At 38.9% G+C, this 246,691-nt stretch overlaps 29 protein-coding genes across 54 annotated transcripts; 12 read left to right on the top strand and 17 right to left on the bottom strand.

The window, feature by feature from the left end:
- The first annotated feature begins 1,348 nt into the window (after positions 1-1,348).
- On the top strand, positions 1,349-27,026 carry gramd1a (GRAM domain containing 1A). 4 transcript variants are annotated; one of them, XM_088411942.1, is made up of 21 exons: positions 1,359-1,578; positions 1,780-1,822; positions 6,913-7,481; positions 12,556-12,766; positions 13,269-13,289; positions 13,373-13,457; positions 13,544-13,647; positions 14,621-14,716; positions 14,845-14,925; positions 15,023-15,141; positions 15,427-15,697; positions 18,596-18,749; positions 18,835-18,981; positions 20,264-20,385; positions 20,980-21,122; positions 21,650-21,753; positions 21,869-22,084; positions 22,153-22,237; positions 24,261-24,368; positions 25,601-25,721; positions 26,030-27,026. In XM_088411942.1, exons 3-21 carry the CDS (start codon positions 7,102-7,104, stop codon positions 26,111-26,113), a joined length of 2,652 nt encoding a protein of 883 aa, XP_088268068.1. In that variant the 5' UTR covers positions 1,359-1,578; positions 1,780-1,822; positions 6,913-7,101; the 3' UTR covers positions 26,114-27,026. The 4 variants fall into 4 exon arrangements, 3 of the variants coding, with proteins under 3 accessions (XP_088268068.1, XP_088268069.1, XP_088268070.1); XR_015865247.1 differs by lacking the exon at positions 26,030-27,026 and having other exon boundaries at positions 1,349-1,578; positions 23,355-24,368; positions 25,601-25,650; XM_088411943.1 differs by lacking the exons at positions 1,359-1,578; positions 1,780-1,822; positions 6,913-7,481 and adding an exon at positions 3,925-4,343.
- Positions 27,027-27,321: 295 nt separating this feature from the next.
- scn1ba (sodium channel, voltage-gated, type I, beta a) lies at positions 27,322-38,266 on the bottom strand. Of its 3 annotated transcripts, none has more exons than XM_088411948.1 (7): positions 37,383-38,266; positions 37,240-37,310; positions 32,034-32,200; positions 31,288-31,530; positions 31,053-31,194; positions 30,416-30,490; positions 27,322-29,511 (listed from the first exon to the last, which is right to left on the bottom strand). In XM_088411948.1, exons 1-6 carry the CDS (start codon positions 37,464-37,466, stop codon positions 30,424-30,426), a joined length of 774 nt encoding a protein of 257 aa, XP_088268074.1. In that variant the 5' UTR covers positions 37,467-38,266; the 3' UTR covers positions 27,322-29,511; positions 30,416-30,423. The 3 variants fall into 3 exon arrangements, with proteins under 3 accessions (XP_088268074.1, XP_088268075.1, XP_088268076.1); XM_088411949.1 differs by having other exon boundaries at positions 27,325-29,511; positions 31,288-31,525; XM_088411950.1 differs by having other exon boundaries at positions 27,325-29,511; positions 31,288-31,525; positions 37,240-37,303; positions 37,859-38,266.
- Positions 38,267-38,923: 657 nt separating this feature from the next.
- On the top strand, positions 38,924-45,517 carry psmc4 (proteasome 26S subunit, ATPase 4). Its single transcript, XM_088411946.1, has 11 exons — positions 38,924-39,073; positions 40,219-40,317; positions 41,027-41,213; positions 41,598-41,744; positions 42,907-43,016; positions 43,100-43,193; positions 43,280-43,447; positions 43,531-43,607; positions 44,707-44,875; positions 45,003-45,058; positions 45,132-45,517. Exons 1-11 carry the CDS (start codon positions 39,041-39,043, stop codon positions 45,243-45,245), a joined length of 1,254 nt encoding a protein of 417 aa, XP_088268072.1. The 5' UTR covers positions 38,924-39,040; the 3' UTR covers positions 45,246-45,517.
- A 2,093-nt stretch (positions 45,518-47,610) lies between these two features.
- LOC148426282 (beta-1,4-galactosyltransferase 3) lies at positions 47,611-62,703 on the top strand. 3 transcript variants are annotated; one of them, XM_088410576.1, is made up of 9 exons: positions 47,614-47,775; positions 49,763-49,821; positions 55,288-56,259; positions 57,554-57,789; positions 58,717-58,904; positions 59,375-59,497; positions 59,594-59,698; positions 60,560-60,746; positions 61,917-62,703. In XM_088410576.1, exons 3-9 carry the CDS (start codon positions 55,995-55,997, stop codon positions 62,031-62,033), a joined length of 1,221 nt encoding a protein of 406 aa, XP_088266702.1. In that variant the 5' UTR covers positions 47,614-47,775; positions 49,763-49,821; positions 55,288-55,994; the 3' UTR covers positions 62,034-62,703. The 3 variants fall into 3 exon arrangements, with proteins under 3 accessions (XP_088266701.1, XP_088266703.1, XP_088266702.1); XM_088410575.1 differs by lacking the exon at positions 49,763-49,821 and having other exon boundaries at positions 47,611-47,775; XM_088410577.1 differs by lacking the exon at positions 49,763-49,821 and having other exon boundaries at positions 47,612-47,775; positions 60,560-62,703.
- A 115-nt stretch (positions 62,704-62,818) lies between these two features.
- On the bottom strand, positions 62,819-68,339 carry LOC148426281 (serine/threonine-protein kinase Nek7). 4 transcript variants are annotated; one of them, XM_088410579.1, is made up of 7 exons: positions 68,222-68,328; positions 66,100-66,265; positions 65,802-65,940; positions 65,395-65,502; positions 64,474-64,951; positions 64,214-64,336; positions 62,819-64,142 (listed from the first exon to the last, which is right to left on the bottom strand). In XM_088410579.1, exons 2-7 carry the CDS (start codon positions 66,243-66,245, stop codon positions 64,063-64,065), a joined length of 1,074 nt encoding a protein of 357 aa, XP_088266705.1. In that variant the 5' UTR covers positions 66,246-66,265; positions 68,222-68,328; the 3' UTR covers positions 62,819-64,062. The 4 variants fall into 4 exon arrangements, with proteins under 4 accessions (XP_088266705.1, XP_088266706.1, XP_088266707.1 ...); XM_088410580.1 differs by having other exon boundaries at positions 64,510-64,951; XM_088410581.1 differs by having other exon boundaries at positions 62,819-64,336; positions 68,222-68,339.
- A 977-nt stretch (positions 68,340-69,316) lies between these two features.
- On the top strand, positions 69,317-77,542 carry lsr (lipolysis stimulated lipoprotein receptor). 3 transcript variants are annotated; one of them, XM_088411994.1, is made up of 11 exons: positions 69,317-69,503; positions 71,366-71,695; positions 72,329-72,448; positions 72,718-72,774; positions 74,157-74,303; positions 74,405-74,605; positions 74,690-74,746; positions 74,830-74,946; positions 75,488-75,782; positions 75,970-76,417; positions 77,031-77,542. In XM_088411994.1, the coding sequence occupies exons 1-11, from the start codon at positions 69,458-69,460 to the stop codon at positions 77,064-77,066; spliced, it is 1,854 nt and encodes a 617-aa protein (XP_088268120.1). In that variant the 5' UTR covers positions 69,317-69,457; the 3' UTR covers positions 77,067-77,542. The 3 variants fall into 3 exon arrangements, with proteins under 3 accessions (XP_088268120.1, XP_088268119.1, XP_088268121.1); XM_088411993.1 differs by having other exon boundaries at positions 74,687-74,746; XM_088411995.1 differs by lacking the exon at positions 72,718-72,774 and having other exon boundaries at positions 74,687-74,746.
- Positions 77,543-78,312: 770 nt separating this feature from the next.
- mag (myelin associated glycoprotein) lies at positions 78,313-97,688 on the top strand. 6 transcript variants are annotated; one of them, XM_088411455.1, is made up of 13 exons: positions 78,313-78,438; positions 85,573-85,669; positions 88,747-88,847; positions 88,998-89,061; positions 89,159-89,527; positions 89,685-89,981; positions 90,056-90,313; positions 90,898-91,158; positions 91,500-91,808; positions 92,499-92,598; positions 93,621-93,717; positions 93,939-93,992; positions 95,568-97,688. In XM_088411455.1, the coding sequence occupies exons 4-13, from the start codon at positions 89,016-89,018 to the stop codon at positions 95,721-95,723; spliced, it is 1,947 nt and encodes a 648-aa protein (XP_088267581.1). In that variant the 5' UTR covers positions 78,313-78,438; positions 85,573-85,669; positions 88,747-88,847; positions 88,998-89,015; the 3' UTR covers positions 95,724-97,688. The 6 variants fall into 6 exon arrangements, with proteins under 6 accessions (XP_088267581.1, XP_088267580.1, XP_088267584.1 ...); XM_088411454.1 differs by lacking the exon at positions 78,313-78,438 and adding an exon at positions 81,248-81,385; XM_088411458.1 differs by lacking the exon at positions 78,313-78,438 and adding an exon at positions 81,248-81,385 and having other exon boundaries at positions 93,621-93,752; positions 95,568-95,716.
- A 651-nt stretch (positions 97,689-98,339) lies between these two features.
- On the top strand, positions 98,340-130,836 carry LOC148426273 (sialic acid-binding Ig-like lectin 14). The gene is made up of 18 exons (XM_088409470.1): positions 98,340-98,824; positions 99,284-99,411; positions 99,732-99,784; positions 99,982-100,386; positions 100,625-100,939; positions 101,827-102,093; positions 103,156-103,437; positions 104,648-104,759; positions 104,843-104,906; positions 105,743-106,746; positions 106,847-106,935; positions 111,097-111,240; positions 112,548-112,712; positions 114,021-114,117; positions 117,979-118,072; positions 125,010-125,167; positions 125,998-126,095; positions 130,803-130,836. Exons 3-10 carry the CDS (start codon positions 99,733-99,735, stop codon positions 106,034-106,036), a joined length of 1,791 nt encoding a protein of 596 aa, XP_088265596.1. The 5' UTR covers positions 98,340-98,824; positions 99,284-99,411; position 99,732; the 3' UTR covers positions 106,037-106,746; positions 106,847-106,935; positions 111,097-111,240; positions 112,548-112,712; positions 114,021-114,117; positions 117,979-118,072; positions 125,010-125,167; positions 125,998-126,095; positions 130,803-130,836.
- LOC148426278 (olfactory receptor 11A1-like) lies at positions 107,104-108,048 on the bottom strand. The gene is made up of 2 exons (XM_088409643.1): positions 107,687-108,048; positions 107,104-107,380 (listed from the first exon to the last, which is right to left on the bottom strand). The coding sequence occupies exons 1-2, from the start codon at positions 108,046-108,048 to the stop codon at positions 107,104-107,106; spliced, it is 639 nt and encodes a 212-aa protein (XP_088265769.1).
- Positions 110,106-111,974, bottom strand: LOC148426277 (olfactory receptor 5F1-like). Its single transcript, XM_088409642.1, has 4 exons — positions 111,601-111,974; positions 111,072-111,306; positions 110,388-110,406; positions 110,106-110,113 (listed from the first exon to the last, which is right to left on the bottom strand). Exons 1-4 carry the CDS (start codon positions 111,972-111,974, stop codon positions 110,106-110,108), a joined length of 636 nt encoding a protein of 211 aa, XP_088265768.1.
- LOC148426276 (olfactory receptor 5F1-like) lies at positions 118,850-119,791 on the bottom strand. Its single transcript, XM_088409641.1, has 2 exons — positions 119,436-119,791; positions 118,850-119,123 (listed from the first exon to the last, which is right to left on the bottom strand). Exons 1-2 carry the CDS (start codon positions 119,789-119,791, stop codon positions 118,850-118,852), a joined length of 630 nt encoding a protein of 209 aa, XP_088265767.1.
- Positions 121,580-122,662, top strand: LOC148426275 (olfactory receptor 1-like; the record flags this gene model as incomplete). The annotated part of the gene is made up of 2 exons (XM_088410354.1): positions 121,580-121,637; positions 121,722-122,662. Coding segments are annotated over 2 exons (864 nt in total), but the record flags the coding sequence as incomplete, so codon positions are not given.
- Positions 126,786-127,712, bottom strand: LOC148426274 (olfactory receptor 10J5-like). Its single transcript, XM_088409640.1, has 2 exons — positions 127,351-127,712; positions 126,786-127,044 (listed from the first exon to the last, which is right to left on the bottom strand). Exons 1-2 carry the CDS (start codon positions 127,710-127,712, stop codon positions 126,786-126,788), a joined length of 621 nt encoding a protein of 206 aa, XP_088265766.1.
- On the top strand, positions 130,039-131,697 carry LOC148426272 (olfactory receptor 1N2-like; the record flags this gene model as incomplete). Its single annotated transcript, XM_088409472.1, is given in 3 exon segments — positions 130,039-130,096; positions 130,181-130,787; positions 130,789-131,697. Coding segments are annotated over 3 exon segments (825 nt in total), but the record flags the coding sequence as incomplete, so codon positions are not given.
- Positions 131,698-132,075: 378 nt separating this feature from the next.
- Positions 132,076-137,039, bottom strand: LOC148426271 (olfactory receptor 1500-like). The gene is made up of 3 exons (XM_088409639.1): positions 136,678-137,039; positions 136,130-136,371; positions 132,076-132,116 (listed from the first exon to the last, which is right to left on the bottom strand). Exons 1-3 carry the CDS (start codon positions 137,037-137,039, stop codon positions 132,076-132,078), a joined length of 645 nt encoding a protein of 214 aa, XP_088265765.1.
- irgq2 (immunity-related GTPase family, q2) lies at positions 134,520-142,424 on the top strand. Its single transcript, XM_088409471.1, has 3 exons — positions 134,520-136,325; positions 140,364-140,979; positions 141,844-142,424. The coding sequence occupies exons 2-3, from the start codon at positions 140,366-140,368 to the stop codon at positions 142,337-142,339; spliced, it is 1,110 nt and encodes a 369-aa protein (XP_088265597.1). The 5' UTR covers positions 134,520-136,325; positions 140,364-140,365; the 3' UTR covers positions 142,340-142,424.
- A 1,152-nt stretch (positions 142,425-143,576) lies between these two features.
- LOC148426269 (myelin-associated glycoprotein-like) lies at positions 143,577-153,164 on the bottom strand. Its single transcript, XM_088409469.1, has 11 exons — positions 153,017-153,164; positions 151,905-152,143; positions 150,563-150,686; positions 150,008-150,322; positions 148,659-148,916; positions 147,342-147,602; positions 146,969-147,235; positions 145,647-145,949; positions 145,472-145,553; positions 144,358-144,430; positions 143,577-144,125 (listed from the first exon to the last, which is right to left on the bottom strand). Exons 1-11 carry the CDS (start codon positions 153,063-153,065, stop codon positions 143,769-143,771), a joined length of 2,328 nt encoding a protein of 775 aa, XP_088265595.1. The 5' UTR covers positions 153,066-153,164; the 3' UTR covers positions 143,577-143,768.
- Positions 153,165-154,051: 887 nt separating this feature from the next.
- phldb3 (pleckstrin homology-like domain, family B, member 3) lies at positions 154,052-174,267 on the bottom strand. Of its 4 annotated transcripts, none has more exons than XM_088411989.1 (15): positions 174,015-174,267; positions 165,623-165,765; positions 165,361-165,477; positions 164,351-164,530; positions 162,993-163,124; positions 160,660-160,842; positions 158,900-159,010; positions 157,779-157,880; positions 157,546-157,633; positions 156,903-157,032; positions 156,661-156,742; positions 156,451-156,582; positions 155,448-155,652; positions 155,054-155,139; positions 154,052-154,241 (listed from the first exon to the last, which is right to left on the bottom strand). In XM_088411989.1, the coding sequence occupies exons 2-15, from the start codon at positions 165,761-165,763 to the stop codon at positions 154,107-154,109; spliced, it is 1,824 nt and encodes a 607-aa protein (XP_088268115.1). In that variant the 5' UTR covers positions 165,764-165,765; positions 174,015-174,267; the 3' UTR covers positions 154,052-154,106. The 4 variants fall into 4 exon arrangements, with proteins under 4 accessions (XP_088268115.1, XP_088268116.1, XP_088268117.1 ...); XM_088411990.1 differs by having other exon boundaries at positions 162,993-163,121; XM_088411991.1 differs by having other exon boundaries at positions 164,351-164,488; positions 174,015-174,266.
- Positions 174,268-177,370: 3,103 nt separating this feature from the next.
- On the bottom strand, positions 177,371-179,971 carry LOC148426267 (persulfide dioxygenase ETHE1, mitochondrial-like). Its single transcript, XM_088410971.1, has 7 exons — positions 179,844-179,971; positions 179,127-179,271; positions 178,897-179,045; positions 178,434-178,563; positions 178,152-178,241; positions 177,952-178,068; positions 177,371-177,813 (listed from the first exon to the last, which is right to left on the bottom strand). The coding sequence occupies exons 1-7, from the start codon at positions 179,892-179,894 to the stop codon at positions 177,767-177,769; spliced, it is 729 nt and encodes a 242-aa protein (XP_088267097.1). The 5' UTR covers positions 179,895-179,971; the 3' UTR covers positions 177,371-177,766.
- A 90-nt stretch (positions 179,972-180,061) lies between these two features.
- LOC148426265 (uncharacterized) lies at positions 180,062-184,624 on the bottom strand. Its single transcript, XM_088410972.1, has 3 exons — positions 184,108-184,624; positions 183,226-183,879; positions 180,062-181,937 (listed from the first exon to the last, which is right to left on the bottom strand). Exons 1-2 carry the CDS (start codon positions 184,441-184,443, stop codon positions 183,394-183,396), a joined length of 822 nt encoding a protein of 273 aa, XP_088267098.1. The 5' UTR covers positions 184,444-184,624; the 3' UTR covers positions 180,062-181,937; positions 183,226-183,393.
- On the top strand, positions 180,697-183,098 carry LOC148426266 (uncharacterized). 2 transcript variants are annotated; one of them, XM_088410967.1, is made up of 2 exons: positions 180,697-181,012; positions 181,531-183,098. In XM_088410967.1, the coding sequence occupies exons 1-2, from the start codon at positions 180,799-180,801 to the stop codon at positions 182,871-182,873; spliced, it is 1,557 nt and encodes a 518-aa protein (XP_088267093.1). In that variant the 5' UTR covers positions 180,697-180,798; the 3' UTR covers positions 182,874-183,098. The 2 variants fall into 2 exon arrangements, with proteins under 2 accessions (XP_088267093.1, XP_088267094.1); XM_088410968.1 differs by lacking the exon at positions 180,697-181,012 and adding an exon at positions 181,024-181,228.
- A 155-nt stretch (positions 184,625-184,779) lies between the features above and the next one.
- On the bottom strand, positions 184,780-187,888 carry LOC148426264 (persulfide dioxygenase ETHE1, mitochondrial-like). Of its 2 annotated transcripts, XM_088410970.1 has the most exons (8): positions 187,769-187,888; positions 187,426-187,677; positions 186,532-186,676; positions 186,301-186,449; positions 185,879-186,008; positions 185,587-185,676; positions 185,396-185,512; positions 184,780-185,259 (listed from the first exon to the last, which is right to left on the bottom strand). In XM_088410970.1, exons 2-8 carry the CDS (start codon positions 187,633-187,635, stop codon positions 185,213-185,215), a joined length of 888 nt encoding a protein of 295 aa, XP_088267096.1. In that variant the 5' UTR covers positions 187,636-187,677; positions 187,769-187,888; the 3' UTR covers positions 184,780-185,212. The 2 variants fall into 2 exon arrangements, with proteins under 2 accessions (XP_088267096.1, XP_088267095.1); XM_088410969.1 differs by lacking the exon at positions 187,769-187,888 and having other exon boundaries at positions 187,426-187,759.
- A 741-nt stretch (positions 187,889-188,629) lies between these two features.
- Positions 188,630-194,441, bottom strand: LOC148426263 (tryptase-2). Of its 2 annotated transcripts, none has more exons than XM_088411595.1 (9): positions 193,272-193,630; positions 191,870-191,956; positions 191,643-191,777; positions 190,666-190,831; positions 190,211-190,389; positions 189,475-189,570; positions 189,262-189,404; positions 189,032-189,187; positions 188,630-188,721 (listed from the first exon to the last, which is right to left on the bottom strand). In XM_088411595.1, exons 1-9 carry the CDS (start codon positions 193,507-193,509, stop codon positions 188,650-188,652), a joined length of 1,272 nt encoding a protein of 423 aa, XP_088267721.1. In that variant the 5' UTR covers positions 193,510-193,630; the 3' UTR covers positions 188,630-188,649. The 2 variants fall into 2 exon arrangements, with proteins under 2 accessions (XP_088267721.1, XP_088267720.1); XM_088411594.1 differs by lacking the exon at positions 188,630-188,721 and adding an exon at positions 194,344-194,441 and having other exon boundaries at positions 188,809-189,187; positions 193,272-193,526.
- themis2 (thymocyte selection associated family member 2) lies at positions 190,233-201,724 on the top strand. The gene is made up of 10 exons (XM_088411593.1): positions 190,233-190,833; positions 191,674-191,765; positions 191,860-191,926; positions 193,786-193,895; positions 196,394-196,542; positions 196,642-196,782; positions 198,053-198,472; positions 198,584-199,689; positions 200,755-200,872; positions 201,445-201,724. The coding sequence occupies exons 4-10, from the start codon at positions 193,849-193,851 to the stop codon at positions 201,621-201,623; spliced, it is 2,160 nt and encodes a 719-aa protein (XP_088267719.1). The 5' UTR covers positions 190,233-190,833; positions 191,674-191,765; positions 191,860-191,926; positions 193,786-193,848; the 3' UTR covers positions 201,624-201,724.
- On the bottom strand, positions 201,712-208,695 carry rpa2 (replication protein A2). Its single transcript, XM_088411596.1, has 9 exons — positions 208,595-208,695; positions 208,318-208,406; positions 207,344-207,445; positions 205,890-206,003; positions 205,699-205,773; positions 204,456-204,572; positions 203,615-203,740; positions 203,442-203,536; positions 201,712-202,113 (listed from the first exon to the last, which is right to left on the bottom strand). The coding sequence occupies exons 1-9, from the start codon at positions 208,605-208,607 to the stop codon at positions 202,026-202,028; spliced, it is 819 nt and encodes a 272-aa protein (XP_088267722.1). The 5' UTR covers positions 208,608-208,695; the 3' UTR covers positions 201,712-202,025.
- Positions 208,696-208,989: 294 nt separating this feature from the next.
- smpdl3b (sphingomyelin phosphodiesterase acid like 3B) lies at positions 208,990-223,750 on the top strand. Of its 2 annotated transcripts, none has more exons than XM_088410510.1 (9): positions 208,990-209,137; positions 216,109-216,159; positions 216,305-216,518; positions 217,531-217,628; positions 217,703-217,846; positions 219,088-219,257; positions 220,875-221,055; positions 221,285-221,418; positions 221,883-223,750. In XM_088410510.1, the coding sequence occupies exons 1-9, from the start codon at positions 209,092-209,094 to the stop codon at positions 222,252-222,254; spliced, it is 1,410 nt and encodes a 469-aa protein (XP_088266636.1). In that variant the 5' UTR covers positions 208,990-209,091; the 3' UTR covers positions 222,255-223,750. The 2 variants fall into 2 exon arrangements, with proteins under 2 accessions (XP_088266636.1, XP_088266637.1); XM_088410511.1 differs by having other exon boundaries at positions 209,001-209,137; positions 216,060-216,159.
- LOC148426260 (uncharacterized) lies at positions 210,358-213,604 on the bottom strand. Its single transcript, XM_088410514.1, has 7 exons — positions 213,572-213,604; positions 212,107-212,228; positions 211,783-211,872; positions 211,378-211,446; positions 211,001-211,287; positions 210,800-210,924; positions 210,358-210,694 (listed from the first exon to the last, which is right to left on the bottom strand). The coding sequence occupies exons 2-7, from the start codon at positions 212,213-212,215 to the stop codon at positions 210,598-210,600; spliced, it is 777 nt and encodes a 258-aa protein (XP_088266640.1). The 5' UTR covers positions 212,216-212,228; positions 213,572-213,604; the 3' UTR covers positions 210,358-210,597.
- mecr (mitochondrial trans-2-enoyl-CoA reductase) lies at positions 223,537-227,592 on the bottom strand. Of its 2 annotated transcripts, XM_088410513.1 has the most exons (11): positions 227,555-227,592; positions 227,320-227,458; positions 226,900-226,968; positions 226,017-226,148; positions 225,802-225,945; positions 225,156-225,258; positions 224,830-224,932; positions 224,645-224,718; positions 224,509-224,569; positions 224,349-224,421; positions 223,537-224,084 (listed from the first exon to the last, which is right to left on the bottom strand). In XM_088410513.1, the coding sequence occupies exons 2-11, from the start codon at positions 227,327-227,329 to the stop codon at positions 223,927-223,929; spliced, it is 927 nt and encodes a 308-aa protein (XP_088266639.1). In that variant the 5' UTR covers positions 227,330-227,458; positions 227,555-227,592; the 3' UTR covers positions 223,537-223,926. The 2 variants fall into 2 exon arrangements, with proteins under 2 accessions (XP_088266639.1, XP_088266638.1); XM_088410512.1 differs by having other exon boundaries at positions 226,900-226,997; positions 227,320-227,576.
- Positions 227,593-232,891: 5,299 nt separating this feature from the next.
- lin28aa (lin-28 homolog Aa) lies at positions 232,892-245,064 on the bottom strand. The gene is made up of 4 exons (XM_088410999.1): positions 244,874-245,064; positions 244,565-244,740; positions 237,888-238,072; positions 232,892-234,002 (listed from the first exon to the last, which is right to left on the bottom strand). The coding sequence occupies exons 1-4, from the start codon at positions 244,902-244,904 to the stop codon at positions 233,759-233,761; spliced, it is 636 nt and encodes a 211-aa protein (XP_088267125.1). The 5' UTR covers positions 244,905-245,064; the 3' UTR covers positions 232,892-233,758.
- Positions 245,065-246,691: the final 1,627 nt, after the last annotated feature.

Genomic DNA, 246,691 nt, shown 5'->3' with positions numbered 1-246,691 from the left:
ACTTTGACAGAAGCCAGGTGGCATAAACTTATAATCATAAACTTGCAGCCCTAGAAATGACAAAACAGTTATTGACAGAAGCAGGAACCATCATTCATAAACCTTAGATGTTTGTGGTCATAAATCCAGTTTTTGACTGCAGCAGGGTGCTCATAATCATTATGTTTAACCCCTTAGATTTATAATTTCATTTTGATAGATAAAGAAATCTTAATACTTAACCCATTGAAGTCAAATGCTGTTTGTGACAGAATGTAGGTGAGATAAATAATAATCTTTTTGGGCAAAATGCCATAAATCCAATCCAGAGTTTTGAATCCAGAAGTGTGGTACCATGCCCTTACCCTCAATATTTTTTACAGAGGACTGTTCTCATGAATTCAGTATTGACTCAAAGCTCGGCGCCATAAAACAAAACCTTTTGACCCCATTTAAAGTTTATATATTTTATAGAAGCGATGTGGCATAAATCAACCTTTAACCCCATCAATTTAGTTATTGGCAGAATCTCTGAGCCTTACATCATAACCTTTAACTTTTTAAGGTCATAAAACTTTTTTTTTTTTTTTTTTTTTTTACAGCGGCTGAATGCCATGAATCCCTCAACCTTCACTCTTTACCATCACATCCTATTTTACTTCATTGCCATTGGAAAAAGAAAAATAATTCAATTGTCTTTTTTTTTAACCAAAAAGTTTAACGTTTTGGAGAAATGTTGCCTCGTAAAAAATATATCACAAATATTTAAAAATTAATAACTTTTTATCCCTTAACGTCATTCTCTAAACTAATCAATTAAATAAACCGTACTACTCATCCCTCAAAAGTCCGGAAAGATTGTTTTTTCTTTTTTTTTTTCAGTGTGTTATAGCAGAGATTGAGTGAAGGCCTCACTTAGTTTATGGAAGAGCCGCGTGAAAGGTTCAGGATGTGCTGTGGTGCAATTCACTGTAAATACGCATCAAATAAAGATAAATACGCCACATTTGGAGGCCTTGTCAGCTTTCGTCATGTGTATGTCACTGTGCCTGTGTGTGTGTGTGCGGTGGGTGCTCTGGGGGTCAGGGTTGTTGTCATGTGATGTAACCAGATGACGGAGGAGTGTGTCTGATGCTGGTGGTGGTAGTGGTGGGGGGAGGGGGGGGGGGGGGTCCTTGCCACTTTTAACCTCCTCGTTTCCTGCCAGCCGTGATGAGGAAACCAGTGAGAGAGTGACATCAAAACCTTGGACGCACACGCGCACACACAACTTCAAGGTAATTTGACATATAGTATGTGAGGGTGGACTGTTGCGAGTGTGTGTGTGAGGGTGACGGTCCACTCCCCCCCCCAAACCCCACCCCACCCCACCCAACAAACACACACACATATCCTTTCTCTCCAATGCTGCTGATGTTTCTTATTTTTAGCACAGATCGAGTTTCCGCTGAGCCTCCCGGCAGCCTGGAGCAGCTCCCGAGTGCTTGGCAGCCCGAGTGGAGCGCAAGTCGGGAAGGATGGCGCACGGACTTCAAGGAAAGTGCCAAGTCATTGTGATGCTCTGCCGTTGAGTGAATACCAAACACTGCGCCGTGGCAGGTAAACGCAATTACATAGCCACGCTTTGTGTTCATCATATCTGTTCAAATAAGCCAAGAAAAAAAATCCTATTGTGTTTTAAGTACCCTCTTTGGCTGAATGTTCATCTTTACTGCTCCTCATTGACAAGTTTGGATACAGTTTCTTTGGCTCAACATCATGTTGCTGCTCTTTTGTTTGATTTTTTTTTCCCCCCATCAGACAAGGTGACATGAACGTGAAGTGATGCTGCAGCAGAAGGAAGGTGAGAGCAACAAATTGCACACATAAAGTTCTCCACTGATATTTCAAAAAGTTGTTCCTCTAAATTGTTTGGTTCTTTTAGCATGTTTAAAAAAAAAAAAAAATATATATATATATATATATATATATATATATATATATATATATATATATATATATATATATATATATATATATATATATATATACTGGAGCAAGGTCAAAAATGTGCATCTTGTCAATAACCAAAGTTTTTGGTCTTCTGACATAAATTTATTAATAAAAAAGTTAAAAAAAACAAAAAAAACATATATTTTTAAACAACCAATATTTGTATTTAAGTAAATTTATATATTTTTGGAGGAAATCGAGATGAATTTGTAAAAATAAAACAATATTTTCAAGGAAAAAAATGTACACGAGTGAGACTAAAAGATTCTAACATTTCCGAGAAAGAAGTTGCATATTTATTTAGCCCTTTTCAGTACTTAAAACGTCAATGTTTTGTCTACCTGTATAATTAATCTGGTAACTAAATTATTCGTCATGTACAATTAATAGCTTTAAATACGTGTTCTCCACTTGCTATTGATTGAAAATGACATCACCTGTGCTGAAGGTCATGTGATATTTGCAAGCTCACTGTGATTGGTCGTCACCTTAGATTTCAGCACAATGGACAAAATAAAAATACTAATTGCACATGAAAAATAATTTAGCCATACTATTATTTAGAGACAATTTATTTTACTACTGATATCGGCTAAATGATGACTATCGCTTTATGACAATAATGTTGACATTTTCAAGAAAAAAAAGGCATATGTTTAAAAAAATCTGTATAAACTCCAAGCATTTTTTGGTTTAGTTTTTCAGAATGAAAGTAAATAAATTTAAGAAAATGACAAATATAAAAAAAACAGTCATTGTTTTATTTTTATCATACTGCATTCATGCCCACGCACCTTGGCCTGCCCACCACTTGGCTTAAACGCATTATAATTCCACTGCGTTGACATTTAGGAAGCTCTGCGTGTGTCACAAATAGATTTTTTATTAAGATCTCTTCCACGAAGAGTGGCAAAGGTACACCGTCACGCGTTTGAGTCACTTGACAAAGGGTAACGATTATACTGAGACTGTATGACTTCCGGTTTAGCTCTAGGGGTCGCAATTCCGCTTAAGTCATTATAATAAATAACATCGTATATTTTTTCTGTCCGTAGGTATTATATAACCTGGATTTAAAGGGTGGCAATTTCTTTTTGACGGATGATAGATGTCTTGTTGCGAACTAAAGTTAGCAATGAGCTAACTTTCCACATGGGGGGATTATTTCGTGGGCTGAACCACAAAGTTTGCTGAGGGGGAACAAGGTGTTCTTTTGACTCTTTTCTTTGTTTATTTACACACCGTTCCACGACATGTGGATTTATTTAATACGTGGTATTTTGGTATTCATTAAATTATGTGCGCACTAAGTAAAAAGGTGCCAAATAAATAACTTTATTTCTGTTTTTGCAACATATATATATATATATATACACGCATCATTTTTCAACAGCGGTTTGTACTTGTTGCGGAGTGCGGACTGTTATTTCCCGGACCTAACCACAAAGTTTGCCACAGGGGGGTGCTCGTCGTCATTTTACTTTTTGCTTTATCTTATGACTGCTGTATTTCACATGCATTAATTTACGGCATGTTACAATATAATTGACATAAAACACAAGTGATGATCGAACTTTTTTTAAAACAAAGCGGAGTAGTCAATATGTTAACATCAGCTTCCCCCCACCATCGCGTAATATTCTGCGTTCCAGTCGGCCTCGGAGGCTTGAGGCAGACAGTTATTTCCAAGACTGAACCAACCAATTTTGTTTAGAGGGGTGACGCGTTTATCACGTCTTTCTTCTCTTATCTAGTTATTCCTCGATATTCTATACAAGAAGTAATTTATTCATTTCAATTATTTAATATTAATCAAAATGCATGTACGATGAGTAAAGTTAAAAATGAGGGATTAGTTCATTATCGATCGTCGTGGTTCCCCCTGCCGAAACGCCAAATCTTTAAATTTGCTCTTCCATCCCCCTCCCCTTACCGACAACAATAAACTCATCCATTTAACTCAGTTCTTCACTTTTTCTGCGATAACATGTTTTATTGGGGTGATTTTAATGTAAAAATAATAGAAGCTGACGCCCTTTAGTTCGTCGTCCGTTTTTCGGGGGCTGGAGATACGACGGTATTTGGCCTCCCCCAAAAAACAAGTCGAGGCAGGGTCTTAGGAGAAGAAAAAGTTGGGCCAAACTTTCGCTCGCTGCAGCTAGCTTGCCGGGTGGAGGCTAAAGAAAAAAAAACAAAAACAGCCCCAGTGGATGCGCTCCTCGTCGGCGGGGCGAGCTTCCGTACCGTACCACCATGCTGATGATGTGCTCCGTGGAAAAAGTGGATTTTAACATCACGTCGCGCGCCGTCGCTCGCCTTGTCTTCGAGGCCGAACACGATCATCGGAATGGGGGGAATTCGTCCAACGGCAGGTAGGCAGAGAGTAAAGACAAATGGCAAGTTTTTGCATGACTTTTCGATCAAACCATTAAGGTGATGCAAAAGGGTTAGGGTTATACTATATGTGCATTGATTCGAAAGTGTATTTGCAAGATTAGGTTGGTCAAACATGTCAATGCTTAAATTGTTCTTGTTCAAACATGAGGGCAAACAGAGTTGCGCTCCAGTGTCCTCCATTCACACATGCAGGTGGCCTTGACTCAGTTTTTTATTTCACCCCCCCCTACCCCAAGTTGCTTTCAGTCTGTTACGTAATAAAATGTGGAAAGGGGCATTCGATGTATCCGTGATTTACGATTTTTCCACTTAACCTTCCATGTAACAAATCACTCGTAACTCAAATCATATTTGCATAGAGAATGCAAGAGTTGCATCAAATGCGTCAAATTCTACATTTCATCACAACTCAACAAATAAAATAGTCCAAGTCTAGGCTTGCAAATCAAAAACTTGTAAACAGCTTAACTCATAAGGTGAAAGTGTGTGCTTTTTGTAGAACATCTCATGACAACTTTATGCAGTTTGTTTCGTCCATTGTGTACGTTTCAAACTAGGGTTGGGCAGCAAATCGAATTAATTTGATTAATTCGTCTTTTTAAAAATTGAAGATTTGAAAAGTGGCAGGTTTCTGTACGAGTGGTTTACGCGACATGTTTACAATCGTTCAGAATTGCTTTACTCATTCAATCAGAATATATTAAATGTATGTTGTGTTTAATACTTCAATTCAAAGCCATTTAAATTGTGATTGATCAGAATGACTGGTTAAAATCAGTTTTTCAGGGCAGGGGGGCATCTTGTTCAGCCTTATTTCAATCACGCCATGGTGATGTGTGCCTTTTTGCTGGAATGTTCCCCTATGACCTTCATGCGTGTTTTTCCGCATCGCCGTCATGCACTTTTGGTCTTTCTTGGACTTGTTTTGAGTGTCATCAGATGTCATGTAATACTCACAACAGGAAGTGGGCCCGCTCAGATTCTCCCCTTCCCAGCATTAGGCCCACGATTTCCTGGCTTGGAGCAAGAATTCAATGCGGAAAAATCCATGTCCCGGGTTGGGAATCCACAGCTTGTGGGTTACATATGAAGATTTTAAACAACCTCGTGGTAAATGTATATAAGAAAGAGGCCCTAAATATATAAACTATCCCTGTTGACCTTTCACACAGAGCCCAGTAAAGGCAGGATATTGCTGCAACTCTGTACCCTTTCACATTATGTTGGTGCAGAACAGCTGGCGGAACATTCTTTTAGCATTGATTGTCAATTATTCATCAGATCAAAATTGATTTTGTCGTATTTATCACAATGTTCATTTGAGGTGCAGCTGTTTTGTCCACTTAAATATTTGTGACTTTGAGTGTGTGTGGATTTAAAAGGCGGGCCTCACCTTCAATTTGTGAGTGATGTGGCTATCAGGAAATGATAGTTTAGAGTTGGCTGTTGTCAGCTCAGTTAAGTCTGGATATTGAGTAATTTTGTGTGAGATGTGAACATGGACAACTGATGGAAATAAGTGTGATTATTATGTGTTTGTTCTGCCAAAGCGATTGAAAGTGCAGCTGTCTCTGTCCTTGAACACTTGTGGGAGCATAGCGGCATGTTGTATAGTCCCTAGCGGTGGTAAACTGTTTGAAATGAGTGAACATCACATTGCACTTCTATCTTCTTATTTTGGTATGTAATGATCACAAAGCTTAGGCTTTTTGACTTTTAGGTGTTTTATTCTTCCTGTCTTGACACTATTGTGGCAACTTATTTCTACCCAAGTGGTGCATGAATCTGCATTGACATTAGTCTGTGTGGGAAAAAAAAGCTAATTTACTTAGTCTATTTTTTGTTGTGGAATTATTAGGAATTTGAGGTGCTATTATCAGCTGGAGCAATTAATGGTGCTGATATTTGGCATTTTGGTAAATATCGGCATTTTCCCTTTTAAAACGTCTGATGGCTGATTGTCGATCACTTTGAAACTGTTCACGACATTACTTTCATTACAATTTTCATTTAACTTTATAAGAGATACTGCAGAGCTCGGGAACGCTGTTCTCCTTTTTTAATAAAAACAAGGTTAACTGAAATTTTGACCTTTGTTATTTTTAAAATATTGTAGAACATGATTTATTTTGGAAAACTTTAGATATTTATTTACTTGTTTACGTTTTAGTCAGTCTGATGATCCTGGGAGCTCCCTGCACAAAGATGTACGTTGTCTAATATTTATTCAACAAAAAAAAAAATCAACAATATGCAAGACATTTCAACAAAGTTAAGAGTTGGAATTTCAACTTATCGGTTCCAAAGATCGGTTTCTCAGCATCCTTGACTACTTTTAATCGATATTGGTCCTGAACAAAATAAACAAAACAAAAACAAACAAACAAAAAAAAACCGTTCTGCCTCTCATATGAAGACAGGAGTGAAATACAATAATTATCTCAGTGGAGAACTTTATTGACATGATTTATATGTGAAATTTTTCATTTCTAGCTTGTCAGGGGACAGCTTACATTTTGAGTGCAAAGTCTTTTCACCCCTCAGGTGTTTTACCTGTGAGCTTGCAAAGATGAGAGTCGTGACGCAAACTTGACTGTGGAGGAACTTAATGGTGGACAACCTTCATAGCAACTTATTTCCGAAGAATGACCGATTTCTTTAGAATAGCGTTTTCCAAGATGGAGGACGCGGCCGGTCTGGACTCTTGACAAGCCGCAAGTCGGCGTTCCCGAGATGACCATGTCTTCCCCTCGGCCCGTCCCCGTCCCGACGTTGACGGTCTTGCCCCCGTCCTCCGACACGGAGTCCTGGTCTCGCTCGCCCAGCCCCCGGCCCTTCCGCTCGGGCCGCCACCCGCGCTCGTACCGCGGCCGCAGCCGGACCAAGAAGCGCGGCTCAGACAAGCGGTCCGGAACGCCGCAGATCGTAATTGAGGAGGAAATGACTCCCGCACCTTCCGCCTTTGAGGGCCCGCAGATAAAAACGGATCGGCAGGACCAGGACCTCCTTTTGCCACCGTCCCAATCTTGGTCTCGTAGCCCCTCTCCCAGTCGGCGTTCTCGCTGGTCCCTCAGGAGCCTGCTAGGCAGAGACTCGGACTGGGACAGCTGCAGGTTAGTGTGCTGCACTCGGACAAAAATCGGCAGCCTCGAGCTATACGAATTACACCAATTCTGTGCTCTCATAAGGGAAATATCAAAATATAGCAATCTAAGGCTCATCAAAATCAAAGCAGATAGTTTACCTCTAAAAATTCTTTTAAATATTACTGTAAGTTACTGTCAACATGCTGTAATTCTAGACAAATGAAGTGGAGGAAATGTAAGTGTACTAAATGGGGAACGTCAGAATTTTGTGAGCGACGTATATTAGTGCAAGAAATGATAATGTAACTGATTAAAGGTGTAATTTTACAAGAAACATTGTTCAATCTTTAGGGTAAAAGGCCATAATTTTGAGAAGTTAGAATAGTTAAAATCGTGTGAGAGGCAATTGAAACGTCAGTCATTTTATGTGAATGAAATCGGAATTGGAATGCCTGGGGAAGAGTCATGATTTTTACAAGAATTGTTTTAAAAGAACATGAATGTAATAAATCCTACCAAGATTTCTTTCAAGAACCTTTGGTTATTCAAAAATAAATTCTCTGTAAAATGGTCAGACAATAATGTATACTTATTTTGAATCAGTAATAATGTAAAATCAACATTAATAGCACCATTTAATCACCATTTTGCTCATTTTCAGAAATAACTAACTTGATTCATTGCCTTGCCCTACTTTACAAAGTGAATTGAAACCCACTCAAACACGATACACACACACACACACACACACACATGTATATATATATATATATATATATATATACATATATATATATATATATATATATATATATATATATATATAAAATGTACAATTATTAACGTACATAATATTGTCCAATATTTGTTGCAATCGACAACTATTTATTGCTTTTTGGTGTTGGGTTTCCACTGTACTGAGATTGACTTGAAGTCTATTTTTCCGGAGGTTTTCGAGTGTGTTCTTGTCGTACAGTACACAAGGTCCCCCAGCTGGGAACAGAAGGTCTGCTCAGTCAGCAATCTGCGCCACATGCTCTGTGGGGGATTCAGTGTCTAAAACCAGATCTCCGTATGGAGGACAAGAAACCAAACCTCACGTTGATGCTTATAGTTAACGCCGCACAGAGCTATCGATGTCTTATTCTCCAAGTTAGCATAATTTCTTATGAATCCTCTTGTTAAAATGAGCCACAACAACATGCTTATTGACAGTCAAGCCACCGAGCAGTCACAACAAGCTGGGAGGCGGGGCCTTCAAGCCCCATGCATACCCTGCTTTAGAATCATGACATCACTCTCGGCCAATCGGAGCCTGCGTGTCGTCTGATGATGTCACGTAGGCCCAATCGCACGCGGCTCTGTATGGCGAGGGTGATCCCCCCCACCCCCTGATCCACCTCCCCATCCCCTCTCATCTTTTTGCAGCCAATTTATTGACTCCACCATATATTCTCCAAGCTCATGAAAAAGGTGTAGACCTCGGGAGTTTCCACACTTTCTCCACTATGATATATATATATATATATATATATATATATATATATATATATATATATATATATATATATAAGTGTATTTATAAAGTGTATTTTACATCAGTACCAAAGCCAGAGGAACTCAATAATACCTTGACCAAATCCGCTGAAAGGAAAAAAAAAAAGTTCTTATTGTTAGGAAGGAAGAGGCGCTCACCATTTCCTGTCACTTTGATGCAACTCTCACCCTGAAAGCAGATTACACATTCAGAGACTGAGGTTGCTGGATTCTGACGTGCGCTCTAATCCAGCGGGATGGACGCAGTTTGACGGTGAAGGAATCGGCTGGACTGGTTCGGTTTAGATGATGCCGGAGAGGAATTCATTTGACAGGCCACTTACATCAAACAGCAACATCAATCGGAACTTCATGTTTAGACTAGTGTGGGCACACGGAACATATTGTATTTAATTTTTTGTTTTTACTTTACTTCCCTTATAATTAGACGCTACAATGCAATAAATGTAATACATATAGTCGACAGTTTTTTTTTTGGCAGCCGACTTGGCGTCACAGAGAAAACTCAGGCCTTCATGAGATCAAATTCCACAAAACAAGTCTTTCAAATTAATGATTTATTCTTGTTGGTGTTTATTTTAGATACAAAAAGACGCATTTGTGAGTCATGACTTTTTTGTTTGTTTTGACTCAAAAGTTTTATTGACGTAATACTAAGGTAAATTTGCCAAGTGCCAAACATGAATATGTGGGCATGCACTCTAGTACAAGAAAACACTTGTAGTTTTTCAAGAAAAAAATAGGATTATGCAAATAAAGTTGTAGTGTTATTTAAAAAAAAAAAAAACTGGGACTTGTTGCCCCCCAAATTTACACGATATAGGATTTTGGTGTTGCTAAGTTACTTTCAAATGCGGAAGCACTCTCACTGTAACCACTTGAGGTGATGTCTGTAGCGGAACAAAAGTATTAGGACGCCTACCAAATACACTTTAACTCCTTGGTCACTCAAACGCACCATCAACTACATCGGCATTGATTTAATGGAATTAAAATGTAATGAAGAAATGTACCGCTATATTTTGAGGTGCTTCGTTGGTCCTGTGGAGTGCGCTCTTATCAGTGCCCCCCAGTCACCAAAATGTTTATCAGAACCCCCCCTCCCTCTTCTCCTGGGCATAAAGCCGCACCTCCTCCCCCATCTGTGAGCCGAGCGGATTACGGATGGACGGCAGCCGGTCTTCGGCTCATCCTGCGCTGGCAGCCGTCGTCTGTCCGCGAAGGGCGTCGCTAACGGCGATGGTGGGATACTAGCATCCCTCGCGTCCGCGCCGGAGGTCCGCTCGAGCCCGGCTATACCTACAAGAAGTGCGGCGGCTCTTTTTGTTATTTTTCCCGTAGCCCGCTTGGGACCGTGAACGCCTCATGACATGTTCGAGTAAGTCATTCGATGGTGGCTCAGATGCGATGCATTCCACACTGTCGCGTTTTTTTTTTCTTACGATTCACTCGTAATTAGGACAAACACGAAGATTTTCTACTTCATATTAAAGTCATTCGTTTGTAGGATGTGTACAAAACGAGAGTGGTGCGTTCAAGTGAATCTCGGTCGCTCAGCGGTCATCCGGTCTGTCTCCCCCACCCTCAACTCGCACCCTCGCCGCCTATTATTTTTTTTTTCCCGACAAACGAGCCCAGCACCTCCCTTGTCACTTTTGCCTCCCCCGGGGCGTTTTTGTTTGCTTCTCTGATCCCCCGTAGCTTGACATGATTAATGCTAATTTAGCCATGTCGCTACCTTGCTAGCTGTTGATGTGTGAATGAATGGATTTGCATCATAGAGGCGACGTAATTATGATTATTAGTAGTATATTAGTAGAGTATGATTAGTATATTAAAAAAGGTTAATTGATTTGTGTGTGGGGGGGGGTGTAATTCTGCGTCATGGTTGGCTGGATTATGTTGTAAACAAACTGACAGATTCTCATCAATATCCCTCTAAAAGGCTAAAGCTAATGAATGTGGTAGGATGCACTCATTTGTAGCTAACTACCATTTTACACAATAAATTCACCAAAATAAACATTGTTCAATCCATGACATTTATCATGCTTTGACTCCAAATTGATCACGCAAAGGCAGTATTTTTTGCATCGGATCTCATCAGACAACTCGGTTGTGCCTAGTATTGTGTCTGAAAAATATTTTTTCTTGATATGTTTTTTCTTTTTTTTATGTTATTTTATTTCGGGACAACGTGGCAGAGGAGTTGTTACCACTCCCCAGGCTCATATTTGGAAGGTTTTAGATGCAAATCTCTTGTGTAAGTTATTTACATGCAATTTGGCGGTCTGCACGTCCAGGTTGTTTAATGAATAGAAACAGAACAAAATTGTATGTGTCTGCACTAAGAACTAAACAGTCACCAAAAAACAGATACACAGCGAATATACACTTTTCACCCCCCCCCCACCCCCCATAAACTAATATAATGTAATATCACAAGTGTACACACACTTTCATAGTGAGGGTGTGGCAGTGCTGACAATTAACAAGTCACATGACTACCCTCAGCAACTTTCAAAGTGCCTCGATGAACACCAGATAAAGTTCAGATCTTCAAGTAGGCTTTTGCTAGTTTTGTATTAACACTGACTACTATATGGAAATGTAAGTGTTCTATTGTGCCAAATATTCATTATGGAATCATGGCAAAAAAGTTCCGCTTTGATTCTATCCCCCTGAGACTCATTTGTGTCCATGATTGTGTCAATTTTGTCTCAGCAATACAGCAAAGTTAATTGCATCCCACAAAAACACAAGACATCATTAGAAAGGTCAAAATATCCCTCACTGAGTTCACTACTGCTTAGTAGGTTAGCTCAAATGATGCAAAAGTTACAGAAGAAAAACTAATGTCCATTACAGTGGACACAAATTAATAGGGTGAGTCTCAGGCGGATATTGGACTGTTTTGGACATTTTTTAAACATAGAAAAAATGTTTTTGCTGTGGAATTATTGATTATTTTTCATTGACCTTAGTGAGGGTTGCATTGACTGACAAATGCGGTAAAAAACAATCTCATGGTGACAAATGGAAGTATTTGGACTTCTTTCAGAAGTTCTGCAGTTTGGCATGTAGGTAATTACTACTTTCTTATTTGCCGGGGCTTTGGCACCAGTTTGTGACTTTCCCAAAAAATTATATGAAGAGCACATATGATGCAAGCAAAGGAGATTTCTATCAAGGTTCAGCGGATTTTTTTCAACAATCTGGATTTTCAAAAATTCCATGAATGAGAAAAATGTATCAACAAAAATGTAGCACAAGGGTTAATGATTGAGCTAATTTTTGCTTAGTGTTGTATGTACTGCAAATGTGAATTTTTTTTGTGGCATTTCAGTTTAAAGCAACTTTGGCTGGCTTATCAGTCAAAATACGTTCAACGTGATAAAACCTCCCAGCTGTGTGGCCTTTTCTTTGCTTTTAGTCCGCCACAGCATGGCTATTGTCAAACAGGAAGCCTGTCCGCCTTCTCGCCATGTGCTCTTTGCTACCTAATGAAAAATTCACATTATATTTTCCTGTTCTTTTTTTACAGCACCGCCAGTAACTCTCCACGCAGCACTCCAGGCAGCTCACCCTCCCTGCGGCGGCGGGTGCTTGGGGGCGGCCGGGCCAGCGAGAGCGAGGGAGGCGGGGAAAAGAGCGGCGGCGGGGGCTCAGACAGCCCTCTGCCGTCCATCCCTTCGGCGTCATCGCTTTCATCGGCCTACCCGATTGCCACCCGACATTTCAGGAGCAATGCCAAGGTAACGCTCCGTTCCAGCGTTATATTTTATCGATGTTATATTTTCACCTTGGTTACGATAGTTTGGGATGTTTTATGCTTGGTGTTTTTATTCTGGCCCAGTCGATTGATTGCCCAGTTGATTCACCCAATCGATTAATATCGTTTATGCATCGGCCAAAAATAATCTGCAAAATGACTGACACTTATTTTTACTTTTTACCTTTGTACTACATTACTACAGTACTACATGTACTACAAAGCAGATCTTGGTTTTTACAAGTAAGGATTAGGTGAGCAAGGCAAGGAATTTGTGCAAAGAATTGACCATAAAATACATTGTGCAACATAACCTAAGCATGCATTTATTAAATGTGACACACATTCAACGAGTAGTAAGACTTACATATAACATCCTTTTATTTAAATACAAATCTTCTGGCTCTCACGGTTCAGTTTTTATTGGATTTTTTTTCCCCCCTTGCTCAAATATTCATTAAAAGTTGTGTTTCTTGTCTTGGCAGAAAATGCAGAGCTGGTACAATGTGAGTACGCCGCTCTTATCACTTATTTTTCATATATTTTGGACACAAGATGATTGTTACCAAGCAAATTTGCTCTCCGTCAGGTTCTCAGCCCCACATATAAGCAGCGGAACGAGGACTTCCGTAAGATCTTCAAGAAGCTTCCGGACACTGAACGACTCATCGTGGGTGAGCGCCGAGGATTGATCGTGCTTGACTCGAGAGATTTTGAGCATCGCGTTTGGCCCGCTGAACTCTGGCCCATTTTTCCGCAGACTACTCTTGCGCTCTGCAAAAAGACATCCTGCTCCAGGGACGCCTCTATCTGTCGGAGAACTGGCTGTGTTTCTACAGCAACATCTTCCGCTGGGAAACAACTGTAAGAACTTGCGTCATTGTTAACGTCCTTATTAGTGGATATGTGCTGATAAAGTCACACGCATACTTCAAAAAAACAACTGCAAGGGTTGGAAATGTTATTTTTTCACTTCCCAGTAAGTGACCGTGGAAATGTACCCTTTCTCTTTATAGGTCAGGGGGTAAGTACATTGTGACACAGGCGGAAAATTGGAAAATATGTGAAAAATCGCCATTTTTTTGTGTATGTTGGTTAGTAGGCCACTTCCTGGTTTGTGGAGGATCATATAAGACTACACGAATGCCACACTGTGGGTTTGCTGACCTTGCTTGAATTGAAAAATGTGGAATACAATTTCTGTATTGTTTAATTGGACACTTCCTGTTTCTTAAGTGATTTAAGACTGCAAGAATGCAGTTTTGTTTTTTGTTATTTTTTCTGGGTCAGGAGGTAATTCTTTCCAGGCAGAAAATTTTAAAATATTTTTATGGATGCTAGTTTGTAGGCTTCTTGACAAAAAATATTTAAGTCTTTAGGGATGCACTTTTTTCCTTTGGATGGAAATGCTTCCAAGTGTCAAAGAATGGAAAAAAAAATGTAGAAAATTCTTGTTGGGTTCAAATTACTTTTCAGATAATTCAAAAAATGCACTGATATGATCAAATATTGTGTTGTTAAAGAAAGAAAGCTATTTCCCCACTTTAGATTTGTTGGCAATATTCAAAACTAACACACAGGGACTCACAGACAGTATCAATCAGTGAAAAATTTTATATGGACCAGATTTGGATATAGTTTTCTGCAGGACTATTTTTAATCTCAATGTAGAGAGGAACTGCACCATAAAAACCAAAACTCCCAAAACATGGAAAAAAAAATTGCCATGCTGTAACCAGAGGAGTGTAGTTTTATTTAATCAAGCCTTTTTCTGACAAAATGAGAAACAGGTGAACCGCATAGTATGTTTATTAAAAATGTCTCTGTGTGTTGGCAGATCACTATCCTGCTGAAAGATGTGACCTCAATGACCAAGGAGAAGACTGCTAAGCTCATTCCAAACGCCATCCAGATCAGCACAGACAATGAGAAGGTCGGCAATTACTCACAAGCGCTAACTTGATAATACTTAATTAAAAAAAACAAAACAAGCTGAGTCAACTCCAAAAGACATGCACACTGACCTTTTCGTCCTTCCTTCCTTCCCTTTGAATTTCTCAGCACTTCTTTACCTCTTTTGGCGCACGGGATCGCAGCTTTATGATGATTTTCCGCCTGTGGCAGAACGCACTGATGGACAAGGTATGACCCCCTCACAACAGCTCGCATAATCTTGAATAACTTGATGAAAATGTCCTGATGACGAAAGAATAATATTTGACTGTTTACATGGTTGCAGTCGTTGTCCCCCAAAGAACTGTGGCACATTGTGCACCAGTGTTACGGCACAGAGCTGGGCCTCACCAGTGAAGACGATGACTACGTCTCCCCAAACGCCGAACACATGAACGGCCTCTTGTGAGTTCCTTTAAAAAAAAAAAACAGTTCTCAAATATGTGTTATGAGTTTCTACATCTATCAGCAAATTAAATTTAATGCCGTGACAGGAGCTGTGTTTCTTTTCAAACTCAGAGCAAATGAATCGGAACATGAAGCAACATATTGATAAAAATGCTTTGCGCTGTTTAGCATATTTTACAGGGGATACGTCATTGCAAAAAGTTTGAGAACCACTGTTCTAAAACATTTTTCCAATTTACAATATTACTGTAAATAGCATCACATGTCCCCTTGTTGTACCAGGCCTGGAGAAGAGTCAGTGTCCGTCACCGATCTTCTGGACCTGAGCTCAGTGTCGCTCCCCTCTTCGGGTAGCTCCCCCCCGCCCCTGGTGCCCTGCGGCCAGGCCAGCCCCTCCTCCGGAACCCTCGGCGCGGTGGGCTTGACCCCGCCCTCCTCAGCTTGCTGCTTGCCCATCGAGGTACCCTCCTCGTCAGGTCGCCGGCTCAGCTCGGATCCCCCCGAGCCGAGCCCGCCCAACTCCCACGGCTCGGTGGTATCCACCAATGTCTCTGTGAGTGTTTTTGATGATCTCATTCATATAGAAATGTAGTGTGTGTGTGTATATGTGTATACAGCATTTCTTCAAATATTTGCCTCCTGTATAATTGATGCACCAATGACCAGTAATTAAGGGTCCACGAGTGTTCATCCCCCTAAAACGATGGTTAAAAAATATATGTTTACCCCTGGAGTTACATGAAGGCACCTTAGTGGGTGTGTGAAATTTTAACGGGGTTTCTAAAAAGATCAGCAAATCTAATTTAATGCTTTTTAATCCTTTGGTAGAAACAGTATAGCTCTATTTTCAAATTAAGAGCAAACTAATTAGAACATGAAACAACTTACTGCTAAATTGTGTTATAGTGAATCCAATATATTAAAATATTAAAGGGCTTTTTACATCACTTTAGCAGAGGACCCGCCCACAAGCCTGAAGAAGATTCGCAACCGCAAAAAAGATTTGCAAGGAAAAGCCAGGAGTGGAAAAGAAAAAAAAAATCTCTATTTAAAAACTCGCAACAAAAAAATTAGAGTTTAATTAGAGCAATGTTTTTTTATTTGAAAAGAAAAACGATTTAAAAAAAAGTTGAATGAATATTCGTCTTGTTTGCATATCTTTTCTAATTACAAATCTATTATTTTTAATTGTAATTTTTTTTAAGCATTTTTGAAATAATTATGAAGAAGCTTTTAAAATTGGGTATTGCAAATAGGTTGATAACAGCTGCTGAAAAAGATGCCAATTAGTGTCCACGTTGTCATTCGTTCTCTTAACACAAACTAATGCCTTGCTCAAACAGATGCATTCATTGTATGAAGCTCCCTCGACTAGTCAGTTCGGTATTTCCGCAGATAATCATCTGTACACCTTTTGATGTCTGAAAAGGAAACCTTTTAATAGACACTGAGAGCATCATCAACTCAAAACAAGTAAATGCATCCTTCAATTAAGTGCTTCCTTTTTCCCATCAGGGAACCAAAGTACTCTCGCTATACATTATGAACTCATTTTGTGGCAGCTATTTGGAGTACTTCCTTTACCCTAATGTTTGGTGAGAAAAAAATACTGCAAATCCCATGGATTGAATGGCTGGGCCTCTAAAGACTAAATGATCTCACTCAAGTCCGTTAAAGGTTGACGCAATCATGGCGATGCCATAATTTCTGAATAATCCATTTCCAGGATGCTCAGTTTGCTGCATTGCGTTCATCTGCATGTGTCTCTGCTGTACTGTAAATAGTTCCCAGCCTCCACTTGTAAGTTATGGCCAAATTAAATTTAGGTTCACTAGTGTTTGTCCTTTTAATGGAAATCACATCCCCATTTAGTCTCTTGGCCTTTAAGTATCCACTCCACTTATTGGCACCGTGCTTCAACCAGTTACTGGATGGAAAAAATTGCTTGTGGCTCGTGGTACAAGACAAGTAAATGCCTCTTTGAAATAGGGATTTCCTTCTGTCCGCTGAGAATCAACTGTATTAGCAGTACTGTAAATTCATGAACAGTAACTGTAAATTAGTCATGGGTTACCTTAGAACAGGGGTGCAAGACTCGTTTTTATCATTGGCCTCATTGTGGTTATTGTTTCTATCAGAGGGCAGTTATGACGAAGAAGTTAAAAGAATTTCTAGTCCAATATGATCTTTGAACATTTACCCAATTGAAGGGCAGAAAAAAAATGTTCAAAAGGGTAATTGGTAGCAAAGAAACGGTTGTTGTTTCCTTTTTTTTAAGTTATTTTTTTAGGTGTCTTTTTTTATATACTTTTTTGTTTTTTCCCAATTTAATTGATTTCATAATATTTTTTATAATATTTGTAATATTATTTTATAATGTTTTTTCAGAAACTTGAAGTCGCCATTAGCATTTCACGGGTCACATAAAATGACGTGGCGGGCCGAATCCGGCCCCAGGGCCTCGAGTTTGACACCGTGCCTTAAAATGATAAGCTACCTTACATGAAATATTTCTCTGGCTGTTACTGTTGCCTAAGGCAGAGATAAATAATGGAGGGGTCACTGTTTATCAGTGCTGCTGCAGTAACTACATAAAACTTAGTATTTTCTTATATGTATGACAAAAAAGGACGTTTTAAATAGTATAAGAAAAATTTGTGTATAATTAACAAACAAGATATGCATTGAGGGGCAGCACGGCGGAAAAGTGTTTAGCAAATCCGCCTCACATTTCATAGGTCCCTGGTTCAATTCTAGCTCGCCTTCAGCCTTCCTGTATGGAGTTTGCTTGTTTTCCCCGTGCCCTCCCGCACTTCATAAAAGTGCATGAAAGTTGTATTGGACACTTTAAATTGTCTTTCGGTGTGATTGTGAGTGTGAATGATTTTAAATTTTCGTTTGCCCCGGGATTGGCTGACAAGCAGTTCCGTGTGTCCAACGCCTGAAGACGAATCGGATAGGTCACAGCAGTGACCCTTGTCAGGATAATCGACTGTAGAAAATGGATGACATGCATTGGGAAAAATTGTGGTAGCAAGGAAGGATTTAAAAATAAGAAATCTTAGACACTCGTAAACTTGCAAAATGCAAAAAAGGGGACATTTTTTCATCTCATTGGGTCGAGTTTACTGTATAAGCCTAATAGACAACTGTTAACCCAAGCAGTTGAATAAACAAATGCCCTTAAAGAAGCTATTTAAGGACAATGTGCAATGCCTTTCTGTTTACGCTATTTATAAAATAGCTGAAGAGCGTCCATTCAAAATGTGATGTTTACTGTAATGTACGGTGAAGTTATACAACAAAAACTAGTACAACGTGTCCTGGAAAATGCCTACAAGCATCTGCTGTGCTGTTGCGTACAACTCACTCACAAAGCATCACAGACTCCGAGAGCGCTTCTCATCATCTTAAAAGTCATATGACCGTGGCCTGATTCCCTTCCCCTCAGAACCCGGAGGAGGGCGGGGACAGCCTGTCGGAGTCAGCCAATCAAATGCTGCCCCTGCCCAACACCAGCCTGGGAAACCTCTCCTCGCTGGACGCCACCAACGATGAGGACCTGCCCACAGATCCCAGCAACTCGTCCGACACGCAGGAAGAGAGTGAGTCGCGGCTCGTTTTGGTCGCCCGTTTTTCATTTCCATTGCGTCGCAACAATCGCGAAAAGTACATCCTGGCAATTTTCAGGTGAGGTGGAGTCGTTCTGCGCCGATCTGAACGGGCGGCTGCACGTCAACACCGCCGTCCGAATGAGTGTGGACAAGCTGCACGACCTGCTCTTCTCCGCCGACACAAACTTCATCCAACACCTCTTCTCGCAGCGACACTTCACTGGTACACGCGCACAAATAAAGTCACATCAAGGCTTGGAATGGCTTGATAGTAGCAGCCGTTTTTAGACTCTCCTTTAGCCAAACACTCGGAAGAAAAAATTGTGAAAAAAAACACAATTAGCTGCGATTGAATGTCTCAATTCTAAAATACAGAAAAATCCGTCTTTGGGATTGAATGCGTTAAAAAAAAATTTGGGGTAAACAATTTAATTTTTCTCTCCTTCAGCATGCTAATTTGTTTTTCTGACGCTCAATGACACCAAGTTTTCTTTTCCATAGTCCTAATTGACAAAAAAAATATCAGAGGAATATGAGTGAGAAAATTGCAGGGGAAAATGAGAGGGAAAATTGCAAGCTCGTTTTAATATTATATCAGAGGGAGTCATAATTACTCATTTTTTTCTAAGTTTTTGTTTGTAAAAAGTTGCAGTTCATTAGAAAACAATTACAACTTTTTTAAAAAAACATATGGATTTTATGGAAATAGATGGAACAGGTTAAACCGAAAAAAAAGTCATTGGAAGAGAATACATTTCAGCCTTTTTTTTGTTGTTGTTATAATTGCGTTGGAAAAATATCAAAATCATATTTGAAAAAAAAATCCAGATGAAATATTATCCTCATCAAAGTTTTAATGGATGTAGTAGTTCAGTAAATATGTTGAAATTAATGTCAAAATATAGGTATATGCTACAATAATTTTATGAAAATATTTCATAAGACTTTTTTTTTTTTTTTTTTTTTTTTTTTTAGGGAAGCGGCTCCGAAAATCGGAAAAAAAGAAAAAATGTTCAAGCTGCAAAACAAAATTGAACAATAAATTTTTGCAATTTTGTGAATTCTCTAGTTTTTTTTTAATATGATGACAAAAATCGTGAGCGAAAAAAAATTAAGATTGAATATGTTATTGCGATTTCCGGGCAGTCCTGTTCATCATACAGCTTTTTTTTTTTTTTGTCAAAGGAGAAGTAAAGTCATTACAAGAATAAAGTTTTGCATTTTCGAGAATAGTTGTATGCGTGTCATGCTAGTTTAGCCTCCATCTACTGTCCTTGTTTGTTGTTCTTTCAATTCTTTGAAATGAGGACAGCATGAGTGGATTTGGCCAATGGGTATCATCCCTACTGCTCAGGAACATTGTGTCACACTAATTGGGGGGAGGCAGGGGGCGTAGGGGTACCAAGCGCTCCCCCTTCCTCTAGAGGCCCTCCTATTTATCCAGAAGCATTTCATGATGTTTTGTGAGTGTGTGTAATTCTCTCGTTGTCCGTGGATTCTTGCAGACCTGACGGTGGGCGAGTGGCAGCGGGACGGCGGTAGCGGGGCCACCAGCCGTGTGCTAAGCTACACCATTGCCCTCAATAACCCTCTCGGGCCCAAGACCGCCCCCGTGGTGGAGACCCAGGTAAGACCTTAAGTTAGATTTTATCCTAAAATGTATGCAAATTACAACAAGCTAAACGCACACAGGGCAGCACTATATAACACGATGAAGATACATAACAACTAATATAAGCTAGAATGTTATCCACAGTCACAAGTTGTTGGATCAACAAACAAACTCATTTTGGCCATATTATCATACATCAACATTCTTACAAAGAAAATACAGTTACAGACGGTCGTGGGCCAGATTTCACAGAGAAAACAACGTGTGCGTCACCGACTGCTCTCAAAGCCACACCGTCCTTCTCACTACAAAATGCAATATCAACAGCGGCCAGAGGCGGCGCCAAAACACAAAGATCAATTCAAACAAAGCACAAATAAATGAACTGTTTAACTAAATCTGTTACAAAACATTATTTCGGGTGTGGCCCACGTGGCCTGGTACCAGTTGATCCACGGACCGGTGGTTGGGGACCACGTTTTAGGATAAAAGTGTGTCTTATATTTGTGTATATTTGTCTTATTTTACGTTAAAATGTGAACTGTGGTACTGGCTTGCAATAAGGAGCCAATGTTGCCGTCGAGAGCTTAAATTACTTCCTGTTTCTAGACTCTGCACAAAAACAGTGCTCAGGGCGAGTGCTACGTGGTGGACTCGGAGGTGATCACGTCAGGCATCCCATACCAAGACTACTTTTACACGGTGCACAGATACTGCCTCACTTCCATCAGCAAAAACAAGAGCCGACTCAGGTATTTCTTTCTTTCTTTTTTGAATAATTTATTCTGTTTGGGGTTCATTTTTATTTAAGATGCACCAATCGGAGCGGTGCATGACAATAATGGCAGTCTATGCTATTCCTTATTAGGACTAAAAATTAGATTTTTGAATGGGGGAGGAATTAAAAAAGGAAATTAAAAGAAAAGTCAGATTTTTTTATATATTTGCAGGAGAAGTCTTTCTTGAATTATAAATGTCATGTTTTGAATTGGATGGATGGGTTTGAATGTATATACTAAAAAAATGGCAATTTATGAGAATAATTGACTTAAGGACAAAACCCTTGAAAATTAAAAAAAAAAAATCATTCTTGGGAAACTTTTTCATAATAAGCTCATTTGTACAAGAATCAAGAATTACATTGCAAGTTTGTAAGATTAGTTATTTTTTTTTTCTTTTTTTTTTTTCTTTTTGGAATCATCCCAAACCTTTAAATCACTTGTCATGTTCCCTACAGCAACCGTGTGCAAATTTTGTTTGTCTGCTGGTCTTACTCTAGAGTTTCATCTGACATCTGCTACCGAAAGCAGCCGTGGAGCCTGGTCAAAGCTCTCATTGAGAAGAACACGTGGAGCGGGATTGAAGAATACTACCGCCACATGGGTCAGTCACCTGGACTACCTTACCGAGGAATTTCCTGCGCCCGAAGGCGGCCCGAAACGAGTCGAGCAACCAACGCTTATTTCCATCTAAGCAAATATTTCTTGCTCCTCGGCAGAGAGCGAGGTTTGCAAGCTGGAGACGCTGCTTCAGACCGAGGTCACCGTGGTGACCACCGGCGACGCCACCAGCGCCGCGGAGACCGCCAAGACGCCTCCGGCCCTGCGACGGCGTAAGCGCACCTGCTCACGCCGCCAGGGGGACCGGGATGGCGCTGGCGCGGCCGAGCGGGGGGACAGGAGCGTCGGGGAGGAGCGAGAGCGCAGGGACGCCGGTTAGTTGAGCACAGTGGCAATTTTGAAAAGACCTGTTTTTTTTTCTAAATTATTTCTTTATTTATAGGTGCTCAATATATGAAGCTAGGAGAGCGAGCCCGAGGCACAGCGCAGAACAATGTCTCCACTATCCTCCTCATCGTTAGCTTCATGTAAGTAACAAAATTCTAGTGCTCAAATGATTCATTGAGTAACTTGACTAATTTTAAAAGCTAAATCTCAAGCCAGAAAGCCTTTAGGCATGTCATATTTTTTTACACATACAGTACATACCAAAGTTCCTGAGCAACCCAGAGTGCATCTAGTAAAACCGTGCATGATTGGAACCACAAATATTATCGTGGGGCGAGTGAGGAGGGAGAAATTCCACTCCCACAGAAAAAAAAAAAGTTGCATATTACTCATTTCTTGAATATTTGGAAAATGAAGTGACTTCTTACCCAATTGTTTTATAGTGACTCCTTTTTAAATTCATCAAGCATCCTCCAGTTTTCATCTCTTTAAAACAGTGGTTCTCAAATTGGTATACTAACCTAACCCTGGGGTGAAGTGTAAAATTTTAACAGGCTTTCTGTTCAAATCTAATTTAAAGTGATAGTATGGATGATTTGGATGATTTAAATGTGTTCTTAACAACCAACTGTATGCTTAAAATATAATCGTAGGTCTAGTTATCATAAAATGATATTACATGGGGGGTGACACTCCTCCGGTTGCCGTTTCTGTTATAGGTACCACAGGCGGAGGAAGAGTGTGTATTGATGTATTTACCGTAATGTCCCTAAAGCTCCTATGGGCGCCTGTGAAAAATTACATACTCCCTTCAATGCTTTTTTAATGCGCTTTTTCAAGTTGAGAGCAAATTAATTGGAACATGAAGCAATTGCTAAATTGTGTTATCGGGACCTCTTTATTTTCTCAAGATTTATATGGCTGTGCCATGTCTTCGGTAAAGCAGTTTTCCAGCAGAGCCAGAACCTTAACAGATGCGACAGAATCTATCTTTTGGAGTTGCTGAATAATATAAGCCAAGAGATCCAAATATAGTTTAATAAATTAGAAATGGATGGCACAGCACTCTCTTTTAAGTCTTTTTTTTTTCCCACCAAAAACATGTTTTGTACTGGTTAGGTCCTAACCTGAATTTCCCCCCAAAATGCCATGCTCTAATAGCGACCCCTAGTGGACAGCAATATAATTTCAGGGCGCCTTTTCACGCCATCTTCTCTCTTTGTGTCTCCTTGTGCGCCACTTTGTACCTGTGTGTAGGATCTGTATCAGGTATGCTATCAAAAGCTTTTACTCCCTCTGCCACTGTAAAGTCACACTTTCTTACAGGAAACATGTGACTTGGTCGTGTTGCTATTTCCTGTAATGAAGTCCCACTGTGACGTGTGCTCACTGAAATGTTTTCGGAGTCTTTTTCATGTGCTTCTGATTGTCACACGGTAAAATGTGATAGAGACGCATGTAGAAGAATAAGATTGTCCTCTTTTTTTGATTCTTCTCAGCTTGGTTGTGATGTTTTCCTACCGTCACAGAAATGTTTGGTAGAAACTAGGCATGGGACGATATCAGATTCTGATGGCATGATAACCTTGAGCAAAATATCGCGTGTCATTGAAATTACAGCTCTAAAATATGGAATTCTAAAAAAAAAACAAAAAACTTTGCTTAATAGCTGTGTTTCTACATTAGCAAAACAGTTTTTGTTTTTAAACAATGTATAATACAGCATTTGTTACAATAATAATAATAATAATAACCTTATGTAAATAAAATCAAAACAAGCCATTAATGGGAAAAATGGGTTTTGCTCACCAATTAATGTATACATTAATTCTTTCTGATTGAACACATCCAATTTCAACAAATATGGGCACTTAGCATAAAATAAGTAAAAAATCTACAGCACAATATTTTAAAAAAATGATTGATTTGAATGATGCAGCTGAGGACTCCCGTGTGATACACAATGAGAGCTGCACACTGCAGTTGCACATTAAGGCAGAGGACATGGAAGGGAAAAAAAAAGTAGAGATGTGGACAGTTTAAAATAACTTGAATTGACTTTTAAAATCGTGAAATATTGCCAATCCTGTTATCGGCCCATGCTTGGTAGAAACGAAGCATTTCGGGGTTTCCAGTCAAGTGTTTTTGTGTGTTTCTGAGCAGTCTGGTGGTGCTGGTGGCGCTCAACATGCTGCTGTTCTACAAGCTCTACGCTCTGGAGAGGGCGGCGCACACTCTGGAGACGTGGCACTCGTACTCGCTGGCGGACAGGTGAGCGTTAGTATGATAGGAAGAGAACGCGGTTTTTGGAGAAACTCGTAAATTGGATGCAGTTTTGAAATGCTGCCACCAGTTTTGTTTTTGCTTGATTATGCAGTGGTTCCATTCTTTTTAGACTTAAATCTTACTTGTCATTTTTGGAGTCTGTTCTTAATTATAAGAACAGTAAGTAACAGTAAGATCAGTGCTCAGGCAGGAAGTTCAGTCTGGATCCAGAACTTTGTCAAAATGTACTCATGTCATGATTGACCCTAAGTAATAATTTGTGTAAATGCTAAACAAAAATTGGATTGGATTGATTGGTTGATTGAAGGTATAAACTCAAATTCCACCAAGACAAAAAAAAAACTTTAGAAATTATCAATATATTAAACAAAATCAGAAGATAATACCATTAATATACTGTATATCATCATTATAATTTATATCATTTGTCAAAGAAGTTATTTAATCCTACGCTTTGTTCCCTTGCTCTAAAATTTATTTCATGTACAATTTTCCAAAATAAAGTTAATAAATCTGTGAGAAAATGCCAATTTCCAGGTATTATTATTTTATTTATTACCAAGTAAGGTAAGGTATTTGTTTACCTTACCTTAATAAAGTTAATAAATCTGTGAGAAAATGCCAGTTTCCAGGTATTATTATTTTATTTATTACCAAGTAAGGTACGGTATTTACCTTACCTTACTTGGTTGAAAAATAACGTGAGTTCAATGGGTCTTTAACCCATGAGTACCATCTACAGGAATAAGAAAAAAAGCCCTAACTCCAGTTGCCCATCACTAGAAAAAATATCAGCCAAAAATTTGCATTTTCATGAATTCAAATCTGCATTCCAGCATTATCACCGAATAAAATTTCTACATTGATGACACAAAAAAATCAATTTTCATAAATTCGAATCAGCACTCCAGCATTATCACCGAATAAAATTTCTACAGTGATGACAAAAAAAAATCTTAATTTGAGTCTGTCACTAACTTTTGCAAATGCACCAATAAGGTTGTAATTACAGTAAATACTCATAGAAAACACATTTGTATTTATTTCTGTCAATGCCGACTATTGATACAAAACTGTCAAGCAAAAAGGAAACACTATAAGTACGGCGCAAACTGAGCATGCCTTCTTGTGCCGCGTGACCGCCGATTCAGCGAGGAAATTTGACATCTTGAGGCACGGAACGTAAAAAGTGAGCGCTTTCTTGTTCCCCCTTTAAGTCCTCTTCCCCAGACGGCAGGAGAGTGGGCTCAGGTGTTGCAGCTGCAGCGACAGTTCCACCAGGCGCAACTCAGCAAATGGCAGCAGATTCTGCAGTCGTCCGTGGCTCTTCTCGACCAGGTGTGTCTATCTGCATGTGAATTATTTCGCTGCATTTAACTCAGTCAATCCCAAAGACTTATTTTTACGTTTTTTTTTTTTTTTAATGAATCCAGACATTCACTTTCAGGTTCATATTTCTTTTCTTTTTTTTCTTATTTTGAGTAAGTTCTGCGAGGCAAGCTCCAGCATTTTTAAGAGGAGATCACGTCAATTTTTTTGGTTGTTTTCATTACTTGAGCCAAAATGGCCACCCACAAATGACATGCGACACGGCAAAAAAATAAAGAAAGATAAAAACTTGCTTTCTATCTCCCCTGTATTTCCAGATGAAGCAGTCGCTTGAAAAACTCCACCAAGGCATCGCCATCCCGGAGGTCCACCAGGACCAGGCAGCTGAAACGGACGTGTGAACCCATCCTGAACGGTACCGTCCACACCCCCGCATCCAACCCACCCAAGCACATGGACAGTTCACCGATTCCATTGGAGAGTGGGGAAAGGAAAGCAAGAAAAACTACATTACCCACAATCCTCCTCTCAACTGTTTGACTTGAAAACCACATGACCTTGTGGTGACTCTGCAATAAAAACGGGATGGAAGACCACAGGTGGGCCCTCCAAAAAGACTCATCATGGAATTTTTTTCCCCATTTTCCCACGCCACTTTTTGCTATTCCAACTTGGCGTAAATCTCGGGACTGGACGCTAAACAAAGAAAAAAAAATGGGACATGAAGACAAGCATTAGCCGGGACCATTACAGTATTTATTGCCCTAGTCCCGCCCACCTCACGCTCCGGTTGGCTGTCGGGAGGCGGCCAGTAAGGACGGTAGTGATTTTTCTTGAATGTTTCATAGTAGGATATATTGTCAATAATAATAATTATGATGATGCCCGTTTGTTTGCGTGCGCGTGTCCACAAGGAGTCCATGTTACATTTCTGAAGTTTTCTTATTGTTAGTTGTTTTTGTTTTGTTTGTTTTTGCCGATGTTCCGCTTAGACCACATTCACTTACCAATCACAAAAGGACCAACCGGAATTCCTTTACAGGATAAAAAAAGGGAACTTATCGTTTGTAATGCATTTCTCCTAACTTTTTTTCTTTTTTAAATCACGATACCCCCACCCCACCAACACTCCATCTTTCCCACCGCCCTCCCACCCATTTGTTACGGCCTTGCTGTGCATGGCCGTCCGCACACGACAAACGGCAAAAGGGGTGTATTATTTATTCAGGGAGGGGCGTGGAGATGAGAATGTACTGTGAAGATGTGATTGTGCACATGGAGAGAAATTGAAGAAAAAAATGCAACAGGTCCTGACTCGTCTTTGTGTCTATGTGTATCTTTACCACAGTCGTCTAAAATTAGCCTCATTAGTGTCTCATGAAAAAAAAGAAAAATATAGTTGATTCAATTACATGTATTAATAATTATTATAAGTATAATTATTATAAATGAACGTGAATTGAAAACAATCTATTTTACCTTGCATTGTAGTGCATTATAAAGCTTTTGAAATAATATATTTAGAATATTTTATGCATTTTTTTATGCAATCACTTATGTATTTTATTTCAGTACTTCATTAAGCAAAAATCAAAACGTGAATGAAGCAAATTTAGAACAATGCACGCGCATATATAAATACTGTATGAACACACAGACTGCATCCAAAAATAAGACTTTCAATCAGTTTTCGTAATGTTCTCGTGTTTTTATTCAACAAAGTGCTGTTTTCCCAATAAAAACAAAACAGTAATAAAAAAAATAACAAAAACTGTCTTGAGTATTGGAACAGGTGAATAAACTTGCATCTAGAATTTCCGACGGGAAAAAAAAATAAATCAGAATGCTAGTGGTGTCCGCAAATAGGTAGATCAAACCGCGAGAATGCGGGGGTACACTCAATCTAGAAATGAAGAAATTTCCTCACACGTGAGCTATGTCCGAATGTGCGCATGATTTTAGTCTATTCGAAGAGAATTAATAAGGAGTTCCGCCATTTTGTAGGGGTGTCCGAAAGTCCAAGAGGATAACTGTAGCGTACTCAAAATTACCCACAATGCACTTTGGAAAAAAAGTGCGCATCGATGGTCACTTATCCTAGACCATAATGCATTGCGAGGAGTAAGAAGCCCGCCATTCTCATAGCGCCAAAATCAAACAATACAGTAAGTAAACACGGCGAAAATAATCTATTTTTAAATACTTATAAGAAACATGTTTAAAATATTGTTCACAATAAATAGTCTTAGATATTAATGGGCTGGTCTCTGAACTAGTCCAACCTCATTTATTCTGATTCGGACACAACCAATACGTTGTCAGCGAATATTTATTTTCCTTTTCTTTCAAAAGTTATCAAACTGACAATGTTGCTCTACCCCCCCCCCCCCCCAAAAAAAAAAAGAAAGGAGGAAAAATGTTTCCGTGTCACACCTTTGCTTGTTTTCTATGACAGTTTATTGGCAGTGATTTGCTGCCCTCTAACGGTGACTTGTATAAAGCAGCTTTCGTTGGATAAACCTCCACGAAAGTTGCGTATGACTGACAGCTAATGTGTGTGACAATCACTCATGCGTTATTGGTCCTCAGCAGTCACTTTAACATTTTAAGGCTGTGTTCAAGAAAAGCATTGTCTAAATTGGTATTTTTTGAAACATTTTGTATTTTTGGAATTTCATACATATATCGTTGAAAGTTAAAAAAAAACAACAAAAAAACGACAGTTAATACTGTATAGCCAAAACAAGTACCCCCCCCCCCGCAAAATTATACAAAAAAATACAAAGTTATTTAAAAAAAACATGCTGTTTATTCTATTTTATTGTTTTCTCTAAAATGTGATACACATATCCTTTGATCTTTAAATTGCTGATGTTTTTGATATAGTTTATCTTGTGTATTCAGTAATCATAAAAAAAAATCCTATAAGTGCTTTTTATAAATTACATGTTTTAAATCATTTTTTTCTATGATTATAGCTGTCAAAATCCATTGATGATTTGACAACTAATTATCAACATACATATTTACTGGTATTTTGTGTTTGAATAAATAAGATATTTGCTTTTAGATTGGTTAAATGATGACCGAACCAGTGACTGCATCTATTTCAAAACGGTTGGTGAGTACAATATCAATCCCTCATGTGCATTATTGCCTAGTTGTGTTTTATCACATGCAATACAAAATAAACAATAATCTAAATGAAAAAAAATGTAATACACTTTAATGCAAAATAAAATTGGATCTGTTTAATTTACGTAATCATCAATAGAATAATCATTTCTAAAAAAATATTTGAGTGACATCCCTATTTGGAATTGTATACACAAAAAATTTAAAAAGTAATTATGCTGTCATTTTGTCAGGAAATGCTTTTTTGAAATAATCCTTTGGTTTAGTGTTTTTCAGAAAGCTTTGGCAAGTGGTCATATTTTTATTTATTTATATTTAAATCAATAATGTAGTTCCTATATAGTTGTCTCAAAAACATGAAGATATTTTGGTTTAGCATTTTTCACAGACTAGTGTGAACTCAAACTAGTGAATGCAATTAAATCGTATCAAAAAATATTCAAATATTTCATTTGATTGGCGTGTTTGTAATAATATTTCTGCTCCCTCCAAGATGCAATGAAACCGAAAGCAACACACACACATACACAGTTTTGTTTGTCGTAGATTTGCATCAATGTCCGGAGTGGAACATCACACACCCGTCTTGGCGTGTTGTCGTGGAGGAGACGGTGAGGCCGAAGGGGGATGTGAGAATCCGTCTCTTCGCCAGCACTTTCTTAAACTGAGGTAACACAAAACAACAACAATCAATTCATGCTTTCTATCTAACACTGGTTTTGCTTGTGTGTGTGTGCCCCTGGTTCTTGCAGCGAGATGGGGACCGAATGATGAGTTTTGATTCGTTTGTGGGGACATCTTGACCGTTTTGGTGAAACCTACAAGTTCAGAACGTTTTTTTTTTAAATAATTACAATTTTTATTTGTACCTTTGATACATTTTAAGCTATTTTTTCAGATTTGGAATAATCTGGAATCTGTATAAACCCCTGTAAAAAGTTAACATTTGCTGAAATTTGATTTAAATGGCACTTTTCTTTTGTTAATGTCAAAAAGGATACAGTTTTAGGTATGCCTATACAATTTTCATAGATGATGTTCTAATTTATAGTCAGCAGCGAAGGAGGGGGTGAAATGTTTTCTCTTTTTTTAGAGAAGACTGGGGTAGGCATTTTGTGACTAGAAAATGCATTATGACAATGGGATGTCCCCACTGTGATAGAAAACCTTTGTGCGCCCTTGAACGCGTGTGTGTTCACCTTTGATTTTTTTTTTTTTTTTTGCTAAATGGTGGGCAACCAATTTTGAGTTTTGCTGTCTTTGTGGGGACCACATGCATTTGCAGGGGTCAAAACGGTCAACCCCATTAGATTAAAGCTCTTTTTAAGGGTCAAGAATTGTTTTAAGAGTATAAGTTTGAATTTTATTTTGGTTGAAGTTACGCCAGCGATAAGGTTAGCCAATCTGTTGTGATGGTTAGGGTTAAGGGCTACCAAATGCATTACATCAATGGCATGTCCTCACTACGGTAAAAAAAAAAAAAAAAAAGGGTTGCGTGTGTGTGTGGTTGTGTAATGGGGCTATGGAGATAAATCATAGAAATGATTGCATTGTGGATTGGGGCCTACCGTGTGTGTTAGTCTGCCACCTGCACAGCTGCACAGTTGTCTTTGTTTTCAGATGCTACCGCTAAGTACTCGGCCCTGAGGCGACCACCACGAGGAGCAGGATGAAGGAGAGAGAAAAAGTCAAACAGTTGGAGAGAATCAAAACAAATCAGAATTTGTGTTTTGATTCCAGAGGAGAGGAGGAGGCAGGTATGATGTCATTATCTATCTATCTATCTATCTATCTATCTATCTATCTATCTATCTATCTATCTATCTATCTATCTATCTATCTATCTATCTATCTATCTATCTATCTATCCATCCATCCATCCATCCATCCATCCATCCATCCATCCATCCATCCATCCATCCATCCATCCATCCACCCTTTATATAGTTCCAACTTTTAGGAGGCTTTAAAAGGAAAGAAACTTCGAGTGAGTGTGACATAGATGAAGAACATGTTTTTGTCTTCCAAAGGGAAAGATTGTCACGGATAAAACAACGGACAAGCAGCAGGAAGAGAGCATGAACGTGTGGACCACTCTGGAAGCTTTGGAGCTGCGCTTTCCAATTCTTTTTGCAGGACTTTTACGTTCCCTCTCTATTTTTTCATGCCGATTGCTCCCAACCATGAAAAGGGGCATGGACTCACGCGCTCTCCCTCAAGGCTTCCTCGCCGGCCGCCGAGATCTTCCTGTAGCAGTAGATCATCTCCACCAGAAGCCACAGCTGCAGTCCGATGATGGCCACGTACATCATCACCTCAGACAAGATGGACGCCATCCCCCGTGTCACTGACGCACAAAAAAATGTCGTGGGTGAGTTGCCGCTTTACGGTTCTCATCACCTGCAGAGAAAAAAAAAAAAAAAAGCCAAAGGGGGCGTACTTTTGGCCACCACGCGTATGTTGATGATCTTGCTGGTGTTGGTGTGGAAGGTGTAGTCATTGTAGACCAGCACGCGGCTGAAGACGCACTTGTAGGTGCCCGTGTCGTTAAAGGTGATGTTGAGGATGTAGATGGAGCCGTCCTGGAGGTCCAGCGTCTGTCTGCTGCCCCGCCACTGGACGCGTGACTCGAAGCGCTCGTCCGCAATCCATCCGCGTTGATCCTCGTAGCTGTACAGCTGCCCTCAATTCGAAAAAAAAAGAGAAGAAAAAAACCTTTGTTTATATCGTATTATATTACACAAGTACAGGCCAAAAAAAATCACGTTTAACCCATTCGATCCCCAAAACATGTTTTTACCAATCCAAGTCAATCAATCGCGATTATATTTTGGGGGATAAAGGAGAGCCTAAAAAAAGGCTGGTACTAAATGAATTAATTGATTACTTAAGGTATTTAAGTACAGTACTTTGGTTGTGATCTAGCTTATTGGGTAATTAAAATAAAAATGAAAACAAATTTAGGTGATTAAGTACTAAGGTACTGCGTTCGATAATAAAGGACCAAAGTAATCCTTTTTTTTAGGTACCTTTTAGGACCTTTTCATCTCAACTTTACTGGTGTATATATAAATTCACGGTCAAAATGGGCAAGTGAAAAGTATAATATGCAGTTTCCTTAACCCCAAAAAATAAAAAGTGCAATCTGTTTTTGTTTTTCGTCCATCTTGCTGAAGCGTGACTGACGTGTGAGAAATGGGCGTCGCCGACAGCCTTGAAGTGCCAATTGACGCCGGCGGTGGCAGTGACCTCGCCCCTCCTTTTGCACGAGATGCAGCCCAGCTTGAATCCTCGGTTGGCCACCGCTTCGGTGTCCGAATCCACCTCCACGCACGCGCCCCGGCACGCTCCCGCTGGAAAGAAAACACGTGAGACGGCTCTCGTCACGTGACGCGTTCGCTGTGGCCGCGCTTGATTGACGATTGTTGATGGATTGATTTCTATGAAACGAATAGCAAAGGGGACCCTGTAGCCTGTAAGATCAAACGCAGGGCAAACAGCATTGAATATAAAAAGTCTACACACCCCTTGTGATACGCTAGGTTTATGTGACATGAAAAAAATCCAGCTGGCTCCGGCCTTCCTGTGTAGAGTTTGCGTGAGCTCCCCAAGCCTGCCTGTGTTCTCCGGCTTCCTCCCACACTCCAAAAACATGCATGGCAGGTGTATCGGACATACTAAATTGTCCATAGGTGTGATTGGGTGTGTAAATGGTTGTTCGTCTCCGTGCGCCCTGTGATTGGCTGGCAGCCAGTCCCCCTACTAATTCCCTACTAAATAAATTCCCATTTTTGTAAATGCGGCGCCGCGTTGACGTCCGACTCGTTAATTATGAGGAAACCACAATAATCCTTTCCAGATGTGCACGCGTCCGCTAATCCCAATGAAAGTCATTTTTACATGCCAAAAATACAGGACATGTCATTCATAATTTCATAATGGAGGGAGCGCATCATGTATCCGCGGAAGGTCAGCAAAAACAAATAATAACGATCAAGCAGGCACTCAATGTCAAAAAGCTTTTTATGCTGACTCGATAAAACAACGCAGCCAGACAGTGAACAACGCGCACAGACGGGAGATGTGCACACCGCATCAAAAATGTCAGCGTTACATAATCTGTGATTTGACGTGTCGGGATTACGCAACGGATATTCCAGAATTTGCTGAGCGCTTGCTCGTTTATCCCTTGAATAAAATCAAGTGTGACTTTGGATGCTCACAAGCACAGGCAAATATTGAAATGTTATTTTAAAGTTATTAAATTACAAGATGAGAGAATATTCATATTTTGGTTGAACTATTAAGTTCATTGGAAATGCTAAAAATAATAAGGAAACGTTTCTTTTTATTTTATATTGTTCTTTTTCTATCACACATCTACACATAATAATTAACTATATTTAACCAAAAAATGCCTCTATGTTGTATTCATTGTGATTTTGAATCTACATTTTTCCTGTTTTTCCTTGTTTATTTTTCCATCTCACAATCCAAATACATATAACCCAAAATGAATCTAATATTTTTATGTAATACTCAAAAACTTTAAAGCAATGGTCTTTTTCTGCAGATGATGTATTCATTGTGATTTAGTATGTATGTTTCCAATTTTCACCTCAAAAAATGTCTAACTGTGAAATTTCCCTAGCAACAATGGGCCAATCAGAGGTGCTGTTTTTTCAAAATTATTATTATCTTTATCACACAATCTGAATATATTATTAATTCATTATTAACCACAAAAAACAGCTAATATTTTAAATAGTGTCTTCAATGAAAATGTTCTGTAAATGTAATTTTTGTGATATAGAAATTGTGATGTTCTCAAAAGTTGTACCTTTAAAATTTGCCTAACAATGGTCCAATCAGAGGCACTGAACCCAACACTAACCAAAATTCAATATTTTAAATATGGCCACCTTCTGTAAATGTTGTTTTCATTGTGATTTAGAATTACATTTGATACATTTTTGAAAATTGAAAAAAAATGGAAAATTTTGAAATCTGCCTGGCAACAAGAGACCAATCACATGTGATGTGGCGAGAATGTTTTTTTTCTCCAGTTTTTCATATTTTATTTCCCAATATTAATCTATCTATTTCATGTGTCACATAGGCCTAGTCTAGCGAAGGAATAAAATAATCCAGAATAACCGGAACGACCATGAATGTGGCAATAAAAACCATGTTGGACCACCCAAACAGGAAACACCAAACTTTTTTTTTCCCCCACCGTCTTCCAAGATAGCCTGAAACCCTCCACGAGGACAACAATCCATTTGAGCGAATGTTTGTCTCTCTTTCTCCAAAGTCGTCACATTGACATGGGACAATGAATGAGACAGTGTGACAGCGCTGCCATTGGGAGGGAGGGTCAAGCTTTGACTCACTCATTAATTAGTGAGGTCACTAGGCGGCCCACATATCGCCTGCCGTCATTTTGATAGCTACATCCATCTGGCCCAGATGGATTCTGTGTGTGCTGCATTCATAATGTGCATTTGTCCTTGCACGGCCACACCGACAGGAAGTAGTGAGTCATCCATGATGATGGACTATACTTTCCTTTCACCATACCCGATTTTTTATTTCATAAAAGACCTCCGATGGATATCGAGCCACGGAGAAGTAGGGTAGGCGAAATCGTCGTATGGCGAGCAATAGAGACCTATGCTAATTAGCTAATGCGTGTAAAACCATCAACATTGTATATACATATTAAAAATTGGTAACAAAATAGTGTAGTAAGCGCTACTTATGTATAATATACATGTATACAATTAAATAACATCATAAATAATATATATATATATATATATATATATATATAATATATATATATATATATATATATATATATATATATATACAAGGTTAACTACGACTACTAAAAACACACTCAGCAACATTTGGTTGATATCTCATATTTGCTTTTGTCTTTTATCACACTATTCACTCATTCAATCCCAAAGACGTATTTATACGTCTTTATAGAATCCTGACATTCAGTCCAAGGTCCAAAATTTCTAGAATTTAATCAACTACGAATTATTAAAAGACACAAGTGAACATTTGGTTGATATTTAGTATTTTTCTTTTATTTTTATCACACTATTCACTCATTCAATCCCAAAGATATGTTTCTATGTTGTTATAGAGTCCAAAATTAATTCCAAGGAATTGTTAGAATAATTGTAAATATAGGTATTATACATTTGCTAAAAAATATAAATGCTTGCAATGAATAAAAAAATTAAATCAATAAAATACCCCATCCTTCGATAAAGAGATATTAATAATACACTATTAATTAGGGAGCTAAAGTAGAAGTCAAGCCAAAAATATGTTTACAAAAATATGATTTGCAATGACAAGTAAGATTTGCATTTTTATTTAGGTTTGATATTTTATCGACTTAAAAAAAGAAGTTTTAAGTCGTTTTACTTTTATATCCATCACAAAATTCATGTATTTTTTCCGTACATCCATTTTATTTCATGTTTTCCATATTCCTGATCACCTGTTCCCTTTTCACCCATTCATCAATGCACTTATTGCAATAATCAGCTCTCACCATCCTTCCGTCTTCCTCGTCAATATTTTATGCACGTTCGTTGCCGCTATTGACTTTTTCACATACAGCGCACTCTTCTAGATTTGAAAAGGCTGCTATTTTTAATCAAGCCTGCCTCTCGTCTTATGAGCTCTCATCCAATTTCCCGCCTTATCCTCGTTTGTGCGCGTGGATGCTCTCGAGTCAACACTGACCAAACCTCCTGTCACCGAACATTTAAAAACATTAGTTTGCCGCCAAAACTGTGTACATTGTGCGCCATAATAAGTGTTATTATTGCAAATCATCTAAGAGTGTGAGCTTCTTGAATCAGCCTTTGGTTTCCCCCAAAATGGCTGCTTCAAACCAAAATGACAGATTTTCTATTCATTTCCATTTTCACCAGAATGCACGCCCACTTAGAAAAATTTTGAGTTTCCGGCATTTAAAAAAAATAGCCCCGTTTTCCCCTCTCAGGCTTGATATTGGGCCGTTAATAATAAGACAAATAGCAGCAGCTGGATGAGTCAAGATAATCTCTCCTAATGCATCACATCCTTTTTGTGGCCTCTTTTAAATCCTTAGGCTTAAATGGAGATGTGTGACGTGCAACCTTAAATGTTTTGCCATGGTTGTTTAACCCACAGTACGTTAACAACTATGAATAAAAAAAAAGCCTGCACACTTTCAACATGAAATTTTGTGGATGTGTTGATCACAAAAGGATGCTCAAAAAAGAACTTGAACAGGAAGTCGGCCATTTTGGTTTGAAACACCCACTTATGGTGAATTTCTTCGTTAGTGCACCTTGGGGGGGGGGACTCAAGCTCTGACAACAGTTTGATGCATGAAAATGTCTTTGGTACTCATTCCTAACTCATTCAATCACAATGACATGTTTTCTGGGTTTTTTTTGTTGTTTTTCTTAAGCATCCAAACATTCAATCCCAGGTACTTGTTTCATATATATATATATATATATATATATATATATATATATATATATATATATATATATATATATATATATATATTCATAATTAATTTAATAATTAAGTTCCAGATTAATCAATTCCTAAAGTAACAACTACTTTACCAAATTCAATCAGATACTAATGTACAAAAGTAATTAATTAGTATGCAGTCAATTTGTACATTCGTTTACAAAGTAATTGATTATTTTAGCACTTGATTACCTAAAGTAATCAATTACGATACTTCATTCGCTAAAGTTACTTGAGTACTTCATTCTTTAAATGAATTGATTACCTTAGTAAATTACAAGTAATGAATTACCATTGTACTTAATTAGGAAAAATACTTGATTAGCTTAGTACTTCTTTACCTCAAGTCAGAGCTTCTCAATTATTTTTTTTAAAGTCCCCAACTTGCCGCCCTGATTGTAAATAAGATCATTATCTATCAAATAAAATTGTAGTATACTGTAGCTAAAATTGTAACATTTTTAGCATTGACAAAATGAAGAAAAAAAGCAACAAATGTTACAAATGTTCATTTTCAAGCCTAAATGTTAACTTTTATGCCTGTTCTGAGGGATCATTCACATGCCACCTCCCCTCCTTAATTAATCAGAATATTTTAGAAATTATTTATTTAGCAAGACATTTGATAAGTACCTGGGATTGTACGCATTAAAGATAAAAAGGAGGTTGGCCATTTTGTTTCGAAACAGGAAATCTGGACCAATTCCCTTACAATGCACCTAGAAAATCAGCTTCATTTTCACAATTCAAACAAAAAGTCAAATTCAAAACTACTGAACAGTCAACATACAGTGCGCTGTTCCCACGGTAACAGAAACCAGAAGCTACTCACCTTGAATTGCCACGAGGAGGACAAAAGGCAAAAACATCAAGGGGGCCTCCCTCAAGGCAGACATGTTGTTGCTGATGTTAAGGTACACACAAACTTTGGCAAATCTGCAGATGTCCCTAGAAAGTGAAGAAGAAGAAGAATACCCCAAATCTTGGAGTCTCCGATGTGATGCAGAAGAAGAATTTTAGTAATCCACCCCACAAATGCTTCAGAGCTGCAGTGTCCATTTACAGAAGAAGTGTCGCCTTTCAGGCTCTTGAATTATTTGCAATCCACCTGATGGACGTCTCCCACTTAAAGAAAAAAATGTCTCTAAGTTCATCCCACAAAAAAAAAGTCTTGTGAAATTAAGTTGAACCACTGTGTTTAATTGTTTTTTTTCGTAAAGGTGCAGAGTTTAAGGTGACAATAATGCTTTTAAAAAATGTGCTTGTGATTGTCTTGGGATGACGCGAAATGGCAGTAAAGCACTACTTTTGTTTAAATTCAACTGCTCTCGCAACATCTTACTTTTGTCTATTTGAAGTTCCTAAATTCACTTCACCATAGTTACTTGGTAAAAAAATGGCACCAACACACTGAAAAAAAACAATTGACTTCTCATTCAATAAGAGGATATCAAAAATCAGGAAGCGAGTAAATCCACCAAGATGGCACTCAATGAGCACAAAAGCAGAAAATCGATCTTTCAGCAAGTCCACCAACAGGTGAGTCCAAAAAGATGACACCAAAGTAATTTCTTTGTTTTTTAAGTGTCCCGAGAGTTCTACGGTTTTTCTGCAAGTGGCTCAAATGAGATTAAAATGCCGATTTAAAGCCGACTAAATGCACCTAAATGCGATGATCCAGATGTGGTCTCGTCCCGTCCATGTTCGGAAACGTCGGAGGTTTCCACTCCGTAGCAAAGTCCCGCACCATCCGATGGCTTTCAAATTGAAGCGAATAAAAACAAGCCAGGAGACGCCAGGGAGTAGAGGACGCCTAAGATCAGGAGGCTCGCCAGCGGACATGACGTGGACCGTGTTGAGGCTTGATCTGTCTTTGGGATAAGGGGGGGAGGATGAGGAAGGTCGGGTGGGGGTGATGTGATGCAACGTTGAGGTGGACGGGGAGGAGAAGGATAGAGAGGTGTCGGGGCGTTGTCATAGCAACGGGGTTTTGATGTGGCGATCATCCACGTGCTTTTGCATGATGAAGTTTTTCATTGCAAATATTTTGGCCGTTGAACGTTACAGAAATATTGAAACGACTAAACAATATTTTCTTTCTTTGTGCACCTTTAATCCTGCTGATTATGAAGATTTACCCGTTTTTGTAAAGCGAAATTTGTACTTGTGTTTGAACGTTTTTTGTTTCTCACAATTCGAGCGTACAAACTCATCCTTCCTGCAGTTTCAAAAATTGGCGGCTAGAGGTCAGTACTGTATCAATACTAACTCCATGAAAGCTAGCTACTGTACACTTTGTAAAAGAAAATATAATAAAAGCACAAATGGCAGCGGCAACCAAAAATCTACAGTAAAACATGGTATTATATCTTTTCAGCATTGTATCATTCTTTATCCTCAGTAATGTTCAAATTCTACCGAACGCTGGCTGAATATACATCATTTGAAACGTCTCTTAATCCTTACAAATTCAATGTATGTATTTTTAGAATCCATGAGCTCATAAAATGACATTACCGCCACGTCTGGTTGCGTATTTTTCGTGACCGTTACGAAACTACATTACCCACAAGCCAGCGGACCGCTATGTCATCCCCATACGTCACGACGTCAACCTACTGGCAGAATACAACATGGACGATTGCATGGTGGTCGAGAAGAGCCCGGTAGGAATTCGCTACTTTGGTTCTCATATTGTACTTCCAGCAACCAAGCTTGTGTGCTTTTATTGAACAAGTTAAAGCGACAATAGTCGATGCCCGATGGTGATTTCTACACTGTCTCAATTGCCTCCTAGTCTGTTAACAATGTCCGAAACGTAAAGCTGCCAATTCATTCTGGGCGATGGCTATGTCTCGCAGGTTAGCCCCTAGCGTTAGCATGGTGCTAATATACCAGTCTGCGTTATTATACTTACACGAACAAAATGTTCATAACTTGCAATTAATCAAATCCAATGTGCATTTGTTGAGTGATAAGTCTAAAAGAGGAATTTGTGTATTTTCTACACTGTCAAATGGTGTTTGCTAACAGCTAGTCGTGGTTAGCCAATAGGTATTTAGTTGTTGTTTTTTTAACTTTGTTAACGTGATCACATTTTTTTTTATGTAACATTGATTTCTGTTATAAGTTGAGTTAAGGAATACTTGTTAGAAATGAAGATGAAGGTTATGGCGTTAGATTTTCCTGATGGCAATCTTTTTCCCACTTCAGAAAGAACCAATGACAATGTCATTAAAAGCAAGTTTTACTTTCTTTTAATTCCTTCTCATACCAAATCAGAAATTACACATTTTCTGTCAGTGTTTAGTTGTGTCGAACCTCTTGAAGCAAAATAAATATTTTGTCTTTACATGTTACCTGAAAATAAATACTACTGATAGCATTTTTTTTATTTTTATTTTGTCAAACTCGTGTGAGCAGGAAAAGACTTCAAATGATGACGAATGGCTACATTCTGGATAGTGGTTAGCATGTTTGCCTTGCAGTTCAGAGGTTCAGGTTTCAAATTGTTGCTCTGGCCCTCCTGTAAAGTTAGCCATTTTTTATACCCAGCTACTCTGGATTCCTTTCTCCCACGCTTTAAAATCATGCACCCGAGGTTGATTGAAGACTCTAAATTTTGCATAGGAGTGACTGTGAATCATCATTTGTCGGGATGTGCTCTGTGATTTTTATCTAAAGGCAGCTGGGAAAAGCTCCAGCTCACCCCTGACCCTGATAACAACACGCTCTGTTGAAATTGAAAGGAGGGGGGGAAACAGGGGTAAAATAAAAGTTTTTTTTTTTTTTTTTTTCCCCTCATTGACAGGAGGAAATGCCGGCAGTCTTGAACTCCCGACCGCAGACGAGTCTGTCCTTCCTGGCACCAGAACCGGAAGACCTGGAGGACCTTTACAGCAGATACAAGGTTAGAGAATCATTCATCTTAATCTGGATTTACATTGCTGGTCCAAGTGTGTTAATTCTGATTTAATGTCTTGAGTAACCCCTACAAATAAAAGAAAAAATGAAAACTTTCCAGCCCATAAATGTGCTTATCTGTTGAAATAACTTTTTAGACTTGCATGACGTTTTTATTTTTGGGATGGGGAGTAAATTTTAGGCAATGCATGTTTATTGTAAAATTCAAAATAGGTCGAAAGGTATTGAGCATTGAGCATCATGAGCATATCTTTAAATATCAAATTAAAACTTAAACAGGCAAAACAACTAAACAATATAATTTTCTACTTTTATGTAATTTGTCCCTGAATTAAACAATAACTGATCTGTTAATTTTTTTTCTTACATTTGTTCTCATTTCAAATTAAATCAAAATGTGCAATGTGCAAGAGGCATCCCACTCTTTTATGAACTGAAAATTCAAGTGAATGTTCCACTGAAGATAACGCAATTAAATTGATTGATTGGCCATCAAATTTTTGAAACAAGAAGATGCATAGATTCGTCAAAATACTGTATTTTGGCACCGATAATATGACCAATAATCGGTCTATTGTTCTTCAATGACATCCACACTATGGTGCAATGGGCTGATATTTGTCCTCTTTTTAATATGCTACAACACAATAAATTAGTTATTTCTCATGGGTCTTTCCTCACTGTTGTGTTTGTAGAAGCTGCAGCAGGAGCTGGAATTCCTGGAGGTGCAAGAAGAGTACATCAAGGATGAGCAGAAGAACCTCAAGAAGGAGTTCCTCCATGCACAGGAAGAGGTGAAGAGGATACAGAGCATCCCGCTAGTCATCGGACAGTTCCTGGAGGCCGTGGACCAGAACACGGCCATCGTTGGATCCACTACAGGTAGAATGCGACGGAGCAGATTAGAAAAAATGCAAAGCACAGGTTGCGGAATCCATTTTCAGTCCAGGTTCCTCCTGGCCTAACATCAGGCAGAGGTGTGACCATTTTATTAAATATCTTAACATAGCACTTTTCCAGTCCGGTGTTTAAATACGTTTTGATTCTAAAGCAAGATGTGTGTTAAAAAATAAATGAAGTCCCCATTGTTCCAAACATTCCGTGTATGAATTCTTTATCGCAACAAGCATCTTTTGAGAGACACCTACGACATATGTGCGTTTAAATTATTTACGACAGCTATGGTTTAAATGTGTAATGAGTTCGTTCCGGTGCCATCGTGTCGGGTGGTCTTTCGCTCACGTCTCGTCCCTTTCCCACTTTCAGGGTCCAACTACTACGTGCGCATCCTGAGCACCATCGACCGAGAGTTGCTGAAACCCAACGCTTCGGTGGCGCTGCACAAACACAGCAACGCCCTCGTAGACGTGCTGCCACCTGAAGCGGACAGCAGCATCATGATGCTCACCTCAGGTATCGGAACCGTTAGCATCATTTCGAGCGGGGGGTGGAAACGTGACAAAATTCGACCACTGTTTATTTCAACATGAAGTAAAAATCTACCAAAATAGGACCGGCTAAGAACAAAACAGAAGCGTTGCTGCAGGTGGCCAAGTCCAAAAGAAAGAAAAAGCCGACCAAAATTAAACCAGCCACAAAGCAATAAGTCAAAGAATTCTTCCCAAACGAAACAAGCAGCAGGTGAACCACTTGACCGTTATCAATTGTCCGTCTACATTAGGAGATGAAAACCTTCCAAATTAAAAGCAGCCAAGTGGGTATGTGGTCTTTTACTCATTCAATGCCAGGGACGTAATTTCACGTTTTTTTTTTTTTTTTTTTAAGAGTTCAGACGTTCAATCCCAGATAATTAAGTATCGATTTTATACTTAAGCAACTGGAAATTAATGTCCTTAATGTACTTAAGTATCGACTTAATACTTAAGTATCTGGGATTTAATGTCCGGACTCTTAAAAAAACGTGAAAATTCATCCCGGGCATTGAATGAGTTAACAGGGAGGAGACTCCACCCACCCTTCCAAACGATAAGAAATATATATCGTTTTCTATTTTGTTAGATATTATCTAAAACCACCACCATCATTACCACATGGTAATTTCCAACAATAGGTAGAAATTTTTCCAATTATAACCAGTCATGTGGCATCTCGAGATATTCTCCAGCAGGAAGTTGAAACCTTCCAAAATAAAAGCACATGGCTTCCAAACGGAAGTAGAAACTAGAAACGCTCGATATTATTTCTTCAGACCCACACCAGCACGAGTACTCAACTCAATTACTGATACCCACGGATGAGTATACCTATTACCAATGCCATTACATTTTGCTACGCAAAACCTCCTCCCATAAAGTCCAATACCGCATTTCTTCAAAATTCAGTGAAATGAATGGCAATTTTCTATTCCTCTAATTTGTAATTTCTACAGTAGCTTATGAGTCATAAAACGGCTCCAAGGAAGTGTCCGATACTAGTATCGGATACCATGAAATAAGGCCAGGTATCAGCACAATATCAATATTTTTTACTCATTCATCCCTAGTTGAAACCTTACAGCTGTATTTTTAGGCTACAAGCTAATTTATCATCCTTGCTGTGTATATGCCTACTAAAGACCAGAAACCTGACGTGATGTACGCTGACATCGGCGGCATGGACATCCAGAAGCAGGAAGTCAGGGAGGCGGTGGAGCTTCCACTCACACATTTTGAGCTCTATAAGCAGGTCTCACATACACCCTCACATACCTGTTTTTCTACTACAATATCAGGAAGAATAAAAAATCACATTTTGACTCTCACACACAGATTGGCATTGACCCGCCCAGAGGAGTCCTCATGTACGGACCTCCAGGATGCGGCAAGACCATGTTGGCCAAAGCCGTGGCACACCATACCACAGGTGCGCATACACAAGTCGTCGTCATTCAAAGCAACGGCCCAAGGGATGACGGTGTCTTATTTTACCGGATCCTTTCCCCCCCGCAGCTGCGTTTATCCGCGTGGTGGGCTCCGAGTTTGTGCAGAAGTATCTGGGCGAGGGCCCGCGCATGGTACGTGACGTCTTCCGCCTGGCCAAGGAGAACGCGCCAGCTATCATCTTCATCGACGAAATAGACGCCATCGCCACCAAGCGATTTGACGCGCAGACCGGAGGTAAGATGACTTCAATGATCCACGGACGGGGACCTCTTGGTCTAAAGACCACAAACCCTCATGGTTTGGTTTCCGCTCTGCAGCTGACCGGGAAGTGCAGAGGATTTTACTGGAGCTGCTTAATCAGATGGACGGTTTCGACCAGAACGTCAACGTCAAGGTGAGCCAAATTCTCCACCCCCACCTCGCTGTCTGAGCAGGCTTTCAACGATAATTCCCCCGTGGCTGCACCATCTTTGCCCCCCCCCTCTCTCGGCACCGTCTGTGTCTGCATCATTATGCTGTGCTCAAGAACGTTTTTTTAAGCATTCAAACTTGAGAGGACATTTAGACCCAAAGTTGTAGGCGAGCTGCATCACAATTTTTCTGCTTTTTTTCTTGTTACATTGTGATACAATACATCCATACTAATATTGATAATGCGCAAGGGAGCAGAGGCCTCATGTACATTTCTTGTACAAAAACCTGCCACACACAGACACAGAATCGTATAAAAACAAATAGACTTATGAATTTCTTAGTATAAATACCAAACTTCTCTCTCTCCATTAGGAGTATCTCGATCAGAAATTAATATTGGATATATGTCCAATATTTATATCATTCCTGTGGTCTGATATTGATATTAGATTACTGCCCTATATCGATAACTGATAACTGTCCCGATATGTATCAGGTATTGGATATAGGGCCAACATTGATATCCAAATTTGGTCCAACATTGATATCATATATCGGTCCATTATTGATAACTGCTCTATATCGGTATTGAATATCTATGTATCTGTAGGCTTTCAGTCTGATGTTTTTAATCAAGTCCTGATCCATTATTGACATCGGATATTGCTCTGTTTGGTATCGAATGTGGGGTTAATATTGCTATTAGATATCACTCGCATATTGCTATCGGATATCGTTGTTGTCGTATATTGTTATCAATTATTGGTCTGTTATTGATACGGATATTGGTCCATCATTATCTGATATCGGTTCGTTATTGATATCAGATATTGTTCTGATATTGGTATCTGATTTGAGGTCAGTCTTGGTATCAGATATCAGTCAGTAATTAAAATTAAATAACAAAAAATCAAAGTCCTTGTTCCACCAAAATGTGTTCCAGATTCTATCAAACCAATCTAGAATCTAAATCCCACTTTCTGTCTTTTAACACAAATGACCTGTTAGCCACATCTTTACACCATCTTGTTCAAGAAATGGAATTCAGCCTTTCTGATGCTGCAACCTATCTATCCCAGGTGATCATGGCCACCAACAGGGCAGATACGCTAGACCCGGCCCTGTTGCGTCCCGGTCGCCTGGACCGAAAGATCGAGTTCCCGCTGCCCGACCGCCGGCAGAAGCGTCTCATCTTCTCCACCATCACCAGCAAAATGAACCTCTCCGAGGAAGTGGACCTCGAAGACTGTATCCTTTTTTTGGGGTTGGGGTTATGCACTTTTTATGCCTTGTGAAATTTATGATGCGATTGTTGTAGGCCGTTCAAAATCTTTAGTTGGAAATAGCTAGCTAGCCACCTTAACCGATTCAACAGACGTAGCCCGACCAGACAAGATTTCCGGAGCCGACATCAACTCCATTTGCCAAGAGGTGAGCGGCCGAGCAACCCGATTGGTTAATATCAACTTCCCATAACAATATTCCCATCTTTGTTCTTCTCCAGGCCGGCATGTTGGCCGTCCGTGAGAACCGCTACATCGTCTTGGCTAAAGACTTTGAGAAGGCCTACAAGACGGTAATCAAAAAGGACGAGCAGGAGCACGAGTTCTACAAGTAGACCGGCTGGAAAAACGTTGGCGTCTGTGTGTAGTGACCACGTGTCATTTACGTTTTTCTTCCCTCGGACTCTTAATAGTCACTGCTGCACCCGGCCTAATAATAAGCCTCATGTGCCCAAGTAGGCGTGTTGTTTTTTTGTTTTGTTTTTTGTACAGGCACTCTTCTGGTTCAAGAAAAATAATTAGGCGTTACCAATAGTCTGTTTGCATCTATATACAAGTATATGACTTTAAAAAAAATCCATTAAAGATGTTTTCCATAAAATTCGAACATGGGTCTGTTTTCATTTCATGTAGATTTGCAACTACATATTTTTTTCCTTTTAAAGTAAACGAAAATCCTCCAAATAGAATGATGTTGCAGTTGTCATTTTTTTTCCTTTTAAAGTAAAATAAAATCCTCCAAATAGGATTATATTGCAGTTGCTGACTGTTAAACTGGTCTCAACATTATAGATTTTATTTATCGATGAACAGTCGATCCTGCCCTCAAGTTATAGTTAAATTTTTATTTTGCCTGCCCCCCCATATAGATACACATATTCATGTACTGGTATGTATCTATATATGTGTGTGTATATAAGTTACATATTTGAATACATGTTTAGTTAAAAAGCATTTAAAACTCAACCCATTTTTGTTTAAAATAAATGTACAGCCTTGTTGATATATATATATTTCCCACGGCTGTAATTCTTCTGTTCGATGTTGTGGTATAGGGTCACATCATGGTGTTTATTGGTCTCTTTATCCACGCATATAACTCAATGGAAAAACAACGTTGGAGAGAAGAGGCTCCGGCTTGTTTGATGACAGTGCCACAGGGCTGCACTAGCTAGCTCATCGATTTAAAGTCCGTAGCAACACTGCACATTGACTACGAATGCTTTTTTTTGCCATTTTGGGCTCCTCGAAGAACAGGTTCAAAGTACAAGGAATGTGTACTGCACAGTGAAACAAATTCTTAATGAAAAGGGGTTAAAAAAAAAATAAAATTTTGACTTTGACACCGACAAGACCCCCTCTGCAAATGTTGACACTTGGAGAAAACACATCGGTTAAAGAGTGGGATCAAAGTTCAATTCCAAAGTTCCAGAATTGAGGAAGGGGCGTCAAAATTCTTAAAAATATAAACTTTCACTTGTTTGATTTTCTGCTACATATTCATCAATTCTATGTGATAGACTATCAAGGTATGGATAAGCGACTTTTACAGATCAATGGTACATTTTTTTATTGCATGATTTATTTGGTATTTACAATGCTACCATTCTAATAGCCACAGAGTTGCAAATAGGAAAGAATGTTTGACCTTATTTTTATTTTCTATGTGTGATTTCCAGCCTAATTTTTCATCACTTATAGTTCCAAAAAATATTGTCATTTACTCTTTCTATTTCATTTGAAGTAACACTACTGTAGTTTTAACTTGGTCTTTAATTTGGTTTCAAAGATCGTATAGTTTGTATTTACGTTAAGTGCTAATTTATTGATTTTTAAATAGTTTTATATTGGATTTAATTTTTTCCCAGTTTTCAGAACTTTTTTTGATTGTATCCAGAGCAAAATACAACAGAACAAAACAGAAAAGAATAGGATAGAATGCCTTTATTGTCATTGTACAAGCGTATACAACAAAGTGGCGCACTGTCTTATATAAATAATAAGAAGTTGTTGCTTATTATTGGTTATTTTTAAACTCACTGATCACCGATCATGATTGACCATAAACATTTTAATTGTGTGTTACTCTATTGTGGATTTTCATTTATGACCATAACTTTTTCTATTACAGGTTTACGTCTCTATTTTTCTTGTAATTTTTCTCACTTTTAAGTCGGACCAGTCAAAAACAGCAGTTTCATTTATTTAAAAAATATTCAACATCTGCTAAATGAATTTTTTTTTACGACCACATTTTGCAGGTTTACCCCACTATTTTCATGATATTTTTCCTCCAAGGTCAGATCAGACAAATATCAGTTTTGTGTATTTTTAACAATAAAAACTAACGAAAAGGAACGAAGCTAAACAAAAAAAAGTCTCTACTTGGCGAATTTCTGTTACAGCGGGTATTTTTTGGAACGTAACCCCCGCGGTAAACGGGGGATTCCTGTACATGCGGAGTGATGGGACGCCGGTCAATGAAAATGATACATTCAAGAAACTACGGCGACTTTGAATGTTTTGTTATCCAAATAGAATAGTCACACACACTTTACCCTTTTCAAACATCTATTTGCAGTTTATTATATATGTCACATATATGGATACATACTTTATTAATCCAAAATGATATTCCGTAGGACAAAAAAATCAGTGCGTGTGATTAAAAGGGGCGGAGGAAGCAACCAGCCGACCCTCCAGCCACTAGCCCGGGTCAGTGTGACTCTCGGGCGGCTGCCCAGACTTTGCTCGCTCAACTTCAAAAATATATCACCAGCACGGAGCGAGCTCTTCTTTTCTGGGGAAAATCCACCATCCTCCGTCCATGGACTTTCGTACGGACGCGTTGGTTGTTTTTTCGAGGTAAGTAATTAAAGTGAGAATTGACGTTAGGCTGGCGCAGAAGAGAGGAAACAGCTGCTAGTTTAGCTTAGCTTAGCTACATGCTAACTCCGCTACGAGGCGGCTCGTCGCGACTCACCTCCCAGCAGCTGGAACCCGGAGGGGCGGTCTTGTTTTTTTTTAAGTTACCGTTTGAGTATACTTGACGTAATACATTTTTTCCACTCTAATCACATGTCTTCTAAGCACGAGTATTAATAAGTAACTATAAAATTGTCATGGCTTGACACGAAATACATTTTTAAAACGTCTTAAATTGTTGTTTTTTTTTTCATTTGAAAGTGTCACGTGCATAATTGTTATTAGCTTCGAAGCTAGTGGACGCTAGCCTAACTTTTTTTCGTCAAATTTTATTGTTGGTTTGAAACCGTAAAACTCAATTCGTGTCGGGGAGTTTGTTGAACGTAAGAAGATGGCGAGGGAGACTTTTTAAACAGAAGTTTATCAACACCGGTGGTTCGAAAATGGTTGTTCGGCTGTGCCGTTTGTTGTTAAGGGCTCATTTACATTCAATGGATTTTTGCACAACAGAAGATCCAAAGATCAAGCAAGACGCCCACTCAGAGTATGGAAAAATGCTTTTAAAAATTCTTAATTTTAAATGGGTGGCGTGAATGTAAGATTTCATCGATAATGTCTTACTTGCTAATATATAGTTGAAATTGGATCACGTTGCTTAACGATGACAATAGTGTAGTCGTGCAGTTCTTTTTATTAACGTAATAAACTTTAAGTTCTAAATTTGTATCAAAAAAGTGACACTACATTTGATAACTAGTGGAATAGTTTCGTTTTAGTTAGGCTTTAAGCTCTCAAGATTTTTGAGCTGACCAGCAAGTTTAAAAAAAAAACAATCGCTCAATGGATCGAACAACTATCTGACCGCCGCTTTTTACGAAGGATTGGGACGAGAGGGGCCCACTAATAGCCAAAATTTTCTCTTGCCGATTGCCCGTTGAAATACATTGAAACTAAACGTAATAATTAAGCCTTAATAATTTGCCTCAATTGGTATTCATCGGTTTTTACCTCGTCAGTTTCAACTGGTATGTAAGAAGACACTCGGGAGCCGAAGCTTCACCCAGATGGTGACAAAATGTCAAAGTTTAACATGGCAGGATCACGTAGTTATCACACTACCAGGTGTGAAATCTCTTGTAAAGAAAATGACCCCAAAATTGTCAAAATACATCACAAATGTTAAAAGTCAAAATGCTGCTGAGCATCGGTTTGTAGTTTCTTTGTGTGCTTTGTGTTGTTGTGGTGGTGCCCCACGGAGTCATCTGTCATCTCCGTGGCTGTTATCGTTACTGCGCAAGCCGCTGCAGTTCTCATGTTTTTTTAGTGGTCCGTCCCGGTGGACGAGACCCCTCCAGAGACAGTAGTGCACCAGCTGCGCCCATAATAAAAGGGCCGGGCTCAGGATGGGTTGCCATGGCGGGGATGCTGGCACGCGTTTGTTCTGCCATCCTGCTTCACCACCCCTGGCTCGTGTTTGCATGTTATTTCACTGGCACGCACTCTGAATTTGAATTTGCTTTTCACCCTTTTGTGTCCCAAAGGCTTACCGTATTCGTCCAGTGTTTCTCTGATATTCAAATGGAGGGGGAAAAAAAAAGAGGCTGTTGTGTAAGAACTGTTTGCGCAATGCTATTTCCACATTAGCAGGTTCTTCAAAATACTAGCCAAAAAACGAGCCAAACTGGAACAACCAAATCAGAATTACGTTACAAAGTAAGAGATTTTGAATTCTTATATCAATTTTCAACTGTAAAAAGTTAATATTTTGTCTACTACTAGTTTAATATCAATAGTTTTGTTCATGTCCAATTAAAACATTTAAAAACACATTCAGAACATCACAATGGCTATGCCGTGGCAGTTTACAGTGCAGGTCAAAGGTTTGGACACGCCTACTTATTCAATCCGTTTTCTGTTTACTTTGTAGATTCTCTCTGAAGGCATCAAATCTGTGAATGAACATCTGGAGTTATGCACTTAACAAAGGTGAAATACCTTGAAACATGACAAAATATTCTAGTAAGAGAATTTATTGAATAATACATTGAAGGGGTCAGAAATACACTAGGAACCTGGAAGCAGTTTTGTGTTCAGTAAACAGGATGAGGGAAACCAGGGGGGACCAACTCAACTTTTAAAATAGATGGACTAAAAATGTCAGCCTCAAAGCCTCACCAGAACAAACACCTTGTAGGTCTACATCTTTTAGTGTTGGAGCACCACCCAGTGCCTGAATTGCTTTTATTATTTGTATGCTAGAACAAACTTAATGATTGTGTATTTATTGTTTTGTTGTAAGGCTGCACGATAATGCCCACAATAATAATCACGATTATTTTGGTCAATATTGAAATCATAATTATTAATCACGATTATTCATCATGTTTGGTCAAACATGTCTATTTATTGCCCTTTTTTAAACTAGCACTGTATAAACAAGGCTTCAAGGCTTGATACGTATTAATAATAATAATAAACTAAAATAAATAAATAAAGCAAATAACAAAGAAAATCACACAAGACCTTTTTTTGGGATTCTTCAAAATGTGTCTCAATTGACAGCTAGCAATGTATATATTAGGAATCAGATGAGAAACTCGACACCATTTCACACTGGTAAATAATATATTAGGGTGTGATAAACAAAGGCATTTGTCATGCAAACATTTGGGAAACATTGCCTCCTGGTGGTAGGATGACAAAGTGCTTGATTTGATAAGTAGCTGGCCTTTTTTTTTTTTTTTTTTGCACACTAAATTGCACCCTTGTAATTTATTTACACCTCCACAGTTCTCCGAAATGCCTAGCCTCGCTGCTGAAATACATCCTACAGGAAACATTGCACTGTTTGTGTGCTTTTTGTTTGTTTGTTTTACTTGGTCCACTGGATGAACTTTTCAACCCATTCCATGAAATGCCACTTATGATACGTTCACACGATCGCAAAAAAAATATATCGTTGCTGAGCTCATTTGGTAGGCTTTCAGTTGCTAGGTGTTAACTGCCTGCATTCTTCTTTTTTTATCTTTTTCGGCCCTCGTTTCGTGGAAATACCTGTCAGACAGGAAAAAAAAGTTTAAATGTCGCAATTAAGTTGACAAAACTTTGCTAAATACTGTGCTGTCAATGCTGCACTATCGTTATCTTGGCACCGTAACTTTAGTTCAACAAAAGGAGGAGCGACCAAAGTAAAAAGAAATAATTAAATTTGGGGCGACGGGGCGAAATTCGCTAAATCTCGTGTCGCGATCGATTTCACGTCGTCCCAGACGTGTCGCCCTTCGCGCGAACTACATTGACCACAATACAAAACTGATTTTCGCCTCCTTCGCGTTCGGTGTGAACGCAGCATTTTGATACAAGGTTATGGTATGGATTTATTTGTCGTATATAATGACGGCAGTGTTATTTGAATAAAACTGTTGTAAATAGTTAAGATACATAAAGATAAAATGTTAAAATGATCGCCAAAAATCTGCCGTTTGGCCCATTTCTTTTGGCCAAAGTTTGAATAGCCATAATCGGCTGGGCCCTATTTTTGAGGAATAACCAATATTGGTTAGCACATCAAAGGTTGTGCATTTTTTTTTCAAGATGGCCATATCATGAAAAAAATAAAGGCTTGTGTTTAAAAAAAAAAAAAAAAAATCTTTATCCCTCACTTCCGCTTAATTAAACTGTCCCTCAAGACCCTGTCCCCATTGGTCCATTCTCCCTCAAGTGATTACTGTGCGTTATGTCATCCCTTTTGAGAAGTGAATAGCGACGCCGACCCCACTCTTTTGTCCCTAGATGACGATCTATATTTAACCTGAGCGCCCCTCTTGCATCCAGTCATGTGTGTAAGTGCATACATTTCCTACATGTAATATTAATGACCCGTGGGCACGGACAAACTGCTCTCTAGCCACCATGTGCCAGGACTTTTAAGAGCGTGTCATCCAGTAAGGAAGTCTTAAAACGAGTGGCAAGAGCATGCCTCCGATGTCTATGTTTTTATTCAGTTGAACGAGAATATCTGTGTGCAGGAAGGATGAAGCCAAAAGAACGCAGTCTAACTAGCTTTTGTTCCCCCTCATCTGATTAGCTAAGTCTTCTGTAGAGTACTTGAGGACATTTTTTTTTTTTTTCTGTGGGATGACATTTTTGCAAAATAGAACTTTTAGTCTATAGGGTTGTGATGAGCATTTACGGGGGAAAAAAAGGTTTTTAAAATCAATTTCTGTGCCATCCGTGTTTCATTTGTGGATTTTGGAACTATATCTGTAGTGGTGTTCCTTGGGATACAAAATAACAAAGATGCAATCTTTTGCAACGAGTCCCTAACAAATCTGGTAATAAGCTCCTTCATGTTCCAAATTAACTTGTTCCTAAACTGAAAATGTGCAGTCCTTGTCGCAACATTAAATTAGGTTTGCTGAAAGTTATCTGAAGAAACCGTGTTAAAAATCTCATGCACCTCATGAAGTGCCTTCACGTACCTCCAGTGGAACCGCTTTCAGGTGTCTAAAGGATAATGACTTTTGGTAATCAATTAACTGCCGAGAGACACAAGTTGTCCAACCCATCAGGATTTTAGCCTCACAATTGTAAAAACATATGTTTTAGATTTCAGTAGTCCTCTATGAAAGCAAAGTGATTATCATTGTTGAATGAAAATGAAGCATTTATAAGCATCTGCTTTCAATTCCTTAAAAAAAAATCAACATTTTTGCCTGTTGTGGAATTTTTTAGGATTTTCAGTGAGATTAGTAAAATAGTCTGGAAAAACAAATTGTCCTTTCGGGGTTTCTTTTATTTGAAGCTTCAAATACACAAGTTTACAGAACAGCTAAGTGGTCTGCAAAGGAGTGCGCAGGAAGAAGTAAAAATGAAGATTCTTATAGTCACACAGGAGTGAACGCCTGCAAGATAAAAAACCCACCTCAGTGTACAGTACAGTACAGTATTTTCCGCACTATGAGGCGCACTCTCAATTAATCACATATTTTAAAACTTTTTCATATATAAGGCGCACCGGATTATAAGGCACACCCTCAATTAATAACATATTTTAAAACTATTTTAATCACGATATTGTAATACTCAAAGTAATAAAAATAATAACTCAAATATTAACTCTAAACTCTCAATAGCATAATAACTCAATGTCAATATGAGCAACCTTGTTCAACTGTGAACACACAAAAGAAACAGGTAAAGCTTACTTTATCAGTTCTTTCCCCATCTACCAATCCCAATCTCAATATTGATCCATATATAAGGCACACCATCAGCTTTTAAATGAAGGCTTTTAGGTGCGCCTTATAGTGTAGGAAATACGGTAATTAAAACATAAAGGGAGGCAAAAGAATGGAGTATAATATGTCAGTTTTGGACTTATCTTTCAAGGATGTCTAGCTGCACAGAAAGTTCCCATGTATGTTAGGTGAAAGGGCCTTTGTTAAAACCAAAGCCAGGTGGTCAATGAACAACAAAACATTATAATAATAAAAGCTAAATACTAATTTTCCATTCCATGCCATTTTTATAACATTACCGACAAAACCATAACCAATTTGCATTCAGGGGAAAATATTTTTGAGTGAAGGAATGTGAACCAAAACATTTTCTAAAAAGTCCTACTTATTGATTTATAGTCAACTTGTAGCCCTGAAGTTGCAATTTTTGTAGTATAGCTTTTGTGAAAGCTGCGGTATTCGCCCCCCTCCCCCCTCCCTTCCCTTTGCAGTGTTTGACAAGATTCAACGAGATTAGGATTAGTTGCGTGAGGCTGCCTCTTTTTAACAAGCGCTAATAGACTCATTGGCAGTTTCCACCGATTTAGGCCGGATACGCCATGGAGGGATGAGCATCTGTACTGGTTACGATTAGTCGAGCCTGTTCGTTCAGCAGGCTGTGCTGTGCAGCTCTCCGTGTAAACAAACACAATCTGTTTGTTGGGTCTTTGCACAAGTGCTCTTTGTTTGTGCCGTGAGTGGGGAGAAATATTCTTTTGCAGGTTATAATAACAAAAAGAAGGCTGACGCCAATAGTTTGGACTAAAAGGTGTTCAAACCCGTCGGTCAACTTTGAATGCTGCACAGCAGGTGCAAAACTTTCACGCCCTGCAATATAAGATAAGGAGGGGGAAGCTTGCTTTAATTTTGAAAAATGGTACATTTTGAAGATTTTTCTGACAATTTCTCCAACAAACCCGTAAATAAATCATAATAAAAAAGTTTTCTTCTATAAAGTCAATTCGTAAGAAAAAAAATGCCGTGAATTTTTTAACTGAATCGATTAAAATAATTTTTTTATAATCCGACTAATCAACAAATGATTAGATTTCAAAGAATCGTTGCTTGCAGCTGTAATTTATTTTGCTACAGGTTAATTTATTAAGTAAATGTCAAGTAATAAGTAATTCATTAAGTAATAAATTAACCTGTAGTAAAGGAAAGGAATGGGACCCGAAAAAATGCCCAAATATGGGACGCACTTGTGTATTGGACACACTCTTCAAATTCTGGTATTTTCTAGGTTACCTAGTCTAAGACGTGCCGACAGTTTCGCAACAACGTGAAAACTAAAAGCAAATCGAATAAATATCATCTTCCTAAATTCTTCATATTTTCTTGTGTTCATATCTGTAAATTATATATTTGTTGCAGGTTAAGGTAAGCTGTGATTCATATTTTCTACATTGTGAGCAGTCAGTAAATGCAGCGACAGTGTAACAATGAATGTGCTCCCAGCTGTTGTTTTTGCTCCATGCAGTTTTTTTGTGACACAGCTCGAATTCATTTTGCCATAAATACCCAAAGTTGCGCATCATCCGTATTCCATTAAGTTTACGATTTGTCTGCATATGCCAAAAGACGAGTGAAATGGAATAACCTTTCCGTGTTCTCTAAACTTGCCACTCTCAATTGAATCAGCTGGAGACATCAAAACTTCTCAGTTTTAATAATATTCATGTGTGTAAACAAGGACGGACTTGGAAGTTGGTTCGGTCTGCTTGTTTCTTTTATTGACAATAATGCCGTAACAACCTCAGGTGACACGAGCTGCTATTTGCTCCGGCAAGCACTGGCTGCTGACAGCCAACTGACATCCGCCCTCTAGCTCATCCCGTTACGCTAATTATTGTAAGTAAGAATGCGGCCGATATAAAAATGCAAATCTGTGAGACAAACTGGCAAGTTTATGAGGCTGACAGATCAACCTTCGTCAAATAGTGTCAAATAAAACAATTCTAATCTTCAAGTTACGGTTAATAGGATGCATCCAAACCTTTGGTCTTCATTTTTTTGGAGGGGGGGGCTTAAATTTGGGGAAGTACGGCAGTCACTTGACAAATTGCAATATTGAAGATTGCAATTTGGAATTAGTTTTCAAACTCCTTCAGCTCATGGTGTAACTGATGTTCCCAGGCTTACTTATTCTTTTATTTATTTTGTGTTTTTCCAGGTCGTGGCGTTAAGTGACCGGTTTCTGTCCGCCCAGTAGGACCAGTTGCTGTTACCCTGCAGCAATCCGTCATTATGGAACAATAGCAGAGGGGATCTTTTCCTTCGCAGAAACCCCTCCTTGCTGTCTCCTTTGCCAATCAGGCAGTGAGGTGGGCGGTGGCCTGGTAATCCTGCAAAAGCGTAGCGCCTGCATGCGCTCTACCTTTTGTCATGACGACTGCTGTTGTTAGTGTGGAGTCGCTCAGGCAGCGACGCACGGGCGCGTAGGAGACCGCTCGAAGCTTGCAAAGCTACTCGGATCTGCAGGAGGACATGAAATGCAGCAGGCGGTGAAAAGCAAAACATGTGGCAGCGTCATCGCCCCCTTTTGCCAGGCAGAGATTGGAGCAAAAGTCCATTTTTGAAATATTTGGAACAAACTTAGCCCACAGCAAGAGAGGAATGCAGTGAACAATGGAAAAATAATTTTGTCCCCTTCTTCTTTGGAATATCGTTTGTATTAGTCTGTTTGTGGTCTCCGGAGTGATATCCCACCAAAAGTGCCTTTTTAGTTTTCATTACTTTAGTGACCATTTTTTTCACATTTTGACTTCACATCCGAAAGGCTTCCGGCCCGCAAAGAGCCGACGATCCTCCACTTTTTGTCCACGTCCCTCCCTTGACTTTAAGATAGACTTTCGCACGTAGCCTCGCTTTGGTAGCATCATGCTCTCTCTGCAGTCCAAATGGCGTTACCTGTTCATGTTCCTGGGCATCCAGCTGGCGGTCATGGCGCTGCTGTCCCGGGAAGGCTACCACAAGCGGGTCAGCTACTTCATACGCATTTTCCGCAAGTTGGACCACGCTGCCGCGCCGCCTCGGAACCACACGGCCGCCGACGTGCCTGTGGGCGAAGTCTACGCCAACCTGTCCAAGGCGCAGAACAATGAAGGAAACCTTTACTACTGTCCCAAGAAGTCGCCTCTCTTGAGTGAGTAGCGAAAACCTTTTCTATTTGAAGAATCATTTCCAAGCTGGTTTTTTTTTGTTTTGTTTTTTTTGATGGACTGAGGTGCGCCAAATTGTCAATGTTCTCGCAAACGACTCCTCAAATGGGCACCCACTCCCTATAAATCTTAATCAGGACTTGGAGTGTAGTTCCCCAGTCTAGCAAAGTTAGCCCGAAAGTTTACCTTGTTGCCTAATTTGGTAGCGTGGTGTCTTAAAAAGATGATTATTACTGGTTGACTGAGTGGGGTTCTCTAGACAAGCAAAGTTAGCAAAAGAATGTCTTGTTACCAGATTTGGTACCATTGCAGTGCAGTGTTTCTTCTAGAATTTTTTTTCACTGCAGGGGCAAGCGTTCCTGGGAATTAACTAGGTGTTCAAAACCTTAGCGTCATGCAAAAGAATACATTGGGGGAGGGGAAGGTTTTGCTTTTATTGGAACATTATTTTGTTCAGTGTAGAAGGTCCAGGTCTTGTTGTGCAATGATGCAGTGTTCCCCAAAGAAGTACCGGAGCAGCACATTGCAGGTGATATCTAGAAACTTTTTTCAAGCTTGGATGGCCGATGGCTCAAAATTCATGAAGACATTCGGTACCTTTTTTAGAAACTTAACATCTGCTTCCTCTCATTCTAAACTTTCACACCAGATGATGCCTTTCAGTTTGCACAGAAACATAAGTGGTTTATTTTCTGAGATTTTTACCTCTTAGCCTCAAGACTCCAATTTAACAAGTCAGTGAAGATGACATTGAGGAATGTTACCAAAATACTTTCCTTAAAACCACAAATTATGAGAAGCCTGCTTTCATAAAACGGAACTTTCATTCTGTGGTTTCAGTTTATCTTTTCAGTAGAAACGTAATCAGGCTGCCAAGGAGGAAACAGTTGCACTTTTTTTTTTTTTTTTATGAGAGTGTGACTCATATTTCCTTTAGGTTTACCGGTAACAAAAAATGAATATCCTGATCCTTGTTCATGTTTGCTCTTTGCGAAATATGGTGCTTGAACAGGTGCAGTATTTTCCACAGTGCTGCCAATAATTTCACACAAAAAAAAACCAAACTACCTGCAAGTATGTGTCACCCAAAGGAAGTCTTGCAGGGGCATACTGGTTTAGGTGAGGTTGAGTTTTTGTGTGATGAGTAGGAGGGCTCTAACAATTAAAATTCCTAATACCAGATTAGCTAGCCAGGTGAGATTTTTTTCCCGGGATGCTTCGCAACAAATTGTAAATACCTTTGCTCAATCTTCTGATCCATCTCAACTACAATTTTAGTTGGGCCGAGCCACGTCAGCTTCCCATCGGGCCTCACGCTGGCCGAGGTGCAGCGCAAGAACCCGATGGTGGAACGCGGCGGGCGCTACCGGCCGCCCAACTGCGAGGCGCGCCACCGCACCGCCGTGGTCATCCCACACCGGCATCGTGAGCACCACCTGAAGTTTCTGCTGTCCTACCTGCACCCGTTCCTGCAGCGTCAGCAACTCAGCTACGCCATCTATGTCATCCACCAGGTCGGTCATCCGTTTTTTGTGACACGTTTGTGTCTTTTAAAAGGTGATCGATCCAAACATTTTTGTTACAATAATGTTCTATTGTGTCTCCGATTGAGAGTCTTTTGGGGAATATGAATTAAGGGTTTGGATCCATTTAAGAGGGTGGACATTTTTTTTTACATGCTATAGACTGAAAATGACATCATAGTTGCTCAGGACTTTGGTAATGACCAATCAGGGCTACGCTTGTGAATGTTTTATGGTCAAACTCAAAACAGTTGAGCCAAGATTAGTCGTTGCCTGAGCAACCATGATGTCATTTTCATTCGACGCCAAGTGCCAAAATGGCCGCCCCTAAGATGAGTAAAACCCGGTGAACTTTGTTGTTGAATTCATATTCCATTTATATTTAATTCCATTAGTTTTCCTGTGGTGTTTTCCAGGGCTCTATCATAGGGCCCTTATTTTGTTCATCTTCTTCCTCTTGGACATAAATTTGTAAAAGGAGTTGCCATATAATTGTCTGTAAAACATTGATAGTTGTGTGACTTTATGATCTTTGGCCATCTTGTGATCGCTTGTCATTGACTAATCCCCCCCACCAATAAAGTAAGGTGTTCATTTACCCACCTGCAAATAAGGAGGTGCCTGATAAAGATTACAAAATATGTCAAGTTCCGGTAAGTGAAGAAAAAAACTGACAAGAACACATATACAGTTATATTGTAATAATTTGGGGTCCTTAGAGAAATCAACCGAATTAAATCCTCTAGTGGAAACATGGGATTCTGATTTTAATATCGCATTTGTGGAATATTAATTAAAAAAACAATTGATGATCTTGTCACCAATAGTCTAAGAACCCACTCCTTGCTTTTGTATTTTTCCCCCAAATATAAAAAGTAGTTGATATTTTTCTTAATTGGATTTGTGTTGCCTGTGCAGGCGGGCAATTACACATTCAACCGGGCTAAGCTGATGAACGCCGGCTTCCGCGAGGCCATGCGCGAGGACGACTGGGACTGCCTGTACTTCCACGATGTGGACCTCATCCCCGAGGACGACCGCAACACATATGTGTGCGACACCAACCCCAAGCACGCCGCCATTGCCATGGACAAGTTTGGTTACAAGTGCGTCTCCGCCGTTCACATCATTTGGTGATGCTACATGTTTTGGGCTGTTTTACTTACGCTAGATCGTCTGAAACTATTTAAGAGTGTGTATTATACTTTTGCATTGCTGTACCTTAATAGATAATAATAATAATTACGCTGGTAAAATATCAGTGGTATCAGCTGAGGTTTGTGACACTGCAAATTCAGAACTTGGACATATTGGTGTGCCTTAAGGGGTTATGCTGCTTGATATTTGGCACAACCCGATAGGCTCTTGTTGTGGGTGGGAGGGCAGGAAGACATGAAAACGGAAGAGCATGTGAGAGTTGACGTAAAAAAAAAAAATCCCTGACAGCGGCTTCGATCAAGGTAGTGAACAGGAACTTGCTTATCACAGGAGCAGCTCAAGTTGAGCCTACCACATCAATGCAAAGCACCCACAGCTACCGAAGGCAAGAAAGAGTCTCAAGTGATTTTTCGTGCAGGCTCCCGTACCAGATGTACTTCGGGGGAGTGTCGGCTCTCACGCCCGTCCACTACCTGAAAATGAACGGCTTCCCCAACAACTACTGGGGCTGGGGCGGCGAGGACGACGACATCGGCCACAGGTGAGGCTCCTCCCCCCTCAAGAGGATCGGAACAAAGCTTGTCCATTTCTGAGCACCGACGCCCGCGTTCGCTCGCTCGCTCGTTGGTCTTTCCAGAGTGTCACTGGCCGGAATGTCCATCTCGCGTCCGTCCCTGAATTTGGGCCGCTACAAGATGATCAAACACAAGCTGGACAAGGGCAATGACGTCAACCCAAAGAGGTATGCCAAATTGGAAGACATTTTTCAAAATCAATGAGTATTTTTGTGCATTTGTAATGAAGCCTCATTTTTGCTTCACTCCTCTAAAAGGTCTTTAGAATTAAGACAAACGTGGATCCATACGGGTATAGAACGTTTGTAATTAATACAAAGTAGAAATTTAATTCAATTTACCCAGGGAGTTATTTTTTGGTAATATAGTCAGTCTGTATTGATTGTGTTCATTATTTTTGTGGCCTTAAGTTTTTTTTGTTTTTTTTTACAATTGTTCATTTAATTTTCAAGTTGTGTTACCAGACATGTTTAAAAAAAAATTCTGTTTAATTTTTGTCACTCACTTTAAAAAAAAGATTGAATTTTAAATTTTAATTTAAAATGTATTAGTTTTGGGAAATTTAATTAAATATCGCATTTTTGTGCAATTTAAATGTTAATTTGATTTACTTATTTCTATTTAATCTGTACTTAATATTTGCTTTTAAGATTAGTTTTTTTTCAATACAAATGTTTTACGATTCTCTTATCTCATTTTAGATTGTTTACATAATTATTTTTTTCATTTTGGTGTTACATTTATATTTTTCAACTTTTAACCTCATGTGTTTTTATTTGGACTTTGAAAATATAAATTACAGAATACAGTTTTGGGTAACATTTAAATGTATTTAAATTGATTTCTGTTTTATTATGTAATTTTAAAAATATTTTGAGCTTTTATTATTCATTGACTTTTTTTTTTAATTTTCCTTTTATTTATTTTTTTACGATATGAGCTCATGCGTTTTTATTTTCTTTAATTATTTTTTAATGTATTTATTAATAGATTTTGGTTAAATATATATTTTTGCATGCGTCTCCCAGGTTCAATTTGCTGGCTAAGACGCGTGAGACGTGGAAGCAGGACGGTATGAACACGGCCGAGTATGAAGTTGTGTCCCGGGAGTACCTTCCACTCTACACCAACATCACCGTCTACATCGGCACCGAGGCCGGACTGCACCCGCCGCCGCCCGCCACCGTCCCCATCTCCGCCAAGGCTTCCACAAAGGTCGCCTCTCTCAAAAGTGACAAATAGCCTTTTGCAATTTTTTCTTTTTTGCCTTATTCGTCCAGGTGAACTTGGCACATATTTACAGTGTGTGTGTATATATATATATATTTTTTGAAAAATGATATCAGCTTCCTGTGTCGTGTTGGACTCTGTGAGTTTATCTACGGCGCCGCCACATGCTAGCTGCTCGAACCGGATGCCTTCCAATAGTTTTTTAATCTTCTCATCCACTATTGTGGCGCCTTCACTGAGGTTTTTTTTGTTGTTGTTTTTGTTTGAGTGTGCTGCTACAGTAGAAGGATGTGGACCATTTCACACATTGAAGATTATCAATACTTAACTAGCATATCATGGCACATATTGCAGTATATTTCACTTCCAATGTTATTAACAGAGGAGCCCACAAGCCTTCGTGGTTTTTTTAATTTGGTTTTGTGGTCCATCGGTATAACACAAAAGATGGCGGACATAGGTTAGAAAGACATGCTAGTCCAAATAAATCAAGGCGAGGAATCATTCAGAAAATAGGACAAAAGAAACAAGCATGGGAAATTATTAAACTAAAAAAAATGAGTGTTTTTTTTTTTTACTGTCCCAAAAAACACTTTACATTTCTTTTTGAATCCTTCGTCTTTTTCATCAGTTTAGCACAAATTAATTTGCGATATTGTGCCAGTTTTGGTCCCTAAAGACAGTCTATTTTTGCATCAATTAAAACAGATGTAAAATATAAAGAAATGTCCCATTCCTTTTGTGTGTTACCCTTTCAACGCGAAACAAACTCACATCAAATCAAAATTACGTCAGTGTTGGAATCATCATCGCATTGTTTTTTTTTTTTCCCTTTGGATTCTTTTTTTTTTTTTTTAACTTTTAGAAACTTAATGTGCTCTGCCATTAAACAAAAAAAACAAAAAAAAAAACAGAATCTCCCTACACAAAATATTTCGTTTTTGGTTTACTTCAATTATTTTTGATTTACAGATTAGGGTAATTTTTGCACTTGGCAATGACAAATACTGCACATCTCCTTCCTATCATGCAGTAAATGTCCACCGTCTGTTCTTTGCCTTTAACTCCACTCAGCATATACACATCAAACATCCACCACTGTGCTTATAAAAATGATCTTAATTTCAATCCGCAATGTTGTAATTTGTGTCTCAGGAAGCCGCCAACCAAAGAGAATCTGGCAGGAATGGAGCACATGCACCAGCTAGTATGGAAAGCTTTGTAAATTTTTGTTTTCCGAGCATTTATTTCCTTTTCTTGGTGTCCAAATGAAGATATATATAATATATATATATATATATATATATATATATATATATATATATATATATCTCCTTTCTATTTTGGGGGGGGCTCTTACCACTCTTGGCCTGCTGGCATGCAATTACCCCCCTCCCCCCATCATTGATATCAATCCTAAATTCCATGCTGGTAGGCCTCAGTAGTAAGACAACTGTGCACTAGCAGAACAACTATTACTAGTGAACTATCCAAAAGTTGTGCGCTACTTAATACTTGACTGCAAGGTGTGGGCGTTTGAGCATATATTGATATCCATCTCAAGTTCTATGTATTGGTATGCTCTTTAGCCTCTAGATTTGCATAGTATTTCTACCAGCGTGCTTAATTGTTTTATGAGTGAGGAAAAAAAGCCTACTAATACATGGGTAATGGAAAAAGGACTTTCGATCATGTATCGTCATGGATTCATTTGGCCTTGGCAGCATATTGAAGCCACTGTGCATGTTAGCAGGTCAGTGCACTGTAAAAACTGTCCTGGTGTTTTTGTTCTTTTTTTTTTTTTTTTTTCGTTTGTCAAATTGAAGGGTGGTACTGGACTGGGGTATTGTTAGCTTGCTTTGCTGGTGTGTGGGTGAGAGTGCGCGTGTTCAGCGCACTCCTGTGGCCTTAAATGTGTAATAAATGCGATTATTCAAATGTAGCTTTGACTTGTTTTGTGTGGTGTATGAGAGAGGATTTTTTTTCTTTTTTTTTTTTTCCATTGCCCTCCCAGAAGTCAACACAAAATGTGGAAGGGATGACACAGCTGTCAAACAGATGTTTGTGAATAGGTCCATTTTAATCACTGGCACTTTTCACAGAAGGCTCACAAAGTTTTTCACATCGTTAAAATGCAGTCATATACTGTACATAGAAATCATAATTTCCAGTTAAAATAGTCGGAAAAAAATCGAGTGGAACTCCTAGGTCTGAACCTTTTTAGCTCGTGAATTTGTTGGTGACTACCACCTGTCGTGACGTGGAAAGTGTGACGATGACCTTGATGGCATGTAAACATATTGTTGAGGTTCAAACCTTTTAGGGACGTGCTCGTAAATAAAGACATATGTAGCATATATTTGTAAGCAGTTTGTGAAAGCCCGCGTTCACAAATCCCTGCTGCGAATTGCAAATTTCAATTTGAAATGTTATTTTAATTTAAATCTAAGTAATGTAATTATAGTTGAATGTACATCAGATACCAACCTGTTTAACACCGCTCTTTTTGTAAATAAACTCAAGGTCTTTTCTAGGCCACAAGATGGCGCCATAACGATGCTTTCATTGCTTTGGCCTGAGTACGAATACTATGGCGTTAGATTTGTGCCACAAGAGCGCAGAAAATACAAGTGAGCGCGTCATGGGTGTCTCTTTGTCAGTCCGCCAAGCATATTTGAATGCTTCCAAAAGCGATTTCCTGGTGTCCTATCACAACGTAAGTACAGCATGTGTGCGTTCCTGCTTGTATTTGCTCTAGCAGGAAAGTAAACAAACACTAGCCGTATAAGCAGACCTAATGTAAAAGTAATACACACACAAAATGTTGAAGTGAGTTTTCTTTGGGGATTGCCCGTTAAGGCAAATGACGCGGGATGGGGCTTATCGTTTGGACGTTTTTAAAGTGATATATTGCCATTATCGGCCCATGCTTACTCTGGACGTACATGTAGAGATCAACGTAACATTAGGAAAAAAAAAAAGGTTTTGGAAACATTCAGTAGTTGTATATTCAAAAGTTTAGAAGCCATGTTAAGTTCACTGACAGTTTTTCAATGGGATTTTCTGTATACTATGTAGAAAGAATGAATCCAGATTTCTTGACAATTTATACTCGCCAGATGGGCGAACGATGAACAGCGATTTACTTTGTAACAGGAGTGCACTGAAACTATCTTTCAAGAAGTCAAAACCAGCTCCAGGGTTTATCCTGTTCCACTATGAGCTGTTAAAGGTGATGTCATTATACTTGATTATCTTGCCGTTGCGCATGACTACTTCCTTCTGCGCCCACGTTTCTACCTCACCGTTTTTCTCCTCGAAGCGCCGCACCATCACCCGGCCAGTAGCGGGCAGCTGGCACGGCAGGTCGCGGGTGGCCTCCTGGAACAATCCCATTTTCATCATGTCCTTGGTCAGCGCCAGAGCGCCGCCATCTGCTGCCGGGACCAAACCTTGGTTCCTCTGAGGGGAGAGAGAGCGGGGCTGTCGAGGGTTGCGCTGCATGAATTTAATGTCCGGTCGAGGGGTGCGTTCCCATCCTAGCGGGGATCCACGGTTGTTCCTCGGAGAGTGGCCTGAAATGAGCGAAACGACAAGTCATACCGCCGGGAGTGACTTCTCAAAAGTGCGCAGCCGTTTCACTAGTGCCATTGCCAAAGTACAGTTCAGTTGTATTTAACTTTAAGGCTAAACATTTCCATTGACTATGCACCTCGCAGCTCATTGTTGAATGGAGACCCTCTCCAACCTTCTCTTCGACCTGGTGATGCCCCTCTCCGACCCGGCGACGCCGACCGGTTCCTGATGTGCCTCTGCGGTGGAGTGAGGTGCCCCGGACTTCCCGCCGCACTCCTCATTTCGCTGATGACGCCCACCATGGAAGCCCTCAGGGCCGGGTTGCTCTCCACCATCCTGCACACGGCCTGGCAGTAGGGCTGGTCGCGCATCACCTCCTTGATCTTGGCCGGGCAAACGCTTGGGGTGTGCAGCCGGATGCGGGCGCAAAGCTCGGCAATGATCTTGCCCATGGCCCAAACGTCCGAGCGCTGGTCCCGCTGGCTGTTGCGCTGCAGCACCTCGGGGGCCGAGTAGGCCTCGTTGCCCATGTCCACGGCCGAGTTGAGGCCGCGCCGGAAAAACTTGGCCAGGCCCAGGTCTATGATCACCGCTCGGTTAGTGTTGTGCTCCACCTGGAGGTGGAGAAATGATGGGTGGTGCTGGTTTTAGAGCAGTAATGTGCAAATTTTGGCGCACCAAAGTTTTCTAAGAACCTCTCAAAACTGTGAGCCATTGCAGGTGTTATTACTCTATCCACCGCAAGGGCTACCGGAAGTGACGTTATGATAGATTGAAAGCAGCCAAATACTTGAAAATTTGAAAGAAATGTAAATAAGTACCTATGATTTAATGTCTGGACTCTCTCTCTCTCTCTCTCTCTCTCTCTCTCTCTCTCTCTCTCTCTCTCTCTCTCTCTCTCTCTCGCTCTATATATATATATATATATATATATATATATATATATATATATATATATATATATATATATTATATAATGTAAAACAATGTCTTGGGAAGATTGATTGAGGTAAATGGCTAGCATTAAAAGATTTAGGTTCAGTACATGTGTACCCACCATGATGTTTTCAGGCTTGAGGTCTTGATGGACGATATCCTTAGAGTGGAGGTGCAGAAGCCCCTCACACATGCCTACGATAATTTTGCCTCGATTCGTTGGAGTCAGCTGTCAAACCAAACAAAAAAGAATAACGTGGAAGAGTTTTGATGAGGCGTTGACGGCAAAACCTGCTTTTCCACACTCGATCTTGAATGAATTTACATGTGTGCAAATTAACATGGAGTGGCCAATGTAAAACTTCAGAAGACTAATAATTCTACCACGGAGGGTAAAGTACGGTTTGAGGGCTACATGCAGCACGCTACGTCCTTTAATCCGGTCCACGTAATGGTCGTTACGTTTCTTGAGCATAAATGTTTGCCCATTCCTAAATTGGATGGTGTGCACTCGGGTCGCGCGCTCACCTGTATTTTGGACTTTGCCGACTTAAAGATGGTAGTCTCCAAGTCCTCCCCGAAGATGAACTCCAGTGGAATGATCCATTTGCCGTCTTTCAGCATAATGTTGCCGAGCAGCTTGACTATGTTTGGGTGATTGGCTTTACTGCGCGTAAAGACAAAAGAAAAAAAGAGAACAAAACAACTTTATTGGGATTTTGCTGGAGTTCAATATTGTGGAAAATTCTGCTTGCCTGTCTCCTGGCTATCAAAGGGTGAGTGGTTTTATGTTTCTATACATTCGGTTAGTTAGCTTGCTACTCACTTGTACACTTCACACTCCCTTTCGAGATCCTTCCTGTTGATGAGGTGCTGAGGAACCTTCTTGATGGCGGCCCAGGTGTCATTGTACTTCTCTCGGTACACCTTGCCAAAGCAGCCTTGTGCCAGAGTCCCGGTGGGGTACGCCATCCGGACTGCTTTTGTCGACGCTAAGTAACGTCAGTATTTACAACACACACAGTTCATCATTGAGTCTACCTGCATGACAATGTGAGATCCAAAACAAGGGGCCGTCAAACGAAACTAACCAAGTGATCTGGAAAGGTCACTTCATGGACAAGCATGGTCAATGTGATGAACTGCTGATTTGCATAGGAAATCGAGAATAGCAGTGGATCTAAAATTGAGCCTTGAGGCACGCCTCTTGAATGTTACAAACTTGAATTCCTCTTGCACTAGCCAACTACATGGGATAGATGTGAGCCCAGTTTTGTGTTGATTGGTCAAACAGGTGTCAGGCACTATTTTTTGTAACCCTTGTGTTGTATTTTGACAAATTTTGGGTCTTTTTCTTTCTCATCATTCTCACAGGATTTAAATCAAGGGATAGCACACTCCTGATAGGGCGATAACTAAGTTATCATGCCACGTCAAACTTTGACATGTTGTTACCATCTAGGTGAAATATCAGCTCCCTAAATCTTCTTCCAAAGATTTTCCTTTGATGTCAAATTCCTCTGAAGGAAAGCTCAAAGGATTAGACAAAATACCGTACAAGTATGCTCAAAATTATCATAAAATTTTGATTTATTTCACCCACACGACTAGGAGGCATTTAACAAAGTACGTCCCCCAGAATTTGTCTAAAATGTCATTGGTGGACTGTCTTTGGAAAGACAGTCTCCATTACTCAGTTCATTACTTTTTTTTCCGAAGCAAAATCTGCTGCACCTTTGCCTGATTGGTGGTATGTGAATGTGTTTATTTTGTTCATGGCGGATGTGAGCAATTATGTAACAACACAAATTGCTTTCCTATGAAAATACCTGTCATATGCAGGTAATGACTTCTGTGTAATGTGCCACACTGAAAGATTTGGTATCAATCCAATATCATGTGAAGACAGGACTATTATTACTTTTGCTCGTGTATATACAATAGAATATTTTAAGGTGAAAATTTCATATTTTGAATCAATTTCCGAGAGTTTTTTTTCCTTTGAATGAATAATTTGCTAAAATAAAATACCATTGTATTTACCCCCAAAAGCAACACCCAAAGCCTTTGTTCAAATCAATATTAATTGAGCATATTAAGGAGGAAATAAATAAAGTGTCCTTCTTATTATACTGAGAACGATCAATATCAAAACAAATATTAAAAAAAAAAAAATCAAAATCTGAATCAATCTGCCCACAAACAACAAGTGGCAAAATGGCCACCCCCTGAGATGGATGAAAACAGAAGGATTTTGCCTTTTAATTCATATTCCACAAACTCAATATTAATCAGGATGCTATGTTTAGACTAGTGGGGCCGCATAGAACAAATTTTGTAAATATATACTGGATTCATTTTTTTTAGTTTTTTTTTACTTGACTTTGAAATCAAACAAATATTACAGGATATTTTTAAAATGCGTGTATAGTGTTGATCTGGCCATACATTTCGTTTTCTGTATTTTCATGTGTGCTCCTGCTTTCTCTTTAAACCGGATTTAACCACAGGGTGGGGATGCTTCTTGATTCTAATCTTTTCTTCCAAGGAAACGCAAGAATTATCATCTGTCAAACTGCATCAACTCATCAAGACAAAGGGGGAAGAACATATGATGAAATGAGCGCAAAGAATCATTCCTGGTATAAAGGAGCGTTTCCGGCATTGACGAACAGTGTCGGTTCTTTTCCCAGGTATATAAAAAAAAAACACTTTCCCTCCCTGCTTTTAGTCATTGGACTTAAACACGAATGTGCGTTTGCACCAAACTGATCGCTGGTCAGATTACAAAGAAGACTGACAAACTGGAAAAACCACCAGCGGTTAAAGCAGGATGCAAAATATCACCTGCATATCAAGCAAGAATGAATCAATAAATTCACCGTATATTATCATCCGTCGTCAGCATTCTGCTAGTATAAAACAAATATAGATTTTTTTTTTCTTACCGTTGAGGAAGAGCAGAGGTGTCAGGTCTGAACATGAATTGGCATAGTTAGCTGTTTTATCACACCTCCTTGGGTTCGTACCACGCCTCCCTCCAAGCGGGAGGGCCTGCCCCAGCCTGACTGAATTGTATGATGGCAGTATACAAGTCCACTCGAGACAAATGAATAAAACAGGACAAAAATAGTTACCACGTGTTATTAGGGTGTCATTTGAACTCTGTTGTCAACCAAAACAGCAGCACCCACAAAAACTACCTGTATAAAACCTTATTTTAACTTATTGCAGCTTCTCTCTTAGTTTGGTTAGTCTTTCTCAGACATGGTGGTTTTGAAATCGCACATCACCGTTTAAGTAGTGACAAAAATATTTTTTAAATTTTATTTTTGAAAGTTTCGCAACTGTCAAGTCCTTGGTTTCTCTGACTAATTTTCTTCCACTGGAGGTCAGCAAATACCAACGTGGTGACTGGCAAGTTTCATTACGTTCTGTCATGATGTCGGTAAAGAAATGTATTTCAAATAGATTTGTAAAATAAAATATAAATACAATTTTATAAGAATACAAAAATGTGGGTTAAAAATGTCTCAGAGGGCCTCAAATGTTTCACCTACATTCTTGCGCCTATAGGACGACGCAGTCTACATTTACATCCAGTACATGGAAACAGCCGTAACATGTTATTATTGTCAACTAATATGTTTAGTATATAATTATATCGTGTGCCATTCATATTTGAGCGGGAAGAAAAAGAATGAACGGATGAAAAAAAAACCCCACAGGAACCAAGCTGTTGAACATTAACAAACAACAATGTGATAACCTTAATCGCCAAACGGGACGTACCACTCCCAGAAATGGGGCCGAGAAACTTTGTTTAATGCCTGTTTACGTTCGTATTCAAAACACAGTTCTGTTAAACAGCCATATTTATATTTTAAAAATGTTATTGTGGTATTAATATTTGGTTTTTGCGTTAAATTTGTCGTTGCTCTCGAGAAGAGACGTTTAAACCAGGGTCGCTCCCCCTCCGTGTTTCGCAACATGTCTGGACTTACACCTGCGTGTTGCGTTCAGGTACTGCCCTCCTTGGCGAAACTAGGGACGTCACAAAATGGGGTTGACGCGACCTGGTTGAGAGGGAATTTACGGTTCCAGCATTATGTAAAGTTGTTTTTCGGACATCGTGTTGACTAGGAAAAGCGATATCAATCGATTAAATCGCAGAGGACGGCGCAATGAAGATATTTTTGGCGTTATTTATCGCCGCAACTCTGGCGACAGGTAAGAGTTTTTTTCCCTTAACTGGGTGGGCCCTCTTCCGCCTCAGACGGTGGACATTTTTTCCCCGCTCATGTTTATGTCTTAATTTCATCAGTTAAATCGCATTATTGGACGTTTTGTGTGTTTTCAGGCAACCATAAACACGAGAGTTTTCATGAACTTTTTAAAACAGTTTTATTGCGATGTTTTTCGGGAATAATGTTGTGTTCATGTTCCCCACTAAAAGTCAGTTGAACACATTTGGTGAACAAAATGGCAGCCAGGTTACATCCGATTAATAATTAAAAAAAAAAGCCCACACAATTTTGTCATTTAAAAAAAATTTACCTGCTTATTGTGGTGTTAGATTTTAATGTATAGATTTGCTCTACTTTCTGCCTGGTACCTATTGAAATTCTTGAGGAATTTTATTAAACTGGCAATCCCCACCAAGTCTCTTTATTTACAATGAAAATTTTTATGACCAAAACAATTGATAGGTATTCTTCTGATTCATTGTGTGATTACTTATCAAAGTTTTTAGTCACTTTAAATTATATATGTAAGGCATCGTGTTGATGGAGGAAAAAGGTTCATTGATGACAAAACTGTATGATTCTTTCCTTATCCATCACAATATTGACTGTTAAAGAATAGTTGCTACTGTAGAGTGAAATTTATAGTTATAGCAGTGATCACATCAAAAGACTCTTAATGTAAACAGTTGGTATCTGAAATCTTATCTATAGTTGTAGTTGCCATAATTAACCAAAACAATGTATTTTAATCATACTGGGAACTGTTTCAATTACGTTGATATTCAAGCTATAGTGAAAGTAAAAGAGAATCCAATTTGTTATTGGAAATAAAGTCTCTGTGAGCTTTGCAGAGATGATATGAAATGTTTATTTTTGCCCTCTTCTGGACATAATTTCAGTGATTGCAAATATGGTTTTAAATGGATAATTAGAGTTTAAAAGCAGACGTTTTTATGTTGACCAGTTTTTGTGGTTGAATTAGCTATGTTAGCTGTTATTATTTTTTTTTAACCCCAGTTGAAATGGAAAACTATCAGATTGCTTGCTCACCCTTTTTAGTATAAAATATCTAGACAGTTTGTTTGCTGGCTATTTCAACCAGGGGCCTACCCATGAATTTTTCTTCGGGGTTTAGATGGTGGCGCAACACCTCTGGAAGGGGGGGGGGGGGCATGCACACTCAGGGTTTTCATGAAATAAAATAATGTATGTATTATATAAATCTAAATAAAATGCAGTCAATATTAATAACTGTCAGGGTTTTGGGTGTTTAAGAACACTCCATGAATGTAAAAATGACAGAAAATAATCAGTAGGAGTAGGGGTGACCAAAAGGAGAGCCAGAGTTGCGGGGGGGGTCACGCCACCTCTGACTTCCACATTACATAAAACAAGAAAAACAACAAATATATAATGAGTAACGATAGTCCAGTTGCCTTAATTCAATCTTTGGACATGATCAAGGTGTGAATGATTGAGAATTCTATTTAGTGTACAATGATATGAACTTTTTAATAATGACTGTCAGTATTTGTCATGCCTCAAAATGCTTTGATTATCTTGATTTCTTTCTTGCTTTCCACACGCTGGACTCCTTAAAGCGTAATTCCTCTCGGCGTGCTTTAGGTATGAAGATGACATAGTAGGTGACTCATCACTGGCTCATGGCGATACTAAGCAGTGAAGAAATAAATTGTTACATAACTTGGTTCTATCTGTTCATAAAATATGGAGGTGGATGCCTCCACCTTGATTCAGGGCGCTTCGGGTTCTTAAGCATCTGACATCATGATAATTATTGCTTGCACATTTTTTCACGGCACTTCTGGTCCAATGTGGTTTCAGAGTCGGCCATGGCGGTGTCTGTGAGCAGCCCGGTGAAGCGCTACGTGGTCATCCTGTTCCAGCCCGTCACGCTCACCTGCAACTTTCAGACGACCGCCACGCAACCGGCGGTGGTCACGTGGCGCTATAAGTCGTACTGCCGTGACCCTGTGCAGGCGGCGCTCAACCCTAGCAGCGCCGACAACATCCTGTCGCAGAACAACCCCAACTACGACCCCAACATCGAGTGCGCCGACAGCCAGCGCACAGTGCGCATCGTGGCCTCCAAGCAGGGCAGCGCCGTCACGCTTGGCAGCGAATATCAAGGCCGAAAGATCAGCGTCATCAACAGTGAGTGCATCAAGATGAGATCTGTGCGGTGTAATGAAAATTGATACAAAATTCTCCTTTAATCAGATTATGTTGTTACTTATTAAGCGTGACGCAAGTTTTTTTATATTCTCAGACTGTTTTTTTTTTTTAATTTGTTAATAATGTATCATTCATTTGCAGTGAATCATGGCTCATTGACCCCGAACGGGCGTTTCAAATCATTTTTTAACCAAAATGTGTTTCTCAGTGAAGAATAAGATGGTCTAATTCTGTTTATGAAGTTGTTTAATTTTGTTAACCATGCGACCCTTGTGAGGATAAGCGGTTCTAGAAGATGGATGGATGGATGTTAATTTCCTAAATGTATTTATTTATATTTGCAAAAATCAGATCGCCCAATTGCTTGTTATTAAATGGTAAATGGGCTTTCACTTAATTAGATCTTTTTCTATCTTTGGTGCTCAAAGTGTTTCATAATAGTTAGTAATTTACCTACTGATGACACAACATCAGGAGCAACCGGTGGTTCTGTGTCTTGCTCAAGGACACGATAGTCGGGGAATCCAACTCACAGCCTCACAGCTGGGAGATGACCAATCTTTGTTGCTTTCAACCCATCGTGCTCATCTTTTCATGTTTTCTCCTTGCCAGACGCTGACCTTAACATAGCACAGACGGCATGGGGCGACAGCGGCGTCTACGTGTGCTCTGTCATCTCCTCGCAGGACCTCACGGGCAACGGAGAGGACTACACTGAGCTCATTGTCTTGGGTAAACGCCAATCAAATGCTTCTTCCTAAATTCCTTCTCTTCCTTTTGCTTTACCCCGCCACAAATACAATAAATAGATAAAAGTGGTAATCAATTAGGTTTGCGAAGACAGCCCCCCTCAAACAGCTTTCGGATAAAGTCGAGGAAATATTGGAGGATTTGTTCAAGCGATGTAGTCGTGTTTTACAATCGAAACACATGGTTGGCAGGTTTGGTCGTTTCAAGCGCGCACAAGATCCAGTAATTGTGGCTTTATCTTTCTTTCGCAGAGAGAAAGTCAAATACTTCTGACCTGCTGCCTGGCATTGACTTACTGGTTATGGAAGGTAGTACAAAAGCCCTCAGAGTGATTGGATTGAGCGCTAGTAGATATTTCGTCGGAAGTGCACATTCTTAGCAATTCACAGGAGAATGTGATTCAAGCAGTTTTTAGTCAATTTGAATAGGCTTTAAATAAGTTATTAATGGGTTATCTTGGCTCACATTTAAAATCGTAGCGAAATAAAAAGAAAATATAAAATAACTAGATGATCTTGTCGCAACATAAAATCCCTGCCACCGTTTTAGCTCCTTGCCTTTGCTGGGACCATTTATTAAAAATTTTAAATAAAACAATAATACATATACATATATTTGGATTCCCATAGATATCTACGTTTTAAAAGGTATTGAATCAATGAATCTATAAACAAGTCCATCATTGGCATTAAAATGTCTGTCTTTTTAAAAGTTTTAAAAAAGTCCTCTCATGACAAGTGGGAATTAGTGGTTGTAAATCGTCTTAAATATAAAACTAAGTAAAGATATGTAAAAAATTAAAAATACTGGTGACTCATGAAATGATGACTGCGGCAGCAACAAAACAGAGAAGTGGTTTTATCAAGTAAAGTTTTTGCAGTGCATTTCCAAAAAAAACCTTTTGGCCGTGCGTCTGAAAATACTTGCTTGTCTTCTCATCAGTCATTTCTTTGAAACTTTCCTTGATCTACTATTTCATCTTTATCAAATTACAACATAGCATTTGTAATGCTTCTATTTTTCATGCTTTTTCTTTCTTGTGTTTGTTTTCCTGCGCAGAGCTGAAATTGTGTCATGCCTCATATGAACTAGTTCAACCAGTTTGTGAGGCGAAGGTTGTTGATCTCAAATAGGAAAGCAGGCATTTGAAGATTAGCTTCGAGGGGATAAAAAAAAAAAGCTCAATTATTACCTCTGCCAAGCACAGCGCAATGTAGTAGATAATGTGTACTTGGTCAGCTGTATTTGTTTCAAATAAAATATTTTCTTTCATCACTATTGCGTTAGGTAATGACATTATCTTTTGTCAGTTCACTGAGAGTCTTCAAATGGTTCAAATAAGTACTTTTTTTCTATAAAGTGGTATCTGTGCCACATTTTCATTGTTGCGTTTTGCTATTTGAACCATTTTCTTACCAGAGAAAGCAGCACGTTGAGAATCATTAAAAAATGTAACTTTCTCCCAATGAATTCCAGTGACGTGTCTGACCGTGTCTTTTAAAATGTGAAATATGACTTGTGTTATGTGGTGACAGTGTTTGTGTTGGAGCAGACAGACATGGTTGTGCCACACTCTAGGGTGCTCTCTGCCTTGATTCTTGTCGCCTCTCCTGTCTTTTTTATTGTGTTGGAAACAGCACTTTGACTTGAAATAAATCCTTATTGTGATTATTCTTTTTTTTTTGTGCAGATTGGCTTCTGGTGGTTGTGGTGGTATTGGGTTTCCTTCTGCTGCTGTTGCTCATCGGCATCTGCTGGTGTCAGTGTTGTCCGCATACGTGCTGCTGCTACGTCAGCTGCCCCTGCTGCCCCGACCGATGCTGCTGCCCACGAGCGTGTGAGTATTCACAAAAATGGACGTTTTATTTGCTCGTATGGAACTAGATTGGCCTTTCGTTGGATTGATTACATGACATAAACTTGTGTTTGATGGTTCAGTGTACGAGGCGGGCAAGGCGGTGAAGAAAGGCATGTCCAACCAGTACGCCACCACCGTTTACGCACCCAGCATGTATGCCCAGCCGGCCTACAGCGGGCCGCTGGCCCACCAGCCCGCCATGCCGTTGCTTCCTCTACCGAATGGAGTCGGGGTCCCGCCCTCACAAAATGGCTATGGGCGTGAATACGACGGCGCCAGCGGTAAGAAATCACTGTAATGAAAGTCATATCCTGTTGGGGTGTACTGTTTACTATATTTGGAATTGTATTATTTGTGTGTAGTAGGACAAGGCTCCCAGGTGCCTCTGCTGCACGACCAAGATGGCGGCGGTGGCGACCATAGTAAGAAAAAACTATTAGAATAATAATCCCCGAATACGCTGAGAATTACCGTTGATTTCCTCCACAAATATTGTTGCCTCCAGCTCGGAGTGGTTATCGCATCCAGGTAGACCCTGACGGCAATGCTACACGTGCCATTTATTACATGGAGCGAGAGCTCGCCAACCTGGACCCATCGAGACCCACCAATTACAACCGCTGTGAGTCACTTGGCTTACACATAATTACAAATCAGATTTCTTAGATGTTTTTACGTTATTATTTTTACATGACTTGGGCTCATGATGACATGTGCAGTAAATGCTAATGATATGAAATTCGGGGCTGAAATGATTGGTACAATAACTCCAATTTTATTACGAAAAGATTGAAGCCAAATACCTGTTATAAAGCTATCTAGAGTTAATTTTTGAATGTGGACTGATGTAACACAACACCAAGCATTATCATTTGCTGACCCGCATCACTCACTATGCCAGACATTATGAAGAATTACTGATGGAATCACTTGGTAATTGAAACAGAATAAGTTTTGTGATTTAGATTTTTTGAAGAGTGCACCTTTTGCCCAGCTAACTGTTTTGCACATTTATTTTCTCACTCATGTGCTTGTTGCATTATGACTTTCAGCATTTTCAATGGTTAGTAGCATTTGAGAGCCACTGCTCTAGAAAATATAAACGTAGTGTTGTTACCTGGTGAGTTTAGGTTCAAAGTTCCCTTCTTGTGCCCTGTTCTCAGTGGACAACGTGAGCGAAGTGACTTCACTGCACGACAGCGCTGACCCACGATCCCGCGGCGGTCGCCCTCAGCCGCCGGCGCTGTCCACAGTATATGACGGCGACGAGGGCATGAGCACCATCAGCAGTGTGTCACAACACGTGCACCGTCGCCCTGACGAACCTCCGCGTCGAGGTTACATGGGCGACAGGGCCCGGGCCCGCTCCATGGAGAACTTGGATGATATCGGGCGCCGCTATGGCCGTGATGATTACCCACCGCACAGACGCCCTGGCGAGCCTAGAGGCAGGAGAGGGTGAGTTCTACTTTACTTTTTTTTTTTTCCCCCTCTATTTGGATTTGGTTTGTTTGTCATGATTCTGAACAATAGTAATTATGGAAACAGCAGGGAAAAAATTCCCGATACCTCATGAAATTCATTCAGTCACCCAGCTCTTATTCAGTTAAATTTGAACAACATTTTGAAAGTAACTGCTCTTCAGCTCTGATGATGAGTGGAGCAGCAGCGGCCGCGGCGGCTATGACCGAGACGACCGCAGGCGCCGCGACTACTCTCCCGAAGACTACCGAAGAGGAGGAGGCGGCGGAGGAGGGTATGGCGCCCTTCCGGGGAGGCGTAGCCGCAGTCGCGACGACCTGATGGACCTGGAGAGGGAGCGGCGACCGGGCGGCGGCCGCGATAGGAGAGACGAGTACGACGACAGCTTCCTGAGGGAGGCCATGGAAAGGAAAAGGATGGGGGAGCAGCAGAGGGCTCGCAGCCGTGACCGACTAGAGAGTGACGGCGGGCGTTCGGACCGGGGCGGGGCGGCACCCCCCCGGGGGCCCCCGCCCCTGCCTCTCAACCCGCCTTCCGGACCCGGCGCTTTACCGCCGCCCTACAGCGATGATGAAAGTATGACCTCGTCTAAGAAAAGCAACATGCGCAAGGTGAGAACCAGCTCTAGTTGGATGTGACACAATTTAAGGAATACACAATCCTCCAAAATGTACTTAGTTAGCGTCCCCTGCAAAGTTGTAAAAAGAAAAACAAAATTCTATGACGCAAAATTGGGTGAACATCCATCAATCCATTTTCTATAGACGCTTATCCTCAGAATGCTCAGAGGTTTGCTGCTGCCTATCCCAGCTAAATTCGGGCAGTAGGTGAGGGACACCCTCACCTGGTTGCCAGCCAATTGCAGCCTTATCATGAAATGACAAAACAAAAAAATGCAAGCATGTGTATCCAGGTGAAAACATGGATTTGTTTAAAAAAAAAAATCCTTGGAAAGTTGAAGAAAAATATTAATGCTCCGTTCAATTTGGCCAAATGCCAACGTTGAAGGTAGATGTCAATCATAAGTGCACACAAAAAAAAGTCTAAAGGATCTTTGCACCAAATTTAACAGAAAGTCATGCATTTTGGGGGTAATTTAAAAGCTCTAAATTAGAAGCACATGTCCTTCACAGATGTGGGAGTTTGCGAATTTGTCATAAAAAATGGCGTATGTTTTTGTAGTTATGTTTTTCGTCATTTTCTCCCCTTTTTACCCCTCTACAGAATGGAGCTGTGAGCCGGGAAAGTCTGGTGGTGTGAGACAACCTGAACAGAAAGCAACCCCCCTCCCTTAAAAAAAAAAAAACAACCAAAAAAAAACAAGTACATTTTGAGATTGTACAGTTTTTACTTCCCTAATTTGCTGTGCTATTTTTTAAAATCTTTTTAGTACTTCACTTACAAGCCTTGTTGCAAGATGAATTTATTGTATGTTTATGTGCGCATGTAAGCGTGAGAGACACAATGCTTTTATGAAATTTTATGTATGAAATATTGCGGCTGCCGCAAGTGCCTTCATCTGTACAAAAGTGTAGACATTTAGTTTTAGTCATAGTTTTATTTAGAAGCTGTATACCAAGAGAGATTTGAGGATATACTTTTTAGAACATGTTTTTGTGGTTTACTATATTCTACATGAATTTGATCATTTTATAAATTCTCTTGTACAGCTGACCATTAAAATGTTTGTGACATAAGCATATTTTACAAATAAAGCTGTCCTGCTTTGCAAACTATGCAGTGGCATTTTTAACCACTAGAGGCCGCCATGTCTGCACTCGACTTGGCGTCATTGTCACTTAAAAGGACATTTGCTTTAAAGAATATTCCCAACTAATCAAATAAAAATATAACAGGTAAATATAATTTCATTTCATATGATTTATTTGTATTTTTTCCAGTTTCACATACTCATTTGAACTTCTATTTTTGACGTGGTCCATCAGTGTAAACAAACCTTTTCTCAGCTTTACACCATTTTACTTGTCAACAATTGTACAAAGGTATATAATTTCACCGAAAATATGTGAGGTGGAAACCTGAACAGCACACCACAACAAGGTCAGCAATAGGGTGTGTAGATTTTTTTTTTCCTTTTCATTTTTACAATTTGAGTAGTGTTGGGCAATACTACTTTCACAAAAATCAAATTTCAAATGTTATTTTCAGTTTTGCTTTAATTCAAACCTTTAATCACGTTAGTTGAATTTCAATCAGTTAACTTATTTTTCTGCTGGCACAGTATAATGGCTAAGAATGTTTTTCCTTAAAAAAAAAGCAGGAAGCCAACGAGGACTGCCCATGCCATTAATGAGTGAGTCATTTTATTATTTTTTTTCTTACGGCACAGCACCAACTTATCTTCACACATAGACAGTTAAAATCATGCTACTTGAAGCCTTGCTATTCATTTAATTTTTGTTTATAATTTCATGATTTCTATTAGTGTAGAATGCAGATTGTCATTCTTCTGTAGCTTGTAATAGAGAAACGATGCTTTTAGTTTAAAATTGCCACTTGGGCTTTTTAAGGGGCGGACACACAGACATCTTTGTAAGAGAGAGAGCAAGAGAGCGATGGAGAGGACGAGGACTGCTTCACATCCATCAATCCATCCCTTCTGACTAATGAGGTAAGAGCTCTCATTCATTCTAATTTGTTCAGTCATCTGCGAGAGCCTCGTTGATTCCTTTGAGCATGTTAGCAGGCTGCGATAACTTAATGTTGTGTGTATAAATTGTTAATGAGACGTGATTTAGTTTCAGCAAGTCTTTTACCAGATATAAATGTAATCGTGGTGAGATTTTCTACTGCAGCATTGTGAGATACAAGTCAAATATTTGGATATTGCAAGGGAATTCTTATCCAAGTAGGACACCATTATTATTTTTATTATTAATAATAGTATTAAGCCCTTAGGTAGTCTGGAGGGGCGAAATATAAATGATTTTTTTTAAACTTGTTTTAATTAGTAAGCAAAAAACATTTAGAAAAAGCACATTGTATTTCTGTTGATTTTGTGCATACGAACTGCACGTATGATACATATATTTCTCTGGTTTATTGCCGCTAATGTACGGACTATGCGTAGAGATGGGCAAATAGAGCTTCATGAACAACTTTTGATATTTTTTGTCCCTGTAGATGTCACTCTTGGTTAAAAATGCAGTGGAAATTTAATGCATTTCCAGCTCACTAGACTTTAGTTGTAAACCAACAGCACCATCTGGCGGATTGAATAAAAGTCACATGGTTCATGAGACTTCTTTTTCTCAGCACTAACTGTGTGTTTCTTCCCTTACGGCCGTAGAGGGCTTTCCAAAATCACACAACAGTATTTCTACAGATTTTAGGACTCGGTGCACATACGAGGCATACCAAATTTCAGGGATATTAATTTTTTAGAACAAATTACAGGCTTTTATTTGTGCCTTATGGTACGTAAAATGGGTACATACAAGAGAAAAGTTTGATTCTCCAGTCCATTTATATTGGTTAGTAGAAGAAATAAATATTTATTTAAGTATCCTAATTTTCATTTGATTTGGGCAATAGTTTATGAAGCAAAATGATGCAGTTATTGCAAAAAATAAAGCTGCCTGATGCATTTGCACAGTAGACTTGATCAAATGCATTTATTGGTTAACGCTCCCTAGGTTGACCACCCCTGCACTTGTGGAAAACATGGATTTTTTTTCCACACTTAAAAGGGCTTTTTATTTTTTATTTCTTTGAATGTGACATTCTTCTTGCTTTATTCCAACATTTTTCTCCAGTCAACTGGCGTCCATCCATACATAGCTCGAGTCTGGTCAAGTGTCCAGAGGCACAATGGGTTCTTTCTTGGTGTTTTGTTCTGTCCAGTAAGCCCCACAGTGCTCTAAAAACATGGCTCTAAATAGGTTTGTATGCTAAAACATACATTTGAAAATCAAAAAGTATGGAGAAAGTTATCCATCACGTAACACTACTTAAAAAGAGTACATAATCTCAGGGTTTATGCCCGGAGGCTTCGTGCAAAAGCGCCAATGGTCATCAAGAGGTGAGAAGCAGAAAGAGAAAAAGAGAATTGTTTGACTGGTGTTATTTGCGTCCACTTTCCGGTGTTGTGCCGTGTCAGGCAGGCGAGTCCCAGAGAGAACAAAGACCGCTTTAGTGTGTTTATTACTGTTTTGGAGGTCTGAGCGCCCCCTTGGGAATGACTGATGTGAAGGTTGATTCATTTGAAATTAAATTAACTGCACAGGACACTGCACTTTGGCCCTACTATTGGAACAGAAGATGTGTATCGGAATAGTTCTGTAATTCTTTGTGTGTGTGTGTGTGTGTGTGTGTGTGTGTGTGTGTGTGGGGGGGGGGGGGGGAACTGACAAGAGGGCCCAGTTGCCTGGATTCAATCTTTGTAGATTTTCATGATCTGGATTATTGAAAATCTACACCGGCTAAAAATAAATAAATAAACAACTTTTCAGCAAGCAAATTTATATTTTCACCTCATTTAATTCGAGTCCAGCCATTCAATTCCATGTCAGCTACCTATTCGTACGAGCCATTTCTAGATACTACCGGTAGTTTTAATGTTTAGATTCTAAAAAAAAAAAAAAAAAAAAAGCTTGAAAATATGTCTTTGAGATTGAATGAGTTAATTGATATCGTGACATTTAGTTAAAAATGGCAAAGGCAATTCTGCTCTTGAGGCTAATATATGCTAAAATAATTGTGATGCATCAGTGCTTCTCAATTATATTTTGGCCCCCCAGGAAAGAGAAAACATTACGCCCCCCCGGACTCAAAGCGCTGCCTATAAATAATAATATTATTTTTAAAATTGGATAAATATACCTCAGGCTGTATCCTTTTTAACAAAAGAAAAAAAAAAACAATCCAACAATTATGATGTTTTTACCGCATTTGTACTTAGCTTAATCTAAAACATAAAAAAAAAACTAGTGCATCAAAGTGCCTGAAAAATTACTATTTTATTGCAATTTAACTTCTCATAACAACAACAAAAAAACGCCTTTTCCCTGGAGTCATCAACTCCTGGCATCACCTTGCGCCTCCCTGAGGGGCCCGCCACACTATTTGAGAAGCACTGGGATACAACAATACAAATATGAATTCTTTAAAATACGGGGAGAAAAAACACTTTTTGGGTTGAGTCATAATGTTTTCATGGCTCCTTGTGTCAGGACTTTCAGAAAAAAATCAGTGGCGAGCTCGGTAATCAGCGTCCTACACATGAAGAAAAGACCATCATGTATCTAAACAAACAATGAAGTGCCTTGGTGGAGGTATTAACGAGACGACACAGCGTAGCGTAGCGTTATGGGCAAATGAACAGTGCGTCCCTTTGTGGCGAATGGCAGTGGCCTGGGGCGAACAATGCTACCACACTGAAGGAGTGATTGTCACAGTTAGAGGGGGGCCGGGGCGAGGGTCTCGGCGGCGGGCGTGCGGATGGCGGCAGGGGGAGGAGGGGCGGGGGGGGCTGTGGCGGGCTTCACTGGGGCTTGGTACAGAGTGTGGCAAGTGGCTTCTTCGCGTGACAGGGAAAGCAGCTGGCAGGTGACCTTCAGGTATCTATACCCCCTTCATATCTGTGAGCTTTCATTTGGTGTAGCAGCATGTGGCTCATCCGTGTACGCACTCAACTATTACTTGTTTGTTGTCACTGTGATGATGACCGGCATGCTTGTAGTCGGAAGATTTAGTGCGTTTTGTGTTTATGGAAGTTCTCCTTCATCTTGCAACGCTTAAGGTAGAACTCTTTATAGTGTTCAGCAAAGTGAAAAAAAAACATTATAATAAGCTTACAATTTATACAGGTTGAATTGATTGTAACTCAATCCTGGGTCAAACACTTGTTTCTGCCAAGATTTACTTTACAGACCATAATTTGAAATATGTTCACCATTCTTCAATGTCAGACAAGTGGATGTAAATAAAGATGTTGGCTGGTCATTTATCGGAAAAAATAAAGGGACATTATCCACTCCTTTGTCAAAAAAAAACAAATACAAGTTTAAAAACAGGTCCCGTTCTTTTGTAAGACAAAATAACACTAAACTATAGTACATTTTTTGCACATTAGTTTTTATTTTAGCTTTGTTGACAGTCATAAAGTGCCAAAACGTTATCTGATCTATTGTAAGACAAAAGCACAACTAAATTACTCATGCAACATGTTTTTATAATGTTCAGTCTGAAGATTAGAAAAAAAAATCACTCTTTTGCAAGCTAAATCAAAAAAAATATATATATTTTTAATTAATTTTCCATTTATGATTAATTTTTAATTAAAAAAAACAAAATTCTCAGTACAGTCGCTCTTTTAAACACATTCAGAGCCAGTCATTTTCTCACCCTTCTTTACTCTAACGCTTGATAGATAAATAAATAAATAACCTGGGATTAAATGTCTTCACTGACACTGACAAAACACTCATCAAAAAGATGTCTTTGCGTTTAAATGAAATCAACCACACAGTTGATTTTTTTATGCTGAACTAGCACAATATATAGTAAGTACTACTGTGAATGTAGTCAAAGTGGGAATCGCTTTAGAAAAGCCTCCATGCTATAAATTCTTCCTTCTCCGTTCCTGGGACGTCTGCTTGCTTGGCGCCATTTTTTGTTTGTATTTAGCTGAGTGTGTCGAAGCGGGTACCATTCAGTGCCCCCCTTTGGTTCCGAGCGGAAGGCAGCGCTCCCAAACGGCCGCGGAGGCCCGTGGATCGCCATCTGCCCACTGGCAACCAGATCCATTTTTTTGTGCTCGTCTGCCAAATGCAGCTCACATGTTCTCTATGCTCACTCTTCACTCAAAATCACTCCTTATTCCGTCTGTTGGTGCTTATCAAGCTTTTTACACCAAGTACCACCTACAAAAATGCTTTGCTTGATAACTACAGCCATTATGACAGTAATACAAAATTAGGACTCTTATTCTGATCCAAATTATGGTCCATATTTGGCCTGCTGTTCATTTTTAAGCGGTGAATTGCTTAATTTACTGTAAATGTGAAAATGTATTTACAATATGGCAGAATGCACCTGATTTGTTTAACAGATTTTCTTGGGCAACTATTTGAACGTCAATGCTAATTTTGTTAGCCCAACTTTGTATAGCATTTTTAATTTACTTGTAGCATTAAGCTAACAGATATTATCAAGGGAGTTACATGCTTTGATTCAATTCACAATATGTACTTAGCTTTGTTTTGTGATTAGATCAACATATAACGATGCATTGCATCAATGTGGAAAATGATTTTTCTCACTTTTTTTTTTCTTGATTCTAAAGCAACAGTTCTTAAATGTTTTTTTTTGTACCTCTGGGAGTAAGTGAAGGCACTTCAGAGTAAAACAGGATTCCTGCAAGTATCAGAAAATCTATTTTGATGCTCTTTACACTGTGACAGGAACTGTTCATTTTCTTTTCAAATTAAGAGCAAATAAATTGGAACATGAAAACATATTTCACACTGTGTATGCAATTGAAAATAGGTTTAGTCCCATTGTTCTAAAGGATGGGCCATGGCACAAAATATTTTTTTGTATAAATATTTAAACATGCAATGAGCAATGTTTATTTTCTATGATCTGCGGTATTATACTGCCCCTGGGTGGTCAGGTCATGTACTCAATCACCAGCCCAATGCCCAACTGAATAAGAAAAATATATAGACTGCAGAACACAGTATCAATAATTGTCCCAGCTTTAATAGTGTGAAACTGTTTTTCAAAGTCAAATTGCAATAAAATAAAATTACTCTACTTGTCTTAGCTACATAACAGGATAGCAGCTTTCACTGTGGCATTTCGAGTGATTGGACACTGGCACCACTCACTGTTTATGTGTGTGTGGGAGAGTCGTCATGCTTGAAGACCATCTGCTGCTCTCAGTAGTCCTTTTTTTTCGTCAGGGTGGAGGACGTGAGGGGCTCTTCGCTTGCGTCACGGCCTAGCAGCAAAGTGCACACTGTGAGCGGGCCTGTTGCGGAAAGAAAAAAAAAATTCCTCCAGTTATCCCATTGTACACAATGGCAGGCCAGTGTTTGTGCCCACAAGGTCTTCATTTTCTCGCACCCTCCAAAGCGCCTTTCAAGCGCACTGGCAGGAGGTAGTCACAATGAAAATGTTCTTCTTGGCACAAGAACAATTCCACATGTTGAAGCATATTTTAGGAGCAAGTTTTGCAAAATTTTGCTTTAAGGCAAAGCTGTGATGTTATGATCTGCTTTCAGACAGGATTTTTCTGTTACCTTCTCTTAAGTCCCCACCCCTTAAAAAGCCACACCCCCTCCACTCATGCGTAAATGCAATCCATAAACTCAAGAACGCAAAACTAGCATCAATAAAGGGAGTGCTAGCAATACTAAGCAATAACGCTTTTGGTTGTGACCCACTGAGATGTCTGGACAATAGCGAGTACAAAAGCAACAGAGGAAGATGAAGAGGAAGGTCACATAGTTGCGCAACCCACACCGCCGAGTGTGTCAGTGCAACTTACGCTAACATGCGTGTATCGTGGGCGGGAAGCGGCATGCCGAATGGTAATAGACCCCGACATGCCACATTCTTCAGTTTTTGACTTCAATTATTTCAGATGTTTTATAGCTGATTTAGAAACCACTCATTCAAGATTTTTCCATTCAGTTAATCACAATGAGCGGATTGACCCAAATATGGATCATATTGATACCAAATTTGGGATCAGTCGATACCATGTAACGTCAATATTTAATTTTCAGTTTGTGTCCTTTCATTTTTTTAATTGTTCTTTTTTACTTGAGTCTTCGAAAGGGCCTAATGAATCATTAACACTTTGTTGTAATTTCAATAACAGACAAAATTGAAATGGCCAACACTAGTTTTCAGTGGCTCCATTACAAATTCTTTCATTTGTTCCCAAACAGTAATTTTACTGGCAATATTTTATAAACAAACATTTTAATACACTAAAACTAAACTACTACACTAAAACTGTTTCTCATATATATATATATATATATATATATATATATATATATATATATATATATATACACACCCGTACATAATGTGAAATTCTATCAAAATAAATGATTAATAATCAATACTTATTAATATGAAGAGCTTTCCGCACTCTCAAAACATTATATCCTATTATTATCCTATTATTTAAAAACATTATGGAAATATGCCATCTCTATTCTCTTTGATATATCAGTGTCACTATTTAGACAAGACAAGTGTCCTTTGTTTCATGTGTATGCATACTGGAGGGGAACCTCGGACGGTGTCCCGCCTCCAAACATTCCTCAGCATTGATGTGACAAAAATCAATAGTAGCCTTTTTTCAGTTGTTTTAATAAATGTATTTTTTTTTCTTAATCGAGAAGTGATGTAGCCAAGCTAAGGCTAAAATACTGAAAACTACATAACCATATTTGGGGGGGTTCGCCGTTCTGCCCACGCTTCATATTTGGACTTGATGGGAGTAAAACAGAATCATCAGCTGCTTGAGTAACGACTGTTATTTTTATATATTGGAATGTTGTATGCTAAAATACCCACTAGTTAAATAATTCCGGTATCTTCTTTAATCAATACAGAAGAATGAATCAATTATAATGTTATACTATTTTAAGCTAAGTGTATTTTTATTTTTTTTTTCAAACAGGCATACCAAATGGCACTACCGTATAGGGGACTATATGCAGGCACCTGTTCAAAATTGACGACTGGCTTTCTTCCTGACTTTTTATCTTTTGCCGTACAGAATTCAACCGCCTCCGAGTGGTCAAGTCTGGACGAGGAAGTCAACCAAGAGGCCGGTGAGAGGGGGAGCAGGAGCCTGGTGCTGAGGCTGGTATGAGGCAAGTGGTTTGTACAGAAGCGTATGCTCTCGTTTGTCCATCCGTCAATGAGGCCATTGTGAAGGTTGACGACGGGGGTAGGGGCGGCGGGGGTGTCACCGCCTCTCGGCCCGGGCTCATTCGGCCGGCTCGCTGCCTTTTGTCCCGGTGCAGATGGCGGAGCTTGACGCAATATTGGGATTGTGCGAGTCCGGACATCTTGGGATGCTTTTGTATTTCACGCTTTATAGTAAACTCATGGTTGTTGGAGGGGATACGTTCCAACACCAATCACAAGGAAAAAAAGAGATTTAAAAAAAAGAAGTTTTATGAACTCATTCACTGCCAAATATAGCCTGTAGACGTCAAAGATTCATTTTTACTGGGCAGGTAGTAATTACTTAATTCAATCACCGCTGTTGATAGCAGAGCTGAACTGGTCCAAAAATAAATCGTCCCTAGCATATTGACTTATATCTTTAACTTGAACCACATTCATAAACATTTCAAATGTCCTATTGTAAAGACAAATTATAAAATGCATTATCAGAATGACCATTCTTGGATACCACATAGCTCAACCACTGATGTAGATTGGCCCACTTTGCCTTCTATATTCTAAATTGATGAGTTGGCTGCTCCCTCTGAATCATGGGCCGCTTTCTTCTGTTAAAATGGAGGGGGGAAGAAAACGTTAAATAGTACCTCATTGGCACTAAAAAACACTGGTTGGCCCACTTTGCTGTCTAAATTGCAAATGGATTAATGGGCTACTCCCTCTGAACTGTGAGCCTGTCTCTCAGGGTAAAATGGATAATGATTAAATAGCATCACATTGGCCCTAATAAACCGGCGGCCTACTGGGCATCTACCCTGTATTCCAGATGGCCAGCCCACCCCGAATGACAGCAATATAAGTCAAAAATACATTTTGACTGTGAATGTTTGAAAGAAAAAACAATGGAATAACAATTTCAAAATGTGTTTTCAAGTGTTTGGGAAGGTGGAAGAGTTGTGTTGTAGTAACGAGACAGGCTGGATGCATCTTATTATCCAGCCGTCTATCCATTCGTTGTCTAAAGCCACATATCCTCACAAGTGTCGCAGGCTTGCTGGTGCCTATCCCAGTTGACTTCATGCAGTTGGCGCGGTACACCCTGAACTGGTCGCCAGCCAATTGCAGGGCACACAGAGATAAACAACCATTCACGCACCCAGTCACATCTAAGGACAATCGATTATGTCCAATACACCTGACATGCATGTTTTGAAGTGTGGAAGGAAGCCCGGGCGACTGAAGAGAACATGCTCACCCCACACAGGAAAGCCTGAGTGAGGTGGAATTGAACTCGGGACCCTGAACTGTGAGGCTGTGGTGTTGACCACTGCGCCTGCTGCCATATAAATAATGCTTAAACCTTCAAAGAACTGGTACCTCAACAAAACCTTTTTTAATTTTTGTTTGAATTATTTACATCATTATTTATTTTATTTTACAATATTGCACTAGTGCTAATGATAGCACTGTGGGCTAATAGGTGAGCGTAAGATGCCATTAGAGGCTGCCAAAGCCCTGTAGGCAAACAGTACACTTATTGGTCGATGGAAGTTGTTGTTGAGCTAAACTTAGCCTGGTTTGTCAGCATTTGCAATCCTTCCCTCATGTCCTACTCTTGACCTGTAGCGCGCATGTGGAAGTGAGCTACGTAGCACACTATGTAATTATTTTGTTTTTAGCAACAGCTAATATGGCTTGGGCCATGTTGAGCCACATGGCAAAATCCACTCTCATGCCATCTGCACACACCGGCTGCCGCCGTGTGATGCATAAATCCTCCTTTCTTGCCGGCTCCTCTCCATTTTCACGATATGGGACTATATTTTCCACAGAAATGTAGCAACGTTTATTTTATAGTGCGTCACCGGCTCGCTCAGCACAGACGGCATCAGTAATCCGCACAAAGCTGATGTGATGCGTCAACAGTGGGAGCCTTTCATTGGATGAGCTTACGCCATGATGATGAGTGACTCTACTGACGCTACGATGTTTGTCTGTTTGCCATTACAAACTAACTTACTATCGCCACTGAGTATGATGTCATGTTGTGTGCGAGGACAGAAAAATATCAGCCAGCAATGACATCGGTTGTACTGATTGCTGCAGAATTTGGTTGTGCAAATGAGCACCAGTTGGAAGCCTCTTTTTTTTTCGCCCACGTCGTCTGGTGTTGGCAGCTGGCACAAAGATTTGAGGATCATTTCAAGAATTTTCTGAGAAAATATGCAACTACTATAAATAGCTTATGGTATAGTATCAAGGGGTCTAAGAATACTGTTCCATGTGAAAATGACTGAAAATGGCTTGTGGTGGTACTTTAATACTTAAGTCATTTAGTAACAGCTCCTTTAACCAAAAACTTGAAAAAGTTTGAAAACACTTAAAGAAGTACAGTACTACGGGATTGCATGTTTGGACCCTTTAAAAATGTTTTTAAAATATATCTATAGGAGCGAATGAGTAATTTTCAGGGCGCCCTTAGACAGAAACCAAGGATGAACATGACAACTGCGCGTTCATAGATAAATAATATAAACAAATATGCCTGTAAATTTTCACTTTTCTAATGTGTTACATGTTTCCCCATTACACCACAAGCTGTACTTAAAGCGGAAAGAAATAAATGCTCGTACTCCCTTTATTTGTCTGTTGCCAGGCAAATTATCCATTGGGTAACAGCAGGTCATTAAGTTATTTGATTAATTAATCTCATGTCAAGTCAAATTTTATTTACAGTATAAATCACTTTAAAAAAGACCGTAGTCAACCAAAGTCCTGTACAATGAAATAAAGAAGCAAATAGAAACATTAAAACACATGAATAGGCGAAAACACAGATAATACTTTTATATCTAAAAGTAAGTAATAAATACATTTTAATTAGTTCATTCAATACCAAAGATATTTTTTAAATGTTTTTTTTTAAAGGTTTATGTATACTCGAGATGGGAAAAGCGGGTGCCAAAACCTCTTCATTGCCGCTCTTTATAGCATTTTCTTTGACTCGACATTTGTCAAATGTCATTTTCTGTGTTTGTAGAAAAGAAGGTCGTCAAGCCATCTGGGTGTGAGCAAACACCCACCTGTGGAGCCTCTTTTCCTGTGAAACATCAGTTTGCTTTGACTCATCATACTTCCAAGGTATTAGATGTGGTCATCCATCAAATTGAATGCTAAAGCTTCAGAAACTTGAGAGCAAGATGGCAGAAATGACTCACGACATTGACATTTGCAATGTATTTTTCAGATGATGATGCATGTTAGCACTAACAGGGTGTTTATATGTTCCAGAGGCGTGGGCTGGACATCATGTGGTGTTTGAAGCTGCTTTTACCGCTACTGCTAATCATCAAAGGTAAGAAATGTTTGGAAGGCAAAACTATGGATTACAATAGTTTTCCTATGTTTTAACTAGAGCTTGCGGTCACATTATTTGATTTGTCTCTCGTTAGATGTCAGCTCCCAGTGGAACGTTTGGGTGCCGCGGGACATCTCGGCCATGGCCAACACCTGCGTGGTCATACAGTGTACCTTCATGTACCCATCGGGCATCAGGCCTTATCGCGGCGTCCATGGCATCTGGTATTACGGGCAACCCTACCCGCAGCTCTTTCCGCCGGTGGTATTCAAGACCCGTACGGACGTGGTCCACGAGAGCTACAAGGGTCGCACCAAGATGCTGGGCGACCTGCAGCAGAGGAACTGCACGTTGCTCATCAACAGTGTTGGACCGGAGCACTCGGGGAGATATTACTTCCGCGCGGATCTTGGCGGAGCCAACGTCTACACCTTTCCGGACTTTGCTGATCTTAAAGTCCTGGGTAAGACACATTATTATGGATGGATGGATGGATGGATGGATGGATGGAGAGTACCCATTTACTGGAAATGAATGGTTATGTTCCAATATGTTTAACAATTAGTTACCTCTGTAGCATTAAAGTAACAGAATAAATACATATCTGCTTCTCTGGTTAGACCAACCCAACATCGACGTCCCAGATGAGATCGTGAGCGACGAGAGCCTGACGCTGACTTGCTACGCTCCTGACAACTGCCCGGACATGAGCCCTGAGATCCAGTGGATGTACACGGATTACCTGCCCGACCCGGAGTTCAGCGCGGACTACGCGGAGGAGGGCAACACGGCTGTGCGGTCTAGTACCCTTGTGTTCACCCCCAGGCCAGTGCACAACGGGCAGCTGCTGGGCTGCAGGGTGTTCTATCCCAACACCACCCTGGTCTATGAAAGACTCGTCTCTCTGGACATCAAGTGTACGTTAAAACTGACAACTGCGCTGTAATATCAATCTTCCGTAAAAGCAAACTTCGGTTTTATATTCAACCAGACGCTCCACGTTCGGTGTGGGTGAACGTTTCGTCGGAAGTGATGGAAGGCAGCTCGGTGACGCTGCACTGCGAGGTGGACAGTAACCCCCCTCCAAGGATTTCCTGGAAGTTTGGAGACCAGGAACTGCTGTGGGACACGGCGTCCAACTTGTCGCTGACCGTGGATGACGTGACACCGGCGGAAGAGGGCGTCTACACGTGCATTGGCGACAACGGCTACGGCGCCATGAATACGTCACTCTACTTGGCTGTCAAGTGTAAGTTTTGGATTGTTTTAAAAAAAAAAATCATAAAATAAAAAAAAAAAAACTGGTTAAATTGATTTTAGTTAAATTAAATGCATAAATAAAATGATTTTTTTTTAAATGATTTCTATTTAATAACTTTAGTATCTAAAGAGATAAACATTCATTAAGGCTGTCAAAGTTTAAGTATTAACTTCGGAAATTATTCAAAAGTATTAATTATTATTAATTATTTTATTTTATTTTAACCAAGCTAACTTGGTTTTATTTACCTTCTGTAGCAGCTGAGGCAACCAAACCTAGAGGAGAGGTACATAGATAAACTTTGAAAATTAATTTAAAGATTAATAAATAAAATAGCTCCATGCTTTGTTAAAAAATGGCAGTTGAACAGTTGATATATTTAACAATGTATTTTCTACTTAGATGTTTTTCTGTGTCATCTTGTATGAAATACAGTACTAAAAGACAGTGCAAACAAATGTAATAGTTTTGAATGAAATTGATCTTTTTCAATTTTACGTTTTTAACTGAATAAGAGAGTTCTACAAATTGGACCCAGAGACTGAGTAACATCTTTAACAACATGTTTTCAGACCCTCCCCGCGAGCCTGTTGTCAACGAATCCTTGACCGTGCTGGAAGGCGCTTCGCTTACGCTGCACTGCAGCACTCAGGGCAGCCCGCCACCCACTCTCACCTGGCTGAAGGATGGCGAGCTGGTGGGGACCATCACCGCTGATGAATTGTCCGTGCTGGAGATCGAGGACATCACGCCGAAGGGCGATGGCCAATACCGCTGCCTGGCTGAGAACGAGCACGGCCGTGCCAGCAGCTCCCTGAACATCACCGTGGAGTGTGAGTGTATATGTGTGTGTGTGTATATATATATATATATATATATATATATATATATATATATATATATATCTGTAGTCGCTACAATCTAGCTGATGTGGAACATGTTAGCATAGCACTTAGCGTTCCCTCATTAGGATTTTATTTTGTGGGAAAACACTTTAGCTATAGTAGCTAACTGATGTGAACATGTTAGCTTAGCACTTCATATTTTTGTGGGAAGACATTATCAGTAGTTGCTCGTTGATGTAGAAAGAAAAAAAAGAAAAAAAAAATGATTACATGTACTGTGACACTGCTAGCATTTCCTCATAGTCAGTTTCGTATTTTGTTTCTGCTAGATGCCCCCATCCTTCTGGACGAATCCAAATGCACGGTGGTACGGGAAGGCGTCCAGTGCGTCTGCATGGCTTCGGGGAACCCCGAGCCCATCATTGAGTTCTACTTGCCCGACTTGAACGTCACCATCAATGAGACGGAGGGCCGCTACAACTTTTACACCCACACGGACGGCCAGACATCCACGGGCATGATCAAACTGCGGGAGAAGGGCGAGCGGGCCAACAATGGCGGTCCCGCCGTCAATGTCCACTGCAGCATCTCCAACATGTACGGGAGAGAAAGCATCCTCCTGGAACTGCAGCAAGAGAGTGAGTAGCAGGACTATACACACAACAAAGTTTGTTGTTTTTTTTTAACTATCAATCATACATCTAATTTCTGCTTTGGAATTTTCACTGCACATAAAATGGAGTCCCAATTTTTATCATTTTATTTTTATTGACAAAATGTGTCATATTTTTGCTAATGTTTTACAAAACATACATTACCTACAATACAACAGCAAAAAAATACACCTTACTGTAGTATCTAAATGTAACCAAAATCACTTTAGAAAGAACAAAATGCAAAATCATACAACCCCCCCCCCCCCAAAAAAAAAAAAAAAATCTGGAAACAAAACAAAAACAAAAACAAAAAAAAATCAGGAATTATTTGTTTATTTTTGTGTATTTTTTTTAAAGGACATTAGAATATAGGTCATAATTTCAAACTAGTGCTGGCACTGTATTAGTTTATTTTTTTGCTGTTATGTTTTGTCTTTTGTTATGTGTGTGAGATTTTTAGATTTTTGTTTTTTTTGCTTAGTCTTGTCTCGTGTAATACATTTTGGGTTGTTTGCCACTAGTTTTCTTTTGTCTGCTACTTTGTTTGGGATTTTTGATTTGATGCTGTATTATGTCTTTTGTAATGTGTTTGCTTATTTGTTTGTTGTGATTTGCACTTGACGGCCCCTGTCGTAAATCCCTCGCTCACGATATTTCTGCCTTGTTTTCCAGAGAAGTACCTTATGGCCGTAATCGTGGGCACAATCGGCGGAGTGGCGGTTATTGCCTTCATCATCGCGGCTGTGAGATACGTTGGCCATAACAATAAGAAGTGAGTAATGGAGGATGAACCACAAGAAATACAAGGCTGAGGTTGCTTTTATTTTTTTTTTTTTTCTCAATGAAATCCAAGGAAACACTTAAGCCTCGTCATCCATTCTAAGACGCACTGACGCATTTTGTGTGGAATTGAGATTGTTGTGGACGTGAAAATCACATTTTTTTTAGATGTGTGCTTTCTTGGTTGAGATGTTTAACAAAATGAGACTAACTCAATACTAAGGGGTGTAATGGTACATTTATTTTGGTTCTTTGCTACAGCGTTATAACGACACTTAGGAAAGGGACAGCTACATTTCAACTTGTGGAAGTTGTGGCTAGCATTAGGCTTTTTTTTGCCGGTAGCTAATGAAAAACAGATTACAGGACAGTATGCATTAACACACATTAGATTGTTTGACTGCACAAAGTTCCCAATTGTAATTGTTACACAGTATTTATAAACAATGGACATTCTAAATGTTGACTTTTTCCGGTACAACAGTTAAAAATGTGAAGACTGCCTTTATTTAAGATTTTTTTTTTTAAATGTAAAGAGTAAAAAATATTATTTTTAGTTATTTAATTTGATAATTAATGAAATTATAATTGATTATTAGTTTTATAATAAATTATTAAAAATTATACATGAGCCATCCCATCACTTCCTTTAACTTTCCACCCACAACATAGCAGGAGGGGTAAAACAAAGGCACATAATTATGATTTTTTTTTTTTGCATACTGTTACACCCCTTATGTATATACTATCCTGCTCTCACACAGCTTTTGTATCCTTCACTCATCCCTTGCTAAATACACTAAGTTGCTTTATCCGGACGCTGCCCCAAATTAAAAGCTTCCAAATCATCTTTGAGAGATCGCCCTCTGCAACTAAACGCATCGGCGTGATCGCATCGCTCAGCATAACCCGACGGCACTTGTCGTTTGAAAATGGATGCCCAGGCTTTGCGTGTCGCCCTGCGTTTTAGCGTTGAGGTTTGAGTCTGATCATGTGACTCCGCCCCCCCCTCAGAGAAAATGGCTTCCCTAGGCAGGACGTGGTCCTGGAGAACCCCGCTTTGTACTACAGCGCAGTCAAGAAGGACAAACAAAATCTGAGGAAGAAAGTGGTGAGACATGCCGATGACTCTCACGATGACGCGAAGTAAGATGTTAAGTCAAACTAGTCGTCGTCGCCCCTCCCCCCCCAACCCTTGACACGTGACGACACCTCACCCCCAACCTTGAACCTTTTATGGAAACGCATTGTTTTTTCTCTTGCTTTCATCGCTTCTCTGCGTTTTTTTCCCCTTCTTGTGTCTGTTTCTTCTCTCCCTTAACTCCTGCACAGCTTAAGACAGAGCTGTTGGGCTCAAAGTTTAACTCCATTCTAGAGGAGAGCACGGTAAGGTTCTTTAGTCTCGGCGATTCGCACTTCCTGGCATATCCGCTTTTATATTATGTACGCCTTTTTTTGTTGGTGTTTTTTTTTTTTCTACGCCAAAGTGTCGTCTGCATGGCTGCCTCTTCGCTAACCTCCACATTTGCCCACCTAAAATGTCTCAAGTCATCTTGTTCCACCAATAACCACTCACATCTTAATGTGCACGTATGATACAAACTATTCTTGGTGTACCCTTTAGAATTCATTGTAGTCAGGGGCCACATGGGGGGAAAATCTTTTTTCAAGTGGTAAAATCATTGGGTGATTTTATTGAGCATATAAACACATTGCAAATTTGAAGAGCAAAATAGAAAAGAAAGATCAGGCAAAAAAATAAATAAATCACCAATCGAGGTTTCAATTCTGTGCAATATATAGCTTCAAAACAATTGTGAATTTGTGTGAATTTGATGTCGATTTTTGCTATACGTACAGGCATTGTCCCCATTTCCCGCGAATATCTGCAGTCAACTGTAACTTTGTTGAAAATATAAATAAATAAAGATGAATAAAGTAATATACGTTTCTTTTTGGTCCCCTTTATATCCCAATATAGTATTTTTCCTTAAATTGCATGAGATGAATAGAAACTTTCTATGATCTTTTTTCCATTTGTCCGTAAAATACATATTTTTATACATAATATGTGCTGGGAATGTATAAAATAAATAAATAAATGCAAGAACCACAAGTATCCAGCGGAAGGAAATCACCCCTATCAAAATATGTGGTTGTACAACTTTCCAAGGAGTGCGTTGAAGTGCAATGAATGTTTAAACAGAATAAAATGGTGCTGCAGTGTCTCATTTTGGACACAGGGTGGGACCCACATAGAGACATACTTGTACATGACAGAAGAAGTTTGAAACGTCTGAATTTCTTCAGGGCGATCAAAGTATTTTACATGCGCTGAGCAGTAGCATGATGAAGCTTGATGCTAATGCTAACATGAATGATCGTGAAGTGTTCCACTTTATGTCACTGAAGCTAATTCGCACAGGTGTGGCAATTGGCCACTTCCGGTTCAGTCCTATTCATTTTTAGGCCAGATATGGCCCATGGACCGTATGTTTGTCTGGATTAGACAGTAATCATTTGGTAATTTTCCATTCAAGCATACACAAACAAAAACAAAAAAAACAAGATTTGCAGTTGGAAAAACATTTCATTTCTGAATATAACATTTTACAATCGTTATCAGTGTTCTAATGTAAAATAAATTGGTTGAAAAAGTTGACACATTTACTTTCAGAAAAGTAAGTTGGTTTCTATCTGTTGTTTTCTTGGAACATTTCAATTTTTGTGGGTATTGCTTGTGTGGTGGTTTTTTGATAATTTAGTGAAAAAATATTTAATAAATATTCGAATTTTAGAAAAAAATCTGGCAGTTCAATTATATTTTTTTCTTTACATATTGGGATTACCTTTGTATTAAATATTTTCAAATTGCCATTTTACAAGCAAAAAAAAAAAAAAAAGTCAAATTCCCACTCAAACCCAATAATTGTTCACATCATTCTTTTTTTCGTGCCACAGGGAGAAGACGGGGATTTCCAACCTGCAGGCCCTCTGGCAGGCATGGAGAGGCGAGAGCTGAACTACGCCGCTCTGGAGTTTGGCCCACCCAGGGAGGGGGCACCGGGGAGGGGGGACGACGGCAGCAGTAGTTACGCGGAAATCAAAGCCAAATGAATCGCGATCCTTCCCTGATGCCTCGGCCGCGCGAGACGCAGTTGCAAAATGTCCCGCCCCCCCCTTCGGCCCCGCAACGACTTGGGTTTTCTGTTGGTCGGATTTCCATGCGTAAGTGCTAACCTTTTCTCCGTGGAACGTGACTCATTTTTAGTTGTTTTTTCCAAATTTTGAACCCGAGTTATTGTTTCAACAAGAGGTGTAACGGTATGCCAAAAATTCTAATAGAGGCGGTTCTCGGTTTGGGGGTTGCACACGGGTTTTTATTTTTTATTATTATATTATATACTTGACTAAAATTATTACTTTACTATGCGTTAGCATAGGTTAATGCAATGCTTCTCAATTATATTTTGCAAACCCCCCCTTAGGAAAGAGAAAAAGTTTCGCGCCCACCCTCCCACTTGCCACGCCGACCATAAATAAGAATATTATCTATAAAAATTTCAAATCAAACATGAATATGAATGTTTGTATTTTTTTGTGTTAATGTAACTCAAGCATTCGTTTTTGTTTTTGCTTTTTTTAAAGTTAGCTTTAGCAGTTAGCATAGTTCCTCTATTTTCTACCACGCTCCCTCGCTTATTGTCTTGTGCTTCTCCTCAACCTCACTTTGGCTATAAAGATAATATTAAGAAGTAGTTTATTGACAATAATCGAGGTGAGGATCAGTCGCTTAAAAGAGCAGCGGCTTGTTTGAATGTAGCGTTTTCTTGATGGATCCCGAGCTAAATGACCAATCAGGGAAGCTAGCTAATTTGCCATAGCGCCTAAAAGCTCATTGTTAGCTGTGACGCCCGCTAGCCAGAGGCTGAGCTGCACTGCATTTGTTTACTAAAGCACCACAGACTAAGAAAAGGGAGTTTTTTTTTTTTGCAAGATTTAGATTTTTTTTTTTTTAATATTCATTGTGATTTTTTTTCTAATCAAGTATATATTACAAGACGTCATTGTTAAGGGAGCAAAATGGTTATAGATCAAAATTTTATTTGAATTCAGTTCTTTTGGGGGATTGTCAATAATGTAAATAACAATACGTTTTTAAACATAACTTTTAACTAATACTACAACTTATTTCAGTTACAGTTACAATTTACCGAACATGTTCGGAAAAGGAGAAAGAAACTTTTGCCGTTGCACCCCCCCCCCCCCCCCCCCAATCAGTCAACATTTTGTTTGTGTCATTGTCACTGTGTCTGCTGCCAGTCAAAGCATGAGGGAAAGGGTAAACGGTGTTTATGTTTGTTTTTTGTCGTCCTTTACGTCACCTACCACACGGAAGATCAAAAGGGTCATCAAATCTTGTACTTTGGATTAATATTTCTCAAGGTTAAAAATACATGACCTTTTCGGGCTTCTGTAGTCCTCTCATTTCTTTTGCCTGATAGGGTCAAGGTGGAACCTTGAGTGAATATTTTTTATTCGATTTAACGTTGTACAGCAAACAAAAGCATCGCCGTCTCCAAGAGTCATTAAAAACATTTATAAATGTAACAAAGTCAGCATTTGATGAGTTTTGAAAAACGCAACAAAACACACTTTTAGTGTTATCTCGTTTTGACAATGTGTGTGTGTGTGTGTGTGTGTGTGTGTGTGTGAGTGTGTGTGTGTGTGTTGTGCCTGTTTGTGTACAAGTGTGTTCAAACTGCTGAAAGGCGATGGCATTTTGGAGAAATTTTGGAGGTCTTTTGTGTGGATGTTCTCACTTATGTGGCATCAGATATTTGTGCAGTCAGAGATATTTGAAATAATACAGCTAATTGATTAATTTTATAACCATGGTGTCAAATTATTAATGCATATGTATTTTGTTAAGAAGCGTGATGTCACAACGAACAATACAAAGTTTCAAATGTTGCACCAAAACATTCGACATGACAGTTATTGACCTTGCTTTGGATAATTTCAAACATAATACATGTTGTGTATTTATGGCCTTCCAACCATTAAAGGCATACCCCAGTAGTCCATTGGTATTTTTCTTCCATTCAAACACACACACAAAACCACAATTTATATTCATTTTTTTTTTAATGTTGTTGCTTTTGGAGTGTGGGTATAAAACGGTTTGGAATAGGTCTATCTAAATTGTCTAGTTTTAATTTTAAGGTTCTGCAAATCATCTGCCTCTGAGCTGCGATTCTACTAAAGTGCTGACTTTGTTTTCAAATTATGAACAAAGTAATTGGAACATGAGGCAATTTATTGATAATCTGTTATAGTTACTCTTTTATTTTATTTTTTTGAATGTACAGTGTTCTGTCAGCATGTATACTGTATCTGTATGTTCTCAAAAATACCTACAATAACTGAAATCTGCCAAGTAGAAAGTTTATTTGTTTGGTAAAAGTGAATTAAACTAATCAATACTTTTTGTTTGCTCCTATTCAGAAGGAGAAAAAATATCAATCTTTTTTACTTGTTCAATGTTTGTTTACATTGTAGATTGTTGTATCCTTCAATAGATGTAGTCATACACTGACTCGTTTGACCTAATAGGAAAAAATGCAAAGAAAACCTGTAATTGAAAGAAAGAAAGAGAGAAAGAGAGAAAGAGAGAAAGAAAGAAAGGGCTTGAAACCGCAATAACCAAACCGCGGTATATCTTGGGAGCATTTCATTTGCAGTCATTCCATTTACTTGGCTGCAGTATCAACTTTCTACCAACAGAGGGCACAAACAGACAGGTAAACGATCATACGCTGAAATCCAATGGAGGTTTTTGAAAGCTGGAACTGTCCATGTGGATGGCCTGCTGCCTTAATGCTACCGACAGACCAAAAGTAGTTGGCCTATATAAATGGCGGAATAATTTATTTGCATTCAATTCCATTCTTTTTTTCTTTTTTTTATTGCATTGCACAATAGGTACATGCGCATGCGTACTCTAACCCACACCCCCAGCACACCAAAACAAATACTTATAATGTATATTATATTACTCTCGTAGAATGAACGAATTATGCTCACAAGATTAAATTTGCCAACGACTACTTTAGTGTCATATAAGGAAGTTTGTATTATTTTCAAGCTACTATAATGTTAACGCTAGCGAACCTTTTCTGTGATGCCAAACGTGTTTGTGCTGACATTGAATTGAGGTGAGTTTTCACTAACCTTGTCAATTTGACAATTGTTATGCAATTACGTTTGTTATAAACTATTGTTTTGCCAAATCTTTAAGCCTGTAATAATGTAACAATTCATTGTTGTGCTCGTGCATCAAGGTGAAGAAGAGACAGTTCCGCTTTTGACCGTGACGAAACAGTAAAAAAAAAAAAAAAAAGCAGAAGCGTTCGCTAATGAATTTGCGTGTAATGTGAAAGAAATGTGGGGGAAAAAAAATCAGTGAATGGCTTTTACAAGTTAAAAAGAGACGTAAGTTGTAAAATTAGTTTGGATGTAAAAAAATCCTAGCAAGGTTATTTTTTGTCATTGATAGTACATCCAAAAATGACAAGGTAATAATAACTTAAGTGATTTATCTTTTTTTTTGACTGACAGGAAGAGACCCGTTTTAAGAGTAATTTCAATGTAAAAAAAAAAGGCCGCTTTGTCAGCAGGGAAAAACCTGTGATGAATTTAACACTTCCTGAAACCCTTTTGCTATTGCACAAAGAAGGAAGACGAATCGAAAGTTGGGAGGAGAAATAACGAGAAGACAATAGCTGCACATACACATAACGAGGTACGTACAGTCCATTTGAAATTATAGGTTTTTTTTTGTGATTTCCTTTGAAAACATCAATAAACGTGTATGTGACAATACATTTGCAACATGGCAGCAAATTTCACGTTTGCGTTCATTTGGAACCTTTTTCTTTAATTTTTTTTTTTAGTATTTAGTTCACAGATTAAATGAAAAAAAATGACACTTTTTTCATGTAAAATTATTTTCCCCCTAAAAAGCTTATTTAAGCCTAAGAAATGTCAGGTTCACGTTGATATCCCACATGAACGTCTCTGTGTTTGTTTCTGTGTGAGACAATTAACATTTCTGCCCTTTAGGATGTTCTGTCGTGCATGGGCCGCGTTGCTCTTCCATGTGAACATCTACACAGGTATGAAAAGAAGCAGTCTGACTGGATGTTTATTTGGACAATGGCAAAAAAAAAAAATGTGATGTGCACTTGCAACAGCTGACCAGTGGGTGGCAGCATATAGGATGTCATACATCCACTCAGCACAATTTCAACTTTAAGAGTAGGTTTTATCGCTTTTTGTTGTTTTAAATTTATTCTGTGGTGTTATTTTGAAGCAGGCACATCACATAGCAACGACTTCTGCATGAATGACTTCTGCATCAACCTGAGCAAATCAGTGGTCGTGTCTGAGGTGGGACTCTGCGCCTACATCCCTTGCTCCTTCTCCGCCATGTCCTTCACGCCTCAGAGCATCGTCTGGTACAAGTGTCCCCCAAGCAAAAGCAGATGCGGCGACTCTGAGATTATTTTCCACTCCAAAAACGACGGCAAAATCCTAGATGACTTCCGGGGTCGAGTTTGGATGCTGGAGGCCAACGTGAGTCGCTGGGACTGCAGCATCGTGGTCAATGACCTCCGACCTTCAGACTCAGGAGCCTATCAGCTGAGAGTTAACGGGATGCTGTTGAACCAGGCTGAGGGATTTACCTTCAAGAAACGAGTGTTGGTCACCGTAAGACGTAAGACGCATGGCGAGTCTGTGCTAATTAAAGTTTACAATTAAAGTTTCATGAATGGTTGACTTATGTTAATTTAATTTCAACACAAGCTGTAGCAACACAGGTAGACAGACAATATAACTATTCAGACATTTTTTCTTTTCACTAAGCTGTGAAATATGTCTGTCTTTGTGTCTTTATTACACTGCCATCTGGTGGCCAAGATGTTCATACCGGAATGGTGGTGGTCTCATTTTAGCTCTCATGCAAAAGCCCAGCGTGTGGATCACCACGGCGACCGCCGGTCAAGCGGCCACTCTCAACTGCGTGGCCCCGGGTATGTGCTCTGGCTTCGTCCCTACCATCAGCTGGGCGTGGATGCTGGCGAGCGACAACGCCACTCGCTCCGTCATCGGTTTCCAAAGGGAGACTTATACGCCGTTCACTCTGAGATACACGTCAACCTTGACCTTCAACGCTACTGCTGAGCACCACGGCCGTGGCATTACCTGCAAAGTCTCCTATTGGGGAGTCAACGTGAGCACGGAGACGACGTTGACGCTGAATGTTACCTGTGAGTAGCACTCGCTGGCAACTTTGTGGAGTTTGCAATGCATTGTGGGAAACCTGCGTTTAGTCCCTTCATGCCATATCCTCATATGGGGTTTCAGTGACTCATTATAAACGTTCATAGTCATTACATTGCTTTTGTGGAAATTAAATCATCATATGGCATTAAAAATCATTACATCTGATATTCAGAAGCATGAAATCTTTTAATGTACTTGATGGAAAATATTTTACAACATTTTTACGAAAAATGTCTTTTCTTCATGTTTCAATTAATTTGCTCTTATTTTGAAAAGAAAAGAACGCTGTTTCTGTCACCACTATCTGACAGAAAATGAATGCCAGTGGCAGGAAAAAATCTCATTCGATCTTACATCAGTTATTTTTTTATAAAATTACCTTTTCTTGTAAAACTTATTCTTGGAAAAGTATGCCATATTCTTGTATGGTGTTTCTGCGTGTCATTAATAAGCATTCAAAGTTTTTGTATTGATTTTGTGAAAATAGAGGCCTTAAATGGCATTAAAAAGCATGATAGGCATTAAGAAATGTCATACATTATAATTATTACTTCAAAATATTATTTGTTACATGTTCAATTTAATTTGCTCTTATTTTTAAAAGAAATCAATACTGTTCCTGTCATCAGCCTCAAATGAATTGCTAATGCCACTTAGTGGCAGGAAAATTGATTTAAAACACAATTTAGAACACAATTTATTTAAAACTATAAAAAAAAAAAAAAATCAACGACTATGCCCGGGTTCCGAACCACAACCATGCGGTCTTCCACTGTATTTGACCTTTTTATTGTTTCCAAAATAATCATGGCTTTGATGGCCTGATTGGATCACATGAACTTGAAACGATATACGTGTGTTTTCCTCCCAGATGAAAAGCCTTTGTCTATCTCCGGACGGACGACTCTGAAGAAAGGTGACACCTTGACTCTTTTGTGCAACGCTGAGAGTTTCCCACCCTCTCACGTCACGTGGAACCTTCCCTACCCCGACGGCGCAAACGTGGAACGGGGATCACAGCTGAACCTAACCGGAGCTATCGCCTCACTCATCATCCCGAATGTGACGGCGGCCCACTCCGGACGCTACCAGTGCGCAGCGACCCACCGTACGGCGCATGTGGACGTGATGGTGACATGTGAGCACAGCGATGCCACGCTTATTTGCTATCACGCAGCACCGTATTTTGGGGCTCTGGAAAGATCAGTCAAAATGCTCTGAAACGCCATGCAATGGGTTTCAGGATAATGTGGTTAATAGAGTTTCAAGTGATCATAGTCTAGAAAGAAAGAATAGAATAGAAAGAAAACTGGAAAACATGCAGGATGGAGGACTGGAATTTGACACCTATGGTTTAAACAAAGGATGTGTGATTACCGATACCGGGGGTCGATCCAAGCCGCATTTGGAATACTCAACCATCATGGTGGCCGATACCAATGGCGCGAATGGCTAACAGAACGTCTTTCAAAATAAACTGCATCCATGTGAATTCGTCTGATGTACCCATTAATATCTAATTTCTTTAAATGGATGTATGTTTATAAGTTTTACCTTGATGGCTAGTGTGCATTAATAATGCGCATCTTCGTTTCTTTGCGAACTCATTTGGGGTGGTGTGATGACTTTCTCTATTTCGGTATTTGATGTCTATACTAATTTTTCGCGTTTACCTACTTTCATTGAGAAAACTATAATATTAATTATCATAATCATAAAATATTGCGGGTGGAGCAGTGGTTGGCACGTTCGCTTCACAAAGGACCCGAGATTAAATTCAGCTTGCTTCGGTCTTCTGGTGTGGAGTTTGCATGTTCTCCCCGAGCCTGTGTGAGTTCCCCCCGGGCACTCCGGCTTCCTCCCACACTCAAAAAAACATGCCTGACAGGTGTCTTGGACACAGTAAATAGTCCTAAGGTGTGATTGGGCGCCTTAATGGTTGTTTTGTCTCTGTGTGCTAATGCTACAGTACTAATGCTATCGGTAATTTGGTATCAGTATTAATGAGAGCTCAAAAAATGCTTACTCAAATTAGTAAAAAGTAAATAAGTCCAAAAATCAAACATCCCTAGTTTAAACAATTGATGCAGTCGATTGCAAATATTTTTAGAAGGGTTTTCAATAACTTGCTTTTTTTTTCCCACTATTTGTCGCATACTCTAGCACCACATTGTCACATGCTAATTTTGCACTTCTGCAGGGTTTGCTGGAATCCTCAACGGGTCCAGATGTTCGCTGCGGGGGTCGATGTTAACCTGCGTGTGTATCAGCAGCGGGGTTCCGCCACCCGCCATTACATGGCCGTTGCTTGCAAACAGGATGGTCTGCAGTACCGTCACCGCCATGTCCGACGACAGCGTAAACAGCAGCGTCACGCTCATCGTTGACAATCTTGACATCTCTGCTGTGGAATGTGTCAGCATGCATAAACACGGCGAGGACCGGAAAACAATTAACGTTCAAAAAACATTCCAGCAAGAAGGTAAGAGTGATTTTATTTTTATTTTTAAGGCGCAGATATTGGCATCAACTCTTAGTGACTTGCTTTTTGAAAAATATACCAGTACTGTACTTATCTTAGAACATTTTTTATAGGAAAATTCCAATTTAGTCCATGAAAATTTTGCTTTGTGAATTACAAACTGGGTGGATTAGTGGTTAGCATGTCTGCCTCACAGTTCAGGGACCGAAGTTCAAATCCACCTCGCTCTGGCCTTCCTGTGTGGAGTTTGCATGTTCTCCCCAAGCCTGCGTGGGTTCTCTCTGGGTATTCCAGTTTCCTCTCACATTCCAAAAACATGCATGGCAGCTGAATTGGATACTCGAAATTGTCCTTAGGTGTCATTGGGTGCGTGATTGTTTGTCTATGTTTACCCTGTAATTGGCTGGCAACTAGTTTGGGGTGTCCCCTGCCTTCTGCCCATAGACAGGTAGGATTTGCACCAGCAAGCCTATTGAGGATAGGACCCTCATGAGGATAAGCAACTAAAAATGGATGGGTGGAATTACAGACTTATCCTGTAAAAGCAGAACTTGTAAGCTGATGAATTCATGAATAAAATCCTGACATTTTTATAAAATTCCAAATTGTTCATGTCAACTCTGAGTTATGTTCTGAAATATATTTTTTACAATACAGCAATCCCTAATTTTTCCCTAATTTAATGGGAACAATTTATTACAAAAGTAATCTAGGTAAGAGACAGCAGTGCTACTCTTTCCTGTTCTCCCTTCGCGGCTATCTAAAAGCGTATGTTGAGTTTCATAAGGCATGCGGGCACTCCTACAAGACACGTGATTTGCTCTCCGCGCGACCATTGATCAATGAGGACATGAGTACATACAACTCCGGGGCGGGAGTAGATTACAACTCCATTCAAGTGTAAAATCTGATTGTTATCATGTTTGGTCTGCTACAGGCCTTGCTCTAATTAGACCTTCAGGCACCACTAATATAACCGCGGCTCTCCGTGAGACTACAGCCAAAGGGATGGGAAGGGAAGGTGTAACAGTGCAGTTACTGTATAAGGTTAATAATTTAAGATTTATGTAATTATTAAACTTCACAGACCGTCTCTCAAAAATAAAAAAAGAGGGCACATTAGGTGAAGAGTGAAGTAGTGAGGGATCACCGTATTGCGACTCTCGTAGTAACAGTTGTTTTTCTTTTAAAAACAATCTCTTTGATTCAGACCAAGAAATGAACAAGATTGTAACCATGCTTCGTCCGGACGTTTTCATCGCATTTTTAAGTGGCGCACTTCTGTCTGCAATCTTGTGCTGGATGTCCAGGGCATGTTGCAGGTACGCCAGCTTCTTCTTTTCTTCATTTACCGCACCACTCATATTCAACACATCATAATATGTGTCTGCATGTGTACATCCAGGAAAGCAAAGAACAACCCAGGACGCCAGGATCTGGAGCTGTTGGCCACGCAAGATGACCCACAAGTATTCATTAACCATCTAAGGCCGTCTTTCTTTTTTTTTTTCACTTTTTACCTAAATCAAATTCTAATCATTAGATTTTTAGACTGTTCATAACTATCATGCAAATGTAGAAAGAAATTTACCCTGCACAAAATCGAAAAATCAGCAAGCTAGTGTAAACTCCTAATGTTAGCGGCTAGCTAATCAACTTTCCATCATCACCAGAGGTTTACGCAAGATAGCCTCAAATTTCAAAACAATTTTAACCATATCAAACTGTTTTTTTGTTTTAGAAAAAACTTTTCATATCGATCATATAACTGTCAAAAAAAGAGTGTTAGCTCTACAGGGGGAACAAAATTTCATGGTCGATTTCGGTCGAGAAAACTTTTTTATTTTTACAAAGTGTCTTCTTTTTAATTCTGAATATGGTCTTTTTCATTATTATTTTTTTAGTGTTATAGAAAATAACATAATAAAATTGCTAGTAACTCAGATTCAAAATGCAGTCAACGGGCAAGAATTTCTTTGTTTTGTTTTGCAGCATGTGGATGAAATCTATAAAATTAAAAAGAAAAATGCCACTTTATACCATGATACAGAACTATTTTTTTCAGCTGTGTCAGAAATACTCATATCTAGCATTTTAATATCAGTTGATGACCAGGTACATCAGTTAGCCAGTCTAAGTAGCTGCTAATGTTAACTGCTAGCATTAGCTTGAGGTGCTAACCCTCAAAATATTTCGAAACGTTCTTCTTTTAAAGAGCTTGACATTGATCTGCTTCCCAGGCAGAAGCTACATAAGCTAGCCGCTACATACTGCTGCTTTTGAAGTTGTCGTTCTCTCTGATCAGGAATGCAGCCTCAAATGCCAAGATGTGACCAAAGCGGACGTGGAGTATGCCAGCATCAACTTCTCCGCCTTGAGAAGAAACAACGCCAGGGAGGTGAGGACCGTTCACCAGGCCACGGAGTACGCCGAAATCAAGACAAAGGGAGACGGCGAACCATCAATAGAGCATCACGACGATAAGGATGAAGATGGAATTACACTGGCGAGTAGGAAACATTGCAACAATGATAAGGGAGCAAAGGAAGAGGAAGAGGAGGCCTTGTACTCAAACGTAAAGGACGCTATGATGTCATGAAGGGTCAACCTGAATGTTAGATATTTTTACTACTGTGATTTAGCCACAAAACAAACCACTCACAGGAACTTAAAGATTTTTTTATTGAGAATATTCATGTATAATTAAGGCAATGGGGAGATGACAGTGACACCTTAACCAAATTTCTAAATATTTTCATTTTATAAACCTGCCAACATTGTAAATGCTAATTATATTCACATGTACATGCACCTTTACTGTCAGGGAACATATTAATCTTCCTTGGACAGCCATATACTTATACAAAACAAAACATAAAAACTGAGGAAATGATTTACATTAAATAGAATTTCAGGATTAGCGGCACAGATGATATGTGAATGGATGTTTCACCCTTGTTTGAAATATATTATGAATACAAACAGTTGGTTTTCAAAATTAATAAACAAGCATCGAATTATGGATCCTATATTAAAATATTTTAAAAAATTCCATTTTTGGTTTTCTTGTGATAAATGTTTTTGAGATGTGTTAAAATATTCAAAGGGATCCTTTAAAATCTTGTGATTTGGTCTATCAATAATATATTTTAATCTTCAGTTCATGATCATTGGTTTATACAACATAACAAGCATATTTTATGATTCGGATTTTTCAAATGTTTCTAATGGCCCGAATGAGATTTTGCAGGTGTACCCCGTGAAGTGTCCGCTGAACATCCGACTCGAGGCCGTGCTGCTCAGTCACAGGTAGACATAATAAATTTACTATTCATACAATAATAAAAATACACGTATGTAATCTTCCCTCTTTACGTGATTAAAAATTTACATGTATGTGCTTCAACAGGTTAAGCTTTATTGGAAAATGGATGGATTACAATGTGACACACTCTTGCAATGGACAAAGTGGACATGCATGCTGCTATAGAATTTACGGTAAGGAGGCTCCCTATAGCGTTTATACATCTATATATCAATATCAATTATATTGAAGAAAATTTGACGCATGAAAATGACAGTATTCAGTGGAGCGTCTCAAGGCACAGAGAGGCTCACAGGCACGCACATTTCGCATGCACACATATTACAGATAGTCGTATATATTCATTGCACCTGATTTTTGATTGTTTCAGCATGATTGCAACACACCAATTTCTTGATGTGCTTCTGGATTTCTTTCATCTTCAAGCCGTATATGATCGGATTGAACAGGGGATTGTACACCACTGTTTGTAGAGTCAGAACAAGTCGCACGCTTTTCGGAAGCACCGACTCCAGAAGCCCTATAATTACGTCAAAGACTATCAGTCCGATTGTGGCGATTAAAACAATCAGGTGAGGTAAACATGTATCAAAAGCTTTTTTCCGGAGTTCTCCGTGGCTACAATAGACGGCCATGAATATCTTGATATATGTAAAGGAGATGAATAGCACAGGCACGAGGCCGATATTTGCTATACTAATTATAGTCCACACACCGAGGATTGCTGATAGCGTACAGTGAATCTTCATCATTTCAGCATTGCAAAAAAATCCCCCCAAAGTCAAGCTGCAGATTTTTTCTTTGGATTGAAGGGCAACGGTCACTGACATCTGACAGGCTGGCAGAACCCAGGCCAGAACCAAAAAAACGCTGACATTGGTTCTGCCCATGGTAGTTGAATAATGCAGAGGCCTGCAGATGGACACGTATCTGTCATAAGACATGACTAACAACAACATGATATCAGAACCACTTAAACTGTAGAAAAAGAAAACCTGGACCAAACAACCAGAATAAGAAATGCTCTGCCGGTGAGATAAGACGTCAACGAAGAGTTTGGGGTAGATGGCAGTGCTGAAAAAAAGCGAGTTGAGAGACAAAGCCGCAATAAAAACGTACATGGGTTTGTGAAGGTTCCTGTGAATCCAGATCAGACAAATAATTATGCCATTAAAGACAACAATGAGAACATAGAGCGTCAAAAAGAACACCAAGTAAACATATCTGTACTTGTTCACGTCTACAAAGCCATCGAGAGTTAGCACCAGAGTAACATTGCGTTGCATTATGACAAGCGCACAAGACAAATAATGATGCAAGGTACAGTAAAGAGATGTGACCCAAGGATCCAAGATCTGAAGTGCTGGTGAGGAACAGCTGCAAATATAGAAATAAGAAAACATCCAGCGGATGATCACAATGATGACGGCTTGCGATTGGTTGTCCTGTTGAGGAGGCGTTCTGGTCCTTCCCTCTGGAGCCTCCAAAGGCTCAGAAAGGTCAAAACCATTTTTAAGTTTTTGCTGGACAATACCTCTTTTATGTTACTTTAATGAATTCATCAATCCATTTATTCATTCATCCGTTTTTTTTCTCCACTAACCCATTGGTTTCCAAACTACGGTCAGGGGTTCATTTGTGTCCCGCCATCCACATTGTTGCAATCAAAGACGTATACTAAAATTACATTTTGACTCGGCCCTCAATGCTATTTAAAAAAAAAAACAAGTAACAAAAATCTTTGATGGTGGACAGCGTTAGAAGAGTGAGAAAAATAACACAAATTCACATCATCACCTTTAACCGAAAGCCTTGAATAAGCAGTTTTTTTTTTTTAATAACTGCTTTATATAGTCTATGTGTAATTGAGTGCATGATTTACTTTTACCATTTTAATGAGTAACGTGAAAAAAAAAATACTTCTACTGTATTTATCTGTATACGGCCTTCAGAGGAAAAAGTTTGGACACCCCTAACCGCTTCTCAATAGCACACACATGCACCCTTAATGGGTACAGCAATAATGTAAAGCACAGGTGTCAAACTTAAGGCCCGGGGGCCAGAACCGGCCCGCCACATCATTTTATGTGGCCCGCCAAATGTTGATTTGATTTTAGCTAAACTTGCAGATTGTCTTCAAAAATAATTATTTCCTGTTCCTGATCTATCTTTTGAACAGTTTTTATCGGCCTGTTTTCAAAACTACGTAAAGCAAAAATGGCGTTTATTAGACACGTGTTTTTCTATTTTTAAGTCCTAAATTTTCAGGATTTTCGAGAAATGAAACCGGTACGTTAAAATTGAAGCTTCTTTAGACTATTTTTACATTTATTCCGGCACTCTAACAGACACTATAAGTACAATGCGGCCCACGATAAAAATCAGTTTGACACCCTTGATGTAAATTCATGAGTTCATATATTATATGGACATGAAGGCTTTGGGATGCTTTTATTTTGAAGTTGTTCCTGGCTGCATGTCGCAGTGAACAACTTTAATGACCCGTACTTTTGAGTGTCCGTCAGCCCATCACAGGAACACAATATAGCTCTGAAATGACTTTCTATCAGTAATTAAAGGCGCCAAAAATGATATAATCTCGCGAAAATTTTATTGCACGCCCTCTGTTGCCAGCATTTTGATTGGTTTTGTAATTAGCAGCAGCGTCCGGCATAAATTAGCCACTCGCAAGCATTGCTCAAGTCACTATCATCCTCCAAAGTGGCTGCATAGGCATCGATTTTTTTTTTTTTTTTCTAAATAGGTCTCATCTGAAGTGTAGTGTGAAACACAATAGAAACCCAACACCATTTTTTTCTGGATACTGTAACAATAAGATAAAAATAATAATAATAGAATAACATATGTTTTTAAAACTGTAGATAATTGTGTTGTTTTTTTTCTTCTATTTTTAAAAGATAATTAAAATTGAAAGGAAAAGTCTTCTTATTATCTGATCATTTTTAAAGGAAATTTGCGACTTCCAGAAGTTTGAAATAAAGTCTGCTTGGGAGCAAGAACAATGAAATACTGTTTAAGAATTTCGATATTTTGTGGTTGTGTTTACAGTTTCTGAATTCATATATTTTATAGATTTTTTTTTCATGTCTGTAAAGTGGTTCAGACTGCTTCACGATTGGATTGGATAACTTTATGCCTTCAAATTATTGTATGCTAAGTTTTGTGTAATAATAAAGTCGACACGAGGCACCATATTCATAGTATTTTCATCAAATATGTTAACCTCATATACGGATTTCATCCTTCATATAATCTTCAAAACATTCAATCCAATCCAATCTACTTTATTTAAATAGCACAATTTTAAAGAAATGCAAGGTTTCTAAAGTGCTGTACAGGAAAAATACACAACAAAAAACAAACACAGTAAAAAAATAATACAATAATATCAAGTATTTTTTTTTTTTTTACTGTCAGTGATCTTGTCGGTCATCATGGAGTTGTTAGAACGCAAACAGACACAACGTGGACATTCATTAACCATTTGATAATGTTTGCTATTGTCATCTCACACATAACTCACATACAAAGACATTACCAACGGAAATGAACAGAATAAAACGAAAAACAAAAATTAAGAGAAGAAAAGACCAAAAATGGATACCACGATTCACTAGTTTGCATGTTCAAAAGGGAGTAGGATGAAGTTCAAGAATGTGTTGAGTCCTAACCCTTGTTTTTTCTAAATTATTACTTTATATTCAGATACTAGGTTAATTATATACTGTAATATTAAATTGATAATTGATTGATTAAATTGTAATTTTAAACTTTCAGAACTAAAACAAATACACACATCTCTTAACATTGCGCAATATTCAACAGAATCTCAAGTCAATACCTGATTCATGTATTTATGTAACATCGCCATTTTAAACTTTGCTTTGAAAGCAGTAAATCATTCTTTTTCTTTTTTTCAATTCCATTTGGTAAGTATAGAGAGCACCTTTAACAGGAACACACATTTCTGCTTAATTTAGCTTTTTTTTTTTTAAATCACTTGTGACCCTCAAACCGTAATAACGGAATCTGATTTAAAAAAAAGAACACAACAACTCAGAATACTGTGGCAAAATTGGTTATTTTGTGTTTTATATACATTATATGCAGAAACAAACACATACACACACACTGACTCTTCGACACTCACACGCACTCACGCACACACCTAATCCGAGACACACGGGTTTACACGCACACAACCATATCCGTACTCAACCATGGATGCACAATGTCAATTTTATTTTCGTTGATTTTTTTCATAGTTTCAAAAACGATTGCAACAAAGAAACAATCTCTTGATGTGTTTCCAGATTGCTTTGATCTTCAAGCCGTATATGATCGGATTGAGCAGAGGATTGTACGCCACTGTTTGGAGAGTCATAATCAGTCGCACGGATTTTGGAAGCGCTGAATCCAGTAGCGCTACGATGGTGTCAAAGGCGATCAAACAAAAGGTGGTAATCAAAACAATCATATGGGGGAGACATGTATCCATTGTTTTTCTCCGAACTTCTCCTTGGCTCCTAAAAATGACCATGATTATCTTAATATATGTGATGAGGATGAACAGAACAGGGAAGAGAGCATTGCTTATTAAAAATGTAAAAGTCAGCACGACGACAGATCTTGGTATCATACAGTGAATGTTAGTCATTGTACCATTGCAAAAAAATCCCCTCACAGTCAAGCTGCAAATACTTAGTTTGGAGAGGATAATAATGATCACCAATGTCAGAAAGGCAGGCACAATCCAAGACAGTGCCAAGAAAACAATGACGCTGGTTGTCCTCATTGTAGAGGAGTAATGCAGAGGCCTGCAGATGGATATGTATCTGTCATAAGACATGATTACCAACAACATGATGTCCGAACCTGTTAAAGTATAGGAAAAAAAAAACTGGATCACACAACCGTAATAAGAAATGCTCTGCTGGTGAGACAACACGTCCACAATAAGTTTGGGGTAGATAACGGTGCTGAACAAAACTGAGTTAAAAGACAAAGCTGCAATGAAAACGTACATGGGCTCATGAAGGTTTCTGTGAATCCAGATGAGACAAATCATAGTGCAATTAGAGATCACAATGAGAACATAGACCACCATGAAGAACATAAAGTATACATATCTATACTTTTCCACGTCTACTAAGCCGCCCAGACTTAACATCGGCGTTCCGTTATGTTCCATCATAACAAGCCCGCAGGACAGATATGAAACAAGATAAACAAATCACCCAACTGTCCACCTTCATGCGGATGAAGTGCTCGTCAGGAGGAGCTGCAGGACTAGATTAAGAGGACATCTAGCTGATGATATGAATATTGACCGTCTGTGATTTGTCAGCCTGCTGTGGAGGCGTTGTGTTCCTTCCCTCTGTGGCCTCCAAATCCTCAGAAGGCTTGAAACCCCTTCGAACGTCTTGCTTTGGCCTTGAACAACAATATGTCAGTTGTTGTTATTTCATAATGCAACACAACTACACCTTGGAACGAACCCATACCAGGGCTCTAGTCCAGCTCACTTTTATTGAGTTCAAGCCAAGTTTGTCACAAAAGTCTGAGTCAAAGTCAAGTCCGAGTCACAAAGGTCTGAGTATGTGTCCAGTCTAAGTAGTGCGAGCCTCACAAAGGTCTGAGTCACATCCGAGCCCAAAATCTTTCGAGCCTGTCCCAAACTTAAGATGACTAGACGTTTCAATTTAAATGGGACGGTCCCTAGTCTGAGCCTTGTATCTCATGTCTCTGTGTTTTTCCTCTTTAGTCCCTTTCACACCAAACAGTCCAGGAATTCTGAGTTCCTGGTCGCGGGGGTTCCAGGTCCGAAGTTTCTTGTCAGCGGCTCACAAGCGGAGGGCGTAGCCTATTCAGACGACTGTTGACGCGAGAGGATGGAGTGGAGCTTATGGGATTCCCGAATTGTTAAACGGCGAGTCCTAATTTTGCTGTCTTCCTACTAAATCGCACAACACAACAGGACCAATGCGTAGTCAAGTCTCTTTATTTTTTTTTTCCCTCTCGCAACACCGCTCTCTCTCTCTTTCTTGCACACGTCACTCAAATGCGTTAACTAAGAGCACATCCATTCAAAACAGAAAACAAATGTAAATAAATGAAAGCACCATCCATACTAAATAATATGTTACACAATCCATCAACCTCTCTGTGGGACATCGCCTTTTCTTGGTGGAGGGGTTTATGAGTCCCAATGATCCTCGGACCTAAAGTTGTCTGGGGCTTTATGCCCCCGGCAGGGTCACCCATGGAAAACAGGTCCTAGGTGAGGGACCAGACTAAGCACGGTCCATTGACCTCCACGATAGAAATAAATGGATATAGTTGGACTTGCCTCCACTCACAGCTTGGGCTCTGGTACCTGGGGATTCTCCCGAAGGAGCTGGACGAAGTGGCCAGGGAGAGGGAAGTCTGGACTTCCATGCTGAGGCTGCTGCCCCAGCGACTCGACCCCTGATAAGCAGAAGATAATGGATGGATGGACAATCTATTAGCAAAACTCTGAGTCGCTGTCGGAGCAAGCGCTTTCCCACTTCTAGCGAGTGCTTTGTCACGGGAAGCCAGCTAAAAGTACAAAGTGAAAAGAATGCAGAACAAATTTGCAGTCTTTCTCTGATCGGCTGTTGACCAGGAAATACAAGATAGAAGTTTTTAAGATATACGTTTTATAATTCCCTATTTAAAGAGGTTCTTTAAGTAAATGTAACCTCAGCAATACTTTGTTTTACTTGTAGAGTTTGTAACAGATGAAATTTAGACAAATTGATGAGCAATCAATGAGCACTGGATCCAGCAAGAAACTGAAACCAGGACTGAAAAAGGGAGCAACTATAAATAAATCTCCGGTAAAGTCAGCTGTGCAATAGCTGTGAATGACAAGAGAACATTCAGCTGAACATGTTTCTCCAATGCTTGGTGGTGCTGTAAATTGACTAGAGTCACATTGACTGCAGGATGATTGCAATTTGTTCTATAAAGATGCAGCAATGTAGCAGATAAAAATCCATGCCAGTTCAATCATAATTCAGTAAACAAAAAGGAGCGTTACTGGGTGATGAACCTTCGACGGACATCTGAAATTAATTGATTGATTTCAACGTTATGAACATGCTTTTGCAAAAAAAGAAATGCTTGCATCAGTGATCAATAGCTGAAATTCATTTACACTGTGTCAAGAATATCTCTAATTAGCTGTTTTCTGCTACCTGTGTCTCACACCTAGGATGGTGTAGACCACCAGTTGATCTAGACCACCAGTTGATCGATCCTTGGTCTTATGAGAGATCTTACGGCCGGACCACAAGAAATCCTTCGAGCAGGTGAGATTGATGCAATTATCAATCTTTGTAGCATCTTGTACGAACATAATGCCAATTCTTAACATGTCTTATCATGTGCATATCTTTTCCTTCACCCTGTTCATGCTGCATGCCACTATGGTTGTTTTATAAATCTCCATATATTCAGTTTGAAATTTGTTACTGTGTTCTCTTTGAGTATATTTACTTTAATCTTTGATGACTCCACAAGAGAATTCATCATCTTGACAGACGTTATTCTTTCATTTGGCTTACGCAATCTATATTTTTGCATAACACAAATGTTTGTCTGTCACGCATGAAAAACAAGTTTGGCGTGAGGGATTACTGTAACTATGTATGACCCAGGGATCACAGTTGTGTTTGGCAGTCCGGTTTCTCCCAAGAGTGAATATCACTGTGACCACCGGCTCATCATGACTCGCCCCCTGAGGCTGACCTTGTTTTTACACCATCATTACATCACTCCCTGGTCCTTTGGCATGGAGCATTGCACCGTTACTATCCTGTGGGATCAGTCAAGTAGCAAAACCAAGATAATCTAAGAAAGGAAAACAAACTTGTGATTACTCATTTGTTAATAGTTTTCTCTGGCCCATTTTAATATTTGTCTCTCCTTTTGGACTATAGCGATACATGTACACAGATTTTCTGGTACAGAGTGTTCAGTAGTACTAGGTAGTATTGCAATACATTGTGAACATAATATATAGGAGAACTGCCGGACTCGTCACATGACTTGAATCAGATTTGCTTACTAAAACCTCATTAAAGACTGAGATTGACTGTTACTACACTTGATTGAAGTCTTTTTCCAGTTGATAAAGTTAACGTTGAACAAACTATGCCGGTTTTGAAAAGGACATTTTTTTTTTTGTAATTCGCACAAACCTGGAAATCCACTGAAAGTGCATAGTGAGAACTTGTGGCGGTTTGCAGCTAATGCTATCAGTTAAAGCTGTTTGGCATCTGACGTCAAGATGTTTTTACCTGGATTCTACTGTCTATAAAACGATGATGAATCACACATGCAAGAAAATCAGTCGGCTCTGTAGAAGAGTGGTTAAAATGTGTTAACAAAATGTGTTATAATTAGCTTGCAGGAATGTTAGTTAACAGTAAGTTCTGCAGCCTGAGCCTCGCCATTTGTTGATTTCTGATCAAGTAAAAGCTAATTAAGTGTGCCTAAAAATTGGGGAAAATACATGATAAATCAGGTTTTCAATTTGTCCAAAATTGAGAATATTTCCGATTTTGACTGGCAGTAAATGAGCCCGACATGGGCTAAATTTGACACCTGTAGGGTGTACCTCTTGACCTCCTGTTTTCAAGCATTTAGAAGGGACGGCAGCATGACATATTGAGTTCTGCAGCCTGGGCCTCGCCATATGTTGATTTCTGATCAAGTAAAAGCTAATTAAGTGTGGCTAAAAATTGGGGAAAATACATAATAAATCAGGTTTTTAATATGTCCAAAATTGAGAATATTTCCGATTTTGACTGGCAGTAAATGAGCCCGACATGGGCTAAATTTGACACCTGTAGGGTGTACCTCTTGACCTCCTGTTTTCAAGCATTTAGAAGGGACGGCAGCATGACATATTGAGTTCTGCAGCCTGGGCCTCGCCATATGTTGATTTCTGATCAAGTAAAAGCTAATTAAGTGTGCCTAAAAATTGGGGAAAATACATAATAAATCAGGTTTTTAATATGTCCAAAATTGAGAATATTTCCGATTTTGACTGGCAGTAAATGAGCCCGACATGGGCTAAATTTGACACCTGTAGGGTGTACCTCTTGACCTCCTGTTTTCAAGCATTTAGAAGGGACGGCAGCATGACATATTGAATTCTGCAGCCTGGGCCTCGCCATATGTTGATTTCTGATCAAGTAAAAGCTAATTAAGTGTGCCTAAAAATTGGGGAAAATACATAATAAATCAGGTTTTTAATATGTCCGAAATTGAGAATATTTCCGATTTTGACTGGCAGTAAATGAGCCCGACATGGGCTAAATTTGACACCTGTAGGGTGTACCTCTTGACCTCCTGTTTTCAAGCATTTAGAAGGGACGGCAGCATGACATATTGAGTTCTGCAGCCTGGGCCTCGCCATATGTTGATTTCTGATCAAGTAAAAGCTAATTAAGTGTGCCTAAAAATTGGGGAAAATACATAATAAATCAGGTTTTTAATATGTCCAAAATTGAGAATATTTCCGATTTTGACTGGCAGTAAATGAGCCCGACATGGGCTAAATTTGACACCTGTAGGGTGTACCTCTTGACCTCCTGTTTTCAAGCATTTAGAAGGGACGGCAGCATGACATATTGAATTCTGCAGCCTGGGCCTCGCCATATGTTGATTTCTGATCAAGTAAAAGCTAATTAAGTGTGCCTAAAAATTGGGGAAAATACATAATAAATCAGGTTTTTAATATGTCCGAAATTGAGAATATTTCCGATTTTGACTGGCAGTAAATGAGCCCGACATGGGCTAAATTTGACACCTGTAGGGTGTACCTCTTGACCTCCTGTTTTCAAGCATTTAGAAGGGACGGCAGCATGACATATTGAGTTCTGCAGCCTGGGCCTCGCCATATGTTGATTTCTGATCAAGTAAAAGCTAATTAAGTGTGCCTAAAAATTGGGGAAAATACATAATAAATCAGGTTTTTAATATGTCCAAAATTGAGAATATTTCCGATTTTGACTGGCAGTAAATGAGCCCGACATGGGCTAAATTTGACACCTGTAGGGTGTACCTCTTGACCTCCTGTTTTCAAGCATTTAGAAGGGACGGCAGCATGACATATTGAATTCTGCAGCCTGGGCCTCGCCATATGTTGATTTCTGATCAAATAAAAGCTAATTAAGTGTGCCTGAAAATTGGGGAAAATACATGGTAAATCAGGTTTTCAATATGTCCAAAATTGAGAATATTTCCGATTTTGACTGGCAGTAAATGAGCCCGACATGGGCTAAATTTGACACCTGTAGGGTGTACCTCTTGACCTCCTGTTTTCAAGCATTTAGAAGGGACGGCAGCATGACATATTGAATTCTGCAGCCTGGGCCTCGCCATATGTCGATTTCTGATCAAATAAAAGCTAATTAAGTGTGCCTGAAAATTGGGGAAAATACATGGTAAATCAGGTTTTCAATATGTCCAAAATTGAGAATATTTCCGATTTTGACTGGCAGTAAATGAGCCCGACATGGGCTAAATTTGACACCTGTAGGATGTACCTCTTGACCTCCTGTTTTCAAGCATTTAGATGCGATGGCAGCATGGCATATTGAAAGTCATTCCGTTTTGACAATCAGTGCAATACTTTAGCATCCTAATGTTTTGCTTTTGTACGCTTTTTCTGATAATCACTCATCAAAAAGCCAGAGTTGGATCACAATTTCCCCCAGGGGTTAAATACAACGTTGTGTAGGATTTAGACCGTTTTTCATTACGGACTGCAGGAGATGCTGCAGGTGCTGCATTTACATTTGTCCGTAGCTACTATATAACAAACATGACTGCCTCCGGAAAAGTCCCACCCCCGTGTAATATAATTTAATTTAATAATCTGTCGGTCATTAAGAACACATTCATTTGCACGCTTTTGAAATTTACAATCATTTAGTGTATTCCTTTTTAATGAAAAAGGGTCTAAATCTTACACATTGTCCCTTTAAGGCCTTCGGTATACATTTGTGATTCATAACGTTACTGATTTAATGTATGTTTGGAGCGATGACCCCCCCCCAAACACTCACACTTTAAATTTACAATTAATTCAGTAATAATGCACAAGCATGTATTCTTCCCTTCTGACATAATTCCACATGTGCTTGTATGTGCTTCACCAGATTAATCTTAATTGGATTACAAGGCTCCTCGAGCAGACACTTGAAGTGGACAAAGTGAACATAAACGCGGCTACAGGAAGGACGTGGTGTGACGGTAAGGAGGCTCTCTTGTTGTATATCAATATTCTATCTAAATTTGATCGGTGATTCTCGTTTGGCAGGTTGAGACTCAAAAATAGGTCGCGGACAGGAATATAAATACGTATAGGTGGTCCTTGTTTTGTGACAATACATACCAACACACACCGCTTTTCATTATTCATTGTTTTTTATTTGTTTCTTTCCTATACAAATACTTCATTTGCTGCGTTAGTATCTTACTATAAAATGTGACATACTGTACATATTTTTAAAGGCAATTTCAAAACCGCATTTGAAACTGGGCCGACAGTTGACAATAGGAAAAGAGTGACAACAGTTGTGAACCGCTGCTTAATGATTAATATTGACAGAAATGTTAATTCATGAGTCACAAGATGAAACAATACCGAGGAATCTTTAGGTGTAATTTTGTGGGTAATGTATACTCAAAATAAAATATCCATATTCAACTTTTTGCGCGCACCTCCATGCCCACAATCAGAGACAAAGGCTCACACACATAAACACGAAGGCTCACAGGCACACCGACAAACGCACACGTGAAAAAAATACCCTCACAAATACACACACATAATTGCAAACAGGAAAGGCTCACATGCACTCAGAAGAAAAAAAGAGTCACAGAGACCATCACAAATGCACAGTATGATCCCCTGAACAAAGCTCCCAAACGGGCAAGTAAAAACTCAAAACCCTATTCGGGGACACACACATATTCAAACAGACTATGCATACAATTTTGCGTCCATAAACACAAATGAAATGATCTTCATTCCACTTGATTTTGGATACTATCAACACTATTGCAGCACGACAACAATCTCTTCAGGTGCTTCTTGATTTCTTTCATTTTCAAGCCATAGATAAGCGGATTGAGCAGAGGATTGTACACCACTGTTTGGAGAGTAATAATCAGCCGCACGCTTTTTGGAAGCACCGACTCCAGCATCCCTATTATGACGTCAAATGTCATCAGACTGAAGGTGGCCATTAAAACGATCAGATGGGGTAAACACGTGTCTACCGCTTTTTTCCGGACTTCTCTGTGGCTCCGATAGGCGACCGTGAATATCTTCAAGTATGTGAAGAGGATCAACGGCACAGGGATGATAGCTGTGGTTAACAGACTGATTAAAGACAACAAAAGAAGAGACAATGGCAACATACAATGAATCTTTATCATTGTCGCGTTACAGAAAAATCCCCCCAAAGTGTAGCTGCAGATTTCTTGTTTCGACTGTATGTCAACTATCGCCAACATCAGACAGGCAGGTAGAATCCATGCCACAGCCAAGAAAATGCTGACAGCGTTTCTGCCCATGGTGGATGAATAATGCAAAGGCTTGCAGATAGACACATATCGGTCATAGGACATGACTAACAACAACAATATATCCGAACTAGCTAAACTGTAGAAAAAGAAAACCTGGACCAGACAACCGAAATAAGAGACAATCTGCTGCTGCGACAAGACATCCGCGATAAGTTTGGGGTAGATGACAGTGCTGAACAAAAGCGAGTTGAGAGACAAAGCCGCAATGAAAACGTACATGGGCTCGTGAAGGTTCCTGTGAATCCAGATCAGACAAATGATTATGCAATTAGAGACAACGATGAAAACATAAAGTATCAAAAAGAACATCAAGTAAATATATCTGTACTTGTCCACATCTACTAAACCATCGAGCCTTAGTGTTGCGTTCTGATCCATCATTGCAAGCACAAATATGATGCACGTTAAATAGAAGATGCAGCTCCTGGTGTAAGTTTCCACCTGGATGCTGATGAAGTGCTTGTGAGCACTGGATGCAGAGATAGAAGTCGGAAGACACCGAGTTGATTATTAGGATGTTGCAATTGGCCTATCGATAGAGAAGGCGTTCTGGTCCTTCCCTCTGTGGCCTCCGAATCCCCAGAAGCCTCAAAGCTTCTTGGAACTTCTTATCTTAGTCCTAAACATGTTAGAGTTGTATTTTTTTTCATGTTTGTCCCCATAAAATGTTTTTCACCATCAGCCCGTTTTCAAATAGGGTTTTATTACCAAGAAAAAAAATCATCAAATTAGTGGCGCCCTGATCCCATATTGATATTGAATATTGGCCTAATTCCCCAATATGCAATACAGCTGTCTCGGTTTACATCCAAAATTTGTGTCTTAGCACTCGTATACAAGCAGCTCATTACTGATGCTGCGCCTACTCATGGGTTTTCTGAGATGTTGCACCTCTATGAATAGTATCGCTTGATCCAGTCTCTTCTAATATTTCATGCTAAAAAAAAATTTAAAACGTAATTGCCCTCTAAAGCTAATGACTGCTTGGGCCCCTCTCAGCTGCAACAACCAAAATTGGCTGTTTTCTATGACTGCTGAATTGCTGTAGCTCAACATACCTGGAAGGTTTTTGTGCATGAACGCCCTTATAAAAATTAGGCCACGGCATTTCACTTAGATTCAAGTCTGGAATTTGAGTAGGCAACTGAAAAAATATTTGTGTGTGTGTGTAATTTTTTTTAATTGTATTTTTCAGCCATCTGGAAGTGAAATATCTGATGTTTTCAAAACAGTGCTCCCTCGTTTTTTTCCCAGTTAATGGGGACTGAAAACCCAGCGCGAAAAGTGAAATCCACGAAGTAGGAACCCTATATCGCATAGGTGTCAAACTCAAGGCCCGGGGGCCAGATCCGGCCCGCCACATCAATGTATGTGGCCCGCGAAATCCTGAGCAAACTTCAAATTTTTGGTTAAAATACTAAATTTGCAAGTTGTCCTCAACATTAAAAAATTTGGGGGTAAAAATAACAAGCGTTTTTTGTTCCCAATATCTCTTCTGAACTGTTTTTACCGAGCTCTTATTTCAAAACTAGTAAGAAGTGTGACAAACACACTTAAAATGGATTTGATTTCACAATTATACCGGCCCTCTGACAAAAATTATAACTACAATCCGGCCCCCGATAAATATGACTTAGACACCCCTGCTACATAGTAACCGTGCTGTTTTCCCTTCCTGTTTCCATCTCTTGGCCATAGTCAGGGAACACAAAGAACGAGTGGAGCCAATAGCTGATCAAGGAAGCAGAGTTCATGCTCGAAATTCCAATGTATTACAAAAGTGCCCCAAGCAAACATCTTTCCAACGTTGTCTTTCGTCCTCGCCGCTCTTTTTTTTATTCTTTATATAATTAAGAGTTTTTGTCATGTCGAATGTAGTAAAAAGACTTAAGGATCTAGAAACCCTTAAAAATACAATGATATCGCTCAAAGTTGTTTTGAGCCTTCTGAGGATTTGGAGGTCACAGAGGGAAGGATCAGAACGCCTTCTCAACAGAAAGACCAATCACAAAGTGTCATCATCACGAGCATCGGTTTAACATCGTCTTACTTCAGTCCTGACATCTACTGCTCACGAGCACTTCTTCGGCAACGAGGGGGACACTCAGACCAGGACCTCTGTGATTCATTCACCTTGTGTCATATTTGTCTCGTGTGCTTGTCACGATGGAACAGAATGGAACAGTTTTGATAAGTCTTGATGGCTTTGTAGATGTGGACAAGTACAGATATATTTACTTGATGTTCTTTTTGTCAGTCTATGTTCTTGTCGTCGTCTCTAATTGCACTATTACTTGTCTGATCTGGATGGACAGGAACCTTCACGAGCCCATGTACGTTTTCATTGCGGCTTTGTCTCTTAACTCAATTTTGTTCAGCACTTGTATCTACCCAAAGTTTTTTGTGGATGTCATGTCTCACCAACAGAGAGTATCTTATCACGGTTGTTTGTCTCAAGCTTTTTTTTTCTACAGTTTTTATAGTGCTGACATACTGTTGTTGTTATCCATGTCTTATGACCGATATGTATCCGTTTGCAGGCCTCTGCATTATTCATCCATCATGGGTAGAACCAGCGTCAGCATTTTCTTGGTTGTGGCCTGGGTTCTGCCTGTCTGTCAGATGTCGGTGGCAATTGCCTTGCAATCCAAACTAAAAATTTGCAACTTGAATTTGCGGGCATTTTTTTGCAATGCTACAATAACTAAGATTCACTGTACGATACCAAGGTCTCTTTCTCTGTGGACCTTAATGAGTGTAATGGGCTTGGCCGTCATGCCTGTGCTGTTCATCTTCTTCACGTACATCAAGATATTTATGGTCGTTTATCATAGCCAAGGAGAAGTCTGGAAAAAAGCCGTGGATACGTGTTTACCACACCTGATTGTTCTAGTGACTGCCATCGCTTTGGTAGTCTCTGATATCATCTTAGGGCTACTGGAGTCAGTGCTTCCACAAAAAGTGCGATTGATTATGACTCTCCAAACAGTGGTGTACAATCCTCTGCTCAATCCGATCATATACGGCTTGAAGATGACAGAAATCCGGAAGCACTTGAAGAGATTGTTCTTGTGTTGCAATAATGTTGATATGATCCAAAATCAAGTGCAATGAAGATAACGTTCATATATTTGGCCATGCATGCATGCTTAAACCGTGTAAAGTTGTTGTGACCCGTGTGGGTGTGTGTCTGTTTCAACAAAATATCTGATGTTGTATAATAAAAATATCTCCCAGAAGCACCAGCCACCATACATTTTCTGGCAAAATCGAATTTCTTTCATGAAATTGCATTCATTTATAGTGCAATCAAAATTTCAAGGTAACAAATATTACTGAACTAATTGTAACGTTTGCCTCAGTGGATTCACTGATTTGTGGGTCAATTTTAATCCATGTGAAGCATTTTGTTCATGTCATCTATTGGTCATCCACTTTTGCAAGTAGCAATGTTATTAATGTCATATTTAGGCTCATAAAGTTAAAAATATTTTTGGATCCCATCATAAGGCGTCTTAATTATTCTTGAGGGGTACATTTTTAATAGTTCACGGTCTGTTTTTTCTTATTTTACATAGATTGTTCCTGCCATATTGTTGAATAAAAATGTATAAAATGAATATATATTTTAAATTTACTGCCTATGGTAATAAAATGTTCAATGTCAAAAGGTAAAAGGTATTCGTATTTGTTCTCAGCACCAATGCAATAAAACTGGCCATTTAAAACAATACTGTTAATGTTCTTTTTTTGAAATGAATTGTGTACTGCTCCCGTCTTGGCATTAAACATCATTAAATTAGATTTACTGATACCCAAACTGTTGAAAATTTGCTGTGATTTTGCAGTAAATTATTGGAAACATTTTGTATTACTTTCACAGTAATGAATACAGCAATAGGCCTATCCTGCAAATGCATTTACAACAACATACTGATAAATGGATTTAGCTGTAAAATCCAAGGCTCCTGAAATTAACACAGGTATTCATTGTAATATTAGAGGGTAACTTAAATACAGTAATAGGGGGGTGCTTTGCAAAATATATTTGAGAGGCAGTGCGTTATGTTTTTCATTTAGAACCTGAGCCGGTGGACAAATGCAGGTTGAGGTCAATTTTCATCCATGTCTAGAAAGTTGCATTTTGTCCATAAATAGCACTATACAAATAGGTCTGATTGCATGCTTGATTGATTGAAGAGTGCTGTCCAAAGTTTGACAGGTTAAACAGCCTCCTCTCCTTCCCGTGGTTGGATATGGTGATAAAGTGATTTTCAAGGAAGAGAAAAAGTTGTTTCACCTAAAGAACTTTGTTCGCAAATAATTTCACTGTCACGATACACATCATATAGGATCCTGCCAAAATTCAGCTCCTTGAGGCAGCTTTCTCATTCTAAACACAGTGATGCCTTGAGATTTGATTTGTTTACCGCACTTTTAACTGAAAATACTCTAAAGTCATCTTTTCGCATTGAAAATAATGGAAATGACAGTGAGCAATCGCCAATAGATTCATATGCGCAGGTTGCCCAATTCAACCTGTGACGAATATAAAAAGAATCGGCACATTATTTTGCATTTTATTGACTAAAATATATTGTATGTACTGTATGTCGTTGTTGATTATGGTCACAATGTTAAATAGAGCAGCAAAGCAAGCCAATTGTTTGCTCTCCGCCCCCTCATCAAATGGCTATTCATATCTTAAATTTGTGGAACAGTAAGAGGAAAAAAACAGCTTTTTAAATTCTTAGTCCTTGGTTAAAATGGTGAGAAAAGGTCATTTCCACATGAGAAAAATCCCAAACATTTTAATGAACTGTCCATCTTAAATTTCTACAGAAATTCTTTCTGTGAAATTTGGACTTTTTTCCTGTGTGTAACGCCACCGAATGAAGACATTAGACAGTTGGGAATACTGTAAATGAATATAATTTCATGACAGAATAATATAACGGTCGGTTATAAATGTACTGCAGGTTCTGACGAGTTTTTTTACCGCGCGGCAGCACTGATTTTGTCGGTCATCATGTAGGTGAGTTAGACACTTATTAGACATGCAATGAAGGTCAAATTTCTCATCTGACACATGTGAACATACAAACATACACAGGCCCACATCCACCACCTTGCTCACCCACCCATACATGCTCAAACTCTAAAGTCATTTTTCCGCTACCTCTTTTTTCTAATCTCAACATGATTACAACAAAAGAACATCCTCTTGATGTGTTTTTGGATTTCTTTCATCTTCAAGCCGTGTATGATCGGATTGAGCAGAGGATTGTACACCACTGATTGCAGAGTAAAATATATATACAGTATATATATATATATATATATATATATATATATATATATATATATATATATATATATATATATATATATATATATATATATATATATATATATATATATATACAGTATATATATATATATATATATATATATATATATATATATATATATATTTAAATAACATAAGCAAGGGACGCTGTAACATCGGGGTCCACTGTGATGAGGATGAAAAAATACTCTCACAGTCAAGCTGCAAAAACACTTAGAAAATAAGTGTTTGTTTTTTTTATGTCAGCAGTGTCTGACACCTACGGGATGATGTGGACCCCCAGGTGATTGATCCTTTGTCTTCTTGGAGATCTCACGGCCGGACCACAAGCAGTCCCCATGCTGCATGTCACTATATTGCGGAGAGTCACGCTATTAAGGTTTCCTGCATGCCGGATAAACGAGGTAACTATAAATGCACTTGCCATGGACGCACCTTGGACGTCCATTACTGAAGTACACATATTTACTTAAATCTCAAATGATTAAAACTCATACAGTAACTGTAAGTTTAAGTGGCTGTAGTCTTGCGAAAAGCCACGGTTATATTAGCGGCGTCCAGAAGTCAAATTCAAGTGAAGCCAGTAGGTGGGTGCTTGAGAGGTGATGCTACTTTGCGGTTTTTCACTTATCACGGGGAGGGTTCCCAGTCACCATTAAAAAGATTAAAAAAGAACGATGACTGTATTGGCCATACATGCACACAGAGTTTCTGAGTACATGTATCGAGTGTTCAGTAGTACAAAGTAGTATTGTGATGCAGGGCCTTTGGTAGGTCAATAATTATTCACAACATTGCTGATTTTAACACATAAAAAGCACACAAATAAACCCAAAGGATCACAAATGCTCCTTGGTACAAAAGTGTTTAAATAATTCTTCTTCTTTTTTTCCTTTTTGCTTTCAACCAATCAAATCTTTCCAATAAAATCAAATCTAACAATCAGGTTGTAATATTTTTTTCTTTACGTTCTCTTTTTGTCAGAACAACCATTGCTTTACTCAAAGAACAAACGCAAGATATTTATTATTTCCAAACATAAAGTTTCAACCGGTGTCATTATATTAAGGCCTCTGGTATTCATCAATAATTCATAACCTCACTGATTTAATGTATGTTTGGAGCACTGGAAAAACCACACACTATAAATTTACAATTCATTTTGTAATAATCCGCAAGCATGTATTCTTCTCTTCTGACATGATCCCACATGTGCTTGTATGTGCTTCAACAGATTAATCTTAATTGGATTACAAGGCTCCTCTCACAAACGCTTGAAGTGGACAAAGGGGACATAAACGCTGCAACAGGAAGGACGGCTGCGGTGTGACGGTAAGGAGGCTCTCTTGCTGTATATCATTATTACTGTATATCGAGATTTGATCAGTGATTCAGTTGAGATTTAAAAACGAGACGCGGACAGGTAGAACAATACATATATGTGGTCCTCGGTTTCCATAAAAATGCACACCGCTTTTCATTAGTCATTGTTTTTTGTTTCTTTTCTATACAAATACTTCATTTACTGTGTTATGTTACTGTAGAATGGGACATACTGTACGTATTTTTAAAGGCAGTTTAAAAATAAATTTGAAAATGGGTCAACAGTGCACAGTGGGAAAAGAGAGACCCCCTGCATCATGATTCATATTTACAGAAATGCAATGAAAGACTAACAACATGGACCAATACTGTGTAGCTCTTTTGGTGTTGGTAATGCATTTTTTTTAAATACTCTTAGTAAAATATACATATTTGCCACCTCCATGCCCACAATCACAGGCTTACACACATACCCACAGACCGAGACACACACGAACGTGATAAATACACGCAAAAATGCACATAAACACATAAGGCTCACATGCACTCAGGCGCAACAAAAGAATCACAGAGATGATCATAAATGCAAAGCACGATCGAAGCCGAACAAAACTCCCAAAAGAGCAAGGAAAAACCCCAAACCCCATTCGGAATACAACGCATACAAACATGCGTCCGTACACACAAATGAAGTCATCTTCATTCAACATTATTGCAACGCAAAAACAATCTCTTCAGGTGCTTCCGGATTTCTTTCATTTTCAAGCCATATATGAGCGGATTGAGCAGAGGATTGTACATCACTGATTGCAGGGTATTAATCAGTCGCACACTTTTCGGAAGCGCCGACTCCGATAGTCCTAGAAAGATGTCAAATTGTCTGAAAACAATGCTGATCAGTAAAACAATCAGGTGGGGTAAACATGTATCAATTGCTTTTTTCCGGGTTTCTCCGCAGCTACGATAAACAACAACGAATATCTTGATGTACGTAAAGAGGATGAAGAGCACAGGGATGACAGCTATGTTCAAGACACAAATTAATATCCACACAGTGAGAGACTTTGGTATCATACAGTGAATCTTAAAAATTGTAGCATTGCAAAATAATCCCCTCAAAGACATGTTGCAGATTGTCAGTTTAGACTGCGTGACAGCTATCACCGACATCTGACAGACAGGCAGAATCCAGGACAAAATCAAGAAAAAAACCACACGAGCTGTACCCATCCTAGATGCATACTGCAGAGGCCTGCAGATGGACACGTATCTGTCATAAGACATGGCGATCAATAACATCATGTCAGAACTTCCTAAAGTGTAGAAAAAAAAAGCTTGGGTCACACAACCGGAAAAGGAAATGCTCTGCTGCTGCGACAGGACATCCACGACAAGTTTGGGGTAGACGCAAGTGCTGAACAAAAGCGAGTTGAGAGACAAAGCCGCAATGAAAACGTACATGGGCTGGTGAAGGTTCCTGTGAATGCAAATCAGACAGATGATAGTGCAGTTAGAGACAACGACAAGAACGTAGACTGACACAAAGAATATCAAGTAAACATATCTGTACTTGTGCACGTCTAAGAAGCCATCAAGACTTATCAAAACTGTCCCATTCTGTTCCATCGTGACAAGCACACGAGACAAATACGACGAAAGGGCCGAGTGCCCACCTCGGTGCTGAAGAAGGGCTCGTGAGCAGTAGATATTGAGACGGACGACAACTTTGAACTGTTGCTTGGGATGGTGCCAGTTTATGATTGGTCTTTCCGTTGAGAAGGCGTTCCGCTCCTTCCCTCTGTGACCTCCAAATCCTCAGAAGGCCCAACCAACTTTGAACCCTGCAACAATATTTTTAATCCAGTCATATCAAGACATTTTAGATTAACAAGCTCATACGTTTACAAACGTGTCCTCCAAATCTCCAGGAGGTTCAAAGATCACTTGGTGTCATATAACATTAATTAAATGAGAAACAAAAACATAAAACAACACTCCTACAGTCCTTTTTTAGACATGATCTTTGAGAGCAGCTGTTTTCAAATTGTGGTACAAGTGCTCCTGGTGATATATAAAGCGCTTCACCGGGTACGTGAGATTTTAAAAAGGTAGTAACTAAAAGCATTGTAGTGCTTTTTAGTACCATGACAGGAACAGTACATGTTTCTTTTCAAATTAAGATCCAATTAATTGGAACTTGAACCAACGTATTGATAAGCTCTGTTCAGTGAAACGTTAAGTTTTATATGGATGCGCATTGTTATTGGTGACACAGATTCCTGGCAGATGGTTCAGAAATAATGCAGCCTTTCTGTAGAGAATTTGTTATGCTCCTTACCTCTGTGGCCTCCAAATCGTCAGAAGGCTCATCACCTCTTGGAGCTATATCGCAGTCTTTTAAAATCAGCCTTTCCACTACATTCTTGATGAAAAACAGGTACCAGAACTTAAAACGACACACTTAAAGTTATTTTTCATACATTCAAATGAGATACTAGTACCAATGGGAGTAGGTGATGGTTGCAGGTGAGATGTTACCAGGGTTTCTTTTCGTATTTGCAACTTTTGATGCGCTGCATTTTAGTGTTGTGACAGGAAAAGTTAATGTTTTTCAAACTAAGAGCAGATCAATTGGAACATGAAGCAATGTAGTGCTTTTGCCCTTATTCCACTTAGGGTTGAAGCTTGGCAAGTGTCCACAAAGGTAGGGGCTCTTTAGATCACCTCAGGGTTCATACAAGAGATCATCCAAATATCGCCAGATACCACCTGACGTTCCTCTTGTTCCGAGGTAACATGTTCAAAATTTCTTGCGACAAGAGCAGTCTGGAGACCTCTGGCGCCATTCTGGCGACCTCTGGCGACCTTGAATGAAGCCAGAAGAGCTCCAAAGAGCCGCTACCTTCACAGACACTTGTGTTACAGCAATTCCTCGGAAACTGTTGCATGCCCTTACGTTGTTAAGTTCCTTAAACATGCACTTTGTCATTTGTAACAATTTACAAGCAGATGGGTGAGAAATCATTCTGATTGTGACTGTTCCATTCTGTTCCATCGTGACAAGCACACGAGACAAATACGACACGAGGTCTGAGTGTCCACTTTGATGTTGAAGAAGTGCTCGTGAGCAGTAGATGTCGTGACAGACGACCCTGAGGCCCTTGAAGAAGTCCTTTAGCATAGTCTCCAGCCCTTCTTCCACCCACTGTATTTCAATCAGCTACTCTAGAAGATAGATTATATTACATCAACTTCTTTATTTATCTGCCCAGAAATGGTGTCACCAATGACAATGCACATAGACTGCATTGACATGAAACGTAACAACAAAAAAGGTGTGCAGCATTTTGCAGAGGCGTCATTATAACACAGTTTAGGAATAAGTTGGATAAAAGTTCCAATTTGTTTGCTCTTAATTTGAAAAGAAACATGTGCTCTTCCCGCCATGGCACTAAAAAGCATCATAATAGTTTTTGTGATATCTGCTCTATTAGATCATGTCTAAAAAAGGACTATAGGAGTGTTGTCTCATGTAAAAGTACGTATTTTCAGTATTTATTATGTTGTTATATGATGTGGTTTTGAGCCTTCTGGGTATTTGAAGGCCACACAGCAAAGTTTTCATTTTTTATATAATTGAGAGTTTTTGCCATGCAGGATATAGTAAAAAGTCTTTAGATGGTAGAAAGATTTAAAAATACAAAAATATTACACAATGTTGTTTTGAGCCTTCTGAGGATTTGGAGGTCACAGAGGGAAGGATCAGAACGCCTTCTCAACAGAATGACCAATCACAAAGTGTCATCATCACGAGCATGGGTTTAACTCCGTCTTACTTCAGTCCCGACATCTACTGCTCACGAGCACTTCTTCAGCAATGAGGGGGACACTCGGACCAGAACCTTTGTGATTCATTCACCTTGTGTCATATTTGTCTCGTGTGCTTGTCACGATGGAACAGAATGGGACAGTTTTGATAAGTCTTGATGGCTTTGTAGATGTGGACAAGTACAGATATATTTACTTGATGTTCTTTTTGTCAGTCTATGTTCTTGTCGTCGTCTCTAATTGCACTATTACTTGTCTGATCTGGATGGACAGGAACCTTCACGAGCCCATGTACGTTTTCATTGCGGCTTTGTCTCTTAACTCAATTTTGTTCAGCACTTGTATCCACCCAAAGTTTTTTGCGGATGTCATGTCTCATCAGCAGAGCGTATCTTATCACGGTTGTTTGGTCCAAGCTTATTTTTTCTACAGTTTTTATTGTGCTGACATACTGTTGTTGTTATCCATGTCTTATGACCGATATGTATCCATTTGCAGGCCTCTGCATTATTCATCCGCCATGGGTAGAACCAACGTCAGCATTTTCTTGCTTGTGGCATGGATTCTACCTTTCTGTGAGGTGTCGGTGACAATTGCCTTGCAGTCCAAACTAAAAATTTGCAAGTTGAATATGCAGGCATTTTTTTGCAATGCAACATTAATTACGATTCACTGTACGATATCAAGGGCTCTTACTCTTTGGACCTTAATCACTATAATTGGCATAGCTGTCATGCCTGTGCTGTTCATCTTCTTCACGTACATCAAGATATTTATGGTCGTTTATCATAGCCAAAGAGAAGTCTGGAAAAAAGCCATGGATACGTGTTTACCACACCTGATTGTTTTAGTGACTACCATTGGTTTGATACTCTGATATCATCCTAGGGCTACTGGAGTCAGTGCTTCCACAAAAAGTGCGCTTGATTATGACTCTCCAAACAGTGGTGTACAATCCTCTGCTCAATCCGATCATATACGGCTTGAAGATGACAGAAATCCGGAAGCGCTTGAAGACATTGTTCTTGATATGATCCAAAATCAAGTGCAATGAAGATAACGTTCACATATTTGGCCATGCATGCATGCTTAATCTGTGTAAAGTTGTTGATTTGACCTGTGTGTCTTTGTGCCTTCATGTGGGTGTGTGTCTGTGTTTCAACAAAATCTCTGATATTGTATAATAATAAAAATACCTCCCAGAAGCACCAGCCACCATACATTTCTAACAAAATCACATTTCTTTCATGAAATTGCATTCATTTATACCTAAGTGCAATCCACATTTCAAGGTAACAAATACGACTGAACGAATTGTCCCCCAACTTAAAGATATCTCAGCAATTTTTGCTTTCTTGGTTAAACCTTGGTTAACTTTCTTCAAGGATATTAAATTGTTATTATATATATATATATATATATATATATGTACTTTTTGGATTTTAAAACAACACTAATCATGTATAAGGAATATATGTTATGATTTGAGAGGCACAAGTGATTTTAAAAAGTCCAAGACAAGGACCAACAAAAAAAAAACAAACGTGTTCACCGTGGTAATTTATGGAATAGGCCCTACTTATGGAATAGATTTGAAAAAATGTGAATCATGCATATACTGTTTTCAAATAAAGGTTTAAAAAACAGTCTTGCTTAAATATGTGGATTTTTGTGTAAAACTTAATAATGTGTAGAAAATTCTTATGAAGAGGTATTTCTGTTCTGACATATTACTCTACTATAATTTATGGAATACTTATGGAATAGATTTGAAAAAATGTGAATCATGCATATACTGTTTTCAAATAAATGTTTAAAAAACAGTCTTGCTTAAATATGTGAATTTTGTGTAAAACTTAATAATGCGTAAAAAATTCTTATGAAGAGGTATTTCTGTTCTGCCATATTACTCTACTATATACTATATACCTTACCTAGTATTCATTTATTATGTAAAAACCAAGTGAAAACAAAGTGTAGGACTCGACAAGTTCTTGAATCTATTCCTACTCCTTTTGAACATGTAAACTAGTGGACTGCTATTTCTATTGTTTATTTTTTCTCATTTCTAATGGTAATAAATGTTTCTTATTTTATTTCATTTTATTCTTTTTCATTCTTATTGTGTTTATATGTTCAATGAAATCAAAATAGGCCTAAATTAGGGGTGCTCGGCGTGTCGATAGGAGTCGACGGTGAAACCTGTACGGCAAGCAAGAATAAGACGAAACAAAACAAGAGAAGGGCTGAAAGCTATTAGCGGTGGGGCTAAAAGCTAGCTTAACTCATGCAATGGGTTATTCATAATATTCCCTTAATTTCACCACAAACATTTGTGTTATCTTTATGACTAAGAATACCTTTTACGTTATTCATACCTTTGCATTAATGACGTGAGATCTGGTGTGCATGTTGCGGTGGTCGATTATTGTGTGGTTTACAGTAGTTGGGGCACACTATGTTGATTAACGCTTTGAAATGATATTTTGCATGGTTTTAGGCTTATGTTGTAGAGAATTCAGCAATTTTGAGTCACAGATCAGGTTGATTTTTGGTGAATGAGCAATAAATGGCAATCAATAAAACTTTGTCCATTTACTTTGTAAAACACATTTTCTGTTTAGAAAACAACAACAAAAATATTCTATAGAAAATGCCAAATGTGTCCGTTTAGATATTAGTACCGTATTTTCCGCACTATAAGGTGCACCCTCAATTAATGACTTATTTTAAAACTTTTTTCACATATAAGGCGCACCGGATTATAAGCCGCACCCTCAATCAATGACATATTTTAAAACTTTTTCAATGACAATATAGTAATACTCAAAGTAACAACAATAATAACTCAAATAATAACTCTCAATAGCATAATAACTCAATGTCAATATGACAAACCTTGTTCAACTGTAAACACACAAAAGAAACAGGTAAAGCTTATTTTATCACTTCATTCCTCATCTACGGATACCAATCTCAATATTGAGCCATATATAAGGCGCACCGGATTATAAGGCGCACCCTCAATTAATGACTTATTTTAAAACTTTTTTCACATATAAGGCGCACCGGATTATAAGGCGCACCCTCAATCAATGACATATTTTAAAACTTTTTCAATGACAATATAGTAATACTCAAAGTAATAACAATAATAACTCAAATAATAACTCTCAATAGCATAATAACTCAATGTCAATATGACAAACCTTGTTCAACTGTAAACACACAAAAGAAACAGGTAAAGCTTACTTTCTGAGTTCATTCCTCTTCTACCAATCCCAATCTCAATATTGATCCATATATAAGGCGCACCTGATTAAAAAGCGCACCATCAGTTTTTTAAAAAAAAGAAATAAGGCTTTTAGGTGCGCCTTATAGTGCGGAAAATACGGTACGTTACTTAAAGGGACACTTCAGTGTCTCTTAATTGGAGGATATGTAAAAAACGTTTCTTCTAAGATTCTTCCTCAATAAAAGCTCACCAGAGATTGAACACTCCAGTTATGTTTGTTTGCAAGGAACATCAATAATGTCTTTTGTCCCCCAATGAGTCTAAAATGTTTGTAATTCATATCCAATATCCAAATCCGTGTTCAAATCTAATGTCCCGCCTGAAGTGCTTTCATGTACCCCTAGGCTTAAATGTACCTTCATTTAAGAACCGCTGCTCGAAAAGCTCATGTCCAAAAAAGAATTTTAGGAGTGTCGTTTTAAGTCATTTTATGTCTTCTTTGTCATGAAGCAATTTTTATATTTGCCGAGGTGGGAAATTTTGCTCGTCATCGGTCATCACGCTGGGCACTGGTCCAAAATTGTCAGTCATTTTTTTCTAACTGAAACAAACTGTAAGCGTCTTTCGGTCAACATGTTTTTTGTTGTTTGTTTTTAAAGGCGCTTCTGTCAATAAATTTCACTCGGTCCGTCGATCGTCGGCACGTTAGATGTCGGTGACGGTCGTCAGGCAGTCTAAACCATAGATGTGGAACTCCAGTCCTCGAGGGCCGGTATCCTGCATGTTTTTGAACAGTCTCTCTCAAACACACCCGATTCAAATGATTACAATCGTTTTCAAGCTGCTGCAGAGCTTGATGACAAGCTCATCATTTGAATCAGGTGTGTTGGTTTGAGAAACCCTGAAAACATGCAGGATAGTGGCCCTCGAGGACCGGATTTCGACACATATGATCTCAACTAAAACACAGAACGTTGTCTTTGAAGGGGTTTAATTTGCAATGCTACAATTTTTGGATTTTCTGTAAGATACCGAGGTTTCTCACTTTATGGATATTTATATTCAACACAAGTCAGAAGGCTTGGTCGATCACACTCAGTTGTCATCTAAAACGACGAGCCATCGCCATTAAATTCATATGCGTAATTCCTACTCTTGTCCGCTTCAACCTGTGACAAATATAATAAGAATCAGCTTATTATTTTGGATTTTATTGACTAAAATATACTGGATGTTGTTGTCAATTTTGGCCACAATATTAGACAGAACAGCAAAGCAAGCAAGTTCTTTGCTTTCCGCCCCCACAACAAATGACTCAGGTATTCATATCCTTAATTTGTGGAACAATAAGAGGGAAAAAAATCAATCAATCAATCAATCAATCAAATTTTATTTATATAGCCCTAAATCACCGAAGTCTCAAAGGGCTTCACAGAATGAAAAGAGGTCATACAGAGACATCTTTTCAATGTAAGGTACACAACAGCATCCCCTGTCAAAGCTCCCAGAAGGGGAAGGAAAAACTCAAAAACCCCAATTTGGGGAAAATCAGAAACCTCCAGAAGGGACCACAGGTGGGAGGAGCCCCCTTCCAGGCCCACAGGTTAAAGTGGATGCTGCATGTACCGAACACAGAAACAATATAAATTACAGAAAACATATTGTGCTATATAGTGCAGTGATGTCTTGACAGCAGGCAAAGCCATTGGGCAGGAACCATCCCGCATTCCAGCCAGGTGGACCGCAGACGGCTAGACTCCTAACCCGTGATGGTCGACCAGCGCAGGACCCAATGGAGGCGGTCAAGTCAACCCTCACCATCTAGCTAGCCCCCTCTCCCGGCCGGAAGAGGGGGGCAGGAAAAAAGAAGAAGGCTGCAGACAGGCTAATTTAACTAAATGCTTTTGAGTATAGATGTGTTTTTAGTCGGGATTTAAAGATTTCTACCGAGGTGGCTGCGCGAACTTCCATAGGTAGGGCATTCCATAGTACTGGCGCGCGAATGGAAAATGCCCTTGATCCCGCAGACTTCTTTTTAGCCCGTGGGGTCGATAGCAAACCGGCATTTTGTGATCGAAGTTGTCGGGACGGAACATAAGGTGATACTAAGTCGACGAGATAGGAAGGAGCTAAACCGTGTAAAATTTTATAAGTAATTAACAACACCTTAAAATCACATCTCACGTGTATTGGAAGCCAATGCAGGTCAGCTAGAATCGGAGTAATATGATCAAACTTTCTCGTCCTTGTCAATAGTCTCGCCGCTGCATTCTGTACACACTGCAGGCTTTTAATGTGAGACATGGGAAGGCCAGAAAACAAAATGTTGCAATAGTCTAGGCGCGACGTAACAAATGCATGAATTAATGTTTCTGCATCGCTAAGAGAAAGAATAGGGCGAATTTTAGCTATACTGCGGAGGTGAAAAAACGCCGTTCTTGTCATGTTATTAATATGTGTTCGAAAAATCAGTTCTTTAAATTCGTATTCCTTGGGTGAAATGATTAGAAAAGTTCACATGAGAAAAATCTAAAACATTTTCTTGAACTGTCCAACTTAAAATTTTATAGGAATTCTGTCTTTGAAATTTGGGCTTTTTTTGTGTGGAACATCACCAAATGAAGACATTAGACGGTTGGGAATATTTAATACATTTTCATGACAGAATGATATACAGGTCAGTTATAAATTCAAGATTCAAGAGTTTTATTGTCATATGTACTGCAATTTTTTTATGTGGTATGAGTGATTTTGTTGGTCATCTTGCAGTTGTTATGAGTTAAAAAGCAAACACTGAAACTTATTGGACATGCAATGAAGTTAAAATTTTTCATCTGACACACGTGAACATACAAACATACACACACAGGCCCGCACACACCTCAAAACGCACATGCTCACATCCACCACCTTACTCACCCACCCAAACACTAAAATCATTTTTCCTCTACCTGTTTTGTTCTAATCTCAAAATGATTACTCCAAAAAAACATCCTCTTGATGTGTTTTTGGATTTCTTTCATCTTCAAGCCGTATATGATGGGAGTGAGCAGAGGATTGTACGCCACCGATTGCAGAGTGGTGATCAGTCGCAAACTTTTCGGAAGCGCCGACTCCACCAGTCCCAGAACGACGTCAAATTGTCTCAAACCAATGGTGGTCAGTAAAACAATCAGGTGGGGTAAACATGTATCAAGGGCTTTTTTCCGGGCTTCTCCGCAGCTCCGATAAACAACAACGAATATCTTGATGTAGGTGAAGAGGATGAAGAGCGAAGGGATGACAGCTATGTTCAAAATACAAATTAATATCCACACAGTGAGAGACCTTGGTATCGTACAGTAATTCTTAAAAGTTGTAACATTGCAAAAAATTGCCCCCAAAGACATGTTGCAAATTTTTAGTTTAGACTGCATGACAGCTAACACCAACATCTGACAGACGGGCAGAATCCAGGAGAAAATCAAGACAAAGCCGACACGAGTTGTGCCCATGCTTGATGCATACTGCAGAGGCCTGCAGATGGACACGTATCTGTCATAAGACATGGCGATCAACAGCATCATGTCAGAACTTCCGAAAGTGTGGAAAAAAAAGGTTTGGGTCACACAACCGGTAAAGGAAATGCTCTGCTGCTGCGACAAGACATCCACGATAAGTTTGGGGTAGATACAAGTGCTGAACAAAAGCGAGTTGAGAGACAAAGCCGCAATGAAAACGTACATGGGCTCGTGAAGGTTCCTGTGAATGCAAATCAGACAGATGATAGTGCAGTTAGAGACAACGACAAGAACATAGACTGACAAAAAGAAGATCAAGTAAGCGTATCTGTACTTGTCCACATCTACAAAGCCGTCAAGACTGAACAACACTGTTCCGTTCTGTTCCATCGTGACAAGCGCGCAAGACAAATACAACACAAGGTAAATAAATCATAGAGGTCCTGGTTCGAGTGTCCAATTGACGCTGAAGAAGAACCGCTGAGCAGTAGATGTCGAGACTGAAGTAAGACAACTTTGAACCGTTGCTCGGGATGAGGACAGTTTGTGATTGGACTTTGTGTTTCGGAGGCGTTCTGCTCCTTCCCTGTGTGACTTCTAAATTCTCAGAAGGCTCAAAACAACTTTGAACTTCACAACAGTATTTGTAATTTATTGTTTTCACCACAATCTGGATTAATACCCGCTTACATTTACATGAAAGACCACATCATGATGTTCTAGAGCAGCCTTTCTCAAACATTTTGGAGTCTTGGACCCCTTTTGGAAAGCAAATGTCCCAAGAACCCCCATTGCAAATGATTGCCGAAAAAAAAAAAAAACAGAAGTGCCCTTTTTATTCAGCAACATTTTTAATTTGACAAGTATATTTTGTTACTTTCTAGCTATACTGGTTTAGAAAATAAAAAATGCAAATTGCACGCCTCTTAACAAACAGGGTCAATTTCCCCCCAAAAGGTTGCTGCCAATTATTTAGTCAAAAACAGCACTAGCTTGTCTGGCTTCATCGCCAAACAAGAGTTTATAGACACGCATTTTGACACATTTGAAAATTACTACTTTTTAAAAAATATATTTAACTGGTTGTTTTATTGAAGAGTCATTAATACTTTCACCGTTTAATTTAAAATAAAATGAAATCAACACAGATATATATATATATATATATATATATATATATATATATATATATATATATATATATATATATATATATATATATATATATATATATATATATGCTTTTTTTGATAAATAACACAACGTTCTGTCCTTCCTATATGTTAAAATGGCTTCTATCTAGGTCACAGGTGTCAAACTCAAGGCCCGGGGGCCAGATCCGGCCCGCCGCATCATTTCACGCGGCCCGCGAAACGCCCATTCCAATTCAAGTTTCCAGTCAAAATATCACATTTATAAGTCAAGTTGAAATTGTTTGGGGGGGGAAAGCAAGCGCTTTTTGCCCTCACCCTCTCTCTGATTTCAAAACGAGTTAGAAGTGTGACAAACACACCCAAAATGTATTTTATCACAGTCATTCCGGCCCTCTGACAGAAACTGTAACTGCAACATGGCCCTCGATAAGAATGAGTTTGACACCCCTGATAGGTAGACGGACAGGCTACTATCAATGCACTATCAACAGTGACCAGAGAGGGCGCCAAAACACAGACTAAGCCAAACAAGGCACAAATCTACAACTGTTAAAAAGATGAACAAAGTCAGTTCCAAAAGACCCAAATTATTTCACGGACCCTCTGCAGTCAGGCCACGGACCCCTTTGAGAACCACTGTTCTAGAGCATCCGTTCTCAATGGCAGTACGAGTGCTCTTGGTGATACGCAAAGCGCTTCACGAGGTACATGAGGTTTTAAAAGGGTTACAACCAAAACTGCAGTAATGCTTTTTAGCGCCATGCCAGGAACAGTACTTGTTTCTTTTCAAATTAAGAGCTTATCAATTGGAACTTGAACCAAGTTACTGCTTTATGTGTTAATTCTCAGCAAGTGTGTTAATTAAGTATGAGTTACATGCCAGGATGGTCGTTCGATATGACATACTAAAATTTTATATATCATCTTGTAACTTAGCTGAAAGAATGTCAAATACTTGGGAGAATCATTTTATATTACACATTTTTATTTGATTAAGAGATGAATTTTTAATGGAACAATCATTTCTAAAAATATTCATTTTTGAAATTTCCTGACAGGCAGGTTCGATCCCCGGACCATCAAGACCATGTCGAAGTGTCCTTGAGCAAGACACTGAACCACCAGTTCATCAATAGGTCAATGACTAGTTCGCGTAAAGGGCTTTGAGCACCCAAGGTAGAAAAGCGCTATATAAGTGAAAGTCCATTTACGATAAATGAGCATTTCCTTGTTACCTAATTATTTCATATTTTTTTAACCACTAAATAATACTAAATAAAAAGCAAAAATTAGTAAGTAAACTAACTGTGGAAAAAGACCATCGTGTATAACAACATGGAACATTTGGTCATCGAAACTAAAAATATTCAATAGTACCCTCCATTTTTTGTAGTAGATATTGATAAATTCACTGATCAATCATTAATAGAAACCTTTGTTTAGTCAATGTCTGTTTTTATTTTCTAACTTCAAAACAAACTCTATTTTTCATTCCTTTAATGAAGCTGAAATGAAACTCACATATAACAATTCTAGTCCAGTAAACAACACACATCAATCAAACGGCTTCCTTAGAAGGCCCAGGAGAGAAGAATCCTGACAATGTGGACCTTTGTTGTGTAACCCATGAAAAACAAGCTCAACCTGGGAATAACTAATGATGACCCAGTGGTCACTGTTGTCGTCTTGTTTGTCAGGCCCATTCCTCCCATGAGTGAACGTCACTTTGACCGCCGAGGCTTCGCTAGCCTACCCCCTGAGGCCCGCCTTGTTTTTTTTCGCCATCCTTACATCACTCGCTGGTCCATTGCACCGCTAATGTCCTCTGGGAACACTCAATTAACTAAGCTAAAATGCGCTAAGCTAAGAAAACATCGCCGTGACACCAGGGTCATCATTAGCGCATTCCTTTGACCCGGCTAACCTTTTACATGTTCTCAAGGTTTTCGGTAGAACAGTGCTTAGTAGCACATGCTAGTATTATAATATATGATGGACATGTCATATTGTAGATATACATTAGGGATGATAATTGCTTGATTGATTTTATTCAGCATGTAGACACACATTTCTTCACAATAAACAAAATCAGAGCAAAAGATCAACGCCGAATAGTTTCGTAGTGTTCGAGTAGGACAGTGCTTCTCGCCCCCCCCCCTAGGAAAGAGAAAGCATTTTGTGCCCCCCCCCACACACACACTTACATTGCGACCATAAATAAGGATATTATCTAAAAAATGCTGTATCGTTTTTAACATTGACACAAGGTAAAAAGCAATACAAAAATGTTCAACAACTGTGAACTACTTTTTTTTTGATGAGATGTTTGCCTTTTATCAAACATTCCAATGATGCCAGTCAGAGGTTTCGAATGACTCCTTCACAAACACTTATTCAGAACTAAACAGATAGCAAAAGATTTCCGCGGTTGTTTTTTTTTTCCACATTTGGTGAGCAGACAGGTACTCCACTGAGACAATTTTTTCAAACTGTTTCTGTGCTGTTTGTGAACTTTTTCAGTAATATGTGTGAAATCAACAAGTTGTTTATGTTCCTGCAGCAATGGTTGATGTTCTCAAAGGCGTGAACTTGCTGGAGACCCTTAAAAACTCCATGGAACGCAACCAGTTGTCTGAGGTCAAAGATGCGGTGGAAGACCTCCTCATCGGCAGGCTCAACTTGGCCGTCGTGGGCGAGCGTTCCGAGGAGAAGATCACCTTCATCAACTCCCTCCACGGTGACGAAGGCGCCGTCCCCCCATCGTCGGTCCACGATGAGGACTTGAGGTGCTATCCTAATCCCGCACACCCCGACTTCCGTCTGTGGGACCTCCCGCCGGTCCCCGCAGCGTCTCCATTTGAGCCCGACGTTTACATGGATGGCGTCAAGTTCCTCCGCTACAACGTGGTCTTCCTGACGTTCACGCGGACGCCGCCTCCGAGCGTGGCCGCATTGTTCCTGCGGGCCCGTTCGCTGCAGCTCCAGACGGTCTACCTGACTCTTTTGGTTTCTGGGAAAAACCAAGAGCTGGAATCGAAGAGGAGCGCCAGCACGGAGGCTCTGAGATCTCAGGGTGTCACGCAGCCCAAAGTCTACCTGGTTAATCCCTCTGCTCTGGAGACTCTGGACTTCCCTGCCCTGCTGGAAGACCTGGCCAAAGATCTTCCGGAGATCAGGTGACCAAAATGTGCGCAATACAGTCGTGTATTGCAAAAAGAAAAAAACTTTTCCCTCCTCTGATTGGGGCCAGGTTCAGTTTGTAACACAAAGTGTGATGATTTCATGAGTGTCTAAACGTAAACATTTGATTGCTTTCCAAAAAAAACACACATAACCAAGGATTAATAACCCTTTCTTGGATCCTAACAGGAAAAAAATATATATACTGTATATCTGAAAACAATTAACTCATTCAATCCCATAGACGCATTTAAACGTCTTTACAAAGAACAGACCATAAGACAAAATATTATTTTACAAATGCAAAACGAAAGGACATTTTTGCTGCGTTTTATAAACGGAGACCACCATCTGCATGAGGGGACGCCGACCAATAGCAGACCAGCATTGCGTCACGCGTTGCATGGAAGCAGTTAGACGGCAATAGTAAATAAGTGCAATTACCTAAAAATGCCAGCAGATGGAGGCAAAACAACACAAATACAGCCAAGCCCCTAGGGTCATGACAGTTGTTTTTAGTCTCATAACTGGGAAAATGTCATAAGAGGGGATGAAAAAACTCATGAGAAACATGAGAATGTCGTAAATCAGAGAAGTTGTAGCACGGGGGTCCACTGTATTTCTATTTATTTTGTTCATTTTACTAAAGACTCATAATCATGTATGACTTATGATGGCAAATCAAAGTTGAATTCAATTTATTTTTGTTTTTTGCTGTTCATTGAGACTATGCCTGATAGTCCAAAAGATACAGTTTTAAGCTTTTTTCGTGGAATCTGGGGTGTTTGGATAAAAAAACCAAAAATAAGTTAGCAGTTAAATATATGTTTGACCACATGACTTGATCCCATCTGTGTCAGATGGTACGCTCTCCTGATGGCGCTGCCCACCTTGACCGCCGCCCTGGTGACCCAAAAGAAGGAGGCGTTCGGAGCCCTGGTGTGGGCGGCGGCCTCTCTGTCCGGCGGCGTTTCCACCGTCCCGCTCCCATTTTTGGCCTCGGCGGTGGACTCAAGCGTAGCCGTACGGGTTCTGTGCAAAGCCCAAGCATCGCTGTGTCTGGACGACGCCTCCGTGGAGCGTCTGGCGCGGCGGCGAGGCCTGGACCCGGCACGCCTCAAAGCCCTGCGGGTGTGCCCGCTCTCGGCAGAGGTCACCAAGGCGGAGGTAAGGAGGCGACTGGCGGTGGCGGAGAAGGACTGGACCACGCTGTCTTCCAGGCTGGTCCAGATGGCCGTGCCTAGACACGCCCGCTCGGCCGGGCGCTCCTTCACCGCCATGCTGCACGCCTTGAACGGCGCCATTGACGACATGGCCGCGGACGCCGATAAGATTTTGGCCTCGGCTTTCGCTTAGAAAAGTCAAATCACTCAGGTCAAGTCAAGATACTTTGCTGAATATGTTTGCAAAGTAAAACCCAATTAAAGCAGAAGAACTTTGAGTTTGCTGAGATTTTTTATTTGCCTGAAGGAAGACTACGTTTCCCGTGTGGACCAGCGCATAGCGTTATGAAATCCTGATGGTCTGCGTTTGGACTACATTTCTGTTTCCAGATGACTAGCGATGAGGTAATGAACATAAGTGGGTGTGAACGATATCATGCTTTTGAGCTTGTTGCATGGCATTTGTGTCAGGATGGGACTGATTAAAATTTCATTATCAGCACACCATAAAAAAAATCACTGTTTTAAAAAAAAAAAAGGAGACTTAGGAGGACAATAGAATAACAGATAAATAAATACATAAGAAATGTTGGCATGGTTTTGAATTATTACTGCACTAAAATTAGCAATTAAAAATTCTTAATCTTAAGGAAAAAATGTGTTTTACAAATGAAGATAAACACATAGTTGTGTTTCTAAATTTGCATACATAATAGCCAACTAATAGGTCACGCTACTCATGACAAGTTGACAAGTGAATTTTTTTTTATCATTTTTCACAGAATTTTTCATTATATATTTATAACTTTTTTGGTGTTTTGCCAAATCAGCTAGACTGATTTTTTTTTTACCCAAGAAGCTGGAAGAGTCTGCGTTTACAAATTTACATCTCACATCAAAGTGTGCTGCCCTCTAGCGGTCGACACTGGAATTAAATAGAGTGGAGGGGCGGGCTTTGCTTTTACGCTCTGTCATGCCATCTAGTGTAATTGTAAATCTACAGCACCGGATGGTGCTGTGGCGTTATAAACGGTCAATATTTTTTTTCTACATCACATTCTTTAACATTTTTCAGATATATATTTAGGATATCAATGTTAAAGTTCCAGATCAATATACATTTATTATTCTTTATTCACTTTTTGTTGATCAAAAATGTTTCTCGTTTGAGTAGGAACTTACTTTTTTTTTAAATTTCAGGCATATTGATGCACTAGCATGCTATTTTTTTTCATATTCAGAATGAGCCCTATAAAAATTCATTTTAACATTTGCTAATTTTATCCAAATGTCTCTTTTCGTTTGTTAATGTCAAAAGCAATACAATTTTAGGTATTATACAATTTTCATAAATAATGATTTAATTTACAGACACTGCAGCGAGTGGGGGGGTGAATTTTTTCTCTTTCCTGGGGGGGGGGGCTTTGCAGTGAATAATTGAAAATCACTGACATATTTCATGTGCTTGCATTATTTTAAAATGCGATTAAAGACCACAAAAAAATCCTTGAAGGCTTTAATAAAATTAATAAGGCATATTTAAATAGACTATTAATCTATTGCAAATTCCACTGCTGCAATTGTCTGGTAAATGTGTGTGTTTTTCAAACCACTGATGGATTTCACTCTGTGGTTGCCGTAGCCTCTTCACTTGCCACTTCCTGTCCAAAAACCTCGTCCGCCATCGTATTGTCTTCTTCCGGTTTCAGATCTGGTTCCGGATCCGGGTCCAAATCCGGTTCCGGATCCGGTTCCAAATCCGCTTGCTGTTCCTCGCCCTCGTCGCTTTCGGCGGCGCGCAGTCGTATTTCGGCGTACTCGGCGGTGACGGACGAAAGTCCTCGGATCTCGGCGGGGTCGCGAGCCTGCAGTTTGACCATGCTGACGCTGGCGTAGTGCAGCTGGTCGTCGTCCGGCGCCGCCTCCTTGACCATGTCGTCGCCATTTGCGTAAATGGCGTTAGCGTGGGAATTGTTGCTCTAAAACATTTGAAAACGTATTAGCTCTTTTCTCGTTGACTACATTTTTTTTTAGAGAACATTATTATTATTTTACAGTTACATAGCTTGTCCCAAGTTAATTTTTTTAAACATAATTTTCAATAAGAAAATATATGTGTTTTGCTAGGTATTGTAACGTGACTGCCTTTATCTAGCTAGCTAGCATTTAGCGCTTTCATTTTGATGTCTTAAAGTCTGACTGTGGATTCACCTCATTGGTGACCAAAAAGTCCGTGGCATTGTCTGCTCTTTTTGCGCTCGGTGAGAAGTTGCTTTTGGTTTTCCTGGAAGATAAACGCAACAAAAACATAATCAACACGGATCGGTTTGAAATCAACAAAGCCAACATTTTTCTTGACCATTTTCATGTCAGTATAAACGTAATGTTTTTTCGTACGTCTTTTTTTTAAAAGCATTAAATTACATTAAATACTTTAAATTAGACAATTGTGTACTTGACATAACTTGTTTTAAATTCAAACTCAAATAACATTAGATGCGTTCAAATAATTGGTACGTTTTAATGTAATTCATTTTGAAAAAATATTTAGTTCTAAATGAATGAAAATAATCATGTTTTGACATCATATTTTTGAATTTTATTTTTTAAACTCCACTAAATTACAGTGCACATTTAAAATCAAACTTTATATTTCAAATATGTTGTTTTAATTTAATTTAATTTTATATTTCAATTATTATGTTTTATTTTAATGTATTGAAATCATTTTAAAATTTTCTAAAAACTAAAGTACATGTCAACTACTTTTGATTAAAATGTGTATATTTTTAACAATTATTAGCAAATGGCATTATATTATTAAATTCAACTTATTTCATTGCATGCATTTAATAATGTAATCAGAATTAAGCATGCTTTAAAAAAAATAATCTTTTTTTAAGTAAATTACATCAATCATTTTGAAGTCTTTGAACATATATTAAAAACTATACTTAGTGATTTAGTTTTTTTTTTTACACACGCTATTTTATATTTTGTTTTAAACATGTACAAATAGTTTTCAAATGTACTAGAAATTAAACGTTTCATTAATATTAGCAAATAATGTTTTATTATTAAATTCAATTTACATACAAATATTTATTGTATGCATTTATTAATTTATTAACATTCAAGCATGCTGTTTTCAATGAAAATAAGTTTGACCATATTTTCCAAGTAAACTAAATTACAAAGAACATTTTTAAATATTTGGACGCATATTATCGCTGTTTTGTCTTTGTGTAATTGTATGTTTTATACACATGTTCAAATAGGTTTTTTTTTTCTATTTTACTGGATGAAGTCGCCTATGTCCGCTTACCTGCAAATGTACAAGAGCAGCAATAGACTCAAGAGCAGCATAGCCATCACTCCCACAGCAGAACCAACCATAACCGCCACATCTATAAACAAACAAACCAAAAAAAAAAAAAACGGAACATGAGTGACACTTTTGCGGATCATATTACTGCCGCTCCAATCCAAATAGAAGGGACCTGTCCGAGCAGCAGGGATGGACATGTTGTAAGCAATACTATCAAATCCGAATGGGTTGACGCTGAAGCAAATCAGCGAGGAAATCAATTCCTCATTGTTCAGGAGCTGCAGGATGATGACGCTTCTTCGGGTGGCGCGATCGAGGGTAACCTCCGTGATGGGTCGCCGTTCCGAGTGATTGACTAGCATGCCGGACAATTCCCAGCGCAGGGAGGGCAGCGGGTTGGCCTGGCTGTCGCAGGTACACCGCGTATGTCTCGATACGTCCTGGCAGCGGGAGGATGGCAGAATCTCCGGGGCGACTGCGGACAGCAAAATGGTGGACTTGAGAATGGCTTCTAGAGATTTTTTTTTTGTTGGTCTACTTATGATTGATGTGCCTGCCAAATTTTATGTTGCTAAGTGATAGTCATCGTATTTGTATAACATCTGTTGGACCTGTATGCAATTAGCAATCATGCCCAGTGGATGGCGTTATCACACTTTACATGATACTCAAATGATGAATGTCCATTCTCAATTATAACTGCTTGCCCGACAAATATAGAAGGCGGTCTGACCAATGTTTGTCTTAATTTCATCAATCACATACACTATAAGTAATACTAAGTATTGCTGAGGTTGAATTTACTAAAGAAAGTCTCTAATAAGGGAATTAAAAATAACTTCTATCTTGCATTTCCTGGCCAAGAGAAAGAATTCAAATTTGGGTGCATTACCTGAAATGCTTCATAAAGTTTTTGCCACAACGGCCCCAAAGGATTCTAAAATTTGACTAAAGGGCCAGACCAGGAGCAGATGGATGGCGTGTTTTGATAATAAGAGAAAAAAAATGTGGGATATCTAAAAAACATTTGCTTTAATTTGAATAGAAAAACAACAAAAGTGTTACAACAGCATTATTCAAGTCCTATGTGTATAACTGTTTGTTATTGTTACGTTCAATTAAGAAAATACAGATTTTTTTTTTTTGCTAAGAGTTACTATTTTAAAGTGCTGATAGTTCTGCTCTCCTTAGGGATATTAACATTATCACTCTTCTCCTGACTGAACATTTCTTCATGTTCGGCGGGTCGGATTGAAAAGCTTAACGGGCCGCATATGGCCCCCAGGCCGTAGTTTGCCAATGCATGTGGCAAAAAACTGAAAATCTTAAAGTTGGACAAAATCTCAAGTAACCTCAGTAATAGGACAAAAGTGACCCAAAGTGACTCAAAAGTTCACTTCAAATCAAAAGAGCAGAGTTCTAGTAGTATTTATTGGTAAATGTGTTCAGAATGGACTACCAAATTTCATGTTGCTAGCGTAACTTAGTACTCACAAGTGACATCGATGGCGATTGGCTGCGCTGACTGGGCCCCGTGAACGTTGAGATTTTCACAATAAAACATGTCGCTTGACAATTTGGTGACGTTGATAGTGATTTCCTGTCCCATGCCCATCAACTTCCTCTCTCCGGCGTTCACTCGGTACCAGGTCACATTGACAGTCGGTGGATTTGCCATACTTGTGCACCGTAAAGTCGCGATGCTGCCGTCGGGTAAAGAGCCCGGTGGCGACACGGACACCGATGTGTTCTTGGGAGGATCTGAAACGCAATGGGCGTGGCCAAATGAGTGTTGTCTGTAGTCGACGACAGGTTTGGCCGCTTAGTCAGCGTGTTTGTGGGAGTTGTTGACCTCCGACAGACTTACATTGAACGTCCAGCTGAACAGTCGCAGACGTTCGCTCTCCTAACAGGTTCTTGGCCTTGCAGCGGTAATCGCCGCTGTGTCCTGGTTGGGCGGCGTCCAGGGTCAGGAGGTCCCCGATTTGCAGATCCTCTCCTTCATTTATGGACCAGCTGTAGTTGTGCACGGGCGGGTTGGCTCGGCTCTGGCAGCGCAGGACCACTAGCGTTCCCTCTAGGATGGTGCCTGCTGGCTCCACGATCACTGTGGTATCCTTGGGAGGGACTGTACACACAGCAAAGGAATTTTCCAAACGTAATCTTTTTGCTGTATAATCAGTTAGCAGGGTAACGTGTAAAATCAAATTCTTTATTAATTGCCTTAGTGCTTCCTCTACTCAGTTTATCATCTTAATGTTAGCATCATAGATATGAACATGGTAGATATGACACACCTCTTTTGAGCCTACCTGGCTATGGTGATGCTAAGCTAGGAGAGGCAACGGTCTTAGCGCATTCCATAAGTGTGGATGGCTAAACAAAGTTACGTTTCATTTCCATGTCTATGGACAACTTTTGAGGAATGGCGTTGATTAGCTATGCTGGTACGGTGCGTTGGTGTATCTAGTTTTCATATCTTGTTAGCGTAGTAAAAGCTAGCATGCTAGTATCTGAGCTAAGCTAGGTGGGGCAAAGGCGTATTCCTTAAAAGTGGATGACAAGATAAAACAACAACAAGAAAAAAACAATGTCGCCACATTGTGCACACAAAGTTACAAATTGTGATTAAAACAAATGCTGGACTCAACTCCCCAAAAGTAAACCCTGTGAAAATTGGTTGAGAAATGAAAAATTTAAATCTGAATTTCATTGTCAGTGGAATACTTTGTTGAGAATGTTGTCCATTCCAACATAGCATTGGTCAACTGTGCTGCTATAGAGCGCTGGCATATCAAGTTTTCAAATTTGTGTTTATCTTAGCAACTGTTAGCATGTTAACATTTGAGCTAATCTGTAAAAATCCTGATCAGTCTGCCTTTACCTTGGTTGATATCTTGCTATCTGTTAGCATAGGAACAATTAGCATGATTTGAAACATTCTCTTTAAGATTTTTTTTCTTGAACAATTTTGAACCAAAATGTACTTAAAATCCTAGCATAATGGAAACTATAATTTCTTGTTGGAGAATTCCTGTAGTCTGAAATGAGCATCAGCACAATTTTGCAACTACATTAATTTACCATTGTAACCGAGAAGCTCCAGTTAGTTTTAGCTGAAATCTCTTATCAGTGTTTTAGCACTAGGATCCCCGTATGAAGTAATGATACTCGGTAGACTCACATTGAACATCTAGGGTGATGACGGATGAATTTTGCTCTCCGTATCTGTTGCGCACCCAGCAGTAAAAACTGGGCATGTTTTCCCGGATTGTGACGCTGTATCGCTTCCTTGATGACACTGGGGTCACCTGATCGACGTCCACCTGGTACCATAGGTAGTCGCTCACCGCAGGGTTAGAGATGGTGTCGCAGGTCAGCGTGACCCACGTGCCCTCCGTCACGGGGTCGGGGTAGCTCACCGACGTGTTCTTAGGACCATCTGAACACAAATATGGACAGGAAATGCAATTAGTAATGGAGTAGAAATACTCATATTTCTGGCAATTTTCATTTTTTCTGCACATCATTCGCTATGTGTATTTAATTTATTTTAATTTATTAGATGACTTTAACTTTTATTAATGTTAGTTTCTGTTGAGGTACTTGCACTCTCATGAAATTCATACAATGTTGAAGAAATGATGTGGTTCCGCACTCAGAGATGTTTGGATGGATGGAGACTTTGCGGAGGTAATGCAACTTCCTCCTTTTCTAGTTCCTCTTTCGCTACGTTTTCTGCACGTTTATCTCACCACACATATGCTTCTCAACTACAACGCATTGACAACATTTTGGAAAGCTTGCTCAAGTAAAATAATCTGTGACAAAATCAACTGTGGCAACCAGTCGGAGAACTTTATTATTTCAAAATAATATGATAGAAAATACATTTATCAGTCTTGAAAGTAATGTTTTTCTCATTTAATTTGTATTTATCTAGTAAAATAAATTAGGTTAAATTTAGAAAATAGTTATTTTCCTTTTTGTTTTTAACTAAGAACTTATCATAGTCGTATGTTTTGAAAATATTATATTAATATTATATTAATAATATTAATATATTAATAATATTTTTAAAATAAAAGAAAATGTACCTTTTTACTGCTTTTAAATAATTGCGTGCAATTATATTTTAGTGTTGAATTATTTTTTTGGCATTTTCTCAAATTTCCTATTAATGTATTTGTAAAATGTATCCAATTTATTATAGATGTATAGATAAAACACTTGATTTATTTACGTATTTTTATGTTAGAATAAAATCAATGTTTTGGACATTTCTTTGAATTTCCTATTTTAATGTATCATAGAAGTTAAAAAATGAAACATTTTTAAAATATTTTTTCTAGTTTCTATTCTCATTTATAAATCATTTATAAATTTATATTTGACAGCTTTTTTTAATAACACTGATATATTGTTGTTACCATCCATTTTTACTATAGATTACTTTGTTTAATTTAACATAACATTTGTAGAAATATTGTCTCAAACACTAAATTGTCATTGGTATTAAAAAAAAAAACTCACGCAAAACATGAAGCGTCAACCTGCGTTCTGCGGAAAGCTCAGTGCGTCCCCTTTGCCTCCTGTAGATGGCGCTGCAGGTCACCCTCAGTCTGTCATGTTGGTAAGTAGCATTGAAATTCATGACTGCGATGACCTTAGCCTCCACCTCCACCTGTGCTTCCACCGCCGCCTCTGTAATGGCGCCCAGCTGCGGTGTCCATGTCAGGAGTGGCGGTAGCAATGGACAAGGAGCCGGGGCCCAGCACTCCAGAGCAAGCGCAGTACCCTCCACTACCTCAACATCATTGGGGGCGATAGTGGGCCGAGGTGCCGTATCTGTCACACGAGAAGAACAAGAGGATGTGGACTCCCATCATCTTGTTTGCAAAATAAGAGTAAGAGTCTAATGTAAAATTATAGTTATGAAATTCTATCCATACTTTGAAACCTTACCTGAAAAACTGTAACCCCGTAACCATAAAACCTTTTTCTGAACTCCTAATTTAGATTAAAAACCAACCCTAAAACCAAACCCTAATTTGAATGATGAAACTTTGATTTGAAAACATAACCAACCTCGAATTTTTAAATTGACGAACTGGTCAAAGCTGAACTTAAGACGGTTGTCACATTCCAGCCTGAAGTAATACGATTCGTATTGTTCTGCCATGTCCTCAAGGATGGTGCTGCAGTCCTTTTCCTAACACAGGACAAGAGAAAAATCACAGAAAGAAATTTTGTAGGCTATAAATATGTAAATATCCAAATTAAAACAGTAACGTCTTGTGAATTATTCTGGATAATATAAACAAAATAACAGGTATTCCGATTAATATTACATTTATAACCAACATAACAGGAATTCAAATGAATATTGACTTCACAGATTAAGAAAAGGGCAGAAAAAATATTTAATTCAAATTATTAATTTTACATGAAAATAATGTAGCCATCAAATCAATTAAACAAATGAATAGCTTTTTTGGCTGACGCTAAAAAGTGCTAACTGGTCTTCTGTAGCACCAACATTAAAGGTTAAATGTAGCGACTTTGAAGATAACTTCACAATCTGAACACTAATGTCTGTAACTTTGGTCCTTAGCTCTAACTTTGGTGCTAACTGTGGTAGCTAATATTGAAAGCTAACAGCACAAGCTAGTGTTAATGGTAACGATGAACGTTAATTTCACGATCCATTAATGGAAGCATTTTTTGAAAGTAATAGTAAAGGTAACGCTCAAAGCTAATATTTCACCAGCTCAAACTTTAGGCGTGACTTTGGAAGCTAATACTGAAAGCTGACTGCAAACTGATGTGAAATGTAATATTAGGCGCTAACTTCAGCGTTAGGAGCAAGTAATTTTTGCAAGCTAATGCTAAAGGTATCGCTGCAGGCTAAATTTGGAATCTATAGTGGAGTAAATGTAACATTTAAGCTAGCAAACACTTGAAGGGGACGTTTCTCTTCCTTTATGCAAACTTTACAAGTCATCTGAGAAAAAAAACGTTGAAAGCTAACAGAGGTGACGTCAGTAGTTTTAACATTAGCGGAAACTTCGGGAGCTCATATTGAAAGCGAACGGCGCAAGCTAATGTTAAAGGTCACGTTGAAATGAAGAAAATGCTTTTGTCATGCTAATATAGGTTAAAATTGAAGCTAACGTTAGAAACGTTTGCTCTCCATTTGCACTAACCTCATAAGTAATGTGGAGAAAAAGCGAAATTTAAAAGCTGAAGCCATAAGAAAGGAGGCAATTTTAGGAGCTAATGTTGGGGATTTGTGATTTTCAAGAACATTTGTTTTTAAAAACATTGCTATACTATTTTAAGAAGTTTATCTGGGAAGTTTATTTTATTTGTCATCATGTAAATTGGAGGCCTTTTATATACGTTTTTTTTACATGTTCTTTTTTCTTACCAGCAAGTTACCACTGAGTTTTCCCTGCAGGAGACCCTCTGAGGTACTCTGCTCCCTTGTGCGACTAGAGTCGAACGCATACGTGTAATATCCTCGCTTCCAAATGGCGGCGCAGGTGCTGTCCAAGTATTTTTCAAAAGCATCTTGCAGCGTGAACCTGCAGGGAATTTGAACGCACGAACCGCTCAGGCCCTGCACGGACGAAGGCAGCATGGTGGCCCACTGCTGGCACAGGCTGCCTGAAAACAAAATACCAGTAACTCATTCAGCAGCTGCTATTTAAAAAAAAAAAAAGTACATGGGATTGAGTGTCTGGACTGCAAGGACGTAATAATACGTCTTTGGCATTTAATGAGTTAATAAATGTCATCAATGTCGCATTTTTTTAAACATGAAAAAAATAGCAAAAAATGCCTTTTTTGGATATCACCAAAAAAAAACTCGTTTTGTAACTTCAAAAAATATGAATGATGAAAATAAGTAATAATTTGAAAATATTAATTTAAAAATGTAATGAAATACTTTTTCTTTTGAAATCAGACATATAAAACAAATCTTTTTTGTTATTCGTTAACTTTTTTCACTGAATTATTTATTTTTTAATTTATTGTTTTCAATGAAAAATTCTCATTTCATCCTAATTATAACCTAAACCGTTCTTTTCATTTGAAAATCAGGCAAGTATTCTTTTTTATTTTATTGTGAAATATAGTTGTCTTCAGAAAATTTCCAATTTAAAAGATGTTTTAAAGCACTTTCATTTTAAAAATGCCCCATAATTAAGGAAAAAGATGAAGCAAAATGATCAAATAAAAAAATATATATTATTTTATGTAATTTTAATCAATAATAAACATGTCATTTGTTGGACCTCATAAAATCAAATCAAATTTAAAAATTTCCCATTTCAAAACGGAAAAAATAATCATTAAAAAAAACTTACAGAAAAATAATTGTTCTGCATAGTATTTTTCAAGTGTTTTTAAAATAAAAGATAAAAAAAGACTTAAAACAAAACAGCAAGAAAAATGTCTCTTTTTATTTATTTAAAAGATCATTACTCCTTCAGAAAAATAAATACATCGGAAAAAAAAAGTCTAAAAACAACTCACCTTCAAGTAGTCCGCAAAGTAGAAAAACCTTCACAGCAGCATTGGCCATTTTGTTTTGTCTCCTCAAAAATATAGATTTTTAAAAAACGCGATCAACATTTAAATATAAAAAACAAAATGTTATTTTTGTCTTAACTTGGAGTGGATGACTGAAATGTGACCGCTTATAGTCCACCAGACCTGTGTGTGTGTGTGTGTGTGTGTGTGTGTGTGTGTGTCAACACAAGCTGTCAAGTTCCCTCAAGCCAAAGTTCCTTCATTTGCTCAACCAAAAAATGAGCACAGCAAGAAAAAGTGGACGCCACAAATCTTTCCAGGAGTTGGTTTGTTCTATTGGAATGGAAACCCGCAAAATAAATTATTTGACAAGAAAAGGAAATGAAGCTGAAAGGGACTTTTGCTTGTTTTTTGTGACTCATGGAGGAAATTGATTTGCGGTCAAAAAAAGAAACATTTCGACAGCGATTTAGAAACCGTCAATGTTCTGAAATTAACCGAAAGTGCTGTCGCAATGTCAGAAGTTTGAATGGTGAAGAATGCTGGTTTCCCACAACAACTTAATACACCTTTTTCGGCATTCCAACATAGTATTTTCCAAAATGTATATTCGGTTTTAGTGAGGCTTTTTTTATACAAAAAAAAACGACCATAGTTTTTATTTTAAAAAAAAAATCATGTATATTTGGGCTTTGTGACACAAAATGACCATGTTCAGCTTTTTTTTTTTTTTTTAATATAAGCGCCCACCTAAGATCAGGCTTGAAAATCTGAAACTTAAAAAAAAAAATACTGTCCCAAAAATTCAATGTGCGCAGTTATGTATCCAAAAAAGACCAAACACATTTTTATTTCCCTATAGTGCATTGACAACAGTGTATGACTTGGTGTATTTGCAAAGCTTCATATAAGTTAACAGAGTCAAAACATCAATCAAGCCAATTTTGATCTGTTTTGGTCCTGCAGCGTCACAGAGCTGTAATGCCCAACAACGGCCTGTAGAGGGAAGCAAAACACCCGGTAACAGACTGATCAGAGTCTTCCGTGTTTCAAAAGTAACAGCTTTTTTTTTTTTTTTTTTTTAATTAGCTGGTCAATAGCGACTGTGCTCGTCGGTCGCCGTGACGATGACGTCCATCCAGATCCTCATGGCCACCGGATTGGACGCCACCAGGAAGAAGAGGCGGTCGTACGTCTTGACGCAGAAGGTCAAGCTGGGCCGAGGCGACTGGGACGTAATGAAAGATAAGAAAAAAAAAAGTCACATGGCCGCAGGATATTATTATTATGCAAAAAGAGTAATAAAAAAAAAGTAACCCAATCATGGATAATTATAATAATTATTTCCAAAAAGACCATTTCTATTGTAAAACTAAATGAATAAAAAAATGACAGTAATGATAAAAACTCTAATAATTGTCAGTATAAATTGTTAAACGAATAGAGATGTCAAAAGACTGTTTGATATTTCGCAAACATATATTTTGTATCTAAAGTAAGATTAATAATATGGGATTTGATATATACTAATAAAAATGTCAGCAGTTATTAAAGCAAATGGACACTGGTTATTTTACATTCTGATTTATGAAGACATTTTAAACCTGTTTTTTATTCATAAAAAGTTTCAATTAAGGAATCAATTGAATTGTGGCACACAAAAACAAATGGGAGAAGTTTTAAAATAAGTAATAATTGACACCTATTTCATTATTTGTTATCAAACTGGAGGTATACGGTACAAAAGCCAATTTACTTTGGGCTAAACCTTAGCAAAAGGCGCCGCCTAGTGGCGTTTAATCATTTAATACCACCAAACAAATGAAAGAACATGCGTTTTTCAATACATATTTTAAGTTTATTATTCCTCCAAATGCATTAGTGGCAATTTCGAATTTCATTCAAATTACATATGAAACGTTGCACCGTTCAGTTCATAGCTTTTACAATTTGTCTCTTAAAAGTGGAGGTGTAGACGGCAAACTTTAGTTAAAGGCGCCCTCTAGCGGCGTTGTTGGGAAAAACTCGAGGTCGACTCACGGAGGCGGCGGTGCGCAGGTGGTCGTAGTAAACCTCTTCCACGGCCTGGAAGTAGATGACGCCCTTCAGTTTACGCTCGTCACAATCTGAACACAACAAATTCAACAAGACGTTTGGTTTTTCTTTTTGGTTGTTGTTAATCTGACATTGCAGAAAGATTTCTGTTAATATTTTGCTTTTCGATTGTTTTTATTTTTAAATGTACTACACTATTTCAAAGTTTTGGACATAATATTCATCCATCCCTTTTCGAAAGCCACTTCTCCTCCATTCAAAAGACTTCTACTATCGTCTTTACTTAATATGTACTCTTTTTAAAAGAAAATTAGGTAAACAACATACTTTTGGTTGGGGGGCGGGGCAAAAAAAAAACCTTTTTGGGACTGCTTGGCACCTGTGTAGTAAGCCAGCCTGCGGTGGTCGACGTCGAAGAGGAACCACCTCTTCTTCCAGGTCTTGACGCGGCCGCCCCGCTTGGTGAGGAAGCCGGCGCAGCGGCGAGACGTCAGGCGCAGGTCGGCGCAGGCCGCCACGCCGTGACCCAGAGCCTCCACGTGGGCGCGAAGGTCAAAGTCCGGCCGCAGGGACAGAGGTGCGCGCTGCACAGGATGGTTAAAAAAAATTCTAATCAATTTTTATTTTTATTCAATAAATTCTCTGATACGCAAAAAAAAATAAGAAATGAAGATACTGAAAATTTGATAGGCATCAACCTCTCATCAATCTCTGGTGAAAAGACATTCGCTGATTTCTTTTTTCAGATTACCCAAGGTTTTTTATGATTTTTTTTGTAATAAGTATTTTCAAAGGGCTTTTTTATAGTCAATGTTTGGTGTAAAGATAAAAGGAAAATCATTGAAAGAAGACACTGGGGAGCTGAAATTTCACCCAGATGGCGACGACATGTCAAAGTTCAACATGGCACAACCACTTATTATTATTGCACTACCAGGAGAGTGCCATCATACTGCCAGAATGATGTGGAAGAAAAGGCTCCCAAAATGGGTAAAATACTGCATTAGGTTTAAAAAGTCAAATAAAAAAAACAAACATCCCGTATACCAATTATTTCAGGACAGTCTGGACTTCAGTCTGTAGTCTTGAAAAACAATAAAAATATAGGATTGAATGAGTTAGCCATTTTTAGCCCCATCTTTCCCCAACCACTTGAAAATAATTAGAAAACATATCAAAAAAAAAAAAACATCAAAATACATGTTTGGGATTGAATGAGTTGGCAGACTTGCACATCTTGCAATTTTTTACAGTTAGCTGATGTGGATGATGCATGTGAAATGATTTCCTAGTTTAATATCATGGTGGAATTTTTTTCACAAAACTTTTAAATGAATTCAAAGGTGTTTCCAAACTTTTGACTGTTCCTGGTCCCCGCTTACCTCAGGAGAGTTTAGCGGCGATCTCATTTGGTTCTCGTGCGGTTCCGGCCTGTCTTGATTATCTGGTTCTGATCTGGGTGAGTTGAGCTCCCGCAGTCTTCTCTCCTCTGACAAAACTCGCTGTCGCTCTTCCTGCTCCCAAGAAGAAAAAAAAAAAAAAGAAAGAAAATAATGTCCCGTGCAAACTGTGAGGTTTTGCGCCCAACTCACTCTCTCTCGAAGCAGCCTCTCGCGTTCCGCTTTGGCTTCCCGCAACTTGCGCTCCATCTCCATCAGATCCATTAGACACGGACTACACACCAAAACAAAACCGGCTTATATTGCGCAACTTCAATAACTGTAACAACTTAGCGATTATGACTAAACATAAAAAAAAAACACACACACATACAATTGACGGAATTTCACGTCAATGGCGCTCAAAGAGTTCAAATTTGGATTTCTAAACTAACCTAGCGGCGCGAGAGCTTGCCGCGCTGTCGCAGGGTTTGAGGCGCTCGCAGCCGTTGGCGCCGTCGCCTCTGTGCCCATTGTGGAGTCTGTGCGGGGAGACGCATGTCTCCGGGAGCGTCCTCACCAGGCCTGTCGCAGCAGCAAGGCCGAAGGGGACGTTATGCGCGGGAGGACGCCATTTGTAAAGACATGCTTTTCAGGACATTGGGAGTTAGTAGAGTAACTCAAATGAATCAAAGGATATAGACAAAAAAATCAAATGTCCGCTGGAGTGGACACAAATTCATATGGCATAAGCTTCACGGTTTTGTCTACGAGCTGTGGACACGAGCGGTAAATATTGCACAACTTAGAGCCACTTTTCAGGGGAAGAAAAAAATTCAGCTCAGGCTCGGTAGTTGTCATAAGTGAAAGTTATCAATGAGTTATCAATATCTCAATGAGGTTCATGATTCAGATTCACTGCATCTTTTTAAGTCATTGATTGAGAACTGTGTCGCAATACTTCCGTCCATATTATTGACAGAGGAGGAAAGCAGGGACCACAGACCGGATCATCTGGTCTGGGCAGTCCCCCCCGACACACCTTCCATTTGATTACACAAATGTAAACAAAGAGTCAAGACCAATGAGGCAGCTGACCCTGGGCTGACAGCGGCCTATCCTTCAGTCGGCCGCTGCGGTGCGAACTCCGTCGTCGGGGAAGACTGCCGGCGTCCTTGCATGCCTCCTACAATAAACAAATAAATACATAAATACATACATACATACATAAATAAATAAATAAATAAATAAATACATAAATAAATACATACATAAATAAATAAATTCCTGTGAAGTTAGAAAAGTTGAGGGAAGAAAAAAAATCTCTATACCTGAGGAGGCTTGTGAACACTTAAAGGTGACAGTGACATCATGCAGGGGGCGGAGCCGGTGATATCCGACCAATCGGCGAGAGGTTTTTTCTCCTGGACAACCTGCGGGAGCAAGTCATATTTTAGCGTGACACTGTGTATTTTAAAGTTTCGTTTTAACTCGAGTTAGTCCCTCTTCGACTCACAGACACAAAAGCGTCCCGTCACTGCCGGCGGCGCCTGAAGGCACCGTCGGCCCGGCCGAGCTGATCTAACCGCGTGTAATCGCTGCAATCCGTAAACATCTGCTTCCCAGCCGTTTTCTCGGCGAGCAACTCAGTTGGTGACTCAACGCCGGCTCACTTGTGCGCTTAGCTCCTTGTGTCCCGCCTCCTCATCCTCCTCTCTCCCTTCCTGCTCTACTAGGCCGGTTGCGCTCTCTCTCCCTCTCGCTCTCTAATACGATTGGTTGATTTCTTCCTGGAAGTTAGTCGCCGGTCATAGAGGCCCACATGAAACTAATACAGACGTCAGTTATTTCCAAAAAGTAATTTAATATTAATATTACTCAACTTGGAAAAAAACAACAAGAAAAAAATCATTGTAACCAAGTAAGTGTGTTCTAAAAAATCGCCCATAAACAAATAAAAAAAAAAAAAGGCTGTTCCTGCTGTGCAGGCTTTGGCCGACTAGGGGGCAGTGTAGTGCAGCAACCACTTAGAATAAGAAGAGCACTGTTGAATCATTGTACATTAGAACGAAAAGTAATTGTATACTTCAGTACCTAAAGTAATCACTTCAGTACTTGAATTTCCTAAAAGAATGAATAACTTTAGTGCTTAATTGCATGAATTGATTATTTCAGTGCTTTATTAATTTTAGATCCTCCTTTAATCAAATACTTGAAGAAAAAACGTAAAAAAAAAATACATATATAAAAAAAAAAGAGATTTAATGTAAAGTTTCTTTAAAAAAAAGTCTTTGGGATTGAATGAGAACTGAAAATATATGCAGTAGTATAATCAATTTTTTTTTCTGTTTCGCAGTAAGCTAATTTGCGATTAAATTTCACACGCCAACTGGAGTTGATTTTCAAACGAGACAAGGTCTACCAAAAGGTAATGAGTCAGGTTTGCGCTGACCATGTAAGTGTTGTGCATGAGGTCTCGCTTCTGCTTGGTTAGGGCTTCAAGCTCTCGCTCCTTCTCGCCCTCCATGTCCTTCAACTGTGTCTCCAGCAGCTGCACTCGCTCCTGACAAAAAAAAAAAAAAAAGGCTCAGTTGGAGCAGAATTGGATGACGTTTTTCTCATCCTGTCACACATGCATGGCAAAAAAGCGATTTAAAAAAAATGTTGAAGGGATTTAACTCATTCAATCCCAAAGACGCAATTTTACGTTTTTACAGTCCAAACATTCAATCCCATGTAATTCAATTTACGTTTTTGTTTTTTTATAAATATTAAGTTAAAAGGAGTGTCTGAAAATTGCTGGCACAGAACGAGTCAATCATAACAAGAGATAAAAATTAATGATTTATTTATTGTGGTATACGAATACAGAGCAAAGATAGGTTTTAAGTTGCATTTCAAATAAAGGTTTTAAGCCATGGTTAGGGTTTCTAGACAAAGTTAAGGTTTCAAGAAGGGTTTGAAAATAAAGTTTTAAGTCTAAGTTTGGATTGGCGCAGGATATCAAATTAGGGTTTCAAGATAGTCTGAGGATTTTAAATTAGAAGTAGGGCCAGGTCTTAAAACTCTACTGGGTTATCCATTGTTATGATTTTTAAAAAGGGGTATAAAATTAGTTTGGGATTTCAAAATAGAGTTTTAAGACAAAGTTATTGTTCAAAAATTGCGTTCAGAGTTTTAAATTAGGGCATGAAGGAAGGAATTGAAACCAAGGGTAGAGTTTCAATATATGGTGTCAAAGTAGATTCCCAAAAAAAGGGTTCATGTTTCTAGAAAGGGTTACGTTTTCAAAGTATGACTTTGAGACACGCCCAGTATTTCAATTTAGGGTGTCTAAGCAGAATTCTGGTTTGAAGATGGATTTGAAATTAGGGATTCGATCCCAGGTTGAGGGTTTTAACAATAGGATAAATTGATCAAAAATATGGTTTTAAGAGAAAATTAGGGACAGGATTAGGGTTTCAAAACAGGGCTGCATGTTTTAAGACCGCCTTGAAATTGGGGATTGGAGCGTTTAGTGATTTTTAGATTATTATATCAAATACACGGTTTTAAAAGAGATTTACCTGGGTTAGGGCATCAAAAAAAGGCTTTAAAAGTTCAGGTTCCAGTTAAAGTCTTTGTTGAAAATTAGGGTTTTGGAGTTGTGAAATACGGTTTTGAAGCCTTAATTTGAAAACCAATTGGTGGTTTCCAACCCACACCTGGTGTTTGATAGAGGCAAGCCTTTGAGTTCTCGTTTTGGTACGGTTCTAAGACTGGGTAAGGATTTTAAAGGTGCATTGTAAGATAGAGAAAAGGTTTCCAGCCAGGGTTTGGAACTTTAATTCTGGTTTAAAGTTAAGTTAGCATTAGCCGCTAATCCAGGATTCCTGGGATGACGATTGAGGAGGTGTGGATGTTTTTAAGGATGAGCTGGCATCTGCACGCAGGTCACACAGCCTGTGAGTCAGTCAACATTTTTTTTTCCAAAACAATCCTTCCCTTCATGATTGACCCTAGCCTCCGCTTCACGCGTGACTCGGTCGTCGTTCATGTGACTTGGGAACGGCAAAGAATGTTCGAGAAAAAAAAATATTGAACGCTCGCGAAGCTTCAGGTAGATCATGAAGAAGAATTTGCTTTTTTTTACAAAGTAAAAGGGTCGGGATTTCAAACAAGAATTAAGAGTCAGGCTTTTTAAGGCTGATGTTGTTTTTCAAACAAGGCTACCTGCGCCGCGGTGACAGCGAGCAGCTGGCATGAGATGTCCTTTTCCAAGGTGGCTTGTTTCTCGTCATCCCCGCCCTCGTCTTCCTCAGCCGCCTCCCCTTCGTCCATGCCGCTCTCCTGCTCCAGAACACGAAACTCCCAGTCCTCGAAGGCCCGGGCGGCCGCCTCCATGACCTCTTTGTCCTGCAGTGACAAGGGTCAAATTAAGGTTTCAAATGAGGGGAAGAAATGTAAATCTGAGGGGTTTCAAGACAGGTTTTTAGGTTTTTGAATAATAATAATTCAGAGTTAAGGCAGGCTTAGAGGTTTAATTTTAGGTTTGATCCTAGGGTTTGGAAGGTAACCAGTAAAATTAGGGTTTTGAGCTAAAACCTAAAACTGCCATTCATTTCATGATTGACGATGCATTTAACATCTGTCATTGCTTTTTAGGGGGGGAATTTTGTGTTTATCAAAACTACTAGTGGTGTCGGTGACCACTCAAGAATTATACTGGTATCAGTCTGAAAAACGGAAATATCAAAGATCCCTCAATTAGGGTATGAATTCTAGCTCAGGGTTTCAAATGAGTATTTTAAAGTAGCGTTTCGAATCAGGGTTAGGGTATTAAATTGTGATTTGAAAATGAATGGTTACAAGCCTGTTTTGGCCTTTCAAGACAAGGTTAGGGTTTCAAGTTAAGATTTCAAAACAGGGGTAGGGATTTAAAGTACATTTTGAAGCCTTGGTTAGGCACTCAAACAAGTATTTGGGTTTGAAATTAGGGTTTCAAGAAAGGGAAGCGTTTCAAGTTAGGATTTCAAATAATAGTTGCTCAACTGGTTTGAGGTTTGGAGTTACGGTTTCTAGCCAGTATTAGGGTTTCAAATTTTGCTTTCAATATTTCAAGCCATCTTAGCAATAGGGTTTGAAGGTTTCAAAAGTGGGACTGTTTGGCTATGTACGGTGTTGCAACGTTGGCCTTCCTGGTAATTACAGCGTGATTACGGCTTTTAGTGTCACATGTCAGCACAAGGAGAAGCGGGAACGAGTGCAAATTGAAACACATGTACAGTCTTGTTGTGGTCATGCCTGCCTTAAGGTGTGTGTGTGTGTGTGTGTGCGTGTGTTTGTGTGTGTGTGTGTGAAGCAATGTGACAAACCCGGTTCTGAGGCCACCTTTTCAAATAAAAACACACTGAGGCATTTTCACCTCTCAGCCTTGTCACTTTTACAAGCGACAATCCACATCCTGTGTGCGTGTGTGTGTGTGTGTGTGTGTGTGTGTGTGGCACATCAGGTCTAACAGGTATGTAACATTTAGTCAAGATGTGCGACACAAAAACAGGAATGTTGCCAATAAAGGTCATGCATACAGAAGAACTGGGGCTTCTAATTAAAGTTTCCAGACAGATTTAAAATTTCAAATCAGGGATATGGTCTCAAGTTAGGGTTTGAAGTGAATTTCAAGATAGGGTTATGACTTCGAAGTAGAGGTTTTTAAGGTGTGAGAGATTCATGTTTAGGTTTCTTCTGTTAAGGGTTTCAAATTAGGGTTTTAAACTAGGATTATGGTTTTAAATTTGTATTTCAAGAGCGGGTTAGGGTTTCAGGTTAGGGTTTCAAACATACTACAAGAGAGGGTTAGGGCTTCAAGAGTCAGGGATGAAGTAAGATTTCATGTCAGGCTTTCAAAATATGAGCCCATGGCTGGATACGGCTTTCAAGTTAGGGTTATTGGAGGGTTTCTTGCCAGGGTTTCAAAGTTTGACTTCAAGGCTGGGTAAGGCTTCCAAATATGGTTTCAAATGCATTTTCCAAGATAGGGTTAATGTTTCAAGTTAAGGTTTCCAGACAAGTTAGCATATTGACAGTAAGGTTTTGTTCCAGAGTTCAAGTTTCAAAGAAGATGTCAAGGTAAGGCTTGCAAAAGTTTCAAATGTTTGATTTCAAGTTAAGGTTTTAAGACAGCAAGAGTAAATTAGAGCAGAATCAGATCAAATTAGACATAGAGTCTAGGTTAGGTTTTAAGTACTGATTGAAGATTAGGACTTTAAATTTAGGTTTCAAAACAGGGATTTTAAGCCTGATTTTGAATTTGGAAAACAGGGTAGGGTGTTAAGTTATGAGCTTCAAGGCCAGGGTTAGGGTTTGAAGCTTCTGTTTGGGCTTTTAAAGAAAGAATAATTTAGTAACTGTCGAAATAAGAATTAAAGTTAAGGTTTCAAGACACAATTAGGACTGCAAAGTTTGGATTGAAGATTAATCTTCTAAAAATAGGATTGTCTTCCTAAAATATGTTAGCGTTTCAAAGGAGTGTCGTACTTTAAGAAGCAAACGGCAGGCGAACTCACGTGCTGCAGCTGAAGCGCAAGTCGCTCTCGCTGGCTCTCCGGCTGACTGGGTAGCAGCTCCTGCGTCTCCTGGCACTTCCTCCTCAGCTCCTGAACTCGCGCCCTCTCCTCCTCCAGATGCTGGCGCTCCTGCTTTTTTGCGCGCCGCCACGAGCAAAGAGAGAATGCATCCTTTCAGGGCGTGTTCCCAAGTTATCTCGTCCCTGTGTGGGAATCCGTTCTTCTGTGATTGCATCTTGTGTTTATGCCAGAGGACCATTAGCGGCTACGTCAGCATGCTAGCATCTCCAAACACATGCACACACAGGAAATGGACATATTCTCAGGGGGGCGTGAGTGGCCTACAGGTGATGGCGAAGATTAAAAATGCAATGCATTTTTATATACAGTGGTACCTCGGTCCTCGAACGCCTCTATACTCGACCAAATCGGTGCTCGACCAAAAAAATCAAGTAGGTAATGCATCGGACCTCGATCAGATTTTCGGTTCTCGACTAGCCGAGCCTAGCCGAGCCGAGCCGAGCCGAGCCGAGCCGACCCGAACGCGCTCCTCGGCCCTTCTCGGCCAGCGGGTAAGCGCCAGTTCAACTCAGACCGCCAGCGGAGTAAGACGTTTGTTCGAGTATTTCTTCCCGGATTTAAACTTTTTCGTGTTGCTCTAGCCCTTAATAATGGGTCCAAAGAAAGACAGTGATAAGGGGAAGGCAAAGAGGAAAACAATGAGGACCACTATTGAACCGAAGAAGGAAATTATAGCAAAATATGAACGCGGTGTACCTCGCGTCGCAGTTAGCTAGCGTCATCATGGAAGGAGTAACTCCCTCCCGTCCTCTCCACATCCATTCCTGTATGCCATCAACCACTCTCCAAAACGTAAGTAAATTATACAAAATGGTTTATAATGCTTTATTTATCTTTATCTTTATCATGTACTGCTTGTGCACATTTACTTGTGCACACATACTTTCCATTATTTCTTATGGGAAAATTGCTTTCGGTGTTCGAACAAATCGGTGCTCGACCACCACCTCAGAACGGATTATGGTCGAGTACCGAGGTACCACTGTGTGTGTGTGTATATATATATATATATATATATATATATATATATATATATATATATATATATATATATATATATATATATATATATATATATAGTTGCGTTTGGTCATGTGACAACCCAAGCATGCAGCAACACTCGAAAAACTCCAGTTGACACTGACCACTGATCGAATTAATTGATCAAGATGTGTGTGTGTGTGTGTGTGTGTGTGTGTGTGTGTGTGTATGTATTCAGCATGTCTCAGTGTTTGTGTCCACTCTCCACAGATAAGAAGCGATTGACAGCGTCTTACTTTTTGCCGACTCAGGCCGGGCCAGGCCTGAGTTCGCTCCCGCAGTTCTTGCAGCTCTTGCAGCTTGCAGGTGTGCCTGAGCAGCTGCGTCCTCTCCGTCTGCAGCTCGCCTTGCAGCAGGGCGATCTCCAGCTGCAGCTGACACAAACCGCAGGCGGGAATTGTTGCAGCAGAAAAAGCCTACATTGATTAGTTTGCTTTGAGTGGCGCAGTTCAGCTTAATGAAAATCAACGAAGTCATTAATTGCTCAGGGAGTCAAGACGAAGGAACGCTTCTTTGGGGGTCTATCATGAAAAAAAAGTGAGGTACTGTATGTCTAATCAAGTCAATGGCTGCCTTTGAATGCTGTTGCTAAACAAAACAGGGGCACCTACAGAAACATGTTTATAGTATGGACATCCATGTTTCTCTTCCCATGCACTATTTATACACCATCGATACTGATTATTAAAGAGACCAATAACTGATATTTGGAGCATATATTAACTTTCAGTAAAAGAAAAAATATTGGGGCCCAAAAAAACAAAAAACAAAAACAAAAAACAATCAACTTCTGCGATTGAAACACTGTTCAGATTTCAATAATGTTGATTTTGTTTTAGTTCATTTAAGAACTAATTAAAAAACTTACATGAAAACTAAAGGAAGTAAATAGCTCCCTATAGTTTGCTACTGTAAATAAAGTTGCCTAAAATTTCAAAAGAACAGAAATGTTTAATTTGCAATTATTTTTGTTTTAATTAAAAAATAAATAAATAAATAAAGGTGCTGGGTGTTTTCAGGGTTTGTAGAATCTCTTATATAACAGAAAATTAAATTGATAGTTTCCTGACATGAACACAGTTTTAAAGTGATCTACTATCAACCGTCAGATTTTTTTTTTTTTAAATAGTGATTCCAAAATATATTTAGCCTGGCCGATAACTGCTCCATCATTAAAAATTTAGACTTTTGGTCGTTTACAATGAAAATAAAGAGTCGTTTATTAAGCAACAAACTGTCATCTTACCTCAATCTTAAGTTCTTCCTTCTGCTGGTCCAGCTCTGCGATTCGCTGATGGAGCTTGGAGGGCGACGACACCAACCTGGGCGAACCCGCCTCCGGCCCACCTCTTTTGACACAGGACTAATAGCGTTCCAAAAATAAATGAAAAACAAAAAAACATCCAACTCAAGTTGTGACGTCTTTAAGGCTAAGTGTAACATTAGCAAAACGTCAAGATTGTCACAAGGGATTGATCGCAAGCAATGCAAGTAGGAACGTTGCTCACCTTCTCGCTCTCAGTGCTGCTGCTCTCCGTGTCTGACTCCGCCCCCGAGGAGGCGGGGCTGCCGGCCACGCGAGTGATCCACAGCGGCCGCGGCCCCTCGCACCACTGACCCCTGGGACTCTCCATATTGCTCTGGGGCATTGCTGGAACGACACAAATAAAGAAATAAAAGAACCGTCATTTTCATTCGACAGTTAGTAGAAAATGTGTTTTTAAATGTGTTGCTTGAACATGGCAAATAATATCGCTATCAAATTCATTCCGGGCAAAATGTTAGGTTTTTATTGCTGAATATGGCAACACAAGTCAACTATCCCTTTAAGCAAGATGAGTGAATGAATTAAAATGTTAAAATGAATAAATAATGTGAAAATCAGAAATGGATGGTGTAAAAACTATGGTATAAAACGTTCCCTTTTTAATACTAAGATGAGGCCCTAATGAGTATTTAATGTCAAACTAAATTATATATTTTTTTAAATAAACAAAATGTAATACTTTTGTTTCAGTTATAAATGGGATTTTTTTTTGGGAGTTTGATTTTGCCCAAATTTGGGTACGAAACAATAGGAAAGGACCATTTGCTTAAAAATAATTAAAAAAAAGATTTGACCTTGAATTTTCAGCACATTGTTTCTCCATGTGCAAAAAAAAAAAAAAAAAAAACACACACACACACACACACACACACACACAAGAAAACACGAATCAAATTTTTTCCCCGTGGTCCCATTCAATTGGCCCCGAATTCATCTTTAAATTATAACAATAAACTTCTCATTAAAAAATCAAAATAAAAGAAAAACTATTGATAGTGTTAAATTAAGGACTCATTTTTTATTTCTCTTTTAGAATACACAATAACATTCACAATAAATAAATAATAAATGCATGTAGTTTTGAAACAATACATTTCGCTATGAAAATCTGTTGAGTTTTTAATGATGCAAAGATAGTTTATTCAATATCATGGTAACAGATTGCATGTTACATATCTGAATTACATACAGTGTATCTTATAAATTTGAGTAGCAAGGAAATCCTTCCCATAAAATCTACAAATAAAACACCACCATAAGGCCCAAGAGCATCAAAACATAGCTTTGCGATGTTTAAATTCCCTCATCATTTATTTAAGTACTACAATACAAGTAAATGATTTTGATGACTTTATGCTTTATGCTCATATAGTGTCATTTAATAAACATTGTACCACATCAAAGCATAGGACATCATCAAGGCCTATCAACAAAACAAGTGCACAGCTGGTGGGAAAGTAGGCAACTTTTTCACTTCTATTGTCCAAATATTCTGAGCGTGCCCTCTAGGCGCCCTCCCCAGCATAGCGGCCCTTATTAGGCTGCAGCACATAGGATAAATATACAACGCAGATATGAGAAGAAAAAAAAAAAAAAAAACGGGTCGCAAGAAAGTTCCAACAACGTTGGAGTAGATGAAGAGTTGTGAGCGGGGTTGTATTTTTACTCTCGGTCGTCTTCACCCGCAAAAACCTCACCAGCCGGTTTGGCCAGAAATCCCAGCTGTGCAATTCCAAATTTAAACAGTGGTGCAATCACAGTGCAGTGAAAGCACCATCTTGTTGACATACTTGAATGGGACGCTGATTGAACAATAAGTGGAAAACTTCTAAAATCAACAGTGTGAAGTGACAGCGTCATATTAGGACGTTTGAAGAACTTTTCTCACAAGATTTAGGACTCGTGTTTAGGACTTGTGTTTCTCTAAACATGATCACAATAGGCTCACATTTTACAGTAGGGCTGGGCAATAAATCAAATTAATTTGATGAATTGGTCATTTTAAAAATCCAAGATGACTTATGTAAACCTGGCAGAATGCTGGAAAAGACAGGTTTACAATAGAGATTTCTTAAATGTGGCATTTAAAGGGATATTCCACTTGTAGCCGGTATTATAAGTTCATATTGATATGTTGTGTGCCAATGACGAGACTTTTATGGCGAAAATGGATTGATGGATGGATTTTTTTTCAGCAGAATACTGCAGAGTTAAACTCATAAGCAATACTTTCATAGCGTCTAGCGTTGATTATCTTAGTCAACATATAAGACATTACAGTAATATAATTACATATACAGTAATTCATATATGCAATGTTACACACACACATATATATATATATATATATATATATATATATATATATATATATATATATATATATATATATATATATATATATATATATATATATATATATACACGCAATCATATATATCACAATTACACATTACAAACCTTTATAAAAGATCTTATTCGTTATCCATATTATTATATAATTATCATTTTAAATACAGTCGGCCCCCGGCTTACGAGCACCCTGATTTACGAACAATTCGCCTTACGAGCGTGGATCAGGGAGATTTTTGTCCTCCGCTTACGAACAAACCTCTCGCCTTACGAGCAATGCGACATGCCGGCCATTGAGTATGTAGAAATGATCTCGTTTAATTGCGTCAATAAAATCAACGGTAGTGACATCATCAATCATCAGTAGATACTTGTGTCAGTAACGTGAACGCTATTGGTCTTACAACGTCACACTGACTGTCTCACTCACGGTGTCTAAATATATTACCATTTAAGTGTAGTGTTTGTACAGCTAAAGGGAAAAACAGCTGACATGAAATTAAATGTGCCGATTGCAGGACAAAGAATTGTCATTGGTTTAAATGTGTGTTTTTTTTTAAATTAATTGTCAATACGTTCCAACCGTTTAAAAAAAAAGTGCGAATAATTATCAGTCAGTCACGGAGATGCGAATATGCTATTGGTCGATTAAGGTCACCCGGTCTCACTCACGGAGATGCTATTGGCCGGCGTCACACGTCAATCACAGAAATGCCGATATGCTATTGGCCGAACGCCTTTATCTAGCTTGATGGGACAGGATGGAAGGAAGGAGAGAAAATTAGTGAAAAACGGAATGTTGTGAGGACTTTGCAAACTTTATCTGTTAGACATAGCTTCTAAAATTACTAGCAGCGGTAAAGAAAGAAATAAGAGGATGATGTTTTAGTATCTGCGTGATTTGCACCCTGACTGAAAGAGTTACTGTAACACTGTAAGACCAATAGCATATCTATCGCCGTGTTAACTTTGAGCGTTGGACTCTGCCCCCCTCTGCTTACACCCAGCTCAAGTCGCGTCGTTTCAAAGGTAAAAGCTATTTATCCATTGTATTTATTATATAATACAAGTGTACAGCAGATTATGTCACTCAATTTAAATATATGTATACAGTGTATCGTTCTTACCTAAGGCTTCGGCGCGCGTTGCACGCATTCACGAATTAACATGGGTTTGGATTGCCCGCTATACGTGCAATTCGAGATACGAGCGTAGCCGCTGAACGGATTAAGTTTGTAACCCGGGGGCCCACTGTACTATGTTTCTAAAACTCTTTTTGAGCACGGTCATTGATTCACATCTTTTTTGTTCTGTTTTTGAATCTCGTGAATTGATATCTTGAATAGATACACAGGTCTGCTATACTAATGGTTTGTCTCCTGGTGGCTCAAAAAAAAACAAAACCTGCAGAGGAGCCGAAGGTCTCAAATCATGAGTACAAAGTTGCAGCTTATAGCCTGAAAAATACGGTACCTACTTTCAAACAGGGATTACTAGATAACGGAATAAGGGAGAAACACACGACTTTTTTGATGATAAAAGAATATAATCTAATCTTTTGTCTGATAGCAGGCAAGTCAGTATACACAACAAAATCAGTATTTTGTCAGTCTTGAAAGACGAATGAAAATGCTCAAAATCGGCTGGCACCGAAAGAGTTAAGGCACAACGGCCCTTGCAGATTCATCCATAGTTGCAGTGTCACTCAAACAAACATCAGCTGACCTCCTCCAGTGAGATACCAACTCATCACCGGAGGAATTTCGGGAGTAAAGTCCACGCTTGGTGTCAGCGCGCTAACTCTGCGAAAACGCGATGACTCGCCATCCAAACTGCAGCGAAAGAAGGATGAGTCACTGCGGCTAAGATGGTTTGTTGTGAAAATAATTAGACTTGATTGCAGGGGAGGGCTTCGCCCCTGAAAAACACGATAAGGAAGGAATGAATGGACGTAGAGCTCAACGGCGATTGTGTATGTGTGGGCGTTACACAACCAGGACTTGACCCACACAGTAGCGATAGCAGAAGACCGCCATGCTAATTATCGACGGCGGATCAGCAATAAGCAGCGAGAGAGGCAACGGCAGTTACGTGCCGCTCAGTGAGGCTTGTGCCTGCTCAAGAGTGCAAACAGCAGATAGCAGCGCAAAAACGCAACCGTTATGTATTATCTCACCAATAGTGACACTCAAGTTTGTTTATTTGGCTCTTTAGTAGCCTTAGATATTTTTCATGTGGGTAAAACGGATATATTGTACTCATTTCACAGTTGGGACGCAGCAATCAAATAGCCCACTAGTCAAGTTTTTATCGATTAAGCTAGTCATTGGACGAATACTGTTTTTGTTTTTTGTTTTTTTTTAATTATTAAGTAGAATTTATAAACACAGCAAACTCGGTGGTTGAGTGTTTAGCATGTTCAGAGAGCCGAGTTCAAATAACTCGCTCCGGCCTTCCTGTGTGGAGTTTGCATGTTCTCCCCGAGCCTGCAAAGGTTCTCTCTCTCTTGGCCAATTTGAAAAAAAAAGTCCTGTTTTTAAATAAAGGAATGGAAAATATAAATACAATTCAATAAAAGTACTTCAATGACAAAATGAAATAGTAGTTTGACCCTATTTTAATAATAATAATTGACCCTTTATTAACACATTCACTGCCATTGACGATTATAGACGTGAAAGATCGTTTTTAATTGGGCTGGCGATGAAAGAATTTTTTTACCCATCTGAAAAAGAACTTTCGTAGGTTTACCAAACAAACATGATATGCTAGTTCATAGGTGTCGAACTCCAGTCCTTGAGGGCCGGTATCCTGCAGGTTTTCCGGTTCTCTCTCCTCAACACAACTGATTTAAATGATTAGCTCATTAGTAAGCTCTGGGGGAGCTTGAAAATGATCCTAATCAGGTGTGTTTAGGAGAGAAAATAGGAAAACCTACAGGATACCGGCCCTCGAGGACTGGCTAGTTAGTAACTCCGGTAAGACTCAACACACCTGAGGAAATCCTTGCGAGTTGAAGGTGCTGCTGTTTTAGCCAGCAAGAGCAGTTTTCAGCTGTGCTCAGCATATAATTCTCCAAAGACACTGTGATTACACTACTGCTATCTTTTTTTTTTTTTTTCAAGCACCATGTAGCAAAAAAAAGCAAAAAGTAAACAAAGCCAGTAACCCACCGGCAACAGACGGGACAAAAGAGCAGCGACGGTGGCGTGCGTGTGGGCGTGAATGCTGATTAAAGCTTGTCACTACGCATTCAAAGCAGCAGCGGTGCAGTGTAAAAAAAAAAAAAGAACACACACACACACACACACACACACAAGAGTGAATGAGGCACAATGTGGAACGATCCACAGAGGCCTGGCTTTAGAAGTGACCTCGTTCTGTGGTCACCCTCATCCATACCAAAACAACATCTGATTACACATGAGGACACTTTCAAACTGAAATAACAAGAGAAGCGGTAGAAAATGCTATTGGGGTTGTTAGACACGGTCACAGGGGAATCGAACTGGGTCTTTCATTCAAAAGCGCTACGCTCAACCACTCCTCCGCCGCGACCAGTGTAAGGTTACTTAAAAGGCTCAAGCTTGTTGTTTTTAAGCCTTTTGTACAAAGCCGAGAGCGTTAGCGCATTCACAGGCCCGCTCCATTTACATCCTGCTCAGCTTGGTTTGCGGTCTCCGTAAAAACAAAACAAAAACCGCGGGAGTTATTTAATTATCAGTCAATGAATAAGCGTTCAAACGAGGCACCTTGATTTTTATCGGGCATCCAACTTACAAAACAAAAACAGTACACCGTGCACATTTAACCACAATACATGACTCAAAAAAATGCTAGCTTAATGCTAGAGAATGCAAAATGCCATAAACAGGCTAACAAACATAGCACCAGTTACCTGAATACAGAGGGTGCAGCAACACATGCAGACAAACACAACAAGACTAACAAGCACATTTTCTTTATCCTCTGCAAGACTTATCACTGCACGTAACAGAGTATTAAGAGACGGTCCTATTCGAGTATTATTATGAGTATACTGTATTACACAGCATCTTGGTGGCCAAGGAACACAAATCAGCAAAAAATTTTTTGTTCCTTTGGGCACTTGCAACTGTTGCACAATTGTAAAAAGTAAAAAAATGGAAAAAGAACAAGGAAAAAAAATGTGCTCAGATGTGAGCAAGGTATTGACACTGGGCCACAATCAAGAGTCCTGTAACATTTGTTGTATTTCTAAATTTTAGGTTTTTTTCTCAAATATTTAAAAAAAACAATTTGGTGTAAATCCGTGGTTCTTAAAGTATGTAACGAACTGCCATAATGGCACGTGGACGCCCTCTAGTGGTGTGTATAAGAATTACTGCCCAAGTCTAGTTCAGTTGTCTTTAACCTTTACTGTATTATTTTATTCTTATCATTTAGGTGTTAATCCATTTGTGTTTAATATTTAACACAGAACTTTTTTTCTTCTTCAAAATATTAACTTAGTTAACCAAATCATTATTTCTGTAATTTTATAATAAACTACTATATATTAACGCACTATGGTAATTTTGAAACGGTGCATCAAGTTACAGTGGCCTAGAATAATAAAAAGTCCAATTTTTAAGAACGAGAGTGACCATTTTAAGTGGCGTGCATGTTATTCTCGCTGGCATCAAACAGACCACACTGCGGATCTCACAATCCAAATAACAGAACGCTAACTCCGCGGAAGGCTGTAAATAGCTTCCATGCTATCGACAACGAGCGGACCTGGATGACAAGTTAAATATACTTTGCGCGGGCCACAATTACAACTTGCTGCTTCAAACAGACCAGAGTGTGAGGAGTTCAATGTTAACCTAAACTCAAGAAAAAAAAAGTCCATGTTTCGACTGAGCAAAGCCTTACACCAAGCAGAATTTGGCGCAGTTGCCAAAGTGGAACTTAATTGAACGGCTGAATGGTTTCCATTACTTTTAAGTTTCAAATTTCACATGTGGTTGGCCACGTCTACTTCACATCAGGTCTATATCAAAATAAAGGGAAGCAACATTTTGCAAAGAACCCACGCTCACAATTTAACACCAAGTTGTTCATGTTCCATTTAATTTGCTCTTAGTTTGAAAAGAAAACATTCCATTTCTATCATAGCATTAAAAAGCAATAAGAAAATTTGCTGATACCTGCAAAAACCCTTTCAAAATCTCACACACATTTGAGAACCACTGACCTACGTCGTTGAATTTGGGCGCTACAAAGCATCATGATTTATTAACCATCTCAAGGATAAGCGAAAAGTCATTGCATTTAGTACTGACCCCATACAAGTTTCACTGACCAACCCAAAATTGGATGGACATGTCTATTATATCAGAGTGGACTAAAAAGAACGCAATTTATCCAAATCAAACAGAAAGTGGGCCGTTTAAGATTTAGGTTGCCATTTGGGCAAAATTCCTACTAAGGAAATTAATTACCCAAGAAGCCGATTTGGAAGTCGGTATCCTAGACCAGCAGTGGGGTCTGTGTACCCCTGGGGGTACAAGAAGGCACTTCAAGGGGTTCAACGAGATGTAAAAAAAGTTCCAAAGGTATCAGCAAATCTAAGACAAACATCACATTTTCAAATTAAGAGACAATTAGTTGGAATATGAATCACCTTATTGCTAAATTGCGTTGTGTAATTAATTGCGTAATGAGAAAAAAAAGCAATGCCCTTTTTTGTTATGTTTGATACGGATGAGCTTTGTCATTAGTGACATAACTGAGGTCAACCAGCATCACTGGATAATTGATATTTAACTCCGCTGCACCTCGCTAGTTCCACCCTTGTGGTTTCCGGCAACACTGTTGTGCAATAAATAGGAAAAACAATAACAAAAGAACCATTAATGACCAGCCATGGATAGCAAAGGATGAAAGGATCAGACATAGATTTGGCCAGAGACAATAATTCCGGGCAGAGCAACCTAGACACAAAACGAGACTAATTTAAGATCAACGTGTATTCATAAAAAGAGTTATGCGGCAAATAGCTTGGATATTTTTGTCCGTTGTAATTGATTTACGTTCAAAATGCAGCAGAAACTAATAGAACTTTGTTCACTTGTGTTGAGCATTAACTTTACCAACATTCGAAATGTCAACAAGCCGCAATTGCTCCACGTTACAATCTTAACGTTTCTCCATCGGGATATTTTAGATTTTAGTCATTTTAAAAGACATTTATTTACCTTTAATTGATGTTTCACTTTGGCAGAGGGTCTTCCTTCATTTGGCAGAAGAAAAAAAGTTGTTCAACTTTTGAATAAAACTCCAGCGGTGTTGAAACCGCTTTCACTTTCAAAACCACACGTGGATTTCGGCAGATTCCACGTTTTATCTTCTCGGCCGCGGTTTGATTCAAACTCCAGGGAGAAGAGGCACGTCGGTTACGGGTCGCTGGCTTGCTCGCTCCGGCGTCAACAGGTGAGAGTTGTGGACCTGGAGAAGAACACGACGGAGTGGGAGGAGGCCGGGGGAGGAGGGGGCGGGGCCGGGCACTCCGGCCAACCGAAAGAGGCCGAGCAGTTCCGAGTAAACACGATGACGCCCTATGACTGCACCACGACGGCGGTTAAATATCTCGTAGTGAAATGTGATTTTCTATTCCGGGAGGTGATTTGTGTCTTTGGGGACGGCCTGCGTTCCCACTTTGACGTGAAAAAATAATTGTTTTTTATATTATTATTGTTTGTAAAGCCCATTGGACGAATAAAGACTGATTTCTTGCCACTGAACAGTACAAGAAAGAGATCATGATAAGACTTCTGAAGGTGTAAAAGATGGAGCAGACCCGGTTTTTTTTTAGCCTCCCATTGTTTTGTCACACTTGTACATACTGTACTGTAGTTTTTTTCCTAGTCCAGTCAGCATGCCAAATGATTGAGTCATGTGTATGTCAATCACACAGATGCGTAGCGAGTCATACACTTGTTAAATTTCTTCTTTACATTCTAATTTACGGCGAACCGAAGCTAGTACTGAATACTTCTTCCGCTGCTAAGAATCATGGGCAATGCATTCGTGATTTGAGCATTTCTGGCGGCTTGTTTCCACTGTGGGACTGCGGGATATGAAGTGCCAAATGATTTTCAGTTTTCTGAACGAGTAAAAAAAACTGCTTGATTTGGAAAATCGAGTACTGTGATTCACGTTGCCAGCTGATCGACGAGGTGCATTCAATGACCACTCACACGATAGGATATCTCAAATATTTATAGAACTACTCAGTCAATTCACTAGTAAATAGCAATGACTGGGCATTGCATGGGGGTATGTGGAAACATTAAACTTTATTTGATGAAGCACAACGACAATAGTGGCATTTCAACCCAAACTGCAAAAGTATAAATTTAGCTGTAGGCATAATGGCAGGACAGAGCACAAAAAGTGAATTGTTTAGAGCTGTTGAACACATTTAGCATTACTCACCAGATTGACTAGCAATTAAATTTGCTTTACAAAGATCCTGGTGAGAATTTATTGCATATTTGCATTTCAGCAACATTGTACCGTTCCTGGGATTATTTTTAAAAATCTGGTCGACCAGCAACTTCATGCTGTGTTCAGGCAGTTTTATTCACCTTCTCTTTCCCAAAGTCCACACTAAACAAACAAGCATCGAATCTACTCAGGTGCAGATAGGATATGCCCTCTTACAGGGAGGCCATTATCAATGTGGTCCACGTAGTGTCAAACACTGTACAGTAAGTAAGTCCCTATTGTGTGATTACAGTCTCAAGTAAGGATTAAAATACCGCTGCGTATTAGACATTCACTGGAAAGCACAAGCTAGTGTTATTTAGTGATAATTACACACTGACTTTTCTTTAACATCCATGGGGCAAAAATCAGCTGCGGTTAACTGCGAGGACTTCAATACCCAGGCTGGCCTCTTTTACAGCCGCGTCTGAAAGAGCTGATAGCATAATAGATTGTTTCCAGTGACAGGCGCTTGGCGTGGGATAGAGTGGCTGGCAGCCTAAGTGGGTGTGAAAAACGAAAGGAGGCTCGGCAGATGGGCCAGCTGGCGCCAAATGTCCAGGTTAATAGGACAGATGGGCATGCTGTTTATCTTCATATCTTCAGGTTATGGGTTGGAAAAGATGAAGACAAGGAGGGGGTGTTCCGTACTGTAAAGTTGTCTGGCGTGTTGAAAGGGACAGATGTTAGCCACTGAATGATGCGTTTGCGTGACGTCATTTCGGAAGTGTGTGATTAAGTGGGACGATAACCAGACAAACACTTCGAATGGAGAGTTGTACTAGTCTTTAGACTTGTATTTCAGCTCAATCAAGTCATTTCTTTTTCTTTTCCTGTGGGTAAAGTTTTTCTGTACAACAGGACCTTAAGAAACTGACTTATAACCTAAAGTGTACTTTTTTTGGATCATTGTAGAAATCTGTCATCAAAAAGAAATAACTTCAATATTAATATTTTCCCCCACAAAAATAATCAATAGAAAGTGTCACACCTGTTCTCAAAAAAAAAAAAAAAGTTCATACATATTTGTCCACAGAAAAATGTTAAGCAAAAAGCATCCTGTTTTGGGGTTACAGAAGACAGCTATTCAAAATAAATAAATAATTAACTTAATTATTATTAAATATTTGTCCACAGAAAAATATTCAACTTAAAGTGTCGTCTTTTGGGATCATAGTAAATATGTGTTCACAAAAATAATTCATTAACTTGACAGGTAACGAGTGGTGGCACATGACAAGTGGGGTTTAACTAATTCTAGTATTTGGGAGAATCTGGCTTTTTCCACTGATGAAATTGAATAACCTACAGAATATAAAATTTGTTTTATGAACTTGTATTTTCCTGAGACAATTAATTCAATAATTATTTTTAAAGGATTTTTGCATGTTTGTTTATTTAAAATCTCGAGTATCCCCTGAAGTTCCTTCAAACACCCAGAGGGGTACTAGTACCCCCATTTGAGAACCACTGTTCTAGTATATGGTACTTGTCTACAGTACACTTTGTACTCCATGCGTAATCTATTTAGGAACTCCTGTGGATTTCATAACATTAGTTTTATTTTCATGTATAGAGGCAGAAGATGTTCTGTAAAGGTGCCACCATAACTAGGAAATAATTTGTGTTCCAATTAATTTGCTCTTAGTTTGAAAAGAAAAAAATATAGCATTTCTCTCACGACACAGAGGTACTGATACCCACAAAACCCGGTTAAAATCTCAAATACCTCCTGGAGTGCCTTCACATACCCCCGGTCGTACATGCACCCACATTTGAGAAACACTACTTTAAATAATGGATGTTTCAACATATATGGTGGCATCAACATATGTAAACAAAGAACATAACACAATTCACAGGCATATATTCTTTATCCTTTGCAAGAACTGATTGTTACTGCAGCATGGTCACTTATTAGTACGCATAGTCTAGTGTCTGCACTATACCAAGCCTTGGAATTGTTAGGTACAGTATTATACTTTTGTTTTTGGGAAGACTAATACAGATTAATGGTAGTCCTCTTCATTTTAACAAAGAAATAACAGTAGGACATTTCAGGGGAGTTGTTTTACTTGTATTTATTGACAATTGGTGATACTGAATTAACATCACGCAATATTATGCAAAAAGAGCGTAGGTAAACAGTTAGTGGAGTTGACCCCCCTCCCTTCAAAAAAAAAAAAAAGTCTTACAGGCAGCACAATCAAGTTGTTGAGAAAGCTGACTCATTGTTTAGTCAGAGTTTTTAATTTACTGTAGGCAACACAAACATGGCCTTTAGTGATTCATAGAGCAAATGGTGGCGTTTGGAGCTATAATGTAGTCAAGGATGGTCACGTGATTCAAGTGCAGGAATTGTGGGAAGCACATTTTCATTGTGAGATCATTTACAATAAAATAAGCTGCAAGCGCGTGAGTATAAACAACCAATTTACAATATTTGATTAAAGTTCACTGTTTAAACTTGTTGAACTCCGCAAACCAGATTCGCAGGCACTGCAATGTCTGCAAGGAGAAAAAAGATCACTTTTTAAAGAAAAGCAAAGATACATTCACAGATATATTAGGACAAATGTTTTTTTGCTTCTAATCAAAGTTAGCAGTTGATAATTGACAGGGATTATATTATTGGAGGCCTTGTACCTATTTTGGAGGGCTTTGGAAGATTCAGGTTGTTCATGATGGTCACAAACTCCTCCAGGCTTTTGGTCAAGCGAGGGTTGAACGTGCGTTCCTCGCTGACTGTAGACACGGTCTGACCTGGAGCGTTAACTATCAGTGGTCACCGTGCGCTTCAGCTAACTGACATGCAAATATTACATGGAAGTCATCGGTCAGCCCACCTAAGTAGTCATGTGCTGGGTAGATAAGGCACTGGTCAGGCAGGGTAAAGATTTTTTCATGAACTGAACTGTACAGCCGTTCAGGGGAACCTGACAGAGGAAAACATCCAAAGTTCAACAGTGTAAATTCAACAGTGCCCTCTTGTGTCTCAAAGCAGGCATTACAAAAACAAACCTCTGGCAGAAGACCTCCAAGCCCCAAAAATGATCCAAAACGAAATAAAGTAAGGCAAATTAACTTGTTCTGTTATTAAAGTAGTTTTTATTTTTGATCATGATTACCTTGTTGGAAGTCAGTCCTGCCACAGCCCCGAATTAGCAAGGCGTCTCCGGTAAACGCCATGAGTTGATCCTGCGTCACCAGCGTCACGCAGCCGTTTGTGTGCCCTGGCGTTTCTCTCACGGTCAGATACTGCAGGGGTAATATTCAAATGATTCTGTGCACCAAATAGCTAACAGTTAGTCAGTTAACAGAGCTAACAACATCCAACTTTATATCCATTTTGGAGACACCCGCTTTTTAAAAGACACACCCACCCAAAAGTCAGTTATTTAAGAGGAACTGGTCTCCAAGACACCAGATTCAAATGATCAGAATCATTATCAGGCTTCTGTTGCGCTTGCTAATGCGCTAATCGTTTGAATTAGGTGTGTTGGAGTATGGAAACCACAAAAACATACAGGGTAGCAGCCCTCTGAAACAGGGTTTGGACACCCCCGTTTAATGAGTAGAATAATTGATTACATGGTTTCCAAAGGTGATCCGGTCTCCCTCAGACAGCAAGATGTCGGCAGTGGCGCCGCTTAATCTGGAAATGGCGCTTTTCAGTCCGGCTAGCCTCGTCTTCATCAGCCCCGTGCTAGTGATGTGGTCCGCGTGACAGTGGGTGTTCACTGGGAATCGAGACAATCACGAGATTTATTCACAACGAAACATCACAAGGATTGAACTAAAATATAATTCGATCTGCTGACCTGCTATTTTTAGTTGAAGTCCAAGTTCGCTGATGAGTTTAAGGTCCCTGTCAATGCTCTCCAGAACAGGATCGATGAGGATGGCGTCCTTGGTGACGGTGTCCGCTAGCAGGTACGTGTAGGTGCTGCTCTGGGCTTCAAACAGCTTCACACGAAAACAAGTATCAGGTTCACTGTTATTCTTAAATAATTTACACAGTTATTCATCATCCCGAACTACAATGCAATGTGTCCATTTCTAATAAATTTGATCAGCGATGCCAACTTTCAACCCCTCGAGCAACGATTATGCAAAAAAAAATGATGAACTATGAAGACATAGGAGCCCAGTGGAAGGCAGTCACTGAGTCAGTCCTCCTGAATATTGCCCCACTTGCACGTTGCAAAAGAAGATCAAGGAATTTGATTAAAACTGTTATACCCGACGGGCAGGTTTTATCGTGCATGATAAAAAGTCCAGGGCATTCCTTAAGTTAGGAGTGATGTTAGTGGGTTCAAGTTCGACTAATTATACCTTAGGTGTCATTGTAAACTTTTGAAGTCATTGTAATATACTAACACGAGATGAATGCGATGACGAGCAATCAGAGATGTTTGCATCCAATTTAACAATCTTACGACCGAAAGCTAGTAATTGCTTGCAGCACCAAAACGAGCAAACAACTCGACCAAAACACACACAAAAAGCCAGTACAATAACCAGTAAGTGGAAATTACCTGTCTGAAGAAGAGCCCACTGGAATTCTGGAGCTCTGGCAGAGTGACCATCGCGTTCTCTTTAGTTTATGTTTGACGCGTGAACGCTGCGCGGAACTGAGACGCGCTGCACGGGCTGTGCAGCATTTTGTACTCAGTGCGACTTCCCCCTGCAGTTAGCCGATATTCTCAAATACTAAGGGGGGCAGTAAAACGCTTCAGCAGTTTACATTTAACTCAGTCACTGTAACAGAATTCTTTATCTTCTGCAAAAACAAAATCATGTTCCTTCATATTATTGAGTCGCTTATCCGTAGTTGTAATTTCCTTTGTGTCTGCACGATAACAAATCCTTGTCATTGTTTCTATAAAGTGCAATGTTGTACTGTAAATATTTTGTTTTTGGGAGTCTGGGACAAAAACAGATTACAATTCGTTTTATAAAGACATATTAGTATGACAGTTCAAGTGAGATGTTTTATTTTTTCTTATTTATAATTGCTGAATTAAAATCAGAGTGTAAGTAAGCAGTTCGTAGTAAGTTCGCCCCCTCCCACACACAAAAAATGGCCTTATCGAGAGCGCAAACAAATTGTTTAGAAAGTTGACTCATAGTTTAGGCAGTGTTTTCAAATTGCTGTAAGCGACAGAAAAATGGTCTTCAATAATTCACAAAGCAAATTGTAGAGTTGGACATTTACTGGGAATACAGTTTGGCGCTATTATGTAGAAAAGAATGGTTCTTTGATTCAAGTGCAATTGTGTGCATAAGTAGCACGTTTTCATTTAGAGCAAGTTTGCAATTTAAAAAACCCTGCAAGTGCGTGACTGGTGGCCGGCTGGACCACGTGACTGTTTCAGGAAGTGTTCTGACGTCACTGACCAAACTCGGCGGCCATATTGTGGGAAAAATAAACAGTCAGTGTGCAAACACATGTAGAGATCGCGCGTTTATAGATAATTAAAGTACTTGACAATGGTAAACACATGCGCCATCCACGGTTGCCACAATAGGGCGAACAACGCTGTTAAAAGAAGCTTCTTCGGAATACCTGTTGTCAGGCACCACGAATGCGAACGCACGAAGGAACTCAGTGAGCGGAGAAGAAACATGTGGATTGCAAGGATAAATCGAAAGAATTTCCAACCGACAAAATACACGAAAGTCTGTTCTGACCATTTTGTTGAAGGTGAATATTATTGTAAGATTGCTCAAATATATTTTTACCGTCATGTGACCGTAAAATATGATGCTGTGGCGAGGCGAAGAAACCACACGTTGCTGTGCTAGTGGAGATCTTTACTCTTCGCATGCCATCACAAAACTGATACAACAAAGTCCAAAACAGCAAAGACAAAGCCAACAGGTTCAAAGCATCAAAGGATCATAAAGACATGCCTACTGGGTGAGAGACATGGTCCTAGTGTCCGCCACAATGCTGATTTCTGTCTTACGGCAAAATCCGTATAAAAGTGTTGTAAAACTGTTGTAAAAGTTCAACGTAAACATTTGTATTTTCGCTAAACTTTTAAAGCTTTAAAAATACATTGAGATGATGCTAATGAATGGCCATTTAATATATTGGCATTCGTCTATTTGTGTTTTAAAATTTGATGTAATTGACGCTATAATACCTAGTACCGCCGGATGAAGTATGCCAATGTATGTTATTTTCTGTGGCTGATTGATTTATTTTACTATTTTTAGGTAAGCCAGCAGGTCTTTTTGAGGAGACGAATCCTGATTGGGCCCCGTCACTTAAGCTTGTTGCAGAAACAGCTAACACATCATCGATGGTACAAAAACGTAAATCAACAAAACATATGACAAGGTACAAGCGAACGAAAGACAGAAAAGTTCAACAAAAGCAACATTTTGTTGCACAAGCTTTGTTGGAGTTGTCAGGTCTTCAAGGTGAACATGATTATGCGAAGCCATCAGAGAACGCATCATCTTCAGAAGCTGTTGATGTGTCATCCATACCTGCAGATGCAACATCATCTCTACCGGTGGATTCATTACCATCAGAATCTGTTGAAAAGCGAAGGTGCCGTTCCAAGCTGTGCAAGTTCAAAAGGGACGAGTGCCAAAGACTCCTGACTGAAAATTATGATCTGAAATCGAAATTGGACGGTTGGAGAATCACACAAGAGTCTTTCAAAGACAATGACAAAAAAATAAACTATTATACAGGTCTACAGAGCTACAAAACATTGATAGCTATTTTTGAATACCTTGAGAAATATATTACAGAGCGAGCACGCACACAGAGTTCTTTAACCAAATTTCAAAAATTCATTTTAGTTCTGATGAAATTGAGACATAATTTTTCTGACCAAGACCTTGCCTACAGATTTGACGTGTCTCAAGCAACTGTGTCTTGTACATTTTTGGCAGTCATTCATGTTATGTATATCAGGCTACAAAGATATATTTACTGGCCAGAAAGAGAAGACTTGAGAACGTCGATGCCTCTAGAATTTAGAAAAGATTTTTCTTTAAAAGTGTGTGTTATTATTGACCGTTTTGAAATTTCCATAGAGAGGCCTTCTAATTTGAAATCTCGCTGCCAAACGTGGTCTTCCGATAAGCATCACAACACTGTTAAGTATCTCGTCGGAATAACTCCGCAGGGTTCGGTTTCCTTCATATCGAAAGGATGGGGTGGACGTGCGAGTGACAAACACGTAACTGAAAACTGCGGAATACTGAAGAAACTTCTTCCGGGAGATGTTGTGCTAGCCGATCGCGGTTCCGATATCAAAGAGAGCGTCGGTTTAGTGGGCGCAGAGGTAAAGATACCCGGGTTCACCAAAGGGAAGTCTCAGTTGCCAGCACTGCAGATCGAGAGAACACGCGGCATTTCTAACGTCGGTATTCATGTGGAGCGCGGGATCGGTTTAGTGATAAATAAATATTCCATATTATCTGGGACGTTACCCATTGATTATTTATTGAGTCATAGTAATAGCACACCTGTAGTGGATAAAATTGTAACTGTATGTTGCTGCTTGGTAAATTTTTGTGGCTCTGCCGTACCTTTTGATTGATATGTATGATTTGTACCACTTAATTCAAAGCACATAAGAGTTTGTCACACAAGTTAGCAGCATTTGTGTTTCATAGACATGACTTTTTATGAAAGTGTGATAATATAACTTCTGACCAAATGAAAATATCTTGGAACTTTTTTAACCCTTGTGTTATGTTACAAATTATGGAAATACTGAAATTTCCAGCAGATGATTAAAACGTCATTTCAAAGTGTAATGAAATTCTGACATTTCTATGCGATTGCAGCTGAACGTGCGAGATTTGGTGAACAAAGATAATCATTGTCCAAATTTTGGGCCATATAAAACAAATACAATTTTTGAAATGCATTTTAATATGATTTATTACCTTGATTTTCCTGAGATTTTTCGTAACATTCCATTGAGCGGAGGTGAAAAGGTCAGCAAACAGAAATTTCTGTTGACATATGTTTCAGTGGTCTTCTGTGACACTGCCAGTCTCTGATATCTGACTGTAGAAATTCATCGCTCTTCATGCAGTTGTCAAAATTTTCAGCTATGACTGATTGAGAGAGGTAGGTGCGTATTCAGCTGAATATTTGGGCATCACGGACAACAAAACTGCTTTGTCTTTCGTCTGCTTCAACTTTGCCAGAAAAGCATCAGATTCCTCATCAGTTGGTGGCAACACCTTTGGTAGCTTATATGTCCATTTCACAGACACACTTGAGGGCCCCGCCATTGCTTCATCAAGCTTTCGTTTCAGGGACTCTTGTGATCCAAAGTCAATGTTCTTGATTTCACTGTATTCAACATTCGATGCACCTGTGGGCAACAGCCAGTATGCAGCTTCTTGTGAAACCATCTTGGAATCGCGTGTTTTAACTGCAGCTTCAATTGCAAATAACAGGGCCTCAACATGGCTACAGGTCTCGCCCAATCCTTCCAAACAAGTACAGTGTCCGGCGAGGATTTCACCATCTTTCTGCGCAATAACCCGTGGCCTCAGGGGAGGGGCATTCAAAGACTGAGAATGTTTCACCTGAAAAAGAAATATTAAGCTTGAGAAAACCGGTTCAGCATATATGGCCTTTAAACAAAATATCTCATTTATATGTAGTATTTGGGATAGAAATGATAACATTTTAGTTTAAATATGGTCATGTATGTAAATAATATATTGAATAAACGACAACAAATTTAGTATCTTATAATTACTACCGCCAGTGGAGCTTATGATTATCATCATCATCATCATCCCATTGCTTACCGTGGCAATGATGAGAATTCGATCATTGACGGAGAGATGCTGGACGTCTTTCACCCATCCGCACACGAAATAGTTGTAGGACTCAAGTGATTTGTAAGCTTTCATGTCTTTTAAAGAGTATGCGCTTACAGTGTTCACTAAATAATTGACGATATCGGGATACGTGATATTAGGCAAGTTTTCATAGTCAGTTGAAAAGTTTTCCTCCGCTTCGAACGGATCGATTCCGTTTATCCAACCAAGTTTCGACTTGTATCGCTCCAGGGACTGTTGATCTAAACCTTCCGCGTGCGTTATTTTTACAGAAGTAACGTTAGAGGTAGATGAGTCTGACATTTTCAATAACTAACGATGTAAACAAGTACAGTAATGTATAAGCTTGACCCACAAAATGGCGCCTACTCGCGAGATCGTGACGCCAGTGAATAGCTATAAGGGAACCGGAAGTGACGACACAAGCAGTTCAACACAGGTCATCGCATTTAGACATACACTATATCACAACACACAGGCATATATTCTTTATCTTCGGCAAAAACTGTTAGTTTATCAGTAATTGTAATTTATTTTTGTCTGCACTATAACTAACCCTTAGCATTGTTTTCATAAAGCACAATATTACAATTTAAACATACTAAAAACATTCCTATTCATTTCAATAAAGAAATAGTATGACAGATCAAGCAAGGTGTTTTGTTTACTTGTGTACAATTGCTGATACTGAATTATTATCATGTGATTGGAAGTAAAGAGTTAGCAGTCACCCATTAGAAAACAAACAAAAAAAACGGACTTGCAGACAGCATCGGCAAGTTTTTGAGAAAATTGACTCACAATTTGGACTCTGTTTTAAATTTACAGTATGCAAAAGAAACATAAGTATTTCACAAAGAAAATGATGGAGTTGGACATTTACTTGAACATTTTTTGGTGCTATGATAGTGCAGAATGGTCATTTGATTCAAGTGCAGGAATTGCGCAGGTAAATAGCACACATTTTCATTCAGTAAATTTACAATACGATAAGCAGCAAGCGCATGACTCTTTTTAAAAAAATAATAAGAATAAAGAATTTGCAACATGTTTGATTATAGTCCAGTGTTGTTTAAACTTGATGAACTCCACAAACCAGATTCGCAGGCACTGAAATGTCTGCAAGGACAAAAAAGAGCAGTTTAAAAAAATAAACCAAAAAGTATACACATATTATAGGACAAATTCATTTTTGCTTCTGATCAATGTCAGTAATTGATAATTGACAGGGATTATATTATTGGAGGCCTCATACCTATTTTGGAGGGCTTTGGAAGATTCAGGTTGTTCATGATGGTCACAAACTCCTCCAGGCTTTTGGTCAAGCGAGGGTTGAACCTGCGTTCCTCACCGACTGTAGAGACGGTCTGACCTGGAACGTGAACTTTCGGTGGTCATCGTGTGCTTCAGTTCAATAACATGCAAACATGGCACGGAAATAATCACCTAAGTAGTCATGTGCCGGGTAGATGAGGCACTGGTCGGGCAGGGTAAAGATTTTTTCATGAATGGAACTGTACAGCCGTTTAGAGCAACCTGACAAGCAGAAAATGTCCACAGTTAAACAATTGAAGAGCTGAGTTTAATACTGCCCTTTTGTGTTTTAATGCAAGTATTACAAAAACAAACCATCCAGCGTAAAAACATCATACTGTATACGGTTAAAGGGAAATAATGTAAGGTTAATTAATTTGTTCTCGTCTTTTTATTAACTATTTTTATTTTTGATCATGTTTACCTTGCTGGAAGTCAGTCCTGCCACAGCCCCGTATTAGTAAGGCATCCCCGGTGAACGCCATGAGCTGATCCTGCGTCACCAGCGTCACGCAGCCGTCCGTGTGTCCTGGCGTTTCTCTCACAGTCAGATACTGCAAGGGGTGGTAGTCCATCAGAGCTCACAAATTGCAAGTCTGAACTCATTTTACTAACAAGTCAAAGCCAGCTATTAACGTGAGGATGGTGATGGCCAGCAATAATACATGCACCTAATGCACATTTTGTTCTTTAATCCAGTGGTGCTTTAACTTTTTTCAATGGCGTAAACCCTAAAATTATGATTTTCTTTATGCAGTATAGATGCCCACTAATCAACACAAAGCATTTTTGAATGAAAAAAATGTAATCATTATTGATGGAATGATCAGTATAACATCTAATTACATGGTTCCCAAAGGCGATCCTGTCTCCCTCGGACAGCAAGATGTCGGCAGTGGCGCCGCTTAATCTGGAAATAGCGCTCTTCAGCCCGGCTAACCTCGTCTTCATCAGCCCCGTGCTGGTGATGTGGTCCGCGTGGCAGTGGGTGTTCACTTAACAGACAAACACGAGGTTTACTCACAAGGAAGCGTCACAAGGATTGAACTAAAAAAAAAAAAAAATCAAACTGCTGACCTGCTATTTTAAGTTGAAGTCCAAGTTCGCTGATGAGTTTAAGGTCCCTGTCAATGGTCTCCAGTACAGGATCGATGAGGATGGCTTCCTTGGTGACGGCGTCCGCTAGCAGGTACGTGTAGGTGCTGCTCTCTGCTTCAAAAAGCTTCTCACAAAACACAAACATCTTTATGTGCAGTTTAAACGTTATCAGTAACTACAATGGAACTCACATTCAAGAAAGTGATGAACAGTTGGTCGAAAATATTTCTAATTTCTATAATTTCTAGTTTAGATAAGGATTGACACACACACACACATATACATACATACATACACACACACACACACACACACACACACACACACACACACACACACACACACACATATATATCCACATATACGTGTGTGTGTGTGTGTGCACTTTATTTTTTTTTCCAAACGCTGTAGAAGTTATTTTATGTACAGTATGCAGTATATTTCTTTTGTTACTGCTAAAAAGATTTTAGGCATACTTATACAATTTACATAAGTAATGACCTCATTGATAATCACCGCAGCAAGAATTTTTTTCTTTTTTTGGAGGGGGGGCTTTGCAAACATTTAATTGATAAACACTGTGTTAGTGGGTTAAAGTTCCGACTAGTTAACAGTTTAACGCGATGATACCTATAGTGTCTACTTTTGGTGTAATTGCAACACCAGAAGAGTACAATGATGAACCAAGAGTAATTTACACACATTTTAACGACTTTACGACAAGGAGCTAAAGTTGCTAGAAGCGTTCACCTGTTAGCTTTAGCCTAAAGCTAGCTAGCTAACTTTACAACGCTAGTAGATACTAGCAGCGCCAAAACGAACAATCAAAACCCCCAAAACGCCATTACAATAACTAGGTGAAGTGAAAATTACCTGTCTGAAGAGGAGCCCATCGTTCAACCGAGTCCCGGTTGAGTATGACCTCCATCCTCCTGAGCGGACGCCGAGGGCTCCTGCGCCCGCGCAGAAGCGTCCGTCCCCGGCTGCAGAGGAGCTCGAGCACTCGGTGTTCCTCCGGAGGCCAACAAGCGCCAATGACAGGCACCGTCGGCTGCTTGCTACCTTGGTAAGAAGCGAGCACATTATCCTCCTCTGCGGCCGACCTCTGCCTACTTATGACGATCGCTGACGGAAGAGAAGTTGCAGAAAACGGTGTCAGATGAGGTCACACGGGCTCGCTGGTTGACTGATAAAAATCAATCGACTGTAGTTTCACCTCTGAGACCAGTTTTATAGACATCAGTTTGTCTGTTGTTGTGCAATGACACAGCATAGTGTTTACCTTTCTTACTAGTGCAGTGGTTATCTCTTTTTTTAACGTTGTACCTCACCCTGTGAAGTTTTTTTTTCCAGCCTAGTACCGTTTCCTCAGAGCAAAGCATTTTGGGGGGATAGAACAATAGGACTTCAAACAGAATGCCGCATCAACAGTGTCTGATTTATTATTGTATTTTACTCAGCAACTTCACAGGATAGATCGACATCATCTGTTTTATTTTTGGCTCGTCTGCTGGAAAACGCTTTAATGACATTGCACATATGTTAAAGAATAATGTTTAGTATAGAACATTAAGATAAGGTGTCACTATAGTACAGTTTAGTAAAAAGTTCCTTCATGTTTCAGTTCATTTGCTCTTACTTTGAAAATAAATGTGTACATTTTCTGTGCTGGAAATTACTGGGATTTGTACTCGTACCCGCAAAATGCCTGTTTTACTCAAGTACCCTTATTTTTCCAAATAAATGCCACTTTTGAGCTAGTTTGCTTTTTTTGTTGCTATTCTTTATAAATGGTTTAAAATTAATTTAATCAACTTTTAGTCATTATATTGACTAGTTTCATTCCTGTTTATATATTTCAAAGCTTTATAAGGAATTTTGTATTTACTTGCCCATTCAAATTATCTTTTATTTATGTGCTTTGGCGATTGTGTTTAGTGATTAAATTAAAATCTATCATATTTCTTGAGGAAATCCTGTGAAAATCTGACTCAGGTCTCTATTTGAGAATCACTATCATACACTATGTTAGTGTATAATAAAATCAAAGTAAATCGACTCCAAGTTGCTGAGACTTTTATTGACAAATGAATGCCATCAGTCAAGTTGTGATGAGGTGTCAGTCACGGCTGTTGTCGCGGACTCTTTCAAGTTGTCCAGTTGATCTAGCTAGAGGAGGAAAAAATGTAAATAGAATTATTGAATGAGCTGAATGATCTCAATTTCTAATGAGAATGATGTACTGTAAATGCGAACGACAACCTTAGAAGGAAACTTGTTCTTGTTCCAAAGGAATGGGAATTTTTTTGTGTGTGAAAAATGTTGAATTTTGTGAAAGCTCTATATATATATATATATATATATATATATATATATATATATATATATGCAATAGAAAAAAAAACACTAGCCCCCATAGACTGAGCGTAAACACCAGCTGTAAATGCCAAACTGTAAATTTGCAGGAATTCACCGTTACCTCCACATGTTGTCCTACCCAATTCATCAGTCGGGTGACTCGGCTGTACACGCCCGGTTTATTGCGCCTCCCGCAACCCTCGCCCCAGCTCACCACCCCTGCCAGTCTCCACTCCCCCCGTGCTGTCTTACACACCAGAGGACCCCCACTGTCACCCTGAAATCAGATTATAAACCCTTGCTTCAATTTAACGCCTCTCACGGACTATCACATCTCAATATTCTCCAGACCTGGCAGGAGTCCACTCCTCCCTCCAAGGACCCGGCGCAGATCATGCGAGGTGTTAAGAGGACGCCGTATACGCTCGGGAGGCGGCAGACGGACTCGGCGATCACCTTCACCTCAGCTTGCCTGAGTTCATCTGACAAAAAGGCTGACAACACAAAAAGTCGACGTACACAAGATGACATCATCAGTTTGCCATTCGTGGCAGAAGAACACACCTCCTTCACGGACGAACCCCCAGCCCGTAATCCAACATGGCGCATCAGGAAGGAAGGACTCGTCGCGACTAGGCAAACAGACCGGTCGCACCCCGTCTGCAAATTTTTCAAAAAGTAGGGTTGCACAATGAATGGAATTTGAATCGCGATCACCATATTGGCTGCCACGATTAATTGAGATGATCCTCTGTGATAATAACATTTAAAAACCCGATGACGTACATGTCAAATCAAGCACTTTGTCATCCTACCACCAGGGGGAAATATTTCCCACATGTTTGCATGACAAAAGCTTTTCTCACCCTAAAATATTATTTACCAGCGTGAAATGGCGTTGAGTTTCACGCCTAATTCTAATACATACAGTCAATATAGCTGTCAATTGAGGCCCATTTTGAAGAAATCCGAAACAAAAGTAATTATGGACACATTAAATTAGAAAAGTTAAAAATACAAGTATAATAATTATGAATTATGAAGAGAACGTAATAATTTTCAAAGGATTACCAAAGAATCTTGATGCTATTTTAATGGCTATTGAATTTCAGAAAAAATTGTATAACTAGCAAGAATAAAACTGGACATTACATTTGAAAAAGTCCAAAATTTAAGTCAAATCATTTTGAAAATAATGTCAATTGAACTTACCAATCATGAAATTCACCCATATACGTTTTCGCCCCAAAAAACAACCCCCCCCCCCCCCCCCCCCCCCCCCCGCTAAATACAATCTTACCGCTCATGTCAATATTGACGATGGTGCGCAGGAGGCCGATGTCGTAGTCGTTGCTACGCGCGCTGTAACGAGGGTGGTAGAGGACCTGCAGAGCTCGGTAGCGTTTCCCCAGCGATGCGTCGGCGATGTTGACCGTAGATACGACTGCTAGCCAATCAGCCACCTCTAACATGTCGTTCCTCCACCCAGAGCAAATATTTGCTTCAGATTCTTCCTTTCTATCATGTATTTTATACTAAATACATAGCAGTGATTAAATGGTTAAATTTACACCCTAAACTCAACGGCTATTCCTAACAATATGTCCATATTCCTAACAGTAAATGTATGTCTGCGCCGTTGTGGGTGTGAACACAGCTGACTTCATTCCCTTCAAATGTGATGCTACACTTTGTACTCCTACTATTGTGAGTATTGTATACTCATTTTGCAAAGTAACGTAAATCCCGACTTACTCGACAAAGCAGTGAGCTGCTGTGATGACCCAGCGCGGTGAGATGACGGCGCCCCCGCAGACATGCTTCCCTTTCCAGTGCAAGCTGGCCTGCCATCTCCACACGTCCGACGCCGCCAGCGTCCCCCCGACGATGCGCCTTCCATCAGCGGCCTGACCCGGGCATTCTGTAAAAAAAAAAAAAAGGAAAAGAATGCTGATCTGTCGCAATATTTGCATTTGGACAATTTTAAATAGGGATGAGATAGTATTGATACCAAAGATCGGTATCGAGCTGCTAGCTGGCCTTATTTCGAGATGGCAACCCAACACTTTTATTGGCCACTCTCTTAGAGCAAATTTATGATCACGAAAAAGAAATTACAAATTAGAACAATATAACATTTGCATTCATTTTATAGAAAATTATGTCACTGCTGTTTGGGGGAAATTAATTAGTATCAATAGTACGAGTGGTATCGGTACTTGGTATCAGTATGGGCGGCCTATTAAGGGTTGAGTACTCGTGATGATGATGGTCTGAAAAAAAGGTGGTATCAAACATCCCTAATTTTAAGTAATAAAATGTGTCTAGACTAGGAATGGGTGTGTAACGATATCGGGACAAATATCAGTATTGGTACTCGTAACAGCGTCCAATACCATTATCTGCTGCTCTCTAAAATGGGTTTTAAAACCAAGAATCAGAAATTAAAGAAAAAAAACGGCATTTTGTTGAGTATTTTTAAAGAAAAACTCTATATTGGGTCATAAAGTTAGTTACGTAAAATTATTTGTCAGTTTTAAGGGATTTTTTTGTAGTGGTATTGGAATTTGGTATCTGTATCAGTAACTATACTCAAGAGTGGAGTACGCATACGTTATTCATACCAATATGAAAAACAGTAATATCAATTATTAAGTTGCTGATCGATTATTTGTTTTTCGTTGCCCTTCTAATATATATCAACGGGAATTGTAGTACAACGTGGTTGGTACCTGCTGTGATGTTGACATTATGGTTGACAAGGTTCTTGGACGAGGACGGCTGCAGGGTCGAAGTGCTGCAGTTTCCCTTTACGCCACAGGGAGGCGACAAAGCCTTTAACTCCGACGGATAGAGTAAGAACTTCACTATACAAAAAGCACCAGACATTAAAATGAGATCCCGTATTAAACATGCAGATGATATCAAATATTTTCATCATATCTGTAGATTGTGTCACCTAAGAGAGCAGAGGTGATGAGAAGTGGGACGGTGATGGACACGCTCACGATGAGCGGTAAGGCACGAGGACAAGACGCTTGACTATCTGCTCAGACGTGACATTAAAAGTAAATAAAACTCGGAATATTACATCCATAAAAAACAGTGCAAAAAGTCAGATCACAACAAGATTAATATGAGATTTTTGTCATGTTATTTAAATTACAAAATTAACCCAGTAAATGTAATGTAATGTAATTAAAGCAGTAAATGTAATGTTTGTATTTTTTATTTCAGGAAACCAAAAAAAAATAATTTTGGCCCCAAAAAGTTTCAAAGCAGAAAATCAGAGATGATTATATTAAGGCCTTTGGTATGTTGGTTATTCATAACATCACTGATTTTAATGCACTTTCATTTTTGTAGCAATAAGAGTTTTTTTTTTTTTAAAACACAAACTTTAAAAGAACAGTTATGTAGATTAAAATTAAGTATTTATATATTAATAAATAAATTATATATAATATATATGATTATTTATATATTTTTTATTATTTTTTTTTATTATTATATGATTATTATTAATAATATTAATTATAATTTATACACATATGTACATATTTATACATATGGTATATATTGTATCATAAATAAATAATTTTATGTAATAAACAACATGCTTTTCACGAGCCCCAAGGTTTAAATTACTTTTTTTTGTTTCAAATTCATGTTAAGTAATACTGATGATGACATTAGTGAAAAAGTCACAAGAATAAAGACATTTTAAAATGCAGCAGTATATCATGAAAACAAAAATGTCTTTGCCCCAAATTATACCATAAAATAATATTTTTTTTAATTTACTGCTTTTTATTAATTTACAAAAAGCTATTTACAAAACACTGTGAGAATATTGTTTAGTTCTCCAACAAGGTAAGACTGGGAAATAATTTTCAGAATTTACAAGTAGCAATTTTGCAAAATGTCTTTTTCTGAATTGAAATGCATGATAATTCCTCCAAGTTTTACGCAGCCGTTATCGATGAGATCAAATCAGGGCAGGAGGAACAATGGAACACGGCTTCTCTGCTTATAATTTGGTTCTGATGAGTCAGATCCTTAACTCGACTTCATGTGTGGTGTTGTGTGACGTGAAACGGTGCAGAGTTAGGCGGGTGTCATGTTTCCTGTCAGACACTTTTAAGACCAGCTTGATTAAAGGTCACCAGCAGGTTGAAAATGTCTTATTGTAATATGGAGGTTGTTGGCTGGGGTTAATCATATATCATTGGAGGAAATGAAATCTTGGGCTTTTTATCTCACTTGAGAACCCTGACATGATGTTGGCATGGGAATAAAGCTTTTAGAAAAAAAAATTAAGTAATTGCTAAGTAAACAAAATGCAATAACACACTGCCTACCCGGTGATTCACTTGGGGGGGGTTTGGCGAGCACCAGGTCTATGGAGCCCTCCTCTAGGGGACATAAAGATGGCGGCGGCGGGGAGACGGGGGAACTCTGAGGCAGGAACGTGACCACGGTGGGTGAGACCAAGGACGACACGCTCTTCAAATCAGAGGAAAGCTTTGGAGGGGAGCATGTTGATGACCAGTGAGGTAAAGGCTGTATGCCACTTCCTGTTGGAGCCTGGATGTCCATATTTGGATTGGCAGTTCCTGTTGGAGAATCATCATAATAGCCTCTTCGCTTAATCTGGCTAAGTTAAGCTTCACTTCATTTTCAGCAGAGTCTAACCCAGCATACTTTAGCGGGAGTTTTGCATCGCTCATTTGAGCTCACTTTAGAATATGCATCCAAATCTTATTTAAGCGTATTTCAAAGTAGCTTGGGTAAACTTTATCTTAGCTTTTCTTATTTAACCCTTGTGAACACACTGCAAACTATACAGATTGTATTTTTTGCAATTTGTTGCAGGAGACAGTTGAAGGAAAGAACGGCTGTCGAAAATGCTGTCATGTCCACGCCCCCTGCTGGTAAATGTGGCTGTGCGCATTTGTCTGGACAAATAGATTCCACGAGTTATTGTAAGCTTTCTTTGATACAACCAGTCAAATAAAAATGTAATGCAATTTTTCTTCATATATTTCTTCTTCACAGCACCACTGGAACACTTTAATTTCTTTTAGCTAATTTCTTTCAATTTGACCTTGGCTGAATTCATTTCAGCTTTTCACAACTTGGTTTATCAGTTTACTTTTTTTAACCTGGTGTTTCTTAGCACATTGAAGTGTGTTTTATTAATGCTAAAAAAACTAGCTTTTATTTTTTTCAATTATAATAGCTTATCAGAGTTTAGTTCATTTTAATTTATCCTATTCCATCATCATCTATATTAGCTTATATCGGTGTAATTGAACTCGTTTTGTCTTGAAATCACCTATTGTTAGCTTAGTTTCTTACTTACTAAATGAACTACAACCAGGATAAGTTAAATTACTCAATATACATATGTACAAAAGTAAGAGGTCTCACCTGGTCGTTTTTAAGTGAGGCGGCCAGCATCTTTATTTCAAACACTTCTTCATGGCAATATGGCTTTCTTCCGTACTCCTCACTTAGCACACTAATCCTCTTTTCGTAACCTCCCTCCTTCCGTTACGTTCAGGTGCGGCCGATAACGGATAGGGGTCTTTGAAATATGCATGGTGGCAATTGTGTAGGCCGGGGTCACAAGTTAACAAGAGTTGGGCTGGTGCTTCACTTACATGAAGGAGGACACTCTATTAAGTACAGTACCTTACATTTTAAAGAAATCAGACACCGCAAAAAATGTCACAAATAGTAATAGTAGTATACTAGTCTGCTGTATTGAATAAAAAGTGATATTCTGTTGCATTTGCAACTAGAACAGATGGGTTAATTTTACCCTCTCTCATCTGATTGACACGCATTTCTTTAATTTATTGGGATAGTCAGAATAACAAAGATGCCGTGATCCCTAACAAATTCGCTGATCATTGTTATTTGTATAACTTCTGCAAAGTCAAAGTGAAAGCTCATGCGTGCTTCTCCATTTCTGTTTGCCTGTACTTTAAGTTTTTTTTTTTTTTTTTAAATCAAGATAAAATGCCAAACGTTGGATTTCAATATGTTACTGTGCTGGTTAGCATATTTATTCACAGAGTGTGACACCACATCAGTTTGTGCTAGCTAGCTATTCAAGTTAGCATGCTATGTCTTGTTTTTTTCCCCCCAATTATATGTAAAATACAAAAAAGTGGGTTTCATGACTGACTGTTAAAGTGCTAGTGGGCATATTTGTTTGCCCGTATGTGAAGTCACGTCAGTTTGTGCTAGCTAGCTATTTAAGTTAGCATGCTAGATCTAACATTCTTGTTATTTTAAATCATGTGATAATGCCTAAAGTGTATTTCATGACTTGTACCAGGGGTGAATTTTCCCCGATTTTCTTTACCTGACACACCTGATTCAGAAGATCATCTAATCTTCAAGCTCAGCAGAAGCCTGAAAAAAATTCTGATCATTTGAATCAGGTGTGTTGGTGAAAAAAAAAAAAAAAAAAAAACAGGCAGGATACTGGACACCCCTGACTTATACCGTTTATCAAGTGCTAGTGTGCATATTTGTGTGATGTCACATCAGTTTAAGCTAGCTAGTTATTCAAATTAGAATGCTTGGTCTAGCTTTCTTTTTTTTAAATCATGTGAAAATATCAAAAGGTGTATTTCATGATTTATACTGTTTGTGTTTACGGTTCATCAGTTTGTGCTAGCTAGTTGATCATTTGAATCAGGTGTGTTGGTGAAAAAAAAAAAAACAGGCAGGATACTGGACACCCCTGACTTATACCGTTTATCACAGGGGTGGGCAATTCCAGGCCTCGGGGGCCGGTGTCCTGCATGTTTTCCTCTTTTGTCTCTCAAACACACCTGATTCAAATGATTAGGATTATTCTCAAGGTCCAGCAGAGCTTGTTGATGAGCTAATGGTTTAAATCAGGTGTGTTAGGGAGAGAAAACTGGAAAACATGCAGGACACCGGCCCTCCAGGCCTGGAGTTGCCCACCCCTGGTTTATCAAGTGCTAGTGTGCATATTTGTGTGATGTCACATCAGTTTAAGCTAGCTAGTTATTCAAATTAGAATGCTTGGTCTAGCTTTCTTTTTTTTAAATCACGTGAAAATATCAAAAGGTGTATTTCATGATTTATACTGTTTGTGTTTACGGTTCATCAGTTTGTGCTAGCTAGTTATTCAAGCTAGCATGCTCAGCGATGCTATTCATGAGCCATAAGTGAAAGTGGTTCATTTGAATTTTATAATTGAACAGTTATTTCTGTAATGTGGAATAATGATTGTATACATGCTAGATCCTAAGTGGGGCTCTAATTATTTGTAGAATTTGTCTATTTGAGGAAATGACAGAACCTGAGTGTGTATGGTTTCTTTTTCACTGTCTTATTAGTTTTCTCATGTTACTCATATTTGCTTGCGAGCATTTCGCTGAAGCCTGTCACTTCCTCCTTTGCTTTTGTGTGGCTTTTTTTTTTTAAACTGCAAAAGGAACCACCACACATACTTCAGCCTGCATGAACCATTTGCTGCTTTTGGACCCACCGCGATGGCGCTCCCTCTCCAGCAGTACATTGCATCATTGGACAGCGCTTGTCTGCCAAGAATCCTACAGGTCTGCTCGGGGGTTTATTTCCAAGGTAGGTTTTCTTAGAGAGAAACTGTGTCCTATAACTAAAGTCCTCTCAAGGTTGGTCCTCTCTTTTATATTCTCATTTATGTGGATTTTGATTTTCTAGGGTCTGTCTATGAGCTTTCTGGGAATGAGGTGAGCTTCTCCACCGGGGACATCATCAAGGTCACAGACATTGAACTCTCGTCCGTTTGTTGCGAGGACATCAGCAGCTCAGAGACATTTGAGCTCCCCATTAACCACACAGGTGCTTGCCCAATATACGATGTGATTCTTTTGTCATAAGTAAAAGTTATTATGATGGCTTATGAACATGTAGGCGTTTTATAATTATCTGTCTGTTGTTGGCCCATTGATTGTAAGAATGTTGCATTTTTGGCTTTTAAAGGTTTGAAAAAACATGTTTTTATTGGTAATTGGTACATTTCGATTGATTCAGCACCCGTAATCAACTATTTGAGGATTATTTTTCCCCACAATAAATTTAAGGGTGCATTGATAAGAGGGGATCAGCACGATTTATTTAATTAATCAGTTGTTTAATCAGTTTTATTAATCAATTAAAATCTGATCTCCACAATCTCATTTTCTCTGAACTAGTGTTGTAGTTAGGTCTCACAACCACTTTTTTAAGGGCCTTTGTCTCGGCTTGGAACTACAGGCATTTTTACTCTGTCTTGTCTGTCTCCGAAAGGGAAGACTCGGCATCAAGACTAGCATGCAAGGAAAATATGACTGTGGTCAGAGAAACACAGAATGCAAGCGCCGTGCTGCTTTTCCCGTGGTTGCCTGCTTCGATTTGAGATTAGTTTCATTGTGCAATTGAAAAATAATGTAGATATTGTTGTAGTTGCGAACTTAATGGGGGAAAAATAGTAGTAGTTACTGTATTTTGCTCTCTGTTTGGGGGTGATTCTGTAATACGTACAAACCATTTTAAACCAAATTTATTCCAATTATTTGCCAATCGGATTTTTCAAAATGGGTCTCAATTAACAGCTAGCACTGTAAATATTAGGAATCAGGTGAAAAACTCAATGCCATTTACTAACCCAGGTAAATATTATACTGTATTAGGGTGAAAAAAGCTTTTGTCATGCCAACATGTGGGAAACATTGCCCCCTGGTGGTTGAATGACAAAGTACTTGATTTGACTTGTAATCGTGGCAGCCAATATCGTGATTGATAAATTGTGCAGCCCTACTTAAAAGATTAAAGTAATATCCAATTTTCACTTTCAGAGACATAAAGCCAGATTTTGTGAATATGCATCACATAAACATTTTTGGTCTTGTATTGAAAGAGTCATTCCGAGGTTTTGGTCTATCTTGGTTTCAGCCCCCGAAATTCTTGGGTCTTGTCTCTGTATTGACCTCCAAAAGTCTAGGTCTTGTCTTGGTTTTGATATTGGTCACCTGTGGATTTTGGTTAAGTCTCGGATCGTGCGATCCTGATCGTGTGACTTCTGGAGAGGTCGAAAGAAGAAGACTTACCAACGTTTGGTTGTTTTTCTCAGGCTTGTTGAAGGTGATCCCAGAGACGACGCCTTACAGCACAGTGGAGGAACTGGTCAAACTGAGACCCGTGCGCTTGGAGTCCTGTCTTCCCGTCACCTTCACCAGCCGCTCCAAGCTGACCCTAGCTGACATCACGCTCGGGGCAGGCACCGTCCTGACCTTGATATCGGTGGTGGAAAAGGAAGAAAGGTGCTGCTGCCGCATCCATCATGGTACGGGTCAGGCTTCGGTGGAGGTGGACGTGCCGCTTGGGACCCGCGGCGAGTTCTACATGCACGAGGGCGAGGAGCGCTTCACGGTCAAGGAGATCGTGACGTCCGCGCACCTGCGCAGTCAGCGCTTCCGCTTTGACAACAGCGCCATGTGCCAACGCGCGCTCGTCCTCAGCCCCGTCTACCAGATCTGCGCCATCATGAGCAGTGAGCGTCTCAAATTCTTTTGGGGTTTCTAATTTGGGGCTTAGAAGGAACCGACTGAGCGATCAATTGTAACAAGATCCAAACTTGTCTTCTTCTCTTTTTGGCCGGCAGTGAGAAAGAACATGTTTCGATTCCCGTCCAGCTTGGCGGTGGACATAGTGGATATCACTGACACATGCGAGGACATGAGCTTTGTGACCCCCCTCAGCCTCCCGGAGGTCCATTCCCAGCCTGATCAAATCTTCCCAGTGGTGGTGGAGGTGCTGGAGGGTCCCGAGACCCGTTCAATGTTCAAGTGTGATTGGCTGCCGCGGCTCCACAAAGGAACCCAGTTGATCTTTCACCAGAAGACAACCTCATCCATGATCATCATGTCCAGCGCGAAGAGCCGCAAGGCGCAGCAGTACTTCCTGGTATCGAAGCAGTACGCGGGCCGTTTCCGCAGGCGTCCGCGGGGGTTCGACTCTGCATACGAGATCTACGTGGCCTCCGCCCAAATTCCGGGACTGAAGGTGTCTACCACGAGGAACTGCGAGGAAGTGGAGGAGGAAGGCCTTCCCGGGCTCTCCGTCGGTGAGCGACTGGAAGTCATCGGAAGCCAAAACGTCCAACTCCCGTGCGGCCAGGTGGACGCTGTCGTTTGCCTCCGCCTCCGAGACTTGGACGACGAAGATGATGAGGATAATGACCAAGATGAAGAAGGGAGGCAGGAGGACTATGTTTATCTGCCTATGTACATGCAAGGCCAATTTGTGGAACTTCTGAGCGATAACAAGAGGTACACACTAAACGACCTGGAGGAGAAGCTGCCTCTGGATGTGAAAGCTGTGAGCCGGGACCCCGAACTGGAGTCGGACCCCCTCGTCGGATTGCCCTGCCTCCGTGTAGAAGGGGCGACCCTGGAGCCCGTCATCCAAGCCAGCTTCCTTCACACGCCCAACCTCTGCTTCGAGATCCCGACCCAGCGGGTCCGCATGACCGTGTTCTGCACCCAGCAGCCTCTCCCGTGGCACCCAAACCAGGCCCCAAAATGCAGAGTGGAACGTGTTACAGAGGTAACGGACAGGTTCTTTCAGGAGTTTCAAAAAGAGGCCCTTCCCAATAGCAGCCCTCCACCCAGACCCCCAAAAAGGAACCTGTCAGAGCCCACCATAAGCAAAGGATTTGGTCATCTGACCATCAGCAGTAGACGAAGCTCCTCGCCGCTGCCACCTACCGTAAGTGGCATTTCGATTTCCTGGAGGTACATTTTTTCTTGTGTGAAATGTTCCTCACATTTTTTCATAATTTTGCATCTCTACTTAATTCATCCAATTGACATCTTTCCAATTTCTACATATTCCAAATATTGATGCAATGGGGGCTGGTATTTATCTCGGTCCAAATATTCAATCACTGTTTTTAACTCAATAATGACATTTTTTTTGGCACATTCAGCATCATACATTTCAATCATTCCCATTTGAAATTTAAATGAGCTCATTACTTCATACCTTGAGAGCGAGTTTCATTTGCCAAAAATCCATACTAACCAGAAAGTCAACATTTTCACCATTACAATACCCACAAAAAATTCCCTACCATATTTTCACCATTTGAAATTCAACATGTTCAGCATTAACTTGGTCTATCAAAATTTCAGAGATCCTACAAAAAATTGTTTTCTCAGACATTCTATGTGATCCACATAAATTACATTCCAAATCCCAAATGATAAACCGTATTTTCCGTGCCATAGGGCGCAAGCCATTCATTTTTAATTAAAAAAAAACAAAAAAATCAAAGTGTGCCCTCCAATCTTGTGCATCTTTTGTGTGCAGTCCCAAAATCTGTCAATGTTATTGTGCGACTTCACATAAGGGAAAAAACACATACAGCATGCACGCTAAAAGCGATTACCAATCAGAGAACATTACGTATTCTGTACAGTACACACACTGAGGGCAATTAATCAAATCATACGATCGTATGCTTATGTTAAGTACAGAAATAGCCACCATAAGCAAGACTGTCTTTTCACCTTTTTGTGGATGAGCTGGAACATGGATTTTCTGTTTTAATGTAAACGGCCCTCTTTCTGGGAACCGCAACTGTGCTTATAGCTAGTTTGAGTGAAGACACCAAAACGTGGACAAACTTGAGCGCTGAGTACTTTTGCAAATGCATTTTCTAACCTCCGTTCATGAGAGTCCATCACAGACACGACTTCCACGTATAGCCCTCAGGGTAAAGCACTCATGCATTAAAAACCCACAAGCGACTGACTTCCTCTTTCCACCTAGCAGACAAGCATCACCAATCAGCCGCCGCCGTTGGAAGCGCGCAAGGTGACGACGCTGCAGCGCTCGCTAAAGACGGCTACGCCCAACACCTACGTTGGAACGAAAAACAAGATTAAAGGTGGGCCCCAAAACAGGGGAATCCCCCACAATCTTCCAGTAGCTAAAAAAAAAAATACTTGGCTATCCAAGTACCATCACAATAACCATTAAAATTCAGTAGCATAGTTTAAATGTTCTGAAAAAAATGCAAAGGTCGTAGCTCTAAAAAGCATAATAGTGGTACCTTAAGATACAAGTTAAATTCATTCCATGACCATATTTGTATCTCAAATTAACCGTCCCTTTTGAAACGAACGGAAATGCCAAATCTGTTACGAGCAAAACACCTCATATTTCATAGCAGTAATTGTCACGGACAACCATTGTAATCTGTAATCTAAATTGTTTTTGTGATCTTGTTTGTCAGTTTTATGATTGACTGAGAATCAGCGCTGATATTTGGTATTTTGATCGTCAACGGCTGGTTTGAAAAATCCGATAAAAATAGATCAATCTATCTATCTATCTATATACACCCATATCTATATCTATATATATCTATATATACCGTATATACACACACACAGTATATGTACAGTATACACAGACAGACACTCCACCTCGAGCTAAGAGCGGCTGTTGTCCCATCAGGGCCAGTATGCGAGGACGCAGCAGTGAACAGCGACGACGGCTATGAGCAAGCGTTGGAAACGCCAGCATGCGAGGACGCAGCCGAGAACAGCGACGACGGCTATGAGCAAGTGTTAGAAGCAGAGTTGGATAAGCCCAAGAGATCATCACGTTCTACTAAGCTGAATATGTGTTTTTAAGCGACTTAAGAAAGTCTACAGCTGATGGTATTGCACTGAATGCGACATACGGTAAATATCAAACCGGAATGTAAAGAATAAACACGTGTTTTGCATTAGGATTTCTTGCTTTAATTCAATGGATATTGTGCTGCTCCTTCTGGTGTGCACAGCTTGGCCTCTAGGGGCAGTGTGTATAGATTTGATGAAAGTGAAGAGCATTTATTTGCAGAAAATGAAAAGTACTCCAAATAGCAGTCTCATCGAAATATCCTTTTCTATGCGCATCAAAAATAAGACCGGGATCAGCAGCTGACAATTGTATTCCGTTTAAAGTGAAAAATACGTTTCTTGAGGAAAAGAAAAACAATTACAAACAAGTGCGTCCGGCAAAACCGAGTGGAACGAAGAAGGGGACGTTGACTAAAGCTCGCAATCGGTTGACTTGTAGTGGTCTTCATCAATGGTGGAGAAGATGTGACCCTCGTTGCTCAAGAATTCCACAACTTGCCTGCGGGGATGATAAAGAAGGTTTCTTATCAGCAAGCGGAAAAATTGAGCAAAGGATGGCAGAACACTTCTGTTCCATTTCAATGGGAAGTTCAATTGGAGAAATTTGGAAAGATTGCAAATTGGAACGTTTCCATGGGAATTGAGGGGCATTTAAATGAGATCTCCCATTCAAACGTTTAATATAAGTCACCAGGCAATGAATTAGAATTTAAAATGTCTTCATTTCCAACCATTGATACAAAAAGTTTTTTTTAAAACACATTGACGGTACAGAAATTGCATCAACAATTATTTTTTCCACAATTCGGTTATTGAGTTTGCTGTGTAAAGTGTCACAAAATTGATTAAAAATGTGATCATTGCCATGCAAAGCAAAAGGTGTTTGTAAATATTTTGATTTCATACGATAATTATTCCTCTTTCAAAGAGGACATAAATCACAAAACAATTACTGCCGAGATGTGTGAAATCCTACTTTCTTCACATTTATTGTCGTTGATTGCCATGCAAGTAGCAAAGCCTTGTAAAACATGAGCACATCAAGTTTTGCCTGCATTTGAAGTCCCTGAAGGGCCTTTTGGCGGCAATTTTAGGGAAGTAAAACACAGATGTCGTCGGTAGTTCTCCATCTAAAATGTGGCATTGTTTGGTCAGAAAATATTCTTAGAATTCATTAAAAAAAAAAACCTAGAGGTGGTCATGCTTCAGGGAATTCATGTATGTAAATTATGAGGGCAATGCAAGTGACAGACTTCTGCAATCTGAAATGCAGGTCATCAACTTTATTGCTTGATTTTCTCAATAGAAATTGAGCTCAAATTTGAAGTATTTGGACGTGATACACCATGGGTGCGCAGAATTTCAGGGAGGATCTCAGTTTAGCCTGGGTTGTCAGGAAAGTTTCTTAGTCTTCACTCTCATGGGTTTATTTTGTCAATTCTGATCATCCTTGAGTGAGAACAACCCATTACCAAGCGGCCCTCTGACAGAAACTAGAACTACAATCTGACCCACGATAAAAATAAGTTTGACACCCCTGACCTAAAGAAATCAAATATTTTGGTACTTAAGTGCCTTAAGTAATAAATTACTTTTTCACTGAACGGCTTAAGTACTCATTTACCTTGGCACTTATTTAGAACCATTGAAAAAATATCTTTTATATACTCAAGTAATTAGAAGAGTAATTGATTGCTTTGGTACTTAATTAAATAAACGTGAATAAATAGCCACAGGTGCTACTTGCAGCAATTTGAAATTTAAGTCTTTTTTTTTTTTAATGCATAATGTACGTTTTGAAATCCAATATGAGCGCAAAGTGCTTACTTGATGGCCATCATGCTGATATTGGGCAGTCTGGTCTTCAGGTCATGAAGGCCGATGCCTTGCGCGTCCGGACAGCCTTTGATCAAACTCAACACCTTGGCGTCCACGTAGGAAGTAGAATATGTCACGTGATGCCAACTTTCACTTGGCTCGTTGCTCGCAAGCCGCCTTACCTGGTTCTGATTGCTGTTTAAACCGTTGTTGGCCATGACACGCGCGCCCGCGTAACCTGAGGTCATGTTGCTGGCGGCGCCGCGTTGCGGGACAGACGATGCGTAGCTGCTGGCTTCCGAACCCGCCTGGACCGAAACACAATGTGCTTCAATGTTAGCATTTTAGTTGGGCTGTCTGATAAGGTTATAATAAGCATCTAGGATTTCTTCACAATAATCCGGATAAGTGTTTTTTTCTTCCAAAGTAGAGAAAAAATAATAATACATTTTTCAAACAAGACAACATTAAATAGACATTATTTTTTCAAAAATGTATCATCCAATATAATTTGTCCTGTTTAGCATAGAGGCTAACATCTCCAGCAAGAACTCCTGAGGGAAAAACTAGCATTAGCTTTGAATTTCAACCATGTACCGTATTTTCCGCACTATAAGGCGCACCGCCTTATGAGGCGCACCCTCAATTAATGACATTTTTAAACTTTTTCAATCACAATATAGTAATACTCAAAGTAATAACAATAATAACTCAAATAATAACTAAGCTCTCAATAGCATAATAACTCAATGTCAATATGACCATCTTGTTCAACTGTAAACACACAAAAGAAACAGGTAAAGCTTACTTTCATTCCCCATCTACAAATCTCAATATTGATCCATATATAAGGCGCACCTGATTATAAGGCGCACCATCAGCTTTATTAAAAAAAAAAAAAAAAAAAAGGCTTTTAGGTGTGCCTTATGTAGTGCAGAAAATACGGTAATTACAATTTAACTCAAATTGAAACCAGCAAATAAATGGTCATGTATTGTACTGTCTCGTGTGACATTTCCTCACCGCTGTCTGGGGCTTGCTGAGCGCCATGTGCGCCTGAACCACTTCAAGCATGTGCGACGTGATCTCGTTCATGTCCTCCAGGGGCCGGACGCTGAACGCCACCACCGACCTGTGATTCTGCGTGCACACGCAGGGACACGTAGCTGCATTGAAGCACACTTCGTCTTCAACTTTACCTCCTCCAAGGAAGGAGGGTTGGCAGTGGTGTGCTGGGTAAAGTGCAGCAAAAGCTCCAAATTTGAGCAAAACGTCTGGTTGAACTTATTCTTTCGGAAATGGGACGATATCAGATTCGGACGGTATTATAACCTTGAGCGAAAATATCACGGTATCATGGCGTTGAAATTACAGCACCAAAACATATCATGTTATAATCTTTTTTTGGTATTTTGGCAAGTGGATGAGATCAAACAAGTCTGCCTTTGTTATGTGTTGCGGTGCAATTTTCAATAAATTAGTAGCCAAAATGTCGGATTTGTCCAAATGGGTTTCAATTGACAGTTGGGAAACAATGATGGTAGGTTGGCAAAGAGCTTGATTTTACTTGTAATAAAAAAAAAAGTGCTTGACTTTTTAAATGTTGATGAGGATCATCATAATTAATCGTGGCAGCCAATGTCGTGATTGCGATTAAAATTCGATTAATTGGGGAGCCCTACCTCTAGGCGTGAAAAGCGTTTTAAAAAATGAAATAAAAATAAACGTGCACGCCGTAACTCAAAACCAAGCCGGATTAGCATTGTCTCATCTGCTTGTCATATCGCTTTTAGCTCACTTGCAATGTTGCGTGCTCGTTGTCGAAAGCCGATAACTTCCCCGACAAACTTCGAAAAAGTTCGATACGTTCGCCTTGTTGACCCGCACTTAAGATCGACCGCTCACATCCCTGCTGCTCATGCGATGTCGCCATAAAACGCTCCGTGAAAGTAGCGTCTGATAACAAGTTAGCCACTTTACCCAAAGTAGTTAGCTGCAGTCGCTAATTTATAGCGGTACTGAAGCTGACAAAGCAATAAAAGGACGATGTGATTGGCTGCTGCAGCAGAGGACACAATGAGAGCTACACGGTGCAGCTGACCTTGGACAGTTTTATATAACCGTGAATTCTAAATCCGTGACATATCTCCACAACTGTCATCATCCCATGCCTAATTGGAAATAAATCTTGAGCTGAATTCCACAGAAATGTCACCACTTTTCGGTTATCGTCTGCGTCGGCTTCTACAGCAAAACGGAGACTTACCTGAAAGGAGCGCACGTTTCCTGACACTTTAACGTACGTGCCAGGAGGTAGCACGGAACCGCCCATGTTGGGATCCTTAAACAAAGATGAAAAGGACCATTATGGCAAAGCTTACCAAAAGGCCGCTGCTGAACAAAACAAACCGAACTAAACAAAGTCCAACTTAGAAAAGAGTCAAACGGGGTTATTACCTCCATGTCAACCCATTGCTTGACATCCATAGGGGCACACGTCATGTCGTCCACCGTGTACTGGATGCTGGTGATGGATTTGTCCGAACTCCTGATGATTCCCACCAGGGTGATCTACATTAGCGGACACTCGTTTCAATTTTCAAGAGAGGGGCCACAAAAAAATGGTGGCATTCTAAGGGAACATATTTCAAATGTCATCTTTTAATGTCTTGTATATTAATTGTTGCTACTCAGCAGAGAGTTTGAAGATTTATAATCATTGTAAAATCTACGCTAATTCACTTTAACCACTTTATAGTGTTTCACATCACGTATTAGCATTAAGCTAGCAGACTTATTGAAAATTTTGTACATGAAATAAAATGAAGAAAAGAACGATTATAATTAACAATTGAGGACACCTATGAGGAAGAAAAGGCAACAAAAAACAACAAAGCATCAACAAAAGTAGGAGCAAAAAGTTGTAAGAAGAAGTATAAATTTACCAACTACTTTAAAAAATACTGATAAATCAAAGTAGACGTGTAAAGACAAAAAACAAACAAAAAAAGCAAAGCATCAACAAAAGCATAAGTAAAAGGAGTAAGAAGACGTAGAAACGTATTGACCTTGTTGACAAAAATGACATGGTTTGGATCAACATTTTTATTCTTAATTATATAAGTTTTAATCTTCCTCATTTTGGATGTCAAAACTACAAATGTGATAAGTGGCGGCCATTTTTTGTAAACAAAAGTTTAAAAAAAAGGGAATGAGCACTTCAAATGCTCCTAAAAAATACCTTACTAAAGAAAAAAAAATCCTAAAAACACAACAAAAAAAAGTCTTCAGTTGCCCACACTGCTTTTCTCATCGATAATTTTCCATCGGTTCGAGTTATGTCTTTTTTTTTCAGCGTTTTGGACTGCCCTGAAATTTTTCAATTGATATTTTCAACTGAAACTTGTCAGCCAATCAGAAAAGGGAATCCCCTGAGTCGAAGATGAAGTGGAAGAAGTAAGGAGAATGTTGAGAAATAATGAATTCATACTAATACATAAAAGGTTTTATTTTGGACCAGATTCTCGATAGGCAATAACGTTCACCGAAACCCCAATTTTTCCTACGCAAAAGGCCAATCTTCTCCAGAATTATTCATCCGATTTTTATTATTTATTTTCGTCATGTTTCTCGCCAGTCATGCAGTACTCTTCAAATGGGAGTTATAGCACATTGTTAATTCAACATCTGTCACTCATCGCTGCTTCGAGCGATGTCACTCCGTTTATTAACGAAATACATATTTCACAGATGTGAACAGCTTGAAGCAAGCACAAACATTCTGAGGAGAAATGTAAACTTCCTGCTGACTTGCTCAAAGGTTTGGCACCAAAAATCTGTGATATGGTTCTGTTGTATTTCAAAAGAAAGTAGTAGTGCATCATGGAGTGTATAAAGAGGCAAAACCTCACCTGGACCACTTCCACATCGCCAACTTTGAAGGCCTCGTCCAACTGGGTAGCGGACATCAGCTGGGACACGGTGCAAGGAATGATCTGAGAGGCTCTGGTTCTCTACCACAAATACGCACACACATAAACATATTTAGCAAGACAACAACTATAGCAACCGACAGCAAAAGCATAAAAGAGAAGTCCCAAAATTTTAATTCCAGCTCATATCATCTCTTGATTTTTAGGTACAGCAAATACCACATATTTAACTTGATTATAACTCAAGTAATTGTTTACAAGGTAACTATCGGTTGTACCAGTTAATATCTGTTGATGAAAGTTAATAATTTGAACTCAACATTAATAACAGTTTTACGGGAGCCCTGAACTTGTTTTTCTGCAAAAAGCTGAGCTCATTAAGGAGTGATGGGGGACAAAGACACCCAAAGTGTATGGTTGTTGGAAATCTCATTATATTTTTAAGGCCACCATGATGCTAGATTTAACTGGTTGGCTAGAAAGTAGCGCGATAACTCCTTATTGTGATAAATCATTATTTCAAATTGTGATCCTTGAATTGCCTGGTGAAAGATGTATTTTTCTTCAAAGTTGTAGGGTCTTGTGCTGTATCTTTTGCGGGCCTTTCCCCTCCTCAAAGATTTTTTTTCCCTTCTCAAAGAAATGTTCAAATGAAGTCTAAATCATTTCACTACAATCTGTAGGTGAAATGTTGGCTTTCAAGTGATTGAAACGAAGTGAAGAGAATCAGGACTGTTCTCAAAATAAATGGTTTTTCAAAATAAAATATCTTTCAGACTCAGACAACATATAAAACGTATGTTATTAATTACTGGTGCGGGCCGGTACCACTTGAACCGCGGACTAGTATCGGTCCGCGGACCGGTGGTTGGGAACCCCTGCTTTAAACCCCCCCAAACCTAACATTGCAAAGAGTTTTATCTCGCAAATGTCCCCTCTCTTTGCAATCTCACTTTCTTTTCTCCCTGGGACAAGGAAGGTGACGCAAATCCACCGGGGGACTGCGTGTAGCCACCAGCCATACTCGACTCAGTATATCCTCCTGAAAAATACGAAAAAGAAATGTCAGATATATTACGACGTTTATTCTTCACTTGGAAAGGGAGCAACTTATTGTGTTAGGTTAGCCGCTATGCTAATTCATACTAATACAAGTCCATGTGTCCCGTTTACCGTAAGCAATAGCTCCAAACGGCACTTTTCGAGTAAACGTCAGAGCGTCACACTCACCCTGGTTCCACATTTTATTCGACCGGGCGTTGTGAAAAAAACTGTGTTGATATGAGAACGACTGTCTGCCTTCTTCCTGGAGTGCTATCTCGCGCGCCCGATTCAACCCAGCGCGCATGCGTCACTTACAATTCCCGCGAAGTGCAAATGCCGGCTTGAAAACATCTCCCATTTTGAGTCTTACAGGCCCCCAAAGTTTTTTTTTTTTTTTTTTAATGATACTAAAGATGGATAACGATAGCAGGAAATAAATAATGGATTATAAAAGGTATATTTTTTTACAACCCGAACTTTTCCTGTAACAATCTCTATTTGAGCACATTTAAAATTAGCGCCTGACAGACAAAGAGGGAAAAAAATTCTGGGAACGCGCGTGATTTACATAACCACCACATGAGAAGTCTGCGCTTCTAATGCATTTTTGCGCGTATAATTTATTTTATTTATGAAGTACAGGCATTAATTTTGCACTTCTATTTAACTAAATACAAGCGGATATGTGTGTGGCTCTAATAGAAGCAGCGTTTGGAACGAGAAGATTGGGTCAGCAAATGCAACACGACATTCAATTGCCTCATCTCACGTTTAATAATTTTTAATACATTTCTTACACATTCGGTTTAGCAAATGGTTAACGTACAGAAGTAAACACGGCCATGGCCACAGATGTGTTATGTTAAATTATTTTATTATTAACGACGTGTAGTACAATGTTCTATGAAGCACTTTCAATGCTGCAATGACGTGTTGTTTTTATTTTGTCTTTCATCCCCTAAATCAAAATGTATTATTACTTTCGTTAAAAAGTGTAGCTTGACAGTAGTTTTAGCAGCACATGTCTATAGTTAGCCTGCATGTTTCTTTTAACCTCTCTTGCTTCAAATTTTAAACATTCACAGCGATTAAAGTGGCCGCAAACCATCTCGCCACCATGCAAGGATCTTCGATTCTGATGGTTATTATTAATCTGCCTATGGTTAATATAATGCTGTTGAAAAATTCACCATCATGTATTTGTGATTATTTTTTCAGAATGGCTTGTTTCTTTTTGTGAATGTGCAGACTCGTGTTTACAAAGTTTAATACTATACTTTGCATCTTTTCTGCCGTGAGCAATGAAGCAGTAGCATCTGAGTGGCTTAGTTACATCTAAAATACGCTACTGGGCTCTATTATTGTTATAACCATTATGTACTTGCAGCCTCGTGTAATCTTATGACTCTGTGTTCCTTTTATTCAATTATTTTTAATTCGCCGTCATGTGGCCGAGGCTGCCATCTTCTGGCAGGAAAGTGGACTCGTGCTTTGTGTCCGAGGTTACGTAAACGCCCCAACGAATCACATGATGCGTACATAGAAACATTTTTTAACATGCTTAATTATTTCTCCTCAATTATTATCCAAAAATGTTGTGACTATGCCAAAGTTCATTGTGCAGAGAGCGCCTGTATAGTTTATTTATTAGTTCTTTGTGTTTGAACGCATACAATAATAATAACAATATTGTTTACGTTCAATGTTTACATATTTATTTTAGTTACCTTATTTACGGTTTTAAATAAAGGTTAAATTAAAAGTAATCACCGGTATGTATATAACTATACTTTTGTCTAGTATGTAGTTTAAATCATACTTTTTAAAAAAGTATACTTTATATTTTTACATTATCCAACTTTATTACATTTTATTTGACTCAAAACAAGGAAATGCTCTTTAATGAACATAGTCATGTTTCTTGTGTGTTATAGCAATGAAGAAAGGACATTTCATTTTTTTTCAATGGCATGCCTTTATTTTCTACTTTTTAGTGATTACACAAATAAACAAAAGACAATCAGTTGTGAGTAATACTTGAATTATAACATTTAGAAGCAATAAGAGACCACAGTCAAGGTTTTAAAACATTGCAAATGGATTGAAAAAAAAACACATCAAAACAATCATTTAAACTAGAAGTTATTTGCTGCCTACCAGAGGGCCATTTTCCCCTTTTGGGTCTCGTTTTAGGGGGAACAATTGTCTGGATTAACTGTTTCTATCTTGGCCTCCCCCTTCAGTTTGAAATGTAGGTTAGACCATGTCAGCACAGAGCCTTTGGTCCTTGAAGGAAACAAGAGAGGGAAAGGTAGTGAGTTGACATTTCCTGTTGGAAGGTAATCACCAAAAGTCGCATGATATGACTTGTGGTTATCACACGGATCTTACATAAAGGCGTCCGCAGTCAGGTACTGGTAGATGTTGTTCTCTGAGGGGACATCCCACATCTGCAGGTCTGTCACATGACCGTCCAGATCAGACATTGTGATCACAGGCTCACCGGCGAACACATACTGTAGATACAAACACATATGCAAGGTCAACATTTTTAAGATGGACAGACTGATGGGAGGGATAGACACACTGTACCCCTTTAGGTATCTCCGCCTTGTGTCTCTCGTCGATTTCTACGTAGAGCCTGGCGATGCCATTCATGGGGTAAACTACGAGGCAGATACTGGTCCAATTCCGGATTTGGACTCCTGGATCAGAAACCTGGTCCAAGGTGAATTCCGTTTCCCAGATGCTTGTCTTCATGGAAAAGTTACAGTGTTGGTTTGCCATGAGCTCCAAAGGGGCCTGGCTGTTCCGGCCGAGGGTGAAGATGGTGCTGGGATTGTTGCTGTCAAGGTTGTAACGCAGACAGATGGTCATACCTAATGGAGAGATGGGTGGAAGTCAATCGACGTTGATAGGTGGCTCATTCACGAATGACGGACGAATAGTGAGACGAGTCTTGATCTCACCATTTGGGTAGGTCCGATAATCACGAGGGCTGAAGTCAGGGTAGTCCAATGGGTAGAACATCGCGACTCCTTTATCGATAGAAGACAAAATCGTTATCATTTTTTTTCTAATTGGTTCGGGACAAGCAGGAGATATTTGACCAGCATTTCTAGCTCTGTTTGATGATATTAGGTGAGGACAGAATAAAAAATACTGTACAGATTGTATAGTATTTAGATGCTTTTAGAGATAAACAACTGGATTTGAAATGTAAAAAAAAAAAAAAAAAAGATGCATGTATTAAAGAGACATCTTGCTCAAAGTAACACAATAAATTAAACCATAATGGGAATACCTTGCAACACCTTTTGTTTGAAAATAAACTTCTAGGTGACACAAATGATCGAGAGCTACATTACACTCACCTTTTGAAAAATAATGGGGGTAATACGCTTCTTTTCCTTCATTCTCACGAGACAACTCGACCATTAACCCGTCTAAGTTGGAGGAATCGGCTGCACGGCGAAAAAAAAACAAAAAACACACCAGTCAACTCAACAGAAACAACCAAACAAGCTGGAATCAACTTTGAGTGAAAAAAAAAATGTACTCATATCAAGGAAGATGCTGATGCATGATAAAATTGACAAAGCTATCGCTAGTTCATTTCAGTCAACAGTAACTGCAATTCCCTTTTGCAAACCTTCCACAGCATTCAAAATGTGGCGTATGTGCACGAGTGCATATACCATTGGGTATGGCCATGCCAAAAGCTTCCATGATGACCATGGTCAACATCAAAGTGGAAGCATAAAGAATTATCTTCTTCATTTTCATCTTCAGCTCCGAGTCTCCCATTGAAGTCTTCTCTCTGAACGTGTGTGTGAGTGAGAGAGAATAACTGAGTGAGCGTCCTGCACTCTTTATATAGTATCAGCCAAGGACACGTTCACAATCTACTTGGTTAAGTTTCATTTTCACTATTTTCTCCAATTCCGATCAGAGTGTTTTTTTTTTTTTAACCAAGGCCTGCATCCACAGAAATGGAAGGATGCTTTTCATTTTTAACTGCTTTGACTTCCATCCATCAATTCATTTTCAATTGTTGGTGCCTGTCCCAGTTGTCTTTGGGCAGTAGGCAGTAGGCAGTAGGCAGGCGACACCCTGGACTGGTTGTCAGCCAATCGCAGGGCACACTGAGACCAAGAACATTTTGCCAATGTTGGGTTATGTGAGGTGTCACCACACTTGCAAATTTAACGCAAATTTAACATATTAGTCATCTGAGAAGGTAAATACCCACACTATACTTTAAGTCTAACCCTAACCCATAAAAAAAAGAAAGAAAAAAGAAAGTAGTAATGGGCAGATGAAGCCTTTGGTACTTTTAAACCTTAGCATCAAAATGGGTCATTAAAAGGTTCAGTTTATGAGGCTTCATGTTCATGAAACCCCCCCCCCCCCCCCCCCATATGAAAATATATATTGTCCGTCTTAAAGATACAAATTAAAGTTACAAAAATTAATAATTATAAATACCGTATTTCCCGAACTATAAGCCGCACCTTTATATAAGCCGCAGCAGTAAAAATTGACCCAAAAAGACGTATTTTGCCACGGATAAGCCGCACTGGACTAAAATCCGCAGGTTATAACATCAGATATTTATGCAAAAAGATGGTATATGAAAGTTTAAAAATAATAATTATAATTTACATATTTTTTAAATCGTCTACCAACTGCAACGTCCGTTAACAGCATTCTGTCACTTTTTTGATTGATTCATTTATTGAACATTGTACACACTGCACATAAATAACAATAATATAAATAACATACTATTATAAATACAATTATATATATTGTATACTGTATATCAAAGACAAACTTTGATACAACATCTTTATGCCGTCCTCACTTCAAAGCGTCGGGTTTTTCGCCAGCTAGACTGCTGGATAAAGAGGTTTAAACAAGCAGACTGTTTTTCCTTTTGCTCGACTTTATTTGAACAATGGCCATTGACCATGACCCTCTTTAGGTCGCCGTAAAACTAGAAAAATAAAATACGTAAAACTAAAAAATAAAACATGTAATCAGCTAATGATACATAGAGCTAACAAGTTGCACAACCAAAAAATACTCTTATTTCCAATGTCTTTAACGATAAACAAAACAGATGAACAGTGTCATAATTTTTAGAACTTCTGTACTTACGAACAATTCTCGTCCAAGGCAAAACAAAATAAGATCAGCAATCATCGATCATTAACGTGTCGTCTTTGCGTGCTGACTCAAAGGAGAACTGACGTCTACTGAGAAAAACAATATTTCGGAGTAACCACAAGAGGGTGCTCTAAGTCTATGTACAAATGTAGAAGAAGACAGGTGTTACGTTATTTCTGAAGGGCAGAATAATCTTATTCAATTTAAATATTTAAAAAATATATATTTTAAAACTCTTTTTGAGCACAGCCATTGAGTCACATTTTTGCAGTTATATTTCATAGGTGTTCCATAAACTGACTCCTTGAGCAGATACACACATTTGCTTGACGGTGGGGGAAAAAAAACTGGGGAAAAAAAAACAGGATAAGCCGCACTGGACTATAAATCGCAGGGCTCAAATCACGAGGAAAAAGTCGCGGCTTATAGTCCGAAATACGGTATATATATATAAAAAAAAAAACATCCATTATTTATTAAATTAATATGCTCAATATGATGTAATAATATAGAAAAGAAGGGGGAAGACTGGATACGTTTTTTATACTCCATGTTACACCTTTTGAACATGTAAATTGTGTTCAAATGTGATATGTAGTCATGATCCATTCCTTCGTTAATCGTTTGTTTTGATTTTATACATGCATTTCCGTTTGTGTTTATATATATTCACTAAAATTAAATTAGAAACAATTCCAGTTAATGCTGTGGTGTGAAATTGACTGCTTTCTATTCAACTAGAGTTTCTTCCTGTGTTAGCTTGGATATATGAAACTCTGCTCTACTTAAAATGGATTGGATTGTCTTGTGTTTATTATTTTATTTTCACTAATACAATTTTGCCGGTGTATAAATCTAAGCGAACTCGTATTTGTTTAATGCAGTTGCATGAGGATAAAAAATACTAAGTTGTTGTCTTTTAGTGGCGTTTTCAAGAAAGTATAAATACTGTGAAAAAATAATCTCAGTGAGCACAGTAAGAAAGTATTTGTCCTTGGTTGCCTCACAAGAAGTGATACAATATAGAAGAAGTCATGTCCAATGTTCCACAAGTTGCTACATGGTTGACAATATCTCTCAGTAGTTTAAAGTGAAAGGTCAGTGTTTTGCCTATTCAGTACACCAAAAATAATTAGTACTGTAGGACAAAACAATGTTACCAAGATTGAAAAGGAGAGCGTAAATACAAATATGTTAAAAACGCTGTTGTGTTTTGTTACATTGGAACAAATGCCTTTGAGGCCAAATGCAATTCGTTTCAGCACCGCTAACGGCCTTGAGGATGATGCCGACAAACCTGCGGAACAACAGAATCGGTGTTGATGTTCACAATGCCAACTGCTAAAAGACTTCATTGAAAAACGTAACAGGCCTGGTGGTCAAACTTAAGTCTTGACTTGTTTGTAGTGAAGTGAGGAGTTCCAATATGGAACAGAGTTGTATCATATTTCAGCAAAAAATACTGGTGTCATAGGAAATCGATATCAAGTACGATTGGGTTGGTAAAATATTACGATATTTTAAATCCTGCTGTCAAGCAACACTCTCCCACTACAGGAATATTACATTTTGATTTAAGGGGAAGAAAAAAGTCAGGCCATGACTGCATCGAAAGCGTTTTACAGAACACTGTACTACACGACAGTAACAATAATATAATTTTCAAATTGAATTGATCTTGACACATCGGCGGCCACGGCTGTGTTTACTACTGAACGATAGCGATTTGCTAAACCGATGGTATTGATTATTAAACAGAGAGAACAGATAATTCATGGAACAGATTCATTGAACAGATTAGTAAATTGATGGTACTGTATATATATATATATATATATGAGAAACTGACTAAACTGAGGGTAAAGATGAGTAAACTGAGGGTATAAAGTAAATAGGTAAATTGATGGAACGAATTATTATACCGAGGGTTCAGATAAGCAAAGTGAGGGAACATTTGAGGACACTAAGGGTGGAGATTCCTAAACTGAGGGAACAGATATAATCATATTATGATAGGAATATATTTTATTTCATACCCTAGAATCAAACAGGCTCAATTGTTCCCCAATATAATTTTAGCGAAGAACATATTTTACGAAACACCAAAAACGCCCTTGTCCGATCTTATTCACCAAGTGTCAAACTATGCCATCTAGTGGAAGAACAATGAATTGTTTTCATGTCCCAGGAAAGCGCTCTCATAAAAGATGAAACAACAACTCATCGGGAATCGTTGCGATGTATTTTTAAGAATCTAAAAGCAGCATTAACTCATTTGAATCAACTTATTTCGTTAATCTATTTATAGTGTTTATTTATGAGAATGAGATTGCCAAAAGTACGCGGATTGCAGAAGTTCCATGACAACGACATCTTGTGGTTTCCCATCTTGGTGAAATATTGACTAATATTACCATAGGCAATAAACGTGTGTGAGTAACAGATAACATGACAGTTATCTGGCCTCTCCCATGCAAAGTTGAACACAGACACATTAGTGCGTTGGCTGCCTTTCAACATGTCTGCAGAAAAGTTGCTGCTGTGCTGCCTGCTTCTTCAAGGGACCCTTGCACTGTCCGGTGAGTAAACATATGAATCAAAATGTAAGAAAATATCGAATACGAAGAAAATATACCAAATACTGTAAAGATTTTCTCCAAATGTATTATTAAGATTATGAATAACAGGATGATTATTCTTTTGATCAACATTTATATATATTAGGGAATTTTTGGCACATCACCGATCTGCACTGGGACCCGACCTACGACCAGGACAAGGACCCCAAAAAGGTGTGCGAGTCGAGCGGACTAAGACCGGCGGAGCGGGCGGGCCCGTTCGGCCACCATGCCTGCGACTCCCCCTGGAACCTCATCAACTCTTCCATTTTTGCCATGAAAGATATTCTCCCAGATCCAGACTTCATTGTGTGGACAGGGTAGGTCGTCCGTGACGATGTGGCTTGGTAATTCACTCGTTTATTTATTCGCTTAACTTGAAAACTGTTAAAAGTGTAAAATAGTGGAAGGAATACTCATCATGAGCAAAGTTAGCGGTTAGCATGAAGCTAAGGTCTATTAACTAATGTATATATTTAATTTGTCTTTGGCACAGGTTTGCTGGTTTTTATTTTTGTAGTTAGGTTTTTCTTTAGTGTTTTAGTTGTGTTTTCTTTTAATAGTAAATGAGTAATAAATGAAAACTACAACAAAGAACGTAAAAAAACAAAACAAATGGATAGTATGGACAAAGTTGGCATTTAGCATGTAGCAAATGTCTGCTGCACTAGGTTTTAATATTTTATTTGAACTTTTTTTATTTTCACTGTGTGGACTGAGTAAAGCCATCTGTGAGAATGTAGCTTAATGAACTGTGATTCACATTTATTTATTTATTTATTTCACTTGAAAGACCGTTAAAAGTCTAAAGTGGTGTCAGGAAACATGACAAAAGTTAGCATATTGCATGTAGCAAATATCCACTGAAAAAGGATCTAACGTTTCATTTTGACATTTTGTATTTTTGATGTAATTACTTTTGATTAGTATTTAAAGCAGGTTTGCTAATTTTGACTAGTTTTTCTCTTTTTATAGTATTTTACTCTTGCTAGAACAATTCCATCGGGGTGGCAAGGGCTGACACAACATATCTGTGACAAGTTTCCAAGCGTGAATCCATCAATCTTTATCATGCCATCCATATAGAAATAGATTTAAAAAAAAAATCAAGTTTGCATTCATATCAATTATACAATTAGTCTTGAAATGTGTGGTCAACTCGTTCACTGCCATTGACGGTTATAGACGTCAAAGATCCATTTTGTTTTTAACCAAGGCCTGCATATTTTGCTTTGTGTGTGTTTATCAAAAGCTTCTTTTTATTTTTTTTGGAATATCTGTAAGTTGCGATACAAATCAAGTTGTCTTTACCTGTGTTTTATCTCACGATAGGGACGATACGCCGCATGTTCCCGATCCCAATCTGAGCGAAGGAGCCGTTCTCCGCATAATCGGAAACCTCACAGAGATCATCACTACTACTTTTCCGAGTACGTATGGGGAAGTTTACAGTGTGTGTTTAACGTGTGCTCATAAATGTTTTGTGTATTTTTCACTCGTGGAGAAACCAAAGTGTACTCTGCCCTGGGTAACCATGACTACCACCCCAAGAGCCAGCTTCCCGGTGGCCCCAGCAACATGTACAACCAAACAGCCAAAATGTGGAAGCACTGGTTGGAGCCGGCGTCACAGGAAACTTTCACCAAAGGTCTTCTTTCTTCTAACAATCGGGACAATTTTACACGAATAGGACACAAACAGCTAATTTTGAGATTTTTGACTTGACATAACCAGCTTTTACGTTTTAAATAAAAAAAAAAAAAGCTTTACAAAATTAAGCAATGCTATGTGGCTCCACTAGTCTAAACGCACTATTTTGATTAATATTATTTATTAATCCACCCATTTTTTTTCTCCCCATCACAGAGGGTGGCCATTTTGCCTTTTGGTGTCAGCTAAAAAAAAAATCACAGATGAGGTAACCAATCACGGTTCAGCTTGCAAATGGCATGTGGGCTAACTCAGAAAAAATGTGACTCCTGATTGGTTGTTACCAGAGCATTTGTGACGTCATTGTGAGTCGACAATAAGTGGAAAAATGGCCACTCACTGAGACTGGATAAACATGGGTGGATTTTTCTGGTTAATTCATTTTCCACAAACGCAATATTAGTCAGAATGCCATGTTTGGACATTTTTTTTATGAGATTATATTTTCTTTATTTAGAGTCATACGCTGTGATGAAAAATTCGTAATTTTATGCAGTATGGAATAGCATGAGAACAAAGTTGTATTATTTTAGAAAAAAGTCATAACTTTATCAAAATAATCTCTGCAATAGTAAAAGGTTGTACTAGAAATATTTTTATGGTAGTACTAGTAAAATCGAAAAAAAATCTGAATTCCGTGACCTTAAATAAGCAGTTCCTCTTTTAGTAAAGGTCTCATTATAATGAGAATTATGGTGTTATTTCAGAAAAAGTAATACTAATAATAATTGTTATTTTTTGTGTTAGAATTTTGAAGTAGTATTTTATTTCTAAATGTTTTATTAATAATAAAAGTACATTCTTTGGGAATGAGAATATCACGTGCATAGCATTCTCATTGCATGAAAGTAGTCTTTAAAAAGTGTATTTTTTTTAAAGGTCAGAATGTTATGAGAATGAAGTTGTATTTTTTGTCATATTAGACCTATTGTTATGAAAATTACATTGTAAGAAATTGTCAATTTGAGAATATTTTTTAGAAAGGAAAACAAATTATGAAAATCAATTTTTATAATTTAAAAAAAAAACACTTCCTGAGAAAAATTGTTTTTTCCCCCAAATCAAATTTGCGTGCGTAAAGTATTGCACGAAATGTTTTCGTTCGATAAAGTCCTAAAATTACGACTTGCACATCGTCATGACAACGTTCCAAACGCTGCGGATCTCTTATCACTGCAGGTGGATACTACACAGAAAGACTTTTGAATCAAAGCGGTTTTCGGATGTTGGTGCTCAACACGAATCTCTACTACGACCGCAACCTGCTGACCGAGAAGGACGAGGATCCCGCCGGCCAGTTCGGCTGGGCCGATGGCGTCCTCACACAGGCGGCCGGAAACAACGAGAAGGCAAAGACTAAGCACACCCTATCCCGATTACCAATGTGTCCAAACTACGGCTCGGGGGCCTTTTGTGGCCCACTGTGCACATTTAGCGGCCCGCGCATTTGATAAACTTACATTTTGACATGCCCGCAATGCTATCTAAAAAGTTAGAAGTGTGGAGAGAAATATTTCATTTTGCCTCATCATCTTTACCAGAAAGCCTTGACATATCAGTTTTTTTTAAATAACTACATTTTTATGGACAATATGTAATTTCTTGCTTGATTTATTGATTTCCGCAGTGATTGATTAGTCAAAGTAAAAAACTATAAATAATGTGCGCATCCCTCTTAAGAAAAAAATTGACACCTGTTATATGGAGTGAATATAAAAAGTCTACACACCCCTGTTAAAATGCAAGATTTTGAAAGAATTCCTTCCTAACAAATTAAAATCTTCAGGGCAACTACAAAAAATATTGAGATGATGTAGTTTCATAAATGTGCGCACCCTCTTAAAATAGGAGCATTAACAAATAAACTCATTTCATATGTCAGTGGCTCTCATGAGGAGGCTTTCACAGATTGTATTTCTTTGTAGCAGAACCGGAACAAATGCTGCAAACGCTGAACGGTATTTGAAAATGTTCATAATTTTCTCCACCTTGACAGAATTATGAAGAGTTGCAAATACACGTCAATGTTCGGCGAAAACCTTTAACTCATTCTTTGCAAATAGATTTTTGACATATAGCTGCTCAGTGAATATTGATCTTTGGTCAATAGCCGCCACTGGCAGTGAATGGGCTAATTTATTTTTCCAGAAAAAAACATATCAGAAAAAGACTAATAGAATATCTTAACGTTATTTGAAGTTAATTAGACTTATAAGCTTTGGCAAGTGTATGCTGACTCTCATTTAAGCCTTGTGCACACACTTTGCAAATTATACACGTTGCATTTTTTTTCCTCCTAATTTTGTAAACACTTTTAAAGGTGTTATAATTCAAGTTATTCATGAATATTTTTTTTTGCTTCAATCACTCAAATTGTTCAGTGGCATCAGTTCTATCCATACAGGTGAAATGAGGTGAAATACAAGTCAACAAAAATTTTTTGTGTTTGCTGACATAGTTTGACCGTTGCTCAACGGAATGTTGCAAAAATCGCAGGAAAGTCAATGTCATAAATCCTATTAATATGCATCTCAAAAATTGTAATTATAATTGTTTTATATGGTCCAAAAATTGGACAATGATTATTTTTGTGCATAAAATCTCGCACGTCCAGCTGCAATCACATAGAAATGTCAGAAACATTGCGTTTTGAAATTTTACATGTTTTAATCATCTGCTGGAAATTTGAGCTCCCTAGTGGATTTTTTTTCCCATTGATCCTTTTATTACATCATCAAAAAAAAAAAAAATCAAAGACATTTCCATAATTTGTTCCATAAGTTGGAATGTTATTCTGAAGTGTGCATGTGTGAGGTGTGCACAATTTTGCAACCACAATATCTCAGACTGAAAACAGAGTATTTCAAACATCACACAAACCTGGCATTTGAAGAGGGGTGTGTAGACTTTTTATATCCAATGCTGCGGTAAATCCGATATTCATACCTTCGCTTGGCTTCATGCAGGTGTACATCATCGGCCACGTCCCCCCAGGAATGTTTGAGAAGAAGAGGAGCAAGCCTTGGTACAGGCCCCAATTCAACAAGCGCTACCTGGAGCTGATCCAGAAGCACCACGCCGTCATCAAGGGACAGTTCTTTGGACACCACCACACCGACGCCTTCCGCATGTTCTACGATAACAAAGGTAACTTAGATCGGATTAGTGATTAGCTTCTACCGCTTTGAGGTCCTTTCTGGTCAATGTGTGGTATCGGCGGTGTCTAAGAACACTCGATACTTCAAAAATAAGACCGGTTTTGGTACCCGGTAGCCAGATGCATTCTAGTTGGCAGCAGAGGGGATTTTAGTGAAAAATAAATCAATAAGTCAGTCTTATTGGAAGTGTACCTAATGTTATGTCCTCATTCCTGCAGACTTTCCCATCAGCACCATGTTTCTCAGCCCGGGGGTGACACCGTGGGAAACCACGCTACCCGGAGTGAAGAACGGCGCCAACAATCCTGGCATCCGCATCTTTGAATACGACAAGGAAACACTTGTGGTTCAAGTATGACACAATATTTAGGGATACAAAACTGTAAGCGGTATAAGTTTCATATTTTGTGTGCCATTATAAAACATTTTGATACTTGCCGTCAACTGAAGATAATATCACAGATGCTCAAGGATCAGGCAACAGCCAATCATGTCTCGCTGCTTTTTTTTTGTTTGGTCATGTGACAAGTGAAACAAGAAAGCTGAGCCATGATTGGTTGTTATCTCAGTACATGTGATGTCATTTTTAGTTGACAGTAAGTGGAAAAATGTGTTACATTTGCGTGTATATATATATATATATATATATATATATATATATATATATATATATATATATATATATATATATATATATATATTACATACACACAAAACAGTATACATATACAGTACATATTGCATATTTACATCACTGCTTTTAGTGCAATGCTCAAATAAATATGCCACTGAAGGTGGACTGTATTTGTCTTTAAGGACGTGGTGACGTACTACCTGAACCTGACGCGCGCCAACAAGGGCCGGGACCGCTGGGAGAAGGAGTACCGTCTGACGGAGAGCTTCCAAGTGAGGGACGCCTCGCCGGGCTCCATGCAGAGGGTCCTGGAGGGCATGTCGGCCGACGCCTGCCGCCTGCAGCAGTACTACCGCTTCAACTCAGTCAACTTTGACCTGAGCGAGTGCGACCGAGACTGCCGCGTGGATCACGTGTGCGCCACGCGGGAGGTCGACTACGACCGGTACAAGCGCTGCCTGGCCGTGGAGTCGGCGGCGGGAAGCCTCGGGGGAGCCCCGGTTAGCGTCATCTGCGCGGTTGCTAGCATCTTGTTTGTTTTTGCTAAACAGTAGTTAGCTGGCACACTCAAATGACAGCCATCTTGCCTCTTGTTGTCCACTGAAAATGACATCACAGTTGCCCAGCGCTCACTTAACAACCAATCATGGCACACCTTGCAAAGGTCACATGACCTAAGCAGATCTGTCAAAATGAATGTATGAATGAATCGATGGGATTGGTTGTTTCCTGAGCCATGAGCAACTGTGATGGCAAAAATGATGCATTACAAAATAACAAAACAGACTCAAAATGTTATTGAGGTACTATATTTGTCTAAAACTGTGCAATATTGCCCCCCCCCAAAAAAAAATATATGTCTTTTTTTTTTTTTAAATCTTTTTCAGTCATTATGACTAAATACGACTTCTATTTTTTTAATAATTCAAGTTTTAATGTAAATTTTACCAGATACAAAGTTATTAAAATACGTACAAAAAGACAATTATGATTTTAATTGCATTAATAAATCCAAATATTTAAAGAATAAATCTGGGTAAAATGTTCAAACAACAATATTATATACTAATTTGAAATAACAAATTGTTAGCAGCTATTGCCATATCTTGAAAACATCCTATCCCAGCATTCTTTCATCATGCAAGACCTCAATTAGGATTTAGCTAATTTTATAATTAATTAATTGAATTCATTTGATTTATTACCCAGCTGTATGTCAGTCCTATATTCACATAAATATTGAGTGTAATCATTAAATCTAATCTACCATGTTTGCCATCTAGTGAGGAATGTTGATATTACAACTTAAAACTTTGTTCAGCACCTTATTACCTAAAATATTTAGATTTTTGTCCAGTATTTTATTTTAGAGTATTTAACTTTTTAAGTGGATTTTCTTCCCCTTTTCCCATTGTGAACTGAATTAATTTTTGTCAGCATTTTTTGAAGATTTTTTTTTTTGTGGTTCAAAAAAAAAATAGTACAACAATCAAGGAGCCCCTTAGAGTATGACTAGCGGTCAACAGTTTCCCACTCCTATTTAGTGTGTTTTTTTTTTTTTTTTGGAGATAAGTGTTTCTTTTTGGCACTTTCGTGATATTGTGATATTCTCAAATATATTTAAAAACATTGTAGAAATGACATTGTAGCTGACTTTGATTTGATGTTTTTTTCAGTTATCACAGCTTTTTTTTTTAATTACTCCCGTGAAAAATACACAACCGGTGGGGGGAAAAAAGTATACATTTGTCTTGGTCTCCCCTTTGTTTTATAACAACAACAAAAAAATGATATCTTTGTCTGTTTGGTTTCCTTTAAATACACGCTGCAGCTTGATAATGACAAAATGTTTGCTTTTTAATGTCATCTTAATAACCTGCCAAGTAGATATGATGATTCACTCACATTGTAAACATAATCAATGTTATCAAACCCTTTGGCTTCATATCACCTGCATGGCTTTCATATTATGCAACATAATATTTAAATACTCATTTCTAGTAAATATATCTCTAGATTGCTACTTAATAAAGTCAACATATAAACTTAATCACTCAATGTCCTGATGTTGATTGCATTGGCAAGGAATGCAATACGGGATTAAAAAAAATAATAATAATGTCGCAGTTCTTATCTCTTTATGAAGACCTAATGGCTCATTTATACTGCTGGGAACTATAAACAGTGAACTTTAAACCTGCTGCTTTGACATTTAAAGAGGTGCCTTCACGTGACGAGGATCTGCTTGGCTGAGGTGAAAGGTCGCATGGCGTCGTCCAGCGCTTGGCGGTAGTCGGCAAGAGCCACCTCGGCACAGGCGGGAGCGCTTAGCTTTTCCTGCCGGATGAGGGAGCACAGCTCATCCAGCATAGCTCTGAACTCCTCTGGAAAATCCCCCAAAATGTATTTCAATATCATCTTTCTGGTAGATTTTTTATGCCAGTAAAATAAAAGTCCTCATACAGTCAAAATGGCAACTTTTACAGGAAGTCCAAAAAAATGCTAGCTTGTTTGGAATTGCCGTGCGCCGCGTAATAAAACTTGTACTGTTATGCTACGCTCATATAAAACTAAAGAATTAATTACTTAAAATCATAATCACTATTGTTTATCGTGTCAAATGTACACAGGCACATGCGCCACCTCACCGTTTGAATTTTGTCTCTTCCACTGCGTCACCCAGAAGCCGCACACTTTCACATCCTTGAAAATCAGAGCACTCTGGGGAAGCAGGTAGTCAGAATTATGACAAGAAAAAAAAAACAGCTATTTGAGTTAACTTTGGGAAGTGACGACGACGGGGCGTACCACAGGGACAGTCACAGGTTGTTTGGACATCCCCCCGTAGGTCACCATGGACCCCCCGACCCTGCAAGAAACACCTTTGCGTTGTTATTACGCAACTTCCTTTCTCCGGTCTGGCGAGATTGCGCAACATGCTCACCGGAGATGACGCAGCAGCTCGGTGGCACTCTTTCCTCCGACTGCATTCAAGGCCAGTTTGGGCTTTGGACATGTCTGAAAAAGTGAGAAGATACATCGTTTACTTTACATACTCTTGCTAAGCGTATTAATACAATGAATGGTGATCAATAAAATTAATGGATGCGCCATTTTGATAGGACGCGCCTTGAAGAGTTCCTTCATCTCGGGCCGCCTCAGCACGTCCTCCTTGATCACGTAACTTGCTCCCAGGGCCTTCAGCCTGTCACTGAGCTGAGTGAACTCTGGTCTTTGGAAGAAGTGAACAGGTGTCAAAAATGCGCTCTATATATATATATATATATATATATATATATATATATATATATATATATATATATATATATATATATATATATATTATTTATTGAATAGATTTTAATTAAAAAGTAATATTTTTTGTTAGTCATAATTTTAAACAAGATCTAAATAATCACTTTTTGTTAACAACAGCCAAAATAATACGGGCGTACCTGTCTCGAAGCACATTGATGGTGTTTATCCCTCTCGCTGCTGCAATCTGAATGACCGCCTGCCCCACGCCACTGTTGGCGGCGTTTTGGATCACCGAATCGCCTGCAGAGTCAACCAGTGTTAAGTACCTTATGATTTATTGATTTATTTATTTTTTAGTCTAGTTACCTTCAATCAGCGCTATTTTTGATAGAAAAGAATGGAAACGAGTGCTGTGCTACCATGTTTGATTAAATAAACTTTGGAGTTCTGTTTATACTGGTATCTCATGGCATATTTTATTCAGAACGTCCAGAAAATAAATTATGTCACATATTTGTGACTTGTCTGACAGAAAATCATATCACCGACACAGAAAATTCACATAAAAATTCACCAAATATAGACGTTTACATATTTGCGAAAGAAGTCCTGATATACTTCAATTTGCACCTATTGCTTGATGTTCCAAGTATTTTGCCCTTAATTTGAAAAGAAAAAAGTAACGCTTTTACGACCGCATTAAAATACACAACATTTGATTTGCTAATTATACAAAGAGCATTATATTAGATTTGCTAATACCTGATTTAAAAAAAAAAAAACTTTTAAAATCTGACATACCCCTAAGTGCCTTCAATGTACCCTATTCTGTGTGCGTTCTACCTGGCTTGAGGTGTTCAAAGTCAGCCAGCATCCTGAAAGCAGTACAGGGGTTCACCCCGAGTGTGGCAGCTGCCAATACGGGAATGTCACTGGGCACCGAGATCACGTCGTCTTCATTCAACACGGCTGCCGTCCTCCATGTCCCTGTGGACACAAACGCTACATGCTAGTTTATCCTACTGCGCACAAGTCAGTTCCCACAAGACATTGTTTACCCAAACCGGCATCTCTCGGAATGACCCAGTCCCCAGTCTGGAGAGATGTGACCTGGCCGCCCACTTCCACCACCTGGGCTACACCCTCATTGCCACCAACGGCCGGTAGGTCGGGTAGGATGGCATATGTCCCTGGAAAAAAACAACATATTTTGAATTCATTGACCAAAAAAAAAAGTAAGAAACTTTTTGTAAAAGTCAAACTATAATGAACATTTTTAAACTGTCAAAACGGAGCATAAAAGTAAGGACTGGCTGCAAAGCAGTTTTTAGGTGTGGCTCAACATTTGGGTGGAGCCAAATGTTTAACTCCACCCACTAAACATTTAACTTTACCCACACCAACTCCTAACGCCTTCTATTTCTTTTGTCTTTTTCTTTTGGTTAAAAATTTCCTGTGCGCGGTTCCTGTGACATCACTTATATTTCTTTAACACTATATTGAACATAAAACACGGCTAATTATCGGAAGAAATGCGCTCTCTACTGGGGACAGGTGGTAAAGCACATGTCACTAATTTCTATATGGACATTTTTTGACCACAACCTTTGAACCCAATGGTCTACATGCTTAGAACTAAGCCGAACACCTTTTTTTAAGGGCCGCTGAACACGCTGGTGCTGTCTACGGCCCTCTATTCACCCACAATGAATGTCGAAACGGCCATCTTGGGGAGTGGGGTAAAACATTTGACTCCACCCACACGCTTTGCAGCCAAGGCAAGCTAGTGTCTATGCCAAAACTATGTCTCTAAATAAAAAATATTGCTTCAGCGCCATCTGGTGGCATCTTGATGTCAAAAAACTTTGTTGAACTGAGGAGAGGAACTTAATTAAGACAGAGTGTTCAGATTGATTCTTTAATTACTAAAATTATTGTTACCTTGGATCATGTTGATGTCAGAAGGGTTGATGGGAGCGGCCAGGATTTTAACCAGAACATCTTTTGGACCTACCGGGGGAAGATCCACATTCTCCAACCTGACAGGCAAAAAGTCCCCACATTCCACTGTAACCAAATTTCAACTTACCAAAGCATTGCTCTGAAAATGTGCTGTATTTTCTCAATTACTCTGTGATTCTTAAATTGTAGTACGAATTAATAAAATAATTAATAAAAACACATCACCAATTCAGTTGCATTTAGCATTTAACTACATTACATTTTTGTTGAATAGTTAAACTTGTATTTTGTTGATGGAATTTCTATGCAAATTACCCCAAAAGTCCTCCGCCATTAAATATCTTAACATGTCTAAACAGTGATTAATATTATTGAAAAAAATACTTGTGAAAGTCTTACTGTATGACATGGGAAGGATCTCCGTGGTTTGTGTACACCAGCGCTTTACAGCTGCTCAGGTGGCGGCGAATGCCGCTAGCCTGCGCTTCTCCTCGGCAACGTTGCAAAAGAGCAGCGACCAACAAGCTTCTTCGACAAACTAACATGTTTGTAAAACAAACGGTGCCAAGTTGTGGCCACATTGGGACGGAAAGCAGACAGAATTGGGGACAATGTAGCGACTCGTTTAGCTCACCTCACGGAACGGCCATGTTGAACTGGCGTGATTAAGAATGTAAACAAAACGCAGCGCCCCAAGTGGACATATTCAATAACACGTCGACGTTCGTTGGTGACGTACAGTAATACAGAGCTGCAAACCTTTAATTTTTTTTAATTAATTTAATGTATTCGTTTTGTAATTATGCGCAACGAAATTAAGGATATTCAAAGCAAAAATAAAACTTATGTTAAGATGATTTAATGTATCAGTCTGTAAAGTTAATGTTTTTATAACTCGGGAGGCACTTTATTATACAGCTGTAGTAGTTGTGAAAGTGCTGCATCAGTAAATAAAGTAAATAAAGATGCCAACTTTGTAAATAAGACACAAAAACTAAAAATAGATAACCCCAATAAATCCTCATAATTATTCTAAACAAAAACAGAATGGGGAAAGTGTTTTTTTTAATCTGATTAATAATGTATACTGATTTTTTGTGTGAATAAAACTTAAGATTCACAAATATCTACAGTTCCGATCTACAATGCTTCAGAACAGCCATTATGATGCATGAATAAATATAAATTTCCATTTATGACAAATGTATAAAAAACATTTTTTATAGCTTATTTTGAAGTCAGCCTTTTTGAAAAATCCTCATTTTTGTGCAAGTGTAGCAAACGAAATGCCTCATAAGAGCTTCTGCAGAAAACCACCACGCATGAGTATTGTCATTTTTATTATGAAATGGAGCAGGATCTTTACATATCGAATCATCAAGGCAATAAACACTACAAGCTGCTCATCTTCAAAAAAAAAAAAAAAAAAAAAAACTAACCTGAGTTCAAGATCATTGTTTCCATGGCAGTAAACATTGATTACATTCATCAGTAATAAATTCACATTTTTTTTTTAGTATTTTTATTTTGAAAGTAGCCATTCACTTGATAAGATAATTCACAAAAAAAAAAAAACAAAGCTAAATGGCTGATGGTCACAAACAAATAAGAGTTACCCTGAGCATTTTTCAGCTTTCTTTGAGGTTCTCCTTCCTGTCACCCTTACTCGTAGAATCACATGACTGATGGGATTTTCATAGCTAAAACCACACAATACAACTTTCAAATATAGTCAAGCGGGCGTCAGATTCATGTAACCCCCCCCCCAATGAACGCTACAACATGTGTGTGTGCTTGTTATAAACACTGATAGTCTGGATACAAGTCACATCCTGAATTGATGATTCACTTACAAAAGCTCCGCCCCCATTTGCCACCCATTCATTTACAAGATTTGACTACATCCCCATTTACAATTATTATAGAGGAAAACACGACAAAGTGGTTCTATAAAAGGGCGGGAGTGGGTGTACGACATTCGACGTGCGCTCGTCAGCTCCTTTCCGACCATTCCGAATTATTCCCTGAGATTTCGAAACGGATGTTTTTCTTTCCTGAGGTGATATGACGAGCGCGTGGGTCAAATAAACTAAAACGATTATTCTACAGAGGCTAACCTACGTATATATATATATATATATATATATATATATATATATATATATATATATATATATATATAAAATGCCTCTTACACTAGAGCACATTGCATTAGTTTTGGCATAGAGAGAATCATAGCAAAAAGATATATATATAAAAAAAGAGCATATTAATCATGAAAAATACTATATACCCGTACATCACTGCATGTTGGTGATGCTCAATAATAAAGTTGTATATAAGGGATGGGCATATAAGGGATGGAACTGATGGACTGTGGCGGAAAATATAAAATTTGATCATTTAACAATGCAGGAATGTCTCAATGTTCTGAACTCCTATTTCCATGCAAAAGTCTTATTAGCATATATACGGAACACAAGTAATTCCACACAATGGATTTTGCCCACCCATAGTGTTAACTGTGATGGACTCTAACTCATTCAAGCCTAAAGATTTATTTTACGTTTTTTTTTTTAAAGCTTCCGATTTCAATCTCAGATATTTATATTTATTTCCATTTATTTTCAAGTTTAACCTAAATGAAGGCTTAAAAATGGCTGATATTATATGAATTAAGAAGTAAAGTCATCAACAATAGTAAAGCAATTGATTACTTTTGGTACTTTCAATAGGTAAAGAAAGTATTCAAGCAATTGATTACTTTAAGTACTTTAGAACCTGAAGTAATAAATTACTACCCCTGAAGGTACTTAAGTACCCAAATAATTTTGTACTAATTCCCTTGATCATTTAGTTCTTGATCAGCTGAAGTAATTAATTACTTGAGGTAAAATAATTGATTAATTTAGGTGAATCAATTACCTAAAGTAATTGATCACTTCTAGTACTTTAATACCTAAAGTAATTACTAATGCTAAGCTACCGAATTAATTTAGCACTACAGTAATTTCCTAAAGCAATCAATCACTTTAGTACTTAATTACCTAAATCAAGAAATTACTTGAGTACAATTACATACAGATATGAAATACTTTAGTACCTTAAGTAATCAATTACCGACCCTTGAGGTACTAGTCACTTAATTTTAATTTAGCACTCAGTTACCTAACTTAATCAATTATTTCAGGACTTATTTACCCAAAGTAAGAACTTCAGTATTTAATTACCCAAAGTAATTTATTAAGTTGGTACTTATATCTTTTTGTTAGTCGCTATATTAGTTGAAATTGAAAATAATTGAAAAAAATATCTATAAATGATCACCCGGAAATCTGGACTCAAACGTAAAAATATGTCTTTGGGGTTGAATGAGTGTTCTAAGCCTTGAGAATTCCAGATGAAAATAAATACGTAGCATGATTATTTTTCTTTCTCTTAAAAAAAAAAAAAAGAATAATTTTACACATATATTAATTAGGGGCATCGGCGTCTCCTGTAAAATGGGAGTATAGCGCCGATTTCGCTAGCTAGTTCTACATTTGGGCTCCTCCGCGCAGGCTAGGCTATTTTCCCAGCACCGATGATCCTATACTTGGGAGGGTGGTGTCTTAAATAATGATCGCGTTGGATCTTTAAAAACAAAAACAAAAAAAAGAATAAAATAGGAAGAGGGGTTGGGAATTAAAAAAAAAAAAAAAAAAAAAACACCAGCCATCCCACTGGTAACATCACAATGTGCGCCTCGTTTTCAAGTATCAAGAGGAGAGCTAGCCGAAGCCCTCGGTAACTACAATCGGAAGTGATGGATGAAGCGTTGTGCTCTCATGTCTGGTCATTAATACGGATAACGTAGCTTCACATATGCATGATATGTACATAATATATCGACGTTTGACTGACAACCGCAATAGCAGCGTTGCTGGCTAGATCCACCTCAACTTCATTTCATTGATAACATCATATTATTTATTCATATTAAGATATTATTTATTATTTGTGATCTTAGCACACAAGATTGATAACATAGTGCGCTGAATATTCTTAGAAGTATTGATCATGCCTTTGGTAGCTAATTGGGGGTGATGAAAATAGTCTTTGCTGCAATTTCGTCCAAAATGATCTTGTGTGTGGTGATTAGTACTGCAAAAGTAACACGTGCTTAATAATAACGATAACGTAGCGTATGATGTCCATTTTGGTAATCGGAGGTGGTGAAGAAAGAATTTGTTGGGTTTCCATGCAAAGTGAGATATGTGCATAGCGGGCTCATGATTGTGCATTGAAAAAGTAGAATACGCTTAGCTGTACTGATAATGGAATTGATGAAGGTAGAATACATTCGAAATCGTTCCAAAAATGAAGGATATGTATTGTGAAATCAGGATCTTCTGTGATGCTATTAAGAATGAAAAATTAGCTTGAAAGCAGCTTTTTTTTATGTTATTTATACTGAAAAAAATAGCTTGAAAGTCGCTTTTTTTGTTTGTACTGCCTACTTTATTATTTGCTCGATTGTGGAATGTAGTCTGCATGCATATGACAATAAAACTCTTGAATATTATGCTTAGTAGTAGCGATAATGTAGCATGTGCTGTTGCTAACTGTAATCGGAAATTAAAATACGTAGGATTTCTAGCCAAAGTGATTGTGGACGAACTCATTCACTCCCAAAAACGGATTTTTACGTATCTTTCAAGAGACTTGGACATTCATTCCCAGGTGCTTCATTTATTTATTACTTTATTTGAAAAACTATATAGAGACCCTCCTTTGCTCTAATATTAGGAAAAGAAAATCTACAAATTAGTACCTGGGCTTGAATGTCCAGACTCTGTAAAGACGTAAAAATACGTCATTGGGATTGAATGAATGAATGATCTTGTGTGAGGTTAGTAGTTTTATGTGCTTAGCGGAACTGAAAATGTAGCATATGCTACAGTCAGAGGTACGTCACGTGTGCTTACTATTTTTTAAATGTGGCATTTGTTTGATATTTTAAGGCTTTCAAGTGTAAGTAGTATTCAAGTAGTACTACAACTTCAAGTAGTACTACTGATAAATTAGCATACAGTCGAGTTGCTGATAATGTAGTATATTATGTACACTCCAACAGGAGGTGATGGATGTTGTATTTAGTAGAATTCTATCCAGTGAGGTATGAATGTTGGATTTTTTTTTCTAATAATGCAACATATGCCGTGTCACATGACCATGACATAAAGAAAAAATGTTATAACAAAAGCCAAAAACCTTCTGCTCTGTTATTCGATTGGCCGACGGCAAAGGTTGTCGCGCCGGTGTAGTCGGGAAAGTAAGGCGGCTCAAGTGGGTCATGTGGCCACTGTGACTGACCAAAATATTAAAAAAAAAAAAAAAAAAAGAAGAAGAATGAGGTAGAACGGCCTAAGAGACGAGGTCAAGGAATATTTATCATTAAGGTCCGACCGATATAGTATTTGATAGAATAACATTCTGATAACCTACTAAAGGAAAAAAAACAACAACAAAAAAACAACGTAGTTGACGTCAACTGACGTCAATGGCGCTTCTCGGTTGTGTACCCTTTGACATCCTTTCACATTAAAGAAAAATATAAAGAATTTATGAAAAAAAAAAAGTCTCTTAACAATATGATCTACAGGCAGAAAACGACAGATTTTCAATTTTGTCTTTCATCATTGATTTAACTCATTAAATGCCGGGGACGTATTTTCACATTTTTTAAGATTCCAGACAATAAATCCCAAATACTGAAGTAATAAATCGATACTTTAGTACATTAAGGACATTCATTTCCAGATACTTAAGTATTAAATTGATACTTAAGTATCAGGGATTGAATGTCTGGTTCCTTAAAAAAAAACGTCAAAAAACATCCCTGGCATTGAATGTGTTAACCACCCCCCCAAAAAAAAAAAAAAAAAAATCCGGCAAAAATCTACCGATTTTTTTGGGAGGAGATTTTTAATGGCATCACTGTCATATGTTGTAATGCGTTGTTTATGGAAAAAAAAACCTGCAAAATCGGCTATTTTTGCCAAAACGAACTAATATCGGTCAGATAAATTACTTGTCCTATTAACTGGTTGGGCCCTGCTTTTCATAATCAACAAAAGGCACTTTCGGGTGGCAGAAAGTGATCGTTTACCACAGACGTGAACTAAAAAGTTCGCACTTTGAAATTACTGCAAAATAAACAATATATTGAGGTTTATTACTTTATCCCATTTGCATGCAGACAAAAAAAAATCATCAAAAAAAATTTCTCGCAGGTATTTATAAAGTATTTAGCAAATTCTAATGGTTCAATCCATTTGTAGGCAAGAGCCCTAGCCATTTTAACGTTAAAAAAAAAAAAAATCTGTGCATCATTAATCGGAGCAACCAAAAAGTCAAATAATGGAACTCGGATATTTCCGCCATTTTTGGATCAACTCATCTATTTGAATGTAAGCGGGTTACCTAGCAAAACGTTTTCTCAACTCAGGTCACATTTTTAAACGATGGTGGTAGTGGGGGAGAAAAAAAAAAGCATTCAAGTCAATTACTAATCGTTTTTCCTTAATCAAGTGACGCAATCGACATTTTTGCCACCCGCAAGCAAGTGTGACGTGAGATCTCGAAAGGGAAGAGTGCAATAATACAGCGGTATTCCTGAGTGTAAGCAAAACATACAAAAAAATAATAAAAGGAAAAAAAAATAGCGACATTCTTGTTGAGAAAACTTGTTTCAACCTGAGGTAGTTCCAAAAGAAGCTTGGAAGCATTTTGATTGGCCTGTGGGCTAACCAGCCTGCCCGCCTCTTGAAAAACAACCCACCTCCACCGGGCCTTGTTAATCGGAAGGCTCCTGAGGCGGCGGCGGCATCGGCGGCGGGGTGGAGGCGTGTCCCGCCTTCTCCTCCTCGTTGTCCTTGCAGGCGGGCGCTTTTCCCTGAGAAGCCGGCGAGGATTGCTGTGCTTTGATTGGGCAGCTGGCCACCATGTGATCGATGCTTTGGCAGAAGTGGCACTTTTTAGGCTGAGGCGGCAACTTGCACTCTTTGGCGTGGTGGTCCAGACCGCCGCAGTTGTAGCACCTGCGAAAGCATCCGCATTTTCCATTACTAGTAATGCACATCTTTTGAGGTCTAATGTTTACTTTTTTTTAACACCTTGGTGAAGAGATATATATATTTTATATACACACACACAAAAAGATATGCTGAAAATATTACTTTGTTTTTTTCTTAAAAGAGATTAGACATTCAATCCCTGGTACTTACTATTAATTTTCAAATGTTTAAATGTTTGGCAAAAGGAAGGTCTAAAAATGGTACTAAATGAATTAAACAGTGATGTATTCAGTTAAGGACCTAAAGTAATTGATTACTTTGGGTCCTTCTGATAACTACTTATGTTTGATTGATTTCTTTAGGCAGTCAAGTACTGCAGGTAGAGTACTTCGTATTTCCGCGTTAAACTAATCAAATATTTTAGTACCTAAAATAAATGATTACTTTTAGTAACTAATCAATTTAGTACTTGATTACCTAAAGTAATCAATTATTTAAGTCATTTGTTGCCGAAATTATTTTTCTTTTATACTTGATAACCTAAGGTTAACCAATTACCTTTGTCATACTTCCATAAAGTAATCGATTACTTTAGGGCAAACACTTGAAACAAGGAGATCAAAATCAAGACGATTATATGTTTTAAAAAAAAAAATGGGATTGAATGAGTTAATGTTGGTAAACTACCGCTGATATGATAAATACTCATGAGCGGTCAAAATAAATAGTGCGAGTATTATGTGCTAATACGTGGTTAATACAAAACAAAACGTCATATGAAGTACATATGAATTGGATTGAAAAACGTCTCGCATTTTAATGACTTCATGGAGGCGTGGCCATATTTGTATTTATGCCATTGTGTGCCACAAGAGGGAGACATTTCATCTCGAACGTAACGTCTCACAAATGGTATTACGGGTCATGGATGGCACCAACTTGAGCATGCCTCCACAAGTTGCGCATGACGTTAAATTGAGCAGTTTCTTTGGCAACAAGCACTGTCAGACTATATTTTTCCACTTGTTTGATTTACTGCCAAAATGGGATGTTGTCTTAACGAAATCACAAAAAAGACTATCGGAACCGTTTGTTTGGAACAATCATTTTGATCTCATTTTCAATTGACATCTGCGCAACGTATTTGAACGGAAAAAGGGAGCTTGTATTATTTAGCTGTGCGACCTCACTGGCGAACCGCCTCACTGGCATTCAACTCCCGGTCCAAACGCCAACAGTTTTAAAGCAAAAGCGGCACGTAAATCAAATGTATAGGCGCACGCGTGTGTGGTTGTAGGACAGATGGGTGGTGGGCGTGGGGCGGCCATCCCCTTTGCCGCCATTAAAGTCCTAACAAACGAGCCGGTTTTGCTTTGCAACGGCGCCCGTTGGGGATGGCGCGCGGGCGTCGCGGCCCCGCCCTCGAATCGACATCCGTCGTCAGGAACGCCGAGGGGAAGTGGTCCTTTGTCCGGGAGGGCGGCAGTAATGACCTCTGAACCCTGACCCCTACCCACCGCCGCCACAGCGCTCGCATTTACTCATACATCGTTCCCATGGCAACACTGACCTTTCACCCGCTTGCCTTGCCTCTTGCATCTGTTATCAATTAAACGGACAGCGCTTTCTTTACTCACCCGTGGAAATGTGGACATTATTAACGAAATTGAAATCAGCGAAGGCTTGGTCTAAGACCCCAAACACAGCTTGAAATTCTTCTTTTTTTGGTCAGGCAAAAAAATATAAGCCCTAAACAAATTTGCATAATAAAATACGGCCGGAGGGGTTTACGATATGTTTTTGTGTGTATGTTGTGGGTCGTGCGTGTGTGTTGGGGGGATTATTGAACCGCAAAAGGCCTCGCAGGGCTCTTTGAAGCCGTAATGATCTCCGCTCTCACACCGACTACTAGATGGCTCTAATCGCAAATGACAGCGAGGTGAAGGTGATACACCTCTAACCCCCGGTGCCTTAATGATATTCAAAAAAAGGGAAGCCCTCTCACAAACGGAAAACACAAAACATGACCCACATATTCTTTAATTGATTCTTATGGATTGCGTCTTTAAACGACAAGGTGTTTGGAAAAGAACCAACTTATCAACCAGCAAGTTTCGATATAGAATTCATCTATAAACTAGGGATGCCTAAATCTTCTACTTTTATTTGATTCATACCTCGATAAGTGAGATACAATGCGATACAAAAAAAAAAAAAGATTTGTGGGCAGATCAATTTTGGAGTAGAACGCAGTTCCACTCAGTTAAATTTTGATTTTATAACATACATCTTTATATAAAGTGTGTGTGTGTGTGTATATATATATATACATATTTTATGTATACATATACACATATATATATATATATATATATATATATATATATATATATATATATATACACCACTCCTTATTTTAATGAAAGGTTTTCCAAATCTAATTGCAGGTTCGCATCAATAAATACAATCTAATATCTGTTGTCTTTTATGATAGTAGACTGTCTCTCTTTGCGTAGAACCAAAACAAAACATTTGCGTTTACTTCGGAAAGCAATTATCAAATGTTTTGCCAATTTTTAACTGTGGCGGATGATATACTTCCAATTAGTTTTCTGCGTCGTTAATTTGAAATAATGTCTTGTTGATTAAGTGACAATATAATTGAATGATAAAATAATCATTAGTTGTTCTAATATACTTATATACATATATACATAAATGTATTACATGTACAGTATATGGCTATACTGTGTACTATATATATATATATATATATATATATATATACATACACATAAATGTATTACATGTATATGGCTATACTGTGTACTATATATATATATATATATATATATATATATATATATATATATATATATATATTATATATATATGTGTGTGTGTGTGTGCGCAAATGTTTATACATATACATTAGGGGTGTGACAAAATGGTTTGAACCCCCTTTCTATTTTAGATGAATTCAACCAGTGCGAGTGCATCAAATTAAACCAAATAAAATCATTATGCTTTGAAATTAATTGAGACATCTATCAGACTATCATTTAACAAAGATACGTTCCATTCATATGGCGCATTTTCGGTCCTGACGAGTTCATTCAAACACGCGTGAAATTTTTGGGCTAAAGCTTTAGGTGTTGTTCTTGAGGGCCCGCGGGTGTGACTCCACTGAGGCGGGGGGCGAATCGCAAGATTTAAACAGTTATTGATCCAGGTCACACGTCAAAGCGCTGCCGATGTGACCCTTGCTAAGTTGGGGGGAGTGGGCAAGGGGGGTTGCGGCCAAATGGGGAAGCTGAAATACAAACAGCTTGGACTGCTTAGAGCGTTGCTTCAAAAAGACGATTGGGAAAAGAAACGCACTCAATCGTAGGATACTTTGTACTACTTAAAGACTCCGTGGATATTTCTTACACACCTCATACAGTATAACGTGTTTTATTGTAATATTTAACAATAGAGTTTTATGGAATCCCAATTCAAGTTCACTGCCAAAATAAACAAAGATTTACATTTTGCCCATTTAAAACCACAACATAACTTCACTTTAAAGTCCAAAAGTTGAATGCTAACACTAAAATGAGAAAACACCAGCGACATGCTAACGAATAGCATAGGTGTTATGGTGTTACAACTCTCAAAGTAACCAATGTTTGAACACAAACGGTGGAGCAACACACGTAGACAAACAGTTTAAAAAAAAATTCAGGCTTATGCTATGCGCTCATCCAGGCATGGACTTGTTTTTATTTCATTGCCCCCCTAATCATTGCATTTCTACGTGCAAATATTCTTTATCCTCTTTGTAAAAGCAGATTATGATTACTGCAATGTTAGTTTTGACCGCATATGTCGGTGCAGCGTGTTTTTTTCCCCGGCAGGTTTGCTTACCGGTCGCCTTTGGAGCGTCTTTTCTGCACTTTCTTGCCTTTGGGTCTGCGCTCGCTGCCCACGCAGTGGATCCCGCCGGGGCCCGTGACCCGTTGCGACTCCAGCCCCTTGGAGGACTTCTTGAAGGTAAATTCCACGGCTTCGCCTTCCTTCAGGCTGCGGAAGCCGTCCATGTGTAATTTGCTCTGGGACGATGAAAAAAAAAAGATCAAATACGTCATTACCGTACTTGTAGGCGTTTCAGGCCTTATTTAAAGGGATACTTTACTTATTTTAGTCATTTTCAGTTATTGTTTATAGGACGTACCTATACTTTCGGTCGCCATTTTTGGGGGAAAAAAAAGTGTGTCTTATATTTGGTATATTACGGTAAGTATTTTCTGAAGAGTGTGTATATCCCAGCCCCCCAGCATAAATTCAGTGGTATTGCCCAATGCCCCCCCCCCAATGGTCAACCTGATGTGGGTAACCTTCAACCCATCCCCCCCACCTTTCTCATTGGATGGAGGAACAGCATTCCACACTGCAGCCCCCCACTCCGCTAACACTGACCACAGCTAAAATCTCAACTGCAGGATGCAAGGGGGTAGAAAGGCGAGGGATGGGGGAGGGGTGGGAAGGCAAGTGGATTGGGGGGGGGGGGGGGGGGGCTGATCGGGATGACATTCCTTGGATGGTTGTTGGGCGCAAAGACGAACAAGATTAAAAGTTTAAGGGTGGGGGTGGGAAGTGTTGGCCTGACTGATGTCTTCCTTTGATAACCCCCCCCCCCCCCCCCCCCCCGAAAAAAAAAAAAAAAAAAAAGAAGCCCACCCTGCGGAAGCCTGCCACATCTTGATTTGCGATTTGATTTTGGGGTTTGTGTGACGACACGTGCCGGGAAAGGAGGGGGGGTGACTTGCTGAATTAATCAAATGACAATGGAAAAAAAAAATGTGTGTGGGGGGGTGGGCTTTTATGTGCTGTCAGTAAATAATAAGATAACTGAGTTAAATTCAAGTCAAATGACCCTTGAGAGCTTCCATAGGAAATGGGAAGAGGATTTAGGAGAAGTGGCCAAACAAATTGAGACTTACAGAGACCTCAATTGGGATCGACTAAAACAAAATAATGCAACCTTTCAGAATGGAACCATGAACCAGAATGAGATACTTGAATGCCTTTTCAAAATGGACGCCACAGTAAGACAGAAAGAGAGAAATTATCCTTTTAAAAGGACACAAATGTGGTGTGGAGTTTGTTCCTGTTTTAGAAAAACAACTTCATTCATGTGACAGTACTCAGTCATGTATTCTTTATCCTCTGCCAGGAGCTTAGCTCGCTAAATTGTAGATTTTTGTATCTGTATAATTGTATAATGTTAAAAAATTGACAGGTTCTCAGTTAAAATGTATATATATATATATATATATATATATATATATATATATATATATATATATATATATATACATACATATATATATATATACCACTGCAAAGCATTTTGCAACTGAAAATAGACATATTTAAAATAAAATAGCCTTATTTGGAACTAAGTAGTGGTATCTCTTAGCATATTTCATTCAGCAACCCCAGAAGATAAAGTACAGTAGATCGGCATGACATCATCTCTTTTATTTCTAGGTCGACTGCCAGAAAATTGTGAGAAAACACGAGCGTTACTATTCCACAATTTATCAATAGGTTGCTTTATGTTCCAATTAATTTGTTGGTACTTTGAAAAGATGGCCTGCAGGGCATTAATATAACATTAAATTAGAATTGCGGATATCCGCAGGAACCCTGTTAAAATCTTATGTACCCCTGAAGTGACTTGATGTACCCCAAGGGGTACTCATACCCCCATTTGAGAACCACTGATTCACAGTACACCTGTGCGTTTTGTACTGCCTCCTGGTGGCCAAATCTCGAAACTATGTAATTTGATTGAATTATATTATTGCACTATTGCATTTTTTTTTCCAGCGGTTTTCAAATGGGGGTACGTGTACCCCTAGGGATTCATGAAGGCAGTTCAGGGGGTACTTGAGATTTTAACTGGGCTTCTATGGTACATTTTTTTTTCTAATTAAGAGGAATTGGAACACGAGGAAACATCTCGTTGAATTGTGTTATAGTGACTCGTTTGCAAAATGTTTTAAGCGTTTATGTATTCTCATTGTAAATTTTACGCCAGAAACACAGAAAAGTGAATAAGTTACCATAAATGTCACTCGACTTATTGTGTCTAAACATATATTTCACTGGGTGTACGTCATTGAAAAAGGTAGAGAACGAATGTTTAAGAGTGGTGTTTTTGTAATCATAATAATTAAAAATAATACAAAAAACTTAACATGTTCTGTTATTGTGAGGCAGCGAGGGCATTTTTGAAATAATCATGCAGATATCGAACAAAATAAAACGGGCCTCTTGGCAGGGCAGTAGACTAGCATTTACTAGCTAGTGTTAGCATGAAGCTAATCAGACATTACTGAAGCAAATCTATATGTAATTCTCTTGTTTTTCATTCTAGGTGGACCCTAATCTTCAGTTCGGCGTCACATCAAAAGGCACAACCAAATATTGTAAAGTTTATCGTTTGGAAAATTACTGGGAATTTGCTAATATGTTAGCTTTGTGGTGACCACTTCAGGAGTCGTCGATGCTACGGTTATTTCAACCGCTCGTTGCCCCAGCTCCTATTAGGACCCGATGGTGACCCACTTCCTCTCCGACGTGTAACGCCGCCTCCCCTCCCCCCCCTTAAAGCTCATCAACAACCTGCAGCTATTTCAACCAGGTGAAGAAGCTTGAAGTTATTTTGTCTTTAAGGAATTGACTCAATATGGCGGCTTTTGTTTTTTGGATTTTTTTCCTGTAAAACTGCGCCCGAGTTTTCACCAGGAACCGCCGAGGAAGACATCAGAGGACGGAGCGGGCAATAGGAGGACTGTCCACGAGACAAAGAGGGGCTCGGTCACGGGCCGAGGGGTGCTCCATTCACATGTATGGCCCCATTGTCCACCTGCACAAAAGGCCCAGAGGATCCTGGGAGTTGATTTTCTTTGACACGCGGCCACTAATTTTACAGCCTGGGCCTCCTCTTCTCTCCCTCTCCCTTTTTTTTTTTTTTTTATGTTGTCATAACCTTTCAGAATCCATCATTGACACGCGCCCCCAGCTCGCTCGTTCCCCCCTCCCAACACAGCGTGAAAGGAAGCGGACTCGGGGGGGTCCCCTGGATTCAGTGAAGCCCGTTTCCATGACGGTTGCTGGCCGCAAGCTTCAACTTGAGTCGCACTTCATAATGAACCTGACGCCTCAAGTCAACGTCCCCACATCAGGACGCTTTTAGTTCGTTAATTAATCCGATTAATTTGCCTTTTCGAGCTCACTCATGCAACAGGATTATTGTTTGATATCATAACATAAGCCGCCCCACAATAATTCGACACTATTTTCCCGATCTTACTTATTTTATTTGCGTTGCACTTTTACTTGACTTTATTTTGCGCCATCTTGTTCAAAACACCCATTTTTCCCCATATTGGTATTAAGTTCATCTCGTTCACTGCCAATGACGGCAATAGACGTCAAAGATCAATTCTTAATATCCTGGCAGTGAATGAGTTAAGCGTTCCACCTGTGACTATCACATACCATCAACAAATGCATGAATTGCAGTAAAAAAGCGTCAATCTGCAACTTTGTGGAAAAAGATTGACCTCGTTCACTGCCAAATACGGCAATAGACGTCAAAGATCTATTTTTGATATCCTGGCAGTGAATGAGTTAAGCATTCTAGCTGTCACTATGACATATCATATAAAAATGCAAAACTTGTTGAAATAGGGGAGCTAGGTTTTTAGGAAAATTGAACTGAAGAGGATATTAAATGTAAAATACTTTTCTTGAAATTAATACTATTTTTCTGAAAACATGTACATCATTTAAAAATGGTTTTGAAAGGATTCTGCATGAATGATACTTTTTTAAAAAATATTCTAAAATCTCAAGAACCACCCGGAATACCTTCATGGGCCCACGTTCCAGAATCAATGTATTAGATTAAAAGATTTTGAATTAAATTAAAGGTTTGCTATTCGTTGAAGGGCCAAAATGAAATCAAACAAATATTGTGTGCTCATTTACTATATTCTATAAGTGTTTGTGGCTTTTTAAATTAGTTTTTTTTTTCCAGATTACATGCCAGGCTATCAGCATAATAGATTTTTAAAATTGAATTTGCGTGAACTAAAATTTTTCTCAAATTTACGGGTTGTTGAGTAGTTGTTTGAATTAAATGAGGCTCTTTGAAGTCCATGTTGATAATTGTGTAAAAAATACATAGGCATTTATTGCATTTTATGAAGACCTATCGTCACAAATAGGTTTTTTTTCACATCAATATCATATTTATTTGTCTTGCATTTTTTCAGTCTTACTCTCATCTGTTATGTTTTATATGTAAAATTGTATTTAAGTTTAATTAAATTAAATAAAATAATTATATGACAGTCTTTGAGTTCCCATCCAGGAAGCATTTTTGTTCACTTTGATCTGCTTTAGCTTCCCTGAGACCCGTTTGATTCATTTGTCCACTGTTGTGGACACTTGTTTTCGGTATTTATCTTTTGAGTCATTCGAGCTACCCTACAAAGTCCTGGGGTCCTCACCGGAGGACATCCTGGATATTCAAATAATGTCTTGAGCCTTTGGATGGGGAGAAAGCAAATCTGTTGTCTTCCTGAGACAAATTGGACACAACAGTGGACAGAAATGAACTGGCTGGATCTCAGCAAATTTCATGAATATTTTTTTCTCTATTATTCATTTCCTATGCTGATGCGTTTTAAAATAAAAACAGGACTTTAAGACAACTTTTTAATATTAAAAGCACACAAACATGCATGGATAAAGCGCGTGAGTGTGTATGTGTGTGTGGGAGGGTATGGGGGGGGGGCATTGTAGAATCCTTTGAATGACTTTACGACAGGAACCTTGAGGTGAATTAGGCAGCGAGCGGGGCTCTCCTCTCATTCACATGCTAAGTCTTTATCTTATCAAGCTGCACCGGAGGCCCTGGGGGGAGGGGACTACACCTAACCATCTCCACCTTTCTTTCTTCCTTCCTTTTTTTTTTTTTTTAAATACCTGTGCCTGACAAAAAATTAAAATTAAAAAAAGAGAAATGTGTCTCGGTGTATGTCACCATTTTGTATAAGTTAGACAAGTGTGAAATGGTTCCGAAATATAAAAGGAGGAGGAATTGTGAATGCTGTTTGTAAAATGTCTTTATTGGGGACAATTTCTGGTATGAATGTTGACATTTGAGGGACAGGAATTGTTCCCAAGATGTCCTGGATGAGGGGGATACTTTTGAAGGTGAATAAAATACATCAAGTAGGAAAGGAGGTGCTAAGTATGTCAACGCATTTATTTCAGTGGGAGTTTCACTGGGAAAATGTAGGAAATGGGGGGTAGGATTTTGTAATTTAGGAAGTAGGAACGCTTCCCAAGATGTTCCCAAAAAAGGGGAATAAATTAAATTCGGGATTGTTTGAAACCAGACAACAAATATGGAGAGGCGGTGTTGGAAAGAATGGTAAATATTTTTTAATTTGAGAATTCCATAGACTTTCTAAAGATAGTTTTTTTTTTTTTTGCAGGGGTGGGTCCTCATTCAGTTAAATGTTTCATATTTGTTTGTCTTTTAAGCAATGTGGAATTCTGGGAAAACTGCGATTTTTGAGACTGGAAAAGCAAAAGTTTGAATTCATTAAGTGTATATATGTATATATATGGGCCCATAAAATTATTTTTGTCTTTGTTGTTAGTGTTTTATTTTCTTTTAAGATTTGGTGATATAAATCAAAGAAGACCATTTTTCTTTATGAATAAATGAAAGCAAAAAACCTCTGCAAGGACATTCATTCAGTTTCTGTTCTCTATTGAAAAAGATAAGACAGTATTTACATTTTTTTTTTCATCGGAGAAAAAGTGTGTCTATCTTGAGATGCTTATTGAGAATGAAAAGAAAAAAAAAAGACTTTAGAGTGTAGATAATATAATTTAACTTACATTTGCCTTTTCAACCGATTAAAGGCAATTTGCACAATAAATAAAAATATCAGAACAGTCTAGATGAAATAAAATGCATGGACAAATGCCTCTTTAAAATGCTTCCATTTTCCCCTTTGACATATTAGCTTCTGATTGGGATTTTACAATTATTAAGAACAAGATGACAAAATCAAAAAACGGAGACAGTCCCATTAAGCTATTTATGTTTGTGAGAGTAATGCTAATCCATAACAGCTGAATGCAGGCAAGAAATGTGTCCTAACACACGAGAAAAGTCCACTTGTCTTCATTCAATCCCTTACGAAAAAAAACCCAGCGCAAATGTAGATTTTTTATTTTTTTTGAACTTCTCTTCCAGCACACATTGCTATATCATCATTTACTTGAAGCTCTCCGCATGCTTCCACGTGTTCCCAACTGGGGGTGGAAACAACACCCACTGAGCTGAAACCAACCCCCCGCCCGACTACCAACACCCCAAAAGACACACAAACCCACCATTTGCTGCTGAAGCGAAAAAATTAAAATCGTATTTAGATTTCATTCCATTTCCAAAGAAAGCATTTTTTTTAAAAGAAATGAGTGAGATTTGCTTTTTTTTTTTTTACCTGATGCACGAAGACGTCCACCGGTTCGTCCAGCTGCACGCCGTCCCGGCTGGTCATGGACAGGAAGCCGAAACCCATGCGCACGTTGAACCACTTGCACAAGCCAAGGCCCTGCAGGGTTTGCGAGTCCTCCTCGGCCGGACTGGGGCCCTCTTCCTCGTCCGCCTTGCAACCCCCTAAAAAATGACAAAAAAAATAAAATAAAATGAGATTTCAAAAAAATCGCTAAAATGTCGCGCAATGTGCGATTTTTGCGCAAAATAAGCGCTAATTGATCAATTATCCAGCGCAAAGGAGGGGATACCGAACCTGGGAATTCCTGGTTGGAAACGGAGCCCATGTCGTGAAAAGATGAGAGCAGCCACGCTCGCACACGCACCGAACCACGCAGGACGTCGCCACTATCTCGCGCTCAAAAAAAAAAAAAAAAAAGTGAAGCCGGGGGAGCGGGAGAAAGCTGAAGGGGAGGGGGTAAACAAAAAAAGGAGGGGGCAAGGGGTGGTCTAACAATGAGGGGGTTGGGGTGCTCATCACTCGACCCCCCCCCCCCCTTAAAAAAGACAATGCAAAGAAGGCCCGCCCATGCACGTATTTACTCGAACGCACCTTCTGGCATGTTTGTTTGCGTGCGTGAGACTTACACACGCACGCGCTTCATTAGAATCACGTGGGTGCGGGTATTTGTTATTTGTGTTTGCTGATATTTTTTAAATTTTAATCAACAACATGATCAGTATAGACAGGTGGTTGTTGTTTTTTAATTGCTTCTTTTCTATCTATCATTTAGCCTAATGTGATAATGTTGTGTTTATTAGCAGTGAAAATTGGCGTTAGAGATTTTTATTGTTTCAAATATATTTCATGGTGTTTAAAAAACTTTAATGTGTACTTCTAGTCATCCTTTTTAATTAAAAAAAATCTCATTCCAATTGTTATATGAATAGGGGCTGTTTTGGGGGATTCTTTTTCATCAACATTTTCATCAAATCAATTTTTTGTGTGTCAGCAGATTTGATGAAATGCATCGCTTATTTAATTGATCGTTTACTTAAAAACCAGGCATCTTTAAGTATTTTTTTTAACGTTCAGTAGCGTTTCGTAAAAAACATGCGACAGTGAAAAAAATCAAGGCAGCTGCACGAATTTAAGAAATCAAACTCGATTAGTGACGTCACGAGTCCCTCCCACGATGCAAGCAAACTTAACATTCAATACTTATTTTCAGGTTGGTCAATAGCCTAATATTAACATACAATAATGATTATATGGAAAACAAATTGTTAAACTTAATGCAAATATAAGCTTATACTTTCAACATAGATAAATCAAATTATGTCTTCCTGTGCAAGTCTATATTATTCGTTTGACGAATAATTTATGCAGCATAAGCCAACATTTTTTTTTGGACTGGAAATAAAAATATCTTTTCCAAGCACATTTTCTCCAAGTTTCGAGCACAGCGCCCCCAAGTGGAGAAGCCACGTACCCGTCAATTCAATGAATTGAATGGATTGTAAATCATAGTATTATTTAAACTGATCATTACTTTAAAAATAACAAATGCAATTAAATTCAATGTTTTGACGGTAGGTGTGATCATTTGCGATGTAAAAAAAAAAAACGCTAATACGTTAATATGCGATTAAAAGAAGAAGACCTGAAGCCAAAAAACAGCAGTATATGCAGTACACGTGAATCTTTAATTTAGTTCTACTTTGTAATGTTTATTGAGATTAAGTTGCCGTTTAACTGTATCGGGTAATTATTATGCTAATCAGCAAGTGGTGGAAATAGTACCGTGCACATTGTTGGATTTGAGCAAAATTTGGTGTAAAAAAATCTACATACTGTGTCGTGCTGCATTCAGGAGCGTCTGCTCCTCCTATTGATGAATGACAAGCATGCCACAATACAGTATAGCAGCCAATCATATTTCTCATCAGTATGGGAGTAATATTAACTCTGTGCAAAGTACCGTATAAAGAATATATGACTGAATACGTTACATTAACTGTCTACATAGCGTTGCTGCAGTGTTTTTGTTGAAACTACAACTCAGATGTTGATGTGTATTAGCATTAAGCTACTTGACCGAAGGAGTAATTGTCTTTGTTTTATTTAGTTGGA

The sequence above is a fragment of the Hippichthys cyanospilos genome, chromosome 3 (genome assembly GCF_059441005.1).
Source record: "Hippichthys cyanospilos isolate Australia breed blue-spotted pipefish chromosome 3, RoL_Hcya_1.0, whole genome shotgun sequence".
Lineage (NCBI taxonomy): Eukaryota > Metazoa > Chordata > Actinopteri > Syngnathiformes > Syngnathidae > Hippichthys > Hippichthys cyanospilos.
This window is presented reverse-complemented; position numbering and strand designations above follow the sequence as displayed.

Excerpts from the sequence above, each read along its gene's own strand:
- lin28aa (XM_088410999.1), bottom strand. The coding sequence starts at position 244,904 with ATGGGCTCCGTTTCCAACCAGGAATTCCCAG. Across the intron at positions 238,073-244,564 it reads TGGACGTCTTCGTGCATCAG|AGCAAATTACACATGGACGG; the intron begins GTAAAAAAAAAA and ends TCATCGTCCCAG. Across the intron at positions 234,003-237,887 it reads AGACGCTCCAAAGGCGACCG|GTGCTACAACTGCGGCGGTC; the intron begins GTAAGCAAACCT and ends ATGCTTTCGCAG.
- LOC148426265 (XM_088410972.1), bottom strand. The coding sequence starts at position 184,443 with ATGTCAGACTCATCTACCTCTAACGTTACTTCTGTAAAAATAACGCAC. Across the intron at positions 183,880-184,107 it reads GAATTCTCATCATTGCCACG|GTGAAACATTCTCAGTCTTT; the intron begins GTAAGCAATGGG and ends TTTCTTTTTCAG.
- themis2 (XM_088411593.1), top strand. The coding sequence starts at position 193,849 with ATGTGGCTGTGCGCATTTGTCTGGACAAATAGATTCCACGAGTTATT. Across the intron at positions 196,543-196,641 it reads CTCGGGGGTTTATTTCCAAG|GGTCTGTCTATGAGCTTTCT; the intron begins GTAGGTTTTCTT and ends TTGATTTTCTAG. Across the intron at positions 198,473-198,583 it reads GATCTGCGCCATCATGAGCA|TGAGAAAGAACATGTTTCGA; the intron begins GTGAGCGTCTCA and ends TTTGGCCGGCAG.
- mag (XM_088411455.1), top strand. The coding sequence starts at position 89,016 with ATGTGGTGTTTGAAGCTGCTTTTACCGCTACTGCTAATCATCAAAG. Across the intron at positions 89,062-89,158 it reads GCTACTGCTAATCATCAAAG|ATGTCAGCTCCCAGTGGAAC; the intron begins GTAAGAAATGTT and ends GTCTCTCGTTAG. Across the intron at positions 92,599-93,620 it reads GTTGGCCATAACAATAAGAA|AGAAAATGGCTTCCCTAGGC; the intron begins GTGAGTAATGGA and ends CCCCCCCCTCAG.
- LOC148426260 (XM_088410514.1), bottom strand. The coding sequence starts at position 212,215 with ATGGGAGACTCGGAGCTGAAGATGAAAATGAAGAAGATAATTCTTTAT. Across the intron at positions 210,925-211,000 it reads AGGCGGAGATACCTAAAGGG|TATGTGTTCGCCGGTGAGCC; the intron begins GTACAGTGTGTC and ends TTGTATCTACAG. Across the intron at positions 210,695-210,799 it reads CTGACTGCGGACGCCTTTAT|GACCAAAGGCTCTGTGCTGA; the intron begins GTAAGATCCGTG and ends GTTTCCTTCAAG.
- LOC148426273 (XM_088409470.1), top strand. The coding sequence starts at position 99,733 with ATGTTCTGTCGTGCATGGGCCGCGTTGCTCTTCCATGTGAACATCTAC. Across the intron at positions 99,785-99,981 it reads CCATGTGAACATCTACACAG|CAGGCACATCACATAGCAAC; the intron begins GTATGAAAAGAA and ends GTTATTTTGAAG. Across the intron at positions 104,907-105,742 it reads CCACGCAAGATGACCCACAA|GAATGCAGCCTCAAATGCCA; the intron begins GTATTCATTAAC and ends CTCTCTGATCAG.
- LOC148426263 (XM_088411594.1), bottom strand. The coding sequence starts at position 193,509 with ATGGACATCCAGGCTCCAACAGGAAGTGGCATACAGCCTTTACCTCAC. Across the intron at positions 189,405-189,474 it reads GGGGTTCGTCCGTGAAGGAG|CCTTTTTGTCAGATGAACTC; the intron begins GTGTGTTCTTCT and ends TTGTGTTGTCAG. Across the intron at positions 189,188-189,261 it reads GAGGAGTGGACTCCTGCCAG|GGTGACAGTGGGGGTCCTCT; the intron begins GTCTGGAGAATA and ends ATCTGATTTCAG.
- psmc4 (XM_088411946.1), top strand. The coding sequence starts at position 39,041 with ATGGACGATTGCATGGTGGTCGAGAAGAGCCCG. Across the intron at positions 43,448-43,530 it reads ATTTGACGCGCAGACCGGAG|CTGACCGGGAAGTGCAGAGG; the intron begins GTAAGATGACTT and ends TCCGCTCTGCAG. Across the intron at positions 43,608-44,706 it reads ACCAGAACGTCAACGTCAAG|GTGATCATGGCCACCAACAG; the intron begins GTGAGCCAAATT and ends TATCTATCCCAG.
- LOC148426274 (XM_088409640.1), bottom strand. The coding sequence starts at position 127,712 with ATGGAACAGAATGGGACAGTTTTGATAAGTCTTGATGGCTTCTTAGAC. Across the intron at positions 127,045-127,350 it reads ATGTCTTATGACAGATACGT|CTGCGGAGAAACCCGGAAAA; the intron begins GTCCATCTGCAG and ends TGTTTATCGTAG.
- LOC148426266 (XM_088410967.1), top strand. The coding sequence starts at position 180,799 with ATGGTAAACACATGCGCCATCCACGGTTGCCACAATAGGGCGAACAAC. Across the intron at positions 181,013-181,530 it reads TTCTGACCATTTTGTTGAAG|GTAAGCCAGCAGGTCTTTTT; the intron begins GTGAATATTATT and ends TACTATTTTTAG.
- LOC148426282 (XM_088410575.1), top strand. The coding sequence starts at position 55,995 with ATGCTCTCTCTGCAGTCCAAATGGCGTTACCTGTTCATGTTCCTGGGC. Across the intron at positions 57,790-58,716 it reads CCATCTATGTCATCCACCAG|GCGGGCAATTACACATTCAA; the intron begins GTCGGTCATCCG and ends TTGCCTGTGCAG. Across the intron at positions 60,747-61,916 it reads CCGCCAAGGCTTCCACAAAG|GAAGCCGCCAACCAAAGAGA; the intron begins GTCGCCTCTCTC and ends TTTGTGTCTCAG.
- LOC148426277 (XM_088409642.1), bottom strand. The coding sequence starts at position 111,974 with ATGGAACATAACGGAACGCCGATGTTAAGTCTGGGCGGCTTAGTAGAC. Across the intron at positions 111,307-111,600 it reads AGATACATATCCATCTGCAG|CCAAGGAGAAGTTCGGAGAA; the intron begins GCCTCTGCATTA and ends CATTTTTAGGAG.
- lsr (XM_088411993.1), top strand. The coding sequence starts at position 69,458 with ATGAAGATATTTTTGGCGTTATTTATCGCCGCAACTCTGGCGACAG. Across the intron at positions 69,504-71,365 it reads CGCCGCAACTCTGGCGACAG|AGTCGGCCATGGCGGTGTCT; the intron begins GTAAGAGTTTTT and ends ATGTGGTTTCAG. Across the intron at positions 74,947-75,487 it reads ACCCACCAATTACAACCGCT|TGGACAACGTGAGCGAAGTG; the intron begins GTGAGTCACTTG and ends CCCTGTTCTCAG.
- LOC148426269 (XM_088409469.1), bottom strand. The coding sequence starts at position 153,065 with ATGGCCAATGCTGCTGTGAAGGTTTTTCTACTTTGCGGACTACTTGAA. Across the intron at positions 152,144-153,016 it reads ACTTTGCGGACTACTTGAAG|GCAGCCTGTGCCAGCAGTGG; the intron begins GTGAGTTGTTTT and ends TTTTGTTTTCAG. Across the intron at positions 145,950-146,968 it reads AATCGCCATCGATGTCACTT|TCGCCCCGGAGATTCTGCCA; the intron begins GTGAGTACTAAG and ends TGCTGTCCGCAG.
- LOC148426281 (XM_088410581.1), bottom strand. The coding sequence starts at position 66,245 with ATGGCGTACCCCACCGGGACTCTGGCACAAGGCTGCTTTGGCAAGGTG. Across the intron at positions 65,941-66,099 it reads AGGGAGTGTGAAGTGTACAA|TAAAGCCAATCACCCAAACA; the intron begins GTGAGTAGCAAG and ends CTTTACGCGCAG. Across the intron at positions 65,503-65,801 it reads CGGCAAAGTCCAAAATACAG|CTGACTCCAACGAATCGAGG; the intron begins GTGAGCGCGCGA and ends TTGGTTTGACAG.
- irgq2 (XM_088409471.1), top strand. The coding sequence starts at position 140,366 with ATGGTTGATGTTCTCAAAGGCGTGAACTTGCTGGAGACCCTTAAAAAC. Across the intron at positions 140,980-141,843 it reads AAAGATCTTCCGGAGATCAG|ATGGTACGCTCTCCTGATGG; the intron begins GTGACCAAAATG and ends CATCTGTGTCAG.
- LOC148426264 (XM_088410970.1), bottom strand. The coding sequence starts at position 187,635 with ATGTGCTCGCTTCTTACCAAGGTAGCAAGCAGCCGACGGTGCCTGTCA. Across the intron at positions 186,009-186,300 it reads GGATCGCCTTTGGGAACCAT|TATCTGACTGTGAGAGAAAC; the intron begins GTAATTAGATGT and ends CACCCCTTGCAG. Across the intron at positions 185,513-185,586 it reads CCCGGCACATGACTACTTAG|GTCAGACCGTCTCTACAGTC; the intron begins GTGATTATTTCC and ends TTCACGTTCCAG.
- scn1ba (XM_088411948.1), bottom strand. The coding sequence starts at position 37,466 with ATGGACACTGCAGCTCTGAAGCATTTGTGGGGTGGATTACTAAAATTC. Across the intron at positions 31,195-31,287 it reads CATACGCGTGGTGGCCAAAA|TGACACGGGGGATGGCGTCC; the intron begins GTACGCCCCCTT and ends TTTGTGCGTCAG. Across the intron at positions 30,491-31,052 it reads GAAGCCTTGAGGGAGAGCGC|GGCCGAGTACTTAGCGGTAG; the intron begins GTGAGTCCATGC and ends TGGTCGCCTCAG.
- LOC148426271 (XM_088409639.1), bottom strand. The coding sequence starts at position 137,039 with ATGGAACAGAACGGAACAGTGTTGTTCAGTCTTGACGGCTTTGTAGAT. Across the intron at positions 136,372-136,677 it reads ATGTCTTATGACAGATACGT|CTGCGGAGAAGCCCGGAAAA; the intron begins GTCCATCTGCAG and ends TGTTTATCGGAG. Across the intron at positions 132,117-136,129 it reads CAAGAGGATGTTTTTTTGGA|GTTTCACCGTCGACTCCTAT; the intron begins GTAATCATTTTG and ends CTTGCCGTACAG.
- LOC148426278 (XM_088409643.1), bottom strand. The coding sequence starts at position 108,048 with ATGCAACGCAATGTTACTCTGGTGCTAACTCTCGATGGCTTTGTAGAC. Across the intron at positions 107,381-107,686 it reads ATGTCTTATGACAGATACGT|CCACGGAGAACTCCGGAAAA; the intron begins GTCCATCTGCAG and ends CGTCTATTGTAG.
- rpa2 (XM_088411596.1), bottom strand. Across the intron at positions 206,004-207,343 it reads GCGATGTGGAAGTGGTCCAG|ATCACCCTGGTGGGAATCAT; the intron begins GTGAGGTTTTGC and ends CCGCTAATGTAG. Across the intron at positions 205,774-205,889 it reads AGCAATGGGTTGACATGGAG|GATCCCAACATGGGCGGTTC; the intron begins GTAATAACCCCG and ends TCTTTGTTTAAG.
- smpdl3b (XM_088410510.1), top strand. The coding sequence starts at position 209,092 with ATGTGTGTGGCTCTAATAGAAGCAGCGTTTGGAACGAGAAGATTGG. Across the intron at positions 217,847-219,087 it reads ACAGGAAACTTTCACCAAAG|GTGGATACTACACAGAAAGA; the intron begins GTCTTCTTTCTT and ends TTATCACTGCAG. Across the intron at positions 219,258-220,874 it reads CGGCCGGAAACAACGAGAAG|GTGTACATCATCGGCCACGT; the intron begins GCAAAGACTAAG and ends GGCTTCATGCAG.
- mecr (XM_088410512.1), bottom strand. The coding sequence starts at position 227,501 with ATGTGGCCACAACTTGGCACCGTTTGTTTTACAAACATGTTAGTTTGT. Across the intron at positions 225,946-226,016 it reads TCCGAGAGATGCCGGTTTGG|GGACATGGAGGACGGCAGCC; the intron begins GTAAACAATGTC and ends TTGTGTCCACAG. Across the intron at positions 224,933-225,155 it reads ATCAATGTGCTTCGAGACAG|ACCAGAGTTCACTCAGCTCA; the intron begins GTACGCCCGTAT and ends CTTCTTCCAAAG.
- gramd1a (XM_088411942.1), top strand. The coding sequence starts at position 7,102 with ATGACCATGTCTTCCCCTCGGCCCGTCCCCGTCCCGACGTTGACGGTC. Across the intron at positions 7,482-12,555 it reads TCGGACTGGGACAGCTGCAG|CACCGCCAGTAACTCTCCAC; the intron begins GTTAGTGTGCTG and ends CTTTTTTTACAG. Across the intron at positions 21,754-21,868 it reads AGAATACTACCGCCACATGG|AGAGCGAGGTTTGCAAGCTG; the intron begins GTCAGTCACCTG and ends GCTCCTCGGCAG.
- phldb3 (XM_088411989.1), bottom strand. The coding sequence starts at position 165,763 with ATGCCCCAGAGCAATATGGAGAGTCCCAGGGGTCAGTGGTGCGAGGGG. Across the intron at positions 160,843-162,992 it reads TTGCGCTTCAGCTGCAGCAC|GACAAAGAGGTCATGGAGGC; the intron begins GTGAGTTCGCCT and ends TTGTCACTGCAG. Across the intron at positions 157,634-157,778 it reads GTGTTCACAAGCCTCCTCAG|GAGGCATGCAAGGACGCCGG; the intron begins GTATAGAGATTT and ends TGTTTATTGTAG.
- LOC148426276 (XM_088409641.1), bottom strand. The coding sequence starts at position 119,791 with ATGGATCAGAACGCAACACTAAGGCTCGATGGTTTAGTAGATGTGGAC. Across the intron at positions 119,124-119,435 it reads ATGTCCTATGACCGATATGT|AGAAGTCCGGAAAAAAGCGG; the intron begins GTCTATCTGCAA and ends TCGGAGCCACAG.
- LOC148426267 (XM_088410971.1), bottom strand. The coding sequence starts at position 179,894 with ATGGTCACTCTGCCAGAGCTCCAGAATTCCAGTGGGCTCTTCTTCAGA. Across the intron at positions 178,564-178,896 it reads GGATCACCTTTGGAAACCAT|TATCTGACCGTGAGAGAAAC; the intron begins GTAATCAATTAT and ends TTACCCCTGCAG. Across the intron at positions 177,814-177,951 it reads TCCAAAGCCCTCCAAAATAG|ACATTGCAGTGCCTGCGAAT; the intron begins GTACAAGGCCTC and ends TTCTCCTTGCAG.